Source organism: Peromyscus leucopus, chromosome 8a, assembly GCF_004664715.2.
Source record: "Peromyscus leucopus breed LL Stock chromosome 8a, UCI_PerLeu_2.1, whole genome shotgun sequence".
In the NCBI taxonomy this organism is placed as follows: Eukaryota; Metazoa; Chordata; class Mammalia; order Rodentia; family Cricetidae; genus Peromyscus; species Peromyscus leucopus.
The window spans coordinates 22,604,994-22,847,734 of record NC_051085.1 but is presented as its reverse complement, the minus strand read 5'-3'; the positions used below and the strand labels follow the sequence as shown (position 1 = coordinate 22,847,734).

Here is a 242,741-nt window from a genome sequence, read left to right as displayed (position 1 = left end):
AATTTCTTTTACCTCAGCTGAGTCTTGAAGCAAGACAAATTGTCCAAGTACGTTGTATTATCCCTGTATTTGTTACCATGATTGTCACTGTGACCAGATACCAGACAAGAAGCAATTAAAGAAGAAGAGCTTCGCCTTGTCATAAAGTGTGAGGGGACATGTCCCGCGGTGGCAGAGACAGGGGGTGTGTACATGGCTGCACCAGGAGAAGGGTGAGGCTGTTTGCTTGCATTTCAGCAGGCCAGGGGGGTGGGGGAGAGGGAGGAGAGCAAGTCTATTGGATGTGGCTTCGCTATAACCCACAAGGCCTGCCTTCCTCACTTCCTTCCTCCAGCCTAAGCCCCTCCCCTCAAAGATTCCACCGTCTTGCAAGTTGGTATTACCAGCTGGAGACAGAGTTCTAACACACAAACTTCTGGAGACCGTTTTACCTTCAAACCGTAACGCCACCAACCTGTGGCTTAGCTGAGAGAATATGACTCGAGTCAACACGTCAGAGGCTGACAGTTCAAATCTTTCCTTTTTTTCCTCTTACGATCACGGAGTTCCTCGGCCTCTTGACATCTGAAGCAAACGGTCACCTCACCCCTCATGTTCCTCATCTTTTTAGCTGCTACACATGGAGCGCAACACCCAGCTGTGAGTCTGAGTCAATGCATTCTGGATCACTCTGAGAGGGTCATTCTGAAAGGGTAATGATGAGGCGGACGGTGTCAGTGTCCAAAGGGCAGGGGAACTGACCTGAAGCATCTCTAGGCCACTGAAAATGCACAGTGCTGAGAGTGTCCATGAGATATAGATAGGGAAGAGAAATGAGATGAAAGATTGGAAAGGACAGACAAAATACTGTTGTTCTGAGCCAGAATCCCAACTAATAAATAGACAGAGAACCAGAGCTTTGGGGTGCCGTTAGATTCCCACTCTGAAAAATGCCATCTATACAGCCTAATGTAAAGTTTCTTAACCTGTCTGTGCCTGGCTTTCTGCATTTGGTGGTATTCACTGATGTGTTTGTTCTCAATTTCCTGTTCCTTTGTCATGTTTCTGAAGCACTGATTCCCAGTTCCCTGAGAGGACCAAACGGAGGGCTTTGCATCCTTTCTGTTCCTGGGCTCACACTCCAGATAATCTCATTTAATTTATATTTAGAAAGCTCTCTGGGTAATGTTGATGTTCTCCCGAGATTGAGAACAACTGTTGGAAACTGTCCACAGCAAAGATGAAAGGAACCGATTCTCTGGTTTAAATGAAAATGCTCTCACTCAAGTAAATAGAAATAGAAAGAAATGCGAGAAGAAAGAGCAAAGATGTTTGCCCCTAAATGCAGAGGAATGGGAGGCCAGAGAACCTGGAGGAGGCGGAGGTGAGTGGAGAAGATCCAGACATGCGTCAATCTGTGTGTCTCACCCTATGCCCTGTCTCAATCCGTGCCAGAGAAGGCATGGACCTGACAGCTCTAAGATGACCTTCCACTCCTGCTTTTTGTAACCCTGTAATGGACAGAGTGCTTTTTATAAGTTCCAGCCCCTTCAAGCAAGGTAGAGAAACAACTGGGACCTTCCCTGAGCGTCACATGGGTTGTGAAGTTAAAGGGAGAGAGAACCCAACCAAAAAACATCCTGAGGTAAAAGGAAAAGTATCAGCTCAGGACCCCCAAGACCAAGTTCTCAGCACAAAGGAGATTTATTTGCCCAGAGGGACAGAGGGCAGGGAATAAGAGACAAAGACAGGAGACGGAGGACGAGGGAGAAGGGGAAGGGAACAAGGGAGACAGGGAAGGGATATCTGTCCCTGAATGGACAAAGGGCTTCCTCCGGATAGAGAGGAAACAGACATGGCACACAGGAAAATGGCGGTTTATAAAGGTAGAGGGGGAAACCCCTTGTTAGGATGAGAAGTTTGGTTTTAATTGGGCATGTTAATTAGGCGAGCTGAAGGGGGCTTTGGATTGATGGACTTTAATTCTTTGATAGCTGGACCTTGGTAGTCAGCCTTCGGAGGAGGAAGTGGCCAGATAAGGGAATAGACCTTGGGGGCTAGCTTTAGGGATGTTATCTAATGGTTTCTAGTAAGGCAGAGGGGATGGGGGAGAAGAACAAGGCCTGCCAGAGCCATGCCCACCATGCTCAAGTGGGCCAGACTTCCTTCATGCGGGGCCTGGTGAAGGATGCTTGTGGAGCCACAGAATTCCCGACTGAGAGAAGAGAGGCTACAGGAAAGGGAGAGGAAAGTGGTGTCTGGCTTGGACCTTTGCCTCCCAAGGACTTGCTGACCACTCCTGCCGGTGAGTCTGAATAGGGCAAAAGGAACTGAGGAGAGACCACGGGAGCTCCTGAAGAGGGGCCCATCGTTGCTTTTTCTTTCTATCGCCACAAACCTTCCAGTTCTGGGGAGGAGAAAGAATTGACGTTCACCAGCCACACAGCTGTCTATGGAGGCCAGGGGAGACGTGTGGGCCAGGCTTGCCAGGACCACCAAAATAGGGGACCAAGAGGTGAAGTGAACATCAGATGAGAAGGATGAGGGCTGTCTGTCAGCCTAGGGCTCGCCAGGGTCTTGGGGAGTTGGTTGCTGGTGAGTAAACAGTCTCCCAGCACCATCAAGCTAAAGTATGGATTCGCTTGGGGTTTTCCCTGCAGTGCCCGCTCCGCTCACATAGCAAAGAGGAACTGTTGTTACCTCAAAGGGAGAAGGGCAGTAGGACCTGAAAAATCACACACACACACGCACACACACACACACACACACACACACACACACACACACACACCAGAGAGAGAGAGAGAGAGAGAGAGAGAGAGAGAGAGAGAGAGAGAGAGAGAGAGAATGTTCTGAGAGAAGCTGGAGAGATTCACTTTGAGATGAAGACAGCTAAATCACGTAAATGACATTCTAACATAAAACTAATTGCCCCAAACTGCAGAGATAGGTGAATCTGGATCAACTGCCTGAAAGACAGACACTATTAAGCAATTGAGGGGATAATTATCACAAAAATGCAATCATTTCATGTCTATCCCTCAGAAAATTGTGACTCAACAATAGACTGAGTACATTACATAAAATGCCTTACCCAGCACTTAGTGAACCAATCTTGTTCTCTCTAAGTTCACCAGTATTTCTAGACATACTCACTAATCTGTAAATTATACATAAATGTCCAGACAATTCGGAGGATAAAGTACTTCCTTCTCATTAAAGAGAGAGTATGTAATGGTATTCTCAGTATCCTGTATATTAAGGGTTACACCTCTAAGACTATTCTCTATCTAGTCACTTTCAAATTGCAGTCTCTAAAGCACACAGGCTTTTAAAAGTTTCAATGCGATGTTTTGCTGACCTTTACACATCCTGAATAATTCTTTGTTGTGTGGTAGGATGTTCAAGGACATCATGGACATCTAGCCAACAGCAGCATTAACACTCTGACAACCAAAAGTGTCTGCATACATTGTCACAGTAACCTCAAAGGCAAGGTGTCTTCCAGGCGACAGCCACACCTTCGTTTCTGTCTCGAAGACTGAATCATTATAGGAAGAAATGATTGCCATGTGCTGAAGGAACACCTACAGAAAAGCGGTGTCCTAGCAGCCTGGGGTGGAGGGTGGGGTTGCCTTCTTTCCCACCAAGAGCTCTTGGAATTCTCCTGTGTCACCTGCTTCTTAACGCAGATGCTTTGTCAACAAAGCTTTAATTTCTAAGATCTATTTTATTATTTTAATGGTATGCGTGTGTGAACATGTGTACATGTGAATGCAGATGCCCTTGGAGGCCAGAGCCATCAGATACCCCAGAGCCGGAGTTATAGACTGCTGTGTGCAGTTCCACATGGGTGCTGGGAACTGACCTGGGGTACTCTTTTTGGAGAAGCAGTCCATGCCCATAAACACTAAGCTATTTCTCCAGTGCTTCACCGCTTTCTTAAGCAACAAGAGAAGGAAGAATGGCTGGTGTGGTTACTGCCCTGGACCTCTCTGCATGAGGAAAGTACTGGAAATTCTTCCTGCTGTTTTGCTTTCTTCTTCATCGAGCAGATCTGCCCATGGAGAGGCACACTTGATGCTGAACTGGTTAGTCTCCTCATCCGACCTTTTTCCTTTTTTTTTTTTTTTTTTTCATTTTTCTTTATTAGGAAATTTTCTACTCACTCCACGTGCTATCCACAGACCCCCCTCCTCCCTCCTCCCTCCTCCCACCCCCAACCCTCTTTCCCAAGTCCCCCCCATCCCCACATCCCCAAAATTGAGGTCTCCCATGGAGAGTCAGCAGAGCCCAGCACACTGAGCCTAGGCAGGTCCAAGCCCCTTCCCACTGCACCAAGGCTGTGCAAGGTCCGACCTTTTTTTTCTTGAAAGACAGGCAACCAAGAAGTTTGGAAGGTTGGTGTTTATTTGGGTCTTTGGCTAGGAAGTGATCATCAGAGACAGAATTCCCAGATACGCTCCGGGTGCATGCATTTTTGTTTAATTTTAAAATATAATTGCTGATTAGTGTCTGTTACTTTTTAAAAATGTTCAGATCTTTAAGCAGCACCTAGGATGGAAAGAAGCTGGGCCTGGAGCACAGGTCTGTGATCTCAGCTACTTGAGAGGCTGAGGCAAAAAGAGTATACATTGATGATCTGCCTGGGCTAAAGAGTGAGTTCAAGGCCAACCTGAGCAAATAAGAGTCTGTCTCAACATTAACAAAATACTGAAAGGGCGGAGGACATATAGCTTCGTGCGCCTAGCATGCATGAGTCTTCAGGAAAACAGTGGAAGAGGAGGGGGAGGGGGAGGAGGAGGAGAAAACTTGTTGCAGCCAAGCTTTGTCGGCACACCATATAGCAGAGGTGATGGAAATAGGGACCACCAAAGGGGAGACACATGAGGACAGAATAAAAGACAAAGGTCTCTACTGTACACCCCGTGACTTGTTTATCCCTGCTTCTTAAAAAAAATTGTTTATTTACTCAAAGATGTAGGCAGAGTTTTTTGGCGGGACTGCCAGCTCCCAAATAACCACACAGAGACTTATTATTAATCAGGAAAGCTCTCCGGAAGTCCCACCTATACCTCCTGCCTAGCTGTTGGCCATTCAGCTTTTCATCACATACTGTACAAATAGCCCACAACACAAAGGCGTGATTTCGTCACAGCTTCAGGATGGCTCTTTGCTGGTTGGCACACTATTGCTGTAATGGCTTCACTTGTCCTTTGCTGATGGGAGGACAGCTGACTTAAGGGCCTCCCTTGCACAGTCGGACCTCTAGACAGATGGATGTCACTGTACCATTCCTTTTTTATGTGCATTGGTGTGAAGGTGTCAGATCCCCTGGAACTGGATTGCAGACGAATTTCGAGCTGCCTTGTGGGTGCTGGGAATTGAAGCTGGGTCCTCTGGAAGAGCAGTCAGTGGTTTAACCACTGGGCCTTCTCTCCAGCCCCACTATGGTGCCATTCTGAGAAGACAAACAGAGGCCCGCTGTTGTCAGGTTCTTTTTTCAAACACCAATGTACAGTTCTGGAGTCACTGTAATTGACCCCGAAAAAGCAGAGAAAGGTTACATAGAGCATCACTGAGATTATTAATAAGAGCCTTAAGGAGTATTAAAGGAGCCAGGGTGCACATTTATTTTGGTGAGTAGAGACGTGGGCACTATCTCGAAGACAGAACACACATCTGCTGTCTACGGTGACAAGACATCATAAATGACAGTGAAAAATGGCTAGGAATTGCCTAGTCAGTACAGGAGCAATTTTCTAATTTGTGCATGTAACTTGAAACCAGGCTTGGAAGCTCCTACACCAGTTTGCACCAAAGTCAAGGAGGTGGCATGGTGGGCAGGCTTTGCCTCAGTTACAGTCCAGCCAGAAAATCAGCTCTGCTAGAGAACAGACTGTGTGAGTAATGGGAATTTTTGATTTCACAAACTATAAACGACTGAAATACCTTAAATTTGAATTTGAAATTCTGTGGACTTCCCTGTATTTTAGCGTGTTGTAGAAGAAGAACAAACCATAATTAACAACGGCTTAAAAGAATCATTTGGAATTTTAAAATTCCTACAAGCACCACACATTTCGATTTTTCAGCTAACCTGTTAATCTGCTTTTTGGATAAAGCCAGCAGAGCAAATGCATGTGCAGACGCATGCAGAAAACATCTTTATGTGATCTCCCTCGGGAGCCCCTCTTCCTGGGTGGAGAGTGCTCCTCCTGAATAACGGGTGGAAAAAAGAGTTCCATTCTCCAGGGAACGGTCCTACAATAAATCAATAAAGAAATTCACTTGGAAAAGTGAGTGACTCAAATACATCTCAAATAGTGTTAAATGGCAGTCAGCTCCAGGATGAGATGTTTCACGCTGATCTACTCCAGTCAAATGTGCACTGTGTAGGGAAAAAATATCCACTGAATTTGATATTGTTGTTCCAGTAATCAGAGGTGCTTTTCATTTAATTTATCAATTCCATTTTTTAGAAGTTGCTCAGGCATGAAGTAATCATTTCCTATTAATGAGGATTTTTGAAATGGTTCTACTAGGACTAAACAAAATTTTGGCAGAATTATTTTTAAATGGGGTAGGAAAGGGTGGAAAAAATCCAAGAAATTTTAGCATTCCTTTAAGGTTCTGATGAGGAATTTTGAAAGAAAATCAGTCTATGCACCCATCTCCCTCAGACCTCAAGATTAAGTGACACAATTAATATTTAATCTCAGAAAGATTAATTTTCATGAGTGAAAACATCAAATACTTTTAAATTATATTAAAAAAGGCTAACAGAAAATATAATTGGATATTTATTGTTTAGAGGTTTGAGGAGTGTGTTCAAAATTTAATTGTAATAAAAATAAATTATAAGGTGAAAAAGTATGTGTTTGACTTCAGAGACTTAAAGCTTTGGGGCAGGCTGGAAGGCTCATGAGATAATGGCGCCTCCTACCAAGACTGAGGACCTGAATTTGATACCCAGGTGGAAGGAGGAAACTGATTCCCACAGGTTATAGTCTGGCCTCCAAGTACTCTGTGGCACATCACATACCTACATGCACACACATAAATAAAAAGAAAGAAAAAGACTAAGGCTTTAGTCTGTCTAGAAAAAAAAATTAGGTGATTAGAAAATAATTTTTAAAAAATATAGAGAAGAGTGTGGCACAGGAGAGTAAAAAATTAAATTGAGACAATACGGACTCATAGGAGAAAAACAATTTAAATTATATTCTATGCACGGGGGTCCCCCTACAAACTATGAGGCTAAAATAAATAGCCAGGTGACTAAAATTTACATGTCTCCCTTCTTACATCTTACAGAAAGGATAAGGGTCTGGGAGTGGCCGGGACACACGGTAGGAGGGAGAGGGGAAGAAACGCATTGTGACTAAATGTTGCACTCTTGGATGGAGAATGGCATTTCTAGTTACACACTCTCATCAAGGACAGTCTCCTTCGGGGATATAAATTTCCTTTAGACTGTTTTTTGACAGCTGAGAGGAAGGCAAAAGCCTTTTCCTGATTTGGTTAGTTTTCGGTTTCTTTTAGCTCAAAATAATCTGTGTGCCAAAGAGTCCTATTTTGGGGTGACACAATCATATTTCAGGATGACACATCCTTAACCTCATGAACATGGAAAGGGTGAAGTTGCCAGACTTTGGGCCTCAGATAGCTGTAGCCTTACTATCAAAATGTAGCAAGAGTCCTAGAAACTGGATGTAACGGCACAGGTATGTAATTATAGAGCTAGGGAGTCAGAGGCTGGGGGGATCTTAGCCAGGGCTACATAGTCAGACTCTCTCTCAAAACAAAAGCAAAAACAAACTTAAAAAAAAAAAGAGTATTTCTAGGAAAGAAAATTATGACAACCAATTAGCACAAATAGAGATGTCCTAAATTAAGTGAAAGCAAGCCAAACCCAGGAGTGTGTCGTGAGCATGTGTGTGTGTGTGTGTGTGTGTGTGTGTGTGTGTGTGTGTGTATCAGTCAAGGTTTTAAATGAGAATACACAGGTGATTAAGAAACCACCTAACGAAAACAGCAGAGTACCATAGGCAGATCACACTGACTCATGAACGCTGATGGTCAAATTTTCAGAGAAGACGGCAAAGGTTGTTACTCAGATGAAAGGAAAGTGAATTTGATGAAAAGCCAGAAGTGTAGAGTGTGGTGAAACTATTAAAAATGGCAGGAGAGGGAGTAAGCAAGACAGCTGTTGGCTGTCTCAGGTAATGAAAGGCACAGCCTGCTGGGGTTTAAATTACCAACAGAATCAAACTACACCGCACAACTGTGCAACCAGGAAACGACGGCCTTTCAAGGGTCTTTTGTTATGTGCAGAGAAGGTGTGGTGGTTTTGGTGAAAATGGGGACATAGGCTCTTACGTTTAAATGTTTGGTTCTTAGTTGGAAAACCATTTGAGAAGGATTGTAAGGATTAGGAGGTGTGGCCTTGTTGGAGAAGATGTGTCACTGGGAGTCAGCTTTGAGGTCTCAAAAGCCCACACCAGGCTCGCTCGCTCTCTCTCTCTCTCTCTCTCTCTCTCTCTCTCTCTCTCTCTCTCTCTCTCTCTCTCTCCTTCCCTCCTGCCTGTGGATAAGATGTAAAGCTCTCAGCTACTGCTTCTCCCTCACATGATGATAATGGACTCACCCTGTGAAGCAGTAAACAAGTCCCCGATTAAATGCTTTCTTCTGTAAGAGTTGTCTTGGTCATGGTGTCTCTTCACAGCAACAGACCAGTAACTAAGACAGGGTAAAAGTCACCATTTGATAACAGAATTTTCTAAGTCAATGAATGTGTTAATCACGTACACATCAAATCACTTACACATTGCTCAGTAGGATTGAGAATGAAAAGGTGATAAGATGATGAATCATGAATGGCTTGTGACCCAAAGAAAAGTGCTCAGTGTTGCTCGAATCTTAAAAGGTCTTTTAATTAAAAATGCAGAGCCAGATATCAGGGTGAAAGCCAAAAGATCAGAGAAGCAGAACAGCCAGCCACTAGTTCTTACCTCTGTGAAATCCTCAGTCTCAAGAGAGCAAGTTCCTGCTTTCTCATGTCTTATATCCCTTTCTCTGCCCTGCCATATTAGTTCCTGGGATTAAAGGCGTGTGTGCTTCCCAAGCAAAGGCATGAGATCTCAAGTGCTGGGGTTAAAGATGTGTGCCACCACTGCCTGACCTCTATGTCTGTCCTCTGATCCTCAGGCAAGTTTATTAGGGTACAAATGTATCACTACAGCTCAGATTCACTGGAAATCCCAAACTGTGAACCCATATCTCAACAAGATAATATTGCATATTCACAGGCAGCATTGGAAACAACTGAGCAGTATAATTCAAAGTTGAGGAGGTCTTGAAGCATCAATCCATCAAGCTTCTGCCTGGGTCTCCACCTCAGAGTCGGAAGAACCCTTCCTTAATCCTGTGCGCAAGGACACATGCACTGCCTATAATAACCAAAATTTCTATACATGTAATTGTCCATCAACATGAACTGGATAAGCAGCCATTATATGTTTATGTGAACCACTACAAGCATCAGAAATAACGAGTTATAATTACAAATATTCCCATAGTTACATCTAGAAAATATAATAATAGTGATCTAACAACAGTCCCTTTCAAAAGGTTGGCTGTACTTCTTTTCTATAAAGTTTGAAAATATGCAAGTCAATGTTTGCTGCAGGGGTAACTTTGAACACAGTGTAATGAAAAGTTGTAAACCTGTTTAAAGCATTGGGAGATTTCTTGCTGGGCAGTGTTTGGTTTTTTAACTCATTTGTCACAAGCGTGAATTTTGTAGGTAATCTTGTATTGCAATGTTCCAAGTTTGGACTTGTCTAGAAAGGCGTGTATATCAACAATACAAATGTTATTCAGGCGTGGGGGTTAGACATTTCTGGATCCTGTGAAGGAAGGAAAGGGATAGGACCCAACAGGAACATGCTGGGCTTTCATCAGTTCTGTAGCATTTTATTTCCAAACACTCTGGCACCACACTGGTACACATGTAATGTTTTGATAGAACTGGGTGGGGAGCACTGGTGAGAATTCCTTCCCTGGGAGGACATGAATAATGTTTAGAGCAGGATTCCATTAAATTCACTCTGGGTCACCAATGAGCTAAGTGCTCTCACTTAGAAGAGTATGGCTACTTTTAGGAGTGTGGAGGATGCCAAGAAGCTGGCACTAGAGAGTCTTCACCTGGCATGGATAATTGCTTCCTTGAGGCTGCATAGATGTATCTCTCAGCCTGTATACTCTAGCACCTCCTGAGACATTGAGGCCATGGGCAGTTAGGGTAGAATTCTGTACAGATAGCTACGAGGACCCTCCCCAGCTCTACCATCTGTGAGGGATACCACCAGTCCACAGGCCTGATCGTGCGGGACTATTGTAAGCAAAGGAGGCTCATCTGGTGTGGATGGTGGCTGTTTTGTTTAGATGGTCACATTGTATACAGCACATACACAGGATTCAGTCTGTACTCTGCCTTTACACTATTCATAGTTAAGCAAACGTTAAGCAACTGTTGCAGGATAAGAAGTACATTAGAAAAGCCAAGGGCGGGTTTGTAATGGGAAAGCAGAGAAACTGAGGAAATACTTGCAAGTAACAACAGCTAAGGTGTGGCATTGGGAGGATGAAATGAAAATGTCATGGATGTCTCCTAGACTTCTGCTTGCACAGCTGGTGAGAAGATATCGTTCACACAGACTGGACATGACATCCAAATGACAACCCTGTATTCTCTAACAGTATAGCCTCATGCTCGAACCCAACGGTAGCATTCATGAAATGATTAATGAGAGAAAATAATTTAAAATCCTTTTGACAGCTAACAATTGATCATGTAATCTCACTCATCATCACATCATTCTAATGGACAGAAAATGACTTTATGCACATCACAGTCATGGAAACTTGTCATAAGGTATGTCTCAAGCTATGAGTGAATTAGTAAATACAATGATGCATGTATTTTAATGATCCTTAGAGAATCACTAAATGTTCCTTAAGATTATGATTCCAAGAGCTGGGAGTGTATCTCAGTGTCCAATCATTCATGCATAAAGCCATGAGATCAATCCCTAGAAAAACAAGCAAATAAATAAATGTTTGTAGCTGAAGTTTTCTCTGGTCCTGCCCAGCCCCATGGATCCCTCTTATAAAATAATCACTCAGAAGCTTATATTAATTAAAACTGCTCTGCCATTAGCTCAGGCCTACCACTGACTAGCTCTTACATTTAAACTCAGCCCATTTCTGTTAATCTATACGTTGCCACGTGTTCCGTGACTTTACCTGTGTGCCGTTACATGCTGTCCCTGGACAGTGGGCCAGCATCTCTGTCATTCTAGATTTTTGGAAGTTGCTTACAATGCTCTCCCTGTTTACTTAGGTAACATTATATCCTTCTGAGGTCTTTGATGTAGTTGAAGACTAGATAGTTATAATTTTCCTTGGTTATGATAAAAGATTAGTTAGATATAAAACTTCAGACTCACAAATATAGGCTAGATAGAATATTTTCTTTAATTTTGCCAAATACACATAGACTAGATATTATAACTGCAATTCTGACTTGATAACTGTTTTGTTATATGTAATTTTACTATGTTAAAGTTAAACCTCAGACAGAAAAGGGGAGGTGCTGTGGGATGTTCTGAATGCTGTGAATGTATTGCTCTGATTGGTTGATAAATATAATGCTGATTGGCCAGTAGCTAGGCAGGAAGTATAAGCAGGTGGTAAACTCCATCTAAGGCTAAATACCGGCACAAGACCGATAGTCAACAAGTACTGTGAGGGAAAGTTGAAAAGAAGTTTGTAGAGAGAGTTCAAGAGGGCCCGTGGACGGTGTGAGGCTGGTAGTGGCCTGGGCATACAGGGGCCGGGTCTTACCAGAGTCGGGTTGCTTGGGAATGCAGCCCCAAAATGTTGAAAATAGAGAATAATAAAAAGAAGATAGAATCATGGGAAAGTGGGTTCTCAAATAATAAAAATTAAAAAAATAATAATAATAAAAATAAAAAACGGAAAGGTTAGGAAGAAAAACGAATTTCAAGCACACTTTAAGGACGTTGCCTGTTTTTAACAGGCCAATGGAAACACTGTGTGTTCACAATAGATGTTTGAGTTGGTAGACTGGGGATGGCTTGACCTCTGACCCTTCAGTGAGCACACTACTTTCCTAATGAGTACAATAAATATTTGGCAGTGTTCAGTGGCACCAAGAAAAGGAATACATATGGCATTGTGGTTGAGCTAAATTAGTAATACAGTTCGTGTGTCCATTCTCAAACGTTGTTTCCAGCTTGCTGCTATCACAATGAAAGTCTGCTAAAAACATTCCTGCTTATACGAAAATGTACACATTTTCTTGTAAAGCAATAACACTAATTTAAGCAAACAGAAATTTCTGGACAGTTTTAAAACAATAACTGCCTATATGCACACACACACACACACACACACACACACACACACACATACATAAGGTAAAGATGTTTATGAGTATATGTATAAATTTTCCTTAGACACTGGTTATTAATGTTTTTGCTTTAGCAGAGAAAAAAATGTCTGAGTCTTAGATTATTTAACTGGTTAACAACAGCTAGAATATGAAACCCAATTAAGTTTCTCTGCCTCTGTTCTCATCTGCCCTGCCAAATTGCTACAGCTTTCTAATTATCTTGATTTCTATAAAAACTAATGCCATAGTTCACTCTGCAACACATTAGCGATAATCAGTGAAAATAAAAATTAGCCAAAGTTAATGAATGAAATTTACTTGAAGTCTGCATGACATTGATTGAATAATTTAAAAAAGAAACCATGCTGACCTCCTTTTGAATATGTTGTTCACATCCATGCTTCACTTTCTGCATATCTATTCTATCTATTAATCCATCTGTTTTTCCACTGCAGGAAAAGAAAGGCTGTTCTGCTCATGAGCTGGGTCAACAGTTTATAATATTCACTAAAAAATGAAGGAGATTAACACAATCTTACAAACAGCAGGAGCTCTCAGACAGTGAGACAGTCTAGCCAGCTCAGAATAGGAAATTCAAAATTACTCCACAAATGTCTGTCAAAGGAACAGAGAAGCCACTCTGAACGATGAATACAATCAATCTAAAAGCAAACATGAATCAGCAGGCTGGCTGTAAAATTCAATATCCTGCAGGGAAAAAAAAATCTTCATTTTTTTTTTTAACTCTTATATATCAGAGATTTACTTTCCATTTTATTATCTTTTATTTCACCTCCCCTGATACGCGCGCACGCGCGCGCACACACACACACACACCACAAACCAAATCATGAACACACATACTTTGAGTTTTGTAGGGAATTGGTTAATATGTCGTGGCCTCTGTTATAGGAAAAATAATGACTTCCCATCGGGCAAGGCCACTGTCCTCTGCTTTTCCCAGTGACCACTGCAAGAACCGCCTCAAGCCCAGTCAGTCATGGGCATACAAGGGCAGTCACTGGTAGCAGCTGAAGTGTCCTAGTTGAGGCAAATGTTTCCGTAACTTGCTGCAGTCATGTGTTTAATATCTGTTGAGAAAACACTAGCACTTTGTCGCTCAGTCCATCAAAGCAACTTTTCATAATTCCTACACAGTCTATTTTAAACCCTTGCTTTTCTGTGTGAAGCTTTCCTGGACTCTTCATATCATGGGATCTACCGATGCGAAATTAAGTTTGCTAACGTGTTATAGGAGGTATGACTCTGTTTAATACCTAAGTTGGGATTTTTTTTCCATGTTACTCGTTAGGCTCTTATTTTAGGGTTTATTAAATCTTTACTCATTTTTCATGATAGGAAGTTAGTGTAGGAAATACTTTACTTTTAAAAAGAAATAAATATCAATAGAAATATTGAAAAGTAACAGCTCATCTGGACATGGCAAAATAGGACGTGATTGATACTAGCTTGAAGAAGTTCCAATCTAAGTTATTGGGGACTAATAGATTCAAAGGTGCGTTGTCTAAGATGAACACCAGGTGGCGCCAAGTCATAAGGCTGCTAAAATAAGACTAAGCCGGCAGCCCGTTTCAAGGGCACTATCTTTTCATTATATATTCCATCCTAAGCATTTTTTTCTAGTCAATTTTCTTATGTAAGCTCATTTTCCTCATAATATCCTTAAAATTAGCTGTTATTATCTCTATTTCGTAGACAGGCTATTTCAGATGATAAGAATGTTTTGTTGTTTTGGTTTCCGAGCAGTGGTTAACACTGCATTTACCCCATCCCACGCTCTGCGCTAGGGTCTGCCCAGCTCAGCTATCATTTGCAATAACCCCACGGTTATGTTGTATTACACTCTTTGTTTGGAAGATGAAAACACTGAAGTTTAAGGAGATGCTTCAATTTCCTGCAAACACATGTACGGCGTAATTCCTACAAAATGTATCTGAAGCTAACACTTTGATGTCACTGTGTTGAATAACCTATCACAGATGCACAAGAAAGCCTTTCTCCTTATCTCTCCCCCCTCCCCCCTGCTTTTCTCATGGGCCCTAAGGACACAGCTAGAACTCTTGTTACCTGTGCCGTTTCCCAGTCTGGTGTTTGGTTAAGGTTTCAGTGGAGGCATACACCCAGCAATGTGGTTACAAACGCTTGGTATTTATTACAATATTTTATAGTTCATGTGCTTACATCCCGGTGTACATTATGAAAACAAGAGAATGACTCCATATTCCTGAATAGTTCCCCACTGCAAGCTCCACTCACACTAGGTACTTATTTCACGACAGGGTAGAGAGACCCATAACAAAGGAAGAATAAGTTACAAAGAAAAAGCCTTTGGGGGGGATCTCAGTCACTCTTGAAAGGACAAGATTGTATTCCTCTGTGTTGGATCAAGAAAGCATTCTATTTTAAAGAAGAGGAGGAGAAAGAGGAGGAGAGGGATCGGGAGGAAGAAGTAAAGAAAGAGAGAAAGAAAGAGAGAGAGAGAAAGAAAGAAAGAAAGAAAGAAAGAAAGAAAGAAAGAAAGAGAAAGAAAGAAAGAGGAGGAAGGAAGGAAGAGGAGGAGGGAGGAAGCTTGAAGAGAGATTCTAGAGTATTGGTAATAATTGTGGCTTTAATATTTCTTGATCTTTTCACCAGAACATTAGAGTGTTCACTCAAAGAAATTACATTTTTAAAAATGTGGTGCGTTAGAAATGCATAAATGAAATGTAAAGTTGGGAAAATTTAAAGGTGATAGTAGTCCTTCGTTAGAGTATGTATTTATCCACTTAACCATTTTGAGATATAAGGCCTTGAGTGTGTTAGGAGAGCGTTATAAACCATAGCCCTGGCCTTCAGAATATTTATCTCGCTTTTAAGTGACCTGGGAAAGTCAGCAGACAGGCCTGGGTTCCCACGGGGAAGGAAATCCCAGACTGCCGCACTGCCCTTCGTGGGTTTCTCGGGTTTTTCTGCTCTGGGCTCCTGGGATGAATCCCTCTCCTGCACAGGTTTCCCTCCTTCCTTCTGCAAAACACCACCTGCCTTGGCTGGAGCTTCGCCACCCAGGCTATGAGTAAGATCCCACAAGTTTCAAGAAGTTATGAGCAGTATGCTCGGTTCGGGAGGTGGAATGTAAGCCATAAAAATGACTTACGAACTCTGAAGGCACGGTTGTGAGTGGGGGTTTGTTTTTTAAGATTTATTTTGTGTGCAATGTGTAGGGAGGCCACCTGTGTGGGGGAGTGCCCGTGGAGGATGGAAGAGGCCATTGGACACCCTGGAGCTGGAGTTGCAGGCTGTTGTGAGCTGCCCGAGGAAACCCAACTCAGAGCAGAGTCGTCAGCGTTCCTAACAGCCAAGCCATCTCTCTCTCTCTCTCTCTCTCTCTCTCTCTCTCTCTCTCTCTCTCTCTCTCTCTCTCTCTCTCTCTCTCTCTGTTTTTTCAAGACAGGGTTTCTCTGTGTAGCTTTGTGCCTTTCCTGGAACTCGCTCCGTAGACCAGACTGGCCTCAAACTCACAGAAATCCGGGACTCGCTCCGTAGACCAGGCTGGCCTCGAACTCACAGAGATCCGCCTGGCTCTGCCTCCCGAGTGCTGGGATTAAAGGCGTGTGCCATCTCTTTATCCATCTCTTCATTCCCAGCACAGTATCTCTTGGAGAACAGGGGTGGGGAGCTACTTTTGCACCGTGACGTCTTTCTTGGGCATCTAATGTTTCCTAACTAGAGTATCCTCAGCTCTCAACGTTATCTCTACCTTCCTTTTGAGGCTGCTGGGAGTCGAAAGTGGACTCCCCGGCCTTGCGCGTGTTACGCCCCTTCTCATTGACAAGACAGACCTGGGCTCCTCACAAACCCTCCCCAGCCTCACCTCCTACTCTGGCCCTTGTCCCGTTGTCGCTGTCTGAAGTGTGGTTATTCCTTTTCAAGGATGCCATAACGAAGTACCATGCACTGTGTGCGCTAAACAATGGAAACTTATTTTCTCACAGGCCTGTGGGGTCTGAGATCAGGGGTCAGGGCTAGTGTCAGCTCAGGTCTCTCTCTTGGGCTTGTGTACACCCCTCCCCCCAATGGAAGCCCTCCCCTCCCTCACCCCATTCCTACCGTTTCCACAAATCGTCCGTCTATGGGTGTCTTTCCCCTTTCCTCCTGTGAAGACAGACTGAGTTAAGATCCTCCCTAGTATTATTGCAACTTAACTTATCCCCTTAAAGCAGGTTCTCCAAGCTCACAGGAACTCATGAACTGACAGCTGTGGATCCTGCATGGGACCGGACTGGACCCTCTGATAAGGGAGACAGATGTTTAGCTGGGTCTGTTTGAGGGGCCCCTGGCAGTGTGATCAGGATCCATCTCCAGTGCATGAGCTGGCTTTCTGGATCCAATTACCTATGGTCGGACAATTTTCTCACCCTTGATGCAGTGGGGAGGGGCTTGGTCCTGACTCAACTGAATGTACCAGGCTTAGCTGTCTCCTCCCCCCCCCCTTGGGAGAACTTACTTTTTGGGAGGAGAGGATGAGGGGTGGGGGTGGGAGAAGGTGGGGGGATCGGGAGGAGGGATGAGAGGGAAATCTGTGGTTGGAAGGTAAAATGAATAATAAATAAATAAATAAATAAATAAATAAATAAAAAGGTTCTCATCCTTCCTAATGATTGCGATCCTTTAATATAATTCCTCAGGTTGTACTGACCTCAACCATAAAATTATTTCGTTGCTACTTCATAACTATAATTTTGCTACTTGTATGAATCATAAAAATATCTGATCTATATGACATCTGATATATGACCCCTGTGAAAGAGTCATTTGAACCACCCACCCACCCAAAGGGGGTCGAGACCCACAGGGTGAGAACCGTTGCCTTAAAGACTCCGCGCGTCTAAATACGATCACATTCTGAGACGGTAGCAGTTCGCATAGATTTGGAGGTGGAGGGCACAAATCCATCCAACCACAGGTCATCGTTACAATGTGACCATTTCCCTGGCCAAGGTCCTTTGTTTCCTCCCTATTTAAATTAGTGGAGGCTGGCAGGCAGAGGCAGTGACATTTACTCACGCTCTATATCGCCTTCTTCACATCTGGGCTTCGGTGAAGTATCACTTTTGGAGCTCTAACATGAAATTTTTAAAACCTCCATTAATTTTATCATTCACTGTACAAAAATATATAAATGGATTATGTATCATTCATGTTTATGCATATTTATGAGCATGCACTCCTAGTAATGATGAATTAGTAAACCAGGTCTCCTCTGCCTCACAAAGCTCTCTCTTCTCATCAGGATGTCCTCTGGATTATAGTTTGTCTATTTCTATAGGACAAACATGCCCATCTTTGCTGATTTCAAAAGACCAATTTGATGTTACTAGGCAAAGTCTGTAAGGGACAAACATAATGGACTCTGAGGGATGATAGACACAGCTCTGTAAATAGACACATGTACAATGCATGTATGCACTTGTTTGAGGCTAATGTCATTTTTTTCCCCTTTCTTAAAGAGGACATTTGTGGAATTGCCTTAATTCACATTTTTGTATTTGTTTCCTGTGGGAGCCCATAAAGGCTGTCTAGTGAGAACTTACTCAAGGTCAGAGAATCTAAGCTTGCTTTACCCGGCAGGGCTGCATAAGGAGATGATTTGATTGTGGGCATGGTTACCAGGTGTTTGGAAGGGTCTACACTTGGCTGTACTTTGTGCTTTGATCTTGCAAGGCAGAGCACTTTTGCCTCTCCCCTTGGCATGTTATAAAGAGGCCTTTTGACTAAACCTTTGAGGCTGTTGGATATTGATCCAGGTCCTCCCAAAGCTATCCTGTGTTTCTGTCTTTTTCCTTGTCATCTAGGTCTCTCTTTCTACCTGATATTTCTTATCCCTCTCACCTCTTCCTAAGAACCCTAGAAAAGGTATGGAAGGTAGAAGCTGGACTCCCACAGTTTTCCTGATGCTTCCTGGGCCCATCCTTTCATTTTAACCTCACAGAAGCAGCGAGTCTGCAACAAATGTAATCTGGCAGTGATTTTCCTCAGATTTCCTCTTGGGATGCTTTGCCTCTACTATACAGGATGTCTTGCGAGGATCACAAAGCCCCCGAGTCTGGCATAGAGAAGCAGAAGTATGATGGAGACATTATACACCAAGAACCTTTGACTAATGGAGACTAGAGCTGGTGAGTAGTATCTCTTCTGCCTGAGGAGTGGACTATCCCAGGGCACATTGTATTTCTGCTAACCGTCCTGTAGGATTGAGACAGCGCTGCCCTCAGAGGCAACCATCTTGACTGAGCATCCTTGGCTAGTCCTCCCTCCTTCCCTGTGGCCTTCTTCAGGGACTCAGTTCCGATGTTCAGCTTCACAGCCCACAATAACTTGTTATCTCTGAATGAGATCTGGTCTCAGACTCAGCCTTTGTTGAAAAAACAGCTTTAAATTAGGCTTGCTTCTGTGGCTGTGTGATGTCGCTGCCTTGGTGAGATGTAATTACAAGGAGCAGCACTGACCAGCTTCTTAATTAAAATTTGTCTACAAATGCTTAAACTGTTTGCTTTTTGGTTGAATTCCAGATGACGGCAAGTTGGCTTAAATTGCAACTTCTAAATATATATACATATATAAAGCTCAGATAGAATCTAGATGAGGCCAATTAAAAGAAGAGAGAAAGTGGTGTAAAAATCAATGAGCTTGGCCTCCTCTTTAGGGTTGCTATCCCTGCAAATGATCGATGGCACATTCAAACACGTCCAACAAGGAATGCATTTCTTTTGCTCACGTTGTGAACTTTCGCTGTCACATAGCAGAGGTGATATACGTAAGAACACGGACACGACTCCCAAGTCGTCGGAGAGTGGTCGTGGAAACAGTGTTCGTCATAAAATCAAAACTTGGTGATTATGTTAATTTTCACATCCTGAAGCACAAGGAAACAATAAAGAGCTCGGAGGCTGTTTAAAATTTATGATGAATTTTCTCGCCTGTGTGTGGCGCTCTTTGGGCGTGCGTGCGTGCGTGCGTGCGTGCGTGCGTGTTATGTGGCGGTCAGAGGACACCTTTGCAGAATCCATTCTCTCCTTCAGCAGCTGGACTTCCTGTCAGCAGGCTTAGGCTAGCAAACTCCTTTTCCTGCCGAGCCACCTCACTGGCACTCGAGGGTTCTAATCCACACTTGTTCTGGGTTGTAGATGAATGAGTCTATTATTTGGGACTTGAGGTTGAAACATGCAAGTGCACCAAGACAGCTATTTTTGATGCATACATTTCTGTTTTTCTTAAATTTTTTTTTTTTTTTTTTTTTTGGTTTTTCGAGACAGGGTTTCTCTGTGTAGCTTTGCGCCTTTCCTGGAGCTCACTTGGTAGCCCAGGCTGGCCTCGAACTCACAGAGATCCGCCTGGCTCTGCCTCCCGAGTGCTGGGATTAAAGGCGTGCGCCACCACCGCCCGGCTTTCTTAAATTTCATACTTAAACAGAGCCATGTTTAAATTGCTAACTGGAAATATCAGCAAAAACACTTTTAAAACACATAAAAAAAAAAACAAAAATTATGACAAACACAAATTTCAAATCTTTCAAACTTTATTTGGGGAAAATTCCTAAGTATATAATCAAATGGATCATACTGTATTTAATGTAGTTTACATATTTAGAAAAAAATTTAAATTTTTCTAACTTAAAAAAATTTAAACACAGAGATATGCATAATATAAATTCTAAAAAGTCAGAAAAATAACTCATTTGTATGGTGTATAAACAATTATTTTCTTCTTTGTGTATGCATATAAGTTTTTGTAAATTTTAAATAACTTAATTGGACTTCAGTTGACACCAAAATCTTATTTAATGTGTACCACTTGGACCAATCATTACCATAAATGATACCATTACAGAATATTTCTATCTTAGCTCTATTTTCTGCTGCATACTACAGCAATGCAGACTAGGTAAGAAATAAAGAAAAGAGGTCGAATTGTGCTGTACCTGTAGATCACTGCGTCACTAGGCCATCACCTAGAGTTTCATCCTGTGGTAGATGGGAACTTACAGAGACCCACAACTAGACAATGTGCAGAGAAAGTCCTAAGTTGGATGTCATCATCAAATCCCTCCCCTCAGGGCTCAGGGAACTCTGCAGAAGAGGAAGGAGAAAGACTGGAAGAGGAAGAGGGGATGGATGGAACCAAGGAAACAGTGCCTTCCAGACACGACAGGACCGATGCACCTTACCTTCATCCATAGCCATTTCCCCACATCCTTTGGTTCCCCATCCTTGCTGTGTGTCGGGGATAAAGTGCCTTCATATTCAAACTTTTGATAGAATTTGACCCATGGATCCTTTAGATTTAGATTTCTTTCTGCTCTTTAGATTCTTTCCAGGCGCTGTTACAGGCAGTCTCTACCACACCCAACTCAGGCAATACATTTTCTTGCTCAATCTTGAAGTTGGCTGCTTCTCAGTTACACACTGAGCTCCACTGTATCCTCGAGTCCATCCCATGGAAATATCAGTTCTGTTATTGCCATTTTCCAGTTTTAAAATTTGTATTTGACTCATCTTAAAGGTGATTTCCAGTCCCTGATGAGACTTGCCCATTCACTTCTTCCTTCTCCAGCTCGTACTCCCCCAAGATTCCAACTTCACAGTTTACAGATTTGCCCTGTCTATTTTCTGCAATTGTAAAGGTGGGAAAGACAGTCCAGGGTCTGCTGGGATTCCTGAAACTCGGTCATCCCTGTTTGCAGCTCTGGTAACATGCCTGAAGGCAAACCCAGGTGGGCTGCTCCCCCGGTTGTGATGTGATTGATTGTCTGGATTTTGATGTGTCTGATTGTCCCGATTTTGGTTTTTGCCACTTTCCGGCAGCTGTCTCTTGTTTTGTTGTAGTTTGTGGGAGGGAAGTGCTGTAGGGAAGACTCACCTCTCAGGCAGAGCCTTCTGTTCCTTCTCTGGTTTGTTTAGTTTTGTTTAATAAAACAGATTTTACATAAAGGAACTAAAAGTATTCTGCAAGGATCTGGACTTTTACTAAAAAAAAAAAGTTTATCTGCAAACTTAAAAGCTTTTTTTCTAGCCTTAAAGAAGGTGAGGATCTGGGATCATTAGGGTATTAAAAAGTACAGCACCAGTTGGGTGTAGGGCATAGACCTATGATCACTGTGCTTGGACTGGGATGGAAGGGTCTTAAGTTCAAGGCCAGCCTGGGCTACATAGTGAGTTTGAGGCCATATAGCAAGACTCTGTCTAAAAACAAAAACCAAAGCCTAAACATGCAAAGACATGTCATTATGAAGCCGAGTTCAACCCCATTCAGAGGGCCACTAACTTGCTCATGTCACTACTCAGTTCTGTTCCTGGAGGCATGCCTAATGACTCTTACTATTGGAATTTCTAAACCTTTATTATTGCGTTGTATAGAAGACAGCAATAGGAACAATGTTCCTAAGGGCTCTTAGCAAATACAGAAGTGATGCTTGATGATGCTTCTTGACAACATGGCAGTTTTAGAAAACAAAATGTGAAATGCGCCCATAGAAACCTCCTTTTGTTTCTGGTGACCCTAAAAACTCAGATTCTACATTTTTATTTTCATCATCACTGTTCAATACTGAGCCAAGACTGAATTCAAACTAATAGAGGACCATTCAATCCATCCTTAAACGGAATGCTTTTTATTTAACAAAACACCATCCACAGCCACATGGTAGATATTTTGTAAACAGTCATCAATAAACAAGTCTTAGAAGAATGGGAAGATTTTGGTTGCTTCTTGTGCTCATGGGAAGTTTTTTTTTACAGTGATGTGGGTGGTGTTTAGGTCACAGATCTCTTCCTTAGAAAACTGAATGGTTCCAGCAAGGCACTAATGACATGACTCCAGAAGTTCTTTGAGCAGCCTTTATTCTTGCTGCTCGGGATTCCGGCTTGTGGCCTCCTGGAGCTAATTGGTGCCGCCAGCCTTTCCTGCAAAGCCAGCAGCTTTTTTTATGGTCAGAGGAGATAAACAGAGACTCAATGGGAGATCTATTTCTGGGCATAGAAAGGGCCTCTGTGCCGCTGGTTGACGGGGAAGTCGCCCAACCTCCCTCACGGAATGCCTGGACTGTTTCTTAGGGCTCTCCTCACTCTGGCACTTCCTGTCCCCAGTTTAACTAGGAGATAGGCTAAGAGAAATAAAGTAAGTCATAACAAGCCCTGGAGTATGAAATCATGTCTAATGTGGCAAACAGAAATTCTGAGTTGACAGAACGGCGTGTGTTCTACACTGCATGGCCAGGGTAGAAAGCATCGCTAATTTGTGGGTGACAATTACAACCCAGCGGTGGTCAATAACATTCTCAGTTCCACAATCATTTGCTCGAGGGAAGGGAAAGGGAACGTCTATTTACTGAGTAGCATCCTGGGTCTCTTGCATAAAGCAGGACTCCCTGCATCTTTATTCACACTACACAGTTGCAAAGCAAAACTTAATGCCATGCAATGGGGATGGAGGTTGATTTAGAGCTGCTGTTGTTTGATTGTATTACACACTACTAAGCAGGTAGTGCGTTACAGCATGCCAGAGACTTGGTTCTCCCCTGTACAAGGGGGAGGTTAGACTACAAGAGAGGACCGATTGCCTGGTGTGTGGGCACTTGGAGTGGTTGGAGGACAGTCTTCAGGAGTTAGTTCCCTCCTTCCAGTTTTCAGTCCATTCCCATTAATATCAAAGGACCCAAGAAAGGCCAGAGCATAGCCTTTCAAGTTTTCAGGCTCCGTGGCAAGGATCCTCACTTACTGAGCCATTGTACCAAACTAAAAATCTTATCTTTTGTAATGATACCTTTTTTTTTTTTTTTTTGTATGAGAAGAAAGGCCTATGTGAATATCAGCCTACAGATAATTAAAAGATATTTGTCACCATTACCAATTGAATATGCAATACTCCATACTATACGGGGCTGGGGAGTTGCCACAGGGGTAAAAGTACTGGCTCTGCAAACAGGAGGACCTAAGTTCGAATCCCCAGCATGTCTTAGTAAAAAAGTGAGGCATGGTTGTGCATGCCTGTAACCCCAGCTCCGGGGAGGGGAGACAGAGAGAGAGCTTGCTGACCAGCCAGCCCAGCTGAGAAATGCAAGCTGCAGGTTCATCAAGAGGCATGGTCACAAGACAATAAGGCAGAAATCAATAAAAAATAAATAAAATAAAAAAAAGAAAGAAAGCCATGACCTCTTGCTCTGTCTTCCACATGTGTGTGCAAGGGCATGTGCACACACTCACACCTGTTTGTATCACATATGTATCACACACATGCACACACACCAGTACTGTAGGAAATAGCAATAAAAATTGTTTGCCGCACTAGAAAAATAATTGTGCTGCTCAAATCATTGTCTAATTAAACAGAATTGCCTGTGTTGCTTTAAAAAAAATTGTATGGTTTTTCTGTAATGGTCTCTGTCTGTTGCAAAGAGAAGTTTCCTTCATAAGGGATGAGAACTACATTTATCTGTTGGTTTTAGGACAACTCTTTAAAGCTTGGTTAGGGATTATAATGTGGTGGATGTAGGTCTTCCATTGCAAAAACTGCAACCAATCAAAATGGAGAATTGTAGAGCTCAGTCCCAAGGATGCATCCACCAAGTAATTCCAGTTCTTAAGGCTCAGGAACCATTATGGAAGAGGGGGCTGGAAGATAGTAAAATCCAGAGGATGGGGGAGTTTGCTGTAAGACTGTGTCAAAAGATACACCCATAAAGTCTCACCAACACGACTTCCTAAACGTGAGCTGAACAAGGACAATAGCAATACTCATACCAAAATGTGTGTGTATGTGGGTGGGGGGGGGCTCAACATTACATAAAGAACTACAGGCAACTAAGGAATGCTGAAATCTAGAGAAACAGTTTTCACAGGGAAGAATACCCCAGTTGATTATCCAATACCAAATGGTCAGCCCTGAAAATATATACAGACAAGTAAAATAATACATATTGAGCAAAATATATATGTATATATGTACACATTTACGCATGTAACAATAATTAATGAAAAAAAGGTCAAGAATTTGAAGGAGAGTGGGAGGGGTATATGGGAGGTTTTGGAGAGAGCAAAGAGAAGGAAGAAATGATGTGATTATATTATAATCTCAAAAATGAAAGATGTATATGAGTATTTTGTCTGCATGTATGATTGTGTACCACATGTTGCCTGGTGCTATGGAGGCTGAAAGAAGGCATTGGGTTACCTAGAGTTACAGATGGTTGTGAGACACCATGTGGCTGCAGGGAATGGAATCTGGGTCTTCTGGAACTGCAGCCAGTGATCTTAAATGCCGAGCCAGACCCCGATATTACTTTTGCAGGAACTAGAGTCATTGACAGAAGTTAGAATCACCTTCACAAACAGGAGAGCATTGTAAGTTCAATGCAATATAGGTAGCAGTAGGCTCCACACAGTTGGCTAGAATTTAATGTAAACTGGAACTGGCTTCGGACTGCAACAGGCTATCACAGTTTTTAGAAGCAGAAGAGTGGTTCTCTTTTGTAATGGGCCGTGTCCCTCAGCATCCTAAAATTTGGGTATTCTGGGCAAGAGAGACTGTTAAGCGAATTTTTCTGCATGAACACCTGGGTTTCTCTGAGGCTATGCTCTGGCCTTTCCTAGGTCCTTTGATGTTAATGGGAATGACTGAAAGCCGTGCCCATCTCCTAAGGGGATTTAAAATAGAAAATGCCTTCTGTAGTTCTCTCAAAAATGAACTGTAGGTTACTGTGTATCAGGCACTGCTGTAGTCACTGAGGAATCACATACCCACATTTTGAACTCACTGTTCTACACTGGAAATCTACTCAGATGTTACAGATGAAGATTCTAAAACAAATGTTAACCACCTTTGTCCTTGTATCTGAAGCTAGAAAGCAGAACAAGCATTTGGTAGACGCAATGCCTGTGTTCTTTCTATTGTGCCTAAGTCTCTTCCGGTACCCCTCTTTTTAAATACCTTACCTCCCTATGCAGTTTTAAACTCTGAGGCAACATATGAATTTAGCCTATAATAAGATCACATTCCCTGAGATTGAGTCATAAATCTAGATGATATGTAGTCGCTACCAGCCAAGTGATATGGAGGCATGCTGGCAGCCACCAGAAGCTAGGAGAGGCATGGGACAGACTCCAGTCTTCCAAGTAGCCCACTCTGTGGACATGTTGACTTCAGACTTCTGTGAAAGCATAAATATCTGTTGTCTCAAGCCACCTCGTTTGTGGCACATGACTTTGGCATTCCTGTGGTATCGACACAAAGGTCTTGCTCAGTAGTAACTTGTGCAGAGTGTTTGACAAGGAGTTATGGTGATGAGCCCTGTGTAGGTTCAGGCAAGATGCTGGATCTGAGGAGGACAGAGAAGGAATAGGAAAGAGAGAACTACACCATGCCAGGGTACGGTGACTTGATGGGGTGTGTCAGGGATGGAGAAATGCTGGAGCTGAATGGTATGAACTAAGCCGATCTTAGGTTGCATCTGTCCAGATTAAAGAGCTAAAAGACACATTAGAGCGGTGGTTCTCAACCTATGGGTTGAGTCTCCTTTGGCAGCCCTCTATCTCCAAAAATACTTACATTTTGATTCATAACAGTAGAAAAATTACAGTTATGAATTAGCAGTGGAAATAACTTTATGGCTGGGGGTCACCACCACATGAGGAACTGTATTAAAGGGTGACAGCATTAGGAAGCTTGAGAACTGCTGGCTTAGAGGTTGCTCATGTGTCTTTGTCTTAGACCAAAGTCTGGCAAGCTGAGCATCTGTCTAACCTGATATTTGAAAGGAAAAATGGGCATTTATTTTTCCAACCATTGTCTACGAGCCTCTCCACTAGAGAGTTAGAATCTGGATCTTTTTTTTTTTTTTTTTTTTTTTTTGATTTTTCGAGACAGTGTTTCTCTGTGTAGCTTTGTGCCTTTTTTGGATCTTGCTCTGTAGACCAGGTTAGCCTCGAACTCACAAAGATCTGCCTGCCTCTGCCTCCCGAGTGCTGGGATTAAAGGCATGCACCACCACCACCCAGCATGTTGAATCTGGATCTTTTAAATGAGAAGACATCAGCTCAATAAAAAACTGTGAACTGAATAAATAAGTTCACTTGAATAAATTTTCAATGAATGAACATCAGATAGTATATACCTAGCACTATAAAATGCTTTCAGACACATCCTGACATTTGATGGGAACAATTCTATTCTTATTCTGTAACTCAGACTTTAGGACTTTGGGTACTGTGATGGTTAGTACCATCAACTTGACAGGCTCATTTCCATTGCCTAGGAAACTAGCCTCTGACCATGTTTGTGAGGGATCACCTAAAGCAGTGGTTCTCAACCTCCTCCTCCTTCTTCTTCTTTTGGTTTTTCGAGACAGGGTTTCTCTGTGTAGCTTTGCACCTTTCCTAGAACTCACTCTGTAGCCCAGGCTGGCCTTGAACTCACATATGTCTGCCTCTGCCTCCTGAGTGCTGGGATTAAAGGGGTGTGCCACCACCACCCGGCAACTGGTTCTCAACCTTCTTAATGCTGTAACCCTTTAATACAGTTTCTCGTGATGTGGTGACTCCCAACCATAAAGTTATTTTTGTTGCTACTTCATAACTGTGATTTTGCTACTGTTATGAATTATAATGTAAATATCTGTTTTCTGATGATCTTAGGTTATCCCCGTGAAAGGGTCATTCGACCCCCCCCCAGGGTTCACGACTCATAGGATGAGAACCACTGATCTAGATCAATCAAGATAGGAAGAGTCACCTTGACTATGGTTGGAACCATGGTTTAGACTGGGATCTTGGATTGAGTAAAGGAAAAAATAAGCTGAGCCTGAGCACTCATGAATCTTTGCTTCTTGACTATAGATGCAATGTGACTCGCTGTCTTCAGCTTATGCCCCATCTGTCATGGGCTGTACTCTGGAACTGTGATCCAAAACAAACCTTCCCTTCTTTAAGTCAGGTAGGTGTTCGATTATAGGAACGAGGAGAGTAACTAATGTAGGTTCCTTGCTCCTGAAGGCCAGGATCAATCGGCTCTCGGCTTTACTTTTTCCAAACTGCATGACGGGCAAGTTATTCAGTGTTCCTACATGTGAATGAATAATGCAACAAGAGTAATTCCAGAACATAAATAAAAATGAATAAATAAATGTAAAAAGAAATTTCATGGGTGATTACAAGATATGGTAGGAAGAATTCTGTTTACTATTAGATGAGAACATCCCACGTCCCAGGAACTTAATAAAAATGTGTAATGCAGGTTCCATCCTACCCCAGCCTTACCTCCATTTGGCCTATTCCGTCATCCCTACTCATCCTGCTTATCCCACGTCAGGAGAGACTTTTGCACTGCCCAGCTAACTGAGAATGCTGATGATTAACAGCTCTTAGCTGAGCCCCTCTAGTGACCTCAGCTGAAGACAGCTACTTATCCTAAGTGCTGAACTACCTTCCCAGGAGCGGCTCACACTGAGGGTCTAGTTAGTAGAGCCTGAAGTTCCTCTTGCTGTAATGTGGACCACTCGGCGGGGCTTCTCCAGCCGCGTGGCCTCTTTCTGGTGGACTCACAGAGAGACTTCATTGGGGCTTTTCTTTCCTTCCCCAACCCTGCTGCCTCTATTCTCTCACAGAAGTGGATGGTGATAGCTCTTAGCAATAACCATCCTAAATGCAAATCTCCATTTCTGAGCCTGCCTCTGCAGAGGACTGTGCCCCCTTCCAAGTAATAACACCAGACTGTAGTCTGTGTAGCATCCTCCTGGGAACAGCACTGTAAAGGACTGTCTGTCAATCACCAAAGACACAGCAGATAGCTCCTATGGACCAGCCACTGTCACGGGTCTGGGGAAAGGAAGAGAAAGGCAGAGGTCATATCCATCACTGGCTGCATTGCTCTGAAGGAGAACTGAGCATCTGCACATGGGGTAAACTGTGACTAGAGAAGTGTTTAGGCTTTAAGATAGATAGGGCCAAGTGATAGTTCAAGACTAGCTTGGTAAGAGATGGCCATTTGAGATGAAATCCCAGATGCCCATCTGGGCATCTAGGGTCCTTCTGTGAAGAAAGTATTTAGGTATCCTTTATATATATATCAATCACCAAATGACCATCAAAAATATCTTTATCAAAAGACAAAATAAGCAGTGAAACATTTTTCTGTGCCTCGGACAAAAAAATGCCCAACCTATTAAATTGTGAATGTGGCCAGCCAATGGCCAAAGAGACTGAGCTCTGCCTCCACTTCACCCTATATATGTGTGGGCATAGATTTCCCCTTTTCCTTCTTTTCACTCTTACTTTTCTGAGTAATTTTTATTAATAAAATTTATTCACTTATTTTCTATCTCAACCGCAGATTCCCCTCCCTCCTCTCCCATTCCCTCCCCTTCCCTCCCTCCACCCCCTCCCCAATCCACTCCTTCTCTGTTTCTGTCCATTAAGGGGCAGGCCTCCTATTGGTGTCAACAAAGCATGCCGTGTATCAAGTTGAGGTAGGACTAAGCTCCTCCTCTTGTATTAAGGCTGGGCAAGGCAATGCAGAATGAGGAATAGGTTCCTGGAAGCCAGTCAAAGCATTAGGGACAGGCCCTGTTTCCACTGCCAGGGGTCCCACAAGTAGATCAAGCTACACAACTGTCACACATACGTAGAGGGCCTAGGCCAGTCCCACGCAGGCTCCCTAGCTGTTGGTCCAGAGTCTGTAAGCTCCTATGAGTCCAAGCTAGTTGTTTCTATGGGTTCCCTTGTGATGACCTTGTCCCTCCTGGCTTGTACAATCCCTCCTCCCTCTCTTCAACAGGATTCCCCAAGCTTGGCCCAGTGCTTGGCTGTGGATCTCTGCGTCTGTTTCCATCAGTCACTGAATGAAGGCTCTCTGATGACAATTGGGGTAGTCACCAATCTGATTACAGGAGATGGCCAGTTCAGATTACCTATCCACTATTGCTAGGAGTCTTATCTGGGGTCATCCTTGTAGATTCACGGGAGTTTCCTTGTACCAGGTTTCTGCCTGACTCAAAATTCCCCCCCACCACGGTCAAGATGTCTTTCATCACTTTCCCCTTCCACCCACACTCTAACCCAATTCCTCATGGTCCCATCCCTCCAGCCCCTAGTCTACCCAAGAGTTGTCTTCTGTTTCCCCTTCCCAGGGAAATCCATGTACCCCCATCTCCATTTGGGCCCTCCTTGTTACTTAGTCTTTCTGGGGCTGTGGATTATAGTATGGCTGTCCTTTACTTTACAGCTAATATCTGCTTATGAGTGATTACATACCTTGCTTGTCTTTCAGGGTCTGGGTTACCTCACTCAAGATGATTTTTTTCTAGTTCCATCTGTTTGCCTTCAAATTTCATGATGTCATTGTATTTAACAGGTGAGTAATATTCCATTGTATAAATATACCACCTTTTCTTTATCCATTCTTAAGTTGAGGGCCATCTAGGTTGTTTCCAGGTTCTGGCTATTACAATAATGCTATTATGAACATAGTTGAGCAAGTGTACTTGTGATATGATTGAACATCCTTTGGGTATATGCCCAAGTGTGGTATAGCTGGGTCTTGAGGTAGATTGATTCCCAATTTTCTGAGAAACCTCCATATTGATTTGTGTTGAGGTCTTTGATCCACTTGGACTTGAGTTTTGTGCAGGGTGATAGATAGGGATCTATTTGCATTCTTCTACATGCCAACATCCAGTTATGCCAGCACCATTTGTTGAAGATGCTGTCTTTTTTCCATTGTATAATTTTGGCTTGTCAAAAATCAAGTGTTAATGGGTATGTGGATTTACATCAGGGTCTTCGATTCTATCCCATTGATCTACATGTCTATTTTTATGCCAATACCATGCTGTTTTTATTACTATAGCTCTGTAGTAGAGCTTGAAATCAGGGATGGTGATACCTCTGGAAATTCTTTTATTGTACAGGATTGTTTTAGCTATTATGAAAAAAAATTTCCATATGTAGTTGAGTATTATTCTTTCTAGGTCTGTAAGAATTGTGTTGAAATTTTGACGGGGATTGCATTGAATTTATAGATTGCTTTTGGCTTACTATGTTAATCCTACTGATTCATGAGCATGGGAGATCTTTCCATCTCTTGATATCTTCTCTAATTTCTTTTTTCAAAGACTTGAAGTTCTTGTCCATATAGGTCTTTCACTTGTTTAGTTAGAGTTACCCCAAGATATTTTATATTATTTGTGGCTATTGTTAAGGATGTTTCCCTGATTTCTTTCTCAGCTACTTTCCTGAATTTAAAAAAAAATCACATTTCTTGTTTCTCCCACTAAAATGATTCCTGCTAAATAATGATGCCAGATATCCAAGCACATCCTACTTCCAGAGAGTGCACACCCAGGAGCAAGCTGAGGAGACACAATAGAGTCTATCCAGACCTACAGTCAGAGCTACAGCTAATGGACTAGGTATTCTCAATTTACAATAGCTACACAATTACTGTACATGTACAGTGGGCTCCCGAGTCAGCAGGTTCGAGCCTGAGATTGTGAAATGTGCTCTAGCTTGATCAGATAGCCCAGGCATAGGAGTGTAAGACCTGAAATTCTTGATTGCACTGATATAGGGTCTTCCTGCTAGAAGAACATCCAGGCTGAATGTGTATTGTTTACTGTGCACAGCTTGCTTCTCCATCACACTGGCAAGTCCTGTTAGTTCTACATTCAAGTCCAACCAGTTCTCATTTCACCTGCTGTCACTGCCATGCTCCAAGCCATCCTTAGACCCTGGCTTCACTATTCTTGTTCCCTCCATGCTGCTCTGCTACGTCTCTGGTTCTTCTTGCCATTAGTCCGTGGCAGCAAGAGATGGGGATGTGACACAGGGTTGATCATATGGCCCCTCTGCCTAACCTCCAGTGGACTTCTCATCTTGCTCTGACTGCAATTGGTACAGTGCCTCACTTGCTCCTGTCACAATACCCCTTCCTCCTCTCTGCCCATCTTTCCTTCCATTCCGTCTACTCTAGAGTCTTGTCTAGAGCCTTTGTGCCACGGTCTCCTTTGTCTTATGTACTCTTCTTGTGGCATCAACGCAGTTCCTTCATCTCTCTCATGCTTTGCTCACACATTAGTTTCTGAGTCATACCCATTTCTCTTCAGAGGTTTGTTTTCCCTCTCTATAATTTACATATGTAACTTACTTGTCTACTCTTCCCATTTGTGAAAAGCACAAATATCTTGAAGGCAGCAATTTTTGTCTTGTTCCCTGATATATCACCAAGACTTAGACTAGTCTGGCACACAGCAGGGACTCCAAAGATATGGGATGAATGAACAAATGACAATTATGCCTCCAAGTCAATTTCTCCAGCCAGAAGACTGAAGCAAGCTTCATGATGTCCTTGTGAATTCATCTATGATGTATCAGTTTGTTGGACAGGCTTTAAAGAAAATGGTAGGTCTCTGCTTCCAGGCCAGTTGGGATATTTGCTCTTAGAATGCAAGCCACCACATTGGTAGGAAATCAAAGAAGTTTTCTCTGCAGACTGTGGGAAACAGAGCCAAGGTTTAGGTCATATAATCAAATACTTTGGACAAACAGCAAAACACTGAGGTCTTTAAGGATAACGCACATCACTGAAGATGTTGAAAAGATTGTTCAGTTCTCAGCTTCTGTTGGCAGCTTTGTTCTAAACTGAGTGGGTCAGGCAGGCAGAATCTTGCTGTTTTAAAGTTCTGGAAGTCAAAGTATTGGCTGGCCTATGCTCTTTCTGGCAGCTCTAGGACAGGATTTCTGCTAGTCGCTTGTGTTTGTTGGCCATCACTGGCTGGTAGGAGCATCACTTCAGCCACATGGTTATCTCTTCTTGATTGTAGACAAATGGTATCTGGAACTCAGTCACACCCTTAAAAGTGGAAGGGAAATGCTTCCCGTGGAACCAAGTTCAAAGACTGCTGGAGAAGTAGACTGATTTGGATTAACTCTAGAGCCCATCTCTGTAGTCCTTGTTTTTACTGATATGGTGGAGTATTAGAAATAATGGTACCTTCTACAGGAGCTACATAGTTAGGTGAGTGAAACTGAATCATTCAAGCAACAAAACAGTATGTGTTGACTAAAACAAAGTAATAGATGCCTTGAACAAAATTATACATTTAAGCGATAAGAAAGTCCAAAAATGTAGATGTTAGACATTAGACATTAAAATAATTTTCTTTTTGGGACACTTCAGACTACATCCTAGACTCAATGTCTCATAACCAAAGTAAACTAGCTTTCTCTAGTGTTCATGCCTGCCATCAATGATTCATCTTGTATTGGCCATGTTCCAAAGGAAACAGTCATTAACTAAAGTATGAGCTAATATTTCCTGAAAGCTTATTATGAAGAACAAAATAGGATAAGCATTTAAACATATCTTAGACCCAGTCAAACCTCAAAACTGTCTTCAGATGCATGCTATCTCCATATAAAAGGAAAACCCTAATCACAGAAAAGTTAAACAACATGCCCCAAACTATACAGCGTAAAGTGTCTCAGTTGGGGTTGAGCTAACCACTAAGCTGTGCATGTACCATCTTCATAAAGCTACCTCAACTGTGACCTGAGGGTTAAAACCTGCAGCATGGTTAATTTCTATAGGATACAATCATTAACTTTTCAACAGGAAACTCCTAAAAAAAATCACTAGTTGAAATATAAATATGGAGATTAATAGGTAAGAACCAATGGGAATGTCCATAATGAGGTACGCTACTGTGATTACATTCCAGGACATATTCTATCTTCTCAACACTGGGAGAGAGGCACTTGGACTAGAATTCTAGAAGAAATAGAAGTTTACAATTCAAAGTGCTTGTTTAGCTTGGAGCATATGTTACAAACATTTGTGGCATGTTGTGTACACGAAATACATTTCTACTGTATTATGCATGTGGGTGTTGTTGGCATCTGTAACTATAAGGAGTAGCAATTTTTTTTTTTTGCATTTAAATTTACAGCATGATGCTTGGAGATGAGTGCTTACTAGAATGAGAGGAATTAAATGCAATTGAAACTCTGCAGTGTACTTGGCTTGGCTGTCAGATCCCATTTTTTCCCTCCACTGGTTAAATAGCAAATATTTTAAAGACGTTTCAATGAGGAGTAAGCAGAAAGAATACTCTCGTAAATGGGTGCCAGAACTATAACTTGACATCAACTTTTAAGTGATGCCATCTGGATGCATGAGGGGGCACATGCCACATGGTTGTTTTCAGCCTGACCCCCAAATCCATTACTAAGGATGTATGACAGGATTTGTGTTCCAGAATTGCCCCCTTATTTAGCTGATAGCAGTGGTGTACAGATAGCGAAAGCACATGCTAGCGGAAAAGCCAAGTATTGTTTTAATGATCCAGGGGAGACAATCTAATAAAAATGAAAAAGGAGGATAAAATTTACAGTTTGACAGGTGCCATATCATAGTCACCTTTATCCAATATCTGAGATTATGGGTGACTTTTTTTCTTCTGGAATTTTCCAGATTATCTTTTTTTTTCCTTCATTGTTCTGTCAAATGATGGCATAATATATATTCAAAATGTTTAAAGTGTCCATATTTTTATATTTATTTTTATTTATTATGTATGCAGTGTTCTGCCTGCATGTCAGAAGAGGGCACCAAATCTCACTACAGATGGTTGTGAACCACCATGTGGTTGCTGGGAATTGAACTCAGGGCCTTTGGAGGAGCAGTCAGTGCTCTTAACCTCTAAGCCATCTCTCCAGCTCAAAGTGTCCAGATTTTAATGCACAACAGTTAATACATGTATACAACCTGGAGACAGACTGTCCTAGTCTAGAAATGATCTTCATTCTCCTCCCTAGTCAACAATTCCCAACCTCCAATAACCACTTTCTGACCAGTAACTAGTTTTGTCTATTTTTGGTCAGTGTTATTGTATGCTATACTTTTAATGGTGTCTGGCTTAATTTATACAACACAGTATCTGTGAAATTCAGCTCTTTTGGAATGGATGTCTCAGTCATTTTTTTTTCATTTGATTTTTCTGTAGTATTTCATTGCGTAAATGTCATTATATATTTATCCATTTTTGTGTTCATAGAAATCATCTTCATGTTCTTTGGTCAACAAATGCCCCCTTTTCAGACAACAGGACTAGGAAAAATCTGCTAGGGTATAAAATAGGCATAAATATTTGATGCAACGATTTCTATTTTCCCTCCTTCGTCCACTCCTCCAGTTAGGAGAATAATCACTACTCCAATAATTCCAAATTAATTCATAATATGTGCGTTGATTTTGCCTTAATTTATTTAAAATCAAAATCTACTGGAAAAAAGACATGAGTCTTCTCTTTTAAAAACCTTTATTAGGCATTGCTAGATGACGCTGCGGTGATATTCTGCACACATGGTGTGGTAAACAGCACACTCCACAGTAATCTACACTGTACACACAGTGACAATTGGAATCACTTGACGTCCATTAGTTTCATCCAGATAATGTCTTTATATTCTTCCATATGACCTCATATCATAATTAATATTACCCTCCCAATTCAAAACAATCAACCCAAAATATTGATCATTAAAAAAAAACACACAACAAAAGGATATAGGGACATTACAGAGAGCCTGCAACTAGACTCCACAAGGTATCTATTCATCTTCTCAAGGAATTGTCTCTACACTTTGTGTGACCTGATATTTGCATTGCTTTTATCAGTCACAAGTGAATTGGAAATATATATGTGATATAATGTGCATATATATGTATATATAAACAAAACCAGTATTTTGTATAGTACAAAATAAAAGGCACAGACCTTGAAGAGCAAATAATATACAGCATGGCTTGAGTTGCTACAGCCCACTGTGAGTGAATAATGTGTAAATTGTGACAACTACAGGGTTGTTTTTTGTTTTTTTGTTTTTTTACATCTATAAGAAACTTAATGCTAAAATATTGTCAAAGACAAGTTGTAGAGAAATGGTCACATTTCTAAAATATCACAGTTATGTTTATTTTTAATGCTGTTTGTAAAGTTTTGTGGTTTTACCCTAATTGGAGTTGCCAACAAGTTTATTACACTGTTTCCAATTTATTCAACCTTCTTTTTTGTGTGTGTGGTTTAAAAATAAAAATTAATTCTATTAGCCTCAATTTCTGATATTTAATATTCATTTTCTTGCTTTAGTTTAAAAACAAGCAACATACTTGAGAAAAATACAGCTAATTTATTATTCTAGAGACAATATAGATTCAGTAGCAAATGCAGGCTAGGTACAGCTATAAAGACAACTGATTAGCATGCTTTCAAAAGAGGGATCAAAGAACACTAACAAAATTTATGGCTCTTTTGATAAGAAATAAAGTCACGTGAAAGAAATAAGGCACTAGTAACATACACAAATGTTACATCATCACACAAGCACCATATGGAAGGGTGGGACTGTACAATAGTTCGTGCTCCTGGAGAGTGGAAACAAGGCTGATTTCCCTGGCTCTCTTCACTAGCTCTTCCTTTCTTTTCAACCATTAGTGTACCAACACTACAGTGGTGAGGAGATACTGCACAACTCATGGACCCAACAGTATAAAGTACTCATCTGAGAGTTGATTGCTTCAACAATATAAGAAATCAGGTCTTTTGGATACCCTTGTTTTTTCAACCTTTTTATTCTGGTAGAATTTGCTTTTCCTTTCCAATTGCTTTTCAGGGATGAATTAAGAGTATCAATGACATCTACGTGGTTATTTCTACTTGCCTATTTCCTAAAATATATTCAAAATGGCTTCTTCCATGTTCTTTATGAAGATCAAAGTTAGCAGTGCAACTACTGAAATGCAGAAACAGTTACAAGTTTAAAAAAATCAAACATTTTCAACGTGAAAAACATTATGGCACATTATTTGAAAAAAGGCTACAGAGTTTACAGAAAATTTTAAACTGTGTGATAAAAGGAGAGTGACAGAGCTGGGACAAATCAGTAATGCAAACTACTCACCTTAAGATGATGAAATGAATCATCACTTGCTATTGAGAACAGAATTAAAATGGGATATAGTCTCAAGTTGAAATCAGAGATGGTAACTACTCATTAGAACATCAGTTTCTGAATATGCAATAGCAACAGATTCAAACCCCAACTACTTCTTTTTGGCATTTTAACACTGTTTAAAAAAAAGATGTGATAATGTAACTGTCCTTCAGATTTCCAAGACATGAAAATGTCTTACCAATTTGGCTTAAAAGAGGAACCAAATAACTCACTCGTGGCTTTTTAATAAATGATGGGTTAATGTAATAACATTTTTATGCTGCTCTTTTGTTTTGTTTTGTTGAGTTTTACTTTATTTTTTGAGGCATGGTCTCCCTATGTAGCTCGGGCTGTCCTGGAACACACTCTGGAGACCAGGCTGGCCTGGGACTCACAAAGACATGCCTGCTTCTGCCTCCCAAGTGCTAAGATTAAAGGCATGCACCACTATGCCCAGACATGCTGCTGTTTTGACTAAATTTTTGCAAGACTGAAAAATGTACTACTTAGGAGTGTATTAATAGCTTTCTTCAAAAGCAAGTATACTGACAGTTAACTTCCCCTCAAGGGGTTATAGGGGCCTTTATTGGAAGGTGGCAGAGGTGTGCATGCAGAGGGCAATAGTCACATAAAACAAGGGTTTAAATTAAAGTCCCTAACTTTACTGTGTCAGGGAAGGCCAGGGCTGGTCCAGGATGACAGACAAGTCACCACAGACACATGCAGCAGGCTGCCTGGTGGATGCCAGACACACTCAGCATGCCTTCTGACTTTCACCATGGAACCAATTTTCAAAGGGCAGATAGAGAAGGAAACAAAACAGAACAAAATAAAATAAAACTACAGTAGACCTGGACCTTTCAAAGACATCAGTCGACTGACGGAGGAGGAATTGGAAGCAAATCCAGCCGACCCCAGACCTAAGGGCTCTGGCTGGACCAACTGCCAAGTGCACTACCTGGGTACCTTTTAATTTTCATAAAAATCTGTAACAGATTGGTTTTGCCTTGGCAAACGGTGTCTATATATGCACGTCTATATAAACCGATTACTGTTCTGAATTTCATATGAAAAAAAAGCTTTCAAAACACCATCTACAGACATTTGTGACAAATATGATCAATAATAAATATTGGCTATTGAGGAGCTACCATTTGCAACTTAAAAAAATAGAGAAACAATTTGTAGTCAGCTGATAAAAGCAACAATATTATATCTAGAATTCTTTGTAAAGAAACATAAAGCACACAGATTTTCTATAGGCTACAAATTAGACATGTGCATCAGATATTTAGATACTATTTATTTGAAATAATACATTTAGATATAGAGGAAGTGATGCTAATGAAAAACTGGTATTTTTAAGAATTTAACTAGAATTTTAAAACAATTTCCCTACCTGGCCACAAGGTGAACCAATGACTACAGCACAGCCTGCCAGCTACAAGGAGAACCTGAAATAACATTATTTTGGCAATTCCTGGGGTAATTTAATACACTTAATACTCTCTGAATTTTTTTGTTATATAGTAAACCTATATTAAATAAATTTTGAGTGCGGCTTATATGTAAATCTAATTAATTAAACTATTTGACTGTTTTCAAAGGGTAAGCAATTTCTCTAGAATAGGCCCAATCCAGGTTATAGACAAAGTGACTTCTTTAGATTATCAAAAATGTCTATTAATAAGCACAGGACATGAATTGACAGCTGCATCTTATATACAATTGCTCCTATATTTCAATCCACCTCAAGTTGAAGCTAGAGGATGTTTTTACATAGAGACCAGTGATCATAACTATAATTTATTTTGGATGAAGGATGCAAGACAGGTTGCATGAATGTTCACATGCTTTTTGTCTGCTGATAACCATGAATCTGTGAAGTTTGATTCTAGAGTTTTGGTAACCCTCTGGTCCAATTGGCATCTAATTTGTTTGACTTATTTGTCAGAGAGCTAGCAGAGTTCCGCACCTCCTATAAAGACTCAGGAAAAAAATGTCCCAGGCACTCTGGATCCATTTCAGCTAATAAACAATAAGGATAAATGACATTTACTGCTTGAGTTAGGTCATAAAGACCTTTCGCCACAGAATTTCATTGCATTCCAGTGAAAGGAACCAATGGTTAAGAAAAATTATTCTTCATTTGGCCAAGATGAGACGGGGAGGGGCTGCTGGAGTAAAAAGCAAGATAATCTAGAAAACTAAGAAAAAAAAATAGGTTCATGGTATGGAGATGTGTGTGTATTGCTGAACAGAGTGATAGCACACGACTGAGAACTGAAGAAAAATATTTTCTTTGTTAATGACTCTACATGATCTAATCAACTAATGAAATGGCTTATAGAGACATAAAGAAATGACCCTCCAAAGGGCATTGGTAATATTTCATGTATTTTTCAAAAAGATATTTTTTTTGCATTTTAAGACATTATTTCCAAAAACAGTCATTTCTTTAGTTAAAGGAAAAAAAATTATTTTCTAATATGCATGATTGCAGACTTGCACAGCTGGCAGTATGTATAAGGACGTATAAAGGATGTGACATGTCAAGGCTTCCGTTAATCTGTAAATAGACAATTACCATCGACAAAAGCTGCAGAACCACAGAGTGATGCACAGAAGTCCCATACAGCACTTAGCTTTGAAATCAGTCTTAACTGCACACTCAAAGGAAGTTACAGTGGAGTCACATCCATTGATTTGCACCTAAAAAATTAACCTTTCACAGTCTTAAATACTCTTTCAAGTTTGGAATTTTTGTTTTATTTAGATAATACTGTTTCTACACGAGTATCTCAGTTTAATTGATAGGATCATTGCAGAGACACATTTTAGTATGTGATCCTGGAAGTTAGTGTCCACAATTGCAGAAAAGTACATAATTAAGTTATAATTTGAAAAACAAAATATGCTCCAGCTATTTTTATTTATTGTGTTTCCAGTCAAGAAAATTTTCTTTTATAGGATTCACAAACTGTGGAAATACAGTTAAAACTTTTAGTAAGAATATTTTAAATAAAGATTCAAGTGAAGTTATTACGTAGCATCGTTATTTGCTATGAGTTCTGAACATAGCAAAATTGTTGCAAAAAAATTCCAGGATTACTAAAATATTAGGAATAGTTGTATATATTTAGGAATGCTTTCCATAAAATACTAAGCTTCCAATTCCTCACATATTTGAAGAATTTGAACATATTTTCTGATGTGATTCTATTCTCGCCACTGAAAAACACATGCCACCTTTTATCTCTTAATTATTTAAATGGCACACACACACTGGAAAGTGCATCAATTTTAAGGCTAACAACTATAGCAGGCCTTAACATAAAACAAGAGTTGAAACAGACTTCAACCACTGCCATGGAAGGGCTCACATTAAGGCTCGTGTGCAGCTTGCTTATAAAACTAACTCACATCTAAAGTGGCTCATGGCACGGACTTTCTTAGTTTTGTACTTCTATGCCACCTAATGATGTTTAGGCCACTGACTTTTTATAATCCTAACAACAGGCATCATAAAAATCTGATGTTAAAGAAGTCTCATGTGTTCAGTAGAGGCGATGTGTTGGCAAATGCACTGGAATCTGAGAGAAACAGAGGCTACATGGATCAGGGCGAGCTTTGCTCTCCCGCCTGCTCCTGCTCTTCTCTGAGGGTGAAGAGAAGAGGTGTGGACAAAAAACGTAGTTGGAACTACCAGAAGGACAGACAGCGACTGCAGCAGGGTAGAGTATTTTGTGGAAACACTGGGCAGTGAAATTAAAAGACAGACTCAAGTAGGGGTCTAGGGACTCAAGAGATGATGCCACAGAGTTGGGCATTTCCCAAGAGGTCCCGCTGGATCTTGATCCCCCAGCAGAAAATGATGGCACACTCTAACAAGTCTGCTGTTGAACTCTTTGACTGTTTTTCTGTCTGTTCTTGAAGGAGACAGTAAGTGGCTGACTGCTAGACCATAAATGTGGGAAGAGGATGCTGCTTGTGTCGTAGGGTTTGACCCCTTTACTTTCCTTTATACATTTTATAAATGACACACAAACATGGCGAGTGTTTTATAAAATGTGACATACACCATTCATTTGGCTTGAGTACTAAAGTTAAAAGCAAGCAAGCCAAGGATCGATTCATCTTCCTTCACACCGTCCAAGACAGCTGACCACATTTTAGCTTCATTGGGAACAGATTAATTTTCTCTTTTAAATTTTGGCAAGGCAGTTGGCTAACCTATCAAGGAGGAGGTCTTTCAAAAGATGCTTTGCTTTAAAAATAGGCACTCTCTACACTGTTTATTTACAACTAGGGTCTCAACTACGATCTCTTTGCCTGACTCTGCATTAAAAATCTTTATTACAAATATTGTGTAAAAAATAAAATTCAAAATCCCATGGAAATGGTCATAGTAAGTGAGAAAATACATGGATGCATAAAACACTTAGTTTGTGATAAGTAAAAACTACCTTGTTTCCCATTCGACAGAAGACCGAGTCAACTAAGCTCTACAGTGGGATAGACAGTTCTTTTCAAACGGATGTAAACACTTATGGCAAGGTGTTTTTCTAATATTTAAAAACATGAAAAAGAGTCACAGCAAAGGATATCATTCTATTTGTAGAAAACTAACACACAAAGGTGCATACATGCACATATACAGACACACATATATTTGTACACTTGAAGGAAGCGTCTGGAAGGACAGGTAGCAGACCATTGATAGTCGTCACCCCTAGAAAAACAAGGGGTAGGTAAGCAGAGGAACTTGAAGCCTATAATTCTATATGGTTTGATTTTCTTCAGGAACATACATACATTTACAATGGTAACACATAAGGACAAGCCATGGGTAAAAAGACACAACATGTATACTTCATTTTGTAAAGGAGTTTTCAGAATTTACCATAAAGGTCACTAACTGCTCTACCTTCAAAGTTGGCACTGATGTATAAATACTTTTTTTTTTCATTTTTTAACTCTTTTAAAGATTTTGAGACTTACTAAAATATTCACAAATACTTTCAAGCTACTACCATGGAAAGGACACACATACTTGTGTGTGTGTGTGTGTGTGTGTGTGTGTGTGCGCGTGTGTAGTCTTTAAAAAGAGAGAAATACATACATTTCTTTTATAAACCTACACAATTACGAATGAGATGCCTGTGCGGCGCAGGGTGTACGCTCCTAACCTCTGATGAAGCCATCTTTCCTGATAGCAAATACCACTTTGTAACTCACATACTGGAAAGTTTTTCAAATCAGATAAAAATACCTGTAAAAGATAAGTTATCTAAAGAATAGAATAAAAATCCCTGAGTAGGCCAAAGACAACAGGCACAGTAACCCAAGAATATAGACAATCTTAGACCCGAATGTCTCTGTTCACCCAGGTGGTGTGTATGAACATGACATGTTTACATATGACATACAGATATATGCATAGATCATAACCAGACAGATCCATCCTACTCACATATGGTCAAACAGATGCCCAAGTCCAGGAAAGATGAATGTCTAAAAATTAAGCGCTTTTATGATAGAAACATGTATTTGGGCTAGAAGGTCTCCTTCTTTTGGTCCAGGACTAGCACACCTAAAGTGACAGTGAATACTTGCCAGATGGATGGCTGAAGGCACGCGAAGATGAAATCTATGAAACCAGGCCACTGCTCCTTCCTTACCTCACACCATAGTCTAGTGGCTATTCCAGAGCCACAATCAACGCATACTCCTCTTGCCGGAAGCTCACCACTTAGCAGGAAGTTGTCCAGCTCTTCTCTATGGCTCAGAGGGGATACAAGCATGCTAGCTTATACATGGACCGTCCTTCACCGACACGAGTTGTTGTTTCAGTCAAACACAAAGTTCTTACACTCTAGCATCGGACACCACAAAATAGCTACGTAATGTGAGCGTTACCATACAGTCTACTTCACGTCAAACCCTTACATTCACGGTAAGTAGAGTAATGTACGGTAAAATTCTAACTATAAGAACTTAGAGGTAAGCCTCAGGCTTTTCAATATCTCTTCTTTGTCTTGATAAACGTTATGATGAAAGCAAGGAGCTGTTTAGTTAAATTTCATTTCCTTATTCTCAAAGACTTCTCATCTTCCTGAAAATATTTTCTTCATTTGTTTCCACCTCCAAAAGCAGTTTATATTTTAGATGAAACTATATACATAAAAAAGCTGTTTTCAAGTTATCTCTCTATAAGGAAATACCAACAATTTATGCATCTGAGTAGTAAACATAGGCAAAATTCTTTAAAACTAGTATTTATTTTGGTTAAAAAAAAACCAAAAAACCCAGGGACAAATAAAAAAAAAACAGGGAAAAGAGAGAAGTAGAGCATTAAATAATTTTTAAAAACTTGGACCTAAAGCAGAATTATCTGGGATTATAAGGAGGTAACTCAATAATGAGCAGAATGGGAATTAAATGAAAAGTTTCAGCAGTTTTCTTCAAAGCAGAAAAAAAAAATTTTAATTAAATTATCCCAGGAGGGCTTAACTGACAGGATAAAGTATGGATGCCCAAATCCAAGAAATCCAAAAATATCAAGGGTTGGAAACTTTCTAAAATCACCCGTTCGGTTTTGCCAGTTTACAAAGTCTGGTACATCTCGGAGTGACGTCGCACAAATCACGTGTGTGTGTGACCATCGGAAGAGCAAGAAACAGACAGGGCTACCATGGAAACAACCTGTTGTTGACATTGGCTTTAATTCAGTACATTACCAAGTTAGGCCCCCGAAAGGAACCATCATGGCTGAATGGTTCTACGAAAATAGACATGGAAATGGACAAGCACATGGTTATGGAGCCTGGTTTAATACGCGTTTATATACACACATTCACATCCTTAGACATCCGCACCAGGAACTCATGGTTCTCGTTAATTTAGTTTCATTAATTCCCTTCTGGGTACTGAGATTTTTTTTTTTAAAGCAATTACAGTATCCAAAAGAACAAAAGAATGGTACCACTTGGGCTACAGATGACAACAGGTGCATTTGGTGAACTTTATCTTCTGCAAAGTGGCTTTGTTTGTGGGTGCAGACAGAACTTCAGCTATGCTCACCAAGTCTCACAGCCAGCCAGGAGCGAAGCACAGGGTTCAGACAGTCCAAGAAATACTCCTGTGAGGTGCCCTCAAAACACATCTGAGGATACCCTGTTCTCAAAATCTCTTCTTCCAAGAACCACAAAGGTCAGAGTTACTATATAAATGTCTATAATTAACGAAAGTGACCGTTTTTGTTTTTTTTTTTTTTTTAAAGCAGCAATTTGTTTAGGGAAAGGACAGGATACCATGTTGGGAGCGCACCGTAGCTGGAGGCACTGTGGCCTGCAGAGAACCACAGGAGACAAGATGGCAGAAGTTCCTCTAGGTGCTTCTCAGGATCCGACTCACAGACAGTGTACCATCCTGCACCTCCCCCGGGTACCGGCTGATGTCATGTGAAATCCTCTGTGGATTACCAGTGCATACCTGTCCGTGATCGCTTTCTCTGTTTTTTACAAAGGCAATATATAGGAAATACAAATAAACCTAGGGATTAAAAAAAATAAAGGCAATTAGGGAGGAAAGCACTGAGGGATGTGTGTGTGTGTGTGTGTGTGTGTGTGTGTGTGTGTGTGTGTTTGGAATTTCCCAATTTTACTTATATGCAAACTATTTACAATAGTCATTTTTAACAATTCCCAAACATAAAGCTACTACAGGATGTATTTCTATAAGACTTTATTCTTTCTATTTCTCTATAGTCCTTTGTCCCATGTCACTCTCAGTCACACCAGCTCTAATAAAAAACAAATGGTTCCTAGCAAACCTTATTGTCTCAATCCTTTAATTTGCACACTATGATATTCACGATTCATTGTCAGTCAGTATAACATCTTATTTAAGAACATCCGTGTGGTTCCCATTTTAACAATTTTGAGATTCTAATGAGACTTGAGTCTCTCTACTTGAGATAATGACATCTGTTTTGTAAAGTCCTGGCTGACTAAAACGACTTGCATGTGAGACACGTTATCATTCTATCTGTTCCACACATTCATTACCTAGAGAGAGAAGTTTACATGTGGAAAATCATTTAGTTCAGCAAAAGCATCCCATTTTCTATAGGGAATAATGATCAAAATAGCTTTCGTCCAGAACATTTAAAATCTCTAAAGCAATGCTTTGTAAAGTGTGGCCCTTGGGCTAACAACATCAACAGCATCCAGGAACTTCTTAGAAACATAAATCCACGGACCCAGCCACCACACTGTGGGAGAAACGGAGGTTGGGGTTTGAAGTGTGTGTTTCCATCAGCTCTCCAGGCTACTCTACGTCATGCTAAGTCCAGGAACTACTCCTTTAACATGTAAACATGTATGTTTATGCTTATGTATATATATATATATGTTTTTTGAGACAGGGTTTCTCTGTGCAGTTTTGCGCCTTTCCTGGAACTCACTTGGTAGCCCAGGCTGGCCTCGAACTCACAGAGATCCGCTTGCCTCTGCCTCCCGAGTGCTGGGACTAAAGGCATGTGCCACCACTGCCCGGCTATATGTTCATATATTAAAGAGTCTCATAAACACATCCGGTTGGAAACATGTTCCTCTGACCTCACATACCCCATGCTGCATGGCTGTTTAAAGCAGGGCACGGAGAAGAAACTACAATCACTCAATCACTCACTCACTCACTCACTCACAGCATTACATACACACTCATATCGTCTCTACCGTCATGGGAGAATTGTAATCTAAAACGTGTCGCCTGTTTCTTACCGATTACAACTGCTATGGCCCCTAGTGCCAATCCCAAAACCAGGATGAGAGGCGCAATGAAGAGCTTTCCAGCTGGAAAACAAAATCAAAACAATTTAAAGAGTCTCAAATCTGATTTACCAAGCAATTACAGTCATTCTTTAAAGAAGTGCCATTACAATTAAAGGCATATGGAGAGCTGATACACACATGTAATCCATCACTGAAACTTAAGTACACAGTGCCACAAAGCCCTGGGCATATGCCAAACATCTCCAACTCATTTATTCTTTACAACCATAAAGATGATACTTTTTTTTTTTCGAGACAGGGTTTCTCTCTGTAGCTTTGGAGCCTGTCCTGGACCTCGCTCTGTTAGACTAGGCTGGCCTCGAACTTACAGAGTTCCACCTGGCTCTGCCTCCCAAGTGCTGGGATTAAAGGTGTTCACCACCACCGCCTGGCTGATGATACTCCTTTTTACTGGCACACTTTATTCTTGGTACTTTCCCCTTAGATTTCTTCTACCTTCAATGTTCCAAACATTGAAAGCTTAAGAAAGGAGTAGCATGGTCGAGAATGTAACGGACAATCTATTCAGCTCAGAGCACTGGAGAGCTGGTAGGGGGACCACAGAGGGTGTCTGACCAGGCCCATGTCTAAGAAAAAATGCTTTATTTACTTGTTGGGTACAAGGGGAAATCATAGGAACATCTAATCGAGTGAGCTCCAAATGGGAGGCCTCGAGACAACTGCTAGAGGAAATGGCCACGGCGTAAAGTGGTGTGTTAGAAGTGATTCAAGTGAACCACTGTAACAAACTTTGAAAGGAAGCACTCATCCACGTGAAGGCTCAGTGCCGGGAGGGATGCCACCCTTGGCAGCGCCAGCCGATGACTCTTCTCAAAAAAGAACTGCTCTGTGATAACCATCACTACTGTCACACGTAACTGCAGCCTGGAAGCCAAGAGTGGAGTCCCTTTGACTTTGAAAGGCACTGACGTAGACAAGGACAGTTACTTATGCCATGTCAGTGCGCTGCGACCTCTGAACACGTGACTTAACGCTACAAACTGAATGCCACAAAGAGTGTCAGAGGAACAGGAAGTCTGCAGGAGAATCGCATGGCTACTTAAGAACCACACACCAACAAGTAAGTTATGCATCGTGACTGAGGATGATAATTGCATGAGAAAAGATAAACAGCCATTTGGTGGGAGTCTGGCAGAAAAAAAAATTAACTTTTTAATAAAATAGTTTTTGGAATTAGATGACTAGATATGGAAAACACAGTTTTAAATATCAAGTTTAAGAATGTAATTTATGGCTGGGCAGTGGTGGTGCACACTTTTAATCCCAGCACTCGGGAGGCAGAGCCAGGCAGATCTCTGTGAGTTCGAGACCAGCCTGATCTACAGAGTGAGATCCAGGAAAGGCACCAAAGCTACACAGAGAAACCCTGTCTCGAAAAAACAAAAAAACGAAGAATGTAATTTACTATATAGTAAATTTATATCTTTTGTCAGTGAAACATAATAACCAATCTTGGTTCTTTCTTTTGCTTTATACTAATGAAAAAACTCAGTTAAGCAGTACTAAATCTCATTGAGCAACTGCTTGTCCACCTGGAGAGCTGTGCTGAAGAGTCTCGAATACAGCATCCAGTTTATATTAAGAGTCTCTTCTTCCCCAAACCGCTACACACAGCTCAGTCTCTTTAGTCGTATCTCCTCTTAAAGTAACCACCAAGACATTTTCATCTTAGCAACAGAAACGACTGTCAAGTAACAGCACTGACCTTTCCCTCCCAAATATTACTGAATTCAAGGAGCACATGCCGTGCCTACCCTTTAAGAGGAATAAACTTGACAGTGTAGGACACAGTTAAATCTACTTCTCAGATTGCCTTGAGTGGAGTAAGCATGCTTTCTCTTATTCCAGAGTCAATAACAATTGTCTTAAAACATTATTTTCAATAGTCAAATACAATTTTTCACATCCACAATTGTATTTTGTTTAAATATTTTTAAATTTAAAATGTTATTTAACTTTATGTTATTACAATAAACCATTAATTGTCAATGTAGATTTCCTGTTTTATTTATTCTTTTGAGATAGGGTCTTTAGGTAGCATATGTTGTACTTGAACTTTCAACCCCCATGTCTTAACCTCATGAGTGCAGGCTTCACTGCTGTGGGATATTATTCTGTACGCTGTGAATATGTGCTGCTCTGATTGGTTGGTAAATAAAATGCTGATTGGCCAGTAGCCAGGCAAGAAGTATAGGTGAGATAAGCAGACAAGGAGAATTCTGGGAAGAGGAGGAGCAGAGTCAGGAGTCACCAGCCAGACACAGAGGAAGCAAGATGACAAGGCAGAACTGAGAAAAGGTACCAAGCCACATGGCTAAACATAGCTAAGAATTATGGGTTAATTTAAGTGCAAGAGCTAGTCGGTAATAAGCCTGAGCTAATGGCCAAGCAGCTGTAATTAATATAAGCTTCTGAGTGATTATTTTATAAGCAGCTGAGGGACCGCACAGCTGGGTGGGACACAGAAAAACTTCCAACTACACTTCACTGTGCTCACCTTTAGTCACTGTTTTAAAATGTCCACATTAATATCATATTAATTTTCTTCCCTTCCTCCTTCACTTTTTACTCTCTCTCTCTGGTTTTTCCAGGCAGGGTTTCGCTGTATAGCTCTGGCTGTCCTAGGCCTCACTCTGTAGACCAGGCTGGCCTCAAACTCACAGAGATCCACTGCCTCTCCCTTTTGAGTCCTGAGATTAAAGGCGTGCACTACCACTGCCCAGTGGGTCTTCCCTCTCTTTTAAAACAAGGTCGGGTTGGTCTTGAACTTATGATCCTCCTGATTCAGCTTCCAGAGAATGCTAAGACTTCTCCATGTGCATTATCATGCCATGATAGTCTTACATTTCTTTTGAAAATAATTGTTTAAAATTTTCAATGCATTCTGTAGACTATAAAAGTTCAACACTGAATATTAATGATAACTGTATACTAATAAATAATTCAAAGTGATTCATTTATAATTTAAAATTTTCTGACAGTAAATATTTTTAATGTGAACTCTTTAATCCTGCTTTCAGCATCTTTCTGTCTGGTCACAAAAAAATTGAGACGGTCTTGCTACATAGCTCAAGCTGGTCTCTGTAGTACACTCTGGCCTTGAATTTGTGGTCATCCTGCCTCCACCTCCACTGGGCTGGGATTATAGGTGTGCATCACCATGTCTGTTACTGTTTCTTTCTTTTTAAAGAAACAGGATCTTTGGAACCGGAGTTATACACAGTTCTAGCTCAAGCCAGGTCTGTGGGTGCTGTGAACTGAACCCAGAGCCCCTGAAAGAGCTTTTAACTGCTGAGCCATCTATATAGGCCCCTGTTTCTTTGCCTTAAATCAAGTATTTTTCAAAAGAATTTTTGCAGGATACTCCATTGTTCTTACTCATGCTAATTGTTTGCTATGAAGAGATAAGTTAAAGAATTGTTTTTTAAAATTATAAAATTTAAAAATTCAAATTTTGGAGTCCCACGGTGTGGCTCAGGCGGTAAAGGTGCTTACTGCCACGCCTAACCTGAATTTGATCCCGGCAACCTTCCTGGTAGAAAGAGATAATTGATTTCCACAAGTTGGGTTCTGATGTCCACATGCAGGTCTTGGCATAGACACATGAATAGCAGTGAACACATATTCAAAGTAAATACATACAGGTAATTAAAATTTTTGAGAAACACTTCAAAGTAGCACTCCTTGAATAATCTGCTTGTTTCCCAGATGCTGCTCACCACCCTGAGTAGCCCGGGGGCTCTGGCTGCATGCAGTCATGGAGAATGAAGACCAAGATTTCCACCCTCAGCTGCGATGGGCATGTAGGTACTTGCTCTGTTTCTGGCCAAGGGCACTTAAAGGCACTAACACAGACAGGATGATGGACGTGAGAGCTGAGCTATAATCCACATCCTCTCTCATATGGCAGGAGTAAGTAACTTTGTGGGCTACAGAGTAGTCCATTTTCCTGTTTTAGTTGGATAAGAGGGGTGGGGACCCCTCCAGTGGGGTGTGGTGTCTAGGCTGCATCAAGTTGACAACTGAACTAACCATCATAACCAGTTAGAGGTAGTTGTGCTTGGTGGCTGGAAAAATGTGTGGAAGGGAAACTGATTTTAAGCCAGCTGCTCCTTATGATGTCAGGTTTATCTTGGCTTAACGGAGTGTACATGTGTGTGCTGTATCTGAATACGCACATGCATCTGAATACAAGATAGGACACACACACACACACACACACACACACACACACACACACACCCCAAAGCAACAGAATTCAAAGGTGGTGCTGAGATAGAAAAAGAAAAGAGCCACAAAAGAGATTAGCTTTGTGTCTGACGTCGTTCTCTACACATACAGATTTACAGACGTAACACAACACACAACTTCACAGTTTTCTCTCATGGCATGATTCTTACAAATTACTGGCTACGTTTCTTAGCTATCTTCAAAGTCCATAGAAGCAGCAAGTAAATACTGGTTTTATAACTGTAATTTTCACCTAACAACAAATAAAGGAATTGAAAATTACTAAAATCAATTGGCTATTGGACAGTGTTGACTTTGGAAAAGTGTGTTTAATTAGAATTTAGATGAGTTTTTTTTTTGTTTGTTTGTTTTTGTTTTTATGGTGATCATGTACGGTTTTAGAAAGTGGTGATGCTGGTGTCCACATATTAAAATATTCTTTAAAATAAAGAGCCTGTAGCTCAGAACTACTGAAACGACCACTTTTCTCAAATCAGCCGTCATGACCCCAGAGAGAGAAGTGAGTCACAGCAGTGAAATGGCTGAGGAGAGTCACAAAGGCATTTGCATGAACTAGGCAGAGTGGGTGGGAAAGATGGAAAATGTTTAGACGTTTAAATGGAGTGGGATCCACAGGAGAAAACCTGTCAGAGATAGAAACGCGGAAGCACCATGCAGTAGGAAGAGGAAGAAGAAATCTCACAGGGGACACATTACTCAGGGGTAGGGAGCCAATAAGAAGTCAAATGAGGCCAGAAGAATGGTATAAACCAAGGAACGAAGGCAGGGCATGGGGCTGGAGTGATGTGATATGAGCAGAGATTTATGTTTCTGTTTGTGCTGTGTATGTGTGTGAGCACAGGGCTCTGTGTTTGGTGAAGAGGGGGTTAAAGACTATTCACAAAGCACTTACAGCTGGGTAACTAGACTTGGGATTGTATGTAATTAGGAGTTTTCACACTCATTCCATTATCTGATTAGTTGTTGATTACTAACAAAATGACCAAGATACATAACAATATCAGTTCTATAGATATTCTACAACTCTGTTATAGGGCTCTGGGATGTATGTTTTTTTCAATCATTGTTCCCTATTTCATGCTGTACTGTGTGAACTTTATGAATCAATAGAGCATACATGTGTTTAAGATTCCTGTTAATGTCCATACAGAAATAAATATGACATTCTCCTTATCACCAATTGGCTTATACTCGGTGTTTCAGAAATATTGGTCACAAAAGAATGTCATATTAACAAACTTAACTTTCCAATTCTAATCACCAAAGGAGTGACTCTCTTCCTAGTTTTTGGCAAAGGCCCTACTAGAATCCTTGGCACATAGCAAGCACCCAGAATTCTCAAGGCTGAGACACTCCTACCCACACTCCTCAGGTCCTACGGAACCCCAAGAGCAAGCATGTGTGATACTACTCACCACAGACTGACCCTCGAACCAATCTTCTTAAATGAGGTCTCTCTGGGAGGTAGCGATATTTGCATCCAAATATACTGAGGTTTGATGTGTGGTCTCCAAAAAACCGGAGCTGGCGGTATCTCTCTCCACATCGATAACAAAAATTAGTGTTACACTGTGAGCAAGTCATATGGTCACATCCTTCCGTCCTCTGGATATGGATCTGGATAAAGGGATAAATAGAAGGAAATGCAATTAATGTCTTAAAAAAAAAAAGCAAAATGTCAAATACTACAGAACTACCTTTACCAAATTAAAAGTCTTATGTGGCATTCTTGAAGTGAAGTTTTCAATTTGTTTTTAATCATATTTTTATTTAAAATGTTTCCGGTACTAATTTTTACCATTTTAAGCTTGGAATGTTGCTTTGGGACTTGTGTGCTGGTGAATATTTTAATGTACTTAGGAACTTTATAATTAACACAGGAGTCAAACCTGCCAGAGATTGCTGTTTGATCTTATTAAGTAAGTCATGGCCACAGCCTACAACTTTACTTGCCACTCTATTTTCCTTAGGTACACAGAGTTAGCATGTGATCAAGGGTATATAAGAACTTATGCTCCAGGGTGGCTACTGAATTATGATTTGAGCAATAAACCAAAGCTGTTGATTATTGCTCCTGGTCACCTTACCCTTCGACAGTTATACAGTTTTCTTTTTGTATAAGATGGTCCGCTGGCAGCGGACACAGGCTCTGTGCAGCCTATCAATTATCTGAGGGTCTCTCTTTAAGAACAGATGTAAACTGTAAATAGAACTGGAATAAAAGGCCTAAGAGAGGGCTGTGCTAGTTGCTCAGCCCCTGGTCCAGTGAACTCTCCTCTTGTGCCTATTTGTCAATACTTAGGGGATCACAGTCATGCATCCTGCGGATGGGGCTAAGAAATAACTCCGACCAGGGCTAAGCATACAGAACATAGCCCCGGATTCAATGCATAGGGCCTCATAAACTGAGTATGGTGGACCATGACGGTAAAAGCCAACATTTAGAGGAAAGGGAAGGCAGGAGAATCAGAAGTTCAAGGCCATTCTCCATCACATGGAGAGAATTCAAGGATAACCTGGACTACATGAGACCTTGTCTCAAAAACAAAACAAATTAAAAATAATAATAATAATAATAATAAATAACATGGGGTCAAAGCACTCTTGAACCACTTCTGATCTTTCAAGCTGCCAAGGCACTAGGAGAAAGCATGTTTGACATGAACTGCTAAACACCTAACATCTACGGCCAACTTTTGGACTCTATGCTGCATTGAAATGGTGATAACAGTTGATTTTTTTCCCAGAGAACACAGCAATGCCATGGGTGACCTATAAAAGGAAAGAACTAAATTTCTTTAGAATCTGCTGTGCTCTATGTACTGGACAAAGACTGCTACTTCTAAGTCTTCTGACTGTCCTGTGAGACCACCATTCTCATTCATAACCTGAGCTCTGAAAAGTATTTTGACTACAGAAAGTTGGGAAAGTGGAGCCTAGCTGGGAGAGGTAGGTCATCAGGGGAGGGCCTTTGAAGGTTCCAGTCCAGGCCTTGGTTCTGGTCCCACTCTCTACTTCCTGGTATACCATAGTGTGATAGCCTTGGCCTCATGTTCCTGCTACCATGGGTGAAGCCACTCTGCCATGCCTCCCAACTAGGAAAGACTGAACTCCCCCACAAGCAGGAACCAAAACAAATTCTCCAAGTTTCTGTCGGCTATTTTCATCCCAGTGATGCAAAAGTAATGAATGCAATTATATAAAACACATTTTATTATTTTATAACTCTAGAAATAAACCGACACATTGCAGATTCATGTCAGCAGGAGGCATTCATAACTAACATTTGCTAAGCAACTTGGAATTCTGAACGCCTAACATCCAAGGTACACTAAATCCAACATGCTAAGTAAAGTCTTGGAGAAAATATATTTATATGTTACAGTTTAATAATAATGCTATTTTTATTTTAAAAACATAAAGCTTTAAAACACAGGCTACTATTATATTTATATAAGATGTCTTCATTTTTTGGCTATAGTTTCAAGCATTCATCATTTAGCTCTCCCACAAACAAACTAAGCACTCAAGTGGTTACAGTTTAGCATCCAAACCCAGTGGATTAAACTGATAACTCCTAAGGCCATGATCTGTTACTGCTCAGTTTCTTCTCTCCATCTATAACAGATGAGGGGAGAGGTTTCAGAAATTCAGTATTTATATACCAATGTCACCTCTCTGACACTTAAAAGTCATGACACAAAAGCTTGACACTAGTCACCCTATGAGTTTAATATTAAGGATCCATTGTAGTAGTTGGAAATGAGAAAACAAGCCCTTTCTGTGCCCATGATATAAAGAACTAGCTATAGTAGAATCAAGTTTTTAATTTTGGTATAGGTCTCATTCAAAAGACAGAACAAAAATAAAAAAAGCTATTAAACATTCAACCATTTAAAAATTATATCGGCACATGTCTGTGCACAAATATTTATCTTTCATTAAGAAATAAAGACTTACTTATTAATCAGGGAAAAACTTAAAGTACTATTTTCTCTGATTGTTAACAATGGTTATCTTGCTCTAGAAGGAATACTAAATTCTTATTTAAAAAGAATCTTAGGGCTAGAGAGATGGCTCAGTGGTTAAAAATCATAGCTACTCTTCCTGAGGACCCAAGTTCGATTCCCAGCACCTACATGGCAGCTCACAACCATCAGTAAATCCAGTCTCAGGGGATTTGTTGCCCTAATCTGACTTCCACAGGTACCAAGCATGCACATGGTCCACAAACACCCACACACATAAAATAAGTAAATAAATGAGAAAAGGGTAATTTGCATATTTATTTCCCTCGAATGGTGCTTGGGATCTGGAAAAATTATTTAGAAGGGAAAGCAACAATTATAAAAAAATTAAAGAAAACCTCATGAATCACAGTTCTCAACTCACGTTCCTAAACGTTTAGTCCAAGTGACAGGGATTTACCCTCCTCAATTCAAACCTGCAGATAAACGTCTTCAAATACAAATAGAAACACTATAAGCCTTGTTTCTTATCAAATTATAAAGGAAATAATATGTGAGGAAAAAGGGAAAACCTGTTCCCAAATGCTGGCTTCTCTGTCCCTTTCCTGAGCCTATAACTTGAGAAAACACTGAGTTCTAGGGATGTAAAATTCAAAAACGACAATGGTGTACATCTTAAAAAGTGGACTGAGAAGTCCCAAGGGGAGAAACCTTCAAAGCAATCTGTCCAGCTCAGAATAGGAAGTCAGTTGATCTTGACATCATAAAAACCTAACAATGAAAAAAAAAAAAAAAAAAAAAAAAAAAAAAAAAAAAAAGCCGGGCGGTGGTGGCGCATGCCTTTAATCCCAGCACTCGGGAGGCAGAGCCAGGCGGATCTGTGAGTTCGAGGCCAGCCTGGGCTACTAAGTGAGTCCCAGCAAAGGCGCAAAGCTACACAGAGAAACCCTGTCTCGAAAAACCAAAAACAAACAAACAAACAAACAAAAAAAACTAACAATGGAGCACACGTACGATTCTGTAGCTCCTGCGAAGCTACCTATAAATGAAATAATGCATCAAGTGGCCTTATTGCTCCTCTCAGTAAAGGAAGAAGACAAATGACTTCCGGAAGAACAGAAGCCATATAAGCTCCGAGATGTAACCCTAACAGCTACATGGCGTTATTAGCAAAGAAAATGTAATCCTTCTTTCATGATGATATGATTTTTGGTTTTATAAACCCTCAATTAATTTTAACAGTTTAAAAAGTCATCCTTAGATACAATCAAAAGTATTAAGTACAATAGTCTTAAGTAGAATAGTACATAAAAATTGTTGAGTTTTCCAATACAGAAATACAGTTACAGCTTATGGAAAATTAGAATAAGGAAGAAGAAGGGACTGAGGGGCTCATCTGTTCTCTGACCTCTGCTGCTGTGACAAACATCATGTCCAAGAACAACTTAGGGAGGAAAGGGTTTCTTTGGCTTACATGGTCTGGTAATGATCCATTTCTGAAGCAAATCAGGGCAAGAACTCAGGACAGGAATTTTGGATGCAGGAACTGAAGCAGAGCCCATGGGGAAATGCTGCTTATTGGCTTCTGTTTAGCTAGCTTTCCTTCCCTTGAGAAGTTCGTATTATGTATGCTGACTATATTCCCTCCCCAACTCATTCCATAACCATTTGCTTCTCCCCTAACTGCCCAAATTTGGGTCTTCATTTTTTTTTTTTAAACTCACTGAGTCCAATCTGTGCTGCCTACAAACAGATGTGACGAACGGCTGTCCACTGGACAATAGTTAACCTACAGGGGCCACATCTTTAAAAAAAAAAAAAAAACAGAACCAAAAATGACTCCCTCTTCTATCAGTTCCCAATTGCCAAGAGTTCCTCAATAAGGTGGTAGGGCTTCCCGCCCACTTCCCATCTCCAGGATGGGACTCTGGCTTGCGTTTGTCTAGGTATTGTGCACACTGTCACAGGTTCCTATATGCAGGTGCCCTGTTGAATCTGGAAAACACTACTTCGTTGTAACCATCCATTATCTCTATCTCTTACAATCTTTTCACCCTCCTCTTCTGAGATGATTCCAGAGCCTTGAGAGGAGGGGGGTATGATATTGATGTAGATGTCCCATTTAGGGCTAAGCATTCCAGTCTCTTATTCCTTGACCTGTTGTGGGTCTTGGTGTTAATCACTATTGACTGCAAAAAGAAGTTTCTCTGATGAAGGCTCAGAGATACAGTAATCTATGGGTACAGGTGTCTTTATGAATTGCCAAATCATGTCCATTTAGCGGGACTTGTTGGCCAGCGAGGTCCCAGAGTCCCCCAAACATTACAAGATATTGCCAAATCTCTTTGTTACCCTCCAGAACTTGATGGTAAGACCCTACTGCTAAACACCCTACAAACTTGAATCATGAAACACGTAGAAATCCAACTGGGACTAGGAAGCTTTATTCCTACTGGAAGGTGCCACGGATGCTCCTAGAGGAGAAAAGTCATTATCAGTCGTACCCAGCTGTGAACCTTCTGAGTACCATAAAGATGGGCTTGGCAAGATATGACCATCGTTAAAGTAGTGGCATGGATGTCGGGAGAGTAAACAAGGACCTTCTGGTGAATTTAAACCATGCTTCACACGATGAAATTCATACCTGGCACCATTACTCGGGCCACGAACCTATAGCTAAGCAGGTCACAGACCCCAGATGAGAACTTAGTATTATCCTTCAGCCAGTTTTCTAACTTGGGACCATCTGCTAAAGGGGTAGGACCACCAACAGTGAGTTGAACTTTCCCATGTCAATCAGTAATCAAGACTCCAAAAACATGCTCACAGGCCAATATGGTCAAAACAATTCCCCAGTTGAGATGGCCTCAAATAACCCTGTACTGTGGCAAATTGACAAATGTAGTTAACTAGATCTCCTCAGGCACTATCCAACAAGTCACCAAAGGAGCAATTACACTAACTAGTTGTATACCCCAGCACTTGGGAGCCTGAGGCATAAAGATGGTCTGGGTCACATAGTAAGATCCTATTTTAAAAAGCAATATAAAATAAAAGACTGAATAAATAAATAAACAGTATCTGTAGCTGCCATCAGGAAGTCAACAGACAATGATAGAGGGTAAGAGCTTATTGTTGACAGTTATCAGACCGTAAAGACCAAGGGCGTGAAAAGCAGTTGCTTTTACTGTCAAACATATTCTTTTAAAAAACATTTTTATTTTACTCCCATTAGTGGTTTTGCCTGCGTGTATGTGTGAGGGTGTCAGGTCTTAGAGTTCCAGACAGTTGTGAGCCGCCATGTGGGTGCTGGGAATTGAACCCAGTCCACCGGAAGAGCAGCCAGTGTTCTTAACCACTGAGCCATCTCTCCAGCCCAAACATGTCCTAAACAATAAATAAAATGTTGATTTTACGATGACTTGGTATCTCCTATTGTGATGTTAGCTCAGTAAAGCCAGCACAGGCAATTCTAATCATCTCCAATGTATTTGGTTTCAGTAAGCTACAGAAAGTGTTATGCATGTTTCTGTATTACAGTTAGTTTATGATGAAAGGAAGTCCTTGAAGTGGGTGTAAAACAGTGTCCGATTTCCAAATCCCCATGTAGAGCTTTGCTACAAATTAGTCCCTCACTTCCTTTTCCCTCCTTTACCATAGCTTCCCCGAGCCTAAGTCCCCTTGTCCTCAGAAACCTTGGAGTTCAGCATCTTCTCCTTCACACTCATTCTCAGCCCCTCCCCTCTGCTCTGGACACCTCGGGCATCCATTAATTTCCCGTGGCTGTCTCGATTACTCCCACCTTGCCCTTTTTGTCACTTAAAAACATCACTCTGAACTCTATGTTCCTCTGATTCACATCTCAGTTCTTCCTCAGCGGAACACAACCCACGTTCCAGAAACATCCAGCTGTCTTTTAATATATCCCTTTGTCCAACAGACAATAACTTGGTTGCTGATAAAGATCTTACATGGATCCTGCTCGTAAGAAGTGTATTATTTAAAGTGTAACAGATGTTAGTCAACTGTACAAAATAGATCTCCCAAACGATAAAAAATGTCTATGTAGACGATGAAGTATGGGTGGGAAGAACACCTCATGGAGGAGCTGGATCTGGTGGGGAGGGTGACAAGAGGTTTATCTGAGGAAGTGACATTTGGTCTAAGAAATGATTGGCCATCAGCAGTTGACTAGATAAGTAGAGTTGCAGGGAGGCACATTATTCATGACACTGGGTCTCTGGGTGCTCGGCACAGCCCTGCTTAGTCTATCACTGGAACTGCTAATTATCTGCATCCCTCTGCTTAAGCCCTGGCTAATAAAGTCTACGCTGGTCCAGGTCAGGTACATATTTTAATTTATCTATTTATCCATGTATTTATTTGTGTTTGTATTGTATCTGTGGGACTGGGGGTGCGGAGGGGACAAGACATTTCTGTGATCGAGCCCAGAGAGCAGAAGAGATGTGTCCTCTTCCACTATTCTCTACCCGTTCCCTTGAGGCAGGGTCTCCATGCGAACCCGAGGCTTTCATTTGCTTGGCTAAGCTGGAAGTCAGCTAGCTTCGGCAATCTGTAACTCGAGAGCTGGAGTTACAGGAGTGTGTGGTGTTGTTACATGGTTGTGGAGATGTGAACTCTGGTCCTCAGGGTTGCAAGCAAGTGCTGAGCCACCTCTACAGCCCTCTGCACATCTTTTCATTATTTCTATTAAGGGTCTTGCACGCATCCTCACACAAGCATGTTCTCCACAAATGCTTGCAAAAAGACAAATGGGTGCTATCCACGATCACTCAATTGCCAAACCCAAGGAACTTGTTTTAAAATGGTTTTCATCTTGTATTACCTGGTGTCATTTAATCAGCTGGTGACTATCTCTTCCCTGACCTTTGGTGTACTCTTCTTTCAATGACCTCTGGTTTCCATTCTGCTCTGATCTCTCCTAGGTTCCTACTTCTTCACCGAGCCCTAATTCCATCCATACTTCCAACTCTTCGTACATGTTCTTTGGGTGACCTCTTCCACATACAGGTCATTGGTTTCATTGTTCCCTCCACTATATCTCGTTTCTTTATCTCATCTATGGGCCTGGCCTTTGCCTTTAGATCCACACAATTATTCGCTAGTCATACACATAAGCCTTTTAGTCATTTTCAAGCCAAATAAACAAAACTCAAGTTATAATCATTCTAGAGTGCTTTATTCTACCAATAACAAGATAAAACTCTATCTTGTCTCCAATACACAACTCAGTTTATGGCATCCTCATCCTGTTAGGCACACAGCTAAGTGTCCACTGGGCAGCCTGGTTAACCTCCTCTAAACTTCCTATGTGGAACTAATCATCAAAGTCACAGAGATCTAGTTCCAGGTAACATCTGATCCTTGTCTTCTCAGCCTTTTGACAACTAGCCTAAGCTTATATGATCATCTCTTTCTAGCTATTTACACCTACTTTCAAAGTGTCCACAGCAATCTAAAATATAAATCTGATACCACTCAACTCCTGCTCAAATCCATGTAATGGCTCCTAGATGAGACAATAAGATGAAGGAGTATGCGAAGTCCGGGGTCTGGTTGACGTCTCCAGCACCATCGCGCCACTACTTTTGTGAAGCTGACACTAAAGTCACCACCAAGCATTTGTGGCTCCCATATGCCACATTTTCTACCTCTGCACTTTGGTCACACCCTCTCTTGGAAACCCTTCACCATGCAATAAAAGTTCTCAACAAATTGGCTTGCACTCCCCAGGAGGTGTCTTCTCACCACGAACCCCACTACACCATTCTGTAAAATCCCACTAGTGTACAAGATTGTCACCCCTCCCTCTCTTCCTCCTCATTCATTCTTTCTTTTAACCTAGCCTTCCCTCTCTTCTCTCTCTTCTTTTTTGGTGCTGGAGACCGAGCTTGGGGCCCACACGTGCTGAGTCCCTGTTCTATCCCCGAGCTGCATGTTCCCTTTTATTTTAAATTCTGAGTTGAAGTTGCTACAGAACCAGAAAGCACGTCTTCAAACGGAACTGCCCGAGAGCATTAGGTCCTTCAGGGAAAATGGCCGCATCAGTATTCATGTAAAGATGGGGTCTCATGTAAAGATGGGGCCTCCCGCATTTTCCTCACACCCCTCTGCCTACATGGATTATGAGGCTCCACCCCTTCCAGAAGCACCATTGGGTGACTCTCAATAGGCCCTGTCATCCCTTTTTAGAAAGTTCAGAACTCTTGTTTTGTTTGGCTGGAGATGTCTGGCTACCACAAATGAGGTTGATGTTGTCTTGGAGTCTCCTGGAAGAACTAGACTTTGGGCCTGTAATTTTCAAATGCATTAGATATTCACACAGATGAAATCTATTTATAATATCGGAACTTAGGCCCTAACTATTACATGTATAAACACAAAGATATTTACATAGTTTTCATATAGCATATTTTTTAAACTTATACTACTGTTGTGCAACTGGGGATATTAATTGTAACTGAACTTAGAACCTAACTCCATTTTATATTTAAGCCCAAAATATGTTTGCATGGTTTTAAAATGCATTGGCTTTTCTCATGCTATAACTGCATATACACAAATGCTTTCATATATGTGTGCGTGTATGCATATATATATGCATATATATAATATATATATACATGTTTAGACATATTCATACACTTTTTGGCCTTCATTTAAAAATGTTAAATACAAAGGACAGATATTGATAATGTTTTAATTTCAAAATTTTATTAAGTATCAATATATGTATATACCTGTTTCCTATTTCTTTTATTGTAATACATATATCTTATAAGTGTATGTTGTTGCATTATAAGTGTCACTTGTTTCTACTTTATAATCAGAGCAACTTAACAATTAAAAAAGAATGCAATATATTTGCATTATATATTTAATCTTCAAAGAGTAAGCAAGGGTTTTTTTTTTTTTGTCATAAAAATACAGTTCTGAGTGGGTATGATGGCACATGTCCATAATCTCAGCACTTGGCAGCTGATGTGGGACGACTGTAAACTATCTACCTCAGAGGCTGCTGGGCAGCAGTAGATGTTGGCACTGTTATCATCATTAATGGGTTAACAGTATAAAAATACAAGAAAAGACTGCCTACCAGAATTTAGCATCACCTATTAATATTTTGGCTTATTTGTGCAAACGTGTGTGTGCTACTGGGGAATTAACTCAGAGCACGTGGAAGCAAAGGTCAACACTGCCACTGATCACAGCCCCGACATGTCCTTTAAAAGCAGAAAAGTAACTGTCCATTTAAAGGAATGTGTTAGCTTAGAATAAATTATTTAACTACCACTGTTTCTTATTATTTCACAAATCATGTTATTAGCCTTAGAATATATGTAATTCTCAATTACTTAGTTCTACACCATGTCTTATACAATGGCTCAAACAGAAGCATACATTTGTATGCTTATATATTTATATTTAATGCTTATATGCATAAGAGGAGAATCAAAGTGCTCAGCTGTAGATCATCAGGTTGGTTCACTGTGGCTAATTTCCATCACATGGCAGAGAAGTTTGAGTAAATAGTTTTTAATTTGACATTAAGGGGAAAAGTAACTTGGAAGAAGAGGTTTAATGAGTTCCCTTTTAACCCCTGTCTCCAGCATCCACCACCAAAATTGATACCCTAATAATTCTGGAAAACATTAATTCAACTTTGCTTTAGTAAGCTCTGAATTTTGAGCAAAATTGCCCTTTACTCAAAGAAGGGAAAAAACAAAACAAAACAAAACAAACAAAAAAACAAAACAAAAAAAAAAACAAAGCAAACTAAATAAAACAAAAAGATATCTGAGTCCCTAAAAGTTATGCAGGTTGTATGAGATGTTTGTCTGTGAGCTATGCGATGCCACAAAGCTGTGACATCCTGTCTCCTAGTTGAATTTTATTTTTAATTATGAGCAAATTCAAATATTTTAACATTACTGATGATAATTTAATGGCTATATGTGGTCTCATCACCCACATTTAATGACGCAAAAACAGCGCAACCTTCATGGTAGAAGTGCTGAAGAGAACGGATTCTTTGCAGAGTGCTTTCTTGTCTTCGACACAACTCCTTCCTATTTGCCTTGCACTTGCCTCAAAGTGTCACGCAAAACAGCCCGAGGGTACGGACTGCTGTATTTTCAAAGTTCATGTGTTGAAAACACATGTTTGGAGGGCACAAGTCTTGCCTTAGAAAAAAAATGAGGCTAGTCCCTGTCTCCTGAGTGCTGGGACTACAGGCAGGCACGGTCATGCAAGGATAAGAAAACCAAATGTAAGATTTTTTTTTTGTTTTCTGTCTGTTCGTTTTAGGTCAAGATTTTAAAAAAGTACTCGAGGTTGAGAATCAAATGCCTTGTTTGAAAACCCGAACACTCACGAGCAGCTATTGACTAGACTGAGGTTTAAGGCTAAAATATGTGTGGCTGTGAAACTTCTTACAACAGTGGTGTTTATTTAGCTTTATATTGTTGACACATTTATTAATTAGAAAGATGCACTTTGAATTTTATTTAATTTAGTGAATCTTAACTCACTATAGAATCTCATATATAGTGTCAAGATGAACTCTTGGGCACAAAACTGAACAGTTTTTTGTCACTAATAAAATTTAATTTCTTTACTTGTGTTAAATTTAATTTACAGGTCAAATCATTGTGAACTATGTTTTGTTCTGTTGTGATTCAGTTGAAGGGAAATCTGTCAAAATAAGCTTACGTTTTTCTTTAGAATCAGAACTTACACAAACAGGAAATTCATTTTTACAAGAATGCTGTGTCATAATTTACTGAGTAAACCTCTGTATTCAAAAACAAGAATGGGAGTGGGGGCTGGCCCACATCTTCACCTAACACTCAGAAGCAGGGAGACAGAGGCAGGCAGATGTCTGTGAGTTTGAGGTTAGCCTGGTCTACAAGCAAGATCCAGCCAGGAGCCATATGGTGAGAATACTGTGTCTTTGAAAAAAGAGGAAGATGAAGAAGAAAGAGAGAGAGAGAGAGAGAAGAGAGAGAGAGAGAGAGAGAGAGAGAGAGGAAAGAAAAAGAAAAGGTAATGATGGAGCTATAAAATTAACTTAAAAACATAAAGATAACAGAATGCAAAAATAAAAATAAGCTTGCTCAAAATAAAATTCAAATACATTTTGCTACAAATACTGAGAATATTTACATGAAAATAAATTGACAATTGACTTGGAAGCATTGTGTATGAAAATTTCAATCTTTTTTTCTGTATTTGTAAATTTTAATGGATGATTTGTGAAAAGAGGTCTTAGGGTATGAAACATTAACTCACTGAATCCATCTCCTTAACTCCTATTAGAAGAAATGTTTCTTTGGAGAAGAAAGGAATGATTTCAAAGACCAAATTAAAAAAAAAAAAAAAAAAAGAAAGAAAGAAAAGAAAAAATGAGGAGGAAATGTAGAGCTTTTAAGTCATGCCTGGAAGAAAGAGAATGTTTGCAATCAAAACAAGCCATAAAATATGACTTACACCAACTTGTGACTTACACTTCATGGGTGTGGATTGCACCAGCAAATGGTGGTTTCAATACTGTCATGTTATCGGCTCTGTGGCTCCTTCCTTTGGACTATTTATAGGGTAATTCTTTTGAAAGCCCCTTTACCTTTTACCTGTTACTCTGAAGAGCTGCAGCACTTACACCTTCTCTTAGCTATTTATCTGTACTTGTTGAAACTACACAAGTTGTTAGTGCCCTTCGTAAACACACTGGCTGCTTTTTCTTTCAGCCTTCCATTTAATGTCAGCTTAGGACACGGATGTCACGAATGCCTGATTTTCTGTATCGCTTCTGTTCTTTAAGAAATCCCCCACTGCATTTAATGTTGCATGGCCATTCGTTCAGAGCACAGCTTTAGAACAAGACTAAATGTTTTTTTACAGCCAATTTAGAGAGATGTGAAGTACACTCTTCAGGGAAGTGTTCAGGAGAATGAGTTAATAACACTCCTCAACTCCTTCTGGTCTGGGTCAGGTTTGAAACTGAGAACTACCTCAGAGTGAAGTGGCCGTGGAGAGAAAGGTGAACTGCCTCACTGTTTACTTCCTCTAAAACAGGACAAAAAAACTAATGTGCACCGAGCAATTGGTTCTGTTCTCCAGGGCAGGGAAAAGTAAGAAAACCTTAACTCAAGTCACTACGGACCACTTTCAAGAATTCAGTCAAGCTGATCTGTAGGTCCAGCTACTGAGGAGGCTGGGGCAGGAGGATCACTTGAGGCCAGGAGTTCCAGGCCAGCCTGAATAACACAAAAAGAAATTTCCTCACAAAGTTCTTCTGGTCACCTAAGAATATAGCGTAAATTTCACTAACTAGTTTCACTATTTACTTTCTATATGCATAAAAAAGAATGTGAATTTGGTACAGCAAAACATGACATGCTCACTAATACATAAATTTATAAAATACTTTTACTACAATTTGGATTCACCATTATTAATTTTAAATTCTTTTCTAATAATTGGAATTCCATTTATCTAGTGCTAGGTCTCAAGGGAACAACTGCAAAATTTATCCTTAAAGGAAATTGGGCCCAGTATGATTACCCAAGGTAAATTGGTTCAAATACAGAAGCCACACACAAAGACTTACACACACACACACACACACACACACACTTTCTAAAGTAAACCTTAAAATAAAAATGTCAGACTCTCCAACAGATGCGTATCATGTAGCATTCAGTCTCATATTTTCGAATTAGAATGACTTGCTGACCTCTCTAGAGGTCATCTTCCTTGGCTACTGCAGAGAGAGTTTTCAATATCTAGGTCCCAGCTCAGAGGCGTGCTAATTCTTGAAGACATGAATGGTTGTCCAGAGAAAAATGGAAAAACAGGCCTCAAAGAATCGCCAATTCCTGATATTAGCACTAGCCCTGTCCTTGACAGATTTACAGAAAGACAATGGTGGTCAACATCGTGAAGCAGTGACAGGCACGTAAAGCAGTGACAGGCATGTAAAGCAGTGACAGGCAACGGCAGCAGCAGAAGAGCAGAGGACCAGGGGATTCAGTCTGCTCCAGGTACAGGGCCTGCAGTTATCTATGGCAAGTGAAATGAACTTTCTATTGTCTTCACAACGGCATCTACTTGCTCACGTATCTGAATGTGTAAGTGAAAAATAAGGATTTCTGCATTTTAGACCAATATTTGTTTGTAGCGTTCTTAAATTCTGAATTATCATGCTAATGACAACAATAGACACTATGTGCACACACATGTTCCGTTTGACATGCAACGTAATTAGTCTTGAGAAATGAAACAGTAAAGCCTTCTTCACCCCTGGGCAGGCAATGATGAATACGCTACACTTCCATACTGTGAATATTGCTCAGTTACATGCGGGCGTCGTTTTCCTTTCCTGTCCCGCTAAGGGTTATCTCACCTTGCACTTTGGACACTTCTGGGCATTTCTCTGCCCATGCTCAATTTCGCTGGCCCAGTGACGCAATAACTTGTCTCCTTTTTTGTACTCCTTGCAGTTAACACCTTCATGCCAAGGAGCGTGGCACTTAAAACACCAGATGAATTGGCAAGTGGGACACTGGATCTGTGTGAGAAAAACAGTATTAGTACCTATGAGATACACGAACGTTTTCTCTTGTTGTGATGAAACACCATGACCCAAAGCAGCCTGGGGAGGAAAGGGTTATTTGGCTTACACATCTCAATCACAGTCCATTGTAAAGGGACATCAGGGCAGGAAGGAGCCTGGCAGCAGGAACTGAAGGGGAGGACATATAGGAACACTTCTTACTGGCTTGCTTCCCATGGATCGCTCAGACTGCCCTCTTATAGAACCCAGTACCACCTACTCATGGGTAGCACTGCCCACAGTGGGCTGGGGCCTCCCACATCCATCATCATTCAAGAAAATGCCCTATAGGTAAGTCTGACAGAGCGATTTTCGCAGTTGAGGTTTCTTCTTCCCAGATGACCTGAGCCTGTGTGGAGTTGGCAAACAATTAATCAGCATGGTGTCCAAAAGGATAAGAATGTCAATGCTTCTGGAAATTAGCTGAAAGGTTATTATATGAAATACTTTCTCCAAGAACAAACGAGACCAAATCTTGGTAAAATATGAATACTCTGTTACCGAAAGAGGAAAAGACTGTTTGGATAAGGATAGTTTATTGTTTAGAGACTACTCAGGCATTCATTAAACATGCGAGACATTTTGAAAATTTATTTATTTTTATGAGAATCTCCCATATTGAAGCACAAAGTAATTCTTGAAGGCACCAAATCCAAACACTTTGACAGCTCGTCAATTCATGTGTCCTTTGAGTCAGCTTTCCAGTCATTTCCATTGCTTTTCTGTAGCTAGTTTTCCTGCCTGTCCACAGTCAGGACAAATCTCTGTCACCCACCAGTCCCACAGCCACTCAGACCCAACCAAGTAAACACAGAGACTTATATTGCTTACAAACTGTATGGCCGTGGCAGGCTTCTTGCTAATTGTTCTTATAGCTTAAATTAATCCATTTCCATAAATCTATACCTTGACATGTGGCTCGTGGCTTACCAGCGTTTTCACATGTTCTTGTCATGGCAGCGGCTGGTAGTGTCTCCCTCTGTCTTCCTGTTCCCTCCTTTCTCCTCTCTGTTAGTCCCGCCTGTACTTCCTGCCTGGCCACTGGCCAATCAGTGTTTTATTTACTGACCAATCAGAGTATTTGACATACAGACCATCCCACAGCACTTTTCCTTTTTTTAATTATAAAATGTATTTATTCTGTTTTTCATATTATGTATCTTCATCCCATTCATTCCCTGTTCCTTTTGCATCTGCCCTCTGCCTCTGTATCCCCTCCCCCAATAAAACAAAATTCTAGAGGAAAAAAAATGAGAAAATTTTAAAAAAAAGGGGGGGAGGGGAAGAGAATTAAAAATCTCATCATGGAAGCTACAGTGCAACCCAACAAGTCACACCACATACTCTTTGGTCCATATACCTCTACTTGCAAGTATTCATTGCAAAGAGTCACTGGTCTGGTTCTAGGCCCTTGGTCTCCACTACATGTTTGATGCTGGGCCCCTGCTAGGGCTCCTCCTGGACATCCTGCTGGCGCCCTGTGTTATGGAGATCCTGCAGCTTTGGGTCTGTAGGTCAGATCCCTTTACATGCTCCAGCAGATCACAGATGGGGTGGATGTTGGGGCAGGCCAAGCCATAACCCTGGTTCTGGGCCTGGACAGCTGCTGTAGGGTTGGCCCACCAGATGGGAAATGGGGACAGTTGTCCCATGCTCACAGTTTCAGAGGTGGCTCATCCATACCCCTGCTAAAGGGTTGGATCTGTTGTGCTGCTCTGGTGGGGTGCAGGGCCTGCTCTCCCGAGTGTTGCAGCTGGTGGGAATCATACATAGCTCTCCCGGGCTGGAAAGATGGATCAGTGGTTAAGAGCACTGACTGTTCTTCCAGAGGTCCTGAGTTCAATTCCCAGCAATCACATGGTGGTTCACAATCATCTATAGTGGGATCTGATTCCCTCTTATGGCATAAAGTTGTACATGCAGATAAAGCACTCATATATATAAAATAAAAAAAAAATCCATTGCTTTTCTTACCAAAGGCTAGGTTTACTTTACAGGTGCTTCCTCAAAGGGGAAGCACACTGGCAATGCCACACTGCTGCATCCACAGTGACCACTGAGAATCCTGTTAGAAAGGTATCAGTGTGTTGATCCTGCTGGTGACACCTTAAGAAACCATGAGAAAGCAGCCTTCTTCGGGAATATGAATTTATGGAATACTCTCACTAAAATTATCTGTCTTCTACTCAACATGGGAGATATCTCTTACGCCTTTCTTTGTTTTGAATGGTAGTGAAATGTTACATTTGTACATAGTATTCCTCATTCAAATTTTAAAGGTATATGATCACAAATACATGGTCCCACTCCCATTTGATTAAAATGAACTGAAATAAAACGTCTCACCATGAATGATCTTATAACTAAGACCTCGTTTACTCTTTGTTCTTCTGCACATTGCACAGCAGCCAGACTGAATTTATTGACATCCTGAAGAACAGTTAAAGTTTCTTTCAACAAACTGTAGCTAATACTACCCCTTACATTTTTGGCTACGGATGCTTTTTTAACAGTGTGGCCACTGTGCACATTAACTAAGAAGCAGTTACAATCACGGCTCTTTTGCTTATAAGTCAAAAGACTCTAGTTCTCACTCATGTCAAGAATTAAAAACTCGGAGCTGGAGAGATGGCTCAGAGGTTATGAGCACTGGCTGCTCTTCCAGAGGTCCTGAGTTCAATTCCCAGCAACCACATGGTGTCTCACAACCATCTGTAATGATATCTGGTGCCCTCTTCTGGCCTGCAGACATATGTGCAGGCAGAATTCTGTAAACATAATAAATAAATCTTAAAAAAAAAGAAAAAAAGAACTAAAAACTCTGAGCATGCTGGCACACCCTTTCAGTGCTGGCACTTGGGAGAAAGATTGGAGGCTACCCTGAGCTATACAGAGACTAGGTCTCAAAAAAAAAAAAAAAAAGAAAAAGAAAGCAGGGATAACCATATTTTTCTATGCAAATATGAAATAGTAAAATTTTGCTTTCAATTTTATATAAAAATGTCAACTGTTAGAATAAAATTATTTAATTTCAAAATTCTGTTAAATGGTAATAATGCATCCTATTTTTCTTATTCTCAAAATAATGCTACAAAAGGCCTTCATAAGTATACATTACAGATGATGACGGATATTAAGTAACCCACCCAAAGTAACATAACATATAGGTATTAAGAAAGTACTTGAGCCTAAATTTGTCTGGCTACATGGCCAGCATACTCTTTACTGAATCAAAACAGCTGATCACACTCGGTGGCATTCCTTCATAAGTGAAAACTTAAAATTCTGAATCAAAAGTCACCATGGTTACACTACTCAACTACCCACCATTTTACAGGATTCCCAATCTCCTAATATAAATAGGGAGACTCCTTAGTTTGGGGACGGGGGAAGGTTACTACTATTCAGTGGTTTTAAAAAAAAAAAAACACATTTGCCTTTTCTGTATACTAAAATTAAAATTAGTCCTTTTAAAAATAACAAAAGGGGGTTTATTAGATTGGCTTGCACAATATGGGCTTGGTGCACCAACAATAAGTGTCTATACATTAAGCTTGTTTTGTTTTGTTTTTTAAAGAGAGGGCTTCATGTAACTGAGTTAGCTTCCAACTGACTATGTAGTAAAGGATGCTCTTTCCCTCTTGATCTTCCACCTCCATCTCCCAAGTGCTGGAATTCCCTTCACCACGCTGGACTAAGTAAGTAATTTTTAAGGTAAGAACAATGAGTTGACGTGGGTAAGCTTCAGAAGATAAAGCAAGAGAAACTATTTTTCCTCTTAGGTCATTCAACAATGCAGAATAGACACCATTATTATAAATTGGGGGTGGGGGTTCCTTTTGTATACAAATGGGAGATGTGAATGGGAAAGAAGTGAAGAACACATCTTTCCATCACTCATCTCGCAGATGTCAGAAAGCTTGAGTACTTAATTCAATCATTTCCTATTAGACAGTATTCACAAGTCTAAATCATCAAACTCCAGCCATCATTAGATGAAAAAATTTAAGGCCCTTTGTGCAGTAACTAAAACAAGCCTGAGGACCTGAGTTCAATCCACAGAACCCCTATTTAACAAAAGCGAGGCATGGAGGTTGTTCGTGCTTATAACTGTAGCTCTGGGGAGTTGGAGGCAGGTATATCCAGGGCTAAGTGGCTAGCCAGTATAGCCTAAGTCAGTAAGGTTGAGTACAGGGTCAAGTAAAGACTCTGTCTCAAAAACTTAAAAAACACAAGGTGGATGGTGCCTGAGGTTGAACTATGCACATGTTCTCTCTGTCTCTCTCTCTCTCTCTCCCTTTCCCCTGCAGCGTTTTAAATTAGATTTAGATTATATTTATTAGTGACTAGAAGAGGTAATACAAAGTTACTTTGAGAGTCACTTCATGAAGGTGGAATATTACAATGGCTCAAGGATCCACATGGCCAAAAGTTGAACTATCATCACATCTACAGATGTTGAACAGTGATAATTAGAAATATGTGATTATCTTAAGGTACCATCATGAAGGAGCCTGGTACCTGGTGTCACAACTAAAGAATGTGGTACCCAACAGAAAGTGAGTCCTACTAATTTTTATCAACACAGATGTAGAGACAAAGCGAGACGCCCATTATAAAGCAAGTTCTGAAGTAACTAGGAATAACGAAAACTCACACTCAACTGCTTTCCATACTTTGAACTAAAATAATAAACAATAATAGCAACTTTGGTATTCAGAGAGGATACCCAGATTGTTACAGTACTGGCTTTTGTCTGAAGACGCCATGCCTTATTTATTATGCTCTTAACCATATTCAAAATTGGCCTTATGCACAGACATCAACAATGCAACTTCGTCCACTCCCGTGTTCAGTTACTGCTCTCAGGAAATGCCAGTTCACAACCACAGGCCTACCACATGGAGAGTCTGCCTTCTGAAACAAATCATCTTCACGCCGAAGCACCATACTGCCTTCTTCCCATTTGGACTGGTGTGAATGTGAGATGTGATACCTGGTCTCCAGCGGGGGGCAGTGTTGGGGAAGGTTGTGGACACTTGAGGAGGTGAAGCCTTGCTGGAGAAAGTGGGTCACTGGGGCAGTTGCTGAAGCTTTAGAGCCCTGCCGACTTACTTCCCGCTTCCCTGTCTACTCTTTTGCTTTCTGACTGCAGACATAACGTGGTCCCAGATGCAAAGCTGCCTCAACTGCTCTTCTTGCCACACACTCCCCAGCAGGATGGACTGCATCCCCCTGAACTGCAGGCCCAAACAACTCACTCACGTTCACTGCTTCCTGTCTGGTGTTTTGAGACAATGAGAAAGGTCACTAATACACTACTCAAAGTTAATTTGGAGAACAGCAGCTCTGGGAGCTTGTTGGAAACACAGGACTCATGAAAGCCCATCCAATCAAGAATTTACACTTGGACAAGATTCTCTTCAGGTGATTCATAACCATGCTAAAGTTTGAAATGGACTAATCTATGCCTTCCAACTCCATCTCTTTGACCACAGACCATTGGACTCAGAGATTCTTCCAAAAACATGTAGCTACAGATTTGACACAGTTGACCAATTGCCGAAGAAGTAGCTGATATCTGCTTCGGCGGCAGAGGTGACTCACTCTTCAATGATGAGAAGCAAAATATTTCTGTTCTCCTTAGATGCAAAATGGGGATACACATGGATTCAGCCTTTACCGTGGCGGCAACGACAAGTGTGTGTGCAGACCTCTGGAGAAGAGAACTATCACTGACTTGTGCTCTTATGCTACCGGAACTGTCTGCTTCGCCCTGAGCCCTGCTTCCTTCCTTCCCACTTCCAAGGGGAGGGGCGGGGCAGAGTACTTAACAAACCTTATTTTGATGGCCTAAGAAAGATCACCTATCTGCTTCCTATAATTGAAAAGGGTCTAATTAACACAATCTGTCCATTGACATATCCTGAGAAAGCTTCTTTCTTCAAAATGACTTCCCTATACTTCCCAACAGGATTTAGTACCTTCACCAGGAAATTTACTACATTAGGTATGCAGACATCCAACCTCTCCAAGAGTTTACAAATTCACTAAGGGCAAAGACTGGATTCTCTAAACTAATAAGTAAAACATAGGCAATCAGTAAATTTTTTGTAAAAGGAATCCGATTAAATCCAGTAACTGATGTGGTACTACCACATCACCAGATGATGTTTACTATTTCATCTTCATGACACTTTGTCGATCATCATGATTGAGGTACAAAGTCTTCTGCATGAATTAAGAAATAGAAAAGAATTTTACAGCACATTTCTGACACCTGAAGCACATTAGTTTTCACAGGAACTTTTGTCACAAACTCAGCTGCCCTAAGCAAATGATGTTTGCCTGCAAACTCACCATGCCAAGAAAACATTCAAGACAAAGCCAAAATAAAGAAAATGGTAGATAATTTTCCACTAAATTTCCATATTCCTATATACAGTTGACTCATCATACCAAGAAAACACTCAAGACAAAGAAACCAAAATAAAGAAAACTATAGATAATTTTTCACTAAATTTCCATATTCCTATATACAGTTGACTCATCACACCAAGAAAACACTCAAGATAAGTCAAACTAAAGAAAAATGTAGACAATTTTTTCACTAAATTTCCATATTCCTTTATACAGTTTTACCTTTTAAAAACTGACTTGTGTAAATGCGTGGTGTATGTATGTGTAGGTTCATCTGGATTTCTGCGTTTGTGTGCGGAAGCCAGAGGTCAATATCTGATGTTGTCCTCTATTGCTCTTTCTCTTGTTTCTGAGACAGGGTTTCTCAGTGAACTTGGAGCTCACCACGCTATGCTGGTTGGTGAGAGGGCTCCTGGAATCTGCCTTTCTCCAAGCCTCTCCAGTATTGGGGATTACAGATGCCACCATGCCCAACTTTTATGTAGGCTTTGGAGATCTGAATCCAGGTTCTGCAGTATATATATAAAGTTACCAACTGAGCCAATGCCCAGCCCTATATTTTTAAATAAATCACAAAATCACTATTTACTATGCCCAGGGTTAGACAACATTCATGTATAACTGAAGCAGTATGAGGGTACAAGCTACTTCAGTTTTCCAGGAGGAATTTTCTTTATTAGAATATCACGTCAAACAAATTCTCAATAAGGAAACACAGTCACCAATTAATGAGAAACAGAGACTTACATAGCGCCTGAGTGGCGTGTACTGACCATACTGATTTTTTTTCTACACAGAAAAGAAGGAAAATACCTTGTCTGTAAGGAACTTACTAGTGCAGACAGACACGAAGCTGGGTAGCAATAAGATGATGTATAACTGCCAGGGTAGAAGCTTGAAGATCAAGTCTTTGGCCTGGGAAAGATGTTTCAGGGAAGGCTGGAAGACACCATTCTCAGAGTGACTGTGGTCTTGCCCAAGGGGCAGAATGTTGCTATAACATGAGATAAGACCCTCTGTCGGGCAGTCTACCTGGAGTACTTGACAGGGCCCTGAGAGCACACAAAGAAACAAAGTATTCTAACAACCTGAACTCAGACAGCACTTTGGCCAGCTCACCCTGAGCCTTGCTGACATATCCAATAGACAGAGTCTAGAAAAGAAAAAAGAAAGCCCACAAGACTGGGAACCAAAAGGGCAGAAAACATGTGAAGAGTCACACAGGGCAGGAGAAGGTGTATCAAGATACCAAGCTTATCCAAACCTGTGACCTTGCTAACCTCCCATAATACCAAATTTGCGGCTAGTATTACATATTTCATACACAGTCATTTGCACAATGCACTCACCTCAAAACTTTCAAAAAGATTTTTCATGCTGGAGGCATGTTTATCTAGGGTCGTGTATCTGAACCTACAAAGGAGGACTGCTTCCAAAGAGCTCTGTCCCCTTACCTGGCATCACCGTTTCTTATCAGCCCACCTGGAAATACTTTATAGACCTTCCCTCTAAGCTCAGAAAGCAAGGCCTGGAGAAGAGTCTGCTACATCTTGTCTAGGGACCTACTTTTTCACTGATGTATAAAGGGGAGGAACCGGAAGATTCTGCCTTGAGCTGCCTAATGCGCAGGCCAGTATGGCCCTGCACTGGGCTTGGTCAGAAGAGGGACTAAATGAGAAAAGGCTGGTGTGCAGAGGATGAAAGAGAAGAAATAGAGAGTCCCAACTCTTCTCGTTCCACAACATGTTCTGACCACCGTTCATCAGCACCTGACTTGACTTGCTTACCCTTCTCCTGGCTGCTCAACACCAGAAACGATCAACACCAGAAACGATTCTTGGTTGTCTTTTCTTCTAAAGACTCCAGAGACAGTGGGATGACAAAAAACAAACAAACAAAAAAAAAAAAAAAAACCAACAAAACCTGTTCCAAACACCACTGTGCGTCATTTTATGCTGACTATAGGTCTGGATTGTTATTATTATTTAGGGAGTTTGTGGGGTAGATGTAAGGATAAAACATCAGGTGAATTTCAATATTTGGCTGTTAGAAGTTGAAGGCAAGAAAAAAAAAACATGGCTATTTTATGAAATCAAGAAACAAAAAAAGGCCAATTTGGCAAGGCACTCCATAAATAAACAAAGAAAGAAATGTATTCATACAATCTAGGCTTGCATCAGAGCTGAGCATTAGTAAACACTTCAAGGCTAACATATGCAGCACACCCTTTGTTTAGCTGGCTTCTTCAAATCTGGCTGGACAACTTCATTTTTATCTCCCTTGTGCAACAACATCTGAGAAACTACATTTGTTTTCTGTCAGTTACTGACATGGATGATGCATCAGTCCCAAGAGAAATCAGTGCGTGTTTGGAGCTAAACTGACCAGTGATTGGCAGCTTGCTTCTCATTTGTAACCAGTCAGCTTGAAGTGATGGTGTGTGTGTGGGGGGGGGGGGGTGCATAGAGAAAGAAGAGCAAAGCATACTAATTTCACATTCATGGGGAAGGATGAAATATTTTTTACATATAGAAAGAAATCCTCTTATTTCTACTGGAAGTAGGACAAAGTACACTTTCCAACACAGACTGATTCCACAGCCTTCTGAGAGCCCTTCAGAAATTATTTTCACCACACACTGAAACAGCGTACTTGTGCACCTTTATAGAATGATGACTGGGGTGGGTGTGTGTGTGTGTGTGTGTGTGTGTGTGTGTGTGTGTGTGTGTGTGTGTGTGATCATTCCAGAAGGTGCTAAAGCTGTAAGGCTGTTTCTCCAGAACATCGAAGTATCTTTTCCTTCTCCCTGATGGCGAGTCACAGCAGCATTGTGCAACTCACCACAGTTCTGCTGAACATCTGTGAGGAGTGAAGGGCTGTTAGTTTTGCATTCAGGAACCACAGAGGCGCCTTTGACATGCTCGCTGTGCTGATATGTACGACGTTCAACTCAAGCTGAGTCAGGACGAAAGGTGGCGCATTCCTAGTCTACATTTGGAAGGAGAGCGGAGCTTGGGATCGAAGGACCTCGGTAAACTACAAGAAGCTACTTGTGATCCTCGATGGTAAGCTGTTTCTCTCTCCTTCTCTCCCTAGAACAACAACCCTCACTCCCCCCCCAAGCAATTTTTTTTTCTCTTCATTTTTATAAGTTTGGTTACTGTGATGACTATTCTGGGTTGTCAACGTGACTGCACCTGGAATTAATTAAACCTCAAGTGACTGGGTACAGCTGGAAGGATTTTTCTTAATTAAATGATTTGAAGTGGGAAGACACACCTTTAATCTGGGCCACATCTTCTGCTGGAAGCCTATATAAAGGATGTAGAAGAAGGAAGCTCTTTGCCTGCTGGCCTCACTCTCAATCCACTGGCATTAGAGCTTACTTCTTTGGGATTCTGGCCGAAGAAGACCAGCCGAAATAAATCCAGTCTCGTGAACTGAACAAACACTGGATTCCAAAACGCCCCCCACCTCTCTCTCTCTCTCTCTCTCTCTCTATATATATATATATATATATATATATATATATATATACACACACACACACACACACACACTGATGGATAGATGACACAGAAGATATAATCTATCTATCCATCCATCAGTTCTGTTCCTCTAGACTCTAGAGTCTACAGAACCCTGAATAATAAAGTTACCAATCTTTTCTCCAACCTCCTAATACTGATGACCTGTATAAATCACTTCTGACCCATAGTTCAAGGGCATCTCTCTGACGTCCCAAAGGGTCTTTACACTTTGTACCATTAACACTGCTCTAACTGAAGTCATTTTCTATGACCTGCCAACCTACCCCGTTTCTCTTCTTCCAGACAGTCAATGTCATCGATCCTCTATTCCTACCATTCATTTCTGGCCCTATCATTGGCTCCATCTCTACTCTTTTTGACTCTATGCCCTTTCTTAAGACTCAGGGCTGTTGACTTTGCTCATTATTGTCTAACAATAATGACCTAGCGGTTTCGGGTTTGTGTTGAACATGTACGATGTGTTAGTCATGGTACAGGCCTTTACATGTGTGATTTCATTCAGTTCTTATCATACTCTTAGGGCAGAGATGCTATTACTACCTCTAGTTAAAGATGTGTAAACTACACTCATGGTATGAGAGAAAGTGTGACAGGCTGAGAATATAAATCAAGCTTAAAGCCAGTGTTCTGACCTACTTGGGCAAACTCAACATTCAAAAGCTTAATGTTTTTACTCTTTAAAGAAGCCTCTTCAATCCCTCCTCTTTTCTTCTCCTACACTCCCAGCAGTTGCCACCTATTGCAGGACATATTTATTAATATTTGTTATTTATATATTGGTCCTTTATTAGTTCCCTTAGCAAGTAGATTTCATAAGCGTACTCTCAAGGTCATACGGCTACATATTAGCAGTGAATGAAGTCAGCCTGAAACAGCCTCCTAGAGACCAGTTAGAAGGCAAGGCTCTAACCAAACAACTACACAAATGTACCATAAAATCCCAAATGATAATCTCTATGGAGAAGACCTTCAGGAGCAGGTGATGCATTTGTCTCTAGGTGTGATGTGAGAACATGTAAGCCACATTGATTTTCTCATTGTTTACTTGCTTGCAGCTTGACAGGCGGTAAGTATGACATCAAGACATTAAAAGGACTATTTAGACTAGAACTTGTATTTTTAATCAGAAAATCGAAGTCAGCCTTACAGAAAAGGAACTGCACAAATTTTTGACCTTACAGCATGAGTGACGGGGGAAATGATGTAAATTTTTTAATGAAAAAAAGTAAAACTGATCTGACAAGCTTGTCTCATTGTAAACTTCTCAACTCAGGAAAGCACTTACTCAATTTGATATGAATTTGATGGTGTTTAGAACACAGCACACCTTATTGAAATTATGCAAACTGTTAACTGGGGGCCTGGGTGGACAAATGAGCACCCAGACTTCTGATTACTGGTGGTATCTTCTACCTGTCCCGTTCTCATCTGTTTAGTACAAATATTTAACAAGCTGTCTTTACAAAGAAAACTATACAAATGAAAAGCTCAGCTATGGCATGTTAGATCTTAGCTTCATGTGAGATGCATTCACTCAGCTAGAAAACGACTGTGACATTTTAAATCAATCTTAAGTGCTTCTGACTTGATAGGCAAAAGTATAGTAAGTGCTCAAAGTGACATTTTCAAAGAAGATACTGTAACCCAATGATTCAAAACAGTACTACTGAAATAATTAAACACAATAAAGGATTTGTTGATAGGTACAAACCTACCTAGGAGTATAAATAATATCATAAAGAGATATTAAATTACTCAGAGACATTAGAGATTACAGGTGACCTTTTTTATTTGTTAACGTATGCCATGGATTGACTGAGTTCTTCACTATATCAAATTGGAAGTGGATGTGGTTATTGGGATAGATGATTAAAATACATCAAAATGAACAAAGTCCATTTGCTCACCTCAAGCATCAAGACCTTAGTGTCAGTCTACAATGCCACCCTGCAAGCATGCACGGCACGGGGCTTGCTGGAATGACCATGGCAATGCCCTTCTTAACTCAGTATGAAGATCATTTTGAGCAGCCAATCGGGCAGTGCTAATAATGTGCAGCCTGAGTTTGGTGAGGAGAGATGCTATGTGAGCATTATACTAAAGAAGTAAGAAACACTGCTTCAGGACTCACTGGAATCATGCCTCAAACTATGGACAGGATGGGACAGGGAGATTATATGTCTCTTGTCTGTCATGATTTTCTCCTCTAGGAGAATAACCAGGGGGCAACACACATAACCATACCCACATTCAGTGGTAGCGTGGCTGTTGTTGACATCTGCACAATAGCTCTGCTTTGAGTTGTGCCGCCGTTTGGATCTGGAATGTCCTAAAAGCCCACGGATGCTGGTGAAGGTTGGGTTGTTACCTACAGTGTTACCGGTTGGTATGAAACCTTTAGGGGTGGGGTGTAGGGGATGAAGTTAGGTCGTTATGGGTCTGTCCCTGAAGCAGTATTGAGGCCCAGCCCCTCCCTCCCCTTTTTACTTCCTCTTCTACTCTACATGTTCCTGCTACTCACCACGGGCTCCAAGACAATGTGGACAGCCAGTCATGGACCGAAACCAGAAGGCGATCTCCCTCCTTGTAAATCAAGTGTCTCTGGCATTTTGTCACAGTGATAGAGCTGGCTAGCACATACTTGCTGTCCAATCTTTCTCAAATGCTGAAGGTGTAAACTGCTTTATTCTGAGCAATATTTATTTTCTACTTAATTTCTGCTCTCCTCAAAGCAACTTCTCTTCTGGGCCATTTGTCCCCTGCTCCTTTGCGTACCTACTGGCCTGCTGACAGTCACTGGAAGACGCCTGTTATTGGGATATATTATCCAAATACCTTTGCTTCGCTCAAAACCACACACAGCTAAACAGATATGCGAGGTGATAAATTATGTTTATCCTAACATGGTTTTGATGAGACAAGACATAATATTTTATTCTTACAGCAACTGTACTGTAAATTGTAGTACTTGCTGCCCATTTAGGAATAACATTATAGTTTAAATTACCCAAATTATTTTCACTTTGATTCAACTATGCATTCATGTTTTGATTATCACAAATTCCAAAACTGAGTAGTCTCATTTTATACATATATCTAATTCTTAAAATAATTTAAAAAAATACTATAAGTTAGGGAAAGACAAGTCTTTCTAAAACTAAACATTTCTTGATAACATTCATAAAATACAACTGGAGTAGAACCTAAGAATACAATGCATGACATAAAACACAAGTCTATTAAGACCCATCATCTCTGTAGAACATTGTTTCAGTTACACTATTTAATAATCTCAAGATGGCAGGCTTCTCACAGAAGACTTTTTCCTGACAGTTATGCCTTAAAGAGACTAGAGTACCTAACGAGACCACAAATAAAATACCATAGCTGTGAGAGTTGAGCAGCCTCAAAGGCCAATTAGTCATGAAGAGACTTGGACTAACCAAGCAGGACTCTAGCTCCCCACTGCCACAGTGGAGGGGAGGAAAATACTCACTAAACCAGTCTCCTTGAGGCTCCAGGATGAATAATGGAGCGGCCACTGTTTCCAAGACACAGCACATGGGCAGGAACTGTCCCTAAATGGAGAGGCTGCGATGGTGAAGAAAGACACCATGGCATCAGCCTCACAGCCTCATTCTGAAAGTCCCCAGAGTCTGCTGCGGGTCCCAGGAAGGCTCCTAGGAAGGTGCTACATATTACAAGACCATTGTTCTGGGCAGGGCTGATGCACTCTTGTGTCCCGACAGCTGTCTAGGCTGCATCCCACAGCTCGGCCTATGGTTCCTGTCCTTGGTCTTGCCCTCTGTGGCAGCCTCTGAACGCTGCTGGTCCGATGTCTCTCGAATGCCTACAGAATCAAATCCAAACTCGTGAGCACGCTGTACAAGACTCAGCCTGACCTGCACGTACCTCTCTTCCCAGCTGCCTCTCCCTTCTTTCCTCGGCTGTTTCCAACACACCCAGCCTCAGCCTCTGGGCCCAAGCACTGACTCATGCTTTCTCTGACATGCTTTCTTCTGGCAGCCAGAACAATTCCTTTTCCATGAAGCCATTCTGACCATCCCAGCTAGTGCCTACCCAAGCTCTCCACTTATATATGCATATTACGCGTGTCCCTTCTGCAACAGACTGCATCTTACGCACCACCCCCTCCCAGATGTCTGTATGGTAAATAAAGGCTTGTTCCTAGGGTGGGAGCAGTGAGAGGTGTTCCAGCTTCAGGAGGCAAGGCTTAATGGCAAGCCTCCGGATCTCTGAGGCTACGCCCTTTGAAGAGGACCCTGGAGCCCCAAACTCCTCCTCCCCCAGCTCTCTTTTGCCTACAACCACAAGATGAGTATCTTTGCTCAGGTGATTCTCCTACATAGGCCCAAAACGACCAGGCTAAAGTTCCCTGGACTGTAACGTCTCAAACTGTCCAAGAGACAACGCAAACCTTTTCTCTCTATAAGTTGATCGCCACAGGTATTTGTTTACAGTAACAGAAAACTGACCAACACACCTTTATGAGACTGTTTTGAGGCAGGGACAGGGTCACATTTGTTTGTCACCTCTGTGAGTAAATGCCGAGCACATAGCAATCAATGTTCTGGTTTTTTGGCAAATAGTGAATGAACCGTGTTGTATACAGTTTTGCTCATCATAGACAAAGGCTGAGGAAATGAAAATTGAGACCATAGAAAAGTCAAGCCCATTACTTAAAAGAAGGGGTGAGGAGGGAAGCCCCCGTATTTACTTAGCACTTGGTAGCAGTGATGACTGTCACTCTGATGCTTAGCCTTCTTTAGGTTATTAAAAGAATTTTCAACATGATTAAAGACAAGAAAACTTCAGTTAAATCCTCCACTGCGATCTCTTAGCATTGGCCTCCCCAGACTACACATTAGAATTGCAGGCAACGTCTGCTGACCTGAGGCTCTGGATAAGGGGATAGGAGAGTAGGAGAAGGAAGCCCAAGCAATGGCCGCTACCAGTCGGCCAACCATGGCTGCTCCCATCCCGTGACCTTGAACCTACCACTCTGGAGAGAGCATGCTTACTTTGTATCTGCTTTCTGATCTGGAAGGAGTGGGGATATGTCCTTTCTTCTTGAAGGTGGTGAAGTGTTTGCACTGAGGACACGGCTTGGTGCTGGCGTCAATTCGGCCAAGTTCTGAGAAGTACTTATACTTGATGGAGTCTTCGTGAGTCAGGTTGTAGACAACAGTAGTTTCCTCCAGGAACTCGAAACACTCTGTGATCGGGCATTTGATTTCTACTTGGCCGAGCTGTACCTGGGTGAGAGGACAGAAGGAAAAGGAAAAGCCCACTGGTTATTAAGGTTCTTTGGTGCTGGTTTTTGCACACAGCATTAAATTATCTCATGCTTTCGAGAAAAGGTTATCAGCGTTCTTTCGAGATAGCGTAACGAACGATAGTCATTTTGAAACCGACATTGAGTACCAAAAACTAATCATGACCTGTAGGATGCTTAAGTGCTCGCTGAGAACGGTATTTGTCACAGGGCTCATTAAAGAAGCAAATGACCTTTCTACTCTTTTGGAAACTGCAGGGGGAGAGAACAGGCAGGCAGCGAGCCAGCTATAAGTCGTACGCATGACTCAGCATCCCGGGACCTGCTGACCAAAGGCATTTCGGAGATTTCTGCCCCACTGTACTGTTTCAGCCCTACGCTTTGGGCACAACTTTACAAAGAGAAATTTTATGAAGCGTTTATGTTTAATAGCTATTAGTTTATAAAAATAATGACCCCAAATTAATGTTTTCTTTGGCCCTTCCCTGACAAGCACATAAATAGCGCTGATGTTATCACAATCTTAGAAGTCAGGAGGAAAAGAAAAACCAGAAAAGCCTGGGTTGCTGAGATGGCTCAGCAGGTGTAGGCGCTCGATCCCCAAGACCCAGACAGTAGAAGAGGACCAACTCCCAAAAGTTGTCCTCTGACTCCATATGCACACTTTGGCACAAGCAAGTCCCCTGGCCTACACAAACACCAAATGAATAAAGATAAAACGGCCGAAACCACATTGGTCATATCATGACATTGAAAGTACAATGGTAAAATCTGGTTGTCGCTATGAGCACACTTATCAACAAATGAATATTATGGAGATGTTTAAAAAAAATAAACCGGCTTGTGATACAATTTATACAATTTTAATGTAAAATTATAGAGTAATTTATCCTTGACCAGTATACTAATATACCAGTAAGGGCACTTACTTAAAGCCAGCCAAACCTCTTCTACGTTATTACCAGGTTGGCTCATGGCTTGTCCTGGCATTACCATGTCTTCCCCTGTCTCCTCCCACCTTCAACTTCTCACCTACTTTCTCTCAAGTTTGTGTGTGATGAACAGCAAAGGCGAGAGCGAGTGTGTGTTTGAGATGTTTATTTTTAGCTGTTCTTTTCGGCCATGTTTTTTTCTCTTCTCCAGACCATGTGGCTTTCTCCTATTTCTGCCTTTGTCTTCCTGCCTTCTTCTCTCTCGTGGGTGGGTGTGAGGAAGTATCGTGTCGAAATCAGAGAGTTGTAATTGTTTGTCGGGTGAGTTTCCAGTGCCACCCTTTGGCACAGCGTGGGGTTTGGGGCAAAGGAGATTATAGTGCTGTGGCTAGAGTTGCCCGTCACTACTTTGGAAAACTCCCAGTTCCCCTTTATTCAAAGTCTGTTTTCTTCATCTCTTAAAAACGAGTTGTGTTAGAAGTTCTTGTTTTAATCATTTTCTGTCACATTTATTGTGAGTGGCATCTAGTTCCCATTCCAAATGTGAACAGTAACATCCTTCTCTCCCAATCTAGCTCTGTGGTCTTCTGGATAAATTCATGTTGTAAGGTCTCTGGGGTGAACTAGGCTTTCAGACGGTTCAATTTATAGCCCAGGCTGGCCTCCAACTGAGTCTTCCCTGCTCAGCCACCTGAGTGCTGGGTGTGCCTCTACATCCTGCTTTCCAACTATGTTTTATAATAAATTATTTTAAGTTGCACCTCGGGAAAGAAGTCCTTATAAGCTTTTCGTAGAGACAAAAATACCCATGGAATAGTAAGAGTTTGGGTTTATGAAGTTTGCAACAAATATTTTAAAATGATAAGATGTCCCTTCTTTTAGCATTCTGGATATATCTGTGAAGCTCCGCTCAGAACAGGGCACCGAGTTAAGTGCTGAAGCTTGGCAGGTGCCTATCAGGAATGAGGCAGGCACAGTTGGGACCCAGAGTGATGATGGTGTCAGCCTGATATGGTGGTGCATGGTGTCACCAAAAGCTGGGGAAAGCCTGGTCACTTCAGACCCATGAGGGTTGGTGCACGGTGTCACCAAAAGCTGGGGGAACCCTGATCACTCCAGACCTGAGAGGGTCAGACTAAGTGTCTTAGACTGAGTGAAGCTGGGTGAGAGCTTACAATCAACGGGACTTAGCCAATGAGGATGAAGCTGCTCCAAGCAGCCGAAAGAACTAACAGTTGAAAGGCTTGGAGACAAATGCCGAGCTCTCTAGGGCAGGGGTGCTGTGTTCTGTTCACCCCTACAGTATTGACTTACACAGGAAACATTCATGTGAACTTAAGATTACATCCTTAAAGGGGGTTAAAAAATAAGACTGGACCCCAAAGTATGAGTACAGAAGAGGCTGTAAGGATGAACTTGGATAGGAGCACAAGGGCAGGCAGGTCATTACGATCTCTGAGGCCCCTGGACTTTTGTCCCTATAAAAACAGACAAGTACTCAGTTCTTAGCACATGAAGGCACAGTTTCTCTACATTAGGGGGCAGCCCAGTTTTGTGCTTACGGGCCCAGGCTACCTGTTCCCAGCTTGATGTTTGAATTAATCTTCCTCTACTTTTGTAGTTCTTATTTTATCCATATAAGTGGTAGTGATGGATACAGCATTTTTATAGCTATCTGGGAACAGTCAGGTCTTATGGAATGCCATGCAGTTTGGAGAGTTGAACCATTCCAGACATCCCAAGGACGAGGCTATCTTGTTACTCTTGGAGCAGAGGGTGTTTACTACCTGACCACACTGGGATGCCATCCAGCATCCAGCAAGGCACCTGCTCTTCTATTTCAGTGGTTCTTGGCTCTTTCTGCAAACCTATTCCGTTTCCATGGACACCTCATTTCATGTAGTTTCCATACTCTCTATTCTTTCTCAAAGGTCTGAAATCCTTACCCCACAACAATGAACCAGTGACCTCACGCAGGATTTAACCGATCACAGGGAGACATGCTGTACATTCTACCCAATCATCCGCTAGCAATTCCATTGGTCTATCTCCAACTGGCCCTCTCTCTTCTGGCTTCCTTTGATATAAGACATAATTAACTTCTAGAACAACTGCACAAAAGGCCCTGGAAAAGTCTTTTGAGGGTTTAAGTTTCCTGGCCTACTCTAGAACCACACGTTCAGAATTTGAATTTTTTTCAGGAAGCCAATAATTGGCAGTTGGAACAATGACTCAAACCTTTCAATTACTCATACTTCCTCCTAAGAACAACACCCCTTTTCCATGCACAGTGTGACTAATGACTTATCTGACTCTTGGCAGTTAGGTGCAGATCGTTTTCAGGGTGGTTTTCTCAAAAGATGATTAGACAAGCATCTTGAGTACGCAATGCATACACATTTATTTATTCAGCAATATATAGTCTATTAATTTGAGGGTACATTTAGAAAAGGCCCTTTAACACTAAAGAAGGAAAAATGGTCCTACAAGCAAGAGTTGTTAAGCATTAAGTCTTTCTGGGTGGTACATGGCACAACAGCATATCCTACAATTAGTCACCTGGAGGATTACAGCAAATGGTGGGCTTCATAGCGGAGGTACCATGAAGGACGCCTAGGGAGACAGAAGGGGATGGCTATGCTAGGCTTGCTGGAAGAAACGAAGGAAAAAAATGCAGATTACAATCTTTGCTGTGATGGAGAAATGGCACTTTCCATTGGGCCTGAAGGGCTGGAATACAGAGAAACTTTCCCCAGGCAAAAGAACCAAGGACTATGGCTCCCAGATGGGAGGGACCTGGTGTGTCTATGTTCAGAACACAGGCCTGAGGATAAAGTTTACTGAGCCAAGGACAGAAATATGTGGGATGAAGTTGGAGTGTCAGCTAGGATATGACCATATAGACCTTGCTGATCATATTAAGAATTCTGGATTAGATTAAATTCATTACGAGTCATTTCCAGGTTTTAAAAGGAGTAATTTGTCAAACTAAAAACAAACAAATAAACAAGCAAAAAAAAAAAAAAAAAAAAAACCAAACACTCAAGGTCTTCTAGGAGAATGTACCATACAGGAGCCAAAGTGCAGGCTAAGAAAACAGCCGCCCTCGGCTGAAACCTGGCTCCACCAGATGCCTAGGGAGCAGGCAGCTGGTGACTGAACTTGGGTAACTCAGGGGCAGCCCATATGAATTTTGGAAGTGAGACCAATGGGGACTTTTTTAAGTTGACAAAAATGATCTGTGTTTATGCCGCACGACACGATGCTTTGAAACTGTGGATTGGTTACATCTGGCTCCAATATTTATTATTTTGGAGTGGGAACATTAAAATCCTATTTTCTTCGCAACCTTCAAGCTTATCATTCTTAACCGTCATCACCATACTGGACAACAGTTTCCTTGAATTTATCCCTTCTAACTGAAATTCTGTATCCTTTGGCCAGCATTTGCCCAGTAGCCGGATATCTTTCCCACCACTGTTGCCAGCCAGCTCTGGATAATTACAGCTATTTCAGCTTCTCTGAGTTCATCCTTTGCAGGTTCTAAATTTTCAGACTAAGATCATTTGCATTTTTCTTTCTGTCTGCCTACTTCACTCAACATGTCACTCAACGTTTGTAATGCTGTCACAGATGACAAGACTCTTTAAGGAATGAATAGTACTCCAATGTGTGGGTATGTAGATTTATAAATAAAGCAGTGGTTCACAACCTGGAGGTTGTGACCCCTTTGGCAAATCTCTATCTCTAAAAGAAATAATAATTTCTATTATGATTCATACCAGTAGCAGAATTGCAGCTATCAATTTTATGGTTGCAGCGAAAATCATTTTATGGTTAGGGTCACCACACCACAAGGAACTGTGTGGTGATATTTTATTTGTGCGTTAATAAATAAAGCTTTCCGGAGGTCAGGAGGAAAGGCCAGCCATTTTAAGTAAACAAAGAAGTCAGGCAGCACACGCCCTTAATCCCTTAGCAGGTAGGATCTCTGTGTGTTCAAGGCCACACTAAGGAACACAGCCAAGTGTGATGACACACGCCTTTCATGCCAGTACCAACCATAGAGACCTGGAGGTCTGTGCAGATAGACAGACAGACAGTGACAGAGCTGTGTAGGAAGAGGAAGTGAGGTAGCTGGGCTAAGAGCCAATGAAAGCCAGAAAAGCAAGGCATATAAGCCTGGGTAGACAGGAAGTCGCTCTCCTTGGAAGCTAAGGAGTTGGTCAGGTGAGGTTAGCTGGTGGTTTTCCATATTTCCCTGATCTCTCTAAGGCTTTAACCGACTCTGTGTTTTTCACTTAATAAGATCATTTAGAAATTCGTCTACAGAACTGTATTAAAACGTCACAGTAGCCGGGCGGTCGTGGCGCACGCCTTTAATCCCAGCATCGGAGCAGAGCCAGCGATCTCTGTGAGTTCAAGCAGCTGCTACAAGTGAGCTCAGGAAAGCGCAAAGCTACGCAGAAAACTCTCGAAAAAAAAATAAAATAAAAAAAATAAAAATAAAACGTCACAGCATTAGGAAAGTTGAGAGCCACTGATATAAAGCTTATTGTCTTCATCTACTAATAGATATTTAGGTTGATTCTACATCTTAGTTCTTGTGAACAACAATGCAATAAACATGGAGTGGAGATTCTCTTTTACATATTAATGATTGTGTGTGTGTGTATTTAATTATTTGGTAGGGCAAATATATGGATATATATTTTGTGGTGAGTGATTCTGTGGTGGTTAATTTGAGGGGAGCCATTCTTTCATTGCACATAATGGCTGCAGTAACGTATTTGATTTACTTTAAAATTCATTTTGGGGGGTCAGCACGGGCAGCACATGTGGGGTCAGCAGGCAGTGTGCAGTAGTCACTTCCCCTCCTTCTGCCACGTGGCTCCTGGGGATTCCACGCAGATGTTCGGGCTTACCAGCAAGCACCCTGACCCACTGAACCATTCCACCAGCCTGGCTGTGGAAATTGACATTCCCATCACTAGTACCCAAGTGCTCTCTTTCCCCCACATTCTCTTTTCTCCAGCATTTATTCTGTTTACATTTTGTAGTAACATTTTTATAGTAATGGGAACAAAAATAACAGGCATAGAAAGTCGATGAATCAGTGAAACCATCCTTCATGGCCTTGACAGCATCGATTAGTGCTGACAGTCTTTGCAACTTGGGTTTGATGGTACTACTTCATTGAAAATCTGCCCAATGTTTTATAAAACCTTCCTTAGGAATAATTACAAACATATGGTAAAAATGGTAGCTAGGCACTATGAATCCTCAAGAATTCATTCTTTCAGTGAGACAATTGTCAACTCTTGACAAATCCTGTTTGGGGGGAGCCTTGACTCACTCGGTTTTTTGCATCTTATTTTGAAGCAAATACCCAACATCATGTCATTTTTTTCATAAACATTTTCAGATGGTTCCAAGAACTGAGAAGTTCCTTTGCAACTATAAACATGATGGAAACATTTTCCCACATCTTTTAATATCAAATCGACGTTTTCAAAATGTCAGCTAACTTATGTTTACAGTACATTAGTGTTCTGAATTTACATAAACTTACTTTGCATTTTTGTTGTGCTCAATGCTGATGCCACTTCTTACATCACTGAAAAATATGTTCTCTGTTTCCTCTGAACAAGTTCATTCTTGTAAGGAAAAAAAAAATTACTTAACTGTAAAACAATCTCAAAGGTGTCAGCAGGAGGCATAATTATCCACTTAACACCTGAGCTGGATGGCTAATTTGCCACATGAGAGAACTCAAAAGTAATTTAGTGGCTAAGGTGAGAGGGACCTCTGAAGTGGTGGATTAATTAATTAAATTCTCCAAAGAAAAGGACAGGAAAAAGTACAGTCTAGGGCCGCCAACTCCATTTGACAAATGTTTAGCCTGATTTGGACCTTGATTTTAAGTGTTAGACATGAGATTTTTTTTTACAGGGTGTTTACAGGCTTTTGCTCACTTGATACAGACAGATTTCATATTGCCTGTCCTGACTATAGAGAACAGCAGCAAGATGCCTTCGGCAACTACTACTACGTGCCGTGAGTGCCCAGCACCACTGGGCAAATGGTTTCCTGGCTCACTGCTGTGCCACATGTGCAACCATAGGAAGGTTTCTGCTCTACCAGGGCACATGCTTGGAGGACGGGAGGCATATGTGTGCCTGTGTGTGGATGAGCATGCATGTGTGTGCACTAGGGTGAGGAGGCCAAAGATTAAAGACAGATGTTTTCACCCATTGCTTTCTTTACTTACTGAGGCAGGGTCTCTTGCTGAACCCCCAAAGCTTGCTAGTTTGCCTACCCAACATGGCACTGCGATCCCCTGTCTCTTCCTCCTGAGTGCCTGGAATACAGGCAGAAGCCACACGGGCTGGGTTTCCATGTGAGTGCTAGGGATTCAAACTCCTGTCCTCATTGCATAACAGGTACTTTATCTACTGAGCCATCTACACATGGTTTTCTGGTTTGGTTTGGTTTTTGTATACTCAGCAGCTTCCACAGCATCCTATGATGATGACTTGGGAGTTTTTTTCTTTTCATAATGAGGGAAATCATCAAGCAAGAATTCTCTCAGGTACACGCAGGATTGTGTGCAAAGAAAATTGTATTTAAGGACGTGAAGCAAAAACACCAAACACAAGCTTACACACACACACACACACACACACACACACACACACACACACACAAATAAATGCAACCAAATGAAAAAAGGCATATCACCAAATGGAAAAACTTCAGCCCTAGGTGCCTTGAAGGTAAATTCACTAAGCATCCAAGGATAAAATAACATTAATACAGCACAGTAACTTTTGGAGAGAGGGGGAAAGAAGGAGGAGAGAAGGAAATCATTGCTGTGGTCAGTTTATGAAGTTAGCATAATCTTGATAACAAAACCTGCAAATGAAGTTGCAAGAAAAAACAATATTGAGCAATTTCTTCTATCGATATTGATGCAAAAACCCTGACCAAGTGTTGGCAAAGTAAACAGACCAGTGCATGGGAGATGTGATGAAGTTGGCTATATTTCAAAACTGCAAGCAAGATTGCCACCTGAAGCAGTTCACACATGAATAGTACAAAGGAGCCTTCTTGGCTCTGAGTAGTGCCATGGTATCTGTCAAGAACAAGGGGCTGACAAAAGGTGGTAAAGGGGAGCCAAGAAGAAACTGGCTCATCCATTTTCTAAGAAAGATCTGTCAGATATGAAAACTCTGGATAGATCAGTATTAGAAAGAGTGGGGAACCAATGGTCACAAAAGACTCAAGGAACTGGAACTGCGTCCCACAGCCTCAGTGGCTGTGTATGAAGTGAAATGTATGGAGCTGATCTGCAGACCAATGAGGCTGACTTGGCGCTTTGTCCTAACTACTGACAATGTGTGTAACTACTGATGACGTAAGACTGTCTGATTAATTTCCACGGAAAGGATCTTACCTGGAACAAAATGTATTCTATGGTCAAAAAATGGAGTTGATCAGTAAGGTCCTAGAGGCCACCCTTAATCATTACAGGCCATTGTCCTTACTTTGGGTTACCCTTGATGTTAAGACCCTGTTGCTTAGCTGGGCATGGTGGTACATGCCTTTAATCCCAGCACTCTGAGGCAGAGGCAGGCAGATCTCTGTGAGTTCGAGACCAGCCTGTTCTACAAAGCAAGTGCCAGGATGGCCAGGACTGTTACACAGAGAAACCCTGTCTCAACTGCCCCTCCCCTCAAAAAAGACCCTGTTGCCGAAGATACTACATATGTGAGTCACAGGACATGGAGAAATCAAGCTGCTACAATCTTGTAAGTTTCATCCGCACTGGCTAGCTTTCACAGTGCTGGAAGCCTCTCTCATGCTCCTGGGGAAGAAACATAACTAACAGTCGGACCCATCTGAGAACCCTGGAAGCTGTTTTACAAATAATGAGTAGCCTGACAAGATAGGTCCACTCGTGCAATAGTGGCAGGAACGTTAGGGGATTAATCAACCACTTTCTGATTGGATTTAAGGCCCATTACACTAAGATGAAATCATGCCTAGTAGTACCACTAACTGCACCAAAAAACTGAATGTGGTTATGTCACTGGCCCTTGGGAAGACCCTAATATACTGCCAAATGAACACATCATCAAAGTGCCCCGTGACAAGTCCTTTTCTTTATGCTTACAGATAATGCATTTCTCAGCACTCATTAGAGGGTTCTTTGTGCAGTAGACAGCGGCTAATACAGATACCTACAACTGGTCAACATGCAGATCTTCAGAGACTCTGGAGTGCTCAGCTCTAATTGGGACATCTGAATCAAACCCCTCCCCTCGAGGCTCAAGGATCACCTCAGAAGAGGGGTTAGTGAGAACTGAAGAGCCAGCGGTAGTAACTGTCGGCAGTGAGACGGCAGTTGGAGGCCATGGCGGAGCCACTGCACATAGAAACTCATAGCAGCTGTGACTACATCCAAAAGGCTTGCAGAAGACCAAGCCAGCCAAAACCCCAGCATGGACGGGAGAGCTCGTTAAGTTACAGCCCTAGCTAAGGAACTCTTGGCAACCGATGATGTCTAGTGTGGTGTGCAGAGTCAGTTTTCTTCAGGTCAGGGATGAGACCTCTGAGAGGTTAGTCATGTTACAGTAGACAGTCCCACACCCTTGCACATACAGGAACTCAGTAGGTTTTTTAAACAAGCATATATAATTAGGAAGGAAAAATGGTAGAGGGGATAGGGATGGAATTGTAGAGGAAGGTATGGGGTGGATTTGATCAAAACACACATGCATATACGACATTCTTTCACTCTCATTTCCTCTTTCTCTCATCTTGCTTTTGACAAAAAAGGCGGACTGTCATTACAGCTTATGGTAATGTTAAGCCTACCGACAGTGACTGGCTTCATCTATTCTCCACTGGCTTTACAAAACACAACAACCAGAGGGCAAGACCTCCTAAACTCAGCACCAACACACCGGCCCTACCCAGAAGATGATAACAGAAATCAGGATCCTAGAGCACACACAGATATCTTGAAAGAAGTGGTCAATGCACTGAGTCTGGCCAGCACTGGGGAAAACATGGGACAGCTTGCCAGTCCAGATAGTCCTTCAGGGTGCTTTCCTTAGGAAGGAAAAATGCTGAAGAAGGTCAGGTTCGAGCTGGGAAAGCTCCTGGAGCTTCATGGTGAAGGCAAGAGGTCTGGGGTGGCTGCTGCTGCTGCTGGGACAGATGCCAATGAACACGAAGCACCAGTCTAAAGTCTGTTTAAAATTCAAAATTTAATAGTGATGAATTAAAAAAACCTACTTTTTTGAAAAAATAAAATTTAAAACAGAATAAAGGGGAAAAATCATTTAATCATTACACAGGAAAACATATTTGATATATTCAACACCCATTCAAGAAAAAAAAAATCTAAGCAAATTAGGGTTACATGGAAATTTCCTTAATGTGATGAAGAATAGCTACAAGAGAGCCCACAGGAAACATCACAATTGTGAAATTTCTTCTTGAAGTTGGACATGGGGCAAATTATACCCAATGCCACTATCATTCAACACTGACCAGAGCTCATGACCAAAGCAAGATGAGAGAAAGAGGAAATGAGAGTGAAAGCATTGGAAATAAAGAACCCAGATCCCTCATGACTTGCAGATTTCATGATTATACATGTAGAGGAGTCAAGTTCTAACAGAGAACAACCTAGAATTAAATGTGAATCCAGTGAGCACAGGCTCCTGCAGCGTGGTCCTGGAAACCTGACCTGATTGGACTTGAGGAAGGGAATAAAGAAAGGACAGACAGACAGACAGACAGACACATGTAGAGAAAAGCTGGCTGCGGATGGAGATGCACCACCAATAGCAGAAACAGCAGCCAGAAATTCGGCATGTTCTTTTTATGCATCTGAACCAGAGGCAGGGTTATTGTATACAGCTGAACAAGGTCTCTCTCTGTAGGGCTGCCGTCCTGGGCTGCAGTCATCTGGAAGGAGGAAGCTGTGGTCGAGAGTTTCTGCACAGGCTGTCAACATTCACACTTGGACCAGGGGAAGGCTTTGCTGTTCCTCTGAGCCTCACCAGAGGAAGGCTGTGCAGTTCCCATGGGTCTGAGGCACTGGAGTTGTTGACATAGTTGCACTCAAGTCAACAACACACATTCACTGAGGACTTCATCCACTCCGTACACATTCATTCAAGGCCTCCTCCGCTCCACATAAACAAGTACGGCTAAGTAGGTCAGTAATACAAATCTCATGTACTTCTATAGACTGGTTGTGAAAAATTACAAATAATGTTTGTGAGTCAATGACATTTCAGATGATATAAATATTTCCAACAGAAATAATGTAACACAATACCTCCTCGCAGAAACATCTGGAGTATTTTGGAGTTAGAAAAGCAGCAAATGAATGGAAGGACACACCGCATTCTTGAACTGCAACATTCAAAACTGTCAGATGGAAAGCCAACCCATAAGGAGCTACAAATTCAAGTTCAGTGAAATTTCTAGCAGTTTTCCTTTTTTGTTTTGGAGGAAAAGTCGACTCAAAATTACAAGATCATTTGAAAACATGTATGCATAATCACGACCCTTTCTCCCGTTAGTGCGCCCCAAAGCTCACATATTGACATTTAATTACCAGCATAACTATCAGGAGATAGGGCCTTTGGAAGGTGATTAAGTCATGAAAGTGGAGCCTCTGAAAGTGGGATTAATAACCTTCTGAAACATGCCCCAGAGATCTGCTTCTCTCCTTCCATGTTGAGAGGACACACTGGAAAAGAGCTGTCTACGAGACACAGGCGGTCTCGGGGCTCAATTTCAGGAGTTCCAGTTCATGCTCCCTTTGGCCTTCAGTGGCACAGGGGTGCATGCGACAGTAACTTGTGGCAGAGAAGCCGGGCTTACTTCACGGCATCTATAAAGCAAAGAACAAAGGAAAGGAACATCCTCACATTCCCTTCAAGTCACCAGTGACCCACCTCTCTTGCATTCAGGCCCCACCTCCTAAGGGAACCCCCACTTTCCTATAGCACCACAGGATGTGAACCAGCCTCCCACATGTAAAGCCGGGAGGGGCTTTCAATGTCTGAATGAGAACAGCTCCCCAGCGTGTGGTATTTGACTATAAAGGCATGAATGGACTAAGTAAACACTCGATCTAGAAAAACACAGCAGTAAAACTTGTTCTACAAGATTGAAAACCAATCAGAGTGCTACAGGAATTACAATAGTGTGACGCGGGCGTAAGGACAGTTGCGGCAACAGTGGACCACAGGGGAGTACAGAATAAAAAGCCACCCTACAGGGAAGCTAGACATAAGGACACCACCCAGCAGGGTGGCAGCCAGCTTTTTCACAAACTCTCCGGGTCCCTTAAATAGCCACCAAAATTAGTCTTTAACACACACTTTACATGAGGTGCATTATAGTTACATTTGTGAAAAGTTAAAAAGGGAAGATGACGCGTTTGGAGCGGAAAGGTTTCTTACACGTGACAGGGAGACATTCATTATAAAACTGGGTCAATGTAAACCTAAACTCACCAATAAATAGTTAGGAGAGTGGAAACTCAACATTATGAGATGGTATCCACAAAACAGAAATGACAAGTGGGACATCTCCTGAAAATATAAAGTATGTAAAAAGACAGACAACCAACCCAGTAAAAAATGGTCCAAGGATGTAGAAGGATTTCAGAAAAGATGACGATGATGTCCACATGACCAGTAGGGATATCAAAGTGTGCTCAGCTTCCTGAGTTCTCAGGGAAGAGCCACAGGGCAGGTGCTTCGGAATCAACAAACGGATCTCTCACAGCAATATATGATTCAATATAAGGCCTGTGGGGAGTGGAAGGGATGGCTTAATTGGTAAAGAACTCACTGGGGAAGCAGGAGCCTTAGATTTGAACTCCCAGGGCCCATGTACAGCCAGGTGCTGTAGCACGTGTTAAGAACACCAGAGCTCCTGTGCCAAGACAGGAGGCAGAGGGGACAAGCCCTAGAAGCTCATGGAGGGGCCGGGCAGCCTGGTACAGTCAGCCACGAAATGAGAGATTTGATCTCAAATAAGACAGAAGCTGAAGACGGACACCCGAGCTTGTCCTCGGACACACTATGACAAGCTCATACCGACACAGCACTCACACACACACACACATATGTGGGGACAACAAATATTAAATCATTAAAGTAACTATAGAATTAACAGGCTACTGGATTTTACACAATCAGTCACCATCCTCCTGTATTACTTCACTCTCGGAATTTTTATAATCATCTGCTTAAGTAAATTTGAGCATTTAGGCTCATGTGTTGCAAGGTTGTAAATTCTCATGGTTCTTAAACTAAGAAGTACAAAGCAAACATAGAAAAACAAGCCCAAGTCTGTCTTGGCACCACCCTGCTGCTTCCATCCCCCCTCCCACAGGGCTGCGATTGCCTTGCAGAGACATGAGTGAGAAATGCCAAGATCTACTCCATCCTCCCCAAACTCCAATGTTAGTGACTAACGCTTGTCTTACTTTCTTTACCAAGGGATGCATGCTGGAGCTGTCTTTATATTAACATGAGTAGGTGTTCCTGTCTTTTCATAACTCCCGGTACAGTATACCATTTGCTGTAACCAATCATACTGCCCATATTGATATTTATATTATTCCTAGTACTTTGTTGTGTCAAGCAATGCTGGAATGTGTAATATTTTACATAGGCTATTCAGCTGTACACAATTACTAAGTAGATGAAGGCCCTAGATAAGACTTATTGGGTCTAAAGGGAATGTTTGTATTTAATGGGTAGGACTAACCTGTTCTCCACTGGACAGTGGAAGAGAGTGGGTGGGGTGGCTCACACCTGTAACTCCAGTACTCTGGAGCAGAAAAGGAGGACCATTAAGTCAGGGGCCAGCTGGAGCCACACAGTAAGACTGTATCTCCAAACAAACAAGAGGGCAACCTAAGAGAATCCTTCATGACTAATTGCAAAACAAAGCTTTGCCTAATAGGTATGCAGAATGTTTAGATTCAGGAATTTATAGGGCAATAAATGATCTTTCTTTAATTATTGCAAAGACTCATAGCTACAATGCAGTTTCCCACTTTGAGAAGCACCCCGAGATGTGATATCAGATACCAAGTGAGTTTTAGTAGTAGATAACTTCTCCCGATTCTCTGAGAAGATAGCTCCCTACTTCTCATCAACACCTAGCGAGTATTACCAAAAAGGGCTTTTGAAATCCATATTACTGAACAAGTATTTGAGCTGAAGGAAAACTGAGGTGTCACATCCGTGTTAATGTCCAATTTCTATTCTTACGTATTTAAGTGAATTTAAACACTTACTTCATTGGTTTTAAGGTGGCAGTGCCATCCTCTTTGAAATCACTGGCATCCTTTGCATCTCCCTAGTCCTCCTTTTCCCAGACCGTCTTACCCTGACTCTAGTCTCTGCTGCCATTAATTTGGTGCTTTTAGATATGATGTTTAAGTGACATCGTGTGGTAACTGGGTTTTGTGCATACCTTATCCTGATCAAAACCATGTCCTCTAGGTTAGCAAATGACAGAGCATCCCTTTCTTGTAAGGCCATTTCGTCGCTTACATGCCCATTTTTATCCACTCACCCACCGATGGACATCTGAGCTGTTTCTACACCAAAGCTACAGCCAGGACTATAATGGAGATGCCAGTACCACCGTTAGACTTCCTTTGGGAAACACACACTAGCGGGATCACTGGGTTATATGGTAGCTCTACTGTAACCAGTTCCTGCAACAGTTGTGCTAACATCATCACCAACATTAGACAGGGTTATTTCTAGGATGCAATTCTGATCATCATGTTTCATCAATTAAATTATCCAACACCTTTACATTCAAATGAAATAAAAACTTCTCATTATGTGAACCCATGGGAAACAAAGCCCGAACTCATGGTTTGACCACATTTGGGGGCTCCCTATTTCCCCCATCACAGACCATGTCTCAATCATATTTGTTTTCCTATGGGCTCTTACATATGCTAGGGCATATTTTACATCATTTAGAACATAATTTATAAACATTTTCTCATGTAAATTCTTTAGATCTTAGTGTAGATGTCAAATCCTACTGAAAGACTTTTCTATTTTCTCAAAACTGTATCTGGTGATCTTAAATAATAGATGTACCTTTGCCACATGCTGTTTGTGAAAATGATTTTATTTATCCTATGTTAGAATAATTGCTTGTTTTTCCTGTTATCTTAAAAGTTCCTTAAGGAGAGGAACTGGGTCTTGCTTATTCCTGTACCCGCTACACCCTGCTGACTACCTGGCACAGAGGAGGTATCTACTAAACATGTGCTGAAATTCAAAGAGGTTAATATAGTTTGCATGAGGCCTTTTATGTAATGATCAGGTATCACTGATGATAAGGTGTAGGTGAGAAAATGACCCTATTATGGAACAAACAGTGTATGGTTCTGGACTATTTTAACAAGGGAGAGGGGGTATGCAAAATGGTCTCACTCAGTGGTTATGAGGATAAAAATGACCAGGCCTAAGTACCAGGGCAGACTCATTCCGGCTGGAAGGCCAGGCTCGTAAGAAATCACCTATATCTCTGGCTTGCTAAGGTCTCAGACGCTACTGCTAGACAATTGAAGGAGGTGTGTAAGCAAGGGAGTTTCTATGACCTCTCTGTCTGTCTATTCTTCACAGTCCAGCCTCCCACAAGCAAGTGTCCTAGGCAGCTTAGAAGAAAAGGCAACATTATGGTTTGAATATTAAGTGTCCCCCAAGAGTCTCAGATATCAAAGGATTAATCTCCGATACAAGTGCTCTTGAGCACTGTGCCTTATCAATGGATTAATCCACTGATTCATTCAAAAATCTCAATAGAAAATTGGGAGGTGATGAAATTCAGGAAGGCAAGGCATGCTTGAAGGATGTGTTCTGGAAGGTAGACCTTGTACTTGGCCCCATCCTGCCAATTCTCCCAGCTTCCTGGAAACCATACGGTCAACAACTTTCCATCACCATGTTCACACATCCCATAGCCCAGAAACAATAGATCCAGCCACTCTGAGTGTTATAATTCCTAGCTGCATGACCGCACATGCGCTGTCCAGCAGACAGGCAAAATGCTTAGTCACTCCAGGGCCTTCCATCCTACATAATCCATGTGCTGTGTGGTCAAGTAATCTGTACACAGCATGATCATGTAATCTATATGCATGGCTGGCATAGCTACATAAGCCCACATGAGCATGCTCGAGGTGACCCATAAAAGCTGGCTGCACCCCGCTCCCCAACTCTCCCCACACTATTCATTTCTGGTAGGCCTATTCACGTTCCCCCCTTTCCATTACCTAATAAAAATCATATAGTGAGTTCCGTGGTACCTTGTGTTCTCCCTCGCCTAGTAAATAGTGCTGCAAATAAATAACACTGAGACCATGAGCCAAGAAGAATCCCACTAAAGTTTTCACTTACGTGTTTGTCTTAGTGACCCAACGCTAAATAACCCAAACATTTGTTGCTGACATTTATTAATACTTTAGTTACCAAACTTTCACCGGCTAACTAAGATGTCAATTAGATTTCTGCTAAACAGAATAGAACTATACACATTTTATCTAACTGTTGAATAATCTCATTATTTCATAAGAGAGAGAGAGATCCGAAATATCTAATTTTTCCCCCTAAACCAAGAGGCTATAATTTGGGTCTCACTGGGTGTAAGTATCAGGGAAATGGACTGTATTGTTGGGTCAAAGTGTATGATTACTATAAGACTCTTAAGACATACTGACTTGCAAAAGCTGTATTTATTTACTCTGTAACAGTAGCCACTGTACTTCTCTTTTTTTCTGATGAAGACATATTGGGGGTTTGGAGAGCACCAGGAAATATTTGTGCCAGCTTTGGCCAGTGAATGGTCTTATTTACTGAAGGATATAATATCTGATTTTCCTAGTTGTTTTGTTCATATAAAAAAAAATGAGATGACCTGTATTTGCATAACTGATCAAGGATTTTATAAAAGAGATATGGAAAATAGAAAAGCAAAAAAAATTAGGCTTTTGATTTATCATCAAAATACTATCATTTTAAACAAATTCTTTTATTTCCTTGAGAATGTACACTCTCTCTCTCTCTTTCTTCTTCTTCTATATATATATATATATATATATATATATATATACATATCCTATAAATATACTTACATCCTATTTAGACTACATGTAACTCGGTTAGTATCTTACCTTTCCACACCCATGCAATGTGAGCTCTTTTCGTGTTATTACTATCTGTGATTACTTTCCGGTATTCAGGAAACAGAGAACGCTTCTGAACATAACCCTGAGTGAGAAGCCACAGTCAACCTCCATGTGGACACTGCCTCCAGCTTGACGTACTTCACTAATGTGGGATGAATACCTCAGTGCAAAACAGTGCTCTGTATTTGAGGTTATTTTCTTAGGCTAGACTCCCAGAATTGAAATTACTAGGTCAAAGGGAATGATTATTCTAATATTCTTAAAGCATATTGCCAGGGTTGTATTAATACTATATAATATCAACCATTTTACTACCCTTTTCTCTATGGAACGTGATCACCTAAAGAAAAAAAAAAGCGTGCACGCGCACACACACCTCATAATCTTTTCAATTTGACAAGTGAAATCGCAATGCCATTATGTTAATGTATGTATACATTGCTAACTGTAAGCCTCAGTATACGTCAGTACATTCTCCCCTTTCTGTGAGGTTCCTAGCCATGTACTGGCCCATCGCAGCCTAATCCTGTTCCCACACTATGCAGTATTCATGGAGATTATCTAATATTCTATGTGAAGCATGAAGAGTTTCCAGCAAGCCCAGCCAAAGGGGAGCCTTTATCCAGAATCCAGCTCTGAGCAGATGTTGACTTGGCAGCCTCACTGCAGTAATTAGCATCAGAAAGCAGGGCAATTTAAAAAAAAATATACAACCAGATCTCAGGTCCATGAATCATGGCTCTGTAAAGGGCTCAAACCATCTGGATGCCTGGGCCGGGTCCTCCATTTTGAGAAAGTGAGGCTGACAGAACAGAAAGGCAAGGACCTCAGTCACTAGGCAGTCATGGCTTAGCATGCATCTGCCTCTTGAACCGCTTCGATTCGCTACCGAATAGATGGGGAGTTAACAGTCTCCAGCCCTCTCTCCATGGATTACCTCTCAGAGGTACACGCTGAATTTTATTTTTAAATCTTGTATCCCGAGTAGCACCAGGACCTGTACCACAGACGACCGGACTTAGTATTTATTTGTTGCCATAAATTGAAACGAAATAATCAAAATCTAGTCAGACGTATGTTCCCAAGCCAGAGACAGAGGATAACTCTGTCCTGTTGTAGGGCACAGATCACTCACTCCAGCCCCCTGCACCACAGAAGCCACACAAAGGAGGGGGAGCAGGTGGGGAACTCAGGACCTTGAAGGCTTCTTGCCCAGATCAGCTGTCCCGCCCTCCACAGAGCAGGCCACCCAGAAGGCAAGCTGCTACTTTAATCTCATATGCAAAACTGGCAGTATATGATTTTTCTGGACATAATTTAGCACATTTGTTCCATTTTCTCACGAAACAGATGATTACAGGTGATTTTTTTTTTTTAAAGGTAAAGTGCTTTTCAAAGAATGTACATGGCAACTAAGAAGGAGTTTTGTTTTGAGGTCCCAAAATGACGTGATCTGTTATTTCCAAAACATTTCTCAGACTTAACCCACATTTAGGAGAATACAATGCTGTCTTCTGTTCCAGTCTCCTTTGTTTGCAGATTTACAAATGTCAAATTCCTTTATTGGCAAAGCATTATTAATATATCTTATTTTAAGAAGGAAAAAAATATATATATATATACAAAGTTATAATCTATCCAACAAATAATTCATTTCTAGTTTTCTATTTTGAAACAGTTCATATCTTCTTTCTCACACACATTTTTTAAAATTGGCCTTAGTCATTTGAAAGTACTTATTTAATCACAATGTAACCATATGATTAGAACAGCACAGATAAAGTATTTTTACCTAAGATAAATGTCATATTCACATTTCCTCAATTTCCCCACCAATGTTCTTTACAGTTGTGTTTTTCAAATGATTCAGTATCGACCAAGGATCACAGAGTCTATTCAGCTGTCCTAGTGAATCAGCTGCTTCAGCCCTTCATGTGAAGAAAATACTGTCATTAAAATGTGAGAAATTCAGGTCAGTTATTTTGAAGACTGTCTCACAATTCGGATGTGTTGATTGCGTCATCCTAAGAAAACCCGGGTGAACTTTTTCCGGCGCTGTGTCTTCCCAAACATCAGGAGGCACACAATTCCAGCTCCCCACTGATGCTGAGGGCAAGTGTGCTCCCTCAGTGATCACAGCGGTGCCTCTTCCTTTTGTGATTAGTATATAATATATACGTTATATTAGTACATAATACGTTATATTATTATATAATATATACGTTGGTACTTAAACATGGAACCACATTCCATTCCAAAACATCCCCAAGAATGCTTTACATGGTGGCTTTCCCATCTGCTGATGATCTGTCCCTGAATCAGACGTTGCACCAGGGGGTCACAAAACGCTTTTTCCTAGTTCTAGCATTTTAGCATTCCTTTTACATCTATTGAGCTGGAATTCTTTGGACTGAGAGAGTACTTTTCATGCTTCTTTTTTTAATAACATTGTATACTCAGCATTTCCTTTTTTAATCATCGTGTTACAATCCATTACCATCTTTCCAACTGTCCCAAGTTTGGCCAGTGAACCTATTACATCAGCATCTTTTGGCAGGTTTGCATTAGTCTTGAATAATTCCTTGTCCGGGGGCTGGAATCAGCTGATTCTCCAGAGCTCTGCATCTTTGAATGGGGAGTTAGTCATGATCTGGGCTTTGGCGATGCACTTGTTTCCAAGCATCACATTTCTGGACCCTTCAGCATCAAAACCACAATACCCACCCATCCCCTTGCTTATTCTCAATTAGGATTACACAGTAATGCTTCCAGTTCTCTTCTCATTCTGGGTTTGAGACTCTTTTCTGCAGCGAGAAAACTGCTGCAAACACTTTCTCTCTCTACATCCAAGGTGTATTTCTCTGAGCAACTCTCACAGCAAGGTGCCGGTAACTTTTCCACATTAATTCTTCAGCTTGATTACAGTCAATCTGCTAAACAGTTAAGTTCCTTTGTTCATTTCTTATTCTATTTTTAGGCTTGCTTTTTCCTTCTTCTTTTTTTCTCTTTTTGGTTTTTCAAGACAGGGTTTCTCTGTGTAACCCTGGCTGTCCTGGAACTAGCTCTGTAGACCAGGCTGGCCTCAAACTCAGAGATCCACCTGCCTCTGCCTCCCGAGTGCGGGGATCAAAAGCATGCGCCGCCACCACCCAGCTAAGGGTTGCTTTTTAACATTTTCATTTTTTATTTAATTTTGTTCTTGGTAAGTAAAACAATGTCATTCAAGAATCAAGACTATGTGAAAAATACATAGTGCGTTTCCACGTAGGAACGCAGGATTTAGACTTGGAGATGGCTGCCACACGCTGTGCTTTTCAGGCCATCCCTTCCCTCTCTATCTAGTTCATTGTTTCCAACATGTTTCTTTTATACAGAAACAAACACAACTGTATTTTCATTTCCCTATGTTGCCCCAAAGCATTCTAAATCTACTTGAGTTAAGGATTTCTATATAAAAACTTAACTGGCAAATACAGGGCAGACCCCTAGAGACAAGAAACGGTAGGGGAAACGCATGCAGGCCTATTACGTGTTCTGAAGACCTTCCACAGCAACGCCGTAAGAAGCAGTCGGAGGCAGATTTTGACAGGCAGATCAATCATGCACTAAATTTAAAAGCCACAATCATCTAAAGCTTTGCATTTCCAGTTGCATGTCACAGTAAAAACAAACTATTTTTTTTCACTCACTAAACGGGCTTTTTAGTGAGAAGGCAAGTAGCAGACATTATGTACATCTGTAACTGTGCCACACACTTGACAAAAGTCATGTAACTGTGCTACACACATGACAAAAGTCACTGTAACAGGATATACCACAAAAAATGCACCTCAGGAGTAAATTTGAGACATTCAGTGATGTCAGTAGAGATAAGCCAAAAACTCAATTGGATATCATGACTACACAAGCCAATGGTCTTCTGAAACAAAACTTAAAATGGAGATTTCTACAAAATAGTGCCATATATATATACTGCGATGGCAGGGATTGAACCAGGAGCTCTGTGTATGCCAGGCAAGTGCTGTACCACAGAGCTACACCATCAGCCCTCATTCTACTTTCCAGTGTGTGGTATGGTCTAATTAAGTTACCCAGGCCGGCTTTGAAACTCATTCTGCTCAAGCAGGTTTGGAACTTAGGATCTACCTCTAGCTTCCAAGTAGCCATGCCACCAGGCTACAGTCACTTCCTACTTTAAAGAGTATGAATTACAGTCAAAAGCTCATTTGAATGTAATTTGAATTCTCCCAGCTAAACAAAAATACAATGGATTTGAGAGCCAAATGCAACTATGGCAAACACTGGACCAAAGGGCTTCATAACCATCATTTCTCTCTTTGTAATTTCATTTTTCTCTGTGTAATTTCACGGGAGCTTATTTTATTATTATAACTACTGCAATAATCCCCATTTTGCAAATGATGAGACTAAGTGTCAAAGTTACAAACCAACACAACTCTATCTAGGAAACTTCAAAGTTAGAGTTGGGTATGTCATTTACATGTGACTGCCAATCCTACCTTAAAAACATTATACATCCAGTGTTTGAAGTAAATAAAGTTAAAAGGAGGATGATAAAATCTAAGCAAGCCTAAGCTCCATTCCTGAGGCAGAGTTTTAGCTATTGGTTATTTTTTCCCATGTTCCTTTGTGTCCCTTGTGGTCATGCACCTGTGTTAGGGAACATGTACTGACTTCCTCTCATAGAAGACCAGCACTGAGAATGCTCATGCATTTCTCAACAATTTAGGTTTTTTCGCTTCATCATCCCAACAGTTACAGCACAATGTTTTATTAACTAGCAATCCACATCTGACCCAGGGTGGCTAAACAGCAGGATTTACTCTTCAGCTGACTGAATCATGATGGCGCCTCATCTTACATTGTCACAGAACTCACTGTTATTGCTAAAACTTAAAATTTTCCTGTTTTTTATAAAGTGTTTGCTTGTTCGGTTTTCTCTATCCCTGTTTCTCTGCTTCTAAATACTCTCCAACAGAATTATAAATTTCTCTGAAGATTTTTTCCATAGAATTGGGTCAGTCTACCAAGACTTACTGTTTTCTTTTCTTGGAGCTTTCTTTTTTCCCTTTAATTGTGTGTGTGTGTGTGTGTGTGTGTGTGTGTGTGTGTGTTTGTGTGTGTGTGTGTGTGTGTTTTGTGTTTGTTTTTTTTTTTTTTTTTTTTTTTGTTGTTTTTTTTTTTTTGAGACTGCTCTCATTCCATTGCCCAAGCTGGCCTTGAATTTACAGCAATCCTCCAGCCCCAGATTCCAAGTATGGACTAAAAACATCAGCTAATATCACAAAATATCTGATCACACTGTACAAAAGACGCCTTCTGATTAGTTTAACACAAAGATGAATGGCCAATAGCTAGGCAGGAGAGGTTAGGTGGGACTTTGGACAGAGAGCGGAACTCAGGAGGATTGATCTAGGTGTTCCGAAGATGGTAGCAAGACACTGAGAAAGCTGGACGTACAGAATGGAGGAGAGGTAAAAAGCCATCTAATAGAATTGGATTAATAGAAACAGGTTAATTTAAGTTAAAAGAACTAGTTGGGAACAAGCCTAAGCTAAAGGCCAAGTTTTCATAATTAATAACAAGACTCCGTGTCATTATTTGTGGGCTGGAGGTCCAAGGAAAGTCCGACAAGAAAGACCTGCTACAAGCTGGTATGCCTGGCCTGGAGCATACTTTCTGAAGCCTTTCCCAGAACCAGCACAGAAGGGTACCAGACCTGCTACTTCCCTCCTGGTTCCTGTATTTTGAAGAAGATACTCAGAGACGAATCATGAAACCCATAGTTAAGATTAAGTAGTAAAAGGCGAATTGGAAGATCTATTGCTATCACTGGCCAGCTGGCCTTTTTGCTGGGAAATCACCACCTGTCATAATAGCAGGTTGTTGCCTTGGGCTGTCCACATTCTCCAAAGAAGAATCTTCCTATTTCATGTCTGGTGCTTCTGGTTGTGGGGCTTGTGGCCAGAAGCTCCTGGGGAGAACAGGCAATTTATGTGTACTTTTCACACATCCCTAGTCTCAATCTAGGGCTACCTCATCCAGGGCACCAAGCCCACCGGCTAAGCCTAAAGTCATTACCCTGGAAGGAGAGGAATCGTCTATCTGTTCAAGGTTGGAGAGAAGTATGTATTTCAGAGGGTGGGCATTCCTATCTTTATTCAGATTTCCAACTAATCCTCCTACTTTCACACCCATAATTTATTGTGTCTTCTAAATATTCAAATATCATCTATACCAGCGGTTCTCAATGCTGTGATCCTTTAATACAGTTCCTCATGTTGTGGTGACCCCCACCATAAAATTATTTTCATTGCTACTTCATAATTGTAAATTTGCTGTTATGAATCATAATGTAAATATATGTATTTATCTGATGGTCTTAGGTGACCCTGCGAAAGGATCCTTTGACCCCAAAGGGGTCACGACCCACAAGTTAAGAACCATTTATCTACACCAAGGATCTTCTGATATTCACTGGTATGGACTAACATATTTCTTCCTGGTATTTCTTTTATAGCCATCCAAGCTTCAAAGAGCTCTGTTAAGTCAATTATTCCTCCAACAATCTCCTTCTAAATATCAGTCTGGATTTCGGGTCCACTGTTGTTTTTCTCTTTGTTCTCATTGTCCTGGTGAGCTAAAACTCAAGTTTTGTGAATGCTAATGTGTTTGGAAAGTCTTTAACAAAAACAAACAAGGTATTATGTTTTCAATTCTTGTGCTGAAGGACATCTGTTCCTGAAATGATACAATGAGTTCATTCTGTGGCATAAAAAATGAGATATGAGTTAAGCCAGTTTTTAAAAGAAAATATTGTTAAGTAACTCATATTTCGTCAACTCTAAGGTCCCCTGGATTTGCAGCAAGTCACTTGACTTGATAAAAATAAAAGATAATTCTAACTTTCCCCAATGTAATGTGGGAGGCTTAACTGGATTTGTTAAGACTATGTACCACTGCTATGCCAATCCGAGCATTATGTGGTTCTATGCTAGAGTCTGTGCCAATGCCAAAGGAGCCCTACGCTGTCTCTTTCTGAAATTGTCCCACGCTACTTTCTCACAGGCTCTGAGATAGTGAATATTACAAACGACCAGTGACCAGTGGTGACCCTCAGAACAATTCTAATTCAAAAGGTTATGTTGTTGCAGGGTGTAAGCAAAGTAATGTAAATGCTTCAGAAAAATCGGGCTAATGAAACACACAGTGACCTCTTGTGTGAACTGAATAAGATATGTGGTAGCCTCTATTATAAATTAGATATATTAGCAGCTAATAAATAGGATTAGCTGCTTTCCTAACTCATTGCTGCGGAACTATATACGTTCTAGCTCAGTGTTTCAGTACTGAATGAGTTAATTCATTATAATGTTGTGCTTATGTCAAAACAACCACTGAACACATTTGAATAGAAGGATTAAAGGGATTGTTGCCCACACTAAAAAAAAAAGTTACAATTCAGTAACTGACCCATAAAAACTCAGTGATGTTTGAATATACACAAATAAGAATTCAATCTCTATTTTGAACATAGGGTTACATTTCCTTAAGCTTAAACACCTATACAACACACAATCCTCGTACCAATGGAGAGAATGTAGGTACCACTTACAATAACAGTACTTAAAAAGAAACCTTTCCCCCCTAAAGCAGGTTATTTATTTTAGGCATTCATGTGGTACTTTGTTTCTACGTCCAACTTATTCCACAAAAGAATCTTAAAACAAGTTGTAACAGAGAGGAAACGCTGTGAATCGGAAGTTAAGGGAACACCTGTGGGTTTATCAAAGAGTTAGGACCTTAATTACAGAGCCTTGCAAGGCAACTCCATTAATCGCCAACTTGACTGAAGACTTTCTAGTTGTGAGGACAAACAGAAGACAAAACACGGTGTTTAAACAGGAATACAGTATTGCCATAATGCAGTCAGTATCACAGCACAGCATGTAGCCGTTTCTGTCCAATGGAGAAAACCATGCGAAGTCAATGGGAAAGAAACATGAAATTCTAAAAAAATTCTATGAGTCTTCATATAATATATACTGAATGCTAAAGTTCTGCATTATATTCCACTTTATACAAAATTTTATTAGCTCTTTATCTTATTGGTGGACTTAGAGGTTATTTCCAAATGTTACCTAATTTTTAAAAGTAATCTAGACTAGCCCCCAAATCCCTATATAGGCTGTGTGTGTCTATATCTGAAAGAGAGAATGAGAGAGGGAAATCGAGACAGCAACAGAGAATCTGGGTCTCTCTGAAGGGAAGAAGCAGCTCTGCATTTGCTCAGATCAGCCAAGCTCATGACTGAGTCCCCAACAATGCCATAATGATGTGTGCAGGAGACGGCTTGCCATGAAATAGCATTCATTTTCAATTTAAAAACCAGTTTCTCTTTATTACAGAAATGGCTTCTTCAGAAAGTTGCACCCCAGATCCGTGAGTGAGTCACTGGAAGAACGAAGTCTTTGGTAATGAAAGTTCAGCTTTGCTGTTCGATGCTGAACAGCTTCTGACTATAATTGGCTAAAAGATCTGGTCATCTCCAGAGGCTGATTAGTCTGTGCTTTTGGATTTAATCAGCACAGAAATGCATTCAGACCCCATTTCCTGAATCAGAAAGCCAGATATACCGCTCGACTGAATGCTGTACCAAATGATTAATCATAATACGAAATAATGAGAAAGCTGAAGCTTACATCAATTAACATTCGATTTTTCCCTTCTGTACTTTGATTTCCTTGTCTGTAGGTACCATACAGACTTGCTCCAAGGATTAGTGAGCAGGGCATTTAGAGCACAGTATGAAGCAATACCCCCCAATAACTTGCACGGCTATCACTATTACCCAAAACCTCTCCCTGCCTACTCTACACAGTGATGGTTTGATAAAGGTAGAGAAAAGTTTTCTGTCAATTCTCGATCACGGATTTTAGTTAGGACCAACCACTGTGCCCAGCTCCATGGGGGGGAAAAAAGCACAAAAGGTGATCCCTGGGGCCGTCCAGGAAAGAGGTGCCTGCCCTCTGCACCTGTGTTCACACTAAACAGACAGACAAGTCTGACCTAAAATAAATGCTTTTGCAAACAGTGACAAATTGACAGTCATGTTCGCACATGTAGCCAAGACGACAATACATATAGGAGTCACGCTAACACATTTCACAAATGAAGAACACCTTTTACTTGCAATACTGTTATATTTAATTTACTTGATAAATATACTTCAGTAGCTGAATAATGGTCAAGTGGTGAGCTAATGCTAGGCCTAAAGATAAGATTCACTTCCTCGTTGTAACTCAGTCATGTAACAGTGAATCATTAGAACATGATGAATAAATATGGAATATTTTTCTATGTCTCTCTTGGAGAGTTTAGATATTTTTCCTTCTACATTTTTTATTATGAACCAGATATTGTAGATGAGTAAGAACTATACAATGAATAAATCTACATTTTAAAAACAACTAAAGCTCTCATCTTGTAAAGGAAAGCTTTCTATCATCTAAAAATCCTTCCACAATCATACTTAAAACAGCACTTGGACAAGAACTGCCCCCTCCTCACCACACACCCTTACATCACCCACCTGTATCTTCTTTAACTTGTCTGTATCCTGTTTCATATTTATATAAAGTATATAATTTTGGTTAACTAGCGTAGCTGTAGAACAATAAAAACACACTTTGTGGTGTACATAGATGCTTTATCAACATATGTTGACTCAACAAAAAAAATCAAATAAAATACCTAGTATTTTAAATGTTTTTCAATACTTTTCACAAACCTTTAAGAAAAATGTAGAAATGTAGAAGTAGTAGTTTTTGGTAAATATAATATTCTATATTTAAAATCTACCCATTAAAAAGATATACTGTATAAAGACATTTTACTTCTAGTACTGAAAGTATACTTTTAATCTAAAGATTATAGTCATCAAACGTAATGCTCATGAATAAATATTTCAAAAATGATTATAGATTTGCCAATAAAGTTAAAAGCAAATTAAATAAAAACTTACATACTCTATTCCAACACTGGCAGATAAGTATGCTATAAAAATAAAATTAATTTTACTTCCACAAGCTGTCTGCTACCACAGTGTGCTACGGCACCAGAGAAAAACAGGAACAAATTCCTAAGAATTTGGAACAGAACAAATTTTGGTAAAGCACAAAACTAATACCCTCTTAGAATATGTATAATAGCCTAGTTGTAAATCCATCTTTATCAAAAAAGCTTGAATAAAATGACAGTAATTATGAAAATGTTTTAAATAGAATCCCAAAGGCCTTATAAAAGTTTCTGAACCATTAACCATAATGGCTACAGGCAGCATTAACACAACTGACAGAAAAAAACACTGCAGAAATGATGGAGTACATTAAGATGTCACATTCCTTTCAGTCAGCTCACATTTGTCAGTAAATACGAATTTGCAATCTTCTCCCCAAATTCTATTCAGTGAAGTACTCAACTCAAAACCCACTCTGTCAAGCCAACCAAGACAGCTGCTTGGGAATACTTTTCATTGTATTGTATGTGCTATCTTTTAAATATTTAGAAACATCTAAACTGCCATGGTCCGTTATTCTTTCATAACTTCTTGCTACTTTTTTCTAAGTATGTTTTCTCTTTCAAATGACTAGATATCAAACCACTCTGACTACCTTTTTTGATTATACTATTCAGTCAAATTCAATATACACTCAGTGTCTCTTTAAAAAGAGAAAGTGGCTTGGGGTATCCAAATGGTACTTGGTCAGCCTCCTGATATAACCTCTGGATTTCACACCACGATGCTTATGAAGGCAAAGAAAAAGCCAAGAACTCAGAACCTAACGGGAGACACACTAGTTCATCTAGCCAGGAGTTTCCTGCTGGGTGTAGCGGCTCACTTCTGTAATCCCAGAATTTGGGAGGCTTAAAGGAACGGGATCACTATAAATTCAAGACCAGACTAGACTACAGTGAGACTCTATCTTAAAACAAAACAAAACAAAAAACCCTTACACAGAACCACTGATGAAAATGCACACAAAGAAGGAATAAAGGAAAGAAAAAAATACATTGCAATGGAAAGAAAAAGTAGACTGAAACATCGTTAAAGAAACAATAAATTATTGTTCCTCCTACACATTTTTAAGGGATGGAAAGGTTGCTCAATGGTTAAAGCACTCAGCTCTTGCAGAGAACCTGAGTTCAAATCCCACAGGATTTAATGCCTTCTTCTGGCCGCTGCAGGCACATATATACACACAAATAAAAACACCTGTTTTTGAAAGTCGTTTGCTAAGACTAAAGGTGATTTTTTCAGAACCCAACATTTCTTTGTTCTTCTTGAAATATTATTAGTGCCAATGAGATAAATGGTGCGTTTACAGCCATGTTGGCACATATTTGAGACAAACAGAGAGATTTCTGGGTTTATTAGGTGAAAATTACTGACAAGGCTGAAAAGGAGACCAAGAAACTCAAAGTCTTGAGTAAGATGAATAAAATCCTGAGGCACTCGAATTAGAGTGAGTCTAAAAACCGCAGTTATTATGGCCCAGAAAGTGATGGCTTAACCTGTGTTACATGTAGAATGTGGTGGTGGTCATTGCTCTGCATAGCTCTAGGTGACAGCCCAATTGCATTTAGTGTTTTCTCTGTCCTCAGCCTTCTACTGTCCTCAGAAATTAAAATTTGTCTGGAGTTATTCCTAAACAGAACTTTAAAATAAAAAAAAAAAAATCCACCTTTTGTGTTCTGCTTCCTTAACACACTCTCAATTATGAAATACTGTGTTCCCTCTACCATGCCACCCTCAAAATTGCTGCTTTCTAAAGTGACTTCACAAATCTAAAGAAGCTGGGCTAATTAATGTGTCAATCACCCCCTTAAATGGCCTCCTGCCCGAGTAATGACTTAATTTCACCTCTTGTCTGTTTGGGAGCACATATGACCTGAAACCATGAGACTAACTAACCACGGAATCTTCCAAGCCATGCAGACAGGGAGAGCTGGTGTCTGGAGCCAGGAGCACTCAATAATTCCTGATGCTCCAGCCGGCCAGCAAACGGAGGAGGCTAAGACACTTGAACCTCAGAGGCCCTGTGAAGGGGCAGGTTCCTCCCCAAAGGGCTGTGAAGTGATGAGATGTTTAGGAGTAGGGAAGCAAGTGGCCTTTCTGTGAATTTTGCCACTGGAATTAAGTAGCCTGGGTCTAAGAAGCAGTATATACTAAACCAAACTAGTTACATTGCAGTCTCAAACTCTCAAAGGCTCACTAATTTTGTATACAACAAATTCTATTGAATAAACTATACATGACTGAAGTACTTCCGATAAAATTTCCTAGAGTTTAAATAAAAAAGTTTATATCCCCGAAGTCACACATTAGGAGGTAAAAGTGTCCATGTTATTTTTTTTTTCTGACATCTTAAAAAGCAGTTTCTATCACATGGATAGAATTTGGTAAAGATATACAAATTTTCAAGAGTCAACATTCCCATGAACTGCTCACTTTGGAGACAATTATAATAATGCAGATAATTTTTTCTCAGTCTGACTTTTTGAGATTTGTTTTTTTTTTTTAATTTTACCTGTGTGGGTCTTTTGCTCACATGTATTTCTGTGCACCATATGTATGCAGTGCCCACACAGGCCAGAAAGGTGAACTGGAGTTACAGTTGGTTTTTAGCAGTCATGTGCGTGCGCGCTAGGAATCGAACTCAAATCTTACTCTCAACTGCTAAGCCATTTCTCCAGGCCTATAGCATTTTTCCTTTCTTTCTTTTTTTTTTTTTTTTTTTTTTTTTTTTTTTTTTTTTTTTTTTTTTTTTTTTTTTTAATTTGTTGGATTTTTTTAAGGTTAGACAGTTTCACTACGTGGTTGAAGCTAGTCTCGAACTCACCATTTTTCTACCTCAGCCTGCAGGATGCTGTAATTGCAGGAATGTGCTATCACACATATTAGCACCAGACGGTGAGGATGATAAGCTGAGATGGTTAAGTTTTTTGCCAGCTTAGTACCAGACGGAGTCTTATGAGAAGAGGGAGGAAAAATCTACTTCCACAAGACTGGCCTGTAGGCAAGCCTGTGGGGCATTTTCGTAATTTATTGACGTGGGAGAGCCCAGCCCATCATGGGTGGTGCTCTGACAGAGCATGCACTCTGCCATGTCCCATCATGATGATAACGGACTGAACCTCCGAACTGTAAACCACCCAATTAAATGTTACCTTTGTAAGAGTTGTCGGGAGCCTGGTGTCTCTTTACAGCAACAGAAACCCTAACTAAGACACATGGCAAGTCATTATGTCTGGCAATCCTATCTAAGAGGAAGCCATTTCTAGTCACAATCAACACAGAGCCTCTGCTAGCTAAGAACTCCATCCTCATTGCTTTGAAACAAATCTCTTTGGAAGCAACTTAAGAAAATTCAGATTTCTCTCCTGAGTGGAGAGTTCAAAGACAATACATAGAGGTGGCCAGCAACTAGAGTCTCCTCCATGTCTGGGAAAGCTAACCCTGCTGCTCTGACCCTAGGATCTGGTAAAAAGAATGGAGAGCTGTCATTTTGCTATTAACATGAGGTGGGAAAGAACTAGCAGGAAGCAAAAATCTCCTAAAACGAATGAAAAGTAACTGGAGGAACATGGGGATCTAAACTGTTTAAGGAGTCTAGACTATTACTACACAGGTAAGGTCTCCAGGAAACGAAACTGCAATACTACATGGACACAGAATGTCGTTTCTCAGCAGTGTCTCTGACATGAGTTCAAAAGCACAGGCTTAAGGAGAGGGCTCAGTTAGCAATGTGCTTGCTGGGCAAGCAAGAGAACCTGAGTCTGGATCCACAGCACTGGGTATGAGGACCCTGGCCTGTAACCCCGGCACCCAGGAGGCAGAGACAGGCAGAGCTCAGGGGCTTGCTGGCTAGTCAGCCTAGCCAATCCATCAGTGAGCCGAAGGTTCAGCAAGCAACCCTATTTCAAAAAAATGAGAGTGACTGGGTGTGTCTCCCCTATGCAAACATCGAGTCTCTACATACGCACACATGATCACATAACACACAACATACACACACAAGCAAAGGCTTTGGTGTCCATGTTTTTCAGGAGGACTGCATAATAGGAAAGAGTGGAAGGGGAGAGGGGAGAAAAGAAGGGGAAGTGAGGAGAAGTCGAGCCTTCAGCTAATCATTGTGAAAGGAGAGTAGCTGCTACTGTGCATCCAAGTCCCATGGCACCAAGACACACTGTGGATATAACTCCATAGCAGATATTCATTCTTATATATACCCCTCCCCCACCTCCCCCCTCTCCTCCCCACCTTCCCCTTTCTCTGCTTTCTCTTACTCATTCTACTAACAGAAACAACAGTAGCAGCAGACAGAAAAGCATTTCTGCTTCTAGGAAAACGAAAAGAAAAAAAAAGTGTTCTCCAAAGTTCCAGTTCTATGAAACATCTTGATGAGAAGTGTTTGAAGAATTCTAAGGGCTCCTAAGACATTAATAGATGTGCCTCTCCCCTTGAAGGGAGAGATGAGGCGCAGTCTCACTATGGTGACCCAGGAAGGCCTGGGCCATCCTATGTAGTCCAGAGTGGTATCAAATCTGTGTCACCTAACAAACATGACCACTGTCAAAAGGAGAAGAGAAAGTTCACACACACACCTGTGCACGCAGGCACCAAGATCACCACCACACGTCATCAGCATTTCAAGCACTGGGGACAAAAGAGACCTGAAAACACAAAGGACTTAGAGGTTCAAACAGTGAGAAGAAAAGAAACTACTAGTCAAGGAAAGAAATTCATGGAGAAAATAAAGTAAAATAAAACACATTCTTGATAAGTGGGGAACCACTGAAATCATTCAGTGGACAAGCTGATTTATAGTCAGGCAAGAATGGAAGGCAGATCAGTGAATTGAAATATGAGTTTCAGAATATTATCTACTCTATACTAAATGTTGACTCTAAATATATAAAGTAAACCAGTCATGGTGGCACACACATCTAATCACAGCACTCGGGAGGCAGAGGCAGGTGGCTCTCTGAGTTCCAGGCCAGCCTGGTCTACAAATTGAGTCTCAGGAGAGGCAGAGATTCACAGAGACACCTGTCTCAACACCCCCCCCAATATATATTTATGTATATAACTTATATATTTATATATATAGTGAATGTATATCTAATAGTTATACTTATTTTTTTAAAAAAAAAACTAAAATATTGACAATGCTACAAGTGTAGAGATGTTCTTTTTAAGTCAATTTTAATGCTAAAATTTAAAGCCAAAAATAACCGTAATGATTCAGACGATTAGGCTGCTCTATACTCATTTGGTGGAGCAATATGCCTTGATTAAAATTAAGAACAAAGTTTGTGAAGCAATTGGAAGATGAAATGTAAGATTAAACCAAGTGGGAAAAGGCATGCTCAAACTTTCAGTTCAGTAATTTTAACTATTTACCATGTCATTGAAAAAAAAATAACTACAGGTAAAATAATGATGGGAGAGACTGCTAGGGAGGAAGGGCTATTCTGTTGATCTTGCCTGTAGACTTGTAGTTAAGGACTGAGAATTCTGAATTAACTGTTGTGTGGTTTGAATGAGAAGGGTCCCCATAGGCTCACATATTCGAACGCTTAGGTATCTGGGAGTGGTACCAAGTGAGAAGGAATAGGAGATGTGGCCTTGTTGGAGGAGGTGTGTCATGGGGAGGGGCAGGGCAGTGGAGGTTTCAAAAGCCCAAGCCAGGCCCAGTGTCTTTCTCTTCCTGCTGCCTGCAGGTACAGATGTAGAACTCTCAGCTACTTCTCCAGCAATGCGTCTGCTTGCTTGCCACCATGCTCTCTCCTGCCATGATGATAATGGACTAAACCTCTGAAACTTGTAAGCAAGCCCCAATTAAATGTTTTCCTTTATAGTCAAGTGGTGGTGGTGCACACCTTTAATCCCAGCACTCAGGAGGCAGAGGCAGGCAGATCTCTGTGAGTTCGAGGCCAGCCTGGTCTACAGAGTGAGATCTAGGACAGCCAGGGCTACATAGAGAAACCTTGTCTCAAACCGAACCCCCAACACCGAAAGAAAAAAAAAAAACAACTGCTGCTGTGGTCATGGTATCTTTTCTTTTCACAGCAATAAAACACTGACTAAGAGTTGCATCAGGCAACTCTTTCCAAGGGACGACCTCAGCTCTTCCTATTTTCATTTTTATGTGTATGTTTTTGATGCATGTGTAGACGTATTTGCATCACTTGCATGCCTCCTGTCTAAGGAAGCCAAAAGAGGGCATTGATCCCCTGGAAAATGACTGTAGATGGTTGTGAGCTGCCATACAGGTGCCAGGAATCAAACCCAGGTCCTCCTGAAGAAGTGTCCTTAACCGCTGGACCATCTCTCCAGCCCCTTTTCGACTCTCGATTCACAGTTACAATGTAAATTTGGGGACCTCATTTACAGATCACTTTTCATTAATTACAACATAAATATCCCCAACATAGAAGGACATTTTACCTCTGGTCACCTTTTGGTCACACTTTATTGAAGTGACCCACACAAAGCTATCTCAGACAAAGCAAGGCCTCTTGGGAAAGATCCCAGGCCTCTAGTCGCTGAGAGAGGCTGCCTGAGATGATGGGGACTTTGGTAGCACTTTCCTGAGCCCAGAAGAGTGATTCCAAAAAGCATCTACTGGATTAATAGCACATTACTGGGTCCTGATAAACAATTTTCCTTACCTACTTCTCAGGGCAACAGAACAAAGTACAGATAAATACTTAGCTAAATATTAAATGCTACTTTTAGCAATAGTAATATAAATCAAGACTTAATTCTCCATGTAAATAATAATTTCCCATAATTCTTTTTAAAAATTTTTTATTTTTTATTCATTGGTGTTTTGCCTGCATGTATGCCTGTGTAAGGGTGTCAGATTTTCTGGAACTGGAGTTATGGACAGTTGTGAATTGCCATGTGCATGCTGGAAATTGAACCTGGGTCCTCTGGAAGAACAGTCAGTGCTCTTAACCTCTGAGCCATCCCTCCAGTCCTATTTCCCATAATTCTTAATTATATATACTGTATATGTACCTGTATAATACTGTCTATTTCACAGAAAACTTTAGTAATCTATACTCAAACACTCCATACTGTATAGTTTGTACAAAGAGAGTTATCATGTGCTTTCATATTTAGTAAACATGGTAGAAGAATTTCTAGCATTATATCATAACAATTCTTAAAAATTGAAAGGTTTTCCTTAATAGCCTTTCAAAAATTCAGGCTTAAAAAAATATTTCCAAAGACTTTCCAAGGATCTGAAGAGCTGCTCCAGGAAGTTTAGGTGATGACCGCTGGATGGCCCAACGCCCAACCCGGCTAAATCCGCCTTTACTGTGGCTTCCCAGCCGACAGTAAGTTTATTCTGTTGCCTGAAAAACAGAATTATCTTTCTGCTTTCTCATCACCCTGAAGTCACTTCACCTTGAGCCCTCATGTTATGCAAGACATGTCTGTCTTTAAACTGCGGAGTCAACATGTTCACATGGAGGCTTCTTATCCTCTGATGTCCCAATATGCTGATCTATCAGTGTCGAGCAGTATCTGATGATCCCCTGCATGGCCCGAGGAAGCCCCATGTCCGAGACCAAGTTCCCAGAATCCACTGCTACTGCTGCTGTTGTCAATCCTGCACAGGGGCCTTTAGAAAGAAGCTTTTAATGTTATGACAACTTCACAAAATCTAAGTGAAGACTTCCTACGACTGTAGAGTAGGGGGGCCGGCTTTTGAAGAACGGGAAGAATTGACATGAGTCGTGGTCCTTCATGTTTGCATATATTTACCCACTCATAATTCTGTTTTCCCTTCCCACAAAGCACCTCCTCTAGTTCAAAAAGGCCCAGACCCTCCTGAAGGCCTTGCCTTCTCGTAAGGGTGACATCATGACTCCGCATGTTTCTGTGCTCACCTTTACTCAAGGCCGTCTTTCTTAGTACCTTGGATTTGGTAGATATTTATTCTCCCATAGCTAGGACTCCTCTGCTCTGGTTAGCTCACTTCAGTTCCCACACTGGCCTCTTTTGTTTTGTTTTGTTTTTTCGAGACAGGGGTTCTCTGTGCAGTTTTGGTGCCTGTCCTGGATCTCGCTCTGTAGACCAGGTTGGCCTCGAACTCACAGAGATCCGCCTGACTCTGCCTCCCAAGTGCTGTGATTAAAGGCGTGCGCCACCACCGTCGGCTATGCTGGCCTCTCTTAAGGATAAGATTCTTAGGGCAGGAAACCTGGCCTGGCTGGAAGTTGGCAGGCATGGCTGGAGGAGAAGGGCACAGGTAGGCTCCTAACCAGGAAAAGCTCAGGCACGGGTGGGAACATGCTAGTGTCTGGTGACAGGCATTTCTGGAACAGCCCCAGGGCTCCATGTGACCCGTGCTGCAGGTACAGGTAAGGAGTAGACTGCGTGCCCTATATTAAGACACAGATGACGAACCTGGCATGCCCCTGAGGCTGACTAAAGTGTTCTCGCAAGACTCAGTTTTCAAATTTATTTTGAAGAAAGGTAACCTTGACTACTGAGTAAGGTTGGGGGGACCTTATCCCATCCCATCATATACAGAAAAGATCAAAATCAAAAATCTAATTTAAAAGCATTGCAAGTAGAATGTTTTTCAGGGTTTGACATTATTTGGCAGTTGGACAATGAGATTAAGCATAAATGTTGACATCTATCACTTTCGATTTCCATCACGGGCTTTGCCTAACTTGCCTGAATCTAAATTCTCTTCCAGAAACTACAGGCCTCACCAGACGTTAAAGCAAAGGACACTGCTTAAGTGAAACTGCTTGGTGTGAGATGCAGTAACAGACACATGCAAATGCCCAAAATACACCTGCCCTCTTCTCTGATGAAGATACCTTTATTTTCTAACGTTTATTGTGTGTGTATGTGTTTGTCTGTGTGTTTGTATGTGTATGTATGTGTGTATTGTGTGTATGTGTATGTCTCTCTGTGTGTATATGACTGTGTGTGTCTGTGTGTATGTATGTATGTGTATCTGTATGTGTGTGTGTATGTGTATGTCTCTGTGTGTGTATATGACTGTGTGTGTCTGTGTGTATGTATGTATGTGTATCTGTATGTGTGTGTGTATGACTGTGTGTCTGTACATGTGTGTATCTGTATGTCTGTGCATGTGTATGTCTCTGTGTGTATGTATGACTGTGTGTGTATGTCTCTGTGTGTATGTGTGTGTTTCTGTACATGTGTGTATGTGTGTGTATGTCTGTGTGTGTGTGTGTTTGTGTGTGTGTGTGTGTGTGTGTGTGTGTGTGTGTGCGTGCATGTGTGGAGCACACTGGTGAGCACACGCTGGCTGGAGGACTACCTGCAGAAGCTGATTCTTGCCTTCCCCTATGTGAGTCCCAGGATTGAACTTTGTGGAAAGTGCTTTTACCTGCCAACCATCTCGCTGGCTTTATTTTTTAAAAATGATAATCATATAGACTATGAAGATCTGAGCATCCACTGTAGAGTGATTGTCAAGCTAATTAACATACCCATCACCTCATCTGCTTATGTTTATTTGGTAAATATTTTCAATGTGAGTGACTCTGAAATATTTGAGACATGGTCACATTGGTATGCAGTAAATCTCTATCTTATTTATTTATTCACTTAGTATCTAGCATCTGTGTGTATGTGCAGGCACTTGCCTTGTCCCGGCCTCCACATGAAGGTCAGGGGACAACGCTCAGGAATCAGTGCTCTCCTGCACAATGAGCGTTCCAAGGATGGAACTCGGGCCATCCATAAGCACATTGTTCAGAGCTCAGGAAGCAGCAGTTAAACTCCTCAGCAAGCCGGCAGGTCCCTCCCACTCAGCACCAGGCCTATAAGAAACTGCAGCCACCGGCTGGAAGAAGGTGCCATGGTGGGGACAGTCAAGGCGGAAGGGATTAATTAGTCTCCAGCAGTCTCCCTTCTCACAGAAAATAATTCAATGCACACCACCCTGGGGGAGTTTGGAGTCCATAAAAATGTCTATAACTAAATCTCATTTCATACTGAGAACCTAACAGCAGTTCAAACGTACATGAAGAACTGGTCCTGGTGCTGGCCCCCGCCTCTCCCCACCTGGATGGAAACAGTAATTCTAGAAGCCTACTCCGAACTCTCTCTTGGTCCTGTCAGGATAACTGATGGGAACACCCTGCTTACTCTTCAGCTACTGTGCATTTTTTCACTTATCATTGCTTTGAATCATATCACTCAGCATAAAAAAAAATCATTTTGTTCCCCTCTCTCAGCACAAATCATACAAAACCCATGCAGTAAGACACTGAGTATTCCATCACAATGCAGGAACAGGCGAAACCTTACCCTTGACGCAAACTGGAAACTTCAAACAGAAAACACGGCAGACGGCGTGTGAATTCTGAATAAACCAAGACTCCTAATCTTATCAATTATGATTCAAATTTCAACTTTGTGAGAATGCACATCTAAGAATCAGCTGCAGGGAATCTACTCAATTATTTTAATGTATTCCTATTGTCATATTTTGATTACTAGTTGATAAAACATATTATTACATCTTATCAGCCGTATTGTATAATAGTAACAGGTGATAGCATTAGCATGGGGCTCTTCACCCAGCATTCACTAGACCCTTTATTCTAGAATTTTCAGATGTAATCCAACAAACCTGAAAGCCAAATTCACTTTACACGCTAAAGATACACAATAGCAAGATGGGATCGGGAGGAGAATAAACCCACAAAAAAAAAATGGATGACAAAACCACGTGAAGAGGCTCCTGCAGCGGTTCACATCTGTAACCTCAACACGCAGGAGGCTGCAGCCGGCTGGGCTACATAGTGAGAAACAGGCCAGCAGGCCCTGGAGATTGAGTCCCCGTCTAAAAATAAATAAATAACAAACTGAAAGGGGGGTGAAAAGATAAGGAGGTAAGAAAACTTAGACGGAATTGCACAGCTCTAACAGCTCCAACCCCTTAAGATACTTTCGCCTTCTTCTTATTTCCTTATGGGAAAAATCTATTAAATCAGCAGCTGGAGAATATTTAATCAATAAAGAAATTGAAGGGCAATTTAGAAATTAATATTCTGCAAAATGCCAAATCAATAAGTAGGAGATGATCCCTGAGTTAATTAGAAAGTTGAGACGGCCTGCCAAGGTCGCTTTTAAATGTTTTCATTTTTGTCTTACATCATACTGCTAATGAATACAAGTGTTCTGAAAACTAATTTATGCAATAAAATATAAAAGAAAAGATGAAGGGTGCTAGAGATAAGCATGCCACTCTTGCAGTCTAGGGATTTAAGCTTATTCTGTTTTATAAAAACATTTTTTGGCCAGAATAATTCATTCAGGACTATGCATTCCACTAGTACAGAATAGTGCTGAACTGGAACTACAATTCAAGCTAGAACATGAAGAACTTCCTTGAGACACAAGCATGCAAATACTCATGTATCTTAAGTCAGTGTATTTATATGAAACATGTTTCAGTGTGTCTATTTTTCCACTACACATTCAAATCTGAAAGGCAAAATGTATTCTTAAAATACTTAATAATAGGACCAGATCTTCCTTAGAATTCTTGAAATAGATATTTAAGGGTGAAGTAATGATATTTTTTTAAAGTTTTATTTACATCATTTTATATTCATAGAAAAAGGATAATAAATAAGCCGTAACTGCCATCAGATCATCTATAATACGCTTGCACTTATGCATTATGTAACAGATTATGATGTATTACATATGTGCCAATATTTTTCAGCGATTCATACATACATACATATATATATAGTAAGTACAGAAGTTAGTTTTTGTTTTTTAACCAGTTTATTTTTAATTATATGTTTCGTGTGTGTGTGTGTGTGTGTGTGTGTGTGTGTGTGTGTGAATTTGTGTGTGTTAGTGCAAGTGAATATGGAGGCCCAAATAGGGTGTCATATCCCTTGGAGGTGGGGTTCCAGGAGGTTGAGAGCAGCCCCGTGGAGGTGCCGGAAACCAAACTCAGGTCCTTTGCAAGAACAGTAAGCGCTCCTGACTGCTGATCCCTCTCTCCAGCTCTGGTTCTGTAAACAAAACTTCTTGGTAGAGGATCAGTTTTCGTACCAAATAGCACAGGTCCTCAGTTCATAGAGTCGGACAGACATCACAACACTGACTTATGGGCACAGTAATGGCGCCAAGGGGCAGGGCTCTGTGGTTCTAACTGCCGAGCAACCACGAGGAAGGAAGAGAGATCTGAATGCAAACTGTACCCACTGAATGATGAGACCCAGCACTGAACCCAGGGTTTCTCAACGCTTGGAGGAGACAAGGCCGGAGAGAACCGAGTCATCACGTGACCAGCGGCCGCAATCAGAGCGACAGCATCCGCACTGATTGTTTGAGAAGGTGCTGGGGTAGGGAGGGAAGCACACTGGTTCTACTCTATATCTGAAGGTGTGACTAGTCTGCTTTGCGATCACTGTGCTTCCCATGTTTGTTTCCATTTTATAGCTGCATAGTTGTACAGGAGGGCCAAGCATGTGGAAAGCACTAGCGGGTGTTTTGTGTGTATTATAACGGTAATGCCAAGGTCTATACATTTCCCAATGTTAACTAGCACTGCTTCAAACTTGCTAGAGAGATAGGTCTAGATAGGTCAGTCAAGAGCACTTCCGTTGTGGAAGAGAGGGTGGAAAGACAGTTAGGCGGAGGATGAGCGAGTTTGCTGTGAGATCGTGTCTCCTAGGAATGTCAAAAGCTACACTCATAAAGCCTCACCAACGTGGATGCCTAAACATGAGCTGAACAAGGATGGCACCAATATATATGCTAATATGGACAGGGAGAGTTCATGAGGCTTCGACTCTAGACAAAGAACTCCAGGCAACTAAGGAGTGTTGAGATCTGGAGAAAGAGTCTTCTCCGAGGAAGAGCACACCGATTGGTTATCCAATACCAAATGGTCAGCCAGGGAAACATATACAAGTAACATTACGCAGACTGAATGAGTTATATTTATGTATTTAGGTACACAAATCCATGTGAGTGCATACACGCACACATGCACGATTACTGAAAATAGAGTCCATGAAGTCAAGAGAGCAAGGCGGGGTACATAGGAGGGTCTGGAAGAGAGAAGGGGAAAATGATATAACTGTTCTATAATCTCAAAAAAAAAATGATAAGAAGTGGGAGAGAAAGGGGAAGGGACAGACACACTTAAAGATGTTCACACAACAGTGGGTGTCCAGAGAAACTGGAGAGGACGCCTGCTGGCCGTCAGCTGAGGAAGAAATGAATTCCTGCCAGGTGCAAGTGCCAAGTTCCTTGGCCACCTGCGGTTAACCGCTGGTGTCACAAGCAGGCTAAAAGTGGAATGATGCTCCCACAGGAGGAAATTTAAAATAAAACATCCCAAGACCAACTCCTCCCAGAACTTGACCGAGAGACTTAGAACCAGAGCTGACAAGAGCGGGCAGGCTTGGTCCGTTCTCATTGTAATAGCTATGTTTTTCTTTATGCATTTCTTAGACCGTCAAGGTCACCTTGAGGGATGAACCTTTCCTTGATGTCAAATACTGCCGTTAGTCAACGACAGGTTCCAGGCTATATGTGAAGATAGATCTATCCTGGCTTATATCCCTTTCCTGAAATGCTTGGGTAAGAAGAGCGTCTGATTTTAAGAGTTTTCCAAGTGTTAGAATATTTGCATAGACTTTAAAGACTGAGCACCTAATCTAAAAATCTGAAATGCTCAAAAAATCCCCCCCCCCCGACAGAGTTTCTCTGTGTAGCTTTGTGGCTTTTGGAACTCACTCTGTAGCCCAGGCTGGCCTTGAACTCACAGAGATCCGCCTGGGCTCTGCTTCCTGAGTGCTGGGATTAAAGGTGTGCGCCACCACTACTCAGCTCTCAAAAAATCTTTTGAGCATCATAGGTCAGCACTCAAATGATTTTAATTTTGGAGCATTTTTGGTATGATGTTTTCAGATTGGGGTGCTCAACACATAGCTGGGAGGATGTAGCAGCAAAGTGATCCTGAAGGAATCTATTCAAAAAGGACCTTATCCAGTTTACATGTCAGGTAATGCTTCTGACCAAAAGGAGAACAGAGATTACTTGTCCGTTACAAGTTCCTAATTTTATAGTCTTTTTTAAAATCTGTTGTCAAATGGTCGCTTCAAGTTTTCACAAGGTAAGAAGGAACGTAAAATCAGTGTGCATGGAAAATGTCAGAGTCCTTCTGAAGTTGCAGGCAGTTAGCAGAGTGAAGGCCTAGGAAAACTCGTGTGTTTCCAGCGCATTTGAAAAAGACAAACAGTTAAGCTGGTCTTCTCCAGCAGTTTGTACGTCTGACAGTGTGAAATGGGAGACAGGAGCTGAGGCAGGCGGCACACATGAAGCTTAGAGAAAATAGAATCCGTGGAAAGGGAGATCAGAGGGCGGGAGTCGGGAAGCACAGAGTGGAGCATGAGGCCGTGGCGAGGAACACGTTTAGAGAACAGAAATGGCGAGGACTAGGAACGCCGTGACGAACAGTCTAGAGGAAATGTTTTCCTAAACTTTCTTTCTAGAAAGGGATGCTGATGCCTAGGGGAAAGACCTGGCCTTTAAACAGGTATGGGAGCCACACAAGAGCAGTTGAAATAATGGAATCAATGAAGTCGGGAGGATTCTGCCAGGGAAGGAAGGGAAAGTGAAAATATAACAGTAATTAAATATGTTATGAATTAATTAAACATATATTAAATTAATTGAGGAGAGAAGACTGGGAAATGCCAATGATGGAGTGAGATTGATAAGGCTAAGAATGGAGAGAACGCAGAGGGAGGAGGGTCAGTCTGGGGAGGGTCAGAGTCAGCGGGCGCAGCAGGCTGACCCAGGGCCTGGAGCCAGTGGCTCTCACCCGCACAGACGTCTACCCAGATCCCAGGAACGGGCTCTTTTATCCTGCTGTTGTTACAGAAATGTTTTAGCTGGACTCAGTCAGGACCCTGGCTCTTTCCACTCTGCTCTCCCTCCATCCGTGTGTCTGCAGTCATCACAGCAGCTAGGAGGCGGCCTCTGTCCAGGTTTCCCTAAGGAGACTCTACATGGAGGATATATTCACTTCAAATATGGGGGATGAATCTGTATGGCATCTAGTCAGCACGGATACACAGTTAAGGAACCGGTCAAACACAGGTATGGGAATAACTCCCAGGAATCTCTTACTGGGACAGCACTCACTTGGCTGTGTTTGCTGAAAGTACACGGACACACAGAGAAAGAAACAAGGTATGAAACGTAGAGCCATAAACTCATATGCAGAAAACCTTTCCCCTATCACCAAGCTCAAAACAATTAACAGTACGCTTGCCCCCCTGTGTTTGGTCAGAACCAAAATTTCCTTATCAGTTTAACAGTTGGAAAAGAAAATCACACCAAAAAAAATGAATAAATAAAACCTTTTCTGTTAGCAATAATTTTAAAAAAACAAAACAAACCAGCATCTACTGCCATTCCCATTTGTGAAACAGAAACCGGTACAGATGCTACAAACAAGTCCTCGTGAGACGGTGTACATCTTACAAATCTCGACTGTTGATACTAGAGCCGCATCACGATCATGTGAAGAAAGCGTGGATCTTCGGAGTCCGCCGTTTGCGAATAGCTCAGACTTTGCTCTGGGATGCAGTGTATGCTTAGCACTCCAGAAGTCCTGGGTGCAGGCAAGTCTAGCACCACAAAGACAAACACGGAAACAAACAAACAAAAGAACATCACACGCCCAACTAAAAATAGAAAACCACAAACTGGGAGCTCTTTGAGGCACATTAAATTAACAGAGGATTGGTATTTTAGATGCAACTAAGCTCTTAAGTGAAGAGACAAAGAAAACATAAATAACCTGTAACCTGCAAAACCAAAGGGCAAGTTCAACCTCACAGTAAACCAGGGAAATACGTCTCCGAACCACAGTTCTTTTTCATATCCAGCATATTGGCTAAACCAAATATGATATGCAGATTACTACAGAGGTAATGAAAAAGCTGGAACATTCGCTGGCTATGTGGGCAAATAGCAGTTGGCACAATCACTCTGGAGACGCTCTGGTAATCCCAGTCAAACTAAAGATGTACAGGTTTGTAAAGCATCTATACTTTTCCTGGGTAGAATTCCCTGTGTGCTGTCTGTAAAAGCAACGCCAAACATGAAAAATGGCCCAATTGTTTGACATGGCAGTACATGTGTGCAGGTGTGTGCATGTGCACATGTGCATGCACGTGTGTGTACAGTCATATGGAGTCTAGTGGTTGCTAGCAAGTGTCTCCACCTTACTTTTTGTCGTTGTTGTATTTTCAAGACAGGGTTTCTCTGTGTAGTTTTGGTGCCTGTCCTGGAACTTTCTCTCTGTAGACCAGGTTGGCCTTGAACCCACAGAGATCTATCTGCCTGTCTCTGCCTCCTGAGTCCTGGGATTAACGGCATGTGTGCCACCACCACCCAGCTCCAACATACTTTTTAAGACAGGGTCTCGCCCTATCTGGAACTCGCCCATATGGCTAGCTTGGCTTGTCAGTGAGCCAAGTCCCAGCGATCCTCCTGTCTCTGCCCCTCTTGGCCTGGTGCCACACAGGCACCGTAAAACTCAGCCACTTCCTTGGCCTCCAGGAGATCCAACACAGGTCCTCACATTTGTGCATTAAGCACTTCACTAAGTCGTCTCCCCAGCCTCTGAAATTTAACATTGAGTAAAAGAAATGTTCCTACAAAAAGAGCATAGCAAGTATGTCTTTATTCAAATTAAGGCGAGACCGGGTTCACCTAAGCAAGAATGTTTAAATGCACACATTTGCAGAGAAACTACTAATATATGATCTCATAAAATCTATGATGCTGCTTAACTCTGAAACTAGAGCATGGACTAGTTTTGGGTATGCACCATCATGACTTTCAGAGGCTCTGTTATTGCTCTGATTCTTACGCAGACTGGATATGCAAACACTTGTTCTATTGTTGTTTTTAAATTTTTGATGGTACGTTTTATATATTCTTTTGTATGTATACTATATCACAAAACAAAAATGTTAACGGGATTAGAGAAAAGCAACCAAAGTATACTAACACTTTGTTATGTTGAATCTAAAAAGCAATGCAGGTCCCTCCACATTCAAAGCGACAGACACGGTCCAGAACTACTAATAATCATGCTTGAGGTTCTTTAACCATAGAGCTGTAAATCTGGGGAAATCTGAAGACTCTGCATCCCACTTGTGTGCAGTACTACGAGCCTGGCTTTACAAATGAAGCTCTAAGTGGCCAGGTCATCAAGATTCTAATATATCCTTGACTATCTCTGAGGTATCTCTCTCAGACAGTGAGATCCAGATTCGTGAGGCTGCCAGGACCAGCCATAGAGCTAAGAAAGTCAGGGTCAAATAGCAGGTGTGCAGTAAGATGAAAGCATAATTGGGAATGCAATGCCACACACAGCATTAGCAGCCTTGTTGGTCAGCAGTAGAAAACGCTGGGCAGGTCAGCGTTTGGTACATTAAGGAATTAAAAAACAGGTTCTGAAACTACGTGTCCACCTAGAGAACTACCAGTAAGTTTTCTTTTTTCCAGTTTGTCGTGGTGAGGGCTGCACCATTCTAGCCATTTCTAAACATTTTTAGAGTCACACAATAATGCACACTGTGCTCTTCCCTCTTTAAAAAACCCTTCCCTTGCACTCTGCCCGGATGATTTATTTTCTAAAACGTACAGTATTACTTCTCTAAATGACTCCCCACTAGCTGGAGGATAAAGATACAAACCCCGTGCCATGGAACAAAAGCTCTGACTCAGGGTTGCTTTTCCCGAGAACCCTTGCTTCTGCTGGGCCAATCTGAAGCCCTGCCATGCGGTCCTCTCACTCTCGCAGGCTGGGCCGGCTCTTTTCTCGGCACTTTCTTTGCTTGGCTCACTCCTAAACTGCCCTCAGAGGTCACCTGAGGCCTTGAGGTCACAACCTCCTCCTAACAGCCTTCCCGTCCTATCCTACCCCAGCAAGCAGGCACGCCCAACCCTAACACAGCACCTGCTGCGCCTGAGACGCGCATGCTCTGTGAGGTTTCCGGCTGCCTAGCACAGACCGCTTTGATCTAGGATCCTGACAAGTTTCACCATCACAATCGCTGTCTGAACCTCCCCGGGCTTCCCTCCTTCCAGATATCTATTTGTTCTCTTTTTATAACTGCAAGGTGGATCCCCCGCCCCCGCTGTTCTCACTATTCCCTCTCGTGGTATCTATATCCCCTTGCTCTCCCACGATCTCTCACTATCTCTGCCTCCCTGCCAGCCTCCCCTCTCTTGCAGACAGTCCTGGCGATGTCCAGTCTGTGGCCATGTCCGGTCCGGTTCTTTGGATCTCTGTCCTGGATATTTTCTCTCTTTGACTTACAAGAAGAACCTGAACCAGACCAGGAAGTGCTCCTGTCCGCCTTTTCTTTACTGCGCCCCCTCCGATACAATCTGTGTTAACCACGTTGGGTCCTCTGGGTTTTAGACTATGATCTGCATGGTATTGAGGGATCCAAGGGCCCAAGGCAGGAATGTCCACTGTCACTGTCTCTGATGATGGAAAAGTTCTGTGCCTGTGCTGCCAAAGACTGTTGTCACAGCTCACAAGAGCACTTAATATGTCCATGGAGAATGAAGAGTCACACCCTTCATTTATTTAATAATGATTTATTTTAATGTATAGATATAGAGCACCAAGTGTCTATTAATACAGATAGATACAGGGACTATAATATAAAAGAGTCCAGCTAGGCACAGTACTGCAGGCCTGGAGTCCCAGCTACCCTGGAAGCTGAGGTGGGAGAATCAACTGGGCCCAGGCCTTGGAGACTTGTCTAGGTCAGAATCAAAACTCTGTCTCAAAAAAGGAGTAGTTCAGAATTCTCTCTCTCTCTCTCTCTCTCTCTCTCTCCCTCCCTCCCTCCTCCAGGAGGTGTTGGTGACAAATACCTTTAATCCTAGCACTCAGGAGGCAGAGGCAGGTAGATCTCTGAGTTTGAGGCCAGCCTAGTCTACAGATTCAGTTCTAGGACAGCCAAGAACAGATACACAGAGAAACTCTGTCTCTAAAAAAACAAACAAATCACACACACACACACACACACACACACACACACACACTCGTACAGACACATGCATACACATGCAAACACAAAGACATACACACCCCTCTATCTGGCACACACAGAGTTCAAGGCCAGCCTGAGCTTCAGAGAGGCTGTCTCAAAACCAAACCCAAAAATCAAAAGAATAAAAGAAATAAAACTGCCTCATAAAACTGTATTCACAAAAATGTTTAAAACTAATTCTCAGGGCTGGAGAGGTGAGTCAGAAGACTGGCTGATCTTGTAGAAGACCAGGTTCAATTCCCAGCAGTCACACAGTAGCTCACAAGCATCTGTATCTTCAGTTCTAGAGGCTCCCACTCACTCTCCTTGCTTCTACAGACACCAGACATGAATGTGGTATACAGCCATCTATGCAGGCAAAACACCTATCCAAATAAGTAGTAGTAATAGTAATAATAATAATAATAATAATTACAACAGTGATGATGGTGATCGAAGCGGAATTCTCTTTGGAGTAACTACTAATGTAGCCTTCATTCCGACTTCACCAAAGAAGAAAAGAGACCAAAGTGTCCTTACAGCTTACGGTCTTATGATGAAAGAAGATAATAAAAATAAAATTGTACACTGTTTGAAGAGAATGATGCTATAGGAAAATAGAACAATTAAGAATGCTAGCCTGAAGATGAGGACTGCTGGCCCTCCTACATACTTGCTAAGAGGAGATTCCCAGAAGATGGTATCTAAGCAAAAGCTAGGAGCAGACAGGAACCAGGATGCATCAGGAGAGCAGGCAGTGACTGAAACAGTCTTTGTGTGAGCAGAAGAGAAGAACACTGTAGGAGCAAAGAGTCCAAGGAAGCTGGTCCTGAAGAACAATGTGAGAGGAGCGATAGGGAGCACAGAAATTATGAATCCTATGAACCCATGGCCTTTACTCTGATCAGCCAATATAGAAGAGTAGCATGATACAACACAGGCTTTGGAGCCGATCCTCTGGCTTTAACTCTTAAGGTCATGGTACAAAGGCACTAAGGCCGAACCAGGGAAAACTTTGATTTTATGGCTAGTGCCTTGTGGGCTATGATGGTGGCTTGGTGCACAGTGTCAGGAGTCGGAATAATGAGAAGTGGCTTTGTTCTGTTTATATGTTAAAGATGGGATAAACAAGAGTAATGAAATGCAGGCGTGTGTTATAAGACAGAGAAAAGTCAGTCCACTCTGAGGTTCTGATCCAAGCACCCTGCATGTGTTCTAGCCAGCAGGTTCAGAAAGAAATCTGAAGTTGAGTCTTTGACTTGTACAGTATATATAAGATATCCAAGAGTCGTGTACATTTTACAGATGGGTAAACAATTCGCAGGCATCAGTTAGAATATCAGTGACACAGTGAACATTTAGCCTAAGCCAAACCAGGAGCTGTGAGTATGAATAAAAAAGGGGCTGAGGCTGTTTAAAGATTTCAAAGGAAAGTTAAGAAGTGAGTCGGGGAATGAATTCACTAAGAATCACAAACAATTACCTAGTGTGGAAAGAAGACAATCAATAGACTATAATGTCCTTGAAACTGTGCAAAGGAAGTATTTCAAAGTGGAGCAAGGGATCAATTGTTTCAAATACTGTTGAGAAATCAAATAATGTAACAACAACAAAATGGCGCATTGGATTAAGTCAAAGGAGAGTCCACAGGGAACCTCACAAACACAGTCACAGTGGAAGGCGGAGATGAGGCTTGGATGACGTAGGATCAGATGACATGGTAGGAAGAGAGGGGGGCTAGCCAATTTTAGAAAGAAGTGGATAGCTGTGATAAAGGGGAAAAAAAGCCAGCAGTCCCATCCCACCCCGTGCCCTGTTCCTTAAAATAGCAGTAACAACTGGTTTGTGTGCAGCTGGGAAAGAACCAATCCGAGGGGCAAGCGACACAGGACGCAGTGCAGTAAACCATTCCTGGTCCATGAACCAAACCCAGAGTGCCGCATGATCGGTACAGAGCATAAGCCAAGAATGGTTTCCACCTTTCCAAGCGGCTGAAAAATCAAGACCGTTCCATGACATATGAAAATCGTATCACATTCATGTCTCCGTGTTCACAAATAAAGCTTTGCTGGGAACAGAGGTTATGCTCCACATCCATCACTGTTCGTGGCGGCTGCTTCTGTGCACCAAGAGCAGAGCTCGGGTGTGAAAGAGATAATACAGAACACTCGAACTGCCACTCAGATCGCTATGAACCAGAGACACCCCTATAACTTGACAGTATTTTGAGGGACTTGTATCATCTTTTTTTGCAACTCTTCCAACTCTTTTTTTTCAATGACTTTTAAAAGGTGTGTGTGTGTGTGTGTGTGTGTGTGTGTGTGTGTGTGTGTGTGTGTGTGTGTGTGTAAGCCATATGCATGCAGGTGCCCAGGAAGGCCAAGAGAGGATGCTGGATTCCCTGAAGCTAGAGTTTTAGGAGGTTGTGAGTCACCAGACTTGGGTGATTGGAACCAAACTCAGGTCTTCTAGAGGAGAAGCGAATAGTTTTTGTTTGTTTGTTGTTTTGGGTTTTTGTTTTTTGAGACAAGAGTTTCTCTGTGTAACCCTGGCTGTCCTAGAACTCACTCTGTAGACCAGGCTGGTCTCGAAATAACAGATTCACCTGCCTCTGCCTCCTGAGTGATGGGATTAAAGGTGTGCGCCACCACCAGGCTCAGGAAGTGTTCTTAACAGTCATCCCTCCAGCCCCTACTGTAGCACTATATTGTTATTATTATTTGTTCTATGTATCAAAAGAAGAAAAAACATAGACTTTAAGGCCCATGCTCTGAAGGCTGGCACAGTGAAGAATGGATAAGGCAGCAAAACACTGCTGATTCAGCAGTGACATGACAACTAAGAGAATCTTGGGAAGGACTTCTGAATTATGACTGCCCACAGGAGCCAGTGGCCTGACACAGTATTGGGCACTATCTGTATAAAAAGATGTTCAATAATGAAACATATAAAATTTCAATACAGACCAACATGATAATATCAACAAAATCAGCAAGCAAACTGTGGTCTGAAAACAACTTTTTTATTTGTAGAAAAGCATTACAAATTTTCAATATCTTGAGAGTATCACAACTACCGTTGTTTTGAATGTGTCATCTAAAATAGGTGCAAATTCATTAGTTTTTTTTTTTTCTCTAGTACTTAAAGTACCTGCATAAAATTGGGGATTTTTATCTCTTGAACTGGAAAACCTAAAATATTTCCAATCTTGCCCTTCATAGAAAGTGTTAACCTACTCTGTTATATGTTGAAGAGTAGATAAATGTTAGAGAATTGTTTTGAATAGGTAAACTATTGCGGACATAATTGTTTTAATTTTTTTAATTATCTTTAAAATCTACTTTGAGGTTTTGGAGAGATGGCTTAAGAGTACTTGCTATTCTTGCAGAGGAAATAGGGTTCAGTGCCCAGCATCCACTTGGCAGCTCACGAGCACCTGTAACTCTAGCTCCAGAGGATCCAAAGTCCTATTTTGACATCTGTGAGCACCAGACCCACATGTGGTACACTTAATGCACACAGGGAGACATTCATACACATAAAATACTTCTGCTTTACAATGATCAGCACAATTACTAGCATGGAGTTAGGTTGCATAATAATCAAAATACATTAGCACAGAGGGGGAAGGGGTCGAAGACAGCCAGCCAGAGAGGGGATCTCAACAGTAGGAGTGCACATTTCACATCAGTACATGACACTACCGCAGGAGGGGGTCTGTTGTCTGGCAGGTCTTGTCCTCTCTCCATTATGAAAGTACGACTTTCTCAACACAGAGAAAAAGGTCAGCGTGGCACCAACTAAAACAAGAGAGAGATTACAGAAGAGGGCAGAGCACTGGCAGGAACAGTGATCTCTGGCTTTGCACATCAAAACAGCTGTAAGTTCAAGAACCCTGTCAGTCCAGAAGAAAAGGGAAAGTGACAGGAGTGAGAAGTGAATTGTACTCCTGTAATGAAGGTGATAATTTCCGCTTTTGTGACTGACCCAGAATTTACTTTAAAGTGCAGAGAACATGAAGGTAGAAGACAATAGTGACAAACAGGACAAATCGTGAAAGGGCCATAACGAAACCCATTGCTTTGCATGCTAATTAAAAAAATTAAAAGCATGATGAATAACTATGAAATGTCAGGTATACTCCATCAGAGGGTTCCGGCGGTTTGAGTAGTTTGGCCAGTCTGAGAAGGGGAGTTTAAATCCAACCACCTCTGCTGTGACACGCTGTTGTTGTATACTGTGTCATGCATCATAAAGGTGCTGACCACAGAAATTAGCTGGGACTAGAACAAACCTCAAAGATTGCAGTACTCAAGCATCGGTCCTTACAAGGATGTCTCTGATTGTTTACAGTTAACTCAGAAAATACCAAAGAACGGTCTAAGTCTGCTTCAGCTGCTATAACAAAATACCCTACAGTCGTTGATTCATAAACAATGGGCATATCTCAAGGTGCCAAGAGATTGTATCCAGCCAAGTCCTGTCCTTCACAGACACATGCATCTTCTCCATGGTCTCAAACAGGAGGCACAAGTTTCATCCATGAGGTCTGAGCCCTCATGACCATATCACCTCCTAAAACCCTTACTGGTTGAAAACTGAAATATTGCACACTTCTGGCTTCAAGCACTTCGGATGAACCTCTACTTGTAAAAATATTATGTTATTTTAATTACCATGATTGTGGTCTAAATGTTAGTTTTCCCCTAAAAGTAAAGTTGAAACCTAATTTCCAGGGACAACAGCATTGCGGGGTGGGACCTTTGGGAAGTAATCTGGACATAGTCCTCAGGAGTGGCACCAGTGCCCTTATAGCACACATAAAAGAAGCTTGAGGGAGCCACTTTGCCCCTTCCAACAGCTAAGAATGGTAGAGTCCGTGAAGAATGGCCTCTTGGTTTTGGATGTTTCAATCTCAAGACCTGTGAAAAAGGAATTTTGGTCATTTCTGTCAGTCAGGTTGTTCTTCTTAGAGCAATCTAAGTGGACTAAGAATTATCTTGAAAACATATCTTGATATTGATTAGAGAAAATTTCTCTACTAACTTATCTCAAACTTTGGGAGTCTTGGCTCTTTGTTCATCAATATATATATATATAAAGTAAATGGGTTATAAATTAATCATGAACAAATGTGATCACAATACTGCATCATTCTGTTAATGGGACAATTCACTCCACGACTTCGAGTCTTCCTTTATTTCCCTACTTTATTAATATTTTTTTTCTGGAAAGGTCTTGCACACCTTCAGATTGAATTCCAGAAATATATTTGAACAAATTATCTTTCTAATCAATTCTAGTGGTAAATAATTCAATAATACTTCTGCACCTCTGATGAAATAGTTTTTTTCTTTTTAATATATTTGCTCTGGCCAGGCGGTGGTAGCACACACCTTTAATCCCAGCACTCGGGAGGCAGAGGCAGGCGGATCTCTGAGTTCAAGGCCAGCCTGGTCTACAAAGTGAGTTCCAGGGCAACAAGGACTAAACAGAGAAGCCCTTGTCATGATCAATTTCATTTTCTAGTGTTTTATTTAGGATTTTAAAATTAAGAAGGGAAATGGGACTATCATATCCTCATTTTTAAAATGATTTTTTTTATTTATGCATTTTTTTGTACGTGTGTATGTGTACATGCCTAAAGGGTACTTCAGATCTCCTGGAGCTGAAGTTACAGATAGCTGTAAGCCACCCAACATGGGTGCTGAGAATGGAACTCTGGTCCTAAGAACAGCAAGTGTTCCTAACTACTGAGCTATCTCTCCAGGCCCCATCACATCTTTTCATTAAAGTTTGTGTGTTCTTTGTGTCTGCCCTTGTCACATTTGTATTGTTGATCAATAGAGTTGATAATACAAACTCTACAATGTACAAAGGTTTCAAATACATCAGTCGCCATGTTCTGAATGTTTCCAAATCTCGTATGTTGAAGTGTAATTACCATGTGATAGTAAGAAGAGATGGGGGTCTTTGGAAGGCACTTGTGTCACAAGACACAGCTCTCATGTACAGAATTAGGAACCTTATGAAACAGCCGAAAGAAGTGCCCCCTTGCTTTTCTGTCACCCTCTGAAGACACAGCAATCATCCTCTCCAGAAGCCACAATGTGTAAGGCACCATCTTGGAAGCTAAAACAAGAGCGCCTGAGACACTGAGGCTGACATTGCATTCCGGTAGCCTTTCAAACCTCCACAACCTGGGGGGGGGGGATATGTTTATAAATTACACAATTTGAGGTATTTTGTCATAACAGCAAAAATAGACTAAGACACTGACTCGTTATATGTTTTTTAAGGAATTATTATATGGCAAAGACTCAAATTCAAATCTTCTAACTTTATGTAAGCTCTGCAGTTCAAATAGGTCCAGTAAGCACTACAGGAAATTAAGTAATTTTACTAAGGGTAAAGGTTCATTATATATCCACCTCCACTTGTCACTACGGAAGGCATAACAGAATGTATAACATAAGTTTTAGTGTCTCTTGCCGATCTCCATTCATGTAAGTATATGACTGACCATGGGAGGTCTGATACGCAGAACCCATCTTTGGTCAGATTAGTCTCTAAAGTCCTTTCCAGTAACCTACCAGTCAGGCTCTAAAGTTACACGAACTTGGGTCATATTTCTCCCACTCCTTTAATCTTATTTTTGCAGCCTCTTCTGTGCCCTAAATTGGTTAAATATTTTGAATACTAGTCCATACCTCATTTACCATGAAAACCAAATAATCACTGGAATTTGCATGTCTTTACATGCAACTTTAAATTTGGTGACTCATTTTTTTTGGGTAATGGTCCAATAATGTAATAAATATTATAGACCAAATCACAAGGGGAAAGGACTTGGGGTAAGATTTCCAGGTGTTTTATAACATTTTTGAAGCCAGTCTATGAACTAATCGACTCTGGAGTGTTTGGGATGGTGTGCTCAATAGGAAATATAACAGTCTCCCTTATCTATGCCTTCACTCTCCATGGTTGGTTACCCAGTAGCCACTGTAGACTGAAAAATTAAATGAAACTAGAAATAGGCGATTCATGTTTTAAGTTGTATAGTATGATGGGGTCTTGTACTACCCCAGTGGGTCCTGGTGGCACATGAGAATCATCACTTTGACCAGCATCTCTGCATCGTGTTACCTCCTTGTACATGCTTCCTACTTTGATAGTCACTCACTATTCCCCTTGGTTAGGAGATCAACTGTTGGTAGGACTAGTGCTTGTGTTCAGACAGCCTCCAAGTACTAGTCTACTATTATTACAAATCTAATGTCATTCACTGTGATGGTTAGCTTTATCTACCAACGCGACACTTTCTAGAACAACCTAGGAGTATCAATAAGGGACTGTCAAGATCGAACTGGCCTGTGGGCATGTGTGAGGGGATTGTCTTGAATATATTAATGGATGTGGGAAGCCTCACACATCCTGGGTCTGGGTCCTGAACTGCATAAGGGGAGAGAAAGGGAGCTGAACAGTATGTGTGTATCCATTCATTTTCTTCCTGCTCCAGACTATGGATGGGACCAGCTGTTTCAAGTCCTCCCTGACTTCTCTACAAAGATGGACTGTAATCTGACCTAAAATAACCCCCTAGGTTGGTTTTTGTTGGTGTATTTTTATCACAACAACAGAACTAAATGTAGGACACTCATTTCCCTTCATCTCATCACATAGGCTCTATGTTATCACCTCACGTCACCATCATAAAATGGGTAAGCACGGTACAACAAACACAGTAAGGTATGTTGAGAAACTGTACTCATTAGAGTACGCCATTATCTTCATTTGTTCTAATTATCAGCAAAGCTACCAACAATTATTATTGCTAATCTTACTGTACCTAATTTATTAGACTATTATATGTATGTATGTGTCTATAGGAAACACTAAGCATGGTGTACAGGGAGTTCAGTACCATCCTCAGTGCGGGCCCTGACTGGGGTGTTTAGAATCTATCTCCCACCGAGAAGGAGGGGCTACTATCTAAGAAATTCTTTTCTTCTCATTGAGAACAAGATAGTCTATAAAAGTCATTTTACAACGACAGTCATTTCTGTTTTCCTTGACTTCCCAAAGTTGCTAACTCAAGAAAGTTGACTGACTCCTCTTGACAACCCTTCAAAGGTGGCATGTGACACAAATTCATGTCCCCTTCTGAGGAACTTAATAAACTGCTTTCATATACCATGAAGTCATCAACATTTGACTTTTTCACATCTAAGTGTTTACATACTATACAGATATAAAAAGTTGTTCCAAATTAAATTTGTGAAAATAGCTATATTACCAAAAGGAATCTACTGATTCCATGTAATCCCCATCAAAATTCTGATGACATTCTCCACAAAAGTAGAAGAAAAAAAAATAAGTCTTAAATCAATGGCCAAAACAACCCAAAGCACAAAGAATAATACTGGGGCACCACAAGACCTAATTTCAAATTTACTACAAAACAGTGATTGCAGAAACAAACAAACAAACAAACAAATCATAGATCATCAAAACAATGGAACAGAATAGAAAACTCAAAAGCAAATATACACCACAATAGCCACCGAGGTTTCCACAAAGGTCCAAACACATTCACTGGGTGAAAAAAGGCCTCTTCAACAAATGGTACTGGAGAAAACTGGCTTTCCACATGTAGGAGAATAAACTAAATCCCTGTCTCTCACCTGTACGAAATCAACTCAAAATGGATCAAGGAGCTTGACTGAGACCTGGAACCCTGAAGCCGTAAGAGGGAAGTGTGGGGAGACATTTTAAGTACAGGCATAGAGTGGTTTAAATCTTTAACTTGAAAGGATCTAGAGTCACCCAGGAAGGAGCCTCTGGCCGTGCCTATTAGGATTATGTAGATTACAATAACTGACATGGGAAAGGTCACCTTAACTATGAGTGTGGCATTATTTCCATGGGGTGGAGTTCTGGACTGAAGAGAGGACAAATAGTTGAATGCTGGCATCCATCTCCCTTGCTTCCTGACCATGGAGGCGATGTAACCAGTTGCCTCAAGCTCTTGCTACCATTGGTTCCCTGGCAACTGATGGCCAAAATAAACCCTTCCTCCCTTAAGTTGCTTCTGTCAGGGTATTTTGTCACATCGACAAAACGAGTAACTAACACAGCGCATTAGCAAGGACTTTATCAAAAGGGTTCCAACATCTAGGGAAACAACAGCGAGAATCGAAAAAAGGCGTTGCGTGAAATTATGAAGTTTATAAGCAAGGTAACAAAACAAGAGTGAAGATGCGCATACAAAATGCCGGGGAGGGTGTGAAGAAGAAACTCTGGATACTGCTGGGAAGAGCATAAAAAACGCAGCCACTATAGTCATCAGTAGGAAAAGTTCCCAAAATACTAGAAGCAGAACTATCGTATGATTCAGGAACACCTCTCCTGGAAATCGATCCCAAGGCTTGAAGGCAGCATACCCAGACGTACTTGCATATCTGTTTATTATAGCACGGTTACATAGCTAAATTAGAGAAGCAGCCCAAATTATGGAGCCGACAGATGTATGGACAAAGAAACTGTGTTTGTATAGACATATACATTCCTTCACATATATGATATCAAAGTGTAAGTAAGCACACTTGAGCAAGGGTGAAGGAGGGCTACAGGGAGAAAAATATATCCAAAGAACATAATATAGTTGAATAAAAATATATTTATGAAAACCATCACTGTGTACATGCCAAGATATGCCCCCCAAAGGGTCAAAGGCTGGAGAGATGGCTCAGTAGTTAAGGGGGCCTGTTGCTCTTGTAGAGGACCTAGGTTCGATTCTCAGCACCCACATGGCGGCTCACAATCATCTGTAACTCTAGTTCCAGGGGATCTTACACTCTCCTCTGGTCTCTGTAGGCACTGAGCACACGCGTGGCGCACATACATAAATGCAGACAAAACCCTCATATGCATAAAATAATAAATCTAGAAAGAAATTTTCAGGGTTCACGTTATGACTCCAGTTCAGTTCCAAGCACCAGAGTGGAGTTGCTCACACCTGCCCATAACTCTTGCTCCAGCTCCAGGGGATCTGACACCCTCTTCTAGCCTCCGTGAGCACCCATACATACATCACACACACACACATATAAATACAAAGAAATCTTTTAATTTTTTTTTAAAAAATAAGCTGATGTTACTTATTGCTCATGTGCACCGTGTGCCTTTATGAAAGGGTACCATCTGGGAAAACAAAGTAGGATAAAATAAGACAAAAACAACTGGGCAGTGGCGGCGCACGCCTTTAATCCCAGCAGAGGCAGAGCCAGGCGGATCTCTGTGAGTTTGAGGCCAGCCTGGGCTACCAAGTGAGTTCCAGGAAAGGCGCAAAGCTACACAGAGAAATCCTGTCTCAAAAAAATAAATAAATAAAATAAAAAAATTAAAAAAAAGGCAAAAACAGCCCAAGTTCTTATGAAGAGTTGAAATGTTCTGTTAACATAAATACAGTGAAACTATTAATGTTTCCAGAATTATTTTATAAACACTTAAATACTGAAGTACTGCTGGACACTACCCAGTACCTTCCATTGATCACGCTATCTACTTTGAATCTACATTTAGCAAACACTACTCATTAAATTGCTTTTTGCTAGTGGTTGAGTCACACAGAGTAAGCTGAACAAACTGATGGTGAAACATATGTACATGTTTATGCTTTTTTAAAATACCCGCAAAACATAACTAGAGCACAGATCTAGGTGAAAGGTAAAATACTCGAGGTTTTTACCACACACTGAGGATCGTCCCACTGGCGTTAACCTCAATCGCAATGTTACTGGTTTTACAATAAACACAGAATGTATCAGAGGAAATCCCCAAGCACTGGGTGAATAAATCAATCTATGGGAGGGAGGGGCAGCTCAGTTACTGGGCATCCACCCAACAGAGCAAACCTTTGTTTAAGCAGCCACTGTATCACCATATGCTTACTGAAAACAAAGACCAGGACAGCCACATTAAAACAGCACAGCCTGTGTCTGGTGGAGCCGCGACCCCAGAGTCTGTGCCATTGAAGGCAGAGGAAGTGGCGTTGAGAACAGAAAAGAACCCGGTTACCACACCGGGAGTTAGAAGGAAGGACACAGGTGATTCAACGCGAGAGAAGGGGGTTCCGACCCAACTCAACAGAGTCAGGGCATGCGCTCCACAGAGTTCCCGGAATCCTTTAACACTATCTATCCTCCCGCTGCAGCGCCTTTGCCGTCCACGTGCGGAGAGAAGGGAGCTCTTGTGGGTCTCGCGTGATGATGAAGGCTAACTGCCGGGCATCAAGTTAAGGAGAGAATTATTTTTCGGAAAAGAAAAGAGAAAGAAAGGAAAGGAAAAAGGAAATTTTTAAAAAGGAAACAGCAAACGGTTAACTTCTTTTCTAAAACAGAGCCGGTTTTGACCATCGGTGAAATAATTACAGTCGTGGGTATCTGTATTTTAGGGCAGCGCCTTTTTACACTGTGTCTCCAAACCACACAAAACCAAGCACGCAATCAGAAAGGCATCCTAGGCAGGTGAGATAGAGAATCAAGCTAAGGAGACGTTTGCTGTGCTGCCCTGGAGCTAAGACCGCAGCTGCTGGACTGGGTTGCGCAACCTCCAGGCCTTTCCACCGAGTGGCTGCAGGCGCTGGCCTGGGCTGCTGCAGCGGGTGCACCCCCAACACCTGTAGAAGGCAAGGAGGAGATAAGGCAGAAACAGGCCATCTGCACCACCTGCACCATAGCCCAAGGCCACTGTTCCCTCTGCCCGACTCACAGCCACTGCCTCCTAGTCACCTCCTTGGCGCCATTCTTCCCTCTAAACACAGGTTACTCGCCACACAAAGGGGAGGATCTTTTTAAAACATTAATGACCCCTTTACAGCTGGTACCCAATGGTCCAGTGATTTTCCATCACACTTGGAATAAAGTATCGATTCCACAGAGGAGCTCTAGAATGGGACCCACAGTGGCCTCCGTGCACCCTCCACAGCTTCCCACTGCCTGAGCTGCTGGGGCCATGCTGCCTCCTCCTGTTCCTGAAGAAGGCCAGGTCTGGGCCTATTCCAGCCCCTCACCCCCCACCCCACCCCCGCACCAGCCTCGGCTCCACTCTGTGGGAGGTCTTTGTTCTGCTCATCATTCAGGGCTCAGCAGAACTTCTGTAGCTGCTGGGACATGGGCCGATGGCGTCCCCTCTCCCATCATCATCACCTGCACACCCTCTCTATTTGCACAGTTGTGCTTTGATTACGTGTGTGCCTGCTTACTCTGGCTCACAACTGTCCAACCCTTCACCGCGTCCTACCACCTCCTACGGCAATGGCCACCGTTCAGATACCAGCCACGTTCCAACCCGGACACAACTCAGCTTTCTCTTCCTCGAACTGCTGTCTTCAACAATCAGTAACATACAATTTAGTCTCATACGTTACACCCTCATCTTTGCTTACTTCCCACCTGCTGATTTTCTAAGTTTTCTGAGAAGACGGAACATAGACTTCTGTGTGAAGAGCCGTCTGTCTCAAAAAGATAAGTATGTGCTCTCTCCCAAACACTCTGTGCTCTGAAATTGTCTTAATAGGATAAGAACAACACTTGAGTCCCTCCTTCCTCTTTTCTCTTATGTCCACTCCGTACTGGGGGATGGTCTCTAAACACTTGGCTCTAGTGAGAGCAAAGAAAGCTTTGGACAGTGAGATTCCTCTCTGTAGAAAGCTCTGGAACTCTTGGCTGCCTGTTCAACCGCGATTTTGTTTGTCCAGAAAAGGTGACAAGATTAATTATTCCCCCACCTTGCCAGAGCTCTGGTCTCATGATCAGCAGCAGGCCGGCCCTTCCATGACTGTGCAGGGTTAAGGATGTGACCACAAATCAACAAGTTGCTGACCAGCCTGGGAGAAGACGGCCCACTTGACCTTGGCCTCCTGAGCTGGTGCTCTGAGCAAACCAACAGGGCTTTGCCAGTCCGTCTAGATTGTAACGAACCAAGAGGATACTGAAATGGAACAATCCACAAGTTCCAGCAATCGGTCTGTTTGTTTGTTTACATCATCTTAAGTTTAATGAACTAATTAACCACCCAAAAGCAATGCCACAGAACTGCCTTCATTATTTTGAAAATTGGGGCAGCTGTTGGTGATGCTGGGTTTCCGGAGCCTGCATTCTGTTCATTTTGACACTTTGACAACAACTATTGGAGAAAGCATCCAAAACTGAGGACAGATGAAAAGCACTGCACTGTGGCCTATGTTTGCTACATCGTCTTACTCACTTTCGCCTCTCATTTACAGCTTTTGGGAAAGCAGCTGCTGTTAAAGGCATGTCTTCCCTGACCACAATCCACCATTCTTGTAACTAAACATACAGTGCTAAACTTGCAAATCTTTAAACAAGTGGATTCAAATCTCTCTGAAAATCATCATTTAGACAAATACTCAGATACAAGCGAAGCATTAGGAAAAAACACTACTCTCTTTTCAGCATTTTCCTCCTTAACATTCCCTCTAAGTACTTCCCACTTCTTACGAGTGACTCACAAAGTAACATTAGAACTCAGGACAACACAAAAAGAATTCTCTATTTTGGTTAATTCAAACTACACTTGAAAGAGAAACTTAGCTGGAGAAAGAGAACACTTGCATTTCTCAAAATTAGTAACTATTCTTCCTGTGACACAAATAAGTAACTTTGAAAGTTGACAGGCAGACACTCATAGTACAACACACACACACACACACACACACGTTCACCTGGCTGGACGCTGGCTCTAGGGGTAAGAAGACCACCTGAAGACATGGGTAGTTAAGGGGACTAAATGAGGACCCATGGGACTGTGCCTATCCTTTCCCATCCATGGCATCTTTGGCGGAGCAGTGAACCTGGGCTTTCCTCCCAAGGTCACATATTCAAGCAGAAAGTGTAGGACAATACAGCTGCACCAAAGTCACTCCTAAATTTTCCAGACAGCTGTCCTCAGATAGAGCTGAACTAGTTAAATTCCAAACATTAGGAAAAACAGCTTACAATCACCTGTCTCATTTCCCTGCGCTTGCCATTGTTCAGCCACTGGGAGAAAGGCTGTGGTGACGGTACTTGCCACACACCACCCAGAGCTAATCAGCCTCACCGACACCGCTAAGAATGGCCAATGATCACGTGAGGAAACGCGGCAAGGGTGAACACCACAAAAGGGAAGTGATTTGCCAGGTAGCCTATAATTAGCTTCCAAGTTTTACAGTAGAGAATAGTATTGAGGCGAATAGATTAGGAAGACTTTAAAAGGGGATTAGTCATTCACGGGAATGACTAATCCCTGAATTAAGTTACCTGAGCCAGGGGGGGAAGGCCACATCACACAAGCAAATATCCCCTCTATTATAGATTCCTCTCCATTGCAGGTCCCCTCTATTATTGATCTATTATAAATCCTCCTCCATTACAGGTCCCCTCTATTATAGTTCGCCCTGCATTACAGGTCCCCTTTATTATAGATTCCCCTCCATTACACAGCCCTTCTATTATAATAGATCCCTCTGTTATAGATCCCCCTCCATTACAGGTCCCATCTATTATAGATCCCTCTGTTATAGATCCCCCTCCATTACAGGGCCCCTCTATTATAGATCCCCCTCTATTACAGGGCCCCTCTATTATAGATCCCCCTCCATTATAGATCTCTCTATTATAGATCCCTGTGTTATAGATCCCCCCACTACAAGGCCCCTCTATAATAGATCCCCTCTATTACAGGGCCCCTCTATTACAGATCCCCCTCCATTACAGAGCTCCTCTATTATAGATAAATCCCCTCTTCTGCACAGAGAAGCAACTTCTGAGGACAACAGACTTGCTTCTGGAAATGTCAAGTTACCTGTTCAAGAAGACACTGAGCAGACAATAAAACCATTCAAACTAGACTATCATAAACCACAAAACCCCAACAGCGGGCAATGAGGATTAACTAGGAGGGGTAATTCTAAAGTATCCTTAAATATAATACCATCTCCATATAGAATATACCTATATGATAAACGAATCTGTTATATCAGAAAGCTTAAATTTTTCAAGGGAGACTTTGAACTGCCACTGTGACAAAAATTCTGATATATTGGAAAGGAAGCTGTACTAGAGAGAATGCTTTTAAGTAACACTAGTCAGAATAATTAAAAGTTGACCTTGACCCCAAAATATTTCAGTTACAGTAATATCTGAAATAATTCTGAGAAGGAATAGCTTTCATATGAGCCCTTATAAAATTATTCAAACACAATGCACAAGAACACAACATTAAATTGTATTAACCAACAGAATGATATATTGGAAATACGTGAATGGTTGGTAAAACATAAACATTAAAAAAACAAAGTAAAATACACACTCTAAAAAAGTTTTACTAACCTTAACGCCTTAACCAGCATCCGATTCTGTGATTTCAGCCTGACAAGTTGATACTGAGTTAGTTTATTAAAAATATGTCTCTAAGGTCTTTTGACATAGAGCTTGAAGAGTAGGAGTGGCCGGGGTGGTGGTGGCACATGCCTTTAATCCCAGCACTGGGGAGGCAGAGGCAGGTGAGTTCGAGAACAGCCTGCTCTATAGAATGAGTTCCAAGAGGCAACCAGGGCTACACAGAGAAACCCTGTCTCGAAAACAACCAAAAAAAAAAAAAAAATAGAATAGGGGTGAACAGCCCTTCCCCTTGAGTGGTGTTTGTGTTTGCTTTGCCCAGATGCTGCTGCTGAGAGACTTACAAATGAGGGCGGGCGGAAAGAATTAGGTAACGTTCACCTGGCTGGGCGCTGGCTCTAGGGAAAGCCATCTCCAAAACAGAACCCAGGGACATGCAGGCACTTTGGTGGACAGCCACAGCTGAGCTCCCTGGCAACAGCTGCGAGCTGAGCGAGTATACCATCTGACGACAAGCACATGAGGAACTCCAAGAGTGAACTGGCCATCTGAGCAGTTCCCAAATTCCTGACCCACGGTGTCATGGTCAAAATAAAACGGTCATCTTAAGCCCCTGGGTTCTGGAAGAATTCGTTCAGCAGCAGGCATGACCAGAGCAAGAGCTGTAACTGAAGAAGAAACCCTTGGGTGTTGGTGAGGTGGTATAAGACAGACTTTAGCCATCCTATTTACTCACATTCAAAATTGAAATAGATCATAGGACAGTATGTCAAAAGTTCAGATCCAAACCATTTATTTTTTCGACCAATCTAAACATGCCTCATTTTTTTCTGTCCTTCCCCTTTGGTTTTATTAAATATTAACTGGAACTCCTATCCTGGGTGCCAATCAAAGGTGCCAGTTATGAAAGTAACTAAGACACCAAGGGTAGTATCACAAAAATCACAGAATCAAACACCAATCATCCTGCAAGCGTGTAAACACAAAAGGTACAAGTGCACGCTGACAGACAGGGTGAAAAGAACTCTGAGAGCAAGCAAGAGTCACATGGAGACTTGGCAGAGCTCTGAAGGCGGAGGGGACTTGACCACAGAAAGGACTTTATGCCTTGAGAAGAGAGAGCGTGATGACAGAAAGGACGGAAAAATGTAAGACACGACAAATCCTATTGACAGTGTTCGGAACCAGGATCTTTACGTGGCGTGCGGGGAAGCAACGTTCTGCAGGTTTTCGAGCAAGATGACGAAATGCTGAAATTCTCATTTCAAAGGATTAATTTGGCTCTTAGCTTTGTGTCACTGTGACAAAATACCTGAGATGATCAATTTATAAAAAACAAAACACAAGCTGAACAGTGATGGCACGTGCCGGTAATTCCAGCACTTGGGAGACAGAGGCGGGCGGATCTCTGTGTGTTCGAGGCCAACCTGGTCTACAGAGAGAATTCCAGGACAGCCAGGGCTACACAGAGAAACCCTGTCTCATAAAACCAAATAGAAAGAAAGAGAGGGGAGGGGAAAGGAGGGGAAGGAAGGGAGGGGAGGGGAGGGGAGGGGAGAGACTGGGCTCATTTTCAAAGGTGACCTGGCACTGTTACATTGGGCCTGTAGCCGCATGGTACCTCTTGGTAGGAGGGCATAACTGTGAAGGCTGCCAAGCTCATGGCTCCAGAAAGCAGAAGAGAGAGAGAGGGCCAGAGTCCCAACGTCTCCTCCAAAACGTGTCCATAATGTCCTGACTTCCTTATACTAGCTCCTATCACCTAAGGATTTTACCACTTCAGAAATGTCACAAGCAGAAGAGCAAGGGTCCAACATCTGGTCCCTTGGAAGGACATTGAACATCCAAACCATAGCATTATCTAGTACAGTGCTTCCTACACTGACGACACCATCCTAAATGTATTAAATAGAATAGAATAAACAAGCCCACTTTATACACACCATTCCCATGCCTATAACACAAAAGAAAATTACTGTATATTTAAGTATAGTGTTTGTGTGTGCGTGTGTGGTGGTGGTGGTGGGGGGGGTCCCTAGCTCCACCTAACCAAAGTTCATTATTGTCACACCTGGCTTTCCACCTGGCTACTGGGAATCCTAACTCAGGCCCTCAGGCTTGTGCAGCCAGCATTTTACAGATTCCCCCCAGAAGTCCCTAAACAAAATAATACTAAGTTCTTTATCTGCATACAGACCGTTTCATAGTTTAATGGAACACAGAGCAGGAAAGAGGCAATTTAGATACAATGCAGTAAGTTGAATCCAACAGAAGGATTCTTACATTGTTTTATAGCCTCAAATAAAAAGGGTAGACTATAGGAAGAATGTTTAATCCACATGTAGGAGGTCAAGAACAATCCTCACAGAATAATACCTAACCTGAGACTAGAATGAGGAGGATTGAAAGAAGCAGAGATGTGGACCCACAAGGGCAGAACAAGGGCTCTCCTCAGGCAGAAGTTCATGCTACCAAAGGGAAAGACTCAGGTGTGTCATGGGTCTTCAAAGAAAAAAGTTGGAATTGTCGGGCGGCTTTGGCGCACACCTTTAATCCCAGCACTCGGGAGGCAGAGGCAGGTGGATCTCTGTGAGTTCGAGGCCAGGCTGGTCTACAGAGTTCCAGGAAAGGCACCAAAACTACACAGAGAAACCATGTCTCAAAAAAAGCGGGGAAAAAAATTGGGGCTACTTGAAGATAAAGCTTGGAAAACACAGGAGTCAGATCACTCAGGGACGTGTACACACCAACTTCACATTCTACTCTACAAGCAAGAGGCCACCACTAAACAAGAAAGAGGGAGAAAGCCAAAAATGGCCATGCATTTTAAAGAACCCTCTGGCATCAGTGTTGGGAAAGAGATTGGAGTCGAGATTGGAGGACAGGAATCAAATCTCCAGAGTCCAGGAGGGAGGCACTGGAGAGATGACTCCACAGTGGACACAAGACAGGTTTCCCGGACCCGGGCTCACAACGACCTGTAACTCCAGTTCCAGGAGATCCAGCGCCCTTCGCTGACCCCCACAGGAATCTGCATATATTTAACATACATTCACACACACACACACACACACACACACACACACACAGATAAAATGTTCATATCTAGGAGGGAAAAGGTAGAGTCAGGAGCACAGGAAATGACAGCAGAAATGAAGAACGGTATAGCAGAATGCAAAAGACCTCAGGATGCGGGACAGAAAGAACCACAGGAGGGAGCAGAAGGAACACAGGCATGGCCTGAGCTTCTGAACTGGGTATGGCTGATGGAAGGAACGCAGGGACTCCGAAAACAGAAAATAAGCTCTGGGAAAGAAGAGAACAGAAGCAGGAATCCACCTGGATGATTTACAATGAATTGTCTACAGGTAGGTATGGGGAGGACGTCCTGCTAGGACTGGCCAAGAGAGATAGCTTTATGGTTAAAAGCTAGGGAGAGCAATGGGTTCCGATTGAGGATTCTGAGACAAAAACATAGAGAGGCCACTGGAACCCCAGGAGTAAATGTTAGCAGACACGAGAGAGCTGCGGTGGGGGTGGGGGTGGGGTTCAAAGAGAGTAATGACTCAAAGGCAAGAAGACAACAGGAGCACGTGCCACTAAAACTGAGCAGCACACCAAACCACTGCTTCCCTGGAGTTTCCGGTTACTCCTGTAGAGTGGGAGCCTTTCCCTACGAAATCCCACAAGAAGCTTCCACTTTCTTAAACTGTGTAACTACGTTTCTTCGGTTCCCTGTGATATAAACATTTCCCCCTCTGGAACACTGCCTTCCTCATCTGAGGGGCTTTTAACTTCCACGATGTGGTCTCCACGCTGACATTAACTTCTTCTAAAGGGATGGTCATATGAACCTAACAACTCCTCACTCCTTATCCCCCGCATCCCACTGGGAGGAAATGCAAATTAGTTAGAGTATTATGCCCCCATCCACCCGACTTTGCCCAGGCCTTCTGTCATGGCCTTTTTGATAAGATAACAAATGCAAAGACTATAAAAGGTCTGCAGGCTCTAGAGCCAAACCGATCGAAATTCAAATCCCACGTCCAACATTTCGTAGCTCAGTGGCTTTGAGGAGATTACTGAATCTCTCTAACCTTCGGTGTTCTCCTAGAATGGTCTACTACAACAGTTCTCAACCTGTGGGTCGTGACCCCTCTGGGGGGAGGGTCAAAGGACCCTTTCACCGGGGTTGTATTTACCCTGCATATCAAATATTTACATTACAATTCAAAACAGTAGCAGAAGCATAGTTACGAGGTAGCAATGAAAATCATTTTACCATTGGGGGGTCACCACACCAAGAAGAGCTGCACGAAAGGCTGGCGGCATTAGGAAGGTTGAGAATGGCTGTTCTGCGACCTACAGCTCGAAATGAGCTGTTCCTGTTCACTTGGACCGACTGTAATCTGAAGGCCAACGGCACAACTGCCAATGAAAACCGATCCACTCACATTTAGCAACCACCTCCCTGTCGGGAAAGGTGATGGTCGGTTTCAGTCATCCTCTGGCTATACCTTTCCTGCTTGGGATAATGTCGCTGTCTTCAAACTGGTCTTTCTCTCCTTGATCTTTACAGCAAATTCTGCACAGAGACTGTCCTTCAAGAGGACAGTCGTGGCTAGCTACTCTCTGTTCAGTATTTCCTTGTAGTTTCCCATCATACTCAGATGAAAAGTAACTTCTTTATGATCTTAAATCCCTGTCTTGTGTCCTCTTACCACACCCATTTGTACCTGCAAGTACCAACCACATGGGTCTCCTGGCCATCCCTGGCACGCCCCAGGCAGTCTCTGCCTCTGGAACTCTATTGCCATTTTTTCAGATGTAGTATATGGTCTGTTCCGTTGCTGGCGTACGAAGGTCTTAACAGGGAAAAGACTTTGTAAAAGAAACTGTTTCTAACAAAACCCCTCAAATGATGAGCTGAGTAGCAATTCCCTCTTTGGTATTTACCAGCTTTCCTTTGTTTCTTTTTCTCCATAGCCCTCATTACCTCTAATATAGTAAATGATTTGCGTTTATCTTCTTCATAGACTAGCATATCAACTCCATGAAGCCAGGGATTTTGCTGTCTTCTTTCCTCCTTGAGCACAGACCACAGTATCTCTAACACTGAGAGTGCTGACACCCAAGCCAAGTAACATGAAATGATAAACTATGGATGAGAATGATGAGGATGAAGACTTTGAACCCACGGTTGTTCTCACTATTTGTGAGTAGGTACATACTTCAAGCACGATCATCCCGAAAGGGATGGTGTAAGTGGGATGTTGGAAGCTACAGGGAACGGTAAGTAGTGGATACTATATTCCTATAGACACGAAATTATCATTTTATGAAAGAACCTCATGTGAGAAGTTATTTTAGTTTAGTATGTAAAATATTTGTAACAAAATCAAGGTGAACAAAATGGACACGTTTTTCCGCTGCAGGGTTTGAGTGAAGCTAGACCATGCGATGAGCATATTCCAACCCTACATCTCATCAGCAGCACATAAAGACAAAACATTCTTCCTTTATAAACATCAGCCAGACTGTCATTAACGAACCAAAACAAAATTCACAAAAATAATGTTTTCCCTTAAATTAACATAGTAACTATTTTTAAAGAGGAAGGTGCTTACAGATATTCTATTTCAACAACTGTAATGTATTCTGAAACATACATGTTTGTGTGCATGTGTGTATACATACATAAATATGCATATACACATTAACAAGTATGCACAGATTTATTATTTTTGATTAAATAGTAAGAGAAAAAAACATTTAATAAAAGGTTAGTTGGTTCCTGGAATGGTTTTAAAAGAAGCTCCCAGAGAATAAGAAAAAGGAAAAAGATAAGTATCTAACTGCTTTAAAAAGAGCTTTTATTAATAAAACTGAAAACAAAAAATACTTCCAGCAAGGCTGTTAAATGGTTTCTTGAGAGCACTTAATGTTTATAGAGTATCTCCTGGTATAGGTCTAACACGAAAGTAGAACACTATTTAGAAAATAGGGTAATTATAAGAAACCACTGCCAGCTGCCTGTCTCCATTGCCCATCACAAACTCTTAATAAAATGCTGAAAACTCAATCCTTTTGGTCCATCACCTCTGGACTAAGGAATGTTCAGGTCTAAACACCTGAGGCTGCATCCACTCTAGGAGAATAAAAATCACATCTAACGGTGTCCGTTGATAAAGAGTCAGTAACATTTGCAGTGTCACTTGAGATCTTTTATCAGTGGAGCTCGGTGTAGGACAGCTCTACCAAGCCTCTCTTCCAGCCAGCTGGAAGGCAAAGGAAAGCCACACCGCAGAAGAAACAGGGTCTGCTGGCCCTGGACCTCAGTGCTCAGTGGGAGACTGCCCTGCAGAAATTAAGCGCCGGTGAAAATCAGACTACAAAAAGTAAAAGAAGCCCGGCGGTGGTGGCGCACGCCTTTAATCCCAGCACTCTGGAGGCAGAGGCAGGCGGATCTCTGAGAGTTGGAGGCCAGCCTGGCCTACAGAGTGAGTTCCAGGATAGGCTCCAAAGCTACACAGAGAAACCCTGTCTCAAAAAAAAAAAAAAAAAGTAAAAGAAAAACGGAAGCAATTGCTAAAGAGAAATGTGCAGAGAGAGAGAAGAGGAAAATAAGAGCACAAGTCACAAAGGTGTGCAAACAAAGGTTACCGCATCCCCCTAAATACATACACACTGCCAGCACACACACACTGCATACACAGACGCATACCTAGTCTTCAACTCTCACTTTTGAAATCTGTAAAATGACTCCAAAACAGAGTGCATGCTCACATTATTCTTCACACTTTCAGGATTACCCAAACATATTTGGCCTGGCGGGATCCGTAAATCTAAAAAAGATGATGACAGTCAAACTCCATGTCCAATAATACAAAATATACACATCTGCTTTAAGACTTAAAGGAAAAGAATTGAAGTTACACTTCTTTACCCATGAAGACTGGGTGACTGAGATTTACTAAGGGAATATTTTCCTCCTGGCTGCTAGGTCACTGGTTCTAGGGTGACTACAGTGGCAGTCATTTTAGGACATTACCATGTAGCAGCTGTTCTCCTCACAATGTGTAGAAGAAATGTGTTGCTTGCTGCTATTAATACCCATCGGACAGGTGTGTACATTCCAAGTCCTCTGCACCTGCCAATCTCCTGCACTTCTGAGCAGCGTGCTAAACGCCACAACAGCTGCTGCCTTCAGCTAGTCCGTTGGTAGGCTCAGTTCTTCCTCTGTGTTATCCAAAGCACTAAATGTCAATATTTCATATTTACAACCCATTTTTCCATCAAAATCAAAGTCATGAAGGAAAGGTATTTGTGGATGGTTTTTGGAAAGAAAAGATGGCAACCACTCACCTTTCTTCTTAGAAAAATGCGTCAAAGGCCAAAGGAGCTGAGAAGCCACTTTGGAGACCCTGGGAATCTGGAAGACATGGCAGGCATCCTGCGGATTATGTGCTAGCCATGTATGTCATTGGGAAATGCACTTCTAAAAACAGATGTACAAAACCTGCATATACCTAAGCAATATAAGCCAGGTAACGTCCACTCTCTGTGTCTTGGTGTACCATAACCTCTCGGTCAGTGCCAAGCGCAGTGACTGACATTCTAATCGACAGTTCAACTCCTCACCACGGTATTCAGAAAGTGCACGGTAACTACGACACCGCAAAGTCATCCCGCCAAGGGTTCTCCTACCCGATCACAACACAGAGATGCTGTCGCTGTCTCATTGCTGAGGCCTATGCTGAAATACTGCCGATACCTATTCATCATCACCCTTGGCCACGTCTTCAATCCCTGAAAGACTCTTTGCTGCTCCAAGTCCAAAAGTATTTCTACCTCCCAAATTCCTGTCTTCCGTCAAAGAACGCCGAAACTCCTGTCAGAAGACTTCACTCAACCAGGCATGATTCCAGCTCACAATTAATATGCATTTTTAATGTTTGTATAAAATGTTTAATACTCACTTGCTTTACATTCTCAAATGATGTTAAATAATGCACCAAGCAGATGGCAGAAACTCAAATGTGAAAACGTTACTAATAGGTCTTTAAATCTTTAAATGCATGCTTTCCCCCCCCCCCCAAAGGTTTTAAGCAGCCCGAAAGTCCAGGCTTGCCAGATTTGCTTAGGTCAAAAATCTTATCAGGCCAGATGGTGGTGGCTCACGCCTTTAATCCCAGCACTCCGGAAGCAGAGGCAGGTAGATCTCTGTGAGTTCGAGTCCAGCCTAGTGTACAAAGCTAGTTGCAGGAAAGCCAAGGCTACAAAAAAAAAAAAAAAAAAAAAAAAAAAAAAAAAAAAAAAAAAAAAAAAAAAAAAAAAAAAACAAAAAACAAAAACAAAAAAAAACCTGTCTCAAAAATTCAATTCAATTCAATTTAAAAATTTTATCAAATGCAAAAGAGAAAGCATGCAACATCTCCCCTGCCTATTTTTCTTGTTGTTGCTGTTTTGTTTATGGTATTGTGGACCAAACCTAAAGCCACACAGAAGTAAGCACTCCACTACTGAGTTATAATTCTAGTACCCCCCCCCACACACACACACACATACACACCGTTTTTTAAAATCTAGAGACAGGGACTCACTAAGTTGCCCAGGCCAGCCTTGAACTCACAAAGTTGTCCCAGCAAGCCTTGAACTTGTACTGTCTGCCTCAATCTCCCAAGCAGCTGGGATTATAGATTTGTACCATTAGGCCTGGCTGCAATGCCCTTTTGCCCTGGTTCAGTAAGGCAGGAACCTCACAGACCGGATTTCACTCAGGCACTGGTGGGTTCACCACAGATCACCATCTACAGTTAAATTTCACTAATGAGAAGATCCACGCACAGATGACCATGAAACGGAGAGCTCTGGATATGAAGATGGCCAGATCTTAAAATTCAGGATCCTATCAGAAATATTACAACCACAATCCTGTATATCACCCAGAGGAAAAGGACTTAGGTTTTCATAAACTAGAAGTTTTCTTAGGCTCTTTTAGATACAATAACAAATGTAGCCAATTTCATTTATCTGCTTTAAGTCTGTGTCTTTTAACTTAAATGTAAAAAAATGCTCAGAGCAAGCCCAGAAGTGGTGGCCTACACCTTTAGTCCCAGCGCTCCAGAGGCAGAGGCAGGCAGATCTCTATGAGTTCAAGGTCAGCCTGGTCTACAAAGCTAGTTCCAGGACAGCCAGAGCTGTTACACAGAGAAATCCTGCCCTGAAACCTCACACACACACCAAAAAAAAAAAAAAGCTTTCTAGGGTGACCTCAGGTTCTTTACAAATTCAATAACTATTGAGCAAATATCTCCTATATGCTAAATAGGCAGGGATTAACAAAATCATATGGAAACTTCTGTCTTCACAAAGTTAATTACTGAGGAACAAGAGAGTTTATTAGCGCTATGTAGAAAAGCTAAAACCCCCGAAGAGACACAGGGAGTTTGGGATAACGCTCAACTTTTAAAAGGCGGTCACAGAGACTGGGAGATGGCTCAGTTGGTAAGAACTTGCTGCACAGGTCTGAAGACCTGAGTTCAAATGCCTCACTGGCCGGCATCCACATAAACAAGGGAGGCGTGGATGCGCAGGCCTACAACCCCAACATTAAGGGAGCAGAGGCCGGTGGGCTCCGGGAACTCAGCCAGACAGCCTATGTGAAACAGCAAGCTTCAGCTTCAGTGAGAGACTCTGCCTCAAAGGAGTAAAGAGGACAGAGATAGAACAGGACATCCAGCGTCCTCCTCTGGCTTCTGTGCGAGTGCACAGACCTGCAAACCCATGCGCATACATGTGCACATGCACACATACCAAGACACTCAGTGAAGACCACAAAGGATGGTATGTGAATACGGATCCGAAGGTGGGGGTGATAGATGGAGCAAGTAAAGGAACAGGGAGCCGGAGTCCCGGGGAAGAAGTACGCAGCCCTGAGGTGGAAGCATGCTTGGCTTTCTGGACTTTGCTTGTGCTGTGATTATCTGAAATAATGCCTACTTCTTGCTGGAGAAAGCCCTGCCAGTTGCTTTGAGGGGGGTCAGGGACGCTGACGTCGTCGCAAAGGCTGCAGACCACGGTTCAGACACTGTGGTCACTTCGAAGGGGTTTTTGTTGGTACGTGCTAAAAGGACGACTCGCCCAACTTGCTGCTTCTCCCTCTTCTCATCACAACTCCAAACACCAACTTCCTAAAACTGACTTTTGCTGACCAAAAGGAGAGAAAGCTGCTTTGGCCAAAAAGGGCCCCCGTCGTAAGGAAATCAAACCGTTAGGCAGCATAACCCACCAGGAGTACCAACCTTGAACTTCAAAACCAGCTGCTGGTTATATCCGGCAGGTAGGAGGTAAGGGCTGGAGCTGGGGAACTAAGGAAGTGAAGGCCATAGGCTTAAAAGATTCAAGGCCAACCTCAGGTATTTAGGCAGTTTAAGGTCCAGACTGAGCTACACAGCAAGATCCTGCATATAAATAAACAAATAAGTAAATAAAGGTGCTGCTTGGTATTAGTGTTTACAGCTCACTGGATGCTACTGTGTACTGTGTTTTGAACACATCTGCTCTCTCCGTGACTTCTCTGGAGCAAGGCCCATATTTTGGTAATGTCGGAGTCCCACCACAAGGCCCTGCACAGGAATGGCAGCACTATCTCCACGAGGGTGATGTCATAGAAACGACCACAAACAAGCAGGCAGCCTTCCCCCTGCTCTAAGTCTCCGTTGGCGGATAAATCCTAAAAACAGACAGCACGGTGTCTCCCTCCCGGGCGTTTGGATAATCTCAGCCATTCGGGGTAAGCTCCTGTTTGTGTAACATTCCAGTCTGTATTAAGTCTTTCTTCCCATTTCCAGTGGGGCACAGTACGCACTTTCAGACCAGACCCCAGCCATGGAGTGACCACAAACTACACAGCAACCACACTGTTGAGGACCCTGGTCGGTTCACTGAATCCAGCCAGTCTACAGACACTATCATCTGAAACAACCCAACTCAGACTGTAAATCGACATCCAGACAGTCTAGCCAGACAAGCAGGCAGGAAGGGAACAATTTCAGGGCAGGAAAGGTTGGAAGACAAATTTTAAAAATATCTGATCAGGCAGGGGCCTGGAGGATGAGGTAAAGCGTCACAGCAGAGCTGGCACCTGAACAGACAGGGTTTTGAAAGATGAATAGGCCTGGGACAATCAGACACGGGATCAAAGGGCATTACGGATTGTGCAAAACACTGGCAGAAATTTCACCGCAGACTGAAAACCATGAAGGAGGGCTGCTCTGTTTCTCAAGCTTTCCAAGAAAAAAAACCAACAAGCTCTCCGAAGGAGGGTGGAGGGGAGGAAAGTTCCGCAGCCGCCTGTTGGGTTAAAAACCTCTTCTTGCTCTCTCTCTCTCTGCTTTGTTTGGCTCCTTCTCTTTTGTGTCTCTCTTGAGGAAATAAAAGTACTGTGTAGGCTTAAAATCTCAGTAGAGAAAAGTACTTTAACTTTAGTGTGGAAAACTGAGAAGCGGGCAAGAGTTAATTTTTTTTTTTTTTGTTTACACGCCTTTCGATATGTAAATTAAATGACAATTAAAATGCAGGTATCACGGCCCTGACACACTAATCCCAACCCTCCTCTTCACCAGCTCCACAAATATTTATTTTATGCTCACTGTCTGTTAGTTTCTGGGATGCCAGGCCAGTGAGGCAGCCTTTCTTGCTCTCCCTGGAGCAAGCTCTTGCATGCAATCTACAGAAGAAATAATCAGAGGGCAATCCACCTCATTCCTCCAGCGACTGCCAACCAAAACCTGAAGCTCAGGGCAGAGTCAACCAGCCAATAAACCAGTGTGGGTAAAAAAACACACTTAATAACAAGTAAGGCTGTAGCCATTGCTAGAGGCCCTGGGTAAGCGGGCCCTGTCACCTCTTCCCTTGCTAGGAAGCTTAGAGGGGAGCCTCCTCACCAGTACTTTGGCATGGTGAATGGGCTGAAAGTGGGCAGAGAGAGCCGTGGAAGTTACCTGGGAGCTCAGGTAGATTTTGAGGCACTCCTCGCACACCGCCTTCTTGCAGCAGGGCAGGGGCTGGATGGGCTTGTCTTCCAGGCACACCCGGCACATCAGCACCATGAGGGGCGCGTAGGGGTCCCCTACCCCACCCAGGCCAGAGTAGGGTGGAGCTCCTAATAGGCCAGGCACGGAGAAGGGCTCCGGAGCCAGGTAGAACTCCAGCTCGATGCTGCCGCCGTCGGGGGAGAGGGGGTCAGCCGGGAGCGACAACGGAGAGCTGGGGAAGGAGGGCGGCGGGCTGGCGGGAATCGGCCCCGGCGGCGGCGGCGGCAGCGGTGCTCGAGGTGGGGACTCTGGCGGCGACAATGACTCGGCGGTGGGGGCCTCGGGCAGGTCGCTCTCCACGCAGTACACGGAGCAGAAGACTTGCGGCTTGGCGGGGGGCGGGTGTCGCTGGGCCAGCACGTCCAGGAGCAGCCCGTCGGGGGGCGGCCGACCCGGGGTGGCCTCCCGTGGCCCGGCTCCCTCCGCCTCGCGCTCCAGCTGCAGTTCCAAACTCTGGGGGTCCAGGGGCCCGGTGAGTGGCAGTCCGCGCTGCCCCGCGCTGCCCGCGGGCCCGATGGCTCGCAGGCTCCTGGGCGCTCGCGTCCACGCAGCCCGGGTCCCTTCCGCAGCCGCCGCCGCTGCTCAGCTCCGAGGAGGAGGAGGTGGAGGTGGAGGAGGCGGCGGCGGCGGCGGTGGCGGTGGCGCGCGGCCCGGGAGCCCCGGCGCGGTCCCCTCGCGGCCTGGGGGACTCGGGCTGGCCGGCTGAGCCCCCGCCAGGGGCCCGCGCCTCCCAGGGCCCGCCGCCGCCGCTCACCGTGCTCTGCTCCTCGCCCATCGCCGCCCGCGGCCCGCGCCGCCGCCGCCCATCCAGCCGCCGGGACCCCCAGCCGGCGCCGGGCAGCGCGGGCAGCGGCTCGGCTCCACTCGCGGCTGCGCTTCTGCTTCCGGGTCCCTCCTCCTCCGGGGCCGGGACGCCCCAAGCTCCCTCCGGGGAGCCCGTGCTCCCGGGCCGCAGCGCGCGGCCAGCCGGCTCCTCCTCCTTCGCCGCCGCCGCCGCCGCCGCTGCCTGGTCGTCGTCGTCGTCCTCTGGCGCGGCAGGGCACCGCCTCGGGGACGCCGAGGGCCTCAAGCTGCGGGTGCCCGGTCCGCATGCAGGTCGGGGCGGTGCCGCGATCCCGCGAGCCCCGGGCGGGGCGGAGGAGTCCCGGGGGGTGGTGGGGTGGGGAGGGGAGAAGAGGCGACCGTCAGTCCCGCGCCACCCCTGTCCCCGCGGCGGGGCGCGCGGCCGGCGATCCGAGGGTCGCGGGGCCTGTGGCGTCACCGAGAGGTGGCCGAGCCGCCTGGTGCCCCCCCCGGGGGGGCGCGGGGAGAGGCGGGAGCGGACGACCTCCCTCCCTCCCTCCCCCTTCGTGCTTCACCTAGGGCCCTGCTCCCTCCCCCTTCACCCCACCCCCTTGAGCGCACACCTCCCCACACGTACACACACGGGCGCGCGGGCACCCGCGCACACACTCGCACGCACAGCCCCGAGTGAGTGTGAGCGAAGCTGAGATGCGCTCTCAACGCCTTAAGGAGTTCACACTTGGCCCCAGCCAAACCCGTAAGCGCGCGGCCGGCGCCCCGGAGGGCCGTGCTTTCAGTGGAACTTCCTTCCCAACTGCTGGAAACTGGGCTCTGCACCGAGAAAAACGCTGGGATGTTGCACCCAAGAAGCAGCAGCAGGGATTCTTCACACTGTTGTGTATTCTGCCTAGTTCCCTGTTCTCTGTCTAGAGCGACAGGATCTTTGAAAACCACAAGTAATCCAAAAAAGCACTTGTCGCCTCCTCCTCCAACTAGAATACTTAGAAGCACTAACAAATAACTAATCGAGATTTACCCCTTTTCCGCCCGTCGGTGTTCTCTCGGGAAATTGTTTTTGTGGGGGTGTTTTTTGGTTTTTGTTTGTTTGTTTCTTAACCCTTTTAAGTGGGTAGCCTGGCCTAATTAATCAACTGGATCATTGTTAGGAATCACGGAGATTAACATAACCATATTCATACCCAAACTGTTTCCAAGACAACAATTATATTTGAGCCAGAACTTAATTGTGTGTTGCTCTATCTTTATTTTACAGGAAGTATTAGTCACCCAAACACTGGTGTGTTTTAATATTCTAAAGCCAATGAAAACATTTTTGGGAAACCAACCTTTTTTTTTTTTTTAATTTAGGAGGGAATTCAATTTCCACATTCATGTCAAAGAAAGAAACTGTTAAGTGTGTAGATTTTTTTTTTATCTTGAAGTTGTTATTGAGTTGTTCTAAAATATTTTCCAAAGCAGATGAAAATGCTACAAGGTGACTAAGAATTCAGTACTGGCCAAGCAGTGGAATCCAAGGTACACCTGGGCAGCTTGAGTTGCATCACTAACAAATGCCCTAGCACTCATTAGTATGACCCGAGAATGAAGAATTCTTTGTTTTGTTTTGGTTTTCTTGTTCGAGGGTTTCTCTGTGTAGCCCTGGCTGTCCTGGAACTTGCTCTGTACACCAAGCTGGCCTTGAACTCACAGAGATCTGCCCGCCTCTGTCTCTGGAGTGCTGGGATTAAAGGCTGAAGAATTCTTATTTTGAAGATTAAATGGTACTCAAGTGGCCTGGAGAGATAGCTCAGTCAGTCGGAGCATGGAGACCCAACGTCAATCCTCAGTACCCACCTCAAAAGTAAAAGGCCAGCAGTGAAACCCAGACAGGTGAATGGATGACTACTGGGACTCTTGAAGACGCCCATTCTCATTGACATTTCTTTATCATGACTTCTTCCTGCTGGATGCTTCTGCCATTTCTGATCATAGGTACATTTTTATCCCATCTCCTTCCTCCAGATAAATCCACACTTGCCTGAGTCCTGGGCCTGGCACCCCCTAGAACTGGTTCTGAGACCCACAGGGCCCCAACAGTATAAAAACAAGTCACGATGCAATGTTGTGGGATATTTGTACACGGTGTGAAGATGTGTTACTGTGATTGGTGTAATATAGAGCTGAGTGGCCAATAGCTAGGCAGGAAGAGGTTGGGCGGGATTTCTAGGGACAGAGAGAACTCTGGGAAGAAAGGCAGAGTCACCAGCCAGACTCAGAGGAAGCAGAAATGGCAGTACAGAGATAAGGTAAAGCTACGTGGCAGAATGTAGATTAATATAAATGGGTTAATTTAAGTTATAAGAGCCAGTTGGGAAAAAGCCTAAGCTAATGGCTGAGGCTTTATAATTAATAACAAGACTCCATGTCATTATTTGAGGGCTAGGTATCCAAAGATGGTCCAACAAGAAAGCTTGCTACATTTGGTGCCCAATGCACATAGAACCTGAAAAAAAAAGTTCCAAACTCAGAGTAGATGGTGGCTTCCTAGCACCCCTGGTCTTGGGTGCTTGTGGCAGCATACAGGGACACAACTCCTTTAAGAGGCCCTGCTATGAGCAGCCGGCACTACTCTGTGGTGGGAGACTAGGTAGAAATGCCTGCTGTAGTGTGCACCCAAAAACTTCCCAGAGCTGGGGCTGATGGACGATGCTCTAGGCTGGGGCCCACAGGCATGAGGCACAACTCTCACCAACCAGCCACCAGCGACATAAGCAGAGCTGCACTGAGGCTGGTGTGGCCATTTAAGGTTTGGCTCACGGGATCAGAAAAACACTGAAGATGCAGACAAAGTCAGGTCCAGACTGAGAAAACCTCTGAACCGATATAGTATGTATGCTATAGAGTAATCCTTCTGTCCACTTTGTAAATATATGTTGCTATGGCTGGTTTCATAAACAAATGGACTGGCCAATAGTTGAACAGGATAAAGTTAGGCAAGAAAGCCAAACTGAGAATGATGGGATGAGGAAGGGTGGAGTCAGAGAGTCACCAGCCAGATGGAAAACGAGATGGACACACAAAATGGGATAAAGGTAAAAGCCTTGGAGCAGCACATAGATTAATAGAAATGGGTTAAATATTAAAAGCTAGTTAGTAACAAGCCTGAGCCATTGGCCAAGCATTTATAATTTATATTAAGTCTCCGAGTCAGATATTTGGGAAGCAGCTGTCCATTATTTGGGAGCAGGCAATTAGGACAGGGAGAAAAAGTTCACCTTACGTGGTCAGAAAAACACTGAAGATGTGCAGAAAGTCAGGTCCAGACTGAGAAAACCTCTGAACAGATATAGTATGCTTAAAAAATGATCTTAGATGCTGAAGAAAGAAAAGAGGACAGCTACAAAAATAAATAAATAAATAATTTAAAAATAGTAAAGTCTTTAAAGAGAGAGTAAAGTAATATAAAAGGAAAAAGCAACATAACAATGGAAAATACACAAGATGTCTGGATCATATTTTTTTTTTCACTTTGAATTTATGGCTTTGTTGACTTTGAATTTTTTAAATGCTAAAGTACAAAAACAATAGCTGCTGAGAGACACTGGATTATGGGAACTACTAAATTAAACCAAACTATATATTCTTAAAATGTCTTAACTTCAGAATGGAAGTCAGAAAACATACTGCATTGCGGGGAGAGGTTTGACTTTGTTTACATAGGAAACAAAAAGCTATGGATCTCTTCAAAGTTAATGAAGATCAGATTTGATCTGGGGAGACCTCCTGAAAGTCTTGGCTACAGACATGAAGAAAAAAGAAAAACTACAGAATAGGTGATATATATGCTGATCCCTTGACATGAGAACAGCTCTGAGACTGGATGAGAGATGATAAATCTTGTTGGCTACAGAGTCCTCATGACTTATTATTGCATGACATCTTTTCATATGGCATGGATAGAGGTTTGGTTATACAATCCAAACAGACTTGTAAAGTTAACAGATGCCTTTTACCTGCTCAAACAAAAACAAACAAACAATTATCTTTAGCTGACTTGTGCATATTGCACATACCAAACTTGTGCTAATACAGGCATATATGTTACCTTTAAGAGTTTGTGTGTTTTCAGAAAAAAAAAAGGACTAGACACCAATGAAGACAAGTAGCCCAAGTAATCCAGCCTCTCAGAATACCTCTGTTGCAGTTTCCTCAAAATTCTGCATCCAGAATATCTTCAGAGCTACTAGCTGAGATGGTCCAGCCTCACACACTACTCCAGCCAGGACTTCAGATAAGCCCTGCACTTTCCCATCACACAGAGACTGGACAACAAATGATACAGCTAGTTCTCCCAGGTCTTGACTACTATCACAGTTTTCTCAGATAGCAGAAAGCAGTCTAGAGAACATGATGCCCACATTCCCAAGAGTTGGAGTAGATGGTTTTTGGTTGTTCAGTGGGTTGTGGATGTTTATCATCATTTTAGGGGGTTGGTTACAAATTGTTGTTGGTCATGTTCGAAGAGAAAGCTGAGTGAAGGAGATTAGATTCAAAGATCTATTTCTGAAAAGAAAAGGGAGGATATAGAAATGATAGGATAAAAGATAGATTATTGAATCTACTTTAAACTAAAAAGCAACTATTAATCTCAAATATTTAACATTTGATATTGATTTTTCTATATTGATATAATTTAAGGTTATTTTTGTTATATTGTATATATGTTCTGCTCTTGTTTAAGGTATAGTACTTAGGCAGCTCATTTAACAATGTAATATAAATTTTCTAGTCCTTGAAAGTTATTATTACAAACTATTTAGGATAATTAAGAAACACAGGTCAGTAGTTAGTCATCTAACAATCAAATTTGTGACCATGTTTGATATGTTTTCAAAGTCAAACAGATATATTTTAGAGACATATTGTCTTCAAACACTTCAGAGACCTATAAAATGTGTCATTTAAGATGTTTTAATAACATAAGGCTTTTCATGACAGTGAAACATTTCTGTCATGGCGGCACCAATTTACTTCAAAAAAGGATAATGGGTATCCAAGAACCTCTATATGTAGTTTGTTTTCATTGTGACAAAGTTAACCCCTGGACAAGACACTGCCTTGCTTCCACTCTGACAGAATACTGTACACATTGGACAAGCCAGACAGTAAGGAAGGCAACTGCCAAACCTTACCAAGACAAAGCAGGACAATCCTTCAACATCCCTCCTTCACAGAAATGCCCCCAGTGTTGCAGAGGAACCCTGGGTGACTGTGCAGGCCGCCAACTGTCTTTGTCATTTATATAGTTTTGCAAGTTGTTTGCTCTGACCTTCCTGTTTACTCAAGTGATAATTTTATCTTTCTTGGGTCTTTGATGGAAATTGAAGACTAGATAGTTATATAGTTTTCCTTGTTAGCAAATTGAGAAAAACTTACACAAATGATGTAAAGTTTATAAGGTTGAAAAACATAAAAGCTTAAGTTGTTTATCTAAGAAATGCTTTAAGGTCTAAAAAGATATTTTTAGGATGTTAATACAAGTTATGATAAAATAATGGTTTAGGTATAAAGCTTTTGACTCATCAAAATAAGATAGATATTAGAGTATTGTCTTCAAATTTGCCAAATACAAATGGACTGGACATTGCTAATGTAACCCTTACTTGATAATTGTTCTTATTGTATATAGTTTTACTATGTTAGAGTTAAAACCTTCCCTTTTTATTTAGACAAAAAGGGGGAAATGTTGTGAAATATTTGTACACTGTGTGAAGATGTGTTGCTGTGTTTGGTGTAATTGATGTGATTGTAATAAAGAGCTGAATGGTCAATAGCTAGGCAGAAAGAGGTTGGGCAGAACTTCTGGGGATAAGAGAACTCTGGGAAGAAGAAAGACAGAGTTGCCAGGCAGATGTGGAGGAAGCAGGATGGGATGGGCAGTAGAGAGATGAGGTAATGCCACGTGGCAGAATGTAGATTAATATAAATGGGTTAACTTAAATTATAAGAGCTAGTGGGACAAGCCTAAGCTAATGGCCAAGCTTTCATAATTAATAATAAGTCTTGATGTCATTATTTTTGAGCTGGCAGCCCACAGAAAAGTCTGACTACAATGCAATGCTATAATAGTAGTTTTTCTCCTCAGTTTCTCCAAAATTCATGAAGTACCAGTAGTAATTGTACAAATGGAATTTCTTCTTTTTTTAAAAGACTGATTAAAAAATTGTTACTATATAATAGGAATTCAATAGACATATTACGAGATTAATATTGTCCCAACTCAGACCATCTGCAGACAAATTGTATGTGGCTGTTACTACAACAAAAGTGTCATTAATGTCTGCCTGTACCACTTTCAACTCTCAGCATGTCCTAACCTGAACTAAACAGTTCCCATAAGCCTCTGCCTTTAATATCTGAACTCAAATTTAGAATTCACGTCTGATCCAGAACCTATGACTGCCACCATCAATGGCTTTTTGTCATTACTAAATGTTTTCCTTTAAATATGGCTTTTTTTGGAACTCCCTTTAAAAATGTTAGCCAGATATTAGATTATTTAAAAATCTAAAATTAGCTAATTAGAAAAAAAATTGATGTGGTAACTTAGAAACTAAATCACTTTAGTTGTACATAATGAAAGCTAAAATGAAATTCTTTTGAACTGTTGTAGAGGAATATTGGAAAACAATTATATGTAAAATAGTGGATTTGTCTGTCTACAGAACAGTCCCTTAACTATTGAAAGAGGCACAAAGAAACCAATTATTTAGCTAAACTTTGTTTCCAGAAGTGGCTGAAGGGGTAGAATGTCTTTGTAGTTCATACAATGGACTCTGGGGCCTCCTCTCCTATTATCTGCTCTTCCTCTGTGGAGGAAGAGATCTTGGAATCATGAAGAAAAGGGCATTGAGTGCTTAAGAGAAATACAAACGGCTCTGTCTTCTTTTCCCACCTAAACCCCTGAAGAAAAATCCAGCCAGGCAGTGGTGGCGCACACCTTTAATCCCAGCACTCAGGAGACAGAGGCAGAGGCAAGCGGATCTTTCAAGGCCATTCTGGTCTACAAAGACAGTTCCAGGACAGCCAGAGTTCTAATGCTGTGAAGAGACACCATGATCACGGCAACTCTTATAAAAGAAAACATTTAATTGGGGGCTCACTTACATTTTCAGAGGGTTAGTCCATTATCATCATGTCAGAGAACATGGTGGCAGGGCAGGCAGGTATGGTGCTGGAGAATTATCTGAGAGCTACATCCTGATCCACAGGCCTGGGGTGGGGTGGGGGGAGTGGAGACTGGGCCTGGTGTGGGCTTTTGAAACCTCAAAGTCCACCCCAACCTCTACCCCTACCCCCAGTGAAAGACAAACTTCCTCTAATAAGGCCACAGCTCCTAATCCTTCTAATCCTCAATTAGTGCTACTCCCTGATGACTAAGCATTCAAATATAAGAGGCTATGGGGACCCTTTTTTTATAAAAAAAAAAAAAATTATATTTTTTTATATGAGTGCTGTCTGCATGTACAACTGCCAGAAGAGGGAATCAGATCTCATTACAGATGGTTGTGAGCCACCATGTGGTTGCTGGGAATTGAACTCAGGACCTCTGGAAGAGCAGCCAGTACTCTTAACTGCTGGGCCACCTCTCCAGCCCTTTGGGAGCCCTTCTTATTCAAGCCATCACAGACACTATCACTTCCTCATCTTTCCTGAGTTTTCTCTTTAACTAACTATTCATCGTAGTATTCTGATCAGCTAAACTCAGTCATAGTTAATATTTTTCAGTTCATGCTGACAGGTCTCTGTTTCTGCATTTATAATGTATGCAATGGGAAAACATTTTTTTAAAAAAATAAAAGTGAAACAGTTTCATCCCTAAGAACAAAAAAAAATGGGCTAGATATTAAAGATAGTTGTTTGCATGCATGTTCATATAAAGGCAAGCAAGGTCTGGTTCTTTTGCTGACTCAGCAGATATGTCTGTTAGATCCTGTGGGAAACTCTGAAGTTTACAGATGTGTTCAATGGAGAAAATAATCCTCTTCCCCAATTTTTTTTTTAAATTCTTGACTTTGTTCCATGTATGAAATATACCAAACTGTCCCAAGTAGGTTTTACCTAAATATGGAAGCCTGGTAGCTAACCTTCTGCATATATTTAGAAAGAAGCAATGGCAGAATGTTATTCTATAGTGACTTAAGCATCGTGTAGAATTGTAATCTCCAAAACTGTATAACAAGAGATCCTTAAAAGTTATGACAAACTTTCAGGAGCATGATGTACTGTTGAAAATTCTTGAAGCAATTACATGGGCGCCATACAAGCTACTATCGTTGTTTGGTCCTGATTATTATTAGAAATGTTTTGTGTCTTAAAGAATGCCATAGAAAATAACCTAGGCACAAGAATCTGATCAATTCTAACCAATCTCAGTAAGTCTTAAGGATGTAGTGGGGATAAGGAAGAAGGGGGGGGCAGGAGGAGGAGAAGCAGAGGAGAGATAGACAGAGAGCAAGCATACAGTCTGTTAAAACTTAATATTTAGATTTTTTTTTTTTTTTTTTTTTTTTTTTTTTTTTGGTTTTTCGAGACAGGGTTTCTCTGTGTAGCTTTGCGCCTTTCCTGGAGCTCACTTGGTAGCCCAGGCTGGCCTCGAACTCACAGAGATCCGCCTGGCTCTGCCTCCCAAGTGCTGGGATTAAAGGCATGCGCCACCAACGCCCGGCCTTAATATTTAGATTTATTAGACATACTTGTAAAGCACTAACTTTGTCTGAAGAATAGCTTTGCCTTTACCCACAGCCTCCTGAGAAGCAGTCTCTCAGCCTTGGAACTGGTCCACTAGACCTATCTTTAGTCACTAGAGGGTTGAGGGGAGTCTTTAGTCCTGCAACACAGTATATGCTAACAATATGATTTATGGTAAGGGCTTTGAGTCATGTGGTGCCAGCTTCAGCAGTGACAAGTTAGAAAGTGAGGTCAACTACATGGGTGATCAACTATGTCTACATTATTGACCTCAAGTAAAACCTGAACATGGAGGCTTGGGTGAGCTTCTCGGTTGGCCATATGGTTCCCCGTATTCCATCTATGTTGTCATTTTTCATTTCTGAGAGACTGGAGCACTGTCTCTGCCAGTCCCATCGGCAGAGGATAATCAGTGACTCTGCCTGGGCCCCTTGGCTCTATTTGTCTTTCCTACTGATGGTTTTATCTGCATTTAGTTCTTCATTGTCATCAATCATAACTGACAGCAGTCTGCTTTGCCAAGCTCTGTGTCCATCTAGAGAGTTGTTTATCTCAAGGATTCTCTTAAGAACCTCCTGAATGACAATACTTTGACAAGCAGAAGTTCATTGGTCCTTGTAGGTTCTCAGTTGCTTCCTTGTCCCAAGCGGAAGGGTGTCACTGGGAAGATAGGGTACCTGCCAATTCAAGATAAAGACAGGAAAATATGAGCAAAAATGAATTACTTGGTTCTTGTCACAAGGGAAAGTTCATTTTCTCAGATGGTCTAGAAAAGAAAACTTCATTTCTGATAGAATGGCTACTTGAAGTTGGTTATCTTTTGCTTGACAAAAATCTAGCAAGAGAATGAAATGGTTCTGAAAGTTTTTAAGCCAACAGTTTAAGCCATCCAGCTAAATTTATTTTAAAATTATGCCAAATAATTTTTATCTATTTATCTCTTAACACGCTGCTACCAAGTTGGAATGGGAAAAACCCAGCTGCCTTTGGGGGATGTTAAATGCCACAAGCTGTTTCTCAAATACTGTGGCATCAATATAGCTCAAAATATTTTCTCAAATACTTTTATTTAAATTTCTCAATATGCAAGTATCAAAAACAGCTTTTTATTCACACATTCATGACTCATTTACATTTTCTGGTATTTATATGACTCTGATGCAGCTCCAGTGAACTTTAGGGGAATCACTTCTGTTCCATAATCCTGTGGGATAAGTACTAAGGTAAGTAGGTTTATCTGTAACACAGTCCTGTTTTCTATTAGTTATACATTTGCCCTCACTCTGTAGGCCTCAGTTTTCACTTCTGCAATATGGGCAGATCTAACTGAATTGTTCTAGAGTTAATTTCATTACTAGAATTATAATTTCCTATTCAATCAACTTGCTCATATGTCTTTTGTGCATAACATCCTGATATGCATAGATAGGGCTTATACTTGGTGGCTTTAACTCAATCAGACCCCTGACGAATACGATTCTTCAGGAGTAAGATACATGGACAATGAAGACATCAGACAGATTTTGTGGGTGTGAACATTGAACTACACACTCAGTCCTGTGGGAACATCAGTTCCTGGTGACTTCTGTCATGGCAAATTTTATGGAGTCGGAAAAGGTGGAAAAGGCAGCGAATGATTGAAAAATGAGGTTACAGGAGTAAGCCCACAGTGACAGCAAATAAGATGACTTAAGTGGCAGCTAGCAGCAGCTCTAGGGACTGATCATGTGTTTCGCAGAGCACACAGAAGACACAAAGGTATCTGGAGACTTTGGGCAGGATAGTCGTGTTGGCTGTTCTCTGTCCTATTTCTTCTCTTGTCTACCCTTTGGTTTTCTGGATATTGGCCCAGAGCATCACAGGTCAGAAACTTCCCTTGCCTTCTTCCTTCCAATTCATCCAAGGGAACTGACTGACAGGTGATGAAAGGACTGGGGGTGTTTACTTGTCTAGTTCCTAACCTGACAAACCCCTGTAAGCTGTCTTTGTCTTCTGACAAAGGCCAAGTAGCACCTCTGTGTCTAAGACACCTTCCTGAGGCTCTCATAGTAGCAACAAACATTTAAGAACTGCAGTAAGTGGAATGCCTCAAAGTTCTAGAAATCTGTTGTTTCGTGGTTCTGAAATTACAAGTCTATGATGTTGGCTGAAACCCAAGTATGGATGGTTATATTTCCTTCCCTCTTCTCACCTTTGGTGTTGCTAATGATCCTTGACATTCTTTGCTGTGGTAGTTTGAATAAGAATGGCCCCCATAGGCTCATATATTTGAATGCTTGGTCATCAGGGAGAGGCACTACTTGAGAGGGATTAGGAGGTGTAGCCTTGTTGGAGGAAGTATGTCACTGGGGAGCAGGCTTTGAGGTTTCAAGAGCCTAAGCCAGGCTCAGTATCTTCCTCCTGCTGCCTGCAAATCCAGATATAGAACTCTAGGCTGCTTCTGCAGCACCATCATGATAATGAACTAAACCTCTGAAACTGTAAGCCAGCCCCAACTAAATGTTCTCCTTTATAAGAGTTTCAGTGGTCATGGTGTCTCTTCTCAGCAGTAGAACACTTACTAAGCACTTGCCTATCTCTGTCTTTGCCATCATATGGCCATCTGTCTATCAGTGTCTCTTTTCCTCTTCTCATAAGGACTTTAGTCAGTTTGGATTAAAATCCTACCTTACTGCAGTATGGCTTTATCTGAACTAATTCCATGGACATACATTCTACATCAAGTAAGAAAAACATTCTGAAATGCTTGGGATCTGAACTTTACAGATCTTCTGTGTAACGTAGTTTAATTTATATCAAGAGAAAACTACCCCCCACCTTTTCCAATCCCATGGTACTAAATTATCTCTTGCTCAAAACCCACCTTTGTCTAGTCTTTGTAATTGATGCCATTAATAAGTTCTCTGAAATGCATTGTTTAGATCATCTGTATTCTCCAGAGAGTCTGACTGTGTAGGTTTGATTACCCTTGGAGTGATTTGCCTTTGATTTGGAAGGTCTTCTATTGTAGGATGCTTTTAACTGGAGAATCATGATCCAGCCTGGGATTAAGAAAACTCGTTATATTGGCAACTTAAAATATGTATTAGGGAATGGAGTCTCAGAGGGCCATGAAGAAAGGACCTCTTGCTACTATGTTGTTAAGTCATGATGGGATGGGAAGTGGGAAAGTATACCAATGGTCAAAGGCTTCCTGTGTCCCAGGGTATGATCCAAAGTCTTCTTCTGACCTTTTGTGTGGTGTACATTTTCCCCACTCTACCTTAATCATTGCACACACCTTAATCAGCTTCTTGTTCCTCCTCAAATATCCCACCATGCTGTAGCCTTAGTTCTTTCATTTGTGTCCTGAGCACTGACACTAGATCCTTACCTTGTGATGGTTAATCTTCATTGTCAGCATGACAGAATTTAGACTGTCATGAAGCTGTTTCTAAAGAAGGAAGATCAACCCTAAATATGGGTGGCACTATCCCATACTCTGGGGTTCAGAGCTGAAGAAATTAAAAACACTTCTCTCTCTCTTCCTCTCTCCTTCATGCTGTATTGATGGACTAGAGTCTCAAACTATGAACCAATGTAACATCCCTCTCTTACACTGCTTTGGTCAAGTATTTTTTCACAACAGCGAGAAACCCAACTAATAGACCTGCAGACCAACTTTCTCCACATTGCTGTTTAAAAGACCCTTTGTCAGAGATACCTTCCTTGGCCATTCTGGATCATACATCATCACCACTATCACTGCTTCATCCCAGTCCTCTCTCTGCTGTAGAATAATCCTTTTGTACACTGTGAAGATGTGTTGCTCTCGTTGGCTTAATAAAGAGCCAGCTGGCTAATAGCTAGGTGGGAGAGCCAGACTAAGAGAATGCTGGGGAGAAGAAGGGTCGCCAGACAGACAGAAAGGGAGCAAGACATGCAAGAGGACAGGTAAATGCCACGAGTCATATGGCAACATGTAGATTGATAAAAATGGGTCAAGTTGTATAAGCTAGTTAGTAACAAGCCTAATCTATCAGCTGAGCACTTATAATTAATAAGTCTCCATGTCATTTATTTGTGAGCTGGCTGGTGGGACAGAAAGGTCTGCCTACATCTCTCCCTTTATTGTATTTCCCAAGGATCTGCCCACCTGAGTTAGTACATAATTATTTTTCTGTTAGTTATCTACTTCATAATATATTTATAATTCCATGAGAAAAGTACTCTTCCATCTATTGATGGAAATTCACCAAACATAAAAAAGGTGCTCAATAAATATTCATTAATTGATCATAACCATTCGAAGTAAAAATCTATAACAAATGGTAATAGTATGATATAGTCATGAGTGACAGAAAGAGAATAGGAAGAATTAATTATGAGCCTCAGACTTGTTCCACGCCCACTTAGGGAATCCTGATTTCATACAAGTAACTTCTTTATGCATTTCTTATAAGGCTGTCAAGAAGATCTGCTAAAAAGGTTTTGAATTTTACATTTTGAGGGTTAGTTTCCAATATTATTAGAAAAAAAAATCCCAATGGATGTTAGTCATAGGCATTAGCAATTCCTATGAGAACGCCTGTAGGTTGTGTGATTCAGAAATACAATCCTAAGATTGTCCTTCTGATTTGTACATTGTTATTTTGTACTGGCAGATTCCACTAATACCATTCTGAATGACATGGGCTGTGGCTCCAGGGCGCCCAGCATCTTCCTTCTCCTGATACCTGATTGTGTTCATCTTACTCTTCCTGCACTTCCTCAGTTGACGCAGTGCCAGATGGTCAAGTTACAGTCTTAGCCAATGCATGTAATGTAATTAAAAAGCATGTTCTGGGACGCACATTTTTATTTAATCATCTGCTTCCAATTCTTGACATGACTAAGAGATATTGTGAAACTGCAAAACCAGCGTGCTTTCTGCACCTAAGGACCCAGCCAGCATGGTACCACTGTTGCTTAAAACAGTGACTGTGTATAACTTGCACCAGCATACAGAGATTTGATAGAACCCTAATCTCCGATTGTTAGAAGGCGTCTTGAACACACAAGACTCTTAGTCCCTTGCTCACAGCCATGCTGTATACTATTTTTAAAAAATACTCCTTTTAAATGTAAAGGGTTAATGAATTAAATTAGGATAGATTTTGTTATCAGCAATGTCAATGAATTTGAATTAAACAGAACTTGAATCTTGGGGAAGGTGCTTTGTCTGTTTCTCCTAAAAATATTATGATCAATTAAAAACCATGAAAATTTAGATTTAATTTTTTTAGGATTTTATTTTTATGTTTAATGTGTGTGTGTGTGTGTGTGTGTGTGAGAGAGAGAGAGAGAGAGAGAGAGAGAGAGAGAGAGAGAGAAGAGAGAATATCAAATTCCCTGGAGCCGTAGTTATAGACTTTTGAGTTCTCTGATATGGATACTGGAAACCAAACTTGGGTCCTCTGTAACTCTGAATTACTGAGTTATTCCAGCCCTTGGTTCATTTTTTTTTGTTTGTTTTGTTTTGTTTTTCATGTCCACTCAAAAGTATCAGTGAAGACTCACAGGGTGTAGACATTCATTTTTAAATTAGCCAACCAAAATCAGTTGAAAAACTATTACATAAAAGTGAAAAATAGGAACTCAGAGACAAGTTCATCCTCTGACAACCTATATGTCCTAATCTAGTTATGGAAAGTCAAGATGGCCCTTTCCTGGCTGGAGATGATTAAGATGGAGGATCAATATTTTTCCTCTGACCCCAGACTAAGCAGATTTGTTTGCTAAAGCCTGACTTTAGAAACATTGGGAAATGAGCCAGGCAGTGGTGGCACATACCTTTAATCCTAGTACTCGGAGGCAGAGGCAGACAGATCTCTGTGAGTTCGAGGCCAGCCTGGCCTACAGAGTGAGTTCCAAGATAGCCAGGCCTACACAGAGAAACTCTGTCTCAAAAAAATAAAATAAAATAAAAAATAGAAGAAGAGAAACATTGGGACACTGGGAAATGATATGTGCACTGAATTTCCCTCCCCCTGTCTTGCTCATGGAATTAGGACAGGAACTATACATTATTATACAGAAAATAGAATACTTGCCATACTCATCTGACAAGACCTAGAATTTTCTTATATCATCCCCCCACCAAATCTTACTTCGGCTATGCTTAATTCCCTCAGACCTTTGTACAGCCCTCTGAATGACAAATAGGTAATTTTCTTTATTATTATAATAGCTCATCAATCGCTAGCAACTTACAGTGTGTTTTCACACGCCTCATGTTGTCTGGTTTTCTGCCATACTATGCAGTAAGAATGTTGAATCCAGAAATAGTAAACCAGAACTCACTGTTTCCATACAGCCTCTCACACTAAGAATAGTTTCAATACCCGTTAAGGAACTGTTTAGAAAGGGAACAACAACAACAACAGCAAAAGAATAAAAAATAATAATGCTGCTATGGGCATGATGGGGAAACCCACAGAGTCAGCTGATCTGAGCTAGTAGGAGCTCACAGACTCAGGACTGACAGCTGGGGAGCCTGCATGGGATTAAACTAGGCCCTCTGAGTGTGGGTGACAGTTGCGTGACCTGGTCTGTTTGGGGCACCCCTGGCAGTGGGACTGGGATTTATCCCTGGTGCATGAACTGGCTTTTTGGAGCCCATTCCCAGTGGTGGGATGCCTTACTCAGCCTTGATTGACACAGAGGGGAGGGGCTCGGTCCTGCCCCAACTTGGTATGCCAGGCTTTGTTGAGTCCTGTGGGAAGCCTTGCCCTCTCTGAGGAGTGGATGGGGCATGGAGTATGGAGTGGGGCAGGAAGTGAGAGGAGGGGAGGGAGAGGAAGGGAGAGAGGGGGAACTGTGGTTGGTATGTAAAATGAAAAAAAATTTAATTAAAAAAAAGATAAATAAACAGTATGAACTACAGATGGGGCCAGTGAGATTAAGGTACTTTTTCTGCCAAATCTTGAAGACGTGAGTTTGAACCTCCCCTTTCCATGGTGGAAGGGGAGAACTCCCTCCCTCAGCTTGTTCTCGGACCTCCACATACACACAAATAATATAGAAATAAAATGTAATCGGAAAACTTTCTAAAAGCCACAGGTGGATGAAGAAGTAGAGGTCATTGGTTTTAAGTCTATCTTAAAATAATAAGACAGAAGTTTCCCTCCAAAAGGTTGAGAATTCTAGTTTCTTTTGGTGTCCCTTAGTCCTGATGTTATGAACAACTGATAATAAGGATGAGAAGTGGGAAGATGATAGCATTTGTGAGATATTACTTTAGCTATTGGTTTTTAAAATTATTAATTTATTTATTGTATATTGTATATAGGGTACATGTGTATGGAGGGGAGAGGACACCCCCAGGGAGTTGGTTCTCCCCTTCTTCCACATGGGCCCCACAAATAGAATTCAGGCCTTCAAGATTAGGAACAAGTGCTTCTCCCTACAGAGCCACCTTCATGATACTAGATATACCTGTGACGCCAAGCAGCACTCTATGACATGCTTTTCTTTTTTTTTTTTTTTTTTGGTTTTTCGAGACAGGGTTTCTCTGTGTAGCTTTGCGCCTTTCCTGGAGCTCACTTGGTAGCCCAGGCTGGCCTCGAACTCACAGAGATCCGCCTGGCTCTGCCTCCCGAGTGCTGGGATTAAAGGCATGCGCCACCAACGCCCGGCTGACATGCTTTTCTATACAGACTAATTGAAAATTTTGTGTTTCTCAATCTATATCTTGTTTACCATATATATATATATACTTTTGTTACACATCACCCTCCTTGATTTTTGGTAGCTCATTAAATTATATAGTATCACTGAATTCAATAGAAATATAGAATTAGTAACAGGTAGTGATGTAGTAGATCTGTGGGTTCTCAACCTTCCTAGTGCTATGACCCTTTAATATAGTTCCTCATGTTGTGGTGACCCCAACCATAAAATTATTTCATTGCTACTTCATAACTGTAATTTTGCTACTGTGATGAATTGTAATGTAAATATCTGATATGCTACCCACAAAAGGGTTGTGACCCACAGTTTGAGAACTACTGCGGTAGAGACCCTAACCTCAAGGATATATTCCAAGTGGCTCATCCTAGACAAGGAGCATCAGGGCATCATCACATTCTGAAGCCTAGTTAACATTCCAGAAGTTTGACTAACCAGAAGACAGAGGTTCCGATAGCCTTGGCTACTGGAAAGTGAAGAGGGAACCCAGAGAAAATGCAAGAAAGCCAAGCCATACATTCTATGTGTTAATTCTGCGAAAAAAAATCTCTGGCTAACCCTATAACACACATGTATTAACAGGTTGCGAGCAACCCAACTACTAACACAATGAAACTGAGCTGCACCCTGCCACAGAGAAACAGCTTTTGAAGTTTGAATCATGTCAAAAGTAAAATTGGTTGAAAAAGGAAAACGCTTTTTTTTTTTTTTTTTGAGAAATACAAAGAATTGAGAGATTCTGCAACACAGTTTCAATTCCCAGAATTTAATCCTAAAGTACTTGATATAATCAAAAAGGAAAATTTTTAGAAGATAGCATTGACAGCATCTACAGGATAACCCACGTCTTTAAGAAGACATTATACGGGGGCTGGAGAGATGGCTCAGCGGTTAAGAGCACTGACTGCTCTTCCAGAGGTCCTGAGTTCAATTCCCAGCACCCACATGGTGGCTCACAACCACCTGTAATGAGATCTGGTGCCCTCTTCTGCCCTGCAGGCATACATGCTGTATACATAATAAATAAATAAATCTTTAAAAAAAAAAAAGACATTATACTTAGGACTGCAATATAATGTACTTGATGGGCTTTTGGATTTTCAGCAAAAATGTAGATACTGCAAAACAAAATTGAAGGGGAATTCTAATGGAAAAATATAGGATGCAGTATTTTAAAAGTCACTACATGGGAATAACAGCAAAAGAGATGACAGCCAATAAATCTTGAAGATGGGTAAATACAGATTATTTAATCTGAAAAAGAGCAAAATGTTAAATGCATACTCCTTATTTGCTGAAAGAACCACAAAATACCTGATTTGCGAGGTGCCTAGTTAGAATTAATTGGTATAGCCTGGAGTTGTGAATAGGAACCTAATAGCTGCCTTGCTAGCCTTGGCCTGTGACATACCTGTGAGTCATTTTCTCTAGTGCTAATTGATGTGCGAGAGTCTGCCCTGCTGTGGGGCAGCAGTCACTGCTGGTAGATGGTCCTGGGCTATGTAAGAAGCCTTACTGAGCATGTGTAGGGAGAAGCAAGCCGATAAATAGCATTCCTCCTTGACCTGTACTTCAGTTCCTCCTCCTCTGGCTTCCTTTGTAACCCAGCTGTCCTAGAACTCGCTCCACAGCCTCCAACTCAGAGATCCACCCACCTCTACCTTCTGAGTACTGGGATTCGAGGGCAGTTCCACCACTGCCCAGCTTACTACTCTGTAGAATCTTAAAGGTAATTCTATTAAGAGTTTGAAATCATCAGTAATTTACAGGTTAAAAACAAAATAGAAGCACAAACTAGACCTAACTTTTCTACTTAGAAATTCTAACTTAATCTAGTGTGAAAACTTGAACAGATAGTTCTGGAATAACAAATGCAGCCAGCCAGGCTCTCAAATGAAGAAAAGCTGCAGGGCCCTGAAGGACATTGTCTGTTGACAGACATTTTGCTCTATCTGACTCTCTCTCTTTTTTAAATTTGTCTTTGGCTTTTTCGAGACAGGGTTTCTCTGTGTAGTTTTGGTGCCTGTCCTGGATCTTGCTCTGTAGGCCAGGCTGGCCTCGAACTCACAGAGATCCGCTTGGCTCTGCCTCCTGAGTGCTGGGATTAAAGGCTTGCACCACCACCCACTCTATCTGACTCTCTAAAAAAGCTTGAACATGAAAGAGTGAATAGATTATCCTTTTGAAAACACAAATGTAAATTATTACACCTACCCCCTACCCGTGTGTGTGTGTGTGTGTGTGTGTGTGTGTGTGTGTGTGTGTGTGCAGGTTTACATGGAGGTTAGAAACATCAGATGTCTTCTTCAGTTATTCTCCATCCTATTTGTGGAGTCAGGGTGTCTTTGAACCTGGGGCTCACCAATTCAGTAAGGCTGGTTGACCAAGAGCTCTGAGACCCCTCCCAACCTGCCTCCCTCCCCAGCACTGGGATTCCAGACACTGGCGTCCAGGTCCCATTTCTTTACTCGGGGGTGATGGGGACCCAAACTTGGATCCTCACTCACACACAGCCTGCACTTGACTCACTGAGACATCTCTCCAGTCCTCCTGTGTAAGTCTTTCTGGCAACTTTGAAAAGGGATTTTTCATCTCTATCTCCAAATGACCGTACATGTAGCCGTGATCTACGAGACAATAAATGATCCACTAAACAGATGGAAAAGGTTTATGACACATAGACTTTGTATCAGCAACCATAGCACATAAGACAGATGGTCTTTCTCATGATGTAGTTTCAGCAAAATGTTTTAAGCTGAAAATTCAAACATTCACCATGGTAGTGTGATTTAAAGGTATGTTTTCTTCTCCAAATACCTATTTCCTAATGAGCTTTCAATTGCACTATACAGTTCATTATTGTTTACCAATTATACTATGTTTTTTCATTTTAGGAAAATCTGAGTGAGTTGTAATAAAAGTATGTAGTCAAATAAAGATTTCCCCTGTTTCCTGTGTTCTCTGATGTGATTTGAAGTTATCCTGAGGTTATATCAATATTCTCACACTGGCTATTGCATACAGCTAACACTGCAGGGATTTCCCTGGCTTGGAACTATTTGTCTGCTCATCTCTTCTTCATCAAAGGAAGCATCATTTCTTTCAAGGCAAAGAAACCACTCATGCATACAGCATAGGATCCATCACACAGCTATAATGAAAAAAATATTTACAAAATGAATATTGTTATTCACTTCAATTAAAAAAATTATTAACCAGGCAGCAGTAGTGCACACCTTTAATCCCAGCATTTGGGAGGTGGAGGTACGTGGAACTCTGAGTTGGAGGCCAGCTTGGTCTACAGAGCAAGTTCCAGGACAGTCAGGGTTACATAGAGAAACCATGTCTCAAAAAACAAACAAAAATGTCTATTTCTTACTTTATATGTAATGAGTGTTTTATCATTACATGTCGATGTTTGTAAGTGGACTGTGTGTGTGGCTGGTACCAATGGAGGCTAGAAGTGGGCATCTGATACCCTGGAACTCGAGTTACAGATGGCTGTGAGTCATCTTGTAGGTGCTGGGACTCTGATCATATCGAGATTAACATATTTTGATATCTTGGAGAAGAAAGTTTAACTCTAGAAAAATAAATGATGGTAATTTAAAAAAAATCAAACTGTTATGTTCCCTGGTGAGATACATAGTAAACTAAACAATTTTTCTTTTAAAAAGTTTCCACAATTTCAGGTTCTGTAATTTTTTTCTAATTTCCATACAAAGTTATGATAACATGTGATATACTTTCTTTTTATTTCCATATCATAAAAATACAAGGCATATTTAATAGAATCTTTTAAGTATGAAAATAAGTGCCAAATAAAAATTTTTCAACTTTGTTTATTTCTTAACCTTATTTATTGTTAAAGACACGAAATTCACTGTTGAAACTGAAAGGATAGTTGAAGTAACCACCCCGAATCTATAAGGACAGGAGAAAAGGAGTGTTCATGGATAACAGGACAGCAGAAAGCAGCTTATTTGCTCTGTTTGAGCACACAAGAAGGGATTGCTTTTCTATTTACTAATTTGGCCTCTTTTTACAAGGAGACTTGCAATTTTTGGTACCTCACAGCATTGAATATTTTAGCACATGTTTATTCACTATTTTTAGTTCTTCTTTTACTGCCTGAGCATAATCTTTGGCCATTTTCCTGCTTATTATCTTATGTTTATTAAAGACACTAACCTGGTGTCTATTATAGATACATTGATTTGCCTTGTAAATGAGAAGTATTTTCGTAGCTGTCATTTTTCTGTTACTTAAAGTTTTCTCTTATGAACAGCCATGATTTTATTGGTGCAGCAAGCCTATAGGTCAGCAGCCACAGAAAATATGTCCGTAGGTATCATTGGTATTTCTAATAAGCTATCGTTTTCAAAGTCTGCTCATAATACCATAGGGCAGTTAGATGAAAGCATAATGTCATGATGGGCATGGTGGTGTACACCTTTAATTACAGCATGCAGGAGGCAGAGGCAGGCATATCTCTGTGAGTTCAAGGCCAGCCTGGTCTACAAAGCAAGTTCCAGGACAGCTCGAACTGTTACACAGAGAAACCCTGTCTAGAAAAACAACAACAACAACAAAATGATACAAAAGCATAATGCCTTCATTCAACTGGTCTATGCACTTATATGTCTCCTGATTTCTTTCCACATAATCTGACTTCTTTTCACATGATTGTGTTTGACTTGTTGTACTGTGTGTGTGTGTGTGTGTGTGTGTGTGTGTGTGTGTGTGTGTGTTGTCTTATCATGAGTATTTGGCACACATGTGTGTTTCCTAGCATGCAAAACTTTAGCCTTCTGGAACTCAAGGTTAAAGTTTGCCAGTTTTAACAGTTATCCACAAAGAGCAAAGAGAATAGAGACAATAGCTACCAGTGGACTTATTGGTGAAATTATTATGGCCACTCCACGTAGTTAAAAGGATATTTATTTAATGGTGTAACTCACAAATTAAGGGGATAGGTAGGTCGCAGGGTCTGGGGAAGGTGTATTGCAATCCAGCGGTGTTCTCTGGAGCTCTGCTTGGTCCACCTCCACCATTCAGGGTCCCGGCACAGAGCGGGCACTCACCCATCCAGCTTTTGGGTCCCCAGGCGCCTCCCCTGGCCCTGCCTCATAGGCCTGACAGTTGCCAGAGTCTCAATGGGGGTTGGAATTGCCAGATCCAAGCTGGAATGGCTACCCACTACATCTCCCCCTTTTTGTCTAAATAAGAAGGTTCTAAAATAATACAAGACTATATACAAAGGAATGGTTATCAAATATTGTCCAGGAATAATGAGGGATAATGACCTAGATAAGATGGGAACTACAACCAATTCGAACAATATCAAGCAAGAAACACATACTAAAATCCAGAGAAGTATAGAGCATAGGTAAATAGCATGTTATAAAGATCATTCCAAAAGGTGTCCTATCCTAAAGAACCTGAATCTAATACTTAATATGTTCTATCTAAGATTTTATATATATAAAGTTGTAACTGTAACTGCTAGTCTTCAATCCCATCAAAGACCTGAGAAGGCACCCAACAGCTCAAGTTTCCACCTTAAACCTGAAAATATTTAATAACCAATTCTAAACCATGCCAAAAACAGGTTCCTGCTTCATGTCTCATATGGCAGCTAGACTCCGCAAAATGCAGGTTTGAACTACTGGCAGGTTCCTGGCGTTTGCATTTGACCAGCAGTATGGCGGTAATGAGGTGTCTGCCAGCGGCACATTACGCTGTGTGGTAGATTTAGTCTTTACTAGTATATAAAAAAAAAAGGTTTCTGGGCTACATGTTGCTTTGATGAAAGCTTAGACCCACTATTTCTGAGACATGATGACTCACAGAACTGGCGGAAAACGCCATGTTGGTAAACTGAAATGGGCGGAGCCAGCAGTCACAGCTCTGTTTCAGTCTTAGAATACTGCAGTTTAAACCAATAGATTCACAATAAGACTGATTCAGATAAAATCATTTACAATGTGTGTAAAATAAACGTAGGCTTGAAAGAGACAAAAAAAAGATAAATTAATATAAAAAAAGCCACGTAAAGATGAATATTACACAGAGAATCTGGATTGTGTTGTCTTTGGGATTTTTAACTGCAAAAAAACATTTGATCGAAAAAGATGTTGAATTAAACCAATATGTATATTTTAAAGGTACCTTGACTTCAAAATTTGGATTTAAGGATATGTTGCTTTGGAAAAGAGGTTCTGCTTTTGTTTCCACAGAAAGCCAGAGTCTATGGATTTCTTCCAGATTAAGATATATCAGGTTTCACCAGCCAAGACCCCCAAAAGGTCTCCGATGACAGCATGGACCAGATAATCTAGCATCCAGAGCAGTTTCAAGGCAACTGGCTCACACAATACAGCCTCATGGACTACCCCATAGGCCTAAAATTTTCTTTGCGTCCCCATAAGATACAGCAGTCCCCTCCAGCAGGAAGTAGTAAGAGATGCTACGCCCAAATTCCCAAATATACCAAGCTGGCTTTAGAGGTGGAATTGGCTCACTCCCCCTCTAAACCAAGACATATTTTTTTTTAAAAAAAAAATGGTTGAGATTCTTCTGTCCCAAATCAGAAGAGCCCTCTGGTGTGGGACAGAGAAAAACCAATATTTTTATTTTAAACAGGTTGATTATAAATGCAATCTCTTTCTAAAAAAAAGGGGGGATATGATATAGATATATAGGATATAGAGATGATAAGATAAAAGGGTAGATTAATGAACCTACTTTTAAAGAACAACTTGTTTAAAATGTTTTACATTGGTATAGATTTTAGTTTATGTTTAAAATGTTTTACATTGGTATAAATTTTAGTTTATTGATACAAACTTAAAGTTAATTTTGTTATAATATATATATATATATTTCTATTCTTGTTTGAGGTATTATGTTTATGTAACTCATTTAAAATTGTAGTGGATAATTAAGAAATAGATTAATAATTAGTCATCTATGATAATCATATTTGTAGCCATGTTAGTTAAGTCTTCTAGGTATACATAGATATATTTCAGATAGATAGGTAATCTTCAAACACTTCATAGACCTAGAGAATATGGCATCTAAATAACTTAGAATTCTGTTGACATGAGACACAATTGCTCCTGGCTGCACCAATTTGATCCCGAGAGAATATTGGGCTTCTAAGACATTTCCATTTGGAAGTTTGTCTTCTTGGCACAAAATGACTTACTGGGCAAAGAACTGCCCTTGCCTTGATGGCTAACAGTATGAATACAATGCTGTCCTTTCTGGACAAGCGGGACACAAGGAAAGCGACCCCTGTACTCTGCCAAGACAGGGTAAGATGGCCTTTCAGAATTTCTGCTTATGAAAATGGTCTGTCATATACTCTAGGCCTGTAGCCAATTTGAATGCACCAACAATGCTGAGAAACATTAGGTGACTGTCCAGGCTGCCAGCTGTCTTGGTCTACTCTTGCAAGATTCCCAAAAGTTGCTTGCATCCATCTACCATTTCTCAGGTACCATTATGTTCCTTCTCAGGTCTTTGATGTGGTTAAAGACTAGATAGTTGTAATTTCCTCAGTTATGATAAAAGATAAGTTAGATATAAAACCTTAAACTCACAAATATAAGATAGATAGGACACCTTAAAATTGTAACTGTAATTCTTGCTCTATAATTGTTTTGTTATATGTAATTTTACCATGTTAAAGTTAAAACCTTCCTTTTTAAGAAAAGAAGAAAAGGGGAAGTGCTGTGGATATCACTCTATATAAATAAAACACTGATGGCCAGTGACCAGATAGGAAGTATAGGTGGGACAAGGAGAGAGGAGAATTGGGGAAACAGGAAGAAGAGGAGAGAGACACTGCAGCCACCAGCAGGACAAGCAGCATGTAAAGACTGCCGGTAAGCCACAGCCATGTGACAAGGTATAGATTTATAGATATGTGTTGCTGGAAGACTTCTCTCCAGGTTCCATCAAGCCCCGCAGTCCCACAATCCATGTATAAAATAATCACTCAGACGCTTATATCACTTATAACTGTATGCCATGCAGCTTCTTGCTAACTGTTCTTATATCTTAGATTAACCCATTTCTGTAAATCTATACCTTGCCACGTGGCTGGTGACTTACCGGTGTCTTTACATGCTGCTTGTCCTGCCAGTGGCTGCAGTGTCTTCCTCTCCTTTTTCCTGTTTCCCCAATTCTCCTCTCTCTTTGTCCTGCCTATACTTCCTGCCTGGTCACTGGCCATCAGTGTTTTATTTACATAGAGTGATATCCACAGCAGAAATGGGTTAATTTAAGATATAAGAACAGTTAGCAAGAAGCCTGCCATGGCCATACAGTTTATAAGTGATATAAGCATCTGAGTGATTATTTTATACGTGGATTGTGGGACTGTGGGGCTCGGTGGAACCTGGAGAGATGCCCTCCAGCAACAGGACTTGCTTAGGCAACTTGCTGAGCTTTGTAAAGATCATACCTCTGCAAAAAGAGCAGCATCAAATGAGAGCATCGTTTTAGAGCGAGCACAGTAAAATCAGAATGGAACAACTTTGCCCAATTTTATATTATTTGGCAAAGATCTTAAAGAACTCTAAAATACTAACCTAATTTATTGAGAGTAGAAATCTCATATGAATCCACCTATGACGAAGAAACTGTTTCCTAAAGGAAATATTTGGAAACTTTTATGTTATCTTCAAAATAGGAATTGAATATATCCATTGCATTATGTGATAAAAAAACAAGCAGATGAAATTATAACCAAGAAGCAAGTGAATTACAGCAGAAAGGATTAAATTAGCCAGCTGTTCATCCTAATACGCAAGTGAATGTTGGAACAAATTAAGACTCAGTCACTGCATGGCCGAAATTAGATCATGTATCATTCTCAACAGAACAGCCGTTCCTGTTATCGTAGATTTCTTTCTTTTTCCCTGTAACTTTATTAAGCACTGAACATCTATAAAAAAAGTTCATTTTGGGAAGCAGTATGGCAACGCCCATTTCATGAATCAGAATATATACATTTATTTCATGATAATGTAAAAGTATTCTAGAATATAATTAAATAGAACAATTAATGGTAATCAATCTGTACAGATACCTGAGACAGCTAAAATTTGCCAGTTAATTATCCTTTTTCTTCACCTTCAGACAAAATTATCCCTCATAATTAATTTCTTTTTTTTTTTCCACTATAAGAGTTTTTATTAGGGAAGGGAAAGGGTGGAGGTGGATAGGTAGGCCTACCAAAAAGAAAGGTGTTATGACGGGGGGCGGGGTGGGGAGTGAGAGAGAGAGAGAGATAGGTGCGCACTACCCTCTGGTGAGAGGGAGAAAGCATAATTCATTTCTTAAAGTCCTTGTGCTTATGTAAGTTTGTGGAAATAAGATTACTTTTATCACCTGACTCCACATCATCCATTTGCACCCTGAAGAAATTTACTTTATTCCCCATAGCTCCTCTGCTTATTATGGGACTGACCTTCAAATCATAGTATTAGTTAAATTTTAATAAATGCTGATTTGATTATAGATGTAAGACAACTGGATACCCAAAATGCTATAGTTTATTTATTCCTATTCTTCTCAATGGCATAATCCCCAGAACATGTAGTACATAATTTACTTAAATAATTCCATGATGTATTGAAAGACTGGCAAGATTGATAAGCCAGCCTGTCTCCATCTTGGGTTTAAACGCCATCTTATAGTAAAGACAAACTAGGTTCCTATTTATGATTAAATCTCTGTTTTTCAAGGATTGGGCTGTACCCCACCTGTAACCTTAACTACAAATGGCTCTGTTCTGCCTCTGTCAGGATACAGCCACCATACCTTTGTTTCTAAAGGTTGTTATGACCACCTTGCCACCATGACTTTGTTTCAGGAGGGTGTTATGATTAACTTGCACTTGGTTATATTCTGTTTCTATACCTCTGCCCATTTGCCAGCCAATTCCCCCATTTAGAAACCCCCCCAACCCCCACTGCTGAGCTATAAATACCCTTATCTTCCTCATGTCAAATGCAGATCTCTTGAACCCCACCTTAGGGAGAGACAGCCCATGTTCATGAATAAAAAAAAAGCGTGCTTCAATTAATTTGGTCGTGATTTGGGTCAGTGGTCTTTCTTCTCAATTCTGTGGGATTAATAAGATAATAATACCAGAATGTTAACAAATTTTGAAATGGTTTTTCAAAGAATACTTTTCTCAATTTTTTTTAAAAATTAAAATGGGGTCGGGGGTTAGGGGAGGGATGCCTTAGTGGTTTAAAGCACTGGCTGCTCTTCCAGAGGACCTGACTTCAGATGTCAACACACACATGACAGTTCACAACCATATGGCTTCTGTGGCCACCGGGCACACCCGTGGTGCCAAGTCATACATAAATGGAAAAAATGTTCATACATGTGAAATAAAAATAAATCAATCTTTTTTACAAAATTAAAATTTTCTTTTTCTCCAGAGTATGCCAACGGTTCTTTGGAAAGGCCTTGGTAGCCTGATACATTGATGGGCATGCCAGAAACAAGCTAGAGTGGTGTTTAAAGTTACTGTTTAGGTAATGAATCCAGAGCATTTTTCTACTTGGGAATCCCTGTAGAACACAAAAATATTGTGCTTTTGAAGACCCCCAAACAAATCAGCATGGCACAGAGTTCAGAAAAGCATCTTCAGGCAACATGTAATTTAATCACTTCTACTGACTTGTACCTTTGGGGTAAATACTTTACCTCTGTCTTAGGCTCACAAAGCCAATGTATCACCCATGTTTGTAGGCATGTAATGTTACTCCTTTAAATGGGGTGTTGTCCTTGCCTCCATCCCTGTCCTGTCTGCTATCACCCCCATGCTGTGGTCAAAGGGGACCTCACAGCACCCTGGGCAATCCCTTCCCACTGATCCACATGCCCAGCCAATGATTATACTTACTTACCTCTTTTGTAGAACCTGCTCTACCCTGTTTTGTCATGCCTACCTACCCACATCTTCCCGTTGTCACATTACACAAATGCATTTCAAACACAGGATTTTTCCACATTGTGCAAAATCCTAATAGAGCAAAATCTGAAGAACCCTGTAGGGCAGAGCATACTTTATTTCACACAAGAGTCTAGTCTGATTATGACTACTGCCATTTCTCCTGATCAGGTGTTACACTTGAGCTAACCCTTTCCTGTTCTGCATCATTTAATGTTTTCCTGATATATAGCAAGTGTTATTTCTTTTTTGTTGCTGTTTAACAGGGTTTTTTTTTTTTAATTTTCTCTTTTCTATGTCTACTACCAAGATTGCTTCTCTTTAGCTTAACTCTAGTATTTGTTGTTGATGGAATAGAAAAGAAGAAAGAAAGTGAAGGAATCCTTAGATTCATACTCCAAGAATGAGGACAGAGACACAAAGAAGCACATGACCCTTGTTTCTCTTCTTGTCTGTACCTAGTGTAGACTCCTCTGAGCAGCTCTGGAGAGACATTTCAGGGCTCAGAGATTTGGCCAATGTCCCAAACCTCATTGTTTAGGAGTCTGCTGACCTCGGAGTGGGGCTGTGAGGACAGTGGAACTCCTCTATTGCACGAACGTCAGGCTGCAGCAGGATCTGGCATTAATCTCTTTCCTGGAGCAAAGGCATAATGTACCTTGCTCGAGCTTTCTGCCTGAGAATAACAGAGGGAACAGCTTGAGGTCTGGACCATAGCCAACCTTCAACCTTTCTAAAACTGCCAAAGAGCTCACTGTGTTTGCAGAATTGTGTCTGTGGACACGTATTTTCATTAGACTGGAAGACCTCCAGGTGTTTGCTTAAGGAAGCCATTGAAATTCAATGCAAATTAAGACCAGCTTTCTAGGAGAAGGGGCTCATTTTCCAGGCTCCAGACTTGAGCACACATTATTTAGATGTTCAATATGTGTTTATGTTGTAAGTAGTTAAAATATGCTTAAAATGCTAAAATACAAGTCGTTTTTGCTTTTTAAAAAAGCAAACGTTTTGCTTTTTAAAATATGCTTAAATTCTAAAATACAAGCCGTTTTGCTTTCCTTGGGGTTTATAATACAGCATATAAAGATATTTCTAAATTCAGGTGAAAGTCGTCTATTCAGTGATGATACACGCTACCATCGCATCAGTTCCTAAGAACCGGGTCAGCACGTAAGTTTCCACTGAGAAAACCCATTTCCTGTGAATATAAGGAAAACAATAAATAACTAATAATAAACTAAAAATTGTTGCTAACCCTATATGGAGCTAGGCTGGTGCTGTTTGGAATGAAGATCTTATATAGCCGTGTATGGTGGCACATCTGTAATCCTGGTACTGGGGAGGCTGAAGAAGAAAGAATGTGTCAATGTACAAACACGGCTGCAGCTGGGTGGTGGTGGCGCACACCTTTAATCCTAGCACTTGGGAGGCAGAGGCTGGGGGAATCTCTGAATTCTAGGCCAGCCTGGTCTTCAGAGCAAGTTCTAGGACATCCAGAGCTACACAGAGAAACCCTGTCTAAAAACAAACAAACCAAACCAAACAACAAAAAACACAACTCCCACCTCAAAGGAATAAAAGACAGCTTATTTTGGAGCCAAATATGAATGATGAGAGCCCAGTGATACTGATTCGGGTTATACACAATACATAAACTTTTGTTAATCACAGGACAGCAAACAAGTCATGAAACAAGACATTTATAAAATATATTTGGTGAGGGGCCTGGAGAGAGGGAGCTCAGTGGTTAAGAGCACTGGTTGTTCTTCTGGAGGTCCTGAGTTCAATTCCCAGCACCCATATGGCAGTTCACAACTGTTTGTAAGTCCAGTTCCAGGGCACCTGAAGTCCTCTTCTGGCCTCTGTGGGCACTGCATTCATGTGGTATGCTGACACACATGCAGGTAAAACACATGAAGTAGTAAAATAAAAAGATTTAAAATCATAAAATAAAACGTACTAGTGGGAACCGCAGGTCCGAGGCCACAGCAAAGGGGAGAAAACTCTGCCCCGTGTGTCTCACATCTGATGACACTCTTAGCTTTGAAGTGGTAGAAGTCAGTGGTTTGCTAAGGAGACGTTTTAAAGACTTTTGATGGTCACAAGGGTGTTAGGTCAGACATAGAGGTGGGCAATTAATGTCTTTCCAAAAGACTAAAAATAGTACAAGATAATTCGGCTCTGTTGTACAGCATTTTGACTCAACTCTCCATGATCACAAAGTTCAGTTGTTTTAGTTTTGTGGATTTTTTTTTTTTTTTAAGACATGTCTCACTATGTAGTTCCAACTGTCCTGGAACTCGTTATGTAGATCAGGCTACCAGGCCAACTGGATCTGCCTGTCTCTGCCTTTGAGTATGGGATTAAAGGCACGTGTCACCACACCCGGATGTGTAGAATTCTTAACTTAGCCTGCCTGCCTGCCTGCTTGCCTGCCTTCGTTCCTTCCTTCTTTCGTTCCTTTATTCCTTTGTTCCTCTCTCCCTCCCTCCCTCCCTTCCCTCCTTTTTTCTTTCCTTTCTCCTTCTACCTCTTTCTTTCTTGCATATGAGTTTAAGGCTAAACTGGGCTTCAGAGTGAGACCATCTCAAAAACCATAATCACCTGGGCTAGAGAACTGACTGAGTGGTTAAGTGCTCTTTCAGAAGACCCAAGTTTGGTTTCCAGCACCAACATTAGGCGGCTCACAATTGCCTGTAAGTCTAGCTGCAGAGGATCTAATACACCTTCCACTGGACTCTTTAGACACCTGAAGCCATCTCTCTCTCTCTCTCTCTCTCTTCTCTCTCTCTCTCTCTCTCTCTCTCTCTCTCTCTCTCTCTCTCTCTCTCTCACACACACACACACACACACACACACACACACACACTAAATCATTTTAAAAGTACAACCACATTAAAAATCCCATAAGAACCGAACACTGTAACAGCTTAATAATGAGTCTCTTAAGTGACATATTAGAAAGTCAGGCTAGCCGGATGGCGGCGGCACACACCTTTAATCCCAGCACTCAGGAGGCAGAGCCAGGTGGATCTCTGTGAGTTCGAGGCCAGCCTGGTCTACAGCTCGAGATCCAGGACAGGCACCAAAACTACACAGAGAAACCCTGTCTCAAAAAACAAAAACAAAAACAAAAAAGTCAGGCTAAATGGAAAACCAAGTACAGGAGTTTGACTATTTCCGCCGGTGTTCATGTGTTAGCAATTTAATCCCCTAATGCCACAGTGTCAAGAGGTGGGACACTCACCGAAACCTTCAGGAATTGATTCAACACCTTTATTGTGGGAATGGGTTAGTTATTATAGAAGAGGACTTCTGAATAAACAGTGAGTTTGCTCTCTTTGTTTTTGTTTTTTACTCTGGGAGGTTGCAATAAAAGGCCCTTGGCAGATGTGAGCCCTTTGATTTTAGATGTAATAGCCTACAAAGATATTAGAAGAAAAATATATTTTTCCTTTTTCTTCTTTTTTCTTTTCTTTTCTTTTTCAGTTATCTAGTCTCTTATATTCTGTGATAACAGCACAAAGCAGTTGACATAAGCAAGTTGTGCTAAGAAGTGATGCTGACGGTATATTAAATACTTGAAAATGTAAAAGTGGCTTAGAACTGGGTAATGGAGATTTGAAGTCGTTGAAGGAGCAGGCTAGAAAAATGCTGAGATGGCCACGAATGTAGTAGTAAGGACAGATCTTGTGAACACTCAGAAGAACAGAAAAGCAGCATGCCTGAATTTTCAAAGGGAGCGCTTAATTGGCAGTTCTCAACCGATGGGTTGTGACCCCTTTGAGGGGGTGAATGACCCTCTCACAGAGGTCACTTACAATCATCAGAAATAGCAGATATTTGTGTTATGATAACAGCAGCAAAACTGCAGTTATGAAACAGTAAGGAAAATAGTATATGGTTGGAGGGGTCACAACAACACGAGAAACCACATTAAAGGGTCGCAGCATTAGGAAGGCTGAGAACCACTGGCTTAAGTGGCCATGATCATATCATTGGTAGAAATACAAACGGTAGATTCATCTCCCCTGAGGGCACAGGAGAAAGGAGGGGCAGGGTATTGGGAAGCGAAGTGAAGGCCACCCTTGTCACACAGCTGTCAACACTTGGCGGAAGAGTGTCTGTCCACATACTCGGTGGAAGTCAGAATGTAAAGGCATTGAGTTCTCATTGATGAAATGTGTAGGCAGCAACGTATTTAAGACACTGCATATGGTTTAAGACTCTGTTGGTTGAAGCCCATGCCCTGTTTTAGCCATTGCACGGTTTGACATGCTACATTGTTCCTTTTTGGCCACTTACAGTAAAAAGAAAAAAGACATTATTTAAGAGAGCAATTAAAAAAGAAATGGAAAGGAAAGATTTGGATAACTCCTAGCTTGGCTATTTGAAAAGATTTTTTTAAAAAAATGTGTATCCTGGAGAGAGACCATCAGAGGAACGGCCAAATGATGATTTGCTAAGGAGATTAATACAGGTGAAGGGCAGCCCAGTTCCTTCTGCCAAAGCAAAGTGAGAATGACCCCAAAGATGTTTAGAGATCTTTGAGGCAAGCTATAAGCTGGGGGAAGGACTGCCCAAGGATGCTTCTTGGAACATAGTATATGAGTTTCTTCCCTGAATTCTGGCACAGTTACCCTGAGCTACCCTAGTCACAAATGATACAAACAACACAAGTGAGCCTTGGCCTGCTCCTCCCCAAACCATAAGCCATAAACTTTGACGCTATCCATAACACAAGAGCTGTGGGATCATGGTGATCTCCAACTGAATTTCACAGGATGTTATCAACAGGCTGGGGAGATGCTGGAAAGTAGGGGAGACTTGCTATGGCAGGGCCACCTCAGAGGGCTCCCATGAGTGTGGTGTCTAGTGATGCCACAGGAGATGATCCAGAACTGTAAGGCAATCTGTATATACACCAGCCTGGAAAGCTATTAGCATGAAGCTTCAGTATATAACAACTTTTGAATAGACTTAATGGAGCCCAGAAATGGGTAAACCTACCTAAGGTTAGAGGTCCAAACCCCACGGAATGTGAGACATGGAGTCCAAGGAGTTTTTGTTGTTAAATTCTACTTATTTTATGGTTTTCCAGCTTTCAGACTAAACACTCTTTCCTTGTTTGGTTTTATACTTACTTGGAAGCAGATATGCCTTTTATTCTATCTCTCTCTTCTGACAGGAGAAAGTCTATGCTAGTTTTATCCCACCACTAAATTTGTGAAGCAGAAAATTGTTAGCAATCATATGCTCACAGTTGGAAATAAACTTGCCTCACAATGAACTATGCCTTAATTCTGATTCATTTGATTTAGATAGACTCCAGAATCTCAACTTTGGGCTTTCAGAGTTGATGTTGAAAATTAGTTAAGATTTGCGGGCTATGAATGACTTTTGTGTGTGAGATGGACATAGATTTTGGTGGCCTGAGACAAAAAGTTGCATTTGAATGTGTCCTCTAGGCTTCATATTCAGACCCCAAAGCAACAGCTTTTGAAAAGTAGAAAGGTTAAGATACGATGAGATCATGAAGGCCCTGCCTTCAAAACTATTAATGCTGTTGTTGTGGGATGGGTTAGTTTTCACAGGAGTGGGATCTAGATAAAAGATGAATTGAACCTCGGGACGCCTTCCCTCCTTCCTACCATGTGATTTCTTGCTCTTTTGTCTTCCATCATGGGGTGAAGACACTCACAGCGGGAAGACACTCAGCAGATGTGGTCCTCTGGATATTTGGCTTTCTAGCTCCAAGAACCGTAGCAAATAGTTCTCTGTTCTCTACAGACTACTTAGCCTCAGCTATTCTGTTAGAGTAGCAGGAAAATGAATGATGACAGTAAGTCCAAGACTCATACTATGTAAGAGTAAACTTGAGTGTTTACATCTTATACGGCTATAACATTCCTAGGGGAAAACATCTTTTCAACTGAGAGTCCTCCTTTTGTAGATAAAGAAGTCAAGATGCTGATGAGTAAGAAATTTGCTTGCTGGTCTGTAACTGATATGGTTGAATTATTTTTGGTTCTTGACCAGATCAACCAGGTAAACCAAATAGTATAAAATTATAACTAAAAAATTAAATTATAAGGCCCCAGAGTTGGCTTACTGGGTAAAAGGAGCCACATGAGGACCTGTGTTTGGCACTGGGGTTTGGGAGTAAAGAATTAACAGGGTTGGTTGGGTAACCAGCTTAGTGGGAAAACCAGCAAGCTTTGAGTTCAGTGAGAGAGTCTGTCTCAAGAGAATATCACAGAGAGTGACAGCAGACATCCTTTCTGGCCTATTTGCCATGGCCTACAAAATCTGCTTGACTCTTATAAAATGACCTGTCTCTTTATGTTCTCTTTGGCTCTTTAACAAAGCCATTTCCTTCATGGGCATCTATAGCTGAAAGTTTTTCTGTGTCCCTCCTGGTCTGCAGCCGCTCAGATCCAAGTAAACACACAGAGACTTATATTAATTAAAACTGCTTGGTTATTATCTCAGGCCTGCTACTGACTAGCTCTTACACTTACACTCAGCCCATTTCTGTTAATCTATATGTTGCCATGTTTTCCGTGGCTTTACCTGTGTGCCATTACATGCTGCTCCCTGGACAGTGGGCTGGTGTCTCCTGACTCAGCCTTCGTCCTCCCAGAATTCTCTTTATATGTTTATCCCGCCTATACTTCCTGCCTGACTACTGGCCAATCAGCATTTTATTTATCAACCAATCAGAGCAACACATTCACAGCATCAGGGCAATATCCACAGCAGGCATCTTTCAGCCATTCACACTTTTCTTTCAGCTATGACGGCTGTTAGTTGCTCATCAGCAAGGGCTCTGAACAAGTTGCTCTGTTTTGTGTCACTCAGACAGACTTCCCATTACCTGGGATTGTATAATCTGTTGCCTGTCCCATCTGAATATAACCTTCACAAGGGCAGAAATAAAACTATGTGAGAATCTATGCTTTTGCTAATGTAAGAAACAAAACATTTCTTTTGCAATTACTGTTACGTCAGTCATCTTTATCATTATGATGACAGAATTTCTTGACACTAAAAAACTTAAAAGGAGGCAAGATCTATTTACTCATGGTTCCAGACACTTCAGTCCATCATGGCTGGAAGGGGAATAGAACAGGTTGCACAGGGCAAGGGAAGTAGAATGGAACAGAAACAGGAAGGAGATAAGGGGAGATACACCATCAGTGACTTACTGCCTCCAACCAGGCTCCACTTTGTACACTTCAGTTCATAGTCTGTGTAAATTCTGAATCCATCAATGGATAAAGCCATTTCTTAGCTCAGAAAGCTCATCATCAAATTGTTTCTGAGAACATTCTCATGGATAGATACAGATTAATTTTTTTTATTAATTTCTTGGGCATTTCTCCATTCAAACAAGTTGTCAGTCAAAACTAATCATCACAACTATGATTTTCTGCATTTAAAATGCTTCACAAGTCCTGTTTCATGTAATGTTCATAGTGATCCTACTAGAAAAATATTATTATTATCACCATTCTGTAGGAGGGAAACGGAATCTCGTAAATGTTAAAAGCATGCCTTAGTTAAGTTACATAGGTATTAAATATCTGGGATACAATTCAAACTTGATTTTATTTTTAGCTTTAGGCCTTGAACTGAAAACAATATAAAAGAAATGAGAATTCAAGACATATAAATGACACACCCACTCAAATATACATGGTAATGGTGCTAAAGCAGGAAGGGGGCATTATAATTCTGTGGGAATAGAATTATAAGGGGAAATCTTTATGGAACACTGCAAAAGGTATTTTGCCTTCTAAGGAAGAACCGAGCACACAATAATCTCTTTGAAATGTTTGCTTAGTTTGAAATTTTTGCTTAGATCCAAAGGAATGTATTATATTATCAAGTCAATTATATTACTATGTTATTACCTGAATCTGAAGCTCTGGGCTTTTAGAAGACAATGTTTCAAGTGCTTTGCAAAACCATAATTCCTGCTTCCTTAAGGCTAATGTCCAGTACAGCAGAGACAAGGGAGTGTCTATATTTGAATTTTTATTTTCTTCCCTTTGGCTAAATAAATTCTTCTTTCTTTTTAACCTGACCATAGTGTTAGATTACAGATTGTTTTGTTGTATGTCTTTCTGAGACAGGGCTCATTATGTAGCCCTAACTGGCCTGGAACTCACTATGCAGATTAGGCTGGCCTTGAACTCAGAGATCCACTTTCCTCTGCCTCCATAATGCTGGGATTAAAGGTGTGTGTCACCATGCCTGACTCTATCTATCTATCTATCTATCTATCTATCTATCTATCTATCTATCTATCTACCTACCTACCTACCTACCTATCTATCTATCTATGTATCTATCTATCTATCTATCTATCTATCTATCTATCTATCTATCTATCTCCTGTCTAAAGTTTTCTTGTTTGTTGAGGGTTTTGTTTATTTGTTTTTTGAGTTAGGAGAAAGGCCTATTAATTCATCTTATAGACGTTTATGTAGTAGTTGTGCTGGCAGTAATCAGACTGATGTTTAGTGCTGAGTTTCTTCCTCCCATAAACAGTGAAGCTTGAGAGATGGCTTTTAAGTCTGAGAGCCTAGCCCTATCTTTTAAGTAACTGGGAAATTACTCACTGGCTTCGGAAGTGAACGTACCTTCTTAGTCATCTCTTTGCTTCTCTCAGGTAACTATGATACCCCTTCAGAGGGTTTAGCCCTAGCAATGCAAATACCACAGCACCAAAGTCATCAAGTTATAGGACTTGGGTAGAAGATGCACAGATTTTGGTGACATCTGTCTGGTCCAAGCTAGGATCTCTAAGTCAGCTTTTAGACTGCAAACTGTCTAAGCCAATTATTCTACATGAAACAAAATGGTCTCTTTCTCTTTTGATCTTACGTAGAAAAGCAGTAACGTAGCTGTCTCTAATGAAGTCTGGAGACTCCAGCTTCCTATGGAATTAACCAAACAATTATATCTAGTATTGGCCCAAACATGCTCTCTGGGTTTGGAATAGATGATGCAGTGATTAAGAGTGGGAGAAATGATCTCGATCTTGTACTTAAGCTAACCACAAATATTTCTTTTGGTAGGGCACAGAGTAATCCTTGTCCTTAAAAAATCTCTAATGGAATCTCTGAAAGCGTGAAATAGAATTAAATTCAGGGTTTTTCAGGTGAGTGTGGTTGTCTGTGTGAATAAAGATGAGGTTTAGGTGGGCCAGTTTAGAAGTTCCTTGGTCTGCTTGTCTGTATTTGTTCTTGCTGCTCTCTGGGCATAAAAATGGTCCTGTTAAATCAGACTGTCAAAATGGCAAGTCTCCCTGTTTGATTTACTCATGCCACATAAACCCATGTGGACTGGTATGAATGCCACATTTGAGAAAAATCTCTCATTTGGGAAAACATACCAGGTCACATTAAAAAGGGATTAAATGGATTTCTTTTTTCAAGATGTGTTTGGTAGGTAGAAAGGAATGCCGAGGTGACTCCCGGTTAATGGTCTAGCTAAAGATGTCTGTCTCTCCTGGAAATTGCTCCACAGGGCTTCATGTCATCACTTGGGGGAGGGGAGAACTGCAAGAAGTATGCTTTCACTTACCCAGAGAGGGGGAGCTGACCAATAAAACCCTGACCTTCAGCAGAGTCTGCAGCAGCTCACACATTTCAAAGAAACCCTGTTGTGAGTTTTGCTGTGCCCAGGCACCCCAAGGCATGCTCTACTTCACCGTTCTACATTTACAGAATACAGACAGTTGGGTGTGACCCACTTATTTGCAGCAGGCTCACTTTATCCAAAAGGTCTCTATGCTATTATTCTTAAGTGGAATTAAAAAGCTAGTAGATTCAATGCTGGTGTGGCATACAGATGTGTTGTCCTTTGGTTACAGAAACTGGATGTTCCGGAATGATATGTGTACCAAAGCACAAGGTACACGGAAGTTTGTAAGATGTTCAAGGATTGCTCCTCAAGATTTAATTCGTTGGAGAGGGAAGAGGGTGTCGATAAGGATGGGAACCATGGTACCCTCAAAGAGGACCATAATTTAGGCCCTCCAAAAAGAATGATTCTTAATGGGCAGTGGTGGTGCATGCCTTTAATCCCAGCACTCGGGAGGCAGAGGCAGGCGGATCTCTGTGAGTTCGAGGCCAGCCTGGTCTACAAAGTGAGTTCCAGGACAGCTAGAGCTGCTATACAGAGAAGCCCTGTCTTGAAAAACAAACAAACAAACAAATACATAAATAAATAACTTGAAAAATAGCTTCTTATTAACTGAAAATTGAATTATTTTCTTTTTTCCTTTTTTTTCATTTCAAATTTTTTTCTTTATTAAGAAATTTTCTACTCACTCCACATACCATCCACAGATCTCTCTTCTCCCTCCCCCACCTCCAGCCCTCTTTCCTGAGCCACCCCGCATCCCCACACCCCCCAAATTGAGGTTTCTCATGGGGAGTCATCAGGGCCCAGCTCACTGAGCCTAGGCAGGTCCAGGCCCCTTCCCACTGCACAAAGGCTGTGCAAGGCATCACACCTCAGGCACCGGGTTCCCAGAAGCCTACCCATAGACCAGGGACAGATTCCAATCCCCCTGCCTGGGTGCCCCCCAAACAGTTCGAGTTAAACAACCGTCTTACGTATCCAGAGGGCCTAGTCCAGTCCCATACATACATAAATAACTTGAAAAATAGCTTCTTATTAACTGAAAATTGAATTATTTTAAATAAAAAGGTTTGTAGTGTGTGGTAGTCATAATACAATTATTTTATTTCTTTGAATGTAGAAGGTTGGGGCTGGCAAGGTTAACATTGGTTAACAGGTGATGAACACGTGCTTCTCTCCCAGAGGACCTGGTTCTCAGCATCCATGTTGGTGGCTTAAAATCTACCTATAACTTCTATTTCAAGAGATCGGACAGCCTCTTCAAGTCTTCACAGGTACACATACATACACACACACACACACACACACACACAAATTAAAAATTATAAAATTGAACAAAAGTGCAGTGTTTAAGGCTTGAAGGCTTAAGTTTTATGAGCAAGTAGAATGCTTATGAATATTTCCTGTACAAATGTCATTCATTTGTGTCACTTGCCAGAATTAGATACCTAACAAGTCCGACTGAGTCATATTCTAACAGGACTTCCAAATCATTACCCAAAGCGCTGGAATGCAGGAGATCAGAGGATTAGATTCTGTGGGTTGCTGTTTAGGATCTGTGTTTAGTAACTGTCTTAGTCAGGGTTTCTATTGCTGTGAAGAGACACCATGACCATGGCAACTCTTTTAAAGGAAAATATTTAATTGGGGTGGCTCACTTACAGTTCAGAGGTTCAGTCCATTATCATCATTGTGGAACGTGGCAGTATACAGGCAGACATGGTGCTGGAGAGGTAGGTGAGAACCCTACATTTTACAGGCAACCGGAAGTGGTCTGAGACACTGGGTGGTATCTTGAGCATATAAGAGACCTCCACAGTGACACAACTCTTGCAACAAGACCACACCTACCCCAACCTTCTAATAGTACCACTCCCTCTGTGGGCCATTTTCTTTAAAACCACCACAGTAACCTCTTGTATTTGATTTTTAAATTTATTTTTATTTAATTTATGTGTATGAATGTTTTGTGTGTCTGTGTGCCTGTGTACTGTTTATGTGCCTGATGCCCACAGAAGCCAAAAAAAGAGCATCAGGTCCACTGCAACTGGAGTTACCGATGGTTGAGAGCTACCAAGTAGATGCTGGGAGTTGAACTTGAGTCTTCTATAACAGCTACCAGTACTCTTAACTGCTGAGCCATCTCTCCAGTGTCAAGATGTTTGGCCCTTGGATTTTGTGTCTGCTTCTTTAACATACAAAACCAACTATTTTTAAATGGGAACAATTAGTGTTAGAAATCCTAATTTTGTAGAGCAAAAGCCGGTTCTGTGTAAAAAGAGCATTCAACATTGTTTGCTGTTATATAATTTTCCCTTTTAGACGGAAGGAAATTGTACCTAGAGCTGGAAGGAAAGATGTTTCCCTCAGCCCACTTTTAAATCCTTTATAGTGTTAACTTGATTAAAAGGCTTGTTGAGCTGAAAATCAAATATATGCAAAGGGTATGTCTCATTCCTTAGGCATCTAGGATTGTATCTAAAGGACATTCTACATATAGGAGATAGGTAGATGAGAATTAGACTATTTGAAGGTGTGAAAAAGGGGCCAAGCAGTAGAAATGACTGGCACTGACCCTTGATCAAGCCAAGTTCCTGGACAGCCCCATGAACATGGCTATTTGGAGACCTCCCCTTCCACAGGATGTTCCTAAAGGAGACTCTGACATTTGTATGCTAATATCCCCTGTACAAAACTGACTTTATTCTTATTCAGAGTACTGGTGGGCCTTGTCTGACAAAGTACTCTGGGGATGTGTCTGTGGTGATTTGAATGAGAATGTCCCGCATAGGCTCATGTATTTGAAAACCTGGTCCTCAGCTGATGGCCAGATTTAGTGAGATTTAGGAGGTGTGGCCTTACAGAAGGAAGTATGTAACTGAGAGTGGGCTGTGAAGTTGCAAAGTTAGAGCCATTCCCGATGTACATGCTCTTTTCTCTCGCTCCCTCCCTCCCTCCCTCTTCCCTCCTTCCCTCCCTCCCTCCCCCTCTCTCCTGTTTGCAGTTAAGACATGAGCTCTCAGCTTCCTGTTTCCATGTTGCCTACCGTGATAAACTCTTTTCCCTCTGGGACCATAAACCCTTCCTTTCTTCTATGAGTTCATAGTGTTTTATCACAGCCATAGAAAGGTAATGCAATATTAAATAGATTTTTTAAAAAATAATTTCACTCAAAGGACACTTACAGGGCAAAGATTTACAGGCCATCACAGGATGCTTGAAAGTCTATTCATTAGTTTTAGAATTTGAGAGTATAGCAACACAGCTCTTATAGAAGAAGAAAATCAAAAATTTTACTACTTTATCATGTTTAGCTTCTTGGGAATGTGGCCGACAAGGGACAGATTAATAGAAGAAAGGGGTCATCGTTGTACATAGAGAGCCAGCAAATGAAATAGTTTCCCTGTTAAATGGCCAAGGTTAGGGACTTAAAAACCTCATTTAGTAGGTAAAAGACAGTCATGAGAGAAAAAGAGGAAAAACAACAATTGACTTTTGGAAGGACAAGTGGCGTTTTAAAGAGCACATGAGTGACGTGAAAGCTTATGACGACATCTGCCTGTTCAGTTGTGAGAAAACTTTCTCTGTCCCAGACAGGAGCTGCTCTCTCCCTGCTGTGGCCTGGTTGATTTCCCAGCAGATGCTACTTTGGCTCACATAGCAGAAGGGTCAGAAGGACTTCTCTCTATATGTATTGATCCTCAGTAGCCTCCATCCTTCCATAGTCTATGCCAGTGGGTCTCAACCTGTGGTATGACCCCTTCAGGAGATGAGCAGCCCTTTCATAGGGGTCACATATCAGATATTACATGACAGTTCGTAATAGTGGCAAAATTACAATTATGAAGTAGCAACAAAAATAATTTGATGGTTGGGGGCCACCACAACATGAAGAACTATATTAAAGGGTGGCCGCATCAGGAAGGTTGAGAACCAATGGTCTATGCCAAAGTATCCTTTACTAGAGAGACATCCATATTCTGATCCCGTTCACTCTATAGCCAGCTGCCCTAACAAAACTGCAAGTGTGAACTCAACATGTATAAAAAGTGATGTGGATCTTCACACCAGCAGATAACATTTTGATGACTTCTTGGCAGACAAAGTTAAGAAAAGATGGTAATTAGCAAATTACGTAGTACATTTCAACACCAGTTCTAGATTTCACCCCCAAACAGATGGTCACTAATACAATGTTTCTTAGAGCTTACATAATCCTAAATATAACAAACACAATATTTTGATAAAAGAATACATTGCAGAGACTGAATATACAAAATTATACTTTCTTATGATAACAACAATTTAAGTACATTGGAGAATATATTTAATAGAGCCACATTGAAAATTTATATCGGTTTTGAGATATTTATAAATTAATAGGTGAAGCAATTAATAGATTCCTACTACTAATGTCTATTTTACTTAGGGTTTATATTTATGACCCAAGAATTCATTTACAAAATTTTGTATAAAAGAGTGTCATATACATAACTTGGTGATGATGGAGCATGCCTTTAATTCCAGCACTCAGGAGGCAGAGGCGGGCAGATCTCTGTGAGTTTGAGGCCAGCCTGGTCTACAGAGCGAGTTCCAGGACAGCTAGGGCTGCTCAGAGAGACCCTGTCTCAAAAAACAAAAAACAAAACCCAACAAAAAAAGAATGTTATACCACAAGCTGTGGCGGTTACATCAGCTGAGAAGAGAAGAACGCACTGCCTAGTGTGGCAGCTTGGACGGGGCGACAGGACATGCATTGGGGACATAAGCGAGGCATAGGACGTGCTGTGTCTTTCTGTTCATGAGGAATCCAGACTAGACAGACTTAGAAACACAGTAGAATAGTCTTTACCATAGGTGGGGATGGAGAAGACTGGGAGGCTGCTTCTAAAGGGTGTTTCCATAGTAACTGAGAGGTGATGAGTCAGATTGCTACAGTGTTCCCGGTTCACAGTTAAGCAAATAGCAACCCAAGCTGGCATAAGGGTCTTTAACCAAACAGAAATGTCAATTAATGTCTCACTAAGAAATTCCCATTAGCATGACCCAAATGAAGCCTATGCTTTAATCAGTTGAGACTTTTCCTTGCTCTGCTACTGTGTTTACTTTGTGAAGTCTCTCCGACACATCCAGGCTCCTTTGGCAGAGTCCCAGGCCTCTTCTAGGTAGTATTAGTCTGGTCCATGCATCCTGTCTGCTCAAATAAACATTTGAAAAATTTGACCTAACCAAGTTAGTCTTTTAGCAACGAGAAGAAGTTTCAGTTTTGAAAGAGGGATAACTTTAGAGTTCAAGCGAACAGCTGCTATCTACCTATAGCTAAATGGAATGTTGTTATTTTGTTGTTGTTGTTCATTTGTTTCCCAAGATGGTGTCTTTGTGTAGCCCCTGGCTGTCCTGGAACTAGCTCTGTAGACCAGCCTAGCTTTGAACTCACAGAGATCTGCCTGCCTCTGCCTCCTGAGTGCTGAGATTAAAGGTGTGGGCCACTACTGCCCGACAGTCGTTTTTTAGAACTTGTTAAACATGTAGATCCCCTGTTAAGAGGGTCTTTTTTTTTTTTTAACTTTTTTTTTTCTTTGAAGCATAGTATCACTATGTAGCCCTGGCTATCCTAGAGCTCTCTATGTAGTCCAGGCTTGCCTGGAACTCATAAAGATATACCTGCATCTGCCTTCAAGCCTGAGGTGAAAGATACATGCCACTATGCCCAGCTATATTTGTAAATAATAGTAGTATAATATGAGTTAACATTTATAGTGCTTGCTGTGTGCCAGCTATATTTGAGAGTTGTGGGGTTTTTTTTGTTTGTTTGTTTGTTTGTTTGTTTTATCAATTACCTCATTTAAGTTTCATTCCAACCTTCTGAGGAAGTACTGTTGTTGGCTACATTTAATCAATGAGGAAGTTCAGGTGTTGGGAAAAGAAAGGCATGACAGGATATTGACTTAATTCATCCTTGCAGCTGGGTACTTTATACCTAGAAATATATTCCTTATAGCTCTAAGGCAGAGAAATCCAAGACTGAGGTGCCTGCAAGCCTGGTGTATGATGAAAGCTCATTTCTCATAGATGGTATCATTTAGAGTAGAAAGAGTGGAAGGGCAAGAGGGCAGAAGGATGAACAACTCCCTTACACATTTTTTATAAGATCATTGATGCTGTCCATAAGGGCTCCATTGTTACAGTGACTTAACACCACCTCATCTTTTAATCATATTACATTGGCAATAAGTTTCAACATATTATTAAGACTACGGCAGACATGAAGTGAAATCATGAATTAAATGAACTATTTACTCAGTCATTTCTCACTGAGCCCCTCTGATTCACCACATATATTTCAGAGGCCCTGGGAGTACACTAGTGAGCAACATCACTATGTTTTTATTTTTTTTCTTTAGTAGAGAGTTTGACTGAGAGATTTTGATGTGTTGGGCCCAAGCAGTGGCAGATACAAAGAACAGAGGATGGCTGGGACAGGTCATTCTATTTGTATGTGACTTCTCAGGAAGAGGATAGTTGCAGTTAAGGTTGATTCGTAAGTTTCTAGCTTGAACAACTAGGTCAAACTTCAGAGAAGAGAGACACGATGACTTCACTTTTGAATTGCATGACTTTTGGATGTCTACAGAATATTCAAATGATGATACTGAGAACAAGCTAGATATATGTACTTGTGAACTCTTACTGGACACTAAGATCTGAGTTGATATTATTGGAAGTTATTGGCCTGTAGAGGCCATTATATGAGACTCTGGCCGTTATATGCCAGGAAAAAGTATGAAGTGAAAATATATGGAGGCCAATGATCAAAATAAAAGTTTAGTAAGTACCCTGGGAATAAAACACACTATAGAGCAGACACACACACACACACACACACACACACACACACACACCACACACACACACACAGAGTTTATTTGTTTGTTTGTTTGTTTGTTTGCTTGTTTATTTGCTTATTACTTATTTACTTATTTTGGCGACATCTCATGCTGTGGATCTGGCAATACCGGAACTTATTGTATAGACCAGGCTGACCTTGAACTCTTTTTTTTCTTTTAAAGCAACTAACTATCTTTGATACACAACAATATATTGTAAGGATCAAGCAAATGATAGGCATGAGAAATTTGTTACGGATCCATATCGGGAAGGACCCAGTCCTGAAATAAATAGGAAGACAGTCTTAAAAAGATAGGTCCCCAGGCAGACCTTGGTTGACCTAGGGGACCATCCAGTGAAGGGGGTTTGAAAGGGAGGTGAAAAGAAGTGAGCACACAAAGTGGACTTTGCCTCAGCTCCACCAAAGGAAACCAAAAAAAAGAGAGGATGAGTTCCACCCTCATTGAAAATTAAGACCCTAAGCACAGAAAGACTTCGTCAAATACTTAGAGGACCATATTTTACACATCATGCAGATTAGCAGGATCGACCTTCTCTGTAGAATGCTAGGGGAGGCATTTAGATGGCTGTGCTATTCTAGGGTTAAGCAGGGGAGTAAATGAAATCACAGTGTGAAGAGCCACGTTCAGCACCCATTGTAAAGAATTTGATGGCCTTCTAAATCTATCTTCTCTGTCCCTTCTGTGGGTTTCAAAGCCTAATAAAGTGCACTCGAAAGGTTTTCCCTGTATTGTTCACTATAAACATAACTTCTAATTGCTACAATGATGCATAATTACCTAGAGCCAGATTAGATGAAACGTGAGGGCCATCACTATCTGCTTAATTAGCAGAGGGCAAGCTCCAGGGAAAAGGAAAATGGACCCAGTGATGTTAGCTTTTACTTAATGAAAGAAAAGACATGAAAAAGAACTTCAAATCATATTTCTAAAGCTTATTAATACATTAAAAAATTTACCATGGAGCCATGTGTTGTGGCACAAGCTTTTAATCCCAGCACTCGGGAGACAGAGACAAGTGGATCACTGTGAGCTAGAAGCCAGCCTGAGCTACATAGTGAGATCCTGTCTTGGGGTGCAGGGGCCAGGGGGAAGGGTTAGGATGTAAAAAACATTATTGTTGCTATTTTTGAATAATTATGAATTCTCTAATTTGACGTTTGCCTGTAATAAACCTTTTCTGTGTTTGTGTCCAATGATAGTCCTGTTTCTGGAGACTGAATATAGGCAGGGAATGACTTCATGGTTAGAACCAATGAATGGAGCTGTTTTTTGTTTTGTTTGGTTTGGTTTTTTTCGAGACAGGGTTTCTCTGTGTAGTTTTGGTGCCTGTCCTGGATCTTGCTCTGTCAACCAGGCTGGTCTTGAACTCACAGAGATCTGCCTGGCTCTGCTGGGATTAAAGGTGTGCTCTACCACTGCCCAGCGAATCAAGTTCTTGAACTGGTCATTTAATGCATTTTTTCTTAGGTTATGAGCCAATGGCTTCATCTCCTGCATTATTTTAATTCCTAAGGAAAGTTAACTATAACCCCAGCATTAGTGGACACACAAAAGAAAGCGTCTGGATTTAAACAACGGCTACAGTTTTGCACATGTGAAGCCTCCTGCTCTATTTGCTGTCTTTATTTCTAGGTTTCTTGTCGCTGAAGTGGCTGTGAACAATTCCTGGGGGTTATGTAAATAAATTGCTTCTGCTTTTCTGATTTTCAAGGAAATAAAGCTTAAACTGACCAAACAACAAAAGAATCATGTAGCTATGCAGCATTGGGAGCGTGTTTACCTGGTGGCTCTCACCAGGCAGGAAGTCTCAGTAGGAGCACCCAACATGTATTAACATGACTAAGGACATTTCACTTTTCTTTCAACAATTCATTCTAGCCCAAGAGGAGCTGAAGAACTCTTTCCGATGAATTATCCCCAAAAGGTCAGGAAATAGATTCACTGGGTGTGGGTTACCAACATGTTAAAAGTGGTCTGGTGAGACCCCCCTTCTCCCACAAGTCATAAAAAGTGGACTTACTTCCAGAGGCAGCAAGGGGTAACGGGCCTAGGATTCATGGTAAGGAGGTCTCAGGGGCTCAGAAAACCGGCCCTGGAAAGGTGACCCTTGTCTCTATGTTCCTCACATGTAGCACAGCTGAGGAACCCCAGCAAGCAGCATTCCTTGGGTTTTTATATCCTGGGTGATATGTGATATGCTGGACTCAAGTGTGGATGGACACTCTATCTTTAGGGACTGGATCAGACCCCAGGAATGATCAGGCCAGCTCCTGTGGAGGGAGAGAGCTTTGCCTTCTCAGCACATTCTACACTTCCTTAAGATCAAATGAGAACCCCCCCCCCCCCCACTGCAGGAGACAGATGGGCAGGCTTTCAGATATTTACAGTTGGGATGCAGACCACATGGTACCAAAGTGCATGCTGCTTTATCTTAGTGAACTACATCTTAAATTCAAGTCATTTTTATTACAAATAATGCATGTGAGTTAAAACAGGATAAAAGCAAGTAGTCACCTCTTAGAAATAGAGGGAAAATGAATCTTTTCCCCCCTTGTCTTATTATTGATAGAAATCTACACTGACCTGCTATGCAGATTGCTTTTGTTGTGTGGATGGTATTTTTTTTTCTTTATAACAAAAAAGGATTACATTTAATTTGGCAGAACTACCTTTGAAAATCACATAATTATGAGCGTGGGTAAATTGCTTCACCTCTTTATAGTCCAGTGTCCCCAAACTATAAAAATGATGATGTTTGTTCCTTTTTTAAAAGAAGCTTGATTGGGATTAGATATGTTCAAAACGAAGTGTGTAGCGAAGTGACTGAAAGGTAGCAAAAAACGCTTTAAACTCAGAATGTCGCCAACGCCTTCATTCCCTCTCCATTCTCTGGTTGCTGCTCATGGGCAAGATTTGCTGTTGCCTAAGACCTATCACCCAGGGGCCTTGAATCAGACATACCTCATGAGTGATGCTTTGTCAGTGACTGCTATATGCATGAACAGTTGGTCATATTGTAGGCATAAACACTCCACAGAGTCTGACTCTGTCAGCTTTTCCTTTTTTTTTTTAAAAGAGTGTTGATGCCAGTAGCCTCTGCCATGTCCCTTTTCTTCCTATCGATGTGCAAATTACAACTTGCTTTGTGTTGTTCTTAGGCAGACAGGGTCCTAAGTAGCCCAGCCTGTCCATTCTCAAACTTACTGGGTAGCCACTGTTGGCCTTGACCATCTGTTCCTCCAGTCTCTACTTCCCAAATGCTGGGATTGCAGGTATGGGCAACCACATCTGGCTTCACAAAATAGGTCTGAGCAAACATGTAGGAGACAAATGCATGCTGCAGATCTTGTCATAATTGCTTCAGTGAGAAGGAATCTGAAGGATCGAATTCTGAAGGCCCATTATAGGGTAGAATGGAAGTCTCATATCCGCTTACCTCAGATCTCAGGCAGACTGTCATCGTTTTAAAACATGAATCCTAAAATGCTAATAGGTTTGATTCATTCGAGATACAGTGTTGTTTTGAGATACACAGCCCCTTCTAGCTTGCAACTACCCAGGTGCGGTAGAACTCACTACCCTCCTTGTTAGAATTCCTAGCCAGTCCCAGTGACGCACATGTGCTGGCAAGATGCTTAGTCATCCCAGGGCCTTACATCCTATATAATCTGTGCTGCAGCATGATCACATAATGTATGTGCACGCATGGAGTAGCTACATAAGCTCATATGCGCATGTGCGAGGGGGCATCTATAAAAGTGGGTTCCGCATATCCCTCCTCCTCTGCCTACATGATCTTTCCATAGGCCTAAGCACCCGCTTCTATTTTCTCTCCTTAATAAACTCCTATAGTGGGCTTTGTTGTACCTCGTGGCTTTTCTCTCATGGTAGACAGTGCCACTTAAAGAATAACATTGAGCCACTTAATAAATAACACTCCTGCCTCGGCCTTTTACTTGGTGGGATTTCAGACTCCCACTATCAGACCCAGTGCCTTGTGAGAATTCAATCCAGAATATTTGTTTGGGCACCAGGAAGGAAAAAGGATCTGGGGCATAGTCTCATGACTCATCTTTGCAAGAAGCTGCAGGAGGAGAGGATTTATGATGGATGAGTAAAAGCTAAAGGTCCTGGCAGCCCTTGACGGCCGGTCCCAGGCTCGGATCTCCTTCTATCTCATCCATCGGATTTCCAGAGGAAGCACTTTGAATGGGCACCAGGTGCCATCTCTTTATTTTAATTTCACAATTATTCTGTTTAGTTGAATTTACATCATGAATATGTAGTGCCTGGGACTTAAGCTGTGGGATTAAATAATCATTTTCTTTTGTATGTTTTGGAACATATATCATTTAAATAAAAAATAACTGGGTTTTGTCCCTCAAGGTTCCTGGAAGCATTTTGGCTCCGTGGAGTCCCATATTATTAGTTTACCTACCCTGGACTATAAATCCACTCATATAAGCAGGAGCGTATATACGATCATATACGAGCATATGTAGTCATGGATATATACGATCATGACTATAGACTATAGACCACCAATTAAACACAAAATATATTCTGGTTAATAAGATAATATAGCTGAGATAGTAATTGCGTCTTTGTTTTTAAAAGTAGTGGTTTCATAAATATAATTTCTCATATTAATTGTTTTTAAGCACACAATTCAGTAGCATGAAGTACATGCACATATACAACCACTACCTGTAATGACATTGTGTGCAAGAGGCCTTGGCTGGTTAGGACAAGGTGTCTCATGGTGATTTTTGAGATAGAAAGGTGGCAGAGGCAGATGCGGGGGTGCACGTAGCAAAAAAAAGAAGTGATAGAGAATCTCTAAGTCACCGTTACACGCTGTCTCCTTATAGAGCTATTTGTCATTGTACACAGATACTCAGACTAGGTCTTTTAAATAAGACATTTAAGATTATTAGTTTGAAAAACATATTAAAAATATTGTGTGCTGTTATCCTCGAAGTTGGAAAAGTATATAACGAACTGAATTTTGGTACGTTATCTAAGTAATTATTTGGCTGTTCTTTTTTAATCATGGCTTTAAAAAATAATATAAAAACATATTGGAAGCATCTACCATTGCACATAGAACCAAGGTAGAAATGGAGAGTAGAAGAACCAATATAAACACTTCCCATCTTGACCTCTGGTTTTCTTTTTACACATCAAGCTTCACCTCCTCGGTGATGAATCCTCCCCTTAAGTTTCAGCGTCCTGAAACTTGCTTGTTTATCTGATTGTGCTTTTATTTTGTATTATATTTAGAACAAATCTTCCCAGAGGAACAGCTCCTTGATGAATTCTTATTCAGCTAAGATTAATACATTTTTGTATGATTACATAAAAGACTAACCTCAATGGTGTGATTTTTGTGTGTGTGTGTGTGTGTGTGTGTGTGTGTGTGTGTGTGTGTGTGTGTTAGGCAATGTAAGATCACAGGGACGACTTTGGAGTTGATTTACCACATCCACTTTGTTTTGAGGCAGAGTCTGCCTTTGTACTACCCACTCTCTCACATGGTAGTCCCAAGACCTCCTGGGCAATCTATCTTCACCTCCCAGCTCACCATAGGAATGCTGGGATTAGACATGCATGCCCCCACAATGGGCTTCTTTTAGATGGGTTTTTGGGTCCTGACTCAGGTTGTCAGGCTTGCACGGCCAGTGGTTTTGTCTATTGAGCCATCTCCCCGACTCTGAAGGATGAGTTCCGTTTGTTTGCTTCATTAAAAAGATTAACTTTTTCCTCAATAATCTGAACAAATCTTTTTTTTCTATCTATGTGTGTCAGACATTTTGAGCATTTTTATGTTATCATGCATATTTATAAATATTACAGGCTTATTAGTAGCTCTTTTATATACTTGATTTTTTATTTAACATTTATTTTTATTAATTTTTTTATACACTCTATTTTGATCATGTGTTTTTCCCTCCCCTAAATCATCCCAGATTCTCCCCGCCTCCCTACCCACTCAATTCGTGTTCTTTAGTCTGAACAATCTTAAAAAAGAAGAACAAAGTTGAAACTAATTCTTTCCAAGGTCAACATTTTCTAAAGGCTACAATAACCAGTGTGGTGTGGCATTAGTAAATGACACACAGGCCAAAGGAGTGAAATGGAGAGCCAGAAATATATTTGCGCATATAGGGCCAAAGACTTTCCTTTTTTGAGACAGGGTTCCACTGTGTAGCACTGACTGGCCTGCAACTTGCTATGCAGACTATTCGTGTCTCAGACTCACAGAGATCACTCCCCCTGCCCATCTCCCCCACCTCTACCTCCTGAGTGCTGGCATTAAAGCATGCTTCATCATACCAAAGGGTAGCCAAAGATTTTTTTTTAAATTTATTTTATTTCATGTGCAATGGTGTTTTGCCTGAACATATGTCTGTGTGTGAGGATGTCAGATTACTTGGAACTGGAGTTACAAACAGTTGTGAGCTGCCATGTGGGTGCTGGGAATTGAACCTGGATCCTCTGAAAGAGTATCCAGTGCTCTTAACTGGCTGAGCCATCTTTCCAGCCCCCTAGCCAAAGATTTTTAACAAGCATGTTAAGATTATTTAATGGAAAAAAGGCAATGTTTTAAACAAATGCTATGAAAACTGGACATTGGCAGGCAAAGCAAATAAATGCTACATACAAAATTAAATTAAAAACGCACCAAAGATCTAAATGAAACAGGTAAAAATTATATAGTTCTTAGAAGAAAGCAGAGAGGTCTGCATAGGCTTTGACACCACAAACACAGAAAAGAAGTAGGTATGTCTTATTGCCGAGACGAGGCATCACCATAAAAGCAACATATAAAAGAGAGCATTTCACTGGGGGCTTGCTTACACTTTCAGAGGGCGAGTCTATGACCATCATGGTAGGAGCATGGCAGCAGGCAGGCAGGCATGGTGCTGGAGCAGTAGCTGAGAGCTTACCTCTGTCCCACAAGACCAAGAAGGGGGGGGAGAGAAGGGAGGGGGAAGGAGGGAGGAAAGGAGGGAGGGAGAGAGGAAGAGAGTGGGGAGGGAGAGAGACTGGCTTTTGAATCTTCAAAACCCACCCCAATGCCACGCCTCCTCCCACAATGCCACGCCTCCTAATCCTTTCCAAAAACTGTTTTACCCATTGGGGACAAAGCATTCAAGTTGATGAGCCTGTGGGGGCATTCTCATTCAAACCACCCCACTGAATCTCCTAACAATTAAGCATTTGTTTCAGAGGGCCCTATCAAAAATGAACACATCAACCACAGAATGAGCAAAAATTTTGTTAGTCATCTGCGTCGTGAGAGACTAATATACACAACATATTAAAAATTCCTACAACTCAGGCGGCAACAGAATGAACAAAAAAAATTGATATTTTTTTATACTTAGATTTTTCTATTTTCCTAGCTGCTCGAAAGTCAATTTGATATGAAGATTTTTTTAAATATTCATTAGTATCTTCCTAGCTTTATTTGTAAACAAAAATGATGTAATGAAATTTAATCAATTATACTCTGGAAGCATCTTCGATGTTCGTAATTTATCCCAGAAAGGAAAAAAAAAAAAATCAACGACAGAGTCCTTGAGCTCAAAGATAATCAAATCTGACTCCGAGTTTCCCAGAGACCTGGGGGGATTTCGTGACTCCAGCAGATACGGCAGCTGGCCTCTGATGTCGTAGATCCATGGGCAGTGTGGCTGTAACAGAAGCCAGGAGGTTTACAGACTGCACACTACTTCTGGTGTAAATCCTATTAGTGAGGGAAACAAAGTACATCACTGATGAGTTCAGTAAACAAAACATCCATTAGAAAACAAGATTAGAGCAGGGCTGAAATAAGCCCCGCGGCAGTTACGTTTTACGACCTCAAGCCTTTGATCCGCAGCCACAGAGCTCACTTGTGGGAGGATCATGGATATTAAGCTACTAACTCATGTCGTGTGCAGATGAAGTTTATTTGCAGGGGCATACGTCATGGAGCTCCTTTAAGATAAATTAGTTAGTGAGTATGCCTGGCACGAATCCGCACCGTAAGCACGTTTGCCTTTGGCGTGGGAACTGTTGCTAGCCATTCCATAAAGAAGGGATGAGGCTGTTGTCGTCATTTTGCCTTGTTTTTCTTTTCATACATTCACCAAAAAATAAATAAATAAATAAACGTAGGGTTTTATGGAAATGAAGTCTCGGAAAGCTGAAATAACCTTTCCCTGGGAGATGGAAAAACACGTACTAGAAAGAGGCAGAATATCCCTAGAAATGATTACATTGACTTATTTATTATTTTTTGGTCCATCGTGTTTGGTTCAATCCTAGGTTGCAGGGCTATCTTGTCTCTGGGTCTTGGCCTTCAGGGGTGAGCTCCCTCTCACTGTATGGGTCTTGAGCTGGGCCAGTCATTGGTTGGTCATTCCCACAATGCAAAATATTTTTCAATGACTATCATACATACCCTTTAGTAGTAATAAAAAACAAGTACAGGCAAATAAAAAGAGTCTGTGCACAGAAACAGGTGTGTGTGTGTGTGTGTGTGTGTGTGTGTGTGTGTGTGTGTGTGTGAATTCACTATAAAAATCTGCATGGCAAGAATACCAGAACCTAAATAAAAAATGCAATCTCTGGTCTCAAAAGTAGAATGGAGTGGGCAGAGGAATTGATGAACATCAAGATAGATGAAGAGAAATGATGTGGTGAGAACCACTAGGGAAAGATACAAAATGAAAGAAGTCGAAACTATAGAAGATCTACTATTTCTGTTAGTTCCAGTCACAGGGCAGAGAGAAAAGGAGACAGTGCAGATCAATTCTAAGAAATAGCACTTGAAAACATTCTGAATTTGCTCCTCCAAAACCAAATTATAGAGCCAAGAAGCTTAGTGAACTCAAGCAGCTAAGTTCAAAGTCATCAAATTCTGAAATCGAATAAAAAAGTCTTGATGGGAAGGGAGAAAGAAGAAAAGGAAAGAAGAGGGAAAAGGAGGAGAAAGCGGGGGCACCTTTCTTACAGGAAGAAACTTATTTTCTTCTAAATTTTTATATTAGGGATTGGATCCAAGACCTCACATTTGCTAGTCAAGTGAGTGTTGGGCCACTGCACTACCTCCTCAGCCCCATGGGACAAAAACACAATTTAAGTGACAGATTTCTCACCAGAAACCATGCAGACCAGAAGGAAAGAGAAGTTTCCAAAGGCGGAAGGAAGAGAATTATAAAGCTGGTAGAATATTCATAAGCAGAAGCATCATCAGGTGAAGGAAATCTAAGGAGTGATTGATTAGCCACAGACCTGCCCTCACAAACAGACTAATAGGAAAATGTGGAAACAGAAAACAATAGAAGGAAGAATCTTGAGCATCACAGAAGAAGAAAGAACAGAGGAAACGGAAATGCAGCCAGTGGTGGAGAGAAGGAACTGAAGATAGGGAAGAGCAGTGCATTAGGTACTATGTCAGGGAATGAGGGAAGTGGTGGCAGTGGTGGGGGGGTGACTTACCAGGAGAGAAAGGAGACAGGGCAACAGTGAGGGGGGTGGGTGGGGGGAGAGCGGGAGGGAAGGAGGGAGATGGAATCGGCAACAGTAGGGAGGTGTGAAAAAGCCATATGGGATCACATTGTTTTATGCTTACTTAAACTTTCACATATATGTATATACATATATTCATATAACAACAACAACTCATGAAAAAAAGGTCATGAATTTGAAAGAGAGCAAGAAGGGGTACATCAGAGCATTTGGAGGGAAGAAAGGGAAGAGGGAAATGATGGTAAATAAATCTCAAAAAATAAAAGAAGTAAAAATTTTTAAATTAGACTTATTTAAATATATGTGCATACTTTATTATGTATCTATCATCGATCTATCTGTATATCTATTTATCTATCATCTATCTATCTACCTATCTATCTATCTATCTATCTATCTATGTATCATATATCTATTTTTTAAAATGAAGTTAAGCCCCTTGGAATAGCAATGTTATCCCCAAGAGCCATAGACTCTCCCACACTCCCTCCCCGCCAAGTGCCAGGCATAGGAAAACTCCTTTCAAACTGTTGGCTAGAGGAGTCCGAGACCCCTGCAAAATATGCAAATACTGTTGCCTCTGGTTGCCTCCTGCAAGTTGAAGACAAGACCAAATCACTGAAGCTGCCATACATTTCAGACAGAGGACTTACAGAGGAACCGAGCTGGAGTGATCTGGAAGCCTCCTATCTGAGGACCAGCTTTTATATTAGCCGAAGGAGCTGTGCAAGCTGCCAAGGGAGAAGAACCATCAACAGTCCTACCCAGTTGTGATGCCTCTGAACTACCACAATGGCCAGCACGGCAAGATATCCCCAAAGGCACAATAGTTGTCTTATATGTCGTGGGTAACCAACAGCCTCTAATTGGACTTAAGGCCCACTCAACAAGAGGGAATTCATGCCTGCTATTGTAAGCCTAGCCAACTACCTGTGTGGTGAGGTCACAGAGCTCAGAAGAGAGTCCACTACTGTCACTTTATTAAAGCGCTATAATTTCTACATTCTAAATATTTATCCTTATACCCACAGATAAGTGTTACTCTCACCTGCTCCCGAGAATCTTCTTTTTTTGCAGCAGCAGCAGCAGATAGGGACAATTACAGAAAGCTAAAATGACCAAAGCGCAGAGAACAGCTGACTATGGTGTGTCAAACCCCACTTGATGAATGTACAATACATCCTACACCTAAGGCTCCGGGAACATTGAGGATGAGGGATGGAAAGATTGTGAGAGACAGAGGAGAGGCTGTCCGCTATGAGAGTGTGTCTTCTATATACCATGGGAAAGCTATCCTAGGAGATCTCAGCAATATGTGTGCCTAAAGAAGACCTTAAAAATTATAACATCACTTGACATGCCATTGTGGATGGGGGAATTCTCATAAAGGTTCACCTCTCCAGATGAAGACAATACAGGCAATTAAGAACTGCTGAGAAAAGGAGAATCAGTCTTCTCCAGAAAAGAGACCCCCTGATAGGCTACCAGATCTTAAGATGTCAGCTCTGGACACATAGGAGCAACACTAAATGATCTCAGCAGGATATATATGTGTGTGTGTGCATGATACTTATATGATACATTATAATTAAAAGTATATGCTATAATGAAAGGGTAAGAAGCCTTGAGCTTGATAAGGAGTTAGAGGGATAAAAGAGGAACTGTGGGGATGTGGGAAGGAGAGGGGAATAATGATGCAAATACAATATTAATATGAAACTTCAAAAATAAAAAAAAATTAAGATGTTCCGGATTTCTAAATTTAACTCTGGAAATGTTTAGGTAAAGACATGGGACAGGAGATCTGATTTTATATTTACTGAAGCCAACAGTAGGTAATAGAAACACCAGCAGGTTGTTGTATGATTATGTAAATTATATGTATAGACACTAGAACAACTGCTTTACAAAGTCCCACAAAAATGTATACTAAAAGAATTTACATGGATACTTAAAATAGAATTCAAAATGTATGTTTAAGTCACCTTCGTGGCAGATATGAAAATAAAACACACAAAAAAATGAGAGAATTAAAAAAAAAGAAAAAAGTTTGTCTTAAAGTAAATATCAGTATTTACATTAAATGTACATGGCACGTGTACACTCATTAATAAACTAAGATTGTCAGAATGGTTTAAAAATACATTTCTTTAAGAACTTCCCTTCAATTGTGGTGGTGGTGCACACTTTTGATCACAGCCACTGGGAGGCAGACTCAGGCTGATCTCTGAGTTTGAGGCCAGCCTGGTCTACTAGAGTGAGTTCTAGGACAGCCAGAGCTACACAGAGAAACCCTGTCTCAAAAACAAAAACAAAAATAACGAAACAAAACAAACAAATAACAAAACCCCCACCAGAATTAAGGTCTAGGTTGTAAATTGCAAACTTCAACTGACTTGTCTGTTTAAGTATTTTTAAAGCTCTGTAGAAACACATTAAAGACTCCGTCTCTCTGTCTCTCTTTGTCTGTCTGTGCATGGTGTGGGAGCAGATGAACCTCGGGTGTTGTTCCCCAGCCTTCCACCATTTTTGAGAGGGGATCTCTCCAGAAGCATGTTAGTTTAAAGTAATCATATTACACTGTTTGCTTTTGTTTCTTGTAATTCCGAGGCTTGGTCTGAACAGTCTTTGTCCTTGCTAATATCTGGAAGCTGACAGGTTCATCACTGAAGGAAGTCAAGGCAGAAACTCAAGGGCAGGAACCTGGAGGCAGGAGTTAAAAAAGCAGCAACCACAGAGGAGTGCTGATTGCTGGCTTGTTTCCTCTGGTTTGCTCAGCTACCTTCCTTAGGAAAGCCAGGCACATCTGCCTCAAGAAGGGCACTGCTCACAGTGGACTCTGTCCTCTTACGTCAGTGGGCAATTGAGAAAACACCTCATAGACATACCCACAGATCAGTCTGAGGGAGGCCATTCCTTGGCTGAGATCCCCTCTCTGCAGACATGTCTAGGTTTGTGTCAAGTTGACAAAAAAAACGTAACAGCACACCCAGGAATAATGAAACTTAAAGAATCACATTAGTGGGGCGGGCGGTGGTAGTGCACGCCTTTAATCCCAGCACTCGGGAGGCAGAGGCAGGCGGATCTCTGTGAGTTCGAGGCCAGCCTGGGCTACAGAATGAGTTCCAGGCTTTAAAGGCACCAAAACCACATAGAGAAACCCTGTCTTGAAAAACAAAAACAAGACAAACAAACAAACAAAAAATCACATTAGCAACTCAAAACTATTTTCTGACAAACAGATATAGCGTACAAACTTTGCTTGGATCTTGGAATTAAAAAAAAACAAAAACAATTAGGCATGCTGTTTAAAAGAACAAGGAGCCAAATGTATAGGCATACATCCGCAGACCCAGCAGCTGGGAGGAGAGAGGAAGATTGCAATATATGAATCGAGACTCTTATCTCACACGGGGCAGCCAGCAACAACACAATAAGGTGAGTCGTCTAGGGAAACTGGTAGCCCCATGCAAAAGAAAGAATCTACATGCCCTCTCTTATCAGTGACAAAGTCAACTTAGAATGGAGAAGACTTAAACGCAAGCTCTAAGACCCTGAAACCACTGCTGTGGAGAGGCAGACAGAGGGCTCCTCACTACTGCCAGAATAGCGTGGCAGTCTCTTCCATGCAGGTTCTGTGTGGATACGGGGATACTGAGGAGGCAGGGAAGGGAGCCTGGTAGGGACACAAATCTTTACTATTTCCTGTTACCTTCGACACAGTCTTAGCCGGGCTGGAAGGCAGCCGTTTTGCGTCCCAGATTAGGGCCTCACAAAAGTAGAGCCATGGGTTCTCTGCGGCCCCTTACTCTGTGGAAACTACAGTTTTCCCCGGGATGCCTGGCTTGAGCAGGGTGGCTATTGACTGAATGGTTTTTGCCTTTCTAGGATGTCCTATTTTTGGTGCTTTGGCTAGGGCGTCCAACTTGGTTGAAGCCTTTCCTTTGAACCCACTGATGTGACTATGTGGATATTCTTGGGCTCTCAGTGTGCTATTTATGTGACAAAAATCTTAAAAAATAGAACAACAATACAGCAAAGTTACCGCCCTCGTGTGTCTTGACTTGCTGTGATCCCCAGCAAGGATCTTCTCTCTGTATCTGTCTCTCTGATTTTACACACACACACACACACACACACACACACACACACACACACAAGTATACACACTTATATACACATGCACATATATATGCATATATGATATGTATAAACATATGTAAACATATATGACATATATGTTTGTAAATTTATTAGAGTTTTAATTGCAGTTAATGGGAAGAATACAGAAGTGTTTTTACTCCATTTTCACAAAGTGGATATATGTATCCTTGCTTCCATCACCAAGAAGAAAGACATGATGGATACAGACTCAGTCTGAGTTAGTTTGTTAGATGCAGTCCTTGAAAAGTGTCCCCAGAAGATCCTAATGCAATAATGCCTCAATTCTGGCCGTTCCTCACTTAACCCGAGGCCCCAACATCTCTGTCACTATGGGAACGGATTAATTCTAGCTAGAATGCCATCCTGTGTTGATTAAGAACATTCCAGGTCATTCCAGACAGGAAGGGTATTACCCAGAAGAACAGCTTGGAAACATTTCAAAATGAGCTGAAACATTAAGCTGATAAGGACACAGAGCTAATGTCTGGGCTTATGGTCTTGAAGGTCTGGAGAAGCAGCCAGTTGATTTTTTTTTTCTGTTATGATCTTGCTTTCATTTAATCTTCCATGATTTTAATTGTATTTTCTGTACTCACTTACATATGCTCTTTGTCTCTCACTTTCTTTTTTGTTCATTTCCATGATCATAAATAAGATAATGTTTCTTTCTAATATTGTTTTCTATTCCTTAAAGTGTATAAAATCTTCACAAAGAAAAGTATCATGTAAGCATCTTCAGAAGTCTGATGTAATTTATAATCATCTAGGGGCTGGGCAGAACCACAAGTTTAGCAAAGTGTAGAATGTATTGTGTTTGGTGTTGTCCTGGTTAGGTTTTTTTTTGTCAACATAACCCAATCAGAGTCATTTGGGAAAAGAGGACCTCAAGTAAGAAAAGGCCCCCCCAGATGGGCCTGTGTGGAAGCCTGTGAAAGCATTTTCTTGATTAATGACTGATGCAGGAGGGCCTAGCCCATTGTGGATGGTACCACCCATGGGCAGGTGGTCCTGAGTTATAAAGCGGGCTGAGCAAGCCATGAGGAGCAAGCCATCAAGACGTGCACCCCCATAGCTTTAATTTGAGTTCCCGCATCCCACTTCCTGCTTTGAGTTCCTGCCCCAACTTCCCTTCCCGATGGACTGTGTCGGGAACATGTAGGCTGAAATAAACTCTTTCCTCCCCAAGTTGCTTTGGTCATGGTGTTTTATCACAGTAATGGAAATGTTAACTAAGACAGCTGCTACCTGGTTAGTAACTACTCTACCATGATTTGCTTGCTACTTTTCCAAAAAGGGTATTGATCATGATAGTTTGGAATTGTTGCAGGGAATTCTTTCTTTAAACTACTGATTTGAACTATTTTAACTATTTGTCAGATTAATTATCAAAGTATTATAATTCATTATTATATGTGAACTCCTGGAATATGATTACTTGAGTTTGCTGGGACTTTTGACAACTCAGTTGATTTGATGCAAAGGGCAGGAAGCAGCAGTGCTGGTCTCTAATCATATTTCCTTCTTGCTCTGCCTTATTAACAAATTTGCATCTCTTTCTTAATGTAGAAACGGAATAATTTAGTGATTTTTGTAGCCGAAAGTTTTCCTGTGTTCTGCCTGGCCCGCGACCGTGACAAACCTCTCTCACCTGCCAGTCCCACAGCTGCTCAGACCCAAATAAACACACACAGGCTAAGATTACTTTTAAGCTATGGCCATGGCAGACTTCTTGTTATCTAGTTCTTATATCTTAAATTAACCCATTTCTATAAATCTATACTTTGCCACATGGCTTGTGGCTTACCAGTACTTTTACATCTTGCTTCTTCTGGTGGTGGCGGCTGACAGTGTCGTCCCTGCTCTGTCTTCTTCCTTCCTCTCTCTCTCTCTCTTTAGATTATCCTGCCTAACCTTATTCTGCCTCACCATTGGCCAAACAGCTTTATTTATCAACCAATCGGAGCAACACATTTTCACAGCACACAGAATGACATCACCCATCAGATTTTATTTCCTTAAAATATCAGGAAGCAAGTTGGGCAGCAGTGGTGAAATCCTTTAATCTCAGCACTTGGGAAGCAGAAGTAGGCAGATCTCAGAGTTCAAGGCTAGCCTGGTCTACAGAGTGAGTTCTAGGACAGTCAGGGCTGTTACACGGAGAGACCCTGTCTAAAAAGATAAAACAAACAAACAAACAAACAAAATCAGGAAGCCTTTCTGCTTGCAAATTTGTCTACCATTTATTTTAGAACTAGTGCACCTGAATTTACTTTTATTACCCCAATCCTTTTTTAAGGAGTATTTCTTATTTCACATGACCCCCCCAACTATCTGCAGAGAGCTGATTTATGGGCAGTCTGCAGAGTCAAGGGCTGCTAATTTCTGCAAAGCTTTGATTAGCATGTAGGTGATTCAGTGATGAGCTGTGGCACTGCTGCCTACCCAGTCATAAGGAGATGATTGTCATTGGCAATGAGGGCTTCGACGGAATACCGGAAGAAGTCCTCAAAGGAATGAAATCACTGAGAGAAGCAGGTGGCAAAAGGTGGCAAAGGAATAGAAGGTGAACAGATGGTTCTAATTTATTTTTATCTATTTTTGAGAATCCCATACACATATGCAGTGAACTGTGATCATAGTCACCCTGTTAGCTTCTTACCACCCTCCCATGCCTGCTGACTCCCCTTCCCAAAGTGGATCATCTCTGACTTAGTGTGTGTGAAACACCACAACCAAAGGCACCTTGGGGAGAAAAGGATTTGTGTGGCTTACACTTCCACATCACAGACCTCCACTGAGCGAAGTCAGGGCAACAACTCAAGCAGGAACCTGGAGGCAGGAACTGAAGCAGAGAGCATGGAGAAGTGCTGTTTAATGGCTTGCTCAGCTTGCTTTCTTCTCCAACCCAGGACCACTTGCCCAGGGGTGGGTCTGCCCACAGTGGAGCGGACTCTGCTACATCAATCGTCAACCAAAAAATGCCCCACAGAAATGCCCACCGGCCCATCCAAAGTTCCTTCTTCCCAGGTGACTCTAGTTTGGGTCAAGTTAACAAAACTCTACCAGTACATCCTCTTACTTTCATGGTCTCCTCCCAATCCCCCATGAGTGTGTGTGTGTGTGTGTGTGTGTGTGTGTGTGTGTGTATGCATGTTCAGGTTTTATGTGGGTAGCACAGCTGCTGTATGTTCAGGACTACAGTAACCACATCATATCTAGAACATAGCTTTTCACAATCATTTTCCCATCCCCCACCTCTTACAACCTTTCTGCCACCAAATCTGCATTGTTTCTTTGGCTTTGAAGAGGGGGTGATATGGATGTCTTCTTAAGACCGAACACTCAACAGTTCTTAATTTGCGTAGCTTCGACCAGCTATGAGTTTTTGCTCTAATGGTCACCCACTGCAAAAAAGAAGCTTCCCTGACCAACTAGCCTATGAGTTTAATCATAAATATTTAGAAGGCACTTTGACAACATGGCCATTTAATATAATATCAGTAATACACTCCCCCTAAGGCCCATGACCTCTCTAGCCATGACTTATGATCAGGTTTACTGCATGAACATAGTTATTCCTAATATAAATAGGGAACTTATTAAAATAATGAGTTCTAAACCCTAGCAAAAGGTCTGCATGTTCCAGAAAATGAGGAGGGGGGGGTTAAAATGGGGGACAGGGACTAAGCAAAGTGAAAAAAGCAGGAGCTGAGAATATATATATGTATATATATATATATATATATATATATATATATATATATGCTTATAATTACGCCACTTTCCCCTTCATTTCTGAAAACATACATATAAGTAACATTTTTTTCAGACTGAGCAGGTTGTGTTTAGGAGACACAATAATTTTTACAGGGAGGCAAAGGAATAACTCCACCATGACTGTTAAGAACGGCCTGAAGGAAGTCAAATGTGGTAGCACATGGCTTTAATCCCTTCAAGAGGTAGAGAGAGACCATTCAAGGCCAGTTTGGTCTACATTGTGACTTCCAGACCAGCAAGGGCTACATTGTGAGACCCTGTGTCAACATAAAACAAAACAAACAAAAGCTGTAGGATAGGAGTTGAATCTGAGGTGAACAGCGAGGGCAGGAATGAAGGGGCCTGGATTTCATGGTGAGGGGCTTTGAAGTCAGAGCCGACAGGATGTGCTGACCCAGAGGAAGGGGAAGTTAAGAGAATGACAGGGTTTATTCTACATTTGTTGAGTTGATTCATGAGTCATTGCGTGAATGTTGTATGCATTGTGCTATTTTTTTTGGCTTAGAGCAATGACAGAGCATGGCCACACTACGACACTGAAGACCTGGGACATTGGATTTTTCAAAATGTTTTGAGAGCGTCAATAAAAAAACTTCTTATTTTGTGATATATCCATGTGCATATTTGTATATGAATAAATTGTAGCTTTGTTTCAAGAGACTATATTGACCCATATTGTGTATAAGAACACAAAACACAAAGTTAATATAAAATATGACTTTAATAATACTGTAAAAGTATTTTTAATACTTTATTTCAGTATCAAAACGCTGGCAAAAATCCATTAAATTGGTAGTTCTGAAATATCTTGGTCTCAGTACTCCCTACCATCTAAAGACTCTAAAGAACCTTTGTTTGTATGATTTATACCTGCTAATATTTACCATATCAAAAATGAAAGCAGATAATTAGTGTTGTGCCCACGTCATGAAACCCCCAAGCAAGACCACCACAGAGCCGATATCCATTGCAAAACACACAGGGGTTTAATGATTACAAGCAAGCCCAGGTTTGGTCTGTGTCCATCGACACAGGGGATGGCAGACGGCCCTGAAGCTCAGGGTGAGGGGTTTTTAAAGGGAAAAACTGCAAGCAGGGTGGTACAAGCCTTTGCATCATATGATTGGGTAAGAGTATGTAACCTTTGAATTTACTGGTTGGGGGTTACAGTTATCATTTTCAGGCAGGCCTGGAGAGGTCCCAGGCTTTGTCCTTGAGCTGCCATGGAGGCTGGCTGGCCCCACACATGCACATTGACCCATGCACATACCTCTAAGTTGGTGAGGGTCCCAGACAGTAAACAAATAGCTGAACCTTGAGCAGTCAGAGTATGTGCAGAAACTGGGCTAATGCAAGGACTATGTCTTTTGTGACCCTCCCAGAAACTGCTTGCTCAAGCTTCAGGAAACTGAAATTGAGGCCTGATCTCTGAGAGAAGACTGACAGCCTGTTATGGCATTTGCTTGGTCCTTTCAATTAGAAACACTAAGTCATCTAAAATGACAGTTGCACACTACACATTAATATAACTATACTTGATGGAAATACTCTACAGGAAATGTACAGAGACAGTTTTATATTTTTGAACTAGAACTAATTTTTATGTTAGTTTTATGTTATGACAGCCAGATTCCCATATTTATTTCTGTTTCCCCAGTCTGTGCTAAGTATTGTCACATGAGATATGTTCTTTTGTTTGAAATATACCAAGAAACTGTGGACAGATTTGACTTATGACAGGGTTATATTCTAACAAAGCATAAATATCATATGTTGAAAATGCATAAAATATAAATCTCTAATTTTCTGCGTCCCATAGGCTAGCCACATTGTACCCTATGGGGTGAGGGCTGTTTCCTTGCGACCATGTATCTCAGTGGGCTCTGCAGCTCACTGCCACTCTCCAACTTTACAGAAGACCATTGTACTGCATGTGCTCTCCTGGGGGGTGGGGAATCAAAAGTCAGTATTTGAAATATGAGCTCCACTGACTGTATACGGCTTTTGTACTATCCTTTGTTAAGTTGATGCTTTAAATTTAAAAGAAATTAAGTTGATATATAGAAAGTGGAGATGTACACCAGGCGGTGGTGGTGTATGCCTTTAATCCTAGCACTTGGGAGGCAGAGCCAGGCAGATCTCTGTGAGTTTGTGGCCAGCCTGGACTACAGAGTGAGATCCAGAACAGGCACCAAAACTGCACAGAGAAATCCTGTCTCAAAAAAACAAAAAAACAAAAAAACAAAAAAAACAAACAAAAAAAAACAACAACAAAAACAAAAACAAAACAAAAAACAAAAAAGTGGAGATGCTTGTGAGGTACCATGTAATGTACAGGCTTATCCTGTAGAAACTTCATGTCAAGGTGAACTTATCTATTTCCTATCTATCGTCTGTCTATCTATCTATCTATCTATCTATCTATCTATCTATCTATTTATCTATCATTTATCTATCTATCTATCCATCCATCCATCCATCCTCAAACTTTTATTTCTTGCTTTAAAACATTCAATATTTTCCTTCTTGGTTTTTAGGAATAGCCAATATATTCTATTTACCTACAGTCACTATGGTGGTTTGAATGAGCATGGTCCCCATAGGCTCATACATTTGCTTACTCAGTTCCCAGTTGATAAACTGTTTGGAAAGGATTAGGAGATGTGGTCTTTTTAGAGGAGGTGTGTCACCTGGGGTAGACTTTGAAGTTTTAATAGCCCAGGCCAGGCCCAGTCTTTCTCTCCCTCCCTCCCCCCTTCTCTCTGTCTCTCCTCTTTCTCCCCTGCTGCTTATGGATCAGGATATAACTCTCAGCTACTGCTCCAGTACCTGCCTGCATGCTGCCATGCACCCCACCATGATGATAATGGACTAACCCCCTGAAACTATAAGCAAGTTCCCAATTAAATGCTTTCTTTATGAGAGTTGCCTTGGTTGTGTGGGTCTCCCTTCACAGCAATAGAACAGTAACTAAGACAGTCCTCCATGGTGCATTATTCACAAACCACTCGTTTTCCCTGTGTTACTAAAATTTAGTATCCATTGGTCAATGTCCCAACCTTCTATTCCTCGTACTCTCCTTGGCATCTGATAGCCACTATTCTGTTCTGTAAGTAGAACCATTGGGACAGTCTGCAAATAGAAGATTGGAGAAAAAGAAAAAAAAAAGAAGAGGAAAAAACTTTTAACCTTTTATCTTGGCATTTCTACAGATTTGTTATACCTTGCTGTTCCAAGAAATTCTTCCTTTAATTAAAATATACTTACATCATTTCTCCCTTCTTGCTGCTCCTGTCCTTCCCAAGTCAGACTCACCTCCTCTCAAATGTAAGACTGCCTCTTTTTTTTAACCATTGCTGTTGGGCTAGAGAGACAGCTAGTGGTTAAGGGTACTTCCTGCTCTTCCAGAGGTCCTGAGTTCAACTCCCAGCAACCACATGGTGGCTCAAAACCATCTCTAGTGGGATCTGATGCCCTCTTCTGGCATAAAGTTGTACATGCAGATAAAGCAATCATATACATAAATAAATAATAAAATCATAAAAAAAAAACCAAAAACAACCCATTGCTGTTATACATTCGTATAAATGGATCAATGTGCGAACACAACCTGCTAGTGGGTTCAGTGTCACCAAGGGATGAGGAGCTTAGCAGGTCTTGTGGATATTCTTTGTTACCCCATCCACATTCAGTGGGTGATTTCTACAATGGTATTTGCACCATGGAGTCTGAAAATGTGACAATGACCTGGCTGTCTGAAGTAGCTGGATTATACCAGTATGGCCCACCCACCTATTCTGAACTTTGAGTGGCTCATTTAGCTATAAGCAACTTGGCACACCATGCACTGACCGTTAGGAAAAGCTTTTCACTGTGTGATACAGATTTCCAAATGTTTGTCAACTTAACTTTATAATACCCCGAAGTCACATTTGTTAGTGTCACCGACTCATTAGAAAAGTCACCAAGTTACCAGGAAGCTCTCAAGTCTACAGTGGGAGTTTTATTTCAGGTTTTCTAATGTTCCACTCTCTGCTGGGCACTGGAACTTTATCACAGTCCACAGTGTGCTCCTGTTCCCGAAAGTGTCGAATTCTGCAGTCAGCGTAACAATTTCCAATAGTTCTTTCAGATAAAAAAGGCTGTTTCATCTGTAAAGGATGCAGTTCTGCTCTCAACTTGACGGCACAGTAATTGTATTCATGACTTGTCTCTTTGCTACAGCAAAGTGCCCCGCAAACATAGCTGAAGGATCGAAGAAGGGTTAACTTTGGCTTGCGCTTGCAAGGCCCCGCCCCTCCTGGCTGAGAAGGCCTGGTGTGGGGATGCAAAGGCAACTGGTTACTTTGTGTCTGTGGTCAGGATGCAGAGAGCGATGGATGCTGAGCCCCTTCAGCTTCCTTTGTATTCAGTCAGAACTCCAGTCATAGAAAGTGACACCCACCGTTGCCATAGATCTTCTCACCTTATGTGAGCTAATCTCAAATTTGCCTCACAGAGGTGGCTAGATGTTTGGTTTTTTTTTTAGAGTCTATTGGGTCGACATATTAATCATTCTAATAGTTCTCCATAGGAAATCTGACTTCATGTTTTAATTTTGTCACAAAGAATGTTAAAGAAATGTTCTTTAGGGTGAGACTTAATAGCAGAAACACGTTTACCATTTTGCCAGGGACATACCTAGGTAAAATTGACAGTTTTAAACTGTGAATGATAGCTGTGAAGAAAGGCTGCTTGTGCAGTCTGATTGCATTGCCTAGGATCTATAATTTTACCCACAATGCCCTTTGTGACATCAGTGCAGGTAGCATCCTTGTGTAAAAAACAAGTGATGTCTCAGCGTTATTATGAGAGTGCTTTTAACCTAATGACTTCCTGAAAACTACCTGGGCTCTGTGGTCTACACTGTGGAACTACAACACTAAATTGGTTTGACAACTTACTAATGGGTGACAAACTTCAGTTTCACACAGAGAATATATTGAAACAGAAAAAAAAAAACCCACAAAAAGGAAATTAAGAAGAAATGAACCTGGTCACTGGACCAGGCTTTGATTTTATCCCCACCAACCAAGACCAAGGCTTGGAACAGGATGAGAAACCATTCATTTTAAACACACATTTTCAAAACCTACTTCCTTCTAGTTCAGTGGTTCTCAACCTGTGTGGGTCGCGACTCCTTTGGACGACTCTTTCACAGGGGTCGCCTAAGACCATTGGAAAACACAGATATTACATTACAATTCACATCAGTAGCAAAATTACAGTTATGAAGTAGCAACAAAAACAATGTCATGGTCTGGGGTCACCACAGCGTGAGGAATTGTGTTAAAGGAGCAAAGCATTAGGAAGGATGAGAGCCACTGTTCTAGTATGTCTTTAATTTACAGGAAAATCACCCCAAATACTTCCTCAATAAGCAATTAGCCTTTTCTATAAACCAGATGATATTTTCATATCTGTGATTCCAGGTATCATAACATGCAGAGCCTGCTTAAGTCCAGCAGAGGCAATACCAAAAACTACCCATTATTGCTGACGTTTTAGACAATTTAAATTCTACTTTAAAAATATAGAAAGGTAAAACACCCAGATATAATACCTTCACAGTCTGGTTTGCAGTTCAGGAGTTCCTCATACCTACTCACACCAGCAAATCCAGTTCCGAGAGGAGAGAGGTCTGGGGTTTGTGGTCTGAGAAGGATGAGCCAAGCGTGCACAGTCCCAGGGCAGTTGGATGAAGGAGGAAGGCAGGCTAAAGGTTATGTGTGAGTGTGAAGTCTTTCTTGGTCCAGGATGAAGTGAGTGGGAAGCAAGGTGGGAATAGAATACTGCCTTGTCTTGCAAGGCTAAGAGCAGGCATGAGGAAAAGGAACAAGAGAGACTGGGTGTGTGTTTGAGGCACACTTTGAATTGGGTGAAACAGCTGGATATATATGTGTGTATGCATACATATATATATATATATGCATACACACATTATATATATGTGTGTGTGTGTGTGTGTGTGAAACCCATGCTATTCAGTTCAACATACAGATTAACTACTCTTGTAGAGATCTCATTACCTCATGTCACAAAATATCCCACATTAAATATTTATTTTTGCTACAATAATTTTAGAGATTTTTAAAATATATTTTTGTTGTTGGTAGAGTTTGGTGATTAAAAAACCCACTCAGTTTATAACTGTCTATGACTTGATTTCTGGGCATTACAAATTCTGGGAAATAGGGAAAAGACAATTAACAGATTATTTAGGAGCATAACGCAGTGTTTTTTTGGTTTTTAATGAAGTCATTTTTAAGTTGGCAAGGTATCTTCACAATATTTAGATTAAAGTCAAAATACTCTAATTTTTATTATGTGGTCTGTTTTTATTTTGCCATCATCTTTGTGTGTGTGTGTGTGTGTGTGTGTGTGTGTGTGTGTGTGTGTGTGTGATGAAAAGGCCATAGTATGTTCAACAGGTAAAACACACATAGTATCATTTACATGTGGGACCTACACTTAAACCGTGCTGTTTAATACAGTAGCTGCTGGACACATGCGCTTTCGTCAGATGCACCAGCCATGGGTCACTCCTGTGTAGTGCTGTCATATCGAAGAGCACAGAAGACTCGTGCCATCATAGGCATCACAGGAGTTTTATTAGCTGGCACTGATACCCGCCACCCAGTCTTGGAATTTCACCGGAGAGCACAGAAGACTCGTGCCATCATAGGCATCACAGGAGTTTTATTAGCTGGCACTGATGCCCGCCACCCAGTCTTGGAATTTCACCGGTGAGGCTCCCGGGATACTCTGGGTGCATTATGAAGAGCTGGCAGAGAGTTCTCTCCTTTGGATGAGAAAGGAAAATAGCATGGGGAAGACAGGCGCGGTTTGCAAAGAGCCAGGGAGGAAGGATATGCTCCCTGTTCGAATTACAGAGAACCCACTGCAGAGTGAAAAGGAGAGGTGGCGTAAAATGAGGATGTAAGAAGGGATGGCCATCCATTTTTTTTTTTTTTTTTAAACTGGAAACTGAAAATGAAGACTTTCTGCCACAGGAAAGGTCAGAGATACGTTAGTGAAAGACGAAGAAACTCTGCCTCAGGTATCTGCATGGGGAGGAAAAGGTAAATGCCCAAGATATGGCAGAGGAAGGAGACGCAAATCTGGCCCCTGGTAAATGTGATAAGGAAGGGGCGATTCAGGGAGACTGAAGAGAAAGCAGAGAGGATTGTGCAGACTCAGAGCCAGGGGCGACAGTCTAGTTGCTGAGGCTGAAGACAGCTTGCGAGGGAATAGAGGTCGCGTTGTTATCTGTTTTCACAGACTGGGTGGCCGGCCGTGCCTGTCATCTGAAAACAGGAAGAAATGTGGGGGCTGATGGAGTTAGGGGTCACTGGGTAAGTCAGTCACAACAAACGAGGCTAACGGGAGGAAGTGGACGGGCTTTCCCGGGAAGGAAGAAAATAACCAGAACCTCTGTCTGAGGGAGGCTTTCTGCTGGGAGAGGAAGGGTGCCAAAGGAAATAGAAAGCTTGGTAAAGTGGACAGAGGACAGAACAGGTCATCCCCGGAAGGTAACTATACAGGAAGACCCCAGGACAAAGGAACAGCCCAGTGAATCCCAGAAAGAGAAAACTTTGAGATAAGACTAGAGAGCAATTAGACAGCAGAGAAATACCTGACCTTTAGGCTGTGATGAACAGATAGAAAACTCTAGAATCCTGGCATTTTGTGGAGAGAAGGTGTGCCCCGAGACTCATGGGATAATAGTGTAAGGAATGTAGCTCTGTAAGTTAGTCTTTAAGAACCCAAGGTGTGTGTGTGTGTGTGTGTGTGTGTGTGTGTGTGTGTGTGTGTTCAATAAAAAACAAAGCTCATCAAGGGCACAGATTACTCACAGGGGTAGGTTTTTCTTCAGCATGATTTTTCTTTTCTAGCCTCTGTGACAAATCCAGTTTTTTTTTTTTTAAAAAAAAAGACTTCCCTTTCACTTCCATTATACATGGCTAAGATATTGCCCAGGACAAGAGGATGGGTGTCTTTGGATATAGTGGGAAGGAGCAGACGTAAGCTAGGTAGGATACTGGATTCATTTTCGTTGGTTCTTTAAATTCTACTTTGAGCATTCCTTAGGCTGCCTGGAGTGAGGTTAGAATATGTTTTCCCTACAATAACAATCAGGTCCCACATACTAGTTTTTTTTTTTTTTTTTTTTTTTTAATGAAATCATCAGGAATTTTTTCTCAAGAGCCTAATTTCTCTAAGAGTATGTAATATGATGTCCAAGTTCAGCCATGGATAGGAACAAATAGGGGGGGGGGGGAAAGAATTTTCAAAGGTACAGATTCCTCGTCACAAACTTAATCTATATTTTGCCTCAAGTATGTTGAAACTTATCATAACCGGTGCCAATCTTGTATCTTTATAATGTTTAAAAGGTTGTTCCAGCTTCAACCGCAGCCTCTGGGTGAAAATCATGTGGTATTTACCTTTCTGTTTTTGACTCATTTTTCTTAACACGGTCTCCAGTTCCATCCATTTCCTTGCAAATGACTTGCCTTACTGGGTTTTCTCTATGCCATAACACTTTTTAAAAAAATTTTGTAAACATTTATTTATTTATGAGTATAATGTGGTGCATGGTCAGAGGACAACTTGTGGAAGTTACTTTTCTTCTTCCAATTACGTGGGTCACAGGGATCCAGCTGGGGCCTTCAGACTTGGTCACAAGGGCCTTTGCTGGCTTAACTATCATCAACACCCCACCCCAAATGACATGATGTAATTCTTTTAAATCTACCATTGTTTTCAATACTTGGTGGTGCCTTTCGGAAATGTATGTGGTTGGTACAGAGTACATTAAATTTCCTTTAAAGAATGTCTTGTTAGTTCATTGACAGTTTTCTAGAATGTGTTTTAGGATCGTATTTATCCCCATGTTTCTCCTAATTCATTTCCCTTCCTTACCTACCTACCCAACTCTGCTCCTGTTCTGTCTGTCTGTCTCTCTCTTTTATCTTTCAAGACAAATTTGTGCTGCCCAAATATTCTTGGATGTGTGGTAGTCCACTGGAGAGGGTCACCTTACCAGGGTCTACACTCTTAGAGGAAATTGCTCCTTCCTTTCCCAGGAACTAACAATACTTTCTTGCTCTTTCTGTTAGAATATATCCAGGAGTACTACCATTCAATGAAACATTCAGAAACATGTCATATGACGGAAAGAGCTTTGTAGAAATTTAGTTCTCCATAAAAACTTCACATATTATACTAGTTGGAACATTTTTTCTCTCTACAGAATACATGTTGTATAAACAGTTAATATTTAGCCCCTGCCTATGCCTTTCATTGCTATTTTATATCAGGACAAGACATTGGAGTAAATGCCTGCCGCTTCAGTGCACATGCAGGTGAGTACTAACTTGATAGACTAAGAGATGGATTTTCAATATGACCAGGACAAGGACAGTGGTGGGGGTAGGTAGATAGGAGGGGAGCATGAGCACATTTTCCCAAGGATGCCATCATCAGCTGAACACTATAAGGACTTCCTGGTGGAAAACGTGGCAAGGATACTTTAGAAATAAAATCTGGGATCCTCACCTACCTCTCCCCAAATCTGAATAGTGCTCCATGAAGGCATTAAAGAACCAGTAGAGAAAATAAAGGCCACAGTGAAAGCAAGAGAATTGTGGAAACGGAAAGGCAAATGGCCCATCTAGTTCCATGTGTTTCTCCTGTTCTAGTGTGTGGAAAAACGGCACATTTCCCTTCTTAAATCAGACAGCTCGGTCGGTCAATAGAGGAGTGCTCAGGATGACGATGGAATATACGGAGGAGGTGGGAAATGGAGACAAACAGGGAGTTTTGAAGAACAAGTCTGGGAAGCGGACACAGGGCCAAGCACTCCAGGTAGTGGGATATAGTTGAGCAATAACCAGGTTTATGTGTCTAAAAAGAACACGAAGCAAAACTGAAATAGTTAGTCTAAGAGCAAACCGGAGAATCATGCTCACGTGTCTTGAAAACCTTCCTGATAAAATTTTACATGGCACTTTATTCTTGTCGATTTTGGGTTGTGTCGGGTCTTTTCTTCTTCTTCTTCTTCTTCTTCTTCTTCTTCTTCTTCTTCTTCTTCTTCTTCTTCTTCTTCTTCTTCTTCTCTGGACGAACCTTACAGGAAATGATTCTTGTCACTAAGTCAAAATGGGGCATATTTACTTTGTCCCTGATGATGTGACCAGGAAATCCTGCTAGAAAAACAAAAAACAAGGTCTTGAAAAGGGAAGAAACATATACCCTGCTCATGTTATCTTAAATTTCTACCCTACTCAGCCAATAGAGACATGTTCTTTCTAACCATCCCACCCCCCACCCCCACACATATACATTTCAGTACCAAGTTTCTTTTGCTTGGGTTTCTTTGTTGCTTGGTAAAAACCTAAGAAAATTTCAGGTGCAATTTTCTCGAGGTCCTAGGTCTTCCTAAGCTCATCAGCAATGGCTGAACTTCCATGACTGGACCCAACCATTCCTGTCTTTCAGGTTCTAATCTCCCGGCAGCCTTCTGGTCTTCTGCTGACATGTGCGAGCGGCGTTCCAAGGCAGAAATGATAGAGGCTCTGTGATCTGTTCTCCCTGATGACAATGACTGTGCCAGCCAGGAGGGGGCCTGTCACCTCACATTCCACAGTCACTTGAGCAGCGACAGCTGCTGCCTTAGGGAAAACCAGAGCACTGACCTTTCTTTCCACTGTGTTCTCAGGTCTGCGAGGAATGTACAGACTTGCTGCAGTTGCTCGGCAGGACTCCAGTATTTCACGTCTGTCACAGAGCCAGTTCCAATTTGGGCCGTACTGTAACAACCATCCGAGTACCAGGCTCCATGTACTAACTTTCACCTGCGGGTTCGCACATTCTTACCGGCAACTTCTATGACCCCCATGTTATAAATAGAGGAAATCCTCAGCGTGTCTAACGGAGGACGATGAGTCAGTGCTATAAATGGTAATCTGATGGTACTTCTGGTCTCTAATAACTCTCTACCATTCATTTTCTCCCTGTAAAAAAACCTTTAGGTAAGATGGGGGCCGTTTGTGGACAGACATCTGGATGGGTATGAAAAGTTACCAACTTAAAGCAATGGCTCTAGTTTAATTTAGAAAAAGGCACATTACGCTTCAGTGACAGAGAGCGGTGCCGTTTATATTATTTGTCTATTGTGGCTGCTGGGTTTCAAATGTGACTCACCCTCAGTTTCCCCTGGGTTTTCAGAGAAGGCAGATACATACTCGATCTTCCCCACTGAGTCTTCCCCTCTCTGTCTAGATGTATCCTGAAGTTGTGTGACATGACTGTTAGGATAAAACTGCAGAAATGTACTTTTGTGGGTTCCGGGCAAGGTGAGCCACTAAGAGATCACACCGCGTGCCAGGTCCAATCTAACCCAAGAGGTTTGTTGCAGGAGGGGAAGCGAAGATAGAGACAGACAGACAGACAGACAGACAGACAGAGAGACAGGGAGACAGGGAGAATGAACAAAGCAGAGAGAGAGAGAGAGAGAGAGAGAGAGAGAGAGAGAGAGAGAGAGAGAGAGAGAGAATGGGAAAGAGCTGTGATAATCAGAGGGACCTTTTAAAGGGTGCATGTGTTACTAAGCAACTCCTAGGAACAGTGGAAATGCACCACACCTGGTAGTGGTAGGTGATGGTGCTAAGTAGCTGAAAGGCAGGTTGTGCTTAATATACAACAGTGACAACTTGTGATTTAGCACCAAGTTCAAGGGCTTAAAGGCTATAATGCTTGTTCTTTTGACTGAGGATCTTGACAACCAGCCTTACCAACGTTTGTGCTCTTTGGAACTTCACGGAACTCTCTCATCGGCGAATAGGGGTTTTCATTATGTAAAGCAGATGCAGAAGAAGCCAGTGGTCTAACGTGGTGAGTTTCTATGTCATCTAAGGATGGCAATACAGGCTTGGGGTTGAAGTGTGAGTATTGTGAGCCTTGCTCTTCCTGTGCTCCTGGTACACAGGGCAGTGTGTGGCATATAACAGGAACCTTATGCTATTTACTGAAGGAAAAGGGTGGGTAAATAGAAAATTTATCTGGTACTTTCAGGAGGATCTTCTCTTGAAAGAGGATGTTATCTTGCAAAGACAATACAAAACTCTCAGTGAACTCTTCTAATTATTTCTTTACTTCTAATAATTTTTTGTCACCTTAATGCATACATAACTCATGCCCTAGAGGCATAACATCTTAGTTTGCTGTTGATAAAATGCAGACCAAAAGCAACTTGAGGGTAAAAGGTCTATTTGGCTTACACTTCTACATCATAGCCCATCATCTTGGAAAGCCAGGATGGGAGCTAAGGCAGGAACCGAAGCAGAGACACAGAGGACCACTGCTTACCAGTTTGTTTCTCATGGCTTTCTCAGCTTACACAATCTAGGACCACCTGCCCAGGGGTGGCTCAGCCCACAATGGAATGGATCCCCCATGAATCATTACTCAATACGATGCTCAAAGACATGACCACTGGCCAATCTGACCTCAGTAACTCCTAACCTGAGGCTCTCTCTTCCTGGGTAACTCTAGGAGGTGTCAAGCTGACAATTGACAAGCACAGATAAAGACATGATCTTTGTCTACAACTTATCTTCTTTACAGCTAGCAATTCTAGTGACTTTTAGTCTCCCGGGTCTATGATATTGGAGAACTCATGACTTTCTTCAATAAGTGTTCTGGTGTGCCCTTCCCAGCATTCAAAGAATATGAACTCTGTGTGTATTATTGATTTTCAGTTTAGGTACTCTTCAGTTCTAATTCATTAACTATAACTAGGGCTCTATTAATATTGTTATACTGAATTTTAATTTAAAAAAATTATTGTCAAAGACTAATATTTCTGATGAGTACAAGCAACTATTTGATGATATTTTATTGAATAATAATCATTAGAACATTCTGAAAATCTTGTTTTTTGAACCACTAAATTTATTTTATATGGATATCAATAATATTGCATCATATGCATAGTTATTTTAATTTTAAAGCTTGGGTGCAATGTCCCTTTTTCTGGATTTTAGTTCTTTCATATGGGATATGGATATATTTTCTATATTTTGAACAGTTAGTAGTGTTCAAGAGAATCAATATAAGAACACCTAAATTATTATTCCTGCATTATTAAGAATCTTCTGTTGATAATTGTCCAATATTAGTATCACTTGTTATCAGCATATGGGGTAGGTGTCCAGGAGGCGAAAATGAAAACAGACATTGACTTTACTCTTGAATATTCACAGATCTAGTACTTAAAGAAACAAAGGAGTCAGACATGGTGACCTGAGTTCAAGTCCTAGGATCCACAGAAAGATGGAAGAAGAAATCAAGAAAGATAAAGAAACAGAACTTAGAGATATAAATCCATGTAAAATAACATAAACACTCACCATAGACATACCGAGACACACACAGCGTCTGTGCTGAAAACCCTCAATATCTCTTACAAAAGAAATGAAAAATGACCCAGAATGACACATCCCGCTTCAGGCTAGAAGTCTGAACAGAGCCAACATTCTAGCTCTTCTCCAAATGGGTATGCAGATTCTGTAGAATTTCATTCCAATTCCCAATGACATGAATGTAGACACAGACAAATCTATTTCAGATTTTCTTTCAGCCGGGCATGGTGGCACAGGTCTTTAAGACCAGTACCCAGGAGGCAGAGGTAGGTGGATCTTTGTGAGCTGGTCTACCAGTAGGGGCTGCATAGGGAGACACTGTCTAATAAATAAATGAAGAAAAATCAATCTAAATAAATAAATTGAAAACAAAATTTAAAATGCCTGTTATAATACCTGGAATAATCTTTGAAGTCGTTTGAGATTTTTGCTTTTGTTTTGATTGGCCATTCCTCCTCCCCCACTCCTTGTTTTATATTTTTGGATACCATCTTGTTATGAAGCACAGACAGGCCTGGAACTCACTACTAGGTGATTTCCATATTAAAGCTTTCTTTTAGGATTGTGGTATGTGCACAATGAATATGTTTACTAATGCATTAAAATCTATCAGATGTTTCAATCCCACTGCAAAAAAAAAAAAATTCAAACAAATTTAATTAGGAAAAGATTTAAAGGGGCTGAAGGGGCAGCTTTGTGGTTAAGAGCACTTACAGATTTTGCAAAGGACCTGGGTTTGGTTCCTCGAACCCACATCAGAGGGCTTACAGCTTCCTGTGACTCCAGTTCTCGAGGATCTGATGCCTTCTGAACCCCTTGGGAACTTACACCTATACTTGTGTGGTGTGCGCAAACTTGTGTAAGCACATGTACATACACATGGGAAATAAGTCAATCTAAAAAAAGAAAAAGATTTGAGAAGTGAAGGGTAACAAGTGGAAATTCAGGCTTTTGTGGTCAAATGCATCACCTGTTAATCACCAGCTGTGGGAGTTTGAGATAATAAAGACGTCTCACCATGTCTTTATGATTCAAAGGGTAACAATGAAAGGATCTATGGCAATAGGGTTGAGGGCTGAATGAACTCTGACTTATGACACAAAATGCCTGGAAGTGATTATAAAAAAAAGTCCTGGGGTTCATTAGAATTTGGCTTTTTCTTGGTGCTTTCATTTTATAGTAAACTATTGATTCTATTACTGAGAAAGCTTTCATATGAAAATCTTCTAGTTCATAGGTTCCTGCATGTGATTGATAGTATAAAACAAAAATTTCATTGATAAATTTCATGCAGTATTAGAAATGAAGAAAGCCACTATCGTTTAGCCGCTGTGCTGTTATAGCTACTGTGTAAGGTAGTTGTGTTTTTACCCTACTGAATCTGTTCAACCACCCGGAACAGCAGTAGAATTCTTAGAGATTTCGAGTGGAGTAAGACAAATTCTGCTTCAGGAGTTCCACAGATAAACAGAGACATTTAAATATAAAATACCTGGTTGCCTCTTTTTGCTTTCTTATGGGAAATATGATAAAGGTTGACTGATGAGGGATTAATTCCTCTTCATTCTATGCTTCAGTGTTCTTCTTATTGACTGAAGCGCCCATACCCTAAACTTCTTCTTCTTCTTCTTTTTTTTTTTTTTAACTGTTGTAGATGTTACTGTTGGATATAAGTCATGAAATGGTTTGTACAATGTCTGGTGGAACTTTGACAAATTACCAATGTGTCAGTTGTGAGGTCTGAACTGATAAAATTATAGATAGAGAAAAATCTATCTATTTAAGCATAGATACAATTTTGGATAGATAAAATAGATATAATTATCAGAAAAATTACACTCTGGGTCATACGATAAGTGACTGGTAATTGAAACAGTTGACCATATGGATTAACTTGGGCATAAATCCTAAATTTAGCAATAAGGAGAAAGCAAGAAGTATTTTAACCAAAGGAAAATAACTTCATTCTCTATAATCAAATATTTTCATCATTAAAATGATGTTATTATACATAAAGAAACCTAACAAAGAATTGTGTATCTCTTAGATATGTGAGCATCATTTAAAACTACATGTGTAATGGAAAAAAGAGCAAACATACTGTGTTAATATCATTAAAGGAATTTGTACTGCATTTATTAAAATAAATTAGCTTATATTCAGATCCTTGAATGATAACTCAAGACTCACTTCTTACTGTGTCTCTGACTTTAATAGCCTAAGCTTCTATTATTACTGTTGTAGATGTAACTGTGTGGATATAAATAATTAAATAGTTTGCATATTTTAGGTAATGATGGCTTAGAGTAATGATTCTCAACCTTCCTAATGCTGAGACCCTTTAGTACAATTCCTCGTGTTGTGGTGACCCTCAACCATAAAATTATTTTCATTGCTACTTCATAATTGTAATTTCATAACTGTAATTTTGCTACTGTTATAAATTGTAAATATCTGTTTTCTAATGGTTTTAGGTGACCCTCAGGTTGAGAACCACTATACTTCTTTAATTTTGCTATTGTTATGAATCACAATATAAATATCTGATATGCAGCATATCTGATCTAGGACCCCTGTGAAACATTCATGACCCACATGTTGAAAACCACTGGTTTAGAAATTGCTTGGTGTAGCAACAGTTAAGACTAGGATTTGAATTCTAGTCTTAGCGCGCCCTCTTCTGTTTACTACTAGGTAAGAAAAAAAGATAGCTTAAAAGTGGATTCCTATGACTGGATCAGAATTTCTATTTCTCGTGTGCATGTGTATGGTGCACGCATGTAGGTTCACATGTCCATGCATGCCCCTCAGGAGGACAAAGTCAAAATAATGTGTCTTCTTTTGTCTCCTCCCTGCCATATTTCTTTGAGACAGAGTCCCTTTTTGAACCTAGAGTTGACCAACTGGCTAGACTGGGTGGTTTGCAAACTCCAGAGATCTCCCAGTCTCTGCTCCTCAGTGGGGGCATTACAGGCTTGCACATCCATGTTGGCTTTTTATGTGGGGGCTGAGGATCTGAACTCAGGTCCGCATGACTGCAGAAAAACACTTACCAATTGAGCTGTCTTCCCAGCATTTTTTAAAATATTTTTATAATTAAATGTCTGATATGTGGCAACTATAAATGACCAATTTTAATAGCGATTAAGTAATATACTTAAAGTACCATTCATGATGAACAGGAGCTATTAATGTACCAGAAATTTCTAAAATGTATATGTCTAGAACCATCTTTTCCCCCCTAGTCTCAGAGTCGGGTGTGAGCCCAGTAAGGAAAGGAGAAGGTTTGTGAGGTGAAGTGAGCCATTCCCTAGCCGTCATCTCAAAGGCTTCAGTGACAGACGGCTTGGCAGATGAAGAAATTGAGGTACCAAGAGTTTAATTGGTTTCCTCAAGTTCATGTCCCTGGCAGAGCCAGGCATCCAGGCTTTTTCATCTCCAACTTCTGTCCTCACTTACATGAAAACTAGTAGAGAGGGATGGAAGAGAGGTGCATAGCGAAGGTGTGTGGTCCAATTATTCAATGGCTTACAACAAATCTGGTTGGACTTGTAAGTTCTACAGTGTGTATTGTTAAAACAATTCAAATATATCCTAATTTATAATTTCTGACTCTATTTAAAAACTCATATATGTAGTATTTATGTCATTTTATTTATGTTATTTCTCTCCAACACTTCCCGTGTCACCCCCTGCTCTCAAATTCATGGCCTCTTTTCTTTAGTTATTATTGTTACAGACATGAATAAATATATAAATACAACCTGTGAGTCCATTAGAGTTGTTCATAGGCATATGATTTTAGGGCTGATCACATAGCATTTGATAAGCCTATCCTTGGGGAAGGTCGATTCTTCCTCTCTCAGTAGACATTAATTGCTTATACCTCTTTATCTATAGTTGGAGCCTTGGGAGAATTCTGCCTTCCGTGTTTGAGTGTCAACTGTTGTTGTTATTGTTCAGGTCTTGTTAAGGCAAGCATATTGCTCAGATATCAAAGGTGCAGCCTTCACATCATATTGGAAGACAAATGTCCTAGAAAATGATTTGGTCTGCTGGCTTTTACACAATTTCCACCCTCTCTCCTGTGACATTTCCCAAGTCTTAGTCATAGGGATAGTGTTGTAGACGTATCAGTTGATGCTAGGCACCCAACTATAAGTTGCTCTTGTCAATTGAACCAGTTGTGACTTTCTGCAATGATCTCTGTGTGCTGTAAAAACAAGATTCTTTAATAAGGTAGGAAGCTACACTTATCTTTGAGAATAAGGGATGGATACAAATTTTAAAAAAGATTAAAAAATTTTTATTTAATGCATGTTTGTGTTGTGTGTGTGTGTGTGCAGGACTGAATGTATTTGCATGTACTACATACATACAGGTGCAGGAGGTCAGAAGAGGGAATTAAATCTCCTGGAACTGAAGGCCATTGTGAGCCAACCCAATATGGGTGCTGGGAATCAAACTTGGGTCTTCTGCAAGAGCAGCAAGTACTCTTAACTCCTGAGCCATCTTGCCAGTCCCAAGAATACTAAGTTTTAGATAGTACTGATTATATGCTAAATATCTCATTATCTTGCTTTTATTAATTGCCCTAACAAATTTTTTTTTGGTGTTAGGAATTGACTTTTTCTTCCTTTGAGAGAATTAAATAGTCTTTATTTTTAAAAGCTATTTTTAGGTTCAAGCAAAAGTTAGGAGAATGTACAGAGATCCCATTCACTGTCAACCCCACACATGTGCATTCTCGTCAGCACCCCCAGCAAAGTTGCATGCCTGGTGTCACTGATGATCTACGATGACAATGACATATCATTACCACTCAGGGTCCATGGTTTGTATTCAAATCCTGCCTATGAAGAGCAATCCACGAGAGTCTATTTAATGAGTAATTGAGGAGATACACTCATGGATACAGAAGAGAGTAGACAACTGAAATTGTCCTCTGATTTGACTGGGAGCCAATCCACCTGGCAGTTCAATCAGACCAGAAGCATTCAGCAGGGACAGGGGGCTCCATGACTCGTGACTCTTCTCCTTTACCTTTTAAGAGGTCACTTCCAATGGCAGGAAGCACCGCCTCCTTCAGGCCCTATAGCCCAAGGTCATGGGTGGAGCAAATATCACTACATTTCCCCTTTTTTGTCTAAATAAGAAGATTCAAAACAATGCAAACAAAACCTTTTGGGAGAGGGGGCTTAATTTTCTTAGAATTGCTTCCTGCTGTCTGGGGAGGGAAGGGGGTGATGGTGTCTCTGTGGGATCCTGTGAAAAACTAAAGCAATGGTTAGGTCTCATAGGAATTGGCTTTAATATTTGTAGTCAGTCTCTGAGTTATGGGTAAAACTTATCCAAAGTTCTGGCTAGAAGTATAATATGACGGGCCTTCTCAGCTAGCCATCTTGAAACCGTCCTGAACAGTCTGCAGTCCAAAGCCTATCACTGAGTGGTGTCTATCGGCTCAAAGGCATCAATATGAACCGGGTAGAATCATTGTTGTGGGGCCCCATCTTCCTTCTGGAGGCTTCAGAGATTGCTGTTAGGAGAATTACATCTGCCCTTTGAGGCTGTATGCTCTGTGAGTTTGGTCAAAAGTATAGTGACATATTATTGCCATTATTATTGGCTCACAACAGCTTCATGTCATAAAAAAATATGAATTAGCCCCATGTTTTAATCTCTCCATTATTCATAATTTTTGTCAAATAATGACTTTTACACAATCTTTGTGTATTTCCTAGAATGCCATTTATTTGGAAAAATACACTATCTAGCCTCTGCAGATTGATCAATGCACACTTAATTTGCTTCTGTATGTTTTAATGGTTGCTAGCTTATTCATTTCCAATGTTGAACGGGCATCCTATTGTCTAGAAAGAACAGACTTTACTCATTCATTTGTTGCTTTCTCATTCTTTTTTTTTTTTTTTTTTTTTTTTTTTTTTTTTTTTTTTTAATTTTCAAGACAGGCTTTCTCTGTGTAACAGTCCTGACTGTCCTGGAACTTGCTTTGTAGATAAGGCTGGCCTTGAACTCACAGAGATCCGCCGGCCTCTGCCTGCCAAATGCTGGGATTAAAAGCATGTGCCACTACCACCTGGCTTGTTTACTAATTCTTAGTTGCTTCTGAGTGTTGGGAATTATGAAAGAAGCTGATGTAAACACTCATGTGCCGTGTGTGTGTGTGTGTGTGTGTGTGTGTGTGTGTGTGTGTGTGTGTGTACATACTTTTTTTTGTTTTTTCTCTGATAGGATTTCTCTGTTTAATAGTCCTGGTTGTCCTGGAAGTCACCTTGTAGACCAGGCTAGCCTCGAACTCATAGAGTTCCACTTGCCTCTGCCTCCCAAGTTCTGGGATTAAAAGTGTGCACCACCACTGCCCTGCTGGACATAACTTTTAACATTCTTTGAGGTAATAGTTTGAGGTGTACTTGCTGAACTATATGGTAAGCACCTATTGAGTTTGGAAAGAAACTACTAAGCTGTCTTTCAAAGTGGCTCTGCCATTGTGGATTCCCTTCAGTGTGGCTATGACTTCTTTTTCCTGACAGCATTCAGTATTGTTTTCGGAGGTACAGAATCTTAATTTATATATTTTTTAAAAAATAATTTAACTTCATCTTATGTGTATTGGTATGAGGGTGTCAGATCTCCTGGAACTAGAATTCCAGACAGTTGTGAGCTGCTATGTAGGTACTAGGAATTGAACCCAGGTCCTCTGGAAGAGCAGTCAGTACTCTTAACCACTGAGCCATCTCTCCAGCCCAATTTAAAGAAATATTTTTATTTATTTTTATTTTATGTGTATTGGTGTTTTGTCTGCATGTATGTAAGAATGTCAGATCTTGAAGTTCCAAACAGTTGTGAGCTGCCAAGTGGGTGCTGGGAATTGAACCTGGGTCCTCTGGAAGAGCATCACTGAGCCATCTCTCCGGTTCCCAAATGTTAATTAATCTTATAGATGATTATACATTTTAGCATGTGTCAACACTCTGGGTTCATTTCCATTGTCCCCGTGTAATTATTAATAGCATTATTGAAATTATCCAGTTGGGATCAGGTATCATATGACCTTGTGTCTTCCATATTTTATACTTGTGGAAACTAATAGCCAGAGAAGCTAAAGAAGTTGGAGGGTTTGTAAGTTATCTGGTACTGTAACTGGGAGAAAAATTTTCCTGTCCTTAAAGATTCCACTCTTTCCACTGTGTCAAGGTCGTGTACATATGTAACACCTCTGTAACTTCTTCAGGATATTGTCACAGTATGATTTATGGTTCATCTCGCAGATGTTAAAAGCTAAGTCATCACTGCAGTTAAACTTTACACATAAAACATAATTCATTTTTCAAACTCAACCCCAAGTCTTGCTAACGCAACTGCTCATAAATGCTATCAACTATTTCAATGGCTACCTTTAGTTGCTTTGTAGATCAATCCGCTGGCCCTGCTCCACTAGGTCATTTCAAAGTCTTCTGTCAATATTGAAATTCTGTTTTGTCATTATTTGATATCTGTCCAGTAAGTCTACATCAGATTAAAGTGTCGAACTTGTGGAATACTAATTTTACTGTTACTGATAAAATGACTGTTAGAGAAGAGCGTGCCTTTTGTATTAAAACTTCCAATGGTGGGGTCACGTACAGCATCTTGAGATCTATCCCTAAGACAGCTTTGTATGGGGAAAATATTGTGTGAACATGCTTGGTGAAAGGTCATGGCTAAGTTAAAACCAACATGGGAAATGCACAGCAAGCACAGAATTTGAGGAAGAAGTTACAAAAAGGCAGCCTAGATGGTGCCCAGGAGGCATACTCCTCCAGGATTCCAGTCCTCCTTTAAAAGGATGACCCCGAGAGCCTGCCAGCACAGAGTGGACTAAGAGATGAGTCTTTGTTCCCACAGCCGATCACCCCAGCCTCTAGGCTTTGGGCCTAGGGGCACAACCCTGTGCTCCCACACCACCAGACATTGCAGTCCCAGTTTCAGGCCAGCAGGCAGGTCTCCTGCAGGCAGGACATACTGCCACTTTTCTTACATGTTATGTCTTCTTTATATCCAAACTTTCCATTTTGATAAAAAATAAGTTTTTCCAATAGCAATCTCTGAAGTTTCCAGGAGGAAGACAGGGCCCCAACAACAACTCTACCCAATCCAGAATGATGCCATGGATCATACTACACTTCTTGCTAGAATTTCAGACAGTTTTACCCATTACTCTAAGACTTGCTGTGGAATCTACAGTTAGTCTGAGATTCAACTATCTGAGCTTTCTCACAATACCCAACAGAGATTCCATCACCCCCAAAACAACAGAAGCAATTCTAAAAAAGCGACACCCCTTCTCCCTAAGGTTTCATATTTCTCAGGGTTATGGATAATGGTTATAGGGTTGGGGGTGGAAGAAAATATTAAACTCAGTATTCTCCTAAAAAAAAAAAAGGGAAAAGATGAAATGGAATGGATAGGTATAAGATATTATGGTAGATTATTGTATATACTAGTAAACAAATTTAGTAAAATAGCAGCCTTAGATAATTTGCACTGTAATTTGCACTGTTATGGATTCTTATATGTTGATACAAATGTAAACTATTTTTATATTCCTGTTTAAGATAATTTGTATATTGATACAAATACACAACTATATTTGTTATAATGTACATATATTTCTACTCTTATTTGAAATATTTGTATATTGATGCAAATGTAAAATTTGTATCTGTCATACTTTATGTATGTTCTACTTCTGTTTAGGATATTCTGTATATTGATATATTTAAGATTATTATCATATTGCATATTACACTATATATTCCTACCTCTGTTATAAATATCTTGTGTATTGTCACAATTTTGAAGTCATCGTTCTTTACCATACATTTGCTTATAGACTGTTTACCTTGTTTACATGAAGCCTTAGTCCTTAGGTTATTTTGGCAGATAAGACTTATAGATTTATAGTCACCTATGCTTATCATCTCTATAGTTACATTAGTTAGGTTATCCAGATGTAGAGATACATAGGTCAGATGGACAGGTAATCTTCAAACACTTCATAGATATAGAGAATATGGCATTTAAATAACTTAGAATTCTGTTGGTATGAGACACAATTGCTCCTGGCAGCACCAATTTGATCCCAAGAGAATGTTGGGCTTCTAAGACATTTCCATTTGGAAGTTTGTCTTCTTGGCACAAAATGGCCTACTGGGCAAAGAACTGCCCTTGCCTCGACTGCTGACAGTATGCATGCAGTCCTTTCTGGACAAGCGGGACACAAGGAAAGCGACTACTGTACTCTGCCAAGACAAGGTAAGATGGTTGTTCGGAATCCCTGCTTCTGAAAATGGTCTGTCAGATACTCTAGGCCTGTAGCCAATTTGAATGCACCAACAATGCTGAGAAACATAAGGTGAGTGTCCAGGCTGCCAGCTGTCTCAGTCTACTCTTGCAAGATTCCTGTTGCTTGCATCCATCTACCATTTCTCAGGTACCATTATATTCCTTCTCAGGTCTTTGATGGGATTGAAGACTAGCAGTTATAGTTACAACTTAGTATATATATATATAATCTTAGATAGAACATATTAAGTATTAGATTCAGGGTCTTTAAGATAGGACACCTTTTGGAATGATCTTTATAACATGCCATTTAACTATGCTCTCTATACTTCTCTGGATTTTAGTATGTGTTTCTTGCTTGATATTGTTCGAATTGATTGTAGTCCCAACTTATCTAGGTCATTATCCCTCATTACTCCTGGACAATATTTGATAACCATTCCTTTGTATATAGTCTTGTATTAGGTTAGAACCTTCTTATTTAGACAAAAGGGGCAGATGTAGTGGGTAGCCATTCCAGCTTTGGTCTGGAAGTTCCAACCCCCTTTGACGCTTTGGTAACTGTCATGCCTACAAGGTGGGGCCAAGAGAGGGCCTGGAAGACCTGAGATCCAGATGTGCTGCTCTCTCTCTGTTCCTGGACCCTGGACAGTGGAGGTTGACTAAGCAGAGTTCTCCAGAGAATACCGCTGGATTGCGACACACCTTACCTAGACCCTGTGACCTACCTATCCCTTCATTTGTAAGTTATGCCACTAATAAACCTCCCTTTTAACTATGTGGAGTGGCCTTAATAATTTCACCAATAATCTCCCACTGGGCCCTGTAACCTACAAGCCCTACCTCACACCCCAAACCCATCCACTCTTCAAGACTGCAGCTGCTCCTTGAGACACAGAGTCCATCATCACTGATTGGACCAAGAGCTCCCATTGATCCAAGAGCTCTGATTGGACCGAGAGTATTGATCGGACCAATAAAGGTTCCCCCAGACACAGACACTGCTTGCACTGAGTGGAGGAAGAGATGGGTAGATGCCAAAACAAAATTACCGTCAATAACATAAAGATCAATATGGCACCACCAGAACCTAGTGGTTCTATATTAGCAAGACCTGAATATCCCAATGCAGAAGAAGCAGAAGAAATTGACCTTGAGAATGAGGCCTTTAGGGAGGACATGAAAAATTCCTCTAAATAAACAGAGAAAAAGACAAACAAAAAATTGGAAGAAATCAATAAATCCCTTACAGAAAGCCAAGAAAAAGCAATTAAACAGGTGAAGAAAAGAGTTAAAGATTTGAAAACTGAAATAGAGACAATAAGGAAGACACAAACTGACAGAATGCTGGAAATGGAAAATCTGAGTAAACAAACAGGAACTACAGATGCAAGCATAACCAACAGAATGCAAGAGATGAAAGAGAGAATCTCTGGCATTGAAGATATGATAGATGAAATAGATTTGTCAGTCAAAGAAAACTTTAAAAGCCAACAAAGTCATAACACAAAACGTCCAGGAAATCTGGGACACCATGAAAAGGCCAAACCTAAGAATAATAGGGATAGAAGAAGGAGATGAATACCAACTCAAAGGCACCAAAAACATATTAAACAAAAATCATAGAAGAAAACTTTCCCAACCTAAAGAAGGAAATGCCTATGAAGATACAAGAAGCTTACAGAACACCAAATAGACTGGATCCGGAAAAAAAAGTCCCCTTGTCATATAATAATCAAACCACTAAACATACAGAAAAAAGAAAAAAATATAAGGGCTGCAAAGGAAAAAGGCCAATTAACATATAAAGGCAGACCCATCAGAATAACACATGACTTTTCAGTGGAGACTCTGAAAGCCAGAAGGTCCTCGACAGATGTTATGCAGACACTAAGAGACCATGGGTGCCAACCCAGACTATTGTATCCAGCAAAACTCTCAATTGCCATAGAAGGATTGCACAAAATATTCCGTGATAAAACCAGATTTAAACAATACCCATCCATAAATCCAGCCCTATAGAAAACTCTAGAAGGGAAAAATCCAACCTAAGGAAGTTAGATACACCAATGAAAACACAGGCACTAGATAATCCTACACCAATAAATACCAAAGAAGGACAACACACAACACTACCACCAAAAAATAACAGGAATTAACAATCACTGGTCATTAATATCCTTTAATATCAATATATAAAAAGACACAAGCTAACAGAATGGATACAAAAACAAGATCCATCCTTCTGCTGCATACAAGAAACACACCTCAACTTCAAAGACAGATACAACCTCAGAGTAAAAGGCTGGGAAAAGACTTTTCAATCAAATGAACCCCAGAAGCAAGCTGGTGTAGCTGTCCTAATATCTAACAAAATAGACTTCAAACTAAAATCAATTGAAAGAGATCAGGAAGGACATTACATATTTATCACAGGAAATATTGAACAAGATGAAGTCTCAATTTTGAACATTTATACCCCAAATACAAGGGCACTCACATTTGTAAAACAAACATTACTAAAGCTTAAATCACACATCAAACCCCACACTCTAGTAGTGGGAAATTTCAACACTCTCACCAATGGACAGTTCTGCCAGACAGAGACTTAACGGAGAAATAAGGGAACTAACAGATATTATGACTCAAACGGACTTAATAGATATCTACAGAACCTATCACCCTAACCCAAAAGAATATACCTTCTTTTCAGCACCCCATGGAACCTTTTTTAAAATCGACCACATGCTTGGTCACAAAGTAAATCTCAACAGATACAAAAAAATTGAAACAACTTCCTGTATTTTATCAGACCACCATGGCTTAAAGTTGGATTTCAATAACAAAAATTACAGAAAGCCTACAATCTCATAGAAACTGAATAATGCCCAGCTAAATCACCAAAGGGTCAAGGAAAAAATGAAGAAAAGACTTCCTAGAATTCAATGAAAATGAATGTACTACATACCCAAACTTATGGGACACTATGAAAGCAGTGCTAAGAGGAAAATTCATAGAACTAAATGCCCACATAGGAAGATGGAGAAATCTCAAACTAGCGACTTAACAGCACACCTGGAAACTCTAAAACAAAAATGAGCAAACTCACCCAGGAGGAATAGATGCCAGGAAATAATCAAATTGAGGGCTAAAATCAATAAAATAGAAATGAAGAGAACAATGCAAAGAATCAATGAAACAAAGAGTTGGTTCTTTGAGAAAATCAACAAGATAGACAACCCCTTATCCAAACTAACCAAAAGACAGAGAGAGAGCATCCAAATTAACAAAATCAGAATGAAAAGG

General features: G+C 41.3%; 1 protein-coding gene across 1 annotated transcript; it reads right to left on the bottom strand.

Moving 5' to 3' along the window:
- Positions 1 to 43,192: 43,192 nt before the first annotated feature.
- On the bottom strand, positions 43,193 to 155,151 carry Rnf217 (ring finger protein 217). Its single transcript, XM_028868345.2, is given in 7 exon segments — positions 43,193 to 44,049; positions 45,282 to 45,353; positions 51,020 to 51,221; positions 64,998 to 65,162; positions 80,221 to 80,454; positions 154,276 to 154,891; positions 154,893 to 155,151. Coding segments are annotated over 7 exon segments (1,614 nt in total). The 5' UTR covers positions 155,144 to 155,151; the 3' UTR covers positions 43,193 to 43,975.
- Between the last annotated feature and the right edge of the window lie 87,590 nt (positions 155,152 to 242,741).